General features: G+C 43.1%; 2 protein-coding genes across 12 annotated transcripts; one reads left to right on the forward strand and one right to left on the reverse strand.

The window, feature by feature from the left end:
• The first annotated feature begins 922 nt into the window (after positions 1–922).
• On the forward strand, positions 923–49,469 carry CCDC83 (coiled-coil domain containing 83). Of its 3 annotated transcripts, XM_048841647.2 has the most exons (11): positions 923–1,048; positions 6,766–6,888; positions 21,741–21,825; positions 25,006–25,174; positions 27,043–27,210; positions 38,197–38,288; positions 40,750–40,818; positions 44,647–44,768; positions 45,854–45,948; positions 46,648–46,835; positions 48,708–49,469. In XM_048841647.2, exons 2-11 carry the CDS (start codon positions 6,803–6,805, stop codon positions 48,882–48,884), a joined length of 1,251 nt encoding a protein of 416 aa, XP_048697604.2. In that variant the 5' UTR covers positions 923–1,048; positions 6,766–6,802; the 3' UTR covers positions 48,885–49,469. The 3 variants fall into 3 exon arrangements, with proteins under 3 accessions (XP_048697604.2, XP_048697613.2, XP_048697620.2); XM_048841656.2 differs by lacking the exon at positions 40,750–40,818; XM_048841663.2 differs by lacking the exon at positions 27,043–27,210.
• Positions 49,470–56,073: 6,604 nt separating this feature from the next.
• PICALM (phosphatidylinositol binding clathrin assembly protein) lies at positions 56,074–171,113 on the reverse strand. 9 transcript variants are annotated; one of them, XM_048841481.2, is made up of 23 exons: positions 170,826–171,113; positions 142,816–142,958; positions 135,324–135,399; positions 130,470–130,572; positions 125,733–125,826; positions 125,056–125,167; positions 122,406–122,512; positions 120,834–120,875; positions 119,047–119,132; positions 109,212–109,335; positions 108,735–108,871; positions 101,009–101,109; positions 90,970–91,122; positions 89,224–89,304; positions 85,837–85,944; positions 84,113–84,244; positions 83,989–84,019; positions 82,431–82,530; positions 80,115–80,138; positions 77,556–77,615; positions 75,534–75,638; positions 64,779–64,881; positions 56,074–57,403 (listed from the first exon to the last, which is right to left on the reverse strand). In XM_048841481.2, exons 1-22 carry the CDS (start codon positions 170,953–170,955, stop codon positions 64,789–64,791), a joined length of 2,142 nt encoding a protein of 713 aa, XP_048697438.2. In that variant the 5' UTR covers positions 170,956–171,113; the 3' UTR covers positions 56,074–57,403; positions 64,779–64,788. The 9 variants fall into 9 exon arrangements, with proteins under 9 accessions (XP_048697438.2, XP_048697473.2, XP_048697454.2 ...); XM_048841516.2 differs by lacking the exon at positions 90,970–91,122 and having other exon boundaries at positions 170,826–171,112; XM_048841497.2 differs by lacking the exon at positions 89,224–89,304 and having other exon boundaries at positions 170,826–171,112.
• Positions 171,114–251,547: the final 80,434 nt, after the last annotated feature.

Raw genomic sequence — 251,547 nt, forward strand, 5'->3', positions numbered from 1 at the left:
AATCTGTTAATTTGTTAGTGTGACTCCAAAGAGAGTTTGTAAAGCACTTTGGGATCATTTGGACTGAAAAGTGCTACCAGCATCTATCATCTATGTAGGTATAAGGTATAAAAGTATAATTATCTCTTGCTGAAACCAGGCCTTTACTTGTCTAAATATTTGTCATTCGACTTTACCATTTGTTCATTTTGTGTTTCATCTCATATGTATTACATTATTAGTAATGTTTGTTACAGTAGTGGCTAAGGGCCAGCTGAGAACAGGCCTTCATTCTGCTAAAGAGCGTACAAACACAGAGTAGAAGCTCTTTGGGGCAGGGACTGTCTTTTTGTTCTGTGTTGGTACAGCAGTAAAGACAGTGGGAACCTGCTTTGTGCCCAGGGGCTACCAGGCACGACAACAATACAAACAACAAGAAGTTCCAACGCTGCAATACTGGTACAAGAGTTGGGTCGGCTCTTCCCTCACCCTCACCAATTCCTCAGGAGAATCTGTGAATTCCCACCCCGGGGGACAATTCTGACCTCCTGAGAGGTGTCTGTGGCCCTCTCTGTTGCTGACCTTCAGCAAATCACAGAAGAGTCTGAAAGCAATTTTGGCAGGTGCTTGTGCTTGGCCCCAACCCTGCTGCCTCCTTGGTGGGTACAGAGGGCCCTGCCCCGGGGGAGCAGGTACTGAGGTAGGGAGTTGGGGAGATGCATGCTCCCGGCACAGCAAGGCAGGTAGCTCTGCAGATGCCGCTGTCCTCCATACGAAGTGTGTGGGGGGGAGTGGGATCGGGGTGCTGCAGAGCCCCCCAGAGCCCGACTACTCGAATGGGGCGGGGATTGTCCCCGCCGCTCCCCGCGGCAGGCTGCAGCTCCCGCACGGGCCCACCAGGGGGCGCTGCTTGAACGCTCACGCCACAGCAGCGGCGGCGCCGCAAAGGCCGGGGAGCGGGTGGGGGCTGAGGTTGCCCCAGTGACCGGGGGAAGTTTGGGCTGAGGAGCCCGAGCGAGGCCGGCCGCGGAGCCCGGGAAGTGGGGGCGCCCCAGCCGGCCAGGCCCGGGTAACTGCCCCGCCGTCCGCCTGGGCCCGCGGCAGCTTGGGCGGGGGGCGAAGGGGACCTGTGGGGCCGGGCGGGGGCGGGAGGAGGAGGGTCAGAGAAGCGCCAGGGTGGGAGCGGCCGGGGGTGCGGGTGGGTGACAGCAGTGGCGGTGGTGGGGGTGCGGGTGGGTGTTGGTGACAGTGGTGGGGGTGCGGGTGGGTGACAGCAGTGGCGGTGGTGGGGGTGCGGGTGGGTGTTGGTGACGGTGGCGGGGGTGCGGGTGGGTGACGGCGGTGACGGTGGCGGGGGTGCGGGTGGGTGACGGCGGTGGCGGGGGTGCGGGTGGGTGACGGCGGTGACGGTGGCGGGGGTGCGGGTGGGTGACGGCGGTGGCGGGGGTGCGGGTGGGTGATGGTGGTGGGGTGCAGGTGGGTGACGGCGGTGACAGTGGCTGGGGTGCGGGTGGGTGACGGCAGTGGCGGGGGTGCGGGTGGGTGTTGGTGACGGTGGCGGGGGTGCGGGTGGGTGATGGCAGTGATTGCGGGGGTGTGGGTGGGTGTTGGTGACAGTGGTGGGGGTGTGGGTGGGTGATGGTGGGGGTGGATGTTGGTGATAGTGGCTCAGGGTGCAGATGGGTGACAGCAGTGATGGTGGGGGTGCAGGGGGGTGTTGGTTATGGTGGCAGGGGTATGGGTGGGTGAGAGAAATGGTGTCTGAGGTGCAAGTGGGTGTTGATGACAGCTGAGGGTGCGGGTGTGTGACAGCACTGATTGCTGCATGTTGATGGTGACTGGGAGTGTGGTGACAGCAATGATGGGTGATAGCACTCACGATGTGGGTTGGTGCGTGTGGCTGGGGGTGCAGGTGGGTGTTGGTGGTAGTGGTGGGTGTGCTGGTGCATGACAACAAGGATGGGTGGGGGTGCAGGTACATGTTGATAGTGGCTGAGGCTGCAGGAAGTAGACCATAGTGATGGTAGAGGTTTAGGAAATAACAGTGGAGACAGTACGGGACTATGGTTGGGGGCACAGTTGTGTATGACAGGTGGGAGATGCAGAGCCTGTGATGTGGTCGTAGAGTGTGAGGGTAACTGACAGTAGTTGAGGGAGCAGGTTGTGTGTGACAATGTTTGAAGTGTAGTGTTAGTAGTGGGGGGCAGAGTTGATAGGGATGGTGGCAGTGATGGTTAACAAAATTTGGATGTGGGTGGTAATCATGCTGATGGTCACAGTGATGGGGTGTGTCATGACTGTGATGGTTACAGTAGTTTGGCTGTGGTGGAAGAATGAGTATTGCTGATGGGTGGGGAGATCACAGCAGCAGGAGTACTGATTGTAATGGTGGTGGTGGTGTTAGAGCTGTGACTGAGGTTATGTCTTCACTACCAATGTTAAAGCGCTAATGTGGCTGTGTAGTCGCGGCACCAGCTCTGGGAGAGAGCTGTAGAAAAACCACCCCCACAAGGGGAGTAGCTACCAGCGGTGGTGCACTGTCTACACTGCCACTTTATAGAGCTGAAACTTGCATCACTCGGGGGTGGCTGTGTTTTTCACACCCCTGAGCGAGAAAGTTTCAGCACTGTAAAGTGGCAGTGTAGACAAGCCTGACAGTAGTTTGGGAGAAGATAAATAAATCTTCATTGTTCTGTAAATTTTCTTCTTGTCTTTAAATCTGTAATCAATTCTCAGCCCCCAGAAATGTATCCTGCTCCCTCTCGTCTATGTATTTTTCTTTGGTTTGCATTATCTATTAAATGTGTTATTACAGTATGTTATTCACCTTGGTCTGGCCTGGAGGCCTGTGTGATGTTCGCCTCACTGAAGGAATTTCACAGATAAATCATCGAGCTCAGCTGTGGCTTGAGCTTCAGAAACAAGCACTGCCAAAAACTTGCTGCTTGAAATACTTTCTTGACCCCTGTATTCCGCACTAAGCATGGACGCATGGAATCCATTTAGAGCAATACCCAGAGACCATAAATATGGAAGAGACAGGGAGGAGGTGTGGAGGCAGGGGAAGAGAACAATCTGCCATTTTCTATTTCTTAGGAAAATCATTACAGTAGATGCACAGATGGAAAAGGCAAATGGTTATTTTTTCCCCCTTTGATTCTGTATTGTGAAATGAGGATGCCCAGAACCTAACTTGATCTTGCCTGCATTTCCGAACAGGTTGTGCACCTGTGTGCTTGGGCTGGAAGTTCCAGAGAAGCCTAAGAGAGTCAGGCATCCACTTCCCATTGAATTTCAGTAGGATTTGAGCACCTAACTCAGTTAAGCCCCTTGGAAAATTCCAGCCTTAAAATCAGCATCCACCGCTCTCTTTATTTTTTAAATCTCTGCCTGTGACCAACATTGAATTTGATCAATAAAAATGAACTTAACAAGTAATTGCAGGGGGGCTGTAGGCATACTAAGGACAGGTCTGCTGATCAAGGCCTTATACCCAAATTGGTTCCTGGGTCATGGTGGTTTCTTCATGTACAGCAGATGTTATGATGCTGCAGCAGACACATCACAATGTGGTTCCATAATGCAAATATTTACTACTGTGATGCAAACATGAAAGTGTTGATCTGGGCCCCTTTGGATAGGTCTGCACAGCATATGGCTGCAAGGATCCCAGCCCAGTCATGTGTCCCTGCTGGGAGTTTGAAGTTTCCAGGACTAGACTCTTACAATAAGAATTAGCTGTCACTGTTAAATAATTAGCTGGGGATGGGTGGCTGCCTGGTCTAAGCATTGGATTTGAAACAATCAGCCCTTTCCTCGAACCACATAATCATAACCAGCAAAATTGACTCAGTCCTTCAGTGCAGGTAGATTTTCTATATGCAGCTTACTCAGAGTCATGAAGATGTCTTTGAATAAAACATCAAGGAGGAGATTTTTCAAAGGCATAAATGATAGGTTCCTAGCTCCCATTGTCTTGTCCAACCCTAAATCTGCCTTTCTCAGATTGCCAGCCTTCTATCACTCTCTTTAAACTGCCCTTGTGCACGTGCCCTTTACCAATCTACCTTCTACCAGCGCAACCAACTACTATGCCAAACAATAACCACTCATATTGGGGGAAAAATAATCTTACAAAAGCTGGAGTGTAGACTGGCAGGTTGTGTGGTCTTGGTAAATAGTTTTTGTAGTAATAGTAAGCTTGGGACCTATGGGTGGAGGACTAGACAGTGTCTAGAATTAGGTGGCTTAAGTTCATTTCTTTGTTTTAATGCACTTGTGTTGGGTATGCTGTGCAGCTTCACAACAATTTTTGTATGTGTTAATTTTAATGGGAAACAGCCTGTCCTATTGTGGAGGTGGTGGTTGTGACTCGGAGTTAAGGCTGTATCTAAGGAGCTGGTGTGGGTTAGAGAAGCCCTGATTCTTAAGCCACCTGTTCTACCCTTTTGGGTCTGGCAGAGCTATGTCCACTGCAGGACCAGAGAATCTAGTCTGTGCTGTGTGTAATGGCATTAGTTCTGTGGACTAGCACTGACTAGTAGCAACCTTTGTTAAAGTTTTTTTTTTGTGTTAATTAATATTTGGAACTCAAGCAGCTGGGCAATTTCATATTAAAATGGAAATACAGCTGAAATGTAATAATGAAGAAACTCTATAGATGTCCTTTCCTTGTGATTTGTTTTTCATATATGTATGCTATCAGCCTGTCAACAGAATCGCTGTCACTTTATTCCTGAGGTTGGCATTGCAAGACAATACATGTAGGGATTACTGTTGACATGCATATATATCCCTTCAGAAAGCAGTTTTATTCCCAGCTCTGACAATCAAAACCCATGTCAGAGATACAGCAAACATTTATAGTTCTGGGAGAATATAAGGAAGGGGAAGAGAGATGCTTACTAAGAAGTGAGCTAGAGCTGGCCTGATGAAAATGGACCTGAAACAGAAGAAAAATGGCTAGAAAATAAACAACTGCTGGTTGGATTTGTGTGAATGAAATAATTCCAATACTAAGGAATGCAATTACTAGTTGCTACATAGGCCCCAGTTCAGGACAGCACTAAGTACATGTCACTAGAACGTAGGCACGTGCTTAAGTGCCTTCCTGAGAAGGCATGGACTTTACCATGAGCTTATGTATTTTCCTGAAATGGCAGCCATAGCTCCCCACTAGCATGAAAGGCCTGATCCTGAAAGCATTTACAATTGGGTCTAGTGCTTACTGCCATAATTTGTTCTGCTTAAGTCAATGCAACCACTCATGTTACGAAGCACTAGCAGTAGTATATATTTGTAGGATTTGGCCTTTATTTACTAATGGGACTCTGGGCCCAGTCTTATAAGCCCTTCTATATGGTTTGACTAAATAACCTCTTGAGGTTCCTTTGAGCCCTACTTTTTCAGGATTCTGTGACTGAACTGAGGTCCTAAATTTAAACTTTATAAAAGCAGGATTTTTCAAAACCTAAAATCAATAGAAATGTTTTTATATAATTATTGTTTAAAATTTCCAGTCAACATTACACATTTTTTTGCAGTGTTTGAAACTCAAATCCTAAAATATTGGACTAGAATGTGAGATTCTGACAGTGAAACCAAATAGAAAAATAAGGTGAAATGGGCTCATTTTCATTGTCCAAGTTGAAATAAATGCAAAAAGTATGTGTGTGTGAGAAGCATAAACAATGAAAAAGTATATTAGATATTTAATCACACAATTACAGAAGTGTCGGACTGGAAGTGACCCCAAGAGGTCATCTAGTTCAGTTCCCTGCACGCAAGACAGGACTATGTAATAATGAGACCATTCCTGACAGTTGTTTGTCTAACCTGTTCTTAAAAACTTCTAATCATGGAGATTCCACAACCTCCCTAGGCAATTTGTTCCCGTGCTTAACTACCCTGACAGGAAGTTTTTCCTAATGTCCAGCCTAAGCCACCCTTGCTGCAATTTAAGCCCATTGCTTCTTGTCCTATCCTCAGAGGCAAATGAGAACAATTTTTCACCCTCCTCCTTGTAATGTACTTTAAAACTGTTATCATGTCCCCCTTCAGTCTTCTCTTCTTCAGACTAAACAAACCCATTTTTTTCAATCTTTCAGAGGTTATGTTTTCTAGACCTTTAATCATTTTTGTTTCTCTCTTCTGGACTCTGTCCAATCTGTCCACATCTTTCCTGAAATGTGGCTCCAGAAATGGACACAATACTCCAGTTCAGGCCTTATCAGCATGGAGTTGAGCGGAAGAGTTACGTCTCATGTCTTGCTTACAACACTCCTGCTAATACATCCCAGAATGATGTTTCCTTTTTTTGCAGCAGTGTTACACTGTTGACTCATATTTAGCTTGTGATCCTCTATAACCCCCAGATCCCTTTCTGCAGTACTCCTTCCTAGGCAGTCAATTCCCATTTTGCATGTGTGCAATTGATTGTTCCTTCCTAAGTGGAGTACTTTGCATTTGTCCTTATTGAATTTCATCAGTTTACTTCAGACCATGCTGCTATTTGTAAACATAGGTAAGGACATTTGTTTTCTAAACTACTATTTTACCTCACTAAGTAACTTTTTAATATTAGGTTTTTGAAAAAATAACCTATCTGAAATTGAAAAGATTTTTGGAAAAGTGATTTGTTTTAGCCTGTGATTTAATATTATTTCACTATTTCTCTTTTCGCTGATAAAACATCCACTTTTTCAGAGCTGTTTGTTGCAGGTGCCACAGCCAGGTAAGAATGTGAAGTTATACAGATCATTAATTTCCTTTGTTTGTTTTTCTTAGGTATGTTCTAAATTCCAGAACACATGTGGCATAAAACATGGGAAAGAAGAAGAAAAAAGGGAATCAGGTTGGGCAGTTTAAAGAAGCTAGATCATCTTTCCCAGAAGCCTTGCTCGCTTTTCAGTATGTTTCATAAATTTAATTTCTCAAGTTGTATAAAACATATGTCACATGTAAAACAGATAGCAAATAGCACTTACCTCAGCCAGTCGAAATATTTGCTGTTTTAACACAGAGAAATGTGATTGTGATTTTTTAATAACATTTTGTGATACAATGTACAAACTGTAAACCCGTGCATATGGTAGAAAACATTTAAAATGGGTCAAACATTTTCTTTTTTCCTCGGGTTAGAAATTAGGAATTTCTCTTGCTTGAATTTCGTCAAAAAGTTTTTTTAAAGCAACATATTTATACACTTGTACATAATGGGCTTTTTGTCTGTTAATAGTAAATTTTTGATAAAAAAAATCTTGAAGTTGACATCTGGTTCTGGTAATTGTACACTTCTAGGATTTCCTAGACTTCACATGGTTATGAAGTCACTAGGCCAGATTCTCAGGGCTGGCAGTTTGGTCCCTTGGTGCAGCTCAGGGTGGAGCACAAAGGAGGCTATGAGATACCTTTACATCCCCCAGATCCTCATGCTGCCAGGCACCAGTCTGATCCCAAGAAGTAACAGAGCAGCTTCAGGGCTGCTTAAAGTTGTGCCACTGCCAAGACCCTATGGGGGCCGTTCTGGCAGCTGGGAATCACATGAGCACAAGGGCACTCTCCTTGTGTCATCCTTAGGCTACCCATGGAAAATCCCAGTGACTTTAAAATAAAAAGCAGCCTTAATGGGGTAAATATCCAGCCCGCAGACATTCTTCAGTGAACATAAAGGACCCAATTCTGATCTCACTTACAGCAGTGTAAATTAGAAGTTATTTAATGTAAAATCAATAGTTATGCTGGCCTAAAACCGATGCGAGAGATAGCAGAATGAAGGGCAGAGATTCCTTTTTTAAAGCCCAGTGATAAAGTTTTCTGAAAAGTTTTCAAGTTACCTTCTCTCTCACATATACCTCCACCTGGAATCCCAGTAAGTTTAGTGTGACTTTTAAATGCATTTTTAAAATCATATTTCAGAAAGCTTTTATTAGGAGATGCCAATCTCGGCATACCATGGACCTCCTTACTTATTCCCATTAATTCAATAGGAGCAGGATCCAGCCATGACACAGTGACAACAAAAACCCTGATGGAGTCTGTTGAATCTCACAAATATACCTCCTAAAATAGATAATCTTGAAATGATCTTCCCCAAATCATAGACTCCATCCTTTTTCTCTTGTGCTCCTCCTGGACTTCTTTTCAAAAACAGATTCGGATTACTGTTGCCTTGCAGTTAATGAGTTGTCATTGCTTTGAAGTATTAACAAAGATCAGAAACAGCAACAAAATAATTCCTAGTCATCAGTGTTATTTAGCATCCTCGGTAGACCTAGAGCCCTGGGCAAAATTGCAGCTTTAACATTGTATGTAGCTCTGTCTAAGCATAATTGGACTACAGATAAATCACTCCAGGATTTGAGAAACAGATGGAAAGTTGGTTACAAAGAGACAGCATCTTTGGCCTTGCCCACACAGGAATCTTCTGTCAGGTTACTAACTGGTTAATGGCACATGTGGCTAAAGGCATTATTTATTTGCATTCATCACACTGTTAATAATTTGTTACTAACTGGTGAATTTTAAGCATGCAAATCCCCTGCTACAAACAATGTTCAGTTCCTGTAACTGGTTGGGAGCACATATTTTGCTGTGTGGCTGGACACCCCAACTGTGCCTCCGTAACTAAGTTGAGTCCTTCCTCTTCCCATAGCTATGCAATCAGATATCCCACAAAATCTTGTCAAAATGTACAATCCCTGGTTATTATGGATAACATCTTCTGATGGCACAGAATCCATCAAGACCAATAGCATATTTAAAGGCCTGTTCACAGTACAACTTTGAATTGAATCTGTAAGTGGTCACTGGCAAGGTTGGCTCTGAAGACAGTTTGTAGCACCACACTTCCAGCTAGGTTAATCAGCATGACAGTTAACCATATTTTTTCCCTGCTAGAGGCATATCTGGCACTTGGTTGCCTTCTTGTAACCAGTTCAGCACCCTATTCCCTTTTTCAGTAGAGATAGGCCTCCAAAACTGTGTTTGTGTAACCAGTGTGATTGATCTTACTTCCTAGGGAAGGCATCCCAGCATGCCTTGCTCCCTGTATCTGTCTGCATGTCCTTTAGGCATTCTGTTCTTTGTTGAGGCAATAAAAGATAGCTGAACAGATTTCTCCAGCATGCACGTGTATGGATTCAGGTAACCTGCCTGGTAGGTGTGGCCACACAAACACAGATGTCATGATGGCAGAAAAAGCTGCTGTGTGGACACAAGCTAAACAGTGTTACTTGCAACCAACCAGTTATGGTGACCATACCTCTAAGTTACACAGTTACGGTTAAAGATTGTAGTTGTGGACATGGCCACATGGAAAGTTCCTTCATTGTAAGCTACTTGCACTGGGAAAATCTGTTGACTTTGAAAATGATGGAGGGAAAGCCCTATAGTGAAAAATGTTAAAGCAGAGGAGAAGAAGGGAGGAAAGAGGAGAATATACCAATATGTTATTAAATAACCTGACTTACTAGCTGTCTGATTTTTTTGGAAGATGAATGACAGGAGAACAAGTTAATATTTAGCTCTGTGACTTTTATCACATTTAATTTGAAAGGAAAACCCCCCCAGCGGCAGGCAAACATTGAACAATTCACATCAACATTTGAAGAATAACAAGTACTAGTTCAATGTCTGGAAAAGGAACACAAGGCCGTCAGCAGAATAGCAGATACCTACAGATCGAGTGTCTTTTGCCAGAGTTTGCAGGACTTTGTGTAGGGTTTCTGTAGTACTGTATGAACTTTATTTAGCATTTTGCAAGGGGCACACTGGGAGCTCCCATAGAATAACAGACCAGATTCAGCTGAGTTAAGATAGGGATGAATGTGACCCAATAAATCAACAAACAAAGCAATATAACATCCCACTAAAAAACAGTCAAAATATGTTATTAGGATGAGAAAAACAATAGCTTTCTTGTCAGTTCACAGGTTTGGCAGTTCCAGCATCCAAATAGATGACTCGTTTGTCAGGAGAGTCTTCCATTGACATGGGAATTGCACTAATTTATTTTTTAATCTCCTAATATCATAGTGGGAGATATGCACATCTTATTTTTTTCCTCGGTACCTTTGTAAATCAGACCCTTAACATCTGCTTCAGTTTTCTTATTTGTAAAACTGAGCATAATAATATGTCTGAACCTACCTCTCAGATGTATCTTGAGGATTAATTTGTCAAGTGCTAAAAAACTTCCACATCTTCTTTTTCTCCCTTGGCTTGAAATTTTCTAATGTTGCTGTTCATAGATTTTTGCTATTATTTGCATCATTAATAGAGTTTCCTAATTCAATGATAGTATCAACTCACTTGTGAACTAGTGGGGCCTGGTGATGTGCCACCTATGAGTTACCAGACTATTTTGGTACTGGATTTTAGTGTGGTTTAATACTGCTCTCTACGTATTGTAAAATATTGCATGCAATATACATTATTCCAGAAAAACAGTACCAAAGAGATTGTTAATCAAGCATGTTCATTAGCTCTTTGAATCTGACATTTTAATGGACAGCCCTTTCAGAATAAGAAAGTTACTTATAGTAACAACAAACCCTGAAAATTTATTCTACATCTAGATATTTTTGATACTGAAAAAACAGAAACAGAGACATTAATACCATCAGATCGGCCAGTCTTGAGGTCCCATTGAAGCTTCCTTCACCCATTATGATAGAAATTAAGATCAGCATCAATGTTCAGAATAGCAAAATAGACCTGAAGAATTTTGATAAAAATGAATGTAATTTAAATAGTAAATTAGTAAACAATGGGCATAGCATGCTGCCAAACCATAATCTCTTTGATCTGTAGTACATTTTTACTGTAGCCAAAGACTCCTCCATGTCTTCAATATATACTTTCCTCTTAATATCCTTAAAATGTTTAAGAGAGGATCTGATGAATACCTTGGAGCAGATACCCAGAGTGGCATATTGACAGCAGAGTATGCAACACTGATAACTTGTAACTTACATGACTAAATCCCTGTATGATTCAAAGATCAAACTTATTGAGGGAAAATATCTCTATTTGAATAAATACACACTAGTAGGAATGGGAAAAAAAGAGAATGATACTTGTTGGAACAGTAGAGGATCTAAGGGTAATTGGTTACACATGTCTTTATTTGGCCTCAGGGTAAGACAGTTCTGGAAAGAGGTATGACATAGATTAAATATGGTTTTGGAAATTGACATAAGTAGTAACCTAATATATTTAATATTAGGAGATTTCAGAGCTTGAGAGAGTTGGCTGTGTCTACAGATTTCTGCCGGTGTAGCTATGTTGGTCAGGAATATGAAGAGATGAGATCCCTGACCAACACAGATGTGCTGAAAAAAGCCAGTAGTACAGACACAGCATATGCTGGCAAACCTGTACTTTTACTGGTATAGCTTGTTTCACTCAGGGGTGTATGCGTGGGGTGTGTGGAATAAGATATACTGATAAGAGCACAGCTTTGCTGGTGTAAGCTATGTTCACACCAGTAATGTTGTATGGGTATAGTATATCAGTATTCCTATATACTTGTAAAATACTCTTACTGTAGACATAGCCTAAGGGGAACCACTGGAAAAAGTTGTTTTTAAGAGCAACAGCTGTTACTCAGTGGATAACCAAAAAATAAAATAAAATGAGTGTCATCCAGCAAGAGGTATGAATGTTGTGAGCTGGTTCACTGTGCTAGGCTTATCAGCAAATTCAGAATAAATTACTTTTGAGGTCTGAGCCTGCATTTTCTTTCTTATTCAGAGCTCCCCTGGAAGCTAACAGAAGTGTGTATGAGCAAGAAATACTGCATTAGGCTCACTGGGCCAGATTTTCAGAAGAGTTCAGCATCAAAGCAAGTGGCCAGATTTTCAGAGTTCAGAATGTTGCATGTGGAGCTCTCTTGAAAATCTAGCCATAAATATTACAGTGGGAGCTGCTGGGTGTAAAGCATTTTTGAAAATGTGGCCCCAGCTATGGAAACAGAACCCTTGAAAATGTGGCCCAGTGTTTGCGTGATAAACTAGATAACTGAACTACTATGCCTGTCCTTTATCGGTACAGTCAATACAACAGAATGTTTTGCTTCAACATACCAAGGTGCTTTGCTGTTAGCCCTACAATCAGTATGGTTTATTTATACTCCTCATCCCTCCTCTTTCTTTCCTGTAGAAATAAAATTGTAAAACAGGAAATGCAGTTTCTTGGGCCAGTGCCACAGGGAGACTCATGAAGCTGTTTATCAAGGTTTGGGAAGTTCTTCTTCAAGTGATTGCACATGTTCATTCCACTGTAGGTGTGTGTGCACCCCGTGAACAGTTGTTGGAGTTTTTTTCCCTCAGCAGTATCCACTGGGGTGTATTGAGTGCCGTCTGTCACCACGCATTCTGCATACTGGGATAAGAGGGCGTGGCCACCCCTGATCCCCCTCAGTTCCTTCTTACTGCCAGTGATGGTTGTTGGAGCAATTCCAGACTTGTTAAGTCACGTGCTTCCCTCATTTTTTTCTGTATAGATCCTGTCTGTTGTAAACTACTACTACGTTTTTAGTGCTAGGTTTGTGTTCTAAGTCTTTGATCACTTTTTATCATTTGATACTGGGATTGGTGGTGGAACGATGCCTCGTTTGCCAGGGTTTCAGTTCTGCCAGACCTGCATTAAACCCATGCCAGTCAGCAACCCACTCCCACCCTGCTTGAAATGTCTGGGAGGATCCCACATTAGTGACAGATGTCACATCTGCAAAGGATTCAAGCCCTGCTCCAAAAAGATAGAGGAACGAGAGTCAAGTGCCTGCTCATGGAGGCAGTGTTTTGCCCACTACCAGAATCATCGCACAGGGAAAGCATCCCAAGTACATCAGCTTCACTATGGAGCGCTCAAGAGATGTCCATGGCTCCTCATTCCCATTCACCAGTACTGAAGAAAAGACTTAGGCCTTCCTCAGGTTTGGTACCTCTCTTGACTATGTCAGTTCTGAAGTCAGACAGAGGTGGACACTCTACAGAGCATTCAGGGAAGTGGCTGTTCCAGGAACACTCCTCGTCTCCCAAGAGGGGATTGCTGCCTCCGAAGCCTCTGCCAGGTGTGCCAAGGCCAGCCCCTGAAGACTTTTGCAGAGCCATCAAACGGTGCCACTCCCAACCACGCCAGAGGAATATGCAGCTGCATGGGACCTGCTTAACCTCTCAGTAGTGGTATAACTGGCAGGTAGAAGGTCTGCAGCTGATACTGATGTCTACAGCTCATACCTCACTGCCTCGAGATTCTGTAGTACCGCAAAGGACCAAACTTCCGCAAAGGACCATGCTGTTGATAGGAAAGCCTCCAGTGATTTTCCTGGCACCACCATCCCCAGGCTCAGGCTACCTCTCACAGGCCAACCTGGATCTGCCCCTCAGTTGTCAGAAGTATCTGACTTTTCTTCTTTGGACTCAGAGGTAAGGTCATTTGTGTGCTATCTGGGATGGAGAAAATACCCCCCATTAGAGACTTTGGGACCATAGGCCGTGCAGCAACCTCAGCATTCACCTCCTTCAAAGGGTCAATGGTCCAGGCAAAGATGGGTTCCAGACCCATACCAGTGGCTGTACTGGACATCATGAGGCATCCCCCCTCCAGCTAGGACCTCCCCTCAGTCATCTCACTCGTTATCATGGAGAGTGCAGAGAAGATATCGGCACTGCGTGAACCATTCTACAGGAAGTGGTACTGAGACTGGTACCAAGCAGCCAGAAATCACTTGGGCAGCTTCTCCACCACAAGTCATAGACCAATCACCTCAGATGCCTATTGCTTCCTCATCCTCATTACCAGACGAGGCTATTGAGCAGTCAAGTGACTCACCACTGCCAGAGGACCACAGGGCTCATCAAGATCTTTTAAAAAGAATTCCTCTGTACTTAACATTCAGGCAGAAGAGGTGAATGAAAGTTCTCACAAGTTGGTGGACGTTCCTGGCCAGGGGTGGCTTTAACAATTAATGAAGCTACCATGGAGCCAGTCAGGGTTCTTTGGTTGACACTCTCCTCCTTGCATTCCAAAGCAAAATGAGCTCAGAGGACATATTTTGTCTCCTCTAAAGCCTATGAATATTTTCACTCTCATCCTCCCACCCCTCCAGTTTCTCTTGTGGTGGCAGCTGCTAATGAGCAGGAAAAACAGCACAACAAGCTTCCACACCGAAAGGCAAAGAATCAGAGACTGTATTTGTTTGGTCAGAAACTTTATTCCTCAGAAAGTCTGTGACTCAGGACTGTAAACCAACAGGCACTCCTTGACCCTCATGGAGAACATTATAAAATTTAAAAACAAGTTCACAGAGGTGAACAAGTTCTTAGCGGATCTTAAACATAAAAAAGAAGCTTACAAGAAGTGGAAGGTTGGACATATGACCAGGGAAGAGTATAAAAATATTGCTAGGGCATGTAGGAATGTTATCAGGAGGGCCAAATCGCACCTGGAGCTGCAGCTAGCCAGAGATGTCAAGAGTAACAAGAAGGGTTTCTTCAGGTATGTTGGCAACAAGAAGAAAGCCAAGGAATGTGTGGGCCCCTTACTGAATGAGGGAGGCAAACTAGTGACAGAGGATGTGGAAAAAGCTAATGTACTCAATGCTTTTTTTGCCTCTGTCTTCACTAATAAGGTCAGCTCCCAGACTGCTACGCTGGGCATCACAAAATGGGGAAGAGATGGCCAGCCCTCTGTGGAGAAAAAGGTGGTTAGGGACTTTTTAGAAAAGCTGGACGTGCACAAGTCCATGGGGCCGGACGAGTTGCATCCGAGAGTGCTGAAGGAACTGGCGGCTGTGATTGCAGAGCCATTGGCCATTATCTTTGAAAACTCGTGGCGAACCGGGGAAGTCCCGGATGACTGGAAAAAGGCTAATGTAGTGCCAATCTTTAAAAAAGGGAAGAAGGAGGATCCTGGGAACTACAGGCCAGTCAGCCTCACTTCAGTCCCTGGAAAAATCATGGAGCAGGTCCTCAAAGAATCAATCCTGAAGCACTTGCATGAGAGGGAAGTGATCAGGAACAGCCAGCATGGATTCACCAAGGGAAGGTCATGCCTGACTAATCTAATCGCCTTCTATGATGAGATTACTGGTTCTGTGGATGAAGGGAAAGCAGTGGATGTATTGTTTCTTGACTTTAGCAAAGCTTTTGACACGGTCTCCCACAGTATTCTTGTCAGCAAGTTAAGGAAGTATGGGCTGGATGAATGCACTACAAGGTGGGTAGAAAGCTGGCTAGATTGTCGGGCTCAACGGGTAGTGATCAATGGCTCCATGTCTAGTTGGCAGCCGGTATCAAGTGGAGTGCCCCAAGGGTCGGTCCTGGGGCCGGTTTTGTTCAATATCTTCATAAATGATCTGGAGGATGGTGTGGATTGCACTCTCAGCAAATTTGCGGATGATACTAAACTGGGAGGAGTGGTAGATACGCTGGAGGGGAGGGATAGGATACAGAAGGACCTAGACAAATTGGAGGATTGGGCCAAAAGAAATCTGATGAGGTTCAATAAGGATAAGTGCAGGGTCCTGCACTTAGGACGGAAGAACCCAATGCACAGCTACAGACTAGGGACCGAATGGCTAGGCAGCAGTTCTGCGGAAAAGGACCTAGGGGTGACAGTGGACGAGAAGCTGGATATGAGTCAGCAGTGTGCCCTTGTTGCCAAGAAGGCCAATGGCATTTTGGGATATATAAGTAGGGGCATAGCGAGCAGATCGAGGGACGTGATCGTTCCCCTCTATTCGACATTGGTGAGGCCTCATCTGGAGTACTGTGTCCAGTTTTGGGCCCCACACTTCAAGAAGGATGTGGATAAATTGGAGAGAGTCCAGCGAAGGGCAACAAAAATGATTAGGGGTCTGGAACACATGAGTTATGAGGAGAGGCTGAGGGAGCTGGGATTGTTTAGCCTGCAGAAGAGAAGAATGAGGGGGGATTTGATAGCTGTTTTCAACTACCTGAAAGGGGGTTCCAAAGAGGATGGCTCTAGACTGTTCTCAGTGGTATCAGATGACAGAACGAGGAGTAATGGTCTCAAGCTGCAGTGGGGGAGGTTTAGATTGGATATTAGGAAAAACTTTTTCACTATGAGGGTGGTGAAACACTGGAATGCGTTACCTAGGGAGGTGGTAGAATCTCCTTCCTTAGAGGTTTTTAAGGTCAGGCTTGACAAAGCCCTGGCTGGGATGATTTAACTGGGAATTGGTCCTGCTTTGAGCAGGGGGTTGGACTAGATGACCTTCTGGGGTCCCTTCCAACCCTTATATTCTATGATTCTATGATTCTAGGTCTGTAGACAGGAGTTTGCAATAATGGCTGAAGACGGAAGCTGGTTTCCAGAACTACTCTCCAGGACCGTTTGGATAGCGCAGACTCAGATGCTTGAACCCTGGCACCAGCTAGTCCTATGAGAATGTATTCATGCTTGCAGTCATCTGGAGGTCCAACAGACTATCCAGGACCTCCCTTCTGACGGTCTCTTGCTGTTTTCAGAGAAAACAGCGGATAGGCTTCATAGCCTTAAAGATTCCAGGGCAACACTCAAATCCCTTGGAATCTATACCCCAGCGATGAAAAGAAAACAGTTTTGTCTGTAGGCACCAGGATTTTGTTCCCCGATCCCAAGATCCACCAAGAAAAAAAGGCACGGGTTATAAGAGGTGCCCTCAACCACACTCCTCTTCAGCATTAGTGGGATCATCCTGTACAGCTGACTTTTCCAAAGAGGCATTTGATGGGTTGGTCTAGGGCAGTGTACCAGTGATCATAGTTCCATCAGTTTCTCATGTTTTGTTTACCAGTTTATCCCACTTCCTAAGTGCTTGGACCCACATCACATCGGACCGGTGGGTCTTAAGCATGGTGGAACTGGGATATGCCCTCCAGTTCATTTCTAAACCCCCTCCTCCCATGCACCCCACTTTAGAGATTGTCCTTCAACGGGAGATCCAATCTTTTCTTCAGGCAGGGGCCACAGAGGAAGTTCTGTGGTACCTCAGGGGGAAAGGCTTCTATTCCCGCTACTTCCTTATCCCCAGAGCAAAAGGGGGTCTCTTTTAGATCTAAGAGAGTTGAGCAAATTTCTGAAGAAAATAAAATTCTGCGTGGTTACCCTAGCCTAGATTATTACTTCTCTGGAACAGGGGGACTGGTATGCTGCTCTTGACTTAAAGGATGTTTACTTCCATGTCACAATATGCCACAACCATTGGAAAATTCTCAGATTCATGGTGAATAGTTGCCATTATCAGTTAACAATAGTTCCATTTGGTTTGTCAGCTGCTCCTCAGGTGTTCATGAAGTGCATAATGGTGGTGGCAGTGCATCTACAAAAATTAAGTGTCCATATGTTACAGTACCTGGACAACCTCATTGATCAGAGGTCGGTCTGAAACTCAAGTCCTGTCCAGCATATCCACTGTCCTGTCCATATTCAACATGCTGGCACTTGTAGTAAATTGGAACAAATCAATCCTGAAACCAGTACAGACAATAGAGTTCATTGGGGAGTGCGAGTGTTCATTTTGTCATCTCTAGATTGCTGGATGGGCCCTCTGAAAGTTTGCATAGGGGTTCCCTTTTCCCCTCCCACTGCCAAGCCTCACTGTAGTTACAGGTGTGTCATCCCTGGGTTAGGGAGCTCATACCAGGTCCCTGCAGACTCAGGGTCTCTGGCCATCTTGAGATCTAAAGACTCTCATAAATGTTAGGGAGTTAAGAGTGGTGCGTCCAGGCTACTTGGTCTTCCTCTTCCACATAGTAGGAAATAATTTATTAATTTTAAGAGAGAATTGAACAACCATGTTTTACATAAACAGGCAGGGAGGGGCATGTTCAACTCAGCTGTGCCAGGAGCCAGTTTGTCTCTGGGTTTTTTGTACAACTAAGTTCATCTCAGGGCTGCTTCCCTTTCAGGAAAACAACACGTTAGCAGATCTGCTGAGCAGGTCCTTTGCTGATTGCCACGACTGATCACTATATCCAGGTCCATCTTCCAGCTCTAGGGGACTCCCCAAGTGGACCTGTTTGCAGCAAGAACCAACAGAAAATGCTCTCAGTTCTGTTCATGGGAAGGGATCAGTCCAGGCTTACTAATAGCTGCTTTTCTTTTATCTTGGAAGAATTTCCTCCTGTACACCTTCCCTTCGATTTCTTTACTTCATGCACTGGCACAGCTTCGTCAACACTGGTACTCAACCTTTCTAACCTTGTCAGTTGAGCCTCCGCTGTCTCTCCCCTTGGATCAAGACTTAATTTCCCAGGATCATGGGCACCTGCTCCATCCCAGCTTCTGAGCTCTCCATCTGACAGCGTGGATGCTTCATAGCTGACACCCTTTGAAAGGTCCTGCTTGAAGGACCTTCAGAAAGTGCTTCTGAATAGCAGAAACCCCCAAACTAGGAACACTTATCTGGCTAAGTGGAAGTGCTTCTCTATTTGGTCTCGTTGGAAAGGTGTATCTCCCGAGTGGGTACTCCTGAACCTTGTACTGGATTATCTTCTAGATTTAAAACAGACTTTGCTATTAGCTCTATAAGAGTGCATCTGGCAGCTATTTCAGCCTTCCGTGTCTCAGTGGATAGTAAATCTCTTTCCTCCAACCCCATGGTCACCCAGTTCTAACAAGCTTAGTCAGAATGTACCCACACATACAAGATCCCTCCTTGGGATCTGAACTTAGTCCTAGCAAAGTTGATTGGACCAGCCTTTGTGTTCCTTGCAACTTGCTTTCTCCTTCACCTCTCTATAAAGATAATATTTCTTGTGGCAGTTACCTCTGCCAGAAGGCTGGACGCGTTGAGAGCCCTAGTTTCAGAGCCTCTCTCTTCCCTCATCCAAAATTTTCCCGAAAGTCGTCTCTGATTTTCATAAAAAGAAAAGGAGTACTTGTGGCACCTTAGAGACTAACCAATTTATTTGAGCATGAGCTTTCGTGAGCCACAGCTCACTTCTGATGAAGTGAGCTGTGGCTCACGAAAGCTCATGCTCAAATAAATTGGTTAGTCTCTAAGGTGCCACAAGTACTCCTTTTCTTTTTGCGAATACAGACTAACACGGCTGTTCCTCTGAAATCTGATTTTCATGTTAACCAGGCAGTCAATCTGCTGACATTCTTCCAAAACCCCATATGCGCAGGGATGCGGAAAAACTTCATTCACTGGATGTGAGAAGGGCTTTAGTTTTCTACCTAGGGTGCTGTCCTTTAGATCCTCCACACAATTCATTGTGATTGCAGACAGAGCTAAGAGCCTACCAGTTTCCATGCAGAGACTCTCATCCTATATCTCTTTGTGCATTTGTTTGTTACCAACTGGCTAATATAACCCCACCAGCTAGAGCAGGGGTCGGCAACCTTTCAGAAGTGGTGTGCTGAGTCTTCATTTATTCACATTTAATTTCGCGTGCCAGTAATACATTTTAACATTTTTTAGACGGTCTCTCTCTATAAGTCTATAGCCTGGGGTTCCGTTCACCTAGGCCGGCAGCAGGCTGAGCGGGGTCTGCGGCCAGGACCTTGGCTGGCAAGGGGCCAGCAGCCAGAACCCCAGTGGTGAGCGGGGCCGGTGGCCGGGACCCCAGACCAGCAGTGGACTCAGCCCACTGCCAGTCAGCCCGCTGCTGGTCTGAGGTTCTGTCTGCCGGCTGCTGCCAGCCAGGGTCCTGGTTACTGGCCCCACTCAGACTGCTGCCCGTCTTGGATCCCTGTCCTGCACACATAGAGTAGGTACCTACCTTCTCCCTGGTTCTAGCCCATTCTCTTCCTCTCTCTCTGCACTGAGCTGAGGGTGGGAGTGCACTGAACACAGGGCTGGGGGTGAAGGAGCAGGCTGGGTGTTGGGGTGTAGGGTCTGGCCAGGAGCTAGAATGAGGGAGGGGGCTCAGGGTTGGGGCAGGAGGCTTGGGTGTGGAGTGCTTACCTGGGCAGCTCCCATTTGGTGCGAGGGGTGCAGGTGGGAATGTGGGGGGGGGGTGCAGGAGCTCCCGTTTGGTGCTCAGGGTGGGGGTGGGACTGTGGGGTATGCAAGAGTCGGGGCATGGGGTGTGGGGGGTGCAGGAGTCAGGGCTGGATGTGTGTGAGGAGGGTGCAGGAGTCAGGGCAGAGGGCTGGGGTGTGTGAGGAGGGTGCAGGAGTCAGGGCAGAGGGCTGGGGTGTGTGAGGAGGGTGTAGGAGTCAGGACAGAGGGCTGGGTGTGTGAGGGGGATGCAGGGGTCAAGGCAGAAGGCTGGGGGTGTCGGCTAGGGTTGTGGGGGTGCTCCCAACCCCCTGCCCAGAGTGGCTCAGGCAGGGGGCTGGAGGGGATATGCCCTGATTCCACCCCCTTTCCCCAAGGCCCCGTCCCCACCTCTTCTCCGCCTCCTCCCCGGAGTGAGCGCGCTGCAGCTCCACTTCTCCCCCTCCCTCTCAAGGGCCATCAGCTGATTGGTGGCAGGGAGGGAGAGGAGGAGGAGCAGGAACCCAGCATGCTGGGGGAAGAGGCGGGGGAGGGGGGAGCTTGCCTACCCTGCATCAGTAGCTGGCAAGACCAAGCTTCTCATTATGCCATTTCCCATTATACCAGAGAGTCCCGGTTTCAGACAGGTTGTCTTATAATCACTGTTCAGTTAGACTCCCAGCCCACCTCCATGTGAGTTTGCTTGTGAGTCGCCTACAGTGGAATGGACATGTGCAATCACTTGAAGAAGAAAAAAATGTTACCTACCTTTCTGTAACTGTTGTTCTTTGAAATGTGTTGCACATGTCCATTCCACAGCCCACCTGCCTTTCCTCTCTTTCAGAGTCTATCTGGTCTGAAGAAACTGAGGGGGTTTCGGGCAGCCCCGCCCACCTATACCAGGATGCAGGGGTGTGTGTGGCACTAGAGGGAGCTCAAGCCATCCTGACTGGTATTGCTGAGGGAAAAAAATATATGACAACTGTGCCTGGGGCATGTACACACCTACCGTGGAATGGACATGTGCCACACATCTTGAAGAACCACAGTTACAAAAGGATAGGAACTGTTTTTTTTATTTAGCAATCAGTGGCCACATGCTAACCTCTGCTGTGCAAATTGTGACAGGGCTGGTGAGAACAGCAAGCTTGCTGTGTACTCTCCATAGCCTCCTGTCCGCAAACATCAAGGAAGTTGGGGAAACAGTTGGGGAAACAGCCTTTCTGCATGATCACGGCTGGTCTGACTAAATGTCTGCCCAGAATTTTACTGCAGGCCAAACCATTACATAATTCCCTCTTTTGCAGTTACAAGTTGTGTGTGTATGTGGACATGCATATGTTTGCGTGTTTCAGTGCAGCCCACCAGCAGGGAATGCATAGTTTGTAAGGTGTTCAGGAAGCCGAATCCCCAGCTGTTTCTACAGGGAGCAAACTCCAGCCCTTGGCAGGACAACTTAAAAGAATCTGTGAATAGACACCCATGGAGTTTCCCACCTCCCACTCAAAATTCTGCATTGAAGAGGCATTGGCCTATTAGGGAGACAGTATGATCCTGGGAATCACCTGACAGAGTCAAGAGACCTGGGTCCTACTCTTGACTGTGACATTGGCTCACTGTGTGATGCTGGGGAAGTCACTTAACTGCTCTGTGGCCCAGTAATATGGGAATAACCATGCTTACCCACCTTAGCAAAGCAATTTGCGATCTACAGGCAAAAAGCACTAACTAGTATTTGTATCTAACTTACTTTAAAATAACTACTCACTCTCTCTTTCTTCTGTAGCTGTGTTATGACTCTTCATACATGCTTCTTTCTCCTCAGAATTCAGATAAAAGAAGAGGCAATTAATCAGCTTCTGTTTGAACTAAAGCAACTAAAAGAAAAGAACAAAAAATATCATGAAAGAGTAAGTAAACACGCATCTCTCTCCCATCTCATGCTCTCTAGTATATTTTAGCTAGTAAAGCTAAATCATTTGTCATGGTAAACTACACACTTACTGTAACTACAGTATTTGTAGCAATTAATATTTTGCAAAGCCTATTTTGAAAACAAGGTTAGTGAATCACTTTATATGCTTAAGGAGGTATAATTTTGTCATTCTAAATTATATGTAACAAAATGGAGTTCTGCTCTAAAAATAACTAAAAATGGTTTGCATGGGTATAATGATTTGGAACTTAGTAAACAATTCTGTGGCTCTTGCGCAGGAAGAAGTAGAATCCAACTTCCTCTGTATTACCCATGCTGGCTGTGCAGGTTTAGGAGGAATAAAAATCAGTATGATCTTATTTCTGTCATTTAAGTGAGCAGATAATGGCTCTGAATACAGATCTGTTGAATAAGAAGGTGTCATTTTTATAATCTCTTCTGATGTAGTGGTGTTGCACAAATGAAAATGTGGGACTAGTTTGGCCTGCAGAACCTCAAATATAGTGAAAAATGAGGAAAAGAGCCCAGCTCAACTCTCCAGGCTGAGTTTGCAATGTTGCCAGATAGAGAAATAACTTACTTGTAAATTAACCCCATTGAGTCACTTTAGAAACAAAGAAAAATGGAACCCCAGGGTGCTAATTTTATGTGGTCACTGTTCCAGAAGAATCACACTTCAAAGATAAATTTAGTACAAGGCCTAATTAGGTTGCTGTCAGAGCACAATGAATTTTGGACTCCAGAAATATATATAATGTATTGATCAAGAAAGACTGTCTCTCTCAATGAAATGAAAGAGTTGGACCTTGGCAATCAAACAGTTTTGCAGACTAGACTTCTTCCAGAAGGTGAAGTGGACAATAAAGTCCCTATCCTCCCCTTGCCCTCTGTTTGTAGCACTTTACTAAGTGGTCAAGTGTGATTAGGCCACTGATTTTAAGTCTCCTCTTAAGAGAGCTGTAGCTTCATGTGGCTGCTGTTTCCCAAATTCCTGCAGCATCTATTCTCTTCCAGCTGTGGACTGCTGACATCACTGGGAGCAGCTAATTTGGCTCTGGTCTCCACCAACAGCTGTAGTCTCTTGTGATTTTCCCCCTAGTTAGCAGCCAACTCACGGTCTCTCATGGGACTCCTTTCATTTTTTAGTTCTTGGAGGATATTTTAGAGTATTCAGAGTAGCAGCCATGTTAGTCTGTATTCGCAAAAAGAAAAGGAGTACTTGTGGCATCTTAGAGACTAACCAATTTATTTGAGCATAAGCTTTCGTGAGCTACAGCTCACTTCAGCTGATGCATAAAAGTAGAAAATGCAGTGATGATGTTTTTATATACACAGACCATGAAAAAATGGGTGTTTATCACTTCAAAAGGTTTTCTCCCCCCACCCCACTCTCCTGCTGGTAATAGCTTATCTAAATTGATCAGTCTCCTTAGGGTTTAACAAGAACGTCTGAGGGGGGGGAGTAGGAAAGGGTTTAACAAGAACTTCTGAGGAACATGGGGGGGGGGGGTAGGAAGAAAGGAGAGTGATCACTTTAGATAAGCTATTACCAGCAGGAGAGTGGGGTGGGGGGAGAGAAAACCTGGATTTGTGCTGGAAATGGCCCACCTGGATTATCATACACATTGTAAGAAGCTGTAGCTCACGAAAGCTTATGCTCAGATAAATTGGTTTCAGCAGGAGAGTGGGGTGGGGGGAGAGAAAACCTTTTGTAGTGGTAAACACCCATTTTTTCATGGTTTGTGTGTATAAAAAGATCTTCTGTACTTTCCACAGTATGCATCCGATGAAGTGAGCTGTAGCTCATGAAAGCTTATGCTCAAATAAATTGGTTAGTCTCTAAGGTGCCACAAGTACTCCTTTTCTTTTTGCGAATACAAACTAACACGGCTGTTACTCTGAAACCTACCCTTGTAAGGAGAGTGATCACTTTAGATAAGCTATTACCAGCAGGAGAGTGGGGTGGGGGAGGGAAAACCTTTTGAAGTGATAAACACCCATTTTTTCATGTGTGTATAAAAACATCCTCACTGCATTTTCTACTTTTATGTATCAGATGAAGTGAGCTGTAGCTCACGAAAGCTTATGCTCAAATAAATTGGTTAGTTTCTAAGGTGCCACAAATACTCCTTTTCATTTTAGAGTATGCTGCACTACCCTTTGTTTCCTTTAGCCTAGTTTTGGGCTCCCTCTTTTTTTCACCCTCATTTCTCTGGTCAGTTGGGCATTGATCCTTTGAGAAGCAGAGTGTCTCTGATGATTTCTGGCTGTGTATTTTATTGGATTCCCATTGTTATGTATTTGGCTTGTATAGTACACCTCTACCCTGATATAACACTGTCCTCGGAAGCCAAAAAATCTTACCGCGTTATAGGTGAAACCGCATTATATTGAACTTGGTTAGATCCACTGGAGCGCGCAGGCCCCTGCCTCCCTCCCTGGAGCGCTGCTTTACTGCATTATATCCGAATTCATGTTATATCGGGTAGTGTTATATCGGGTAAAGGTGTACTTAGATCTCTCATGGTGTGGCATTGGGAGCAAACTCACTAAATTGGTAGCTGCAGACTGTTTCCAACTGGAGTTTGGGCGACATGATAGAGAGACATGGTGTAGTGATCTGGGTACAGACACGGGTACCAGAATACCCCGTAGTTCTAATTTTGACTGTGGTGCTAATTTTTTTCTGTGGCTCTGAGCAAGTCATTTAACCTTTCACTGTCTTAGTTCACCATGTGTAAAACAAAGGTGATAGAACTTAAGTGGTATGTTGTTATAAGGTATGTTTGTATGTTGCCCAGAATTCTGCTGAATCTAAGCGAATAAGTCAGTAATAAGTATTATTGTTAAAACGCAACATGCAGCCTATATTCTTAAGTGAATAAGTCAGTAATAAGTATTGTTAAAACGCAACATGCAGCCTATATTCTTAGCAATGGGAATATTGAGCAGACTAACAGTCATTTGTCTCCCTTTTCCTGGTAGTAACAGGTTTGAGCTTAGTTAGAAACTTCTGGGACTTACAAAACATCTTCAGCTCTACTTTTTTGCAAGGAACCATGTTGTCACAGATCCAAGTGATATTTCAATTTGTTACTCAGGAAGAGATTTTAAACCCCTTTTATTATGTATCTTACTCTTGTTCCTCTCATAGAATGACTATCTGAAGGAAGAACAGCTGGGACACATCCGCAGTCTGCTAAGCAACTTGAAAACACAGGGCAAAGAACTAGAGCAAAAGGAGGTTGTAACCAGGGATGATGTAGAGGCAGCAATGAGGGAGAAATGGCAATATTTTAGGGACCAAGAAATACTTCTGAAAGGTGAGTAGTAAGTTAGTTATGCAAGTGCTGTTTGCAGTTTTCCATAGTTAGGACTGAGTTGAATTTTGCACTAAAGCAGCACCACCTAACCCCAGTCTGGTGTCAGGCTAGTGTCTTCCTCAGTTTCCCCTCACTCAAGTTGCATCTCCCAATCTTCCAGCCTGGTTTGATTGCTACAGTGTTTTGGCCAGCAAAGTCAGTAAAGAAAAATTCCCTGAAGGGTATCCACATTGAAAAAAATACAACGCGGCCTTCCACCCTCAGTGTCAAACTGGGCACAGCCCCCTCCTTCCTGAGGGCTTGTCTTTTCATCTGATTTCAGAACTCTTCAGCTTGCCCTCTGGAATCAGCTTTCCGCCCTTCCCTGGCTCTGCTCAGTCTCTTCCTTCAGACCAGGACCATCCCTAGGGGGGAGCGGGGCCGGGGACATAGGTGCTGAGTTTCTAATCTGCTGGGGGCTGCTCCCCCTGGCTCCGCCCCCATTCCACCCCTTCCCCCAAGGCTGCGCCCCCTGCCCTGGCTCTTCCCTGCCTCTTCCCGCCCTTCCTCTTTCCTGCCCAGTTCTGCCCCCTCCCGCAAGCACACTGCACCCTCACTCCTCTCCCCTCCCTTCACCAGTGCCTCCTGAGGCCGTGAAACAGCTGATCTGCGGCAGGCGGTAGGTGCTGGAAGGGGAGGGGAGGCGCTAATCGGCAAGGCTCGCCGGTGGGCAGGAGGCGCTGGGGGGAGGGAGAGGTTCTGATAGAGGGGCTCCTCCTCGCCCTCCCTCCCTGCCGCTCACCTCCCTATTTGCCTCCTCACCCCGCTTGTCTGCCCAAATCCTGCCTCCCTCCCCTCTTGCCCGGGCCCCCCCAAATTGTGGAGCCCAGGGCAGTCGCCCCGATTCGCTGTACCCAAGCGATGGCTCTACCTCAGACCCTCCTTTGGGGGGTTCGTTTGGGTCTCTTCCCACTTTCCACCAAGAATCAATTCCCAGCACTGGCTCTCCACAGTCCTCTGTCTTATCTCCACTACAGAAGGCCTGATTTAGCCTCATGACCTGCCTGTCATGTGACCTTGTTCATTTTCTCCACATGGCAAAGTGAGTGAGGTGTGTTACTGGTGGGACTGGATCCCTCATCTTCACTTAAGGGCCAGTCACCATGTGACACAGAGATTCAGCTTATTGGTTACATAGAAAGAATACAGCTTTTCCTCCCCAAAATTAAGGCACTTACTCTTTGAGTACAGAATGATTTGTCCAGGAATTTACAAATAAATCAGTAAATCAGTTTATTGGTTTGAGTTATAATTAATTTTAAATGATTCCTGTAAGAAATTAGACACCCTGTGTTGGTCCTTTTATGTCTCGAGTTATAATGGAATAATACTCTTCAAATTTTCAAATTTGACTCTTCAAATTTTCCATGGAGTTAAAACTCATTGAAATGTTGTGCACTGACTACATGTAGAGATTTTTTTTAAGATTAGTAGCCATTTATTGCTGTTATGCTTCACAGCTGAAAGTTTCTTTTTCCTCAGAGGCTGAGGAATAATGTTCTACTACAGAAATTCCCAGCACAGCCCTCATTTGAACTGGCTGCCATTTCCTATTGTTCTTAGTAGGACTGGTGCCCTCAGTTAAAATGGTCTCTTTCAAAATGGCCATGGTCACCTATTGTTTCCAACCAGGTGAGACCAAGCTGCCGTCAGGGAAAATGGTGGCCCCTGAGAATATAGAGGGTCAGGATTTTGTAATAAATTGTAGGATATGAGATTTCCTCCTCCACTCCCATTGAAAGCTCCCTAACTGAAAAAAATTGGTACAAAATTGATACAAAAAATGACAGAAAAAAGGACTCACCCTTCTGGTTTTGTTATATTAATAGAGCTACGCTCCAAGATAAATGAAGTTGAGCATAAACTAGTGGTAAAACAGGCTGAGAAGGATTACTGGTTAGAGTACAGAAATGTGGGGAGTGGAGAACATGCCAAACAGATCAAGCTCCTAGAAAATGATATCCACGGACTCAAAGATGACGTTGAGCAAATGACAGGTCAGTTACGGCAAGGTCAATACAAGTACATATAGTGCATAAATAAGCTATAGTCTTCATTTGCAGAAAGTTATTTGTGCTCAGACTAATTACATCCATTTAAGATAAAATATTTAAACCTATATACCTGTATGTAGGCAACTAAATAAAAGCAACTTACTTTTCAGAGGTGCTCCACTGAAGTCCAGGGAGCATTGCAGGTGTACAATACCTTTTGAAAATTAGGCTGCTTTTATATAGGTGATAGATTATGGAGCCTAATTTTAGGTACCTTAGTTTGAAAGTGTTGGTTTGTGCTACTGTGCTGAGTGCTTCTTATCGTATACCATGCTTCACAGGTTTCCATTTGAAAGCTCCTTTAACACAGGAGAAATTTTAGATCATTTCTGCGATTGGTGAAATTCAGACCTAGTATAATCAGGTGCCAATGGAGCTTCACCTGGTTACGCAAGAACTGAATTTAGCCTACTGGTAACAAAGTCCCTTGTCTGCGGCTTTGCAAAATCCCCAACATGAATATATGCAAATTCAAGGCATAGTTTAAGTTCTGAGGGAGCATATGTAAGAGCTTAGATATAGTGGTGTGTGCTCTATAAAACTATTATATAGATTCATTTGTATAGCGGACTTTTAAATAATATGCCAGTTATTTAGGTGTTATGTAACTCTTATTTTTTAAAAAAAGTCCTGATTTTTTTCCCTTGTAACACTCTTAGTATTCATTACCACAGCCAAGCAGCTGGTAGTGACAGGCAGCGACACCACTGTGAGATTGGTCCCCATGCAGTCGGTGCCAACCATTACCAAGCATCAAGTGCTGCAGATAAGAACCATTCAGTTATTCTCTTTGTCTTCCCCAGGGTAATTGTTCTGAAAACATACTTTATCTTGATGAAGATCTGAACTGTTTTTCCTATTGCATATTTGCCTGTCAGTTAGTATTTTAAGTAACTACCAAGGTATTTTGTACTTTGTCTTTTCCCTGTTTTAAATCAGTTCAAAATGTTATTGCACCAAGATATAAAGCAGAAAAAAGAATGAACATTTATATAGATTCATAGATCTTTAAGGCCAGAAGAGACCATTATGATAATCTAGTCTCTTTCATACAGTGATTCTTGCATCTAATCCAATAATGTGTTTGAACTAAAGCATATTTTTTGAAAGATTTACTACTATTTATATTGTTGTAGCATTTAGGACCCCCAGTCATGCGCCATGACCCCATTTTGCTGGGTGCCATACAAACACAGAACACAAAGACAGTCCCTGCCCAAAGGAGCTTACAGTCAAAAGATAAGATAAGAGACAAAAGATGGTGGTTCTTTGAGTGACTGCACGTGTCCATTCCACTTCAGATGTGTCTACGCTCAATGCGCAGTTGTCAGAGATTTTTACTTCAGTTGTACCCATCAAGGTGGCACATGTGCCCTTGCGCTGCTGGTACATGGCAGAAATGGCAGAGCTGCCCTCAGCATTCCTCAGTTCTTTCTTATTGCCTGTGATGGTGGTTGGAGCATTCACCATACTACTACAAGCTTTCCATTGATTCTAGTGTGGTATATAGTTGGTACTTGATTAACAGATAAATAGTTTTAGTGTTAGGATAGTTTAATAGTAGCTTTCCTTTTATTGGGATACTTTCTTTGTACTCTTAAGTTCCTGCCATTTGGGAACTAGTGACCCACACTCCAGGTGCCTGAAGTGCCTAGGAAAACCTCATATCCAAGACAGGTACCAAATATGCAGGGACTTTAAGCCCAAAACTAAAAAAGGATAGGAAAGTTAGACTAAAATACTTTCTGATGGAGGCAGCCCTATGCCCATCCTCAGAGCCTCCCTATTCTGAGCGAGTACCAAGCACATCTGTTTTTGTTAGGAGTGCTGCTCCTGCCTTTTCAGAGTCTTGATGCCAATCTCCTTCTCCAGTACCAAAGAAGAGGCACTGGAAGGCAGCACTGAAGGACTCAGTGACCAGAAGCACAGGGTCTTTGGCACCAAAGTCCAGCAAACATTCTGGGAAGGAGGATAGAGTGCACTCAAGGTCGAGGTGCTCCCTGGTGCAAACAGCTAAAAGAACTGAGCCAAAGGTATTATATTCCCTCATAGAAGTTTGAACCCCCCTGTCCCCTCTGGAATCCTTTGTGTTCTCTGCTGTCAATGAGAGAGCATGCCAGGGTCATCAAGCATCTGCCCCAAAATCAAAGGATGGGACCTATATCTCTTTGGGAGGAAATGTTATTCAACAGCGGGACTACAACTCCAGATTACAGGCATCCTGCAACTGATAATAGCTCGCTTTTCTCCAATCCTGTGGCAATATGATTTTTGAAGGGTTTGGCCAGGTTACATCCCCAGGTAGAGGATACACTTCCCCCCTTGGGTCTTAAACCTGGTGCTAACAAAGCTAATAGGCCCTCCCTTTCAACCAATGGTTAAATGTTTTTGGTGGCAATCACCACAGCCAGGTGAGTGGGTGAATCATGAGCTCCAGTGTCTGACCTTCTGTATAGTCTCCTTTAAGGGCAAGATATGTATGCCCTCATCTGAAATTTCTCATCAAAGGGGTGTCTCACTTTTACATCAATCAGACAATCTATTTACTAATTTTTCTTCCTGAAGCCTTGTGCTTATAAGGATGAGGAGAGACTTTATACATTAGACATTAGGAGAGGTAAATATTAGGTGTAGTTTGACTTCTGTATTTGGGGGTGGGGGAGCTTCAATCAGGCCAATGGGGCTGCACGTGAGCAGGGGCACCCTTTCAGATTTGGGGGGGCAACTTTAACCATGATTCCAGGGGCTAATTAGGCACCTGAAAACTCTAGCTTTCTTGCAGATAACAACTTAGAAAGTGACTGACAGGAGCACTGTATCTAATTCCTATAAAAAGAAAGAAAAAAATTTAAATAAATATTAGACTCACTCAGCTCTAATACTAACATGTTCTGACATCTTACAGCAAGTCACTTAAGGGACACTGGTTTGGTTTAGACTTCTTAATGGTTTGTGTGGTGCATAGCACAATGGGGGACTCCTACTGATTAAGGTGTTTGGGCACTACTGTAACATGACTCAGCTGTTGAGATGCCCACTGGTGATAGCTGAAGGGACTTACGTGGTGGGTGGGATGTCAGGTCGATCTCTGTTGGCCAGCAGCACAGCCTTCATCCCCACAAGCTCAGCACCAGCTGGCACAATTTGCAGCACAGCATGGCCACACATCTGTCCTTGGAGCTGCAATTGCTAGTGGACATGATAACTCTGGACCAGAAGGATCTGTCCCCAGTCTCTTCTCAGGGAGAGGTGAGGGTGTTCCCTGCTTCTCTGATGGCAAAAGCAACCACTTAGATGCTCTTAGCCCCTCACGCTCCTTGCCCCAGCGACTGTTCCCCCCCCCCCCCGATGCTTCCCCCACACTCACTGCCCCCATCTTTAGGGCACAGCCCTATGCCCTCCCCTTTCCCTTTCCCTGGAGATTGATTCCCCTTTCCCACCCCACTACCCTCCCCCCCGCCAGGCTCCAACCCACCACCACTGGGGCCCCTGTGCTCCCCCAAGCACTCCCACCATGGGGCATCCTATACTCTCTCGTTCCACCGTGACTGACTCCTTCCTTGCCTGTCCCACCCCCATAGGCCCTGTTCACTGCCCCACTACTATTGGTTAGAAGGATTGTCACGCCGTATAGTCTCAGCTGCTGATTGGTGGAGGCAGGTGAGGGGGCGGGGTGGGTTAGCTAGCACAGCAGAGGAAACTGATTGGGAGAGTCCCAGCTTCAGTGGGGGAGCAAATTCTGTGCCTGGATGAGGTTTGCAGTTTGCAGGGGCAACACCACCCCTACCTCCACCCAAATATGCCCATGAGCGTTAGCCTTTTATTTGGACAGGACTAAACCATTTAGATCACTGTCACAATTGTTTGTGGCAATGGCAGAGAGGATGAAAGGTCTTCTGGTCTCTTCTCAAAGGATCTCCTCTTGGATATGCTTTTGCTATTATGTGGCCAGTGTAACTCCACCAAATAGGGTGCTAGCACATTCAACCAGATCTCATGTATTCGTGTAGTTTTTCTGGCCCAGGTGCCTAGTCTGGACATTCGTAAAGCTGCAACTTGGTCTTCAGTGCATATCTTTGCCTCTCATTATGCTACCTCTCAACACTCTAGGGATGATGCCAACTTTGGACGTATGGTCTTTCCGTTGTTATTCTGATAGACTCTGATCCCACCTCCATATCGAGGTACTTGTGAGTCATCTGAATGGAACGGACATGTGCAGTCGGTCGAAGAAAGAGAAATGGTTACTAACCAGTTCTGTAACTGCTACTCTTTGAGATGTGTTGTACATGTCCATTCCACTACCCACCCTTCTTCCCCTCTGCACCGGAAATCAGTGCGGTAAGAAGGAACTGAGGGGTTTGGGTGGCTCTGTCCTTTATACCATCGTGCAGCAGCAGAGGGTGCATGCACCATCCCAACAGGTACTGCTGAGGGAAAAATCTCTGACAACAATGCACTAGGCACGCACACACCTGAAGTGGAATAGACATGTGCTACACATCTCGAAGAACAACAGTTAAAGAACAGGTTAGTAACTATTTCTTATAGATAGATGGAAAGAATGAGACAATATTGGTCAGCATGATAGGCTATGGTCTCTGCACACCAGCAGCCTAACTGTTGAAGAACATGCAAGAGTCTTTTTATGTAATTCAAACAGCATAACAGACATACTGCTTCCACTGGACATTGGAAGTACTATTCTGCTCAGGTTCTTTAAAATGAAAAGGAGTACTTGTGGCACCTTAGAGACTAACCAATTTATTTGAGCATGAGCTTTCGTGAGCCACAGCTCACTTCATCAGATGTTCATCAAACATCAAACATCTGATGAAGTGAGCTGTGGCTCATGAAAGCTCATGCTCAAATAAATTGGTTAGTCTCTAAGGTGCCACAAGTACTCCTTTTCTTTTTGCGAATACAGACTAACACGGCTGTTCCTCTGAAACCGTTCTTTAAAATGACTCATAAAGTGAAGTGCATGTGAGGTAAAGAAACTAGAAGGATTAAGATAAAAGTAACTGCATAGATGTAATGAAGAATCACAGAAATGTAGGACTGTAAGGGACCTTGATAGGTCATCTAGTCCAGTCCCCTGCACTGAGGCAGAAATAAGTATTATCTAGACCATCCCCTGACAGATGACTGTCTGACCTGTTCTTAAAATGTCTACAATGACAGAGATTGTACAACCTGCCTAGGTAATTGTTCTAGTGCTTAACTACCCTTACAGTTAGGAAATGTGTCCTAAAAAACTAAATCTCTCTTGCTGCAATTTAAACTCATTACTTCTTGTCCTGTCCTCAGAGAACAATTTATCACCCTCCTCTTTATAACAACCTTTTACATACTTGAAGACTGTTATCATGTCTCCTCTCAACCTTCTCTTCTCCAGACTAAACAAACCCAGTTTTTACAGTCTTTCCTCTTAGATCATGTTTTCTAGACCTTTAGTCATTTTTGTTGCTCTCTTCTGAACTTTCATAGAATCACAGAATATCAGCATTGGAAGGGACCTCAGGAGGTCATCTAGTCCAACCCCCTGCTCAAAGCAGGACCAATCCCCAACTAAATCATCCCAGCCAGGGCTTTGTCAAGCCTGATCTTAAAAACCTCAAAGGAAGGAGATTCCACTAACTCCCTAGGTTATGCATTCCAGTGCTTCACCACCCTCCTAGTGAAAAAGTTTTTTCTAATATCCAACCTAAATCTCCCCCACTGCAACTTAAGACCATTACTCCTCATTCTGTCATCTGCTTCCACTGAGAACGGTCTAGATCCATCCTCTTTGGAACCCCCTTTCAGGTAGTTGAAAGCAGCTATCAAATCCCACCTCATTCTTCTTTTCCTCAGACTAAACAATCCCAGTTCCCTCAGCCTCTTCACATAAGTCATGTGTTCCAGTCCCCTAATTATTTTTGTTGCCCTCCACTGGACGCGTTCCAATTTTTTCATATCCTTCTTGTAGTGTGGGGCCCAAAACTGGACACAGTACTCCAGATGGGGCATCACCAATGTCAAATAGAGGGGAATGATCACATCCCTCTGTCTGCTGGCAATGCCCCTACTTACACATCCCAAAATGCCTTTGGCCTTCTTGGCAACAAAGGCATACTGTTGACTCATATCCAGCTTCTCGTTCACTGTAACCCCTAGGTCCTTTTCTGCAGAACTGCTGCCTTAGCCATTCGGTCCCTAGTCTGTAGCGGTGCATGGGATTCTTCTGTCCTAAATGCAGAACTCTGCACTTGTTCTTGTTGAACCTCATCAAATTTCTTTTGGCCCAATCCTCTAATTGTCTAGGTCCCTCTGTATCCTATCCCTACCTTCCAGCATATGTTCCTCTCCTCCCAGTTTAGTGTCATCTGCAAACTTGCTGAGGGTGCAATCCACGCCATCCTCCAGGTCATTAATGAAGATATTGAACAAAACCGGCCCCAGGACCGACCCTTGGGGCACTCCGCTTGATACCGGCTGCCAACTAGACATGGAGCCATTGATCACTACCCGTTGAGCCCGACAATCTAGCCAGCTTTCTATCCACCTTATAGTCCATTCATCCAGCCCGTATTTCTTTAACTTGCTGGCAAGAATACTGTGGGAGAATACTGTGTGTCAAAAACTTTGCTAAAGTCAAGGAACAACATGTCCACTGCTTTCCCCTCATCCACAGAACCAGTTATCTCGTTATAGAAAGCAATTAGATTAGTCAGGCATGACTTGCCCTTGGTGAATCCATGACGACTGTTCCTGATCCCTTTCCTCTCCTCTAACTGCTTCAGAATTGATTCCTTGAGGACCTGCTCCATGATTTTTCCGGGGACTGAGGTGAGGCTGACTGGCCTGTAGTTCCCAGGATCCTCCTTCTTCCCTTTTTTAAAGATGGGCACTACATTAGCCTTTTTCCAGTCATCCAGGTCCTCCCCGATTGCCATGAGTTTTCAAAGATAATGGCCAATAGCTCTGCAATCACATCCGCCAACTCCTTTAGCACTCTTGGATGCAGCGCATCTGGCCCCATGGACTTGTGCTCGTCCAACTTTTCTAAATAGTCCCGAACCACTTCTTTCTCCACAGAAGGCTGGTCACCTCCTCCCCATGCTGTGCTGCCCAGTGCAGTAGCCTGGGAGCTGACCTTGTTCGTGAAGACAGAGGCAAAAAAAGCATTGAGTACATTAGCTTTTTCCACGTCCTCTGTCACTAGGTTGCCTCCCTCATTCAGTAAGGGGCCCACACTTTCCTTGACTTTCTTCTTGTTGATAACATACCTGAAGAAACCCTTCCTGTTATTCTTAACATCTCTTGCTAGCTGCAACTCCAAGTGTGATTTGGCCTTCCTGATTTCACTCCTGGATGCCCGAGCAATATTTTTATACTCCTCCCTGGTCATTTGTCCAATCTTCCACTCCTTGTAAGCTTCTTTTTTGTGTTTAAGATCAGCAAGGATTTCACTGTTAAGCCAAGCTGGTCGCCTGCCATATTTACTATTCTTTCTACACATTGGGATGCTTTGTCCCTGTAACCTCAATAAGGATTCTTTAAAATACAGCCAGCTCTCCTGGACTCCTTTCCCCCTCACGTTATTTTCTCAGGGGATCCTGCCCATCAGTTCCCTGAGGGAGTCAAAGTCAGCTTTTCTGAAGTCCAGAGCCCGTATTCTGCTGCTCTCCTTTCTTTGTTGTGTCAGGATCCTGAACTTGACCATCTTATGGTCACTGCCTCCCAGGTTCCCATCCACTTTTGCTTCCCCTACTAATTTTTCCCGGTTTGTGAGCAGCAGGTCAAGAAAAGCTCTCCCCCAGTTGCCTCCTCCAGCACTTGCACCAGGAAATTGTCCCCTACACTTTCCAAAAACTTCCTGGATTGTCTGTGCACTGCTGCATTGCTTTCCCAGCAGATATCAAGGTGATGGAAGTCTCCTATGAGAACCAGGGTCTGCGATCTAGTAACTTCCGTTAGTTGCCAGAAGAAAGCCTCGTCCACCTCATTCCCCTGGTCCGTTGGTCTATAGCAGACTCCCACCACGACATCACTCTTGTTGCCCACACTTCTAAACTTAATCCAGAGACTCTCAGGTTTTTCTGTAGTTTCATACCGGAGCTCTGAGCAGTCATACTGCTCTCTTACATACAATGCAACTCCCCCACCTTTTCTGCCCTGCCTGTCCTTCCTGAACAGTTTATATCCATCCATGACAGTACTCCAGTCTTGTGAGTTATCCCACCAAGTCTCTGTTATTCCAGTCACATGATAATTCCTTGACTGTGCCAGGACTTCCAGTTCTCCCTGCTTGTTTCCCAGGCTTCTTGCATTTGTGTATAGGCACTTGAGATAATTCGCTGATCGTCCCTCTTTCTCCAATTTGTCCTCCTCTTTCCCAAAGTGTGGTGCCCAGAACCAGATAAAATACTCCAGCTGAGGCTCTCACTGCTCGGTAGAGTGGAAGAATTACTTCTCGTGTCATGTGTACAACACTCCTGCTAATCCATCCCAGAATAATATTTGCTTATTTTGCAACAGTATTATATTGCTGACTCATATTTAGTTTGTGATCCATTATAACCCCCAAATCCTTTTCTGCAGTATTCCTTCCTTGTCAGTCATTTCCCATTTTGTATTTGTGCAATTGATTGTTCCTTCCTAAGTGTAGAACTTTACATTTGTCCTTCTTGAATTTCATCCTATTCATTTCAGACCGTTTCTCCAGTGTGTCAAGATCATTTTTAATTCTAATCCTGTCCTCCAAAACACTTGGAACTCCTCCCATCTTGGTGTCATCCGCAAACTGTATAGGTGTACACTCTATGCTATTATCCAAATAATGTATGAAGATATTGACTGGAACCGGCCCCAGAACAGATCCGTGCAGGACCCTACCTATATATGCTGGGGGTGGGAAAACTAGGGCCCAGGGGCCACATCCAGCCCTTCAGACATTTTAGACATTTAATCTTGAGCTCCTGCCAGGGTGCGGGGTCTGGGGCTTGCCCCGCTCTGGCAGTCCAGCTGGCGGCTTGCCCCGGTCCGCATGTGCTGTGGCTCTGTGTGGCTCCCGGAAGCAGCGGCATGTCCCCCTTCTGGCTCCTATGCATAGGGTCAGCCAAGGGGCTCTGTAGCTCCCATTGGCTGGGAGCCAATGGGAGCTGCAGGGGCGGCACCTGCGGATGGGGCAGCGTGCCGAGCCGTCTGGCTGCACCTCTGTGTAGGAGCTGGAGGGGGGACACGCTGCTGCTTCCGGGAGCTGCTTGAGTTAAGTGCTTCCTGGAGCCTGCACCTCTGACCCCCTCCTGCACCCCAACTCCCTGCCCCGATCCCCCTCCTGCCCTCCAAACCCCTTGGTCCCAGGCTGGAGCGCTGTCCTGCACCCCCAACCCATCATCCCCAGCCCCACCCAAAAGCCTGTACTCCCAGCCAGAGCCCTCACCCCCCACCCCCCGCACCCCTGCCCCAGCCCGGAGCCCCCTCCCGCACCCTGAACTCCTCATTTCTGGTCCCACCCCAGAGCCCACACCCCCAGCCGGAGCCATCAGCCTCTCCTGCACCCCAACCCCCAATTTCATGAACATTCATGGCCCGCCATACAATTTCCATACTCAGATGTGAGGCCTCGGGCCAAAAAGTTTGCCCACCACTGTGATATGCCCTTCCGGTTGATTGTGAACCATTGATAACTACTCACTGAGTTTGGTTTTCCAAACCGTTGTGTACCCACCTTACAGTGGGTTTGGTGGTTTTCTAAGGGGTCTGCGAAGGTTGTCATTACCATAGAACATTGGTTTTCAACTGTGGTCCATGGACCGCTGGGGATCCACAGACTATGTCTAAGATTTCCAAAGGGGTTCACACCTCCATTCAAAATTTTTTAGGTGTTTGCAAATGAAAAAAGTTGAAAACCACTGGTCTAGGCTATATTTCCCTAGTTTGCTTATGAGAAGATCATGAGAGAGAGTATCAAAAGCCTTACTAAAGTCGAGATATATCACATCTACTGCTCCCCACCCCCAGTATCCAGAAGGCTTGGCAGCCTGTCAAAGAAGGATATTAGGTTGGTTTGACAGGATTTGTTCGAAACAAATCCATGTTGACTGTCTCTTATCACCTTATTATCTTCTAGGTGCTTACAAATTGATTGCTTGTTTATTTGCTCCATTATCTTTCTGGGAACCAAAGTTAAGATTTTGATAATGATTCCCCATTGACTATTACTTTTTGAGATTCGTCAGTTGGCCAGTTCTTAATCCATTGAACGTGTGCTCTATTAATACTGTATAGTGCCAATTCTTTCATCAGAATGTCGAGCAATATGAAGTGAAAGCCTTACAAAAGTCTAAGACTATATCTACACAACAAGCTAAGCGTGTGATTCCCCTGCTCATGTACATGTACTAATCCTTTCATTGACCTAGAGTGAGTATACATAGTGGAGGCATGGCTGAGCAGTTCCAAGTATGTACTCACCCTTTTCAGTTGGGTTTGCACGCCTCTCCTGCTGTTTTCTGTGAGAACAGGGCTACACTGAGCTATCACAAGTCTGTGTACATAAGCACAGGAAGCACATTCCTAGCTCATAGTGTATATGTAGCCTTTCTATATAGGATATAAAATTATACGAAGCACAGAACTTGGTGGTGATGGGAGCTTGGGCTAGCCACCTGGGTACATACTCTGACTCCCTCTAGGGTTTTTATTTGCATTGCTAACCCAGGTTGAAGCTTGTGCCTCCGCATCTATGTTATTCTTGTTACCCATGCTAGCTAGAGTATACCTAGCATTGTACACTTTCCTGTGCTACGCTCACATCCTCACTGCAATATCAACATGCTCTAAAGAGATGCTGGCTGTGGAGTCCCATAGTAAGAGTCAGTTATCTCATCATCTGCAGAGGGAATCAGTGTGACCTAATGGCTTCTGCTTTGCTTTTGAAAGAATATTATAGACATACTCTGGAAATGACAAAAGAAAAAATGGACAGATTGGTTGAGAAACAAATGGACGAAAAGAAGGAATGGGCTACTGAGGTACTTTTTCTACTTTTATACTGAGTGCTAATCGCATCTTGATTACAAATACTCATTCACTTCTTATTGATTTTAAACTGGATTTTAAAAAAAAGACTGACTTGGGCCTTCATTTGTGGAATGACAGGGTATCTTATGGGTTGGAACAGAATAAAATGAACTGTAAAATTTTGTTAACCAATAATGTAGTGCTCTTTATTTTAAATATACTGTGATAGGAATAATACCTAGCTGTTATATAGTGCTATTCATCAGTAGATCTCAAAGTGCTTTTACAAAAGTCAGTAGCATCATCTCTGTTTTACAGTTGGGGAAACTGAGGAACAGAGGCTCACTCAAGAACTTGACATTTTCACTAGGAATTTAATTTTGAAAAATAAAAATTAGTGAAAATTTCTAAGAGTGTGGGATTTACAATAAAATGTTGAATTTGTAATAAAAAATACAGAAAGTGGCATGTTTTACATTTACAGACAAATGTTAATGTCCAAATATTGATATTTCTCGCAATGTAAAAAAGTCTCAAAAAATAAATGTAAACATGAACATGTGGAACAAAAAGAGGCAAATACAGAGTTTCAGTTTAGAATTTCAACTTAAATAACTTTTGACATTTCAAAAAATCATGAATAAGTATTTTCTGAATGCTGTCTTTGCGGAAACAAAACTGGCAATGATCAAAGCCCTGTTCCTGCAAACATATATTTTTAGTTTCAAACATGTGAGTAGTCCCACTGAAGTTAAACGTGTGCATAAATGTTTGCAAGTTTGAAGCCTTAGTATGTTCTTTTCTTGAAGTTTTATATCATATTGTTTTCTCACTCAAGAATTAAGATTGATCCAAGAGAGTACCAGAATAGTCAGAAAGCTAGAAAAACATACTTCAGGTTTCTGTAGACTAAAGACAAACTGTTAGATTTCATCAATATATGTGGGATCTGATTCTTCTCTCATTTATACCAGTGTTAGTATCCAGTCAACAAAGTGATCTATACTGCTGGATCTGTATGTCCATCAGTAGGATTCCACACTTCATTAGATCCCTTTGAAGATTAGAGATTTAGCTTCACTGACTTCAGTTAAGTTACTCCTGATTTACAATGGTGTGAGAAGAGAATCAGACCCATGGATTGTAAACATGTGATGCTAAACAAGGGATTCCTGGTAGTTCATTTCTTACTTGAGTCAATAATGAAGACAAACCTCTGATCCTGCAATCAAATTCACTAGTACGGAAAGGAGCCCCAAAGGATCAGGGCCACAACACTGAATTTCTGGTATTGCCTTCCTTCCATTGCAAAAGTCTGATTTTACACAGATAAGATTATGACTTCAGTGCAGGATAAATCAGAAATAGCAGATATGAAGGGAGGGAGAAAGCTCTTGTTTAGGGAAACTGATATCAGAAGTAATAACTGGTCACAAATTGCATTGGATTGGAACATCTGTGAGGAATAGCTGATTTGAGGGCTAACCCTCCTGCCTACCCCATGGCGGAGCCCCTTCAAGTCTCCCAAGAGAATGGTATAGGGCAGGGGTGGGCAAACTTTTTGGACTGAGGGCCACATCGGGGTAGCAAAACAGTATGGAGGGCCGGGAAGAGAAGGCTGTGCCTCCGCAAACAGTCTGGCCCCCGCACATTTCCCTCCCCCTGACTGCCCCCCTCAGATCCTCCGACCCATCCAACCCCATCTGCTCCTTGTCCCCTTACCGCCCCCTCCCGGGACCCCCCACCACTAACCAACCCTCCCGGGATCCCACCCCCTATCCAACCCCCACTGCTCCCTGTCCCCTATCTGACACCTGTCCACACCCCTGCCCCCTGACAGGCCTCCCGGGACCCCCGACTCATCTAACCCCCCCGCCACTCCTTGTCTCCTGACTTCCCCCTCCCAGGACCCCCGTCCCTAACTGCCCTTCCCAGGACTCCACCCCCTATCCAAACCCCCTTCTGCCTGTCCCTCCCGACCCTCCAGGACCCCACCCCCTATCTAACCCCCCCCGCTCCCTGTCTCCTGACCGCCCCCCCTGAACCTCCACCCCATCCAACCGCCTCCTGCCCCCTGACTGCCCCTCCGGGACCTCCGGCCCCTAATCCAAGCCCCCCCCCCCCCGCCCCCTTACCATGCTGCTCAGAGCGGCAGGACAGGCTTATTGGAAAGCCTGGGAGGTGGGTGGGCGCAAGCCACACTGCCCGCATGGCAGCATAACTACAGGGAAGGGGGGACAGCCTCCCGGCCAGGAGCTCAAGGGCCAGACAGGACGGTCCCGCAGGCCGGATGTGGCCCGTGGGCCATTGTTTGCCCACCTCTGGTTTTGGGGAACCTTGCACAGTTTCTAGTTCCCTGTGTGGCTATTTCTTGCCTAGAGGACTAACCTGCCCATTAGAAATGTTTTCCTCAAATATGTGCCATTGTCAAAGTTCTGTCTTCAGAGAAGATCTGAAATTCTGTTTTCTCAGAATGCCGTAAAGCACATTGACAAAACCAGTCACAGGGAGATTGAAGAAAATGAATGGCTGAAAGAAGAGGTAAAAGGAGTATCTGGTTTTTCACACTATGATAATTAGGGATTGAATTTAGTGGTGGTCTGTAGTCATCACTTTGCTTCTTATCATAGGCCTCTAAGGACTTCAGCGAGAAGGGTGAGCAGGATGTTGTCCTAAGTAAGCCACAGTTGTGAGGGAAAGACTGGTTCTCTGTTTGTGACATCAAGACGTGAAGATGCATATCCTGTCACAATTGCACAGTTGTCACAATCCTGTCATAGAATCATAGTGATCAGGAACAGTCAGCATGGATTCACCAAGGGCAAGTCATGCCTGACTAATCTAATTGCCTTCTATGATGAGATAACTGGCTCTGTGGATGAGGGGAAAGCGGTGGATGTGTTGTTCCTTGACTTTAGCAAAGCTTTTGACATGGTCTCCCACAGTATTCTTGCCAGCAAGTTAAAGAAATATGGGCTGGATAAATGGACTATAAGGTGGATAGAAAGCTGGCTAGATTGTTGGGTAGTGATCAATGGCTCCATGTCTAGTTGGCAGCCGGTATCAAGCGGAGTGCCCCAAGGGTCGGTCCTGGGGCCGGTTTTGTTCAATATCTTCATTAATGACCTGGAGGATGGCGTGGATTGCACCCTCAGCAAGTTTGCAGATGACACTAAACTGGGAGGAGAGGTAGATACGCTGGAGGGTAGGGATAGGATACAGAGGGACCTAGACAAATTAGAGGATTGGGCCAAAAGAAATCTGATGAGGTTCAATAAGGACAAGTGCAGAGTTCTGCACTTAGGACAGAAGAATCCCATGCACCACTACAGACTAGGGACTGAATGGCTAAGGCAGTAGTTCTGCAGAAAAGGACTTAGGGGTTACAGTGGACGAGAAGCTGGATATGAGTCAACAGTGTGCCCTTGTTGCCAAGAAGGCCAAAGGCATTTTGGGATGTATAAGTAGGGGCATTGCCAGCAGATCGAGGGACGTGATTGTTCCCCTCTATTCGACATTGGTGAGGCCTCATCTGGAGTACTGTGTCCAGTTTTGGGCCCCACACTACAAGAAGGATGTGGAAAAATTGGAAAACGTCCAGCGGAGGGCAACAAAAATGATTAGGGTACTGGAACACATGACTTATGAGGAGAGGCTGAGGGAACTGGGATTGGTTAGTCTGCAGAAGAGAAGAATGAGGGGGGATTTGATAGCTGCTTTCAACTACCTGAAAGGGGGTTCCAAAGAGGATGGATCTAGACTGTTCTCAGTGGTAGCTGATGATAGAACGAGGAGTAATGGTCTCAAGTTGCAGTGGGGGAGGTTTAGGTTGTATATGAGGAAAAACTTTTTCACTAGGAGGGTGGTGAAACACTGGAATGCGTAACCTAGGGAGTTGGTGGAATCTCCTTCCTTTGAGGTTTTTAAGATCAGGCTTGACAAAGCCCTGGCTGGGATGATTTAGTTGGGGATTGGTCCTGCTTTGAGCAGGGGGTTGGACTAGATGACCTCCTGAGGTCCCTTCCAACCCTGATATTCTATGATTCTATGACAGCCAGAATCTTGGCTCTGCTCGTGACAACACCACTTCATACAATCAAGTGTTTAATAAGTAGAAGTGTATGAGATCATGCAGTATACAATTTTAGGGCTCAGTCCTTCAAACATTTATGGAATGTAATTTAAATTTGTATAAAAAGCCTGGTGCTGCAATATTGCAATACAGTAGGCACCGGCTTCCTCTGGGCTCGGGGTGTGCTCAACCCCCAGGCCCTGCCCCCACCCGACCCCTTCCTCCATACCCCCACCCCTCCCCACCTCTTACCCCCATTCCGTCCCCTCCTCTGAGCCTGCCCCATCCCCACTCCTTCTGCTTCCTCCCAGCGCCTCCCGCATGCTGTGAAACAGCTGATTGCAGTGGGCAGGAGGTGCCAGGAGGAAGGAGTTGATCGGTGCGATGCTGGAGGGAGGGGGGAGCTGGCTGCAAGTGGGTGCTAAGCACCCACTAATGTTTTTCCCTGGGTGCTCCAGCGTCTGTGATTCCAAATGAGGTCTCACCAGTGCCTTAACACTTCCATGTTTCTAGTGGAAATACCTTGTCTGATGCATCCTAGTACTGCATTAGCCTTTTTCATGGGTGCACAACATTGATGGCTCATAGTTAAGGCTACATTTTAGTCACGTGTATTTTTAGTAAAAGTCATGGACAGATCACGAGCAGTAAACAAAAATTCATGGTCTGTAGCCTGTCCATGACTTTTACTAAATACCCCTAACTAAAACTTGGGTGTGGGGGCCACGGGTGCTATAGGAGTTGGCTTGGGACCCCCGCTGGGGGTTTTGGCGGGGCTGGCTCCCTACCTGGCTCCGCATGTCCCTGCAGCGCCTAGGAGGTAGAGAGGCCAGGGGGCTCCGCATGCTGCTTCCGCCGCAAGCACCGGCTGTACAGCTCCCATTGGCCAGGAACTGCAGCCAATGGGAGCTGCAGGGATGGGGCCTCTGGGCATGGGCAGTGCTCGGAGCCCCCTAGCCCCTCCACCTAAGAGGAGCTACAGAGTCATGCCAGTGGGAGCCGGGAAGTCTCCCCCCTGTAAGCGCCCCCCACCCCGAGGTAAGTGCCCTCCCCACACTCCCAAACCCCTGCTGCTAGCCCCCTCCCACACACCCAAACTGCTGCTGCTGACCCAGGGGCTGCTCAGCTTGGGCAGCCCCTGATCCTGCACTGGCCTCTGCAGAAGTCATGGAGGTCACGGAATCCGTGACTTCCATGACAGACTCGCAGCCTTACTCATAGTCATCCTGTGATTAACCAGTAGACCCAGGTCTTTCTCCTCTTGACCTTCTGTGTTGTCTAAGGCAACAGAGGGAGGTAAAAAGAACAGGAATACTTGTGGCACCTTAGAGACTAACAAATTTATTAGAGCATAAGCTTTCGTGGGCTACAGCCCACTTCATCGGATGCATTGAATGGAACATATAGTAAGAAGATATATATATATATATATATATACACACACACACAGAGAAGGTGGAAGTTGCCATACAAACTGTAAGAGGCTAATTAATTAAGATGAGCTGTTATCAGCAGGAGAAAAGAACTTTTGTAGTGATAATCAAGATGGCCCATTTAGACAGTTGACAAGAAGGTGTGAGGATACTTAACATGGGGAAATAGATTCAATATGTGTTGTGACCCAGCCACTCCCAGTCTCTATTCAAACCCAAGTTTCTAGTTTGCATATTAATTCAAGTTTCTAGTATCTAGTTTGCATATTAATTCAAGCTCAGCAGTTTCTCGCTGGAGTCTGTTTTTGAAGCTTTTCTGTTGCAAAATTGCCATCCTTAAATCTTTTACTGAGTGGCCACAGAGGTTGAAGTGTTCTCCTACCAGTTTTTGAATGTTATGATTCCTGATGTCAGATTTGTGTCTATTTATTCTTTTGCATAGAGACTGTCCAGTTTGGCCAATGTACATGGTAGAGGGGCATTGCTGGCACATGATGGCATATATCACATTGGTAGATGTGCAGGTGAATGAGCCCCTGATGGCGTGGCTAATGTGATTAGGTCCTATGATGGTGTCACTTGAATAAATATGTGGACAGAGTTGGCATCGGGCTTTGTTGCAAGGATAGGTTCCTGGGTTAGTGTTTTTGTTGTGTGGTGTGTGGTTGCTGGAGAGTATTTGCTTCAGGTTGGGGGACTGTCTGTAAGTGAGGACTGGTCTGTCCCCCAAGATCTGTGAGAGTGAGGGATCATTTTTCAGGATAGGTTGTAAGGATAAGAACTCAGGAAGCTCCTGGATCAGGACCCATTGTGCAGGTCCCCCTCTCTTTCAAGATTACCTCATGTTTTTCTCATCTGCGACAGGTTGAAATATACCGAAAGGAAGTAAGTGACTTGGAAGCATCTGCTCAGCTACTAGAAGAAGAAAATATATATATGATAAGGAGCCTGTTTAACTGCAGACTTCAGAATCTTAAAATATCAGGGTAAGAATGGTTCCATTTACAGACCTAGGCCCAGATCCTCAAAGGTATTTAGATGCCTAACTTCCACTGATTTCAGTGGACATTTGAAGCCTAAATACTTTTGAGAATCTGGGCCCTGGAAACTACTTCTGCTGCCTCCTCAGCCATTCAGCGTCCCAGGGCAGTAGAACCAATGCAGCTTTCTTATTCAAAAGAGGACATGATTTGAAGCTCAGCTACCTTGTGACTCTGTATGCACCAGCACATAGGGATCAGGATGTGGGGGTGGCAAAGCTGGATTATCTCCTGCTGTACAGATCCTCCCATTATCTCCTCCTCCAAGGCTCACACTTTAGGGCTGCAGTCCCATGGTGCTGGAGGAAGAATTCCTTCCTGTCACACCTCCCCCTATATCTAGCTGTGCAGGCTGGACACTAGGGCATATCTCTTCTCCTTATTGTTGGTTCAAATATTTGGGGGCGTGAAGGCTAATGTGCTAATTTAGTTTTTTCAATCCCAAGTACTGCAGATGACATGCTGAACTAAGCAGAAATAAGGAAGAGGCTCTTGCATAGCACTGTAAGGGTACATTGCACAGCATGAAGTTCCTTCACATTTGAAGGAGCTAACTTATTCCCGAAAAGAGGATTAATTTAGAACATGTGGTATCATAACCTCTGGTGTTACACACTATGTTTATCACTCATCTCTTTACTGTCCCTGCCCCATGATTTCAGCCCTGCTGTAGCAGTCACATCTTAACCACAAAAGGGGGTCTCTAACTCTCCTTGCTAGAAGAACCTTGGACTGCTTCTAAGTGAAGACTACCAGCTGTGGTTTGGACTGTGTACTGATTCGAGACAACATTTGTTTTCTTTGAGTTGTATGGGCAGACTTGAATTAGGAATACAAAAGAGCATAGTCATTAAGTTACCTGGCTGCCTCAATCACATTTTTAAACCATTGCATTATTCTGAGCTTGTGGTTAAATGTCAGATGGCTTTTCGAGTATGTCTTTTCTGAAAACAAGGCATAGTTAATTGTTCCAGTTTCTAGGGAAATATGTTCAGAGCTCTAATGTCATGTATTTTTTTTAAATTTCTTAGGCATTTATTTCTTACCCAGGGAGCTGGCCTGCAAGTTCAAGGAGAGGAATTGCTTAGTGAGGACTTGGAAGGACTACAGTGTAGAGATTATGGAGGTAATGCACATGTCAAAAAGTCACGGAATTTTATAAGTAATCTTACATTAAGTACTTTTCATCTGCAAAGTCCTTTGCAATCATTCTACTGTACTTGGTGATCATTTAATCTACCACTGAAATGCAGTTACCTCGGGTTTAGCAGCCAGCGCAGCAGCTCTACTTCACAGTGCAGGACAGGAAGAAAATAATACACTATTGTGTTAAGTGAAATAGATATTTAGGTCAGTAGGATGTAGTTTCCCAAAATGGAACTGGGCCAGGCCAAGATGCTAGGATCAGCTGCCTTGTGCAAAAAGATGCCTTGGATTTTTACTGCCCATGAATCATCATATACTGTCTTACATCTCATCCAAAAGATGGTCCTTCCAGCAGTACAGTGGCCCATGCTCTAAGAGGATGGTCTCAGTGTGTCTGTCCAAGACGCATGTGGAATTAACGGTCAACTTGAGAGAGATTCTACTGGATTGTGCGATATACAGTGGTGCTACGGGGAGAGCAGCAGTATCTCACAGCTTGCATGTGCATTATGGCATAAAACTTGTCCATTGCTCTTTTTTTTACCTGTCCATAGTGTATATTTGGGAGTCTCCCTGGCAGCCTCATAGTAAAGATTATAGAAAATTTCCATAAGAAGCTTTATTTCTAACCTTCACAAGGTATAACCCCATTACATCTCCTTGTACTTCCCCCCAAAAGCAAAGACAGATGCTGGAGATGAAAGCCCCAAGAGCACAGCACCCCTAGCCATAGAGAACAAAGTGTTTTCAGACACTCAGTCTGAGACAGAGGCCGAGAAGCAGGAAGACAGCTATGAGGATCTGTGGGGAGAGCCAATGGCTCCTGCTCTCAACTACCTATTGTTTGAAGATGAAAAAGATACCCAGGTAAAGGTTCAAAATCAATGGGACTTCTTTCACTTGTGGCACTAGCTTTTTCTAATCAGGAAATGAACTACCAGCAGGACTGGTTCAGCTTTCAGTACTGTTATTGTGAAAGGTGCTGTTGGCTTCCACATTTGGGATTATATATACACTGTATAAGCAGCCAGGGTGACAATCCCCATGGAAAGAGTTGGAGATGCTGCTATAGAGACACTGCACCCCAAGTGCCATTAAGGGTATTGTGTGGGTTCAAGTGCTCTCCTTTGTCTGGGCCTTAGACCTTTCTGAACTTTGTGTTGGGAGGGGTAAATGGCCAGGCCACCTCTTCCAGACCTCACTCTCTGTGGAGGGGCTTGGGCTATGTCTACATTGCACTTTTCTCGTTAAAACTTTTGTTGGTCAGGGGTGTGAAAAAAACACTGTCAGCGGGAGATGCCCTCCTCCTGACAAAGCTACCGCCCCTCATTGGGGCTGGTTTGATTTTGTCATCAGGAGAGCGCTCTGCTGCCGACAAAGAGCGGCTACACTGCCCGCCTTACAGCGGCAAGGCTTGAGTGGCACAGCTGTGTCGCTGTAAGCTGCACAGTGTAGACATAGCTTTGGATTAGGGCTTCCCAGGTGTAAGTGCAAAGGGGCACAGAGCGTATTTAAGGCCATTGAAACCCAATTAGCAGGGCTGGCAGTTGGAATGAAAACCTTTTTTTACTTAATGACAGGTTTCAGAGTAGCAGCCGTGTTAGTCTATATTCGCAAAAAGAAAAGGAGTACTTGTGGTATTTTCCACTGAATGCATCCGCTGAAGTGAGCTGTAGCTCACGAAAGCTCATGCTCAAATAAATTTGTTAGTCTCTAAGGTGCCACAAGTACTCCTTTTTTTACTTGTAAACTAAGCACATTTGATATGTTTCAGAGTAACAGCTGTGTTAGTCTGTATTCGCAAAAAGAAAAGGAGTACTTGTGGTACCTTAGAGACTAACCAATTTATCTGAGCATAAGCTTTCGTGAGCTACAGCTCACTTTATCGGATGCATACTGTGGAAAGTGTAGAAGATCTTTTTATACACACAAAGCATGAAAAAATGGGTGCTTACCACTACAAAAGGTTTTCTCTCCCCCCACCCCACTCTCCTGCTGGTAATAGCTTATCTAAAGTGATCACTCTCCTTACAATGTGTATGATAATCAAGTTGGGCCATTTCCAGCACAAATCCAGTGCTTTTTTTCCTAACTCCCTCCCCCCTCCTCAGACGTTCTTGTTAAACCCTGGATTTGTGTTGGAAATGGCCCAACTTGATTATCATACACATTGAAAGGAGAGTGATCACTTTAGATAAGCTATTACCAGCAGGAGAGTGGGGTGGGGGGAGAGAATCATAGAATCATAGAATATCAGGGTTGGAAGAGACCTCAGGAGGTCATCTAGTCCAACCCCCTGCTCAAAGCAGGACCAATCCCCAATTTTTGCCCCAGATCCCAAATGGCCCCCTCAAGGATTGAACTCACAACCCTGGGTTTAGCAGGCCAATGCTCAAACCACTGAGCTATCCCTCCCACCCCAAAGAAAACCTTTTGTAGTGGTAAACACCCATTTTTTCATGCTTTGTGTGTATAAAAAGATCTTTTACACTTTCCACAGTATGCATCCGATGAAGTGAGCTGTAGTTCACGAAAGCTTATGCTCAAATAAATTGGTTCGTCTCTAAGGTGCCACAAGTACTCCTTTTCTTTTTGCACATTTGATATGGAAATTGTTGAACACGGAACCCCTTGAGGAAGTCTCTTTGAAAAGGAAAACAGTCATCTTCTGAAGTGCCTCTCTTTTGTTATGCAATTGCTGATGAACAACAATATTCCCTCTCTCTTCTGCAACTCCAGGAATACTCAAAACTGGGTCCCCTGGGGACGAAACTGATGAGTGTAGTGGGAAGAGCCATGCCTATTCATGAAGAAGTGAGAGAAATGTCAAGCAAATGCCAGTTTGAAGACAGTTTTGATACCTATAAATCAGAGGGCCACATCACACACCGCATGATCAAATCTGTATTTACTTAGGAACAAAAGATCCTGGTTGCTTAAAAATAGACTAATTTATGTTGCTCATTTAGAAATGTAATTTGCAGTTCATTAAATCTTTGATCTGTTTTCCAGGTAATCTGTGACACAATGCTTTATGGAAGCTCTTTTCTTAAGTACCTAAAGCATTAGATTTAAATATTAGATAATTTAAATAGCTGGATGCATTAACAGGAATATCTCTAGATGGCTCATATAAAGGTTTCTTTCTCTAGTACTACAGACTGAGGGCATGAACCTGCACATTCCTTTTGCAGTGCAAACTCCCACTAATGTGGATGGGGTGTAGCTAATGCAGGATCAGGGTCAATATTTTACTTCTATGGTCCATACTTGCAGTCTCCCACATGCAGATTTCTAGTTTGATTAGACATTACAAACCAATAAACGAAGGCTGACATAAAATGTGGAAACTGCTAAGTATTTACTTGGTTTAAGCAATGTACAGTATGTTGAGAATAATCCAAACTATTGCCAAAATATTTGCTTGAATGATTTTCTTTTCACCTCTGTAAATCAAAAGATCAGACACATTTTAATAAATGGCATGAAATTAAACTGCAACACCAGAAAGTGGATTTAAAAATGTATCTATTCTTCAGTTAAAGGATTTTAAAACATGCTGGGCATATTGTTCAGACCTGTCATGGTTATGAGGCTGGTTGTGTATCTGTCTCCTTGCTCACTCTGAGTGCCTTAGGCTATGTCTACACAGCCACTTATGTCAGCAAAACTTACGTAGCTCATGGGTGTGAATATTGCACCCACCGAGCAACAGATGTTTCACCGGCATAAGCGCTCCTGCCGACAGCTCGTTGGGGGTGAATTAATTATGTCTAGGGGAGAGCTCTCTCCTCTCAGCATAGAGGGATCTTACAGTGGTACAGTGCATTGGTACAGCTGTGCCACTGTAAGGTCTCTCGTGTAGACATAGCCTTACTGATTTTTCTGCTCTTTGAGAAGGACCTGGGTACTGTACCTCCTGTCTACCAACCCCTATCGCCCTGCAGGCCTGACTGGGCTTCGGGCATCTGTGTTTCCTTTCTTCAGGAGCCAACAGCCTGATTAGAACAAAGTATGTTTGTTTAGTAGTTGGAACAAAACGGGCTTTTCAAACAACAAACAGCCTGTATGCATATTCAGTCTCATCTAATCTTACACTCCATGACCAGCTAAGTTAGACAGGCTTTCCTCTTAAATTACAGGAACAGAACCAAAGCAATTTACCTTCTCGCAGCAAGCCCTGAGCCCTCTGTGACCTAGTCTGTTCTCCACTCATGTGCCCTGCTCAGCTGTAGGCTTGTCCTCGCTGCAGCCGGCAGCTGATAACCGGGACTCTCTGTCAGGTGTTGCCCCAACCCAGCTCACATCCCAACACACAAACCTCTCACCAGGGCAGCAAAGGGTAGTCTGGCAATTCAAAATTAAGGGTACAATAATTAGGAAGCATGGACATCACCCAAATTACCTGAACTCCGCCCTCCTCCCACTGCTGACCTTCTCCCAGTCCACCGAGTATCAAATAAATAGGCACATTTTAATGCAGTTTTGATAAGGACTAAAGCTAATAGGCTGGAAGTGTAAACATCTTGAATCCACTAAAATCCTCTTTGAGTGCAGTCCTGCAAAGTGCTAAGTATTTTGACCCCCATCCAGCAAAGCCCTTAAGCATGTGCTTAATTGGATTGCAGCCAGAGTGCTCAGGCTTGAATCCTCTTTGTATGATTTTCCTGTTGAGCCAAGCAGTTGTGGATTACATGGCTATACATCTGGTTTATGTAAGTGTTAATCTTCACCACCCCAGGAGTGTCTATCACTTATTTCATTTTTGGTCTGGCTTTTCCAAGGTCTTTAGTCTCAGATATGATAGTTGTGTTGGGTAACACTGCAGAAACACTTTTATATGGCCAACCCTATGTATTTTGGGACTTGTCCCCAGTAGGGGTTCTGAATGTGGCCACTTTCATGGGAAGGTGTAAAAACACAAAAAGGAGCAGTAGTTTCCAAAGTGATGCAAAGACAGAAGCAAATTGATTAAAAAGCTACAGTAGCACAAACTATCAACAGGGGCAAGATTAGCTCATGGCTCAGCATTCTGAGTCATGGAGGTGTTGAAGAGGGGCATTGTTTGAAGACGGGCTTGGCACTTGCTTTTGGTTCCTCTGTAATTGGTGCTATGGGGCAGAACTAAGGGAGTTTGGGTGAATCTCATGATGCAATGCCATATTTTTGTTTAACCATAACGTGGAATTCCCAGACTAGGATTTGTAGTTTTGTAAAAACTCTTAAACGATTTCCTGTGAGTGCTGTTTATCACCTTAATTCCAGCTCTGTGCTATGGGTTGCCTGATAATGCCTCTCCTGTAGGAATTACTCAGTGACAGGAATTAATGCTGAAGAGCCCACTCCTGTGGGATCCTCCCACTCTGTCCGTGGACCAGTTGCCATCCCACCATGCAGCTCCTTGCCTCATGCTTTTGCCACCACAGTAAGAGACGACGCCAGAGTGCTACAGCGGGGCTTGTTATTAAGCGAGCAATTTCTGGAACACTAGATGTGTTTTCTTTCCTTCCCTCTACTCTCCTGTGTCTGTCTGTGTCTCTCACTTCTTGGCCCCCTCATGCCCAGCATGAACACTTCTGTCCTCCAATGTGGCTATAGTTCTAAGCGACCAGCCCCACAGGTGGTTCCCTACTGCAGCTCTTTCCTCATCAAGACAATGAAGAGTTCAAACTCTGTATTGGAGCTATAATTCATGGACACTGCCAACAGTCCCCACCAGAACTATAATTGAAAGCAGGATTCCTTGGCAAAGGCCCCAGTTTTGGAAGAGTTTCTAGGCAAAGCCATCCTGGGGTTAGGATGAAGAGATACTAAGGAAAAGTTTGTCGGTGACATACAAGTGAGATCTCAGTCACTGCAGCCTCATCTCTCTGTTCAATCAGCTTCAAACTTTCCAGAAAATAAAAAACACACATGGAAATTGCAGGTGTGTTGGTTTGGCTCAGGAATGTGCTTCACCGCTGTTATTCCAGCTTTATGCTAGCGTCTCCATGAAAATGTATGGAGCTTATGGTGTCACTGAAGCAGAGAGAGGCTCCAGACCTATGGTGAGAATGGAAGGTAGCTTCACTCCACAAATGCAGTTCTAGTCTGAGGTGACTAAAAATGGCATCATTTTGCTCAGCATATCTGCTCACTTTCGCAAGTAAAACTAGCTCCTACTTACTCCTGTTTGCTCTGTACAGTCAGTGCAGCTCTGGGACAGCAAGCTGCCTTCTATTCTGGTTTATGAATTATTAGCATGGTCGAGTAACTCACTGGGCTGTGTGTCGTGTTCCCCACCTACAGAGGGTAGGAGTTGTTGCAAAGTCTGGCTCTTTAGTTCAAGTTATGGAGACTCATGCTTTTAGCCCTGGAAGTCTCCTTTTCAGTGCCTGACTTGTTGGCCAAGACCTAGGCCATCACAACTGCTTACCCACTGCTGATTGCAGACTCTATGGATGGTGTTGGAGCCAGAAAGAACCCAGCCTGACATGGACTCAAGGTTTAATCTACAGGAAGTCACCGAGAGCCCATCAGTTGGGAACACCATAATGTCACTTTTCAGAGAACCTCACCAACTGGTGAGTGACCAGTGACTCTAGCATATGGTAGTCTAGAGTACATGCTCTAGCACTATAACTATACCTTTTACAGCGTTATATTAGTAAATGTATATTGACCGCGTGGTACTGTCTAGCTTTATATAGTCAACAGCAGCAGCTCTTCCAGGGTGGTCCATGGACTATTCGCTGGTGCTGCATGGAGAGCAGGCTGGTGCCAGCTCTTATTTCCAGTGGTTAAAATGTAGCAAGCTGCTAAAAATACAAATACTTACCTAGTATTTCATGAGCAACTGTTGTAGGTGCCATGGGGAAGGCAGGCAGTTGTGAATGAATGGGTGTGAGGGGGGAGGTCCATGCTGTGAAAGGAAGTTTGAAAAGTCACGATATATAACATCATCAGCAGGATAGAAGTTCTTCATAAGAATAACTCAAACTCAGTTGTATTTATTAAAATACTTCAGCCGCACTGTCTTTGGTATCAGATTATAGTAGGGTCTGTCTCGCTCCAGGAAAGAGTTTGCTGTAGAGTTCCAGACTCTTCATCTTTGTGCCAAGAGGTGGAAGGATTTTATTATCATTGGCCCAAGAGAGTGAGTGAGGCAAGGGACCTCACTTCGAGTCTCAGTTCTGCTACTTACTTGGGCAAGTCACTTAACCTGGCCCTCCCAGTCTGTATAATGGAACTAGTGTTCACTCATCTTTTGAAAGTGCTTTTTAATACTGAATAAGAACATGGTAGGCTATTGCCACGGACATCACAGCTATCTCCAAAGAAATTTACCTAAATATTTTAGAAAAGCTGGATGTGCACAAGTCCATGGGGCCAGATCTAATGCATCCGAGAATGCTGAGGGAGTTAGCTGATATGATTGCAGAGCCATTAACTCTTTTCTTTGAAAATTCATGGCGTGTTCTTTTATTTTTTGGGTTCCAGCTCCCCTTTCAGCCGTTTCCCCATGGCTTCCCAAGCTGTAATTAACTCATTTCTCCCAGGTACCATCCCGATCCTGCTTCCATCCTCTTCTGCCCAGCAATGACCTCTGAAGAACAGGCTCTTCTTGGCTGGCATTGCCCTTGCTTCTACTTTTCTTATTTGGTTCGGGGCGGGGGGGGAGAGGGGGCACCTGGAGCAAAAGGTCTTCAGGTCTGCTGGTTTAACATCTTTTCCCTTGCTAACAGCTTGAGGGAGGAGCAGCAGCTATCTGTGTGGTGGGCCTCAGGGGCCTTCTGATATGATTAATATTTGTCTATTCTGAAAGAAGTTAGTGATTCTGTGCTTCCGGGGGGACAGTTTTCAAGCTATCAGTGACAATCTGTTGCATGCAATATTGCCATACTTAAACCAGTATTTTATACATCCCTGCGATTTCTGTTCCCTAATGACTGCGTTTTCATAGCAGCAAGACCTTTAGATGTATTACCCACCTTGGGTGTTCGGTACATTTGAGTTTTTAGAAAATACATGCAATGTCCAATATTTATTTCTCAAATTTACACCAGTGACAGATTCTTGTGATGACTTTGGCCAGAATAACTTAAAGGAAAAGCTCCATTGCTCTGACTCCTTTTATTGTCTAATTTATACCCTAAGGTTGTTTCTTTAAAATTTTTTTCCCGGGTTTGCACGCTGCTTTTACTTTTTTTCAAGTAGTCTGATCAGTTTCTACGAGGAATCAGAGCCCTCTGTAACAACACAATCATCCCCTCCACGGCTTGCTGAATCAGATGTACAGAACAGCAAGAAGGCGGCAGCTCTGCAGCAGGAGTTCCTGCTCTTACAAATAAAACAATCCAGCCTATGGGAATGAGGTACTCAACTTTCATTGAAAAGTAACGTGAGTTGAGCAACTCACTTACGTGCCTTAGAACTCCCAGCTTAACACAGCCCACGGATACGAGAACAGGTTACTCCTGAAGGAGAGCAGCCACATGGGACTGAGATGAGCAGCTCAAGTTAAAGCCTGTAGGGGCAGCCTGGGGTTGAACTGGAGCTGCTAACCTTAAGGCAAGTTGCTATGTCTTCACTGCTATTTTAACCTGTCAGCTAGCACGTTAGCCAACCCGCATTAACATACCTTTTATTGGCAATCAAGGCGTACTCTTATAAATAGGGTCCTGCCAAATCAACAGTCCATTTTGGTAAATTTAATGGTCATAGGATTTTTAAAATCTGAAATTTCACAGTGTTGTAACTGTGGAGGTCCTGACTACGGGGGGAGGGGGAGTTGAAAGGGTAGTGTGTGTTTGCAGTATTGCCACCCTTCTGTGCCAGCACCAGAGGTGGGTCTGACCCGGCCCTGGGACCAGCCAATGCAAGGGAAAAGGAAGTCCCATCCCTCCACAGCCTGGCCAGGACTAGCAGCCTGAGCCTGGCACAGGGTAGGAGCCCCCAGCTCTGCTCCTCTCCAGTGCTCAGAAGTTAAAGGAACTTTGGGCTGGCTCTGTGTGTGTGTGTGTGTGTGACGGGGGACGCCCAGGGTGCCCTGCTCCCCCACATCCCATGCCACCCTCACTTCTGCACTGCTGCTGGTGGCACTGCCTTCAGAGTTGGGTGCCTGTCCAGCAACCACTGCTCTCCGGCCACCCAGCTCTGAAGGCAGCGCAGAAGTAAGGGTAGCTATATTGCAACCCCCCTACAATAGCCAGATTTCATGGCAGGAGACCATATTTCATGGCCATGAATTTGGTAGGGCCCTACTTATAAAACAAGGCCATCACCACATCAGACACTTCATTTTAAAGGTTGTTTGCAACCAACAAAGGGCTATAGACTTTTCAAATGAATCTCTGAAGTAGAAGGTAGCAGCCTGGGAGAAGAGCATTAGTAGGGAATACTAAAGATTCAAAACCTTTTACCAACCAATACAGGCAATATGTCCATTTTGCATACTAACAGAACAATACTGGCTCAGCCCCATTCACACGTTTCTTTAGACAGAGTCCCTAAAGTTACTTGTGTAGTAGCCATTTTACAATGTGGGCCAATATAAGGTCAAGATTTGACCATCAGGGCAAACCTCAGAATAGCTGAAAACAGCCCTACTAGGTTCCCCTCATTATGAACAGGCGCTTATATCATTCTTCCTAGACTTCGAGTAAGCCCTTTGCTTTCATGATGGGAACTTTGTCACCATAGTCAGCAAGATGCTTCTAGCTTTTCAGCCATGGCCCAAGTCTGGAACATTTGAGGTAGTTGTGTAAGGGAAACTGGTGTAAGCCTGTTCATGTTTCTTTCTGTTTCCCAGTTACAAACATCAAGTTGCCTACTCTAAGCATTTTGAGAATGTTAGGGGACACCGGACACCAATGATTTCAAGTAATAGATCCAGCTCTTGGTGAGAGTCTGAATTCGCTCACATCAATAAAACGAAGGTGCTGTACCACCATGGGGAGAGGCACAGTATAAAAATCTAGACATTCAGATTGGTGCACTTCCTAACATGTAATATGCATGTAATTAAACAGATTTGGTATTGTAAGGAAAGAAAGTAGTAATTCTTGCCCATTTTAAGAGGCAAAAAGAAAAAAGCACCTCATACTTTCATACTGTAACAAAAAGGTCTGTGGAAGCTGCATTTTATTTGAAAATCCACCCATTTTTGCTAACATACATTTTAATATTTTAAACAAAAATAGAATCTGCAGAGACAATGCAGCAAGTATGCTTAATTCATGTACAGAATTGCTTTCATATCATTGACTATCCTTCTGAAGGCCCCTTTCCACCCAAAAGTTAACTATTTACGCAAAGCACCGATCAACAGTGCTGCTTTAATTCCTCATTAACTAAATTCTTGCTAGTCGTCATTTGTAAAGATCCTACTTCCCCCCCATTTTTTTTTTTTTAAAGGTACATGATCATAAACATGGCACTAGCCAAATGAAAATCAAGGCTTTTTTCACAAAATACCTCCTAGAGTGTTTAAAGAAAAGGAAAGTCTTAAAGTGAAAGCAATTCCTCACATTCATTCTGGAAGGGCCTGATGTCAAATCTAAAATGATGACATGCCAAGCACAAAGCAATAAAGTTCCTTCCCAACACACTAATGCTGAATTAAAAATGTAGTGTTTCTCCTGGTCAGTTAACTGTTCCCTTGCAAAACCCTCGGCACAGAATTGACTATAAGGATTAATGCATTTTATAACTTCCCTAATTCCCATACAGACTGAGAATTCATAAGATTCAGGCCTTTAAAATAGTTAGTGCTCTCTATGTGTCAGCTGAAAAGCATTCTGAATCAAAATCATTCTTGTGGATAAAAATCAGACATACTGTATACATCCATACTCATTTTCATAAGGAGTTTGATACAATATTAATGTTACTTAAATTGATAATCATAAATAAATACAAACAATACATAAGGAATGTCTACTGCAAACTGAATATATAATTTTTTTAAAAAAGAAAAGTTAATTTTCATTGCTGTGTCTACATTTGTGAGGACTGAAGAAAAGATAACTGCAGAATTAAGAGTTAGGATCTGATCCCCCGAAGAAAATCTTGTTTTGAGTTATGGTAAAGGACACTCATCTTCATTGCCCACAGCATTTCCAAATACAAATCTTACGATTTCAGAATAAGAGCTTCTCTTAGTATGTTACTGATTATGGATACTAATAGGAGTTGAAAGTACTGACGCGTTAGTCACCAGAAAAAAACATCTTAAATTAGGGGAATTCTTGGCTTTATATCGTGTATTGACACTTTCCTAAAGAGTTGTCCCAGTTTCCTTTGTGGGCCTTCATGATTTTCCTGCATCATTTTAAAGGAAGAGGAGTTAAAATACAGCAATTTGGATTTTGCTGGAAGTAGGGGTTTGCTGTTGATACGTGTCTTTTTGGAGCTGTTCCTTTCTCTTCCATCTGGCATGATTACATAAACTGTATCTGGAAAGACAAAAAACATTCAAAGTTTACTTTTCTTTACTCAATATAATGAGACTTACTTAGAAATAAAGGTCTCTGATCCCTTTAAATGTGTTCGACATGGAAAGTCCTCCACATCCAGACTATCAGAAATAAAAGTTCTAAAGATGCTGATCAAAATAAAAATTTACAACAAGAATGAAGATGTATACAAGCCCTTGGGATTTCTTTCCAAGTACGCACTCTTCTGTAGTGTTACTGTGGATTGGTTACACTGTTTATCCAAAAGATCAGAAAAATGAAGTAGTCATCCCAAAATTGTCACTGCCCAAGCGTTGTAAGAAACTAATCTAACACTAAGACATGAAAGGAAAAGCTCAAATTCCTATTTCTCTTTACTCTAGAAAGACAGCATTCAGTTTTCCCTAGGTTATGCACACTAAAATCAATACTTTTAAAGGGTAATGTTTCCAAAGTAGTTTATATTTGCACACACATTTAATTATATAAATCTTTAAAAACATTTAAAGCAGACACATTAACGTCACTGTTGATGCAAAAGAAAACTCCAATGCCATTTATTGTATAGAAACAGCCAGCTGGTGTAGTATCTCTTTCCCCATAGCAGATAAATAGTTCAGTTCTCTCATCATGGTGAGGATGGTCAATTAGATTGTATGCCACAGATGGTAGATACTCATAAGACAATTTTGTATGCCTGTTGCAAAAACACAGATCCACAAATTTTCCTACTGAAATAATTGCCAGATAATCTCTGCTCAATGAGCACAATTGTCCCTGATTCTTCAGTCAGGAGATTTGGTATGCATGCTGTCAGCAGTTAGTAAGGAAAGAGCTCAAAACAGGGAGAATCATACTGTGTTTCCAATGGACAGAAGCAAAATTAGTATTCATGTGTTTCAGCAAGCTTTGTAACTGCACTGCTTGAGCATAATTTCTGTGAATCACTGTTTTTGGAGTTACACCTCAGCCAAAACAACCTGAGGTTACTTACCTGGAACTGAATGTTCTTTGAGATGCATGGTCCCCATCCATATTCCACTGACTGGTTATGTGCATGCGCCATATGCCTGGAGCCAAAGCTTTTGATAGTACCGTTCGGCAGTCTGCGCACATGCCCTGTGTAACCTCATGGTCTTGCCCCAGGTGATAAAGGGCATGATGGGCTGCTGGCATCTCTAGTTCCTTCTCTACTGCAGAGCTATTGACTCTGCAGTAGAGGGGAAGGAGGGTGGGTTTCAAATACAGACAGGGACCACACATCTCAAAGAACATTCAGTTACATATAAGTAACCTTTTCTTCAAGTGATGGTCCCTATTGTACTCCACTGAGGGTGATTAACAAGCAGTACTTATGTCGTAGGATGGTGCGAGGAGCCTGTGGAATGGACGATTGCTGCTCCGAATAAAGCATCTGTCGCAGAATCATGCACTAGAGCATAGTGCGTCAAAAAAAGTGTGTACCGAACTCCATGTGGCCACCTTGCATATGTTTGCGAGAGGCACATTGTGGAGTGTAGCTGTAGTTGATGCTTACACTCTCATGCAATGGGCTCAAATCCTTTCAGGCGGAATTGCATGATAGAAGCGCATAATGCACCCTCAGACCCACTTGAAAATTCTCTGGATGGAAATGGCTTGTCCTTTCATTCTCTCCACTATGGCAACAAAAAACCTGGGAGATTTCTGAAAGAGCTTTGTTTGCTCAAGATAAAAAGCCAATGCCCTTCAAACATCTAACAAGTGAAGCCTTCTTTCCTTGTTCAAGGCATGAGGTTTGGGGAAAAAGGTAGGTAAGTGTATGGGTTGAGTGACGTGGAATTGGGAAACCACCTTCAGAAGGAACTTGGGGTGGAATTGTAAAGAGACCTTGTCTTTATGAAAAGTGGTGAAGGGGATTAGCCATCATGGCCCCCAGTTTCCTAACCCTCCTAGCCGATGAAATGGCGATGAGGAAGGCGACTTTCATGGAAAGGAGAGATAGCAAGCATAGGTTTGAAGATGGTGATCAGCAAGGTGAGGACTAGGTTAAGGTCCTATTGGGAGCGAAAGGTTGAATAGGATGGTATTTTCGCAGGAGACCCCTCCAGAACCACACAGTTAAAGGGCGGGTAAAGACTGAATGACCAGCAGATGAAAGGTGCCTATGGCAGCTGCATGCACCCTAATGGAACTCAGAGTAGCAGCCGTGTTAGTCTGTATTCGCAAAAAGAAAAGGAGTACTTGTGGCACCTTAGAGACTAACAAATTTATTTGAGCATAAGCTTTCGTGAGCTACAGCTCACTTCATCGGATGCATGCAGTGGAAAATGTGCATCCAATGAAGTGAGCTGTAGCTCACGAAAGCTTATGCTCAAATAAATTTGTTAGTCTCTAAGGTGCCACAAGTACTCCTTTTCTTTTTTCCTAATGGAACTGACAGTCAGTCCTGAGTCCTTCAGATAAAGGAAATATTCCAGGAGTAATAGGATGCCCTCTGCTTCAGGGACAAGGCCCTGTTTGGTAGCCCAGGAAGTGAAACATCCACTTGACTTGATACAAGCACCTTGTGGACTCCTTCCTGCTGCTGGAGAGGACATCTCGTACTGCCACAGAGCATTCCCGCACTAGTGGAGGTGTCCATCCAAAAACCAAGCCAAGAGGTGAAGAGTGTGTGAGTGGGGTGTCTGAGTCTGCCATTGTGTTGAGTCAGCAGCTCTGGGAATGTTCAAAGTGTGATTGGAGGGTGCTTCGATATTCAGAGAAGGAGCAGATGCCACAATTGGTGAGGCCAGAATGAGACTGTCAAGATGGTTGTTGCCTTCTGCTGTTTGATCTTGTGGATCACTTGCAGTAAGGGGGGGAAGGCATAATTCGTCTAGTCCAAGCAATTGAGGACTAGGTGTCCCCCTGTGATGGAATTCCAACTCCTCCCCTCCAACAATATTGGGCACATTTGGTATTGTTATGGGGTGCAAAAAGATCCCTCACTAGGATTCCCCATTGGTCAAAGATGTCCATGATTACAGAGTCATGCAACTCCCATTTGTGGTTGGTTGCAAAGTTTCCGCTGGGAGCATCGGCAATCACATTCTGGGTGCCCGATAGGTAGGCTGCTGTCAAAAGAATATGGTGTGTGATGCACCATACCCAAAGGTGTATAGCTTCCACACACAGGGCTCGGATCTTGTTCCCCCTTGTTTGTTTATGTAGAAGACTGTGGTGGTGGTGGTCCTGACATGACAAGAATATGTTGGTTTCAGATGGTTGGCAGGAACACCTGGCAAGCTTTGCATACTGCCTGGAGTTCCAATAGGTTCATATGCATCCTGAACTTTCATGCTATCCAGGTGCCTTGTGTTGTGCAATCGCGGATGTGGGTGCCCCAGCCTGTGAGGGATGCGTCATATGATTGTCATGGTGGGCAAGGATGGGAGGAAGCTCATCCCTGATCAGACCTGTAGTGGGTTCATCCACCACCAGAGTGAGGAGAAATCTTGTGATGGCATGTGGAGCAGTGTGCATGTGGATTGACGCATGGGGGAGAAGACCCTTCGCAGCCACGGCTGAAGGCAGTGCAGGTGCAGACAAGCAAAGGGTGTGACGTATGTACAGGCTGCCATGTGTGGAGGATACCAAAGTGATTAATTCCGTCCTTGTCTGGAATCTTTCCCTTGGTAGATAAGCTTAGGCAGAGGTCGCATCTTATGAGAGCTCTTATGAACTCCGGGGATTGCATAGGGTTTAAAGTTGATTTTCTGTCGTTGATACTGGCCCCCAGGGAGGAGTAGAAGCAGTTGGGATGTCGACTCCTGGGCTGCTTCTTTGTACAGTGCTGCTACCAGCCAGTCATCTAGAGAGGGGAAAACAAGGATCCCTTGATGTCCGAGATGAGCTGCCATTGCCAAGAAAACTTTTGTGAATACTCATGGGGCAGTGGAAAGTCCCAACAGTAGGACCCTGTATTGAAGATGCCAAGTCCCCACCTTGAACCTCAGGAACCTTCTGAGGGTTGGGTGTATATCGATATGGAAGTAGGCATCTTGCATATCTATCAATAAGATGCAACCATCATTCCCTCTTTAGAAAAAGGCAAGTGTGACCATACAAAATCTTAGTTTAGAAATCGAACGCTTGAGGCAGAGATCAAATATTGGTCTTCACCCTCCAGTCTTTTTGGGGATTAGGAACTAGTTTGAGTAGAATCCTGTTCTTTGAAAGGAGTAGGGGATTAGCTCCACAGCTCTCCTCTGCGATAGGGAGTCTACCTCTAGTTGGAGGAGGTCATTGTGTGTGTTTCATGAACGCAGATCGAGGAGGGCAGTGAGATAGAGGTGTTGCTGTAAATTCTATGACAGTCGCTCTGGATAATATCTAGGATCCATTTGTCCACTGTTATGGTTTTCCATGCTGGCAGGAAAAGTTTGAGGTGCCCCCCGAAGAGAATACATGAAATGGGCATTGGTGTACGGAGTGGCTGACAGCTAAGGACACTCAAATACTGTTTATGTGATGTTTGGGTGTACTGCACTGATGGCTGGATGGTCGATGTAGGCTGAAAGGGCTGTGGACCTGAGGGTGCTTTTGAGGAAGCTTATAGGTACACTGGTGGTATAGCTATGGAGCCCCGTAATTATATGATTGGTGCGGGTGGTGGAATTTCCTCTTGGGTGCTTTTGTGTAGATGCTCAGAGATCTTAGAGTGGCTCTAGAGTCCTTTAGGGAGTGTAGGGACTTGTCTGTCTTCTGACTGAAGAGGTGCGATAGTCAAATGGGAGGTCTTCTGTAGTGTTTTGCACCTCCCTGGGGAAGCCAGAGGAGTGTAATCAGGATTCCCTCCTTATGATGATCCCTGTTGCCAAGACATAGGAGGCCGTGTCTGTGGAGTCCACTGTTGAAGCATGGATCTGGTGAGTAACTTGCCTTCCTCCAACACTGCCTAGAATTGATTGCGATCCTGTGATGGTAGTTTCTCTGCAAACTGTGCCAATCGCCCATAGTTCATGAAATCATATTTGGCCATCAGGGCTAAGTAGTTTGAAATATAAAACTGGAGTCTGCCGAGAAGACTTTTCTGCCCATAAGGTCCATTCTCTTACCCGCTGTATTGGATGGGGTGGAGTGGGGGGTGGTGTTTGAAATGTTCTGAGGCTGCCTGGATAACAAATGAGTTTGGTGGAGGATGAGAAAACAGGAACTCTGACCCTTTGGTGGGGACACAGTATCTCTTGTCAGCCCCCTCTGGGATGGGTGGACACATGGCCAAGGTGTGTCATACTTTGTGCACTGGTTGGAGGATAGCGTTGTTGATTGGCAAGGGCACTCCCGCCGGTACCGAACTGTGCAAGATGTCAAGCTGGTGGTGTTGACAGACTTGTACTTCATCTAAGGGAATCTGTAGAGTGTTAGCTATTTTCTGCAGCAATTCTTGGAACTGGCGATAATCATCTGGAGGGGAGAAGGGGAACGAAGAGGCAGATGCATCCTGGGAAGATGAGGGATGCCTCTTCGGATCCACCAATACTGTTAGAGTCGGGCTAATCAGTGTATCATCCAGAGCTATGTTGGAGCGCCTACTTGATAAGGATTGTGGTGGTGAAGTGGGGGAGTACTCCCTGACCGAGTGGGACTGTTCGGAGGGTGAATATTGTGGCCATGAGCACCAGTACGGCCAACCTGGTTGACCCTACTGTTGTGTAGCCTGAGACAACAATGCCAAAAACTCTGCTGGTAACGCATTGCCATTGGAAGCTTCCGCTAGTCACGCTTCTGGAATGGGAGTGGTGGACTGTGTTGGACATCCGTATCATCCGAATCAGGAGTCAGACACCTCACCAAATGGCGGTGCAATCAGGACTGTCAGAATGGGAGTCAGCAGGAGCATAACAGGTGAAGGGACCCTTCGACTTCGTGACTTGATTGGTGGTCGTGAACATGGAAGTCCCTTCAGTGCGAATAACTCGTGGGGACTCAGAGTGCCTCTGAGTCTCCATGGGGTCAATGCATCCATTCCGCTGGAGGAATCAGTATTGGGAGCAAGTGCCTGGAGATGGATGGTTTGCAGGACGGTGGCAGAGTCACCGGGTCTATGATCGGTACTTATGGATCCAGTGATCAGGGCGGCCATTTCTTGTTCTTGTGAGACATGGATCCTTCATGGCCAGAACTCATGGATGGTGCTGAATCCTTCTTAGATTTGGAGGAAGACTTACTGCCATGCTTATGTGCTTGCTTCCTTTGTTCACATCTAGGCCCCGGCATGAGGTCCCTAGCACTGGTACTACAGAGCCTGATGGGGGTTCTGTGGCAGAGGAGGCACTCTTCATCCCCTGGCCAGGATCTGCTGTCAATCCCATGGCAGACTCCATAAGGTGTTTCTTGAGATGGAGAGCCCAGTTTTCCCCAAGTACAAGCAGGAAAGGAGAGGCAGATACTGCACCTCAACACGATGTGGGCTTCCTCCAAGCAGTACGAACAGTGCTGATGCTCGTCGCTGATGGAAAATGAGCAAGGGCAGGAAGCACAGGTTTTGAATGCTGGCATCTTCGGCATAATCCCATACCCAGGCTCGAGTACTGGAGGTGGGGGGAGGGAAAAGTTTGACAGGAAACATTGCTGAAGCTGCATCCCAAGTCCTAAATCAGGTACAAAAGGAAGAATTGAACAGAAAACAAAAAGTAAATGCACAACAACTAAGAAATCTAAACTACTAAGAGTACCAAGGATAGTTTTGAAAAGTGCATCACAAAGACAACAGGAGCAGAAGCTCTGATTTGGACCATGCGGCGGTGAGAGGGAACTGGAAATGTTGGTGACACACCGTATCCTTTACGGTCTCAGGCAAGACCACGAGTTGGAGGAGGGCACATGTGTGGATCGCCGAACAGTACTACTTTCAGAAGTTCTGACACTGAGTGCATGGCACGTGCGTATAACCCCTCAGTGGAATACAATAGGGACTATCACTTGAAGAAGAAACCATGTTATTCACGATTTCCAGTCATATACTATAAAACTCCTTCAACAATAATGTGGGTCTAACATATATAATTAACTGGCTCTGTAAGCTCCAAGAAAAAAAAGTTCTGCAAGATTAGGGAGCTCCTGGCAAGCGTCAAATGTGATGTGTTTTGTAACTGATTCTTCCTGGTTTTGCCCTTATAGTAGATGCAGTGAAAATAGGTCATGTCTAACAAAGCACCTACCAGGAGTACATCAATCAGTTGGGTACTTCCACAATGCCCCCAGTGCGACACTAATTTGTTTAGTGTATTAATGAATACCACTACAGAACTATATCTGTTTCCAAGAAAATATAAAAAGGAAACAGAACTGTCTCTTTAAATGATCTTTCACTTTATAAAAACCACCATCTCCCCAGAATAGTGAGCAATACCTAAGTTGTTTTACAAGAAATCCTGGAGAGAGAGCTCTGCAAAGGGATCCTTTCCTGAGGCTCTGTGAGGACTCTGACTGGAAGGACTGGATGCTGCAGACAGCTGGTAGAGAAGACGACAGAGAGAGGGAAAGAAAGAAAAAAGGTCTCAGCATGACAGAATATGAAAGGTGAAAATGTAATGAAAGGGGGAGGGATCTAAAAAAGGCATTCTAGACAGAAATGGATTATTAAAACCAAACATTTGGTTGCATGGGAAGCTGAAGACCTGTTCGATGGTATGTGTAACGTGGAAACAAGCTGGGTGTTACCCTACACTTGGTAAAGGGAACATTTCTGGGTGGAGTGTCAACCAAGTTCACAATACTTCACACTTACATAGAGATTTTCTCCTTCAAAGCACTTTACAAACATTAGGCCTACTTACACCCCACCCCTGAGAGAGAGGCTAGTATTCTTCCCATTGTAGAGCTAGGGAAACCAAGGCAAAGAGATTACAAGGCTTGCTCATTGTCACAATAGGAATGTCAGCAGCAGGGTTAGAATTCAGGAATTCCCTATGGCCAGGCACAGCCACCACAGGGAAAGCAGTGGCATCTATTTTTACAATCTGCACATTGACCAACTGTATTTGTGGCTGTGAACAAAATACTAGCAGCCTATATTTCATTAGAGCTCTCTCCCTGTTCTAAACTCCAGTGCAAGTTGAACAGAATAGGGTTTAGTAATAGACCATAGTATTAAAATTTCTATGTAGCCAAGGCCTAAATGGTAAATTGTACTATTTGACTACATTGGTTTATAAATCAGAATCAGTGCAGACCTCTTGCACAGTGGACACTTATTTGGTTTCAAGTGTGTTTTATAAAATGTCGATTAAGTTTATACCTTACAGATAAACTAAGGGTACGTCTACACTACAAAATTAGGTTGATTTTATAGAAGTCGATTTTTCAGAAGCGATTTTATACAGTCGATTGCGTGCATCCCCACTAAGCACAGTAAGTTGGCAGAGCACATCCACAGTACCGTGGCTAGCATCTACTTCTGGAGCGGTGCACTGTGGGTAGCTATCCCACAGTTCTTAGTCTCCGTCGCCCATTGGAATTCTGGGTTGAGCTCCCAATGCCTGATGGGGCAAAAACATTGTCACGGGTAGTTTTGGGTACATGTCATCAGTCGCCCCTCCCTCTGTGAAAGCGACAGCAGACAATCGTTTCACAGCTTTTTTCCTGGGTTAACTGCGCAGACGCCATAGCACTGCAAGCGGGAGCTCGCTCAGCTCACCATCACCACTACTGTTGCGGGCAAGTCTACTGTGGGGGCTGCTGTGATCCAAGTAGCCAATGCAATCATTGACGTTCTGTTATCAAGGGTAGTGACTCTGGCAAACGTGTGGGCCTTTTTAGATTTTAGGTGCATCATATTCCTGTCCTTTGTCACTGGTGAAGAAATCTTGCAGCCACACATTCCACATGTAACAGCTCCAGGGCTCTTGCTCTTTTGCCTTGGCCACACAGCACCAGCTCCTGGGTGCCTTTGCATCAATGGTGAACAGCTCCACCGCTTCCGCTGCAACTCTACAGCAGACGGTGCAGTACGACTGCTAGCCGTCCTCATCAACGGTGTTTTGCTCGCTCCACCGCTTCCGCTGCAACTCTGCTATCCTGCGAGCTGGAGGCTTCTGCCTCAGGCTGCTCTCCCAGCCAGCAGCACCGCGCAGTCGCACCTACCCCAACCTACCCCTTGCTCCCATTGCTCATGAAGCCTGGACAGTAGTAAGGAGCAGTTCAACTATAGGCTGAGCAAGTGCAGAATGGTGGTAGAATGAGCGTTTGGACGTTTAAAAGTTCGCTGGCGCTGTTCCTCATTTTTGCTGCTTGCTGTGTGTTCCATAATATCTGTGAGAGTAAGGGGGAGACGTTTATGGCGGGGTGAGAAGTTGAGGCAAATCGTCTGGCATCCGATTCTGAGCAGCCAGACACTGATTAGAAGAGCACAGCAGGACGCGCTGCGCATCAGAGAGACTTTGAAAACCAGTTTCAGGCTACGGTGTGACAGTTGTGTGTTTCTCCTTGATGCAAACCTACCCCCTCTGTTGATTTTAATTCCCTGTAAGCCAACCACCCTCCCCCCTTCGAAATAAAGTAACTATTATTTTGAAACCATGCATTCTTTCTTTATTAATTAAAAAAAATTGAGATAAGGGACAAGCTAGCCGCGGGTGGTTTTGGTACATGTCGTCAGTAACCATTCCCTCCCTCCCTCCGTGAAAGCAATGGCAGACAATCATTTCTTGCCCTTTTTCCTGGATTGCCCGTGCATATGCCATAGCACTGCAACTGGGAGCCCGCTTCAATCACTGCTACAGTTGTGAGCATTGTAAACACCTTGCATTTGCCCTTGGAGATTTTGGCATATATATATATAGGCATTACGTCTTTTGGAATGGAGTTTTGATAGCACGGATTTATCTGCCCATACAGCAATCAGATCCAGTTCCTCCCGTTTGGTCCATGTTGGAGCTCTTCTGCGATTCTGGGACTGCATGGTCACCTGTGCTGATGAGCTCACCATGCTGGCCAAACAGGAAATGAAATTTAAAAGCTCCTGGGGCTTTTCCTGTGTACCTGGCTAGTGCATCCGAGTTGAAAGTGCTGTCCAGAGCAGTCACAAGGGAGCACTCTGGGATAGCTCCCAGTGGCCAATACCGTCAAATTGCATCCACACTACCCCAAATTCGACCCAGCGATGTTGATGTTAGCGCTAATCCCCTCATCGGGGAGGAGTACAAAAATCGATTTTAAGAGCCCTTTAAGTTGACTAAAATGGCTTAGTCGTGTGGACAGGTGCAGGGTTAAATCAACCTAACATTGCTAAATTTGACCTAAACTCGTAGTGTAGACCAGGGCTTAGTCAATAGGGGCTCTCTCAAATTGAACCAAGTGTCCACTACTAAAGGGGATTGCACTGATTTAACTAAATCAGTATCTAAGCCAATTTAATTAAATCTGCATCTTTTTTCTGCATAGACAAGACCAGACAACGTTTTTAGTAATTTAAAGGTACTTTTTAAAATGCTGGCTCTAAACGCTTATGATGAAGTATTCCCCTGTAGAAGCAGGAATTCTAGAACATTTCTTTTTACTGGAAAGGGCTAAGGACCTACAAGTTCTAGTAGCAGTAGTAACTAAAATCTCTTTTCTGGATTCCCAGACATTGACATTGTCGAGCAGTTAAATCCTTATTAGTTTTCAAGTATAGCTTATATTTATCACAAACCCTCCTCTTCGCCAATGGTGTATGTTCTCTCCTTATATTTACCCCACAGTAATGTGCACTTTTGCTGATATAAAGTGCTTGGGTCATTTACAACACAGGAAGATGGGAAATGCCACACTAGATCAGACCAGTGGTCCACCTACCCCAGTATCCTGTCTCCGGTAGTGGTCAGTATCAACTGTTGCAGGGTAAGGTACAAAATATCATGGAACAAGGCAGTTATGAAATAACTTGCCCACAAACAGAGTTGTTTCCTGAACCCCACTATTAGAAGTTGGATTATGTCTCTTCCAAAACTCCTGGGCTTCTTAAAAATTTTTACTATTAGAATTCTGGATATTCTTGTTAACATACTGAAGTCTACTCCTTCTTTGAATCCTGCTAAAGTCTTGACAGTGATCTTATGGCAATGAGTTCCACAGGTCAGCTGTACATTGCCAGAATGCATTTTGCTTTTATGGTTTTAAATGTCACCTTTCAGTTTCATTGAATGTTCCCTTGTGCTTGATTATGAGAAAGGGTAAACAGTAGTGCCTATCTCTCTTCTCTATATGCTCCAATATTTTCTTTAATTATCATGCCCCCTCTTCATCTCTAAACAATCTTTTTTTCACTCCATTACTATGTTTTACTAGTGTTTCCATGTCTAATTCTTATTGCCCATCTCTGTATGCTCCCCACCCCACCCTCCATTACTGCAATATCCTTTTTGCAAAGCACTGACCAGAACTGAACGTAGTAATAAGTCCAGCTAAGGGAATACCATTGACTTACACAATGATGTAATATTTTCCACATCATTTCTCATCCCAATGTTTAATGTATCCAGATACCGTTGGCTTTTTTGACCATTGCTGCACATAAAGAGGTCTTCACTAAGCTGTCCACAATGATACCCAAATCTTTTCCCCAAGTTTCAAAGCTAATTTAGAAAACAGTTAGGCATATGTAGTTCACACTATTTCTATGTGAATAACTTTGCATTTGTCAACATTGAGTTTCATTTACCATTGTTTTGTCCATTTGCTTAGCTTTGTTAGGCCCCTCTGATGTTACTCAGTTTTCTTCAGTCTTTACTTAATTAAATTGTGTCATCTGCAAGTCTTGCCACCATACCGTTCACACTTTTTTCATTGTGAAATGTACTACACAATATACTCCAGCCTTAACACAGAACCTTGAGGCATCCTGCTGTTTAACTTTTACCATGATGAAAATTGATGATTCTTAACCTCTGCCTGTCATAGAGGCAAAGTACTGACATCACATAAGTTTCCTGGTACCTTTCCTCCTCCAAAAGCGTTGAACTTAAATTGTGTTACTATTAATGGCACAGCTACAGCAACCTCTTGAACAGCTATGTGTAACCCAGTCCTAAATTGGGACTAGCATCTCCTCCTTGTGCTTCTCAACTGTTTCAAAATGGCAAATCGGTATTTGAAGTAAAAAAAGTTCACACACTCACCCCGGCAGTTACTATAAAATTGAGTTAAAAGAATATCAATATAACAAGCCTATCTAATATCTGTGTGCTTGAGAGCTTGACAGAATACTTGGCCTTGAAAAGTAAAGGTGTGCAGGGAGTGGGGGATTTTTCTTTAAATATTTTCAGCGCTTGAAGGTCATGATTTGAGAAACACTGGTTTAAAGGGCAAAGAAATGAACTCTAAACCTTGCCCAGTTTAATTAGTTTCTATGCAAATCACTGAAGACCCCAAATATTACGTTTTACTAGACCTAGTTAGATGGTCAATATATATTGGCTGCAGTGACCTCCAGGGCATTAGTATGCATCATGTCTAATTTCTAGGATTTTTACTGGCAACAACTTTGATGGAGGTGGCCAGAGACTGGAGACAAGTGAAGAGCAGTTGGTACTTGGAATTTAAAAAAGCACTCGACTATAAAAAAACCCAGCCTAGTTGGAGATAGTGCAGTGCCATTTAACTATCTGATCGGTTTACTACCTTACTGTAGCTGAAGCAGATCTTTCATATTTCTACTAAGACACAGATGGACCTATCTGCTTCCCTTTTTATAGCTATATATTGGGTATGTTGGGGTCATCCAAGTTACTGCAAATGAACTATCTTGACTCCTGGCAAATACACAGTAGTTTGATACTAAGGACACACAAACACAGTAAGGCTCTTGTTTTTGGTTTTTTTTTGTGTTGCAGAAGGTTTTCTGAGCAGTGTGGTGGCACATTACATGGAAGATCATAATGCTGATTTTACAATGTTTTGTACTGAAATGACAGTTTATACTGTCATATACACTGCTTGGTTATTTAAAGAGAAATGCACAGATTTTTAAGAAGTCAGACTTGGCTTGTGCCTTTTTACTACCGTAAAAGGCAATCTGAAAGGTTTAAATAAAAACATAAAACAATCTTTCCCTTTTTATTCTTCTGCTTTTCTTATAGGCAATAGGAATATCTAGTCTGGTCTTCCTGGGTTTTGCTAGAATACTGTGTAGTGAATCTTCTCACCCCTTAATTCAAGAGAAGAGGGAGTTCAATCTTTAACCAAGATATCCTGGCTCCAATGTATTCATTAGTCAATGAAGTTTAATAGGTATAAAACCAACAAATAAAACAGTCTAAGTAAAAATTACTTTCTTGCTCAATTACTCAGCTTCCATTGTTTTGACTGATGTCAGACTTTCATCACTTCTCCAGTCACCAGAATCTTTCAGAGAATATAAATTATAATTTTCTAAAATAAACTGGGGAAAAAAGTATTTTGGGGAGAATAGGCCCCATCCCCCCTATGGAAGGCACTTTTAAGAGCAAATAATTCTAAACCCTAACATTTTGCTTGTTTGCTATTTCATCTAATGGTAAGATCAGTACTATTATCTAATTAAAAAATGAAATATTTTTGTTAATGGGCCAATAATTAAATAGGCATATTGCCCAAACAATTCATTGAGTGGCCTTATGGTGACTACTTCGAAGCGCTTTTCCAAGTACTTTACAGAAGGTAAAAGCCAAAATAGATATTTGGATTAGTGTGCTTTAAGGGAAAAGGAAGAGAGAAAAGGTTGTGAAAAACCAACATACAAATGGACAGGTAAAGCAGGGAGCAGAGTGTTCAAGGTATTTGTCTAAGACGTCTTGTGACCAAAGGCAGTAGGTATCACCTTCATGGCACTGACTTTGGTCTACTATGAATCAACCAACAGCTTATTTTGCAACAAAATAAACTGCTAACAAGCAACAAACCTCACTTCAGAGCAATCAAATTGTACAGCTCAGCTAACAAGACCACTGCCAACATCTCACCAAAAAAGAATCTAATGAAAACTAAGCCCAAATATAGAAATTATCATTGGAACTCTCAATATACAATCTTTCTAGTGTAACAGACTATTATAGTCCAACTCAGGAATTATTTAAATATCTACAGCCAACACTGTCCCTATTTAGCATGGTGAAGAGGCTCCCACAACAAGCCTTTGTTTTCCTTCTAAGATTTTATTGATCTCAGACTTATTTTAAAACTTAGCAACTGCAAAGAGATGTGATTGGGCCAGTGTCAAACTCTCCTTGGTTGCAAAGTAAATGCCTAACAAAAGGATGTGTTGCCAGTAAAATCAGTAGTTTCTGAAGGAACTGCAACTCCCAATGTTTTGTCTATATGACTCCAACACACACAAAAATGTAAATAATTTTCATGCCAAACCTGTGCCTCTTCACACATTAAGTATTCTCAAACTAGGCTGAGGTCAATCTTTCTGCACCTGTTTTATCATCCTACCTGCTGAAGTTTTTGAAAAAAAAAGTAATTAAAAGGGTAATGGGGTCAGTTAGACCCTTCAGTGTTAGTCACTGGGGAAAAGAAAGTACTTCACTTCCAAGGTCTTTGGGGATCTCTTGGACCCCAAATGTACAAAATGTAAGTAAAACATGATAGGCAAACCAGTGCCTTTTCTTTCAGCATTCTCAAACCATGAGGAAAACGGTTAGCACTGGTTTTGGCTGCATACCTGTTGTAGTTTTAGCATAGCAAAAAAAGTCACTCAAAAGGTTATTGGGGTCAGTTATACCTAGGGTGACCAGACAGCAAATGTGAAAAATTGGGACGGGGGTGGGGGGTAATAGGAGCCTATATAAGAAAAAGCCCCAAAAGTCGGGACTGTCCCTATAAAATCAGAACAGCTGGTCACCCTTATTAGACCCCAAATTAATTACGCAGGTATTCCAGCATCAGATTGTTTTTATTTTGAGGCAGCAGTTATGACACGGGTATGACTCTTTCAGCATTGTTTTTACCATAGTTTCAGTGATTTTTGTTTTTCAAAAAATGCACTGAAAGGGTCTTGGGGATCTGCAATAACCCAGATAACATTTGCCTCACGTATTATCACAAGAGTCTCCAGAAGAGACTATCCAACTGATGTTCTGGAAAGCCTATGCTTGCTAAGATGAGTTTTCTGGGGAAGCCAAAATTGTCAATACATTTTTTGGCATATGCTGTTGCTGGGGCAAAGATTCGCTGTTGCATTGTACATGCACATTGCATGTCTGAATGCACATATAGTTTGGATTTTGCTGAATCACATGTGGCATAACAAATCTTTGAGTAAGACCCAACTGTTTCTCAGGGACCTGGGTACAGAAATGGTGAAGTCCCTGGTGCAGGAGAGGATCATTGCAGCCTTGCCTCAGGGCTCTAGGGAAGAAGTGTCTAGTGTGCTGGTCACCGACCCAGAGACTGAAAAATGAGGCAGTTGTTACATCTGTTCCAGAGAATGAGATAGAAAAACACATCAAAAATGCAATACGTCAAAAACGTCCTGGGGTCAGTTAAACCCAACATAAATGCTGTATAGTGTGCTTCTGAACCTAAGTTAGTTTTAAATGCATCCATGTGTCTTTTCCCCCAATTCTGACATACTGTGGATCTCCAAGACCCCAATACAGAAATAGATGGGTGATTTGTAGTCCAATATAAGGGTTAAAGGAAACCTACACATCACCAGATAAAGAACACTGCCCACTTGCAACTGCATTCTCTCATTTCCCCCACTTTATGGCAGCCAGCTGGGTCTTAATCCAGCCCCAAGACCTGCAATGTCAATGGGAATGGGTGGGTTGCACTTTTAACAATTCACAATAAATCTAAACATGTTTACTCTAGAACTGAATTCATTCAAGTGAAAGAATAAATGTGCAAGTAGTAAAGTTTGCTTCTGTTTTGAAAAGAATAGTCAATTTGAAATTTAGTGAAGTAGAAAATGAAGTCCACATATCTTTGAGGCCCCCTGATAGCCACATTTTCCTATTTTAAAAAACATCTCTTTCCATCCTTAATGCTGCAAGGAAGATCCATACAAAACTGAGGATGCTGACTGACTAGATGGGAGAACAGTAATAGTGATTACACACAGAGAGGGCTGTTATATGCCCAAAAGAAACAATGAAAGGGAAAACATTATTTCTTCAGATTGAAAACCCCATTTCTATCTGACCCAGTGTCCCTCCCAGATCATGATGTCTTCTTTTACCCCGAAGCCCCCACTTCAAAGAGGTGAGGCTGAATGTGGACATGGCTACTCTGATCAGCCTGGGATGCGGGGCAAAGCACTGCAATATGATGTGAGGCCCTTCTCCTGGATGAGCACCGCTGCCACGTCCCTAAACGCAAGGAGCAAGGGAACCACGTAGAGTCACTGCATCAGCAGTATTAACAGTGGCAGACAGACATATAATAGCTTTAATTTAAAAATATGGATACTTCGTGTATACGCACGTTTTATTTACACACACATGTATTTCTCTGTATGTGGCAATACATACTACCCCATGTTGTATAATACAGTACATCTATATTTAAGTGGCCCATCGTGATCAATGGTAAAAAGGCAAAGCTCTCTGCCAAAAAAGGAGTATGCTATAGCCCCCCCACCCTCTGATCACTACTACTTTCAGATAAAAAGAAAAAAGCTAACTTTGTTAACAACAACAAAAACTAATTTAATTGGAATGTAAAAATTGAGAGCTTCAGTATTTAATCCCACCAGCCTGTGAAGATCAGATATCCCTAAAGTTATATGTCCTCTAATATTATGGAGGTGGACATGATTTCCCCAAAGCAACTGCTGTTGTTTTAAAGTCCTCTCAAAGGTTGGAACAAGAGCACAGGAAATTTTTTTCCTTTTAGAGCCTCTCATTCAAAATTCTATCTTTACTTGAATAAGAGGATGAGATTTCTTACAAGATGGAAAAGTGCTCTGGACTGAACTAAAGAAGTGGCATAGATCAGGAGAAAAAAGGTACAAACCCAACTCCAATACTTATTGCCTGTACTCACTTTTCAAAGCAAGACTTCCATCAGACAAGCTAATATGAACACTGAAGGGGATAATACACTGGCTTCCTTTTCACTGAGATGTCTACAATGGAGTACAGAAGCAGGCAGTGTGTGACAGAGTAATCAGAGGCTGTCCCTGTTTGGTACAATCCATTACTAAAAATTGAACATAAAAGTTTTGTTTTTTTTTTAAACTGCCAACACAAATTAAGTATCCTTTATATACGTACATACAATATAACCTGAATTTATCCCCCATGTGTGATAGGGGACACACAAAAACTTGGAAAGATACGATGTTTGGCAGAACTGGGGATCCATCCAGGCTTTAAAAATCTGCACATTAGTTCTCTGAGCCCAAGACTGGTTTAGAGGTGCTGGCCAGCTTTAAACTCTGCAGTTAACACAGGCGGGTACGTTCAGCACACTCAGAAAAGGGGGTCAGTATAATCTCCGGGAGGCATGGGGAGAGTGTGCTTCCTAGAGTTTGGAAAGTCAGGACTACACTGTGTCACAAGATGCTGAAATCTTTCACAGATTCGCAAAGCCCACATTGGGTGCCCAAATTTGACCTCTGGAATTACCTGCAATTTTGACACACACTGCTATAATAAACGGGCTTATGCTATACCAGCCTTGGGTTATTTTACTTGTGAAAAGTATGAGTTTAAGAGTACAAGAGGTAGCAATGGAGTGCAATTCAGGAGTCTAGCATGAAACAAGTTTGCATAATGATATGCTTCCAGGAGAAGCTGCAATGAATAATATGAGAGTGAGATACAGTGGAACACAAGCTTAGTGATTGAAGGGGATGCACAAATGTAAGATTAAAAATAGTTCCTATCACCATTCATCTAAAGAAAAGGGAAGACAGATATCACCACCTCCTCAAGGGAACTGACCCTTGAGAATGCCATCCTTTTACTTTACTTTTGCTGAACAGGAATTTGTTGACACCAAGTTTGAATAAGCAGCTAAGACCCAATCCCTTTTCTATATAGCACAATGGAAATGGACTCCATATGCCACCACACTAAAGGACAAAACCATCGTTACAACAAACAGCGAGGGTGTAAATAACACAAAACTATGTGTGTCCTGGCTATCAACCAATTTCCTGCATCAGTAAATATAAATATTTTGGATTTTTACTCACTTGTGCTCCTGAAACGGGGCCAAAAGGATTTGGTGGTCTCATGATAGGTTGGCTGTATATTAAGGTTGGTTGTGTCATGACTGGTACACCTCCCATCTGTGTTGGCTAAAAAAATCCAGAACAGCATAGAATTACAAAACACAATTAAACACATAAAAGGGCGGGGGGAGGAAAGGAGCAGGAGGAGATGTGTGAAGAATGACTCTTAGCAACTGGAAAGAACTTCTGAAACTGGACTATTAACTGAGGGTCCCTAAAAATGAACATTGCAGACCTTTACTTTAGAGAACATGTTTGTGCTGGAGTATAGATGCTGAAGCTGTTTCTATGTAATCTTCCCCCAAAACGTTTGGGCCATCGAAGCAGCTGTTTATAATATATGAAGAACTTGTGCTAGCACCATAAACATGTTGACCACAAACACTAAAGCTTTGACAGCGTTCTCCCCTCTCCATTAAGTTGGAGGTACTAGAAAGAAGAAGTCACCTTCACAACATGGGTATTTAAGATGCCATTGTTGTGGCTGTTTTGCACTTTCAAGAACTGATGAAATATGTACATAAAATAAAGATGAGTTAATTCTCAATTTGTCTGACTGAAGTCTAGGTTTACATTACAGTTCAGCCACTGTTTAGTGGAAAAACCTGGTACTATTAACCTCAAAATGCACTGAAGTTCTATCCTAGGTAATTTGTTTACAACAACAATTACCCACATTTAATGCATGTTTTAACAGGGTCATCATTCTTGGAAAAGGACCCCCAGCTGTGGCAATCCTGAACAAATCTGGACTGTTTTCAGAACACAATAGGAAACCTCCTGTTGCACATAGTCAATCCTTCAATTACACAACATCACGCTGAGGTGATGGAAGCTTTAAACAAGTAATAAGAGCTGAATAAAATAGTGGAGAGTAGGTTCCTATGCAGGATTTTCTGTGCAATCCTTCCTTGTGTTTGGTACTTAGCTACTGTGGTAATGGGTGCCTTTTGGTGGGGTTCAGAGGGAATTAAATTCAGAAGGAATGGTTAATTATCTAAGCAAACTTTAAACCTGAATTAACAATGGTATTTTTATAAATAAAATCATTGATTAAGTAGTACAAAAAATAGTGAGAAAGATTTTTCTATTATTTAGGTGAAGAATTATTTTTAGATGTTTTCCCCACCATTCAGGAGCAGGCCCAGGTGTATGTAACTCTTTCCTTATTAAGTAATGGAGTACTCGTTCCTCTTAAAATCTACACAGAATTGTCCCATTCATATCTGGATTAACTGGACAGCTGCAAGTCTCCACCTCTTACTGTTATTTCAAGGAAGTACTTACTGTGATAGCAATGCTCCTAGCATGGTGCAAAAAGGGAATCATCCAAGTTAAGGGTCGGTAATAAATTTACTGTGATGTTTTCACCATTAGATTTTCTTGTAACATTAATTATATGGCAAATCAGTCTTACACGGTGTGTGAAGAGCGAGATTTCTATAGATTTGTGTTGCTACTCTAGAGGTGAAGTTCTAGAGACAAAGATCTGACCAACATACAACTACGTGAGTTTTCTTTCTTCACGATGTTGAGTCTCCTGAAATAGAGCTCTAAGTATTTCCTTAATAGTTATCCAATAAAACTTTTCTGCCTCAATAAGGACATTAAAAAGGGGAGACACGAAAGGGGAGTTCTGGAAAGATGAAAACCTGAGGGAGAATTTAGTAAGTAAGGCAAGATGAACAAGTAACTTGACGACTACTTCATTCAATACACACTAAATGTATGGAATAAGTCATCCAGGGGCTAGGTGAAGAAGAAACGGGTAGAGATGAGTTTAAGAGCCATAGTTAATTTTCCTGCAGAAAAATGATTTCGTGAAGAACAAACAAGAGGAATTTATATTAAACCTACTTAAAACGTTTAGGCCAAGTGACATATTGCTCCTAGAATGCTTTATGTTTGCAGTTAACTCATAATAAAAGTAACAAGTAAACCATGTTTATGTAAATAAATTAAGTAACAGGAAATTTCACTAACCATTCCATATCCCATCATTCCTGTTGGTGTTGTAGCAGGATAGGCCATTACAGGTGGTGCCTAACAGAAAAGAGAGAAAACTGAACTGCATGGAAGACTGACTGAGTTGCAAATATGATAAATTGCCTTTAAGTGTCAAACAGAGCACTGAGTAGACAGCATATTACTAATATAGCAAAAAAGATCAACCGACACCTATTAGCATTTGTAGGTTTGTGTTAAAGTTTATCTGATTTCAGATCAATAGCAACACTTATGCTCAAGGTTTCTAGAAAGACTTGACATATGTATAACAGACAAGACCATATCGGGTTTTGGCTCACAGTAATCTGAAGTTCCACCTAGAGTTATCTGAGTCTTCAGTCCAAAGAATGTATAGAGATCTAAATATGTATGTTTTGTACTTAATAGGAAATTTGAGGAAATATTTACATATAATATACACAAATAAAATAAAAATGATTATATGATAAAAGTGAATACTGCCTGAATCCTATGAAGTATAAAACTTACTACTTATTTTACTGAAGTAATTCTGCCCAGGTAGTTCTAAAAATGGAACCAAATATAAAGGCCAAGTTACTGCTGTTATAGTAAAAACATCAGAAGCTCTTTCTTGTCAAACCAGACTACATACACACTAAAGATTTTTTTGGGGGGAGGGTGTCTCCATTACTTCAGCACTGATACAGCTGCACCAGTCCTAGCAATGGTGGGACCTCTAGTGCAGGCTGGCTTTCAGTGTTTTACCAGCTTGCTGTCTAACCTCATTCACAGTAGGTCTAGCTGACATGGTAACACAGTTCAGTGCTGGTCACTGGTAGAGCTGCACCTGTGCCGAAGCAATGATAAGAGACTGCCCCAGTCTTTACAAGTAGGTACAGAACACTGAGCTGCTACTCTAAAATGAGTTTCTTTTAAATTGTTAGGAATACCCTAGTTATTACAAGGAATTAAAACGTGGTAAAATCACTACTAATGCCATTCAGCATATATAAATTAACATCACTATATGACAGCTATCGTGAAGTGGAAGAATGAGACTGGCATCCCTGCTCTAGGCTTTATCTCTGTCAACAGTAAACTGATAATATATCCCCTATTGTTTAAAAAATGCAATGCATATATAAAGATCCTCTGATACCTCTTAGAAAGCAGTAGGAGGCAAAAGATATATTCTGTTTAAAAGCAATTCTGCACACTCGTATATTCCTTCCTTTGTCCTTCCACTTTCCCATGCTCCTGACCCTATTTATTAGGGCAGACTTTTGCATGGAGACAAGAACTTTGTCTAAGAACATTATCTAGTTGAGTACTTATAAAGTACCAATGGACTGTGATATCTAGGGATCTTTATCTGCTCCACCTCCTGTTAATCCCTCACTTACAATTAATAATGCTCTGCTTGTGACATCCCAGTTCTTCACTGTGGAAATTATAATTCATGACACTGCAGAAGACTGAACCAAACAAACTCCAAGATCATGCTTGCCTTTTGTGTTACAAAGATTTTATTTGGGAAGAGACTCAAGGAAAGTGGTGGAATAAGTGTTACTTGTGACATTCAGAACTACACTGGAGAAAGAAGATATGTTATAGGGAACAACATTCCACAGGCAGGTAATTTCACTCTCACAACCCAACCCCAAAAGTGGGATATAAGGAGGACTATTTCTGAATAGAACATTAATTTTTTGAGGTATCAGCTGCTCTTTAATACGCACTAGCCAATGGTAATTAGCATTCTAGCAGCTATTAGCACAAGTTTCACTGTTTAAAGAATTAGCTAGATTGTACAGTAACTATCTAAATATTATTCAGTTCAAAAAGCTTTGAACATTCTTTAAATCATTCACATCATATATATGTGTACACATACATATACACACAAATGCTGGCTAAATGTATGTACGTATGTTTTTTTAGAGTGCTCCAGTACAGTCTGTACATTCTCCACTGTTAAAATTATCCCATAATGAAAACTGAATATAGGGAAAGACCAATATTGTTGAAATACAAAAAGATTATCTGTGAGTAAGACTGCATTCCTCCACGAAAACAATGCACAAGATATGGCTTGCCCTTTATAAACTTAATCATGAGCTGGGATTTTCTCTTAGTTTATTTGAACATAAATGACATATTGGTCTCTCCCTACTTGAGAACAAGATAGTCAATAAAAGTGAACAACGTGCCAATTATAACAGAAGCCTGTGAGATTTCATGCAATTATTCAAACACACACAACTTATCTTCATTCAAACTTTACCAGATGCATTAAAGGCAGCACAGACACAGACCCAGCTATCTGGCAGCAAATGGCACAGTTTTAAGCAAGGAAAGAAAATCTCAGTATTTCCCATGCCATCATTCGAGTCAAGAGCCTGCAGAACACCCATGAGATTTGTATATGCTAAGAAAAGCTCAAATCTTCTGCACACTAAAGATCTTAATATGAGGAATGTGTAATAGCAGGAAGGTTATGAGACTCTGCTACAGCAGGGGTTAATACAGCATGCCAATTGAGTGCAAAAAGGCTGTTGTTTTTTTTTCACTTACGTAGTGTGGAAAATGCATGCCATTCTGTATTTCCCAGGGAGAACAATTACATAATGCAATAATACTGGATTAGAAACAAGTACTTACACAACAGAATATACACAGATAGCATTTTAGTTCACAAGTACACTTAATGTCTGCCCTAAAATAACAATTCTTGTAATTCAAGTCATTGAATAAATCTGTTAAGTGACACTGTCAAGGTTGATGGGTTTCATACCTGTTTGTACAATCCATTTATTTTTATGTGCACTTATTTTCAAAGCACATTCTTCCTTGTTTTCAAAAGTTTATCAAGCAGCACCGCAGCACTTAGAATCAACGCTACAATAAACAGACTAATGGACAAAGTGGAGAAGAATTTGAACAACCCAATTTCCAATTTAATCCTTCTAAGTTTTTTCAAACAATTTAATAGTGAGTAAAAGGTTTTGTATAAAGCAAGATGCCGTGACAGCATCTTTAAATATTAATGAAAGAACTGGTTAAAAATGGAACGATATGTTACAAGATGCATAAAAAGATACCATATATTTTGCTTGACAACAATTAAGTATTTTCAAGCACGAGAAATATCCAACTGCTAGCAAGTCATTCAAGTAGTAGGTGAGTACTACGGAAACTGTAATATCCACAACCACTTTCACCTGCATATAAGATCTGAGTTGGCAGCTGCCACCCAAAATGAGAGCAGGGAGATGACCTGAAAAGAGATATTGTTTCTCTTTCCAAATCTGTAACAAATCATGTGTTTCATTGTTAAATCACAAAATCGTTTAATACAGTTTGATATACTAGCTCAAAACACTTGTTTTGTTATGTTTAATATGCTTGTATACTATTCTCCAGTTTGTGGTAAAAGGAAGAGTAGGATTTACACAGGTAGGTCTCAACCAGCATTACTGGGAGCTACTCAAGTATATCCTTGTCTCCCTCTCTCAATACATACATTAATGGATGGGAGAACAAATCACTTCAATAAAAAAAAAACAACCATGTGATCCACAATACATGCTATCTGTAATGGAGTTGTAAACTAGAGAAAAATCAGACTGGTCACTGAAGATATTAAGTGGAGACGTATTAAAAGCAAGCACAAACTTCAGGGTGTGACTGTACTAGCTGTACAGATTTCTAAGGCACCTATCCCTGTAACATCACTTCCCACACCCTTGGGTAGCAGACAATGCACTAATTCCTGCCTCAAGTCACAGAGCAGGCTGAGTGTTATGAAAATACAACCATGGTTCTTAACCTGGGGCTCCACAGACTATGTCTCAGGGGTCCACAAAAGGTAGCAGTTACCACAGAACAGTGGTTTCCAACCTTGTGGTCCACAGACTTGTCTAAAATTTTCAGTGGGGTCCACGCCGCCATCTGAAAAGGTTTAAAACCACTGACATACAAGTTTACCACACAGTATTGTATTTCAAGAACAAGTATATTTCCACACTTCCAAACAGCCGTCAGAATGAAGAGTAGGCCTAACCATCACCACTATTTCCAAAAGGTCAAATTACTCTACTCAAATAACTACAAAGGGTTTGAAGTTCTACAACCTAAGTTTCTGCTCCAGCAATACTTTTAGTTTACAGTATAAATTCACACTCGCATTACAGAATAAGTCATACGTAAGTCTGTGAGTCTGCCATGGAGGTCACGGACTCTGTGACTTTCCAGGACCTCCATGACTTCTGCAGCTGGCAGGTATGACTGACCCCAGGGCTGCCGGAGCAGCTCAGGTGGTCCTGGGCCACCCCTGCAGCAGCAGTGGCCCGGGGCTCCAGGGCCTGTCCCAGTACCAGCACCCCACCTTGCCCCCCATACCAGCGGGTACCCTGGAGTCCTCCCTCCAGAGCAGCGGGTGCCCCAGAGTCCCCCTCTCCCCATACAGCAGGCGACCCCCCCCCCCCTCCAGAGCAGCAGCTGCAACCCTGGAGCCCCCCAGAACACCCAAGATTTCGTCAGGAGTATATAGTACAAGTGATGGATAGGTCATGGGGCCGTGAATTTTTTTTTTTTTTATTGCCTGTGACCTGTCCATGACTTTTACTAAAATTACCCATGATTAAATCTTAGCCTTAGTCATATGCAATGACACAGTATATCTGACAAAAGGTAAATAATCTAAATGAAGTTGACCATCCAGCTACTGTTACTACAGCAATATACATTCTCAAACTGAACATTTATTATTCAAATAATCTTCATAACCTATTCACTGTAATGACTCATCACCTCCACACCTTTATATTACATGTTTGTCTATATTTTAAGTTACATAGATTGACTACTTCAGAATCTTCATTGACTTACAATTGTTGGAGCATTCCATGCAGTTGTGGGTGCAACCTTGGGCTGCCAGTTGGAACCACCAGTTAATTTCTTTTCGCCTGGCTGAGTCCAATTTACATCACTTCAAATACATTTTTAAAGAAATGTTAGAAAACAGATTTTCTTTGAACCATCCTCAGATATAGTACATTAGTCCAATAAGCTCGCATGTTTCCACAAAGTGAAAATGTACATTAATACTGACCCCATAAGAGCTCAGTCACCAAATCAAGTTGCACAGTCACAATAAATTGTGGATAAATTGGAGAGTCCAGCGAAGGGCAACAAAAATGTTTAGGGGTCTGGAACACATGACTTATGAGGAGAGGCTGAGGGAACTGGGATTGTTTAGTCTGCGGAAGAGAAGAATGAGGGGGGATTTGATAGCTGCTTTCAACTACCTGAGAGGTGGTTCCAGACAGGATGGTTCTAGACTATTCTCAGTGGTAGAATAGGACAGGACAAGGAGTAATGGTCTCAAGTTGCAGTGGGGGAGGTTTAGGTTGGATATTAGGAAAAACTTTTTCACTAGGAGGGTGGTGAAACACTGGAATGCGTTACCTAGGGAGAATCTCCTTCCTTAGAAGTTTTCAAGGTCAGGCTTGACAAAGCCCTGGCTGGGATGATTTAATTGGGGATTGGTCCTGCTTTGAGCAGGGGGTTGGACTAGATGACCTCCTGAGGTCCCTTCCAACCCTGATATTCTATGATAAACCTGGTCTGGACTAGGGAAAATGTAGCTCATTTTCAGCTAACATAAGCTAGCTAAGATTGACCTAAACTCAACTACTTTTCTTAGCCTAGATGCGGTGTAATACTATTAGCTCGATTTTTGCAGGTCAAATTATAACTTGGGCAGGAGCAAATGTGTACAAATTCCTGGATGGTTTCAAGGCTAGAACTGGACTGACGGGATTCTTTTCTTTGCAGTGGTGATGGAGTTGCTGAGGCTAATTGCGCTTGATGTTAAATACAACATCAAAGCTGATCACAATTATTCTGGATCAGGAGTTCCCTTTCCTCCTACTGGCCCATCACACCCCAGATTTCTTAAACTTCCTGGGATACTACACAAAGCTAATTTTATTTCAAGTGTTTGGAAAAGGGATGTGTTGAGGTCTGTTAAGGGGCTGCTAGTTATTGTAGGCATGCATTGTAATAAAAAACCTCACATACTGAATGACCAATCAACTACGTATTTTGTGAAGTTTATTCAGTTATTATTATTTATTATTCTAAATAAGAGCAACAGGCAGCAGGGTCCAGAGCAATTAACACAGTAACAGGATTTAGCCCTGAACTCTAATCCAAGCTTCGTTGCTGCTGCCCTGCTCCCACACCACAGGTAGCTGTGGGTCAAGTCACTTCATCTACGTTTCAGTTTCCTCCCCTGTAAAATGGAGATAATACTGAATTCCTCAGAGATGCTTTCAAGATTGATATGCACAAAGTGGTTATGAACATGAAGTGCTAAGTACTATCAAGAATAAGCCGTTAAAAATTCAATACATTTTCCAAGTTTGATTAAAAACACACTTACTTTTTAGTAGTTCCATTTCCAATGCCCAAATCTGCCACAGAATGGGAAAAACATTACTGAAATAGCCTGTTCATTTTATAGAATTACACAAAAACTTATCTTCAGATTTTCAACAAATACTTACTGCCTACAAGGTTGGCTAAGGATGAATCCAGATCATCTGATACTAACTTGTTAGGTGGCAGCTTGGCAACCAGAAGATTCTGGTTTTGAGAGGTCACTGTTGGTTTTAGGAGTCCCCCTAATTCATCAAAGCCTTAAAATGATAAAACACATAAAACAGACCTTAAACTTGAGGCTTCCACTGAAGATCAGATTACACATTTACACCAAGGGGGGGAGGGTGTAAGGAGTCCAACAAAACATTGGTTAAAAATATGGAAGACTGAATCAAATGTTGCACAAAACTACAGTATATAAAGGGAATAAAGCCATTATACCTCAACTGCAAACAGGGATATTAATGGCACAGAAGAATAGCTGCTTTGAGACTGATCCTTCAAACCCTGTATGTGAGAAACTCCCATTGACTGCAATGCAAATGCCAAGTATGGAAGGTTTTCAGGATAGCATCTATACTTTTAAAGGTCAAAACTCCTCTAACTATTCCTGTTGCAGAAAAAAAATTTTTTTAAAAAAGGCACAAGAATGCTCACCCAAATGTGCATAAAATCCATCAAGCAGAAAAGATTTAACTACTGAGTGCTCAAAAGAATTAAAGGTACTCAGTATAAATCCAATTTCTCTGTTAAGTGTGTACAACTAGCTTTGGCAATTTGCTTTCTTAATCTTAAAATGATCATGCCCTAAAAAGAAGATTAAGGTCCAACTTATTTAAACACAAATAAAAAAAATCAGAAATTAAACAGATTTTGAAAGCTTAGGTTAATTGTTAACCTTAGGTTAATTAATAAGAGGGAAGGTGCTCATGGATCAGAACCCATTAAAAGATAGGAAACAAAGGGTAGGAATAAACAGTCAGTTTTCAAAGTAGAGAGAGGTAAATAGCAAGGATCCCCAAGGATCTGTAATTGGACAAGTGCTGTTCAACATATTCATAAATGAACTGGAAAAACGAGTAAATAGTGAGGAGGCAAAGATTGCAGTCAATACAAAATTACTCAAGATAGTTAAGTCCAAAGCAGATTGCAAAAGGATCTCACAAAACTGGGTGATTGGGCAGCAAAATGGCAGGTGAAATTCAATGAAGACAGAATTTAACTTTGTATTTCATGTCATATTCAATTAAATTATATAGTCTTTTGATCAGCTGGTAACGAAGGGCAGTTCTGCAAATATTTATGCATGTGCTGAATTTTGTGCTTAGTCCTACTGAAGTTAGTAAAAATAACCTGTGTGAAGTTACCTACATGCATAAGTGTTTGCAGGATCAGGGTCTAAATAAAAGGAGTGATTCTAAATATTATAGAGCAATCCCTACAGAAATATTCAGTAGAAAGGAGAAGCCCTTTAATTAACAAAATACAAAAAAAGACACAAATGAAGTGAAAGATGCTGCTATTGCAAGTTTAACTTCACTTTGCTTTCACCAGTTGGAGTCTCTTCATAGCACTCTGCATTTGTTCACACCAGGAACAAACGTCCCTAGCCTCTGTTTGCCAGAAGCTGGGAATGGATGACAGGGGATGGATCACTTGATGACTACCTGTTTTGTTAACTCCCTCTGGGGCACCTGGCATTGGCCATTGTCGGAAGACAGGATACTGGACTAAATGGACCTTGGGTCTGACCCAGTATGGCCGTTCTTATGAGATCTACCTTCCACAGATGCCAAACAATTAAAGCACATTTGCTGCCCACATTAATATTAATGAAAGCCTCTCTTACCACCAGAATCTATGACGACATTAGAAGATTTGTTTCCAAACACAGACTCAAAGTCAACATTAAGGCCAGCTACAGGCTGTGGTTGAGCAACAGGAGAAGGAGTGAACCCTGAACAAAACATAAAGAGTACAAATGGATTATATAGCAATTGTTCCACAACTCCACTTTCTGTGTGAAAAAGGATATACTAAACCATGTGTATAGATTTGAGTATTATCCAACATCTGCAATGATTGAATAAGGGAGTGTATGAAAAAAACCTCTTAAGGCTTAGATCACTCCCTGAAGTAGAAATGCACACAGTATCTGGGTAGTGGTTTGCTACAAGTAGTGTTTTCCAAATCCATTTTCCTTCCCTTAAAAGGGGCAGTGTTTTTATCCCCAACAGATTCCCAGGAGGCAAGGTCAGCAATATACAGGCACCGAATCCCAAGACACTCACTCTTTGTTTTGGTGAGACTTCAGGCATGTCTCCATGAGAGGCACTACTCTGCACTTATGCACTGACATAATGTAGAAATGCTTTCCTACATCAATGGAAGGGGCTTTTCTGTCTTATGTAGGTAATCCACCTCCACAAAGAGCGGTACGTAGGTGGATAGAAGAATTCTTCTGTCAACCTAGCTACATTTACACTTAACAGCATGGTTTTATTGCAGAAAATCACATTCCTAGGGCAGATGTCTCACCAATGTACAAACAAAGACAATCTACTATGAGACAACTGGTAATAGAAGTTACTTGAGCATTGTTACTACCAATATTTTTATAATGTCTGTTATTTTATACAATTCTATGTGGAATGCAGTAGTAGTATGTCTAGTAGTTAAGGCAGGGGGACTGGGAGTCAGACAAATTCTAATTTCAGTTCTTTCACTAACTGTGGCCTTGCCAAAAGCTATTCCACCTCATTTTCTGTGCATCTGTAGAACAGACATGCAGTCACTATCTCATATGTTGCAAGAATTATTTAATGTTTGTACACCACCACTGTGGAAGCTTAATATACTATTAAGTACTAGGTAATAAGTGGAAGTTTATGACCCAGTTCACTATATTAAATAAAGGAACATAAAACCAAAATTCATACTCAGTTTTATTTAAGTGTATATTGCAACCATTGCCATTTTACTTTGGCAGATAAATTAGTAAGATAATTCTATTATATGAAAGGCACCATAAGAATATTTAACATTTTAAAACTTGTTTCCCTGACCAGTGTAACAGTAGCAGCTCTGCTTTTTATACCACAGAGTCAAGGAATGTAGATTAGACAAGATCAAGTTTACCTAGGAATAAAAGTATCTTAATCAAAAACAACTGATCAAAGACCATACTCCCCCCCGCAATTTTCTGTTAAAATTTATCTGTTTACCTACAGTGAAAAAACATTTCACCTCAACAAAATTAGTGTTTAAAGCTGTTTAACCTTGACAAAATATAAACCCCTTGGAGAAATAAAATTTTCGTTACCAGTCACACCATTTTAGCTGCCTTAAAGGAATACACAGTTAAGTTGAGGCAAAAGCAACAATAAAGAGCCAAAGAACTGCTAGACAGCTAGTTTTTATTACAAAGCAACTTCAAACACTGAGTTTATGGCAAGACAAGGGAAATAAGTGCATTTCAGAGATTTCAAATTTGAGTGAGGAATCCATCTGGCAGGATACGTGGCTCTTTTAAAACAAACTTTACATAAAGAGAAAGACTGATTTAAATAAAGTCTATGTTTTTGCTTTAGAAAATGAATCTGCTTCTGCAAACCAAGTATCCTGCTCTCACACTTTAGGATTTTTCAGCTGTAAGAAACATAAATCAAGAGAACAGCATTAGGGACTCATCCATTTTTAAGTGTGTAGTGGGGGAGGGCAGTTTTGCTCCTAGGTTTCTGCCACCAACCCAGTCAATTGTTCAGCCACAAGTTTATTTTGAAGATTTTAGCAAGTGAAGAGGGAAAAACCCAACTTTATAAATCCTTAAGGGAGTTTGTGTTTAGCAATTAATAATCCCGTCAGGAAGATGAGAAAACAGGAGTTAACAAGAACCAGTGATTCTGCATGCTTTTTTTGATAGGGAGTAAGCTTTTTGCTTTGTTTTGCTTTTTCATGAACCTTGAAATGTGTATGGAAGAATTCTAATTAAATGGATGGGGCACTGCATCCTGGGAAGCAGTGATTCTGAGAAAGATTTGGGGGCCAGAGGGGATAATCAGATGAACGTGAGCTCCTAATGTGATGCTGCAGTCACAAGAGTGAATGTGATCCTTGGACGGATAAACAGGGGAAATCTCGACTAGGAGTACAGAGGCTATTTTACTTCTGTATTTGGCACTAGATGCTGGAATACTGCATCCACAAATCAAGTAGGATGTTGATAAAATGGAGAGGGTTTAGAGAAGAGCCAGAAGAATAATTAAAGGATTAGAAAACATGTCTTATAGTGATAGAACTCAAGGAAATCAATCTGTTTATCTTAACAAAGGAATGTTAAGGGATGACTTGATCACAGTCTATAGGTATCTACATGGGGAATAAATAGGCTTTTCAGACTAGCAGAAAAAGGTATAACATGATCCAATGGCTACAAGTTGAAGCTAGACAAATTCAGACTAGAAATAAGGCATACATTTTTAACTGAGAATAATTAACCATTGGAACTATTTACCAAGGGCTATGGTGAATTCTCCATCACTGGCAATTTTTAAATCAAGATTTAATATTTTTTTAAAAATATGCTCTAGGAATTATTTTTGGGGAAGCTCTATGGCCTTTGGTACACAGGTGGTCAGATGAGATGATACAATGGTCCTTTCTGGCCTTGAAATCTGTGAATTATAGTTTCTCTAACTTTAGCAATTCCTGTATACTTCACTGAAAGGCAATTCTGTAGTGTCTTCAAACAATAACTCCTCTGCAAATCACAGAAGACACCCCTATAACAGCAATAGGGCCCATAATGCACATGCACACCAGATAGGCAGTGACTGACAACCTATATAATGATTTGTAGACACATTAAGAACAAACAAAATTAGAGCCTGCTGTAACAGTTGCTTTTCATAAGGAACTGTTCAGTGTGGGATGAAGCAATGGTAGAATATTAGAAAGGTGTCCTTGAAACAGAGGAGTTATTTATTGCACATTAGTGCTTAAAACAAACATTTAGCACAAGTTTAAAGCATAAGGTCTTGTCAATCACTTGTCTATCTGCAATGACGTATTTAAGGTAAGCAATGATATTTGAGTAATTGGAAATTTTTAGCCAACGTATCAAAACAATGCAGTTTTTTCAGCCAATTAATGCACCAAGAGGTTTTCCCTCTTCTAGGCACATATCAAATTAATTCAAGTTGCTATGTCTGTGATAAAGCCATATCACATTACCTACCTCCAAATAGACCAGCTACAGTAGAGGGCTCATTGCGGAAATGAGAAGCATTAGGATAAGCTTGAGGGCCACAAAATGAATCTGATAAGTCATATCATAGAACAGAAAGAGCAGAGAAAGAATAGAGAGAGTTACAGAAAGAAAAGAACCAAAATGTACTATTTATTTTGTCAAATACTTTGAACTGAAATTAAAAAAAGGAAACCTGTGTATACTCTAATCATAAAATGGAACCAAAAGAGGCACCCAAATATATCAAACACCTTAAAAAAGGAAACAAGTTTTATATTATCGAGAACATCAAGGGAAAAAGACTGTTGCAAAATTACAACTAAAACACATGCACATTTTTTAGCTCAAATGTCATATTTTACATCTCTGGAAGACACAAATGAGTGTAAAAACCTTAAGTGCCAACTATTTATGCTAAACAATCTACTCCACCTTGCATTTTACTGCGACACTGGGAGTACCTTTCCCAGACCTGAAGAAGAGCTCTGCGTGTGGCTCAAAAACTGGTCTCTCACCAACAGGTCCAATAAAAGATCTTACCTCACCTACCTTGTCTCTGTAAAAACCTTAAGGCATTTTCTCTAATATCTGAAGTATAATAATACAGTTGAATAGTGGATTTGTATTTTGTTGCCACAAGGGGGTTTGGTTCAGCAAATGGACTGAAATGAGCTAAAGAACCAGGAGTTATCTAAAAATCACATTTACATTGTAGCAACTTGTTTGTACTAATACAGTTAAAGTAGTGCCTATGGGGCTTCTTTCATATTAAAAACCTTGTTTTCAGGGAATTATGATTTGGCTATAAGTATATATTCTCACTTGTGACTTGGTTTTTATATAGACTTATCAGGTCTCCCCCCGATCAATTTCAAGAAAGATTTTTACAGTGAAAATAAAAGATCGGCAAGACTGTCTTCACAAATAGCTTTGCTCTAAAAAACAAAAGCTGTCATGTAATTAGTCATCTTTTATTCTTTTAAATAGTTAACTGACAATTCTTCACATTGAGAAACAATCCAATTACTATGTACTTCCCCTAACACAAGTTTTAGGAGGATTTTTAACATAGCAGCTCTGATGTTTGGTCTACAGTGGCTAAAGTTGTGTTTTGTGTGTGGGGGGGTGTACTTGTTATTGTTTTTAAAGCAAGTTATAAATGGTGACTTATATGGTAAACTAGTACCTGTCCACTGGGTGAAGAAGAATTTTAAAAAGTCAATAAAGTAACCAGATATTTTAGGTCAGTGATGTCAATATTAAATGTTATCACCACAATTAAAAAATTACAATTTCTAAACAAAAACTCCATGACTCCAAAGAAATTCAGATTCAACTGCCATGTTTACAACAAGGTCATGACAATCCGACAAAAGCAAAAGCGACATTTTCATCCATTCTCATTCTTGCATGCCTATGAATTTTATGAAATATGGTCTTTAAATATACTTATATAAGAGCCCTATATTACATAAGCATACTTAAGCAAGAATGCTTCAATTACAACTTTGAAATGTCTGACAATGACTACTTACGTATACTAAGCAATGATTTTTAATACAGCTATGATAACTTCTAGTCCATCTAGTTTTAAAATAAAATAGTGAGCCCACATCAATAATCAAAACTAGAACACAGATTTTAGTTTGTTTCTGAAAAAAAAATCTACTTGCTTAAAAATAATCCAATTTCTGAAATATTTTATAGCAATTATTTAGCTAAAAGGTACATTACCAACAAATATTTCATGGGTGGGTGTCCTAGTGGTGAAAGTAGATACATCAGAAGATACAACAGACAGATGAACAGCATCGTTAGTTTTGGTGAGGAAAGGATTTAGGCTTGGAATAGCATCATCAACAGCATCAACAGTAGCAGAGAATGGATCTGTGCAATGCCAGCGAGTAAGATAAAGAGAAAAGGGGAACTGAATTAGTAAGGAATTAATTGTTAGAAACAGCAGAAGAGAAAAGAGTTCACATTGTTTTCCCCTGTGGGCAGCAACTGTTTTAGTCTGTACTGCATCTAGAACAACAGGTACTGGTTCTGGAATGAGATTCCAATGCCTTACCATAATACAAATTAATAATTTATACGGCAGAATTGTAAGCCAGTAAACCGGTGAGAAGAACCTAAAACAGATTTACAGCCTTACCCAGTCTCTAAATGCCATGTAATTTTCCACAAAGAATGCATGCAGGGGGGACAGGATTGAAAATACCATACAAATCTACTTTGCTTCCTGTTTCTGTGAAAGAAAGTCTCCCCATTGCTTGGAACACAAGCAGCAATAAACTCAGTAGGAATGCAACGTTGGCTGCAAAGGAGCAAAGCCCGGCTGCTTCTGCTTCAGGCAGCAGCAGCCAAAATTAAGGCTGCCTGCCAAAAAAGAATCCATGCTGGGATTGGGGCTTGAAAGTAACAGGAATGTATCCGGCAAAAAGAAGTCAAAGATTTTGTGATTCTGCTATTTTTAGTAGTAGTTTTCAATTTCTGGCACTTTTACACTTTGCGGTAGAGACAAACTGATTTAATCCAAAACTCTTGCAAATCAAACTAAGACTTGTCCTAGTTTCTCAAATGCAACTTGCAAAATATTATATACTCAGCATGAATCTGAGTTAATTTATATCAGTTTGCCACAACAAGTACTGCGTAAGATAGGGCTAAGTCAGAGCTTTTGGTCTCACCTTAGCCCCGAGCAGCATGAAACTTCAGAATTGTGGCTGCAATTTTTCTTAGCATCAAAAAAACACTTTGAATTTGGCTTCAGACAGACTATTTTACACAAAAAACCCCACAGATTCAGTTTGGCTCAACTGCAAGAGTGGAATTGCTCAGAGGCCTTGTAAGAAAATGGTTTTTAGTCAACTGCTTGACAAACAGTGCTTTAGTAAAGGACAAGCACGATTAAATAATGCCATAAGGTTATTATAAAATGGCAATAGAAAATCCTGTGCTCATGTGTCTTACCCACAATTTAGGCTTTAATATCAAAATCTTGTAATCATTGTCTGCAATGGATGCTAATACAAGAAAATTTGAGCTCTGGCACAAACAGATTAAAACAGTGTAAATGAAATTAGATTTTCATTTGCCATCCTGCCCTTCCAAGTTTTGTCCTCTCTTGGTTGTATTTCCTTCTCTGGTAATCAACAGAAAACAGAACATTTAAGACAAACTTCGGTTAACTCCAAGTTTATGGAAGTTTCAAAATACATCATCTTCTGCCTTTTGATTTCTGAAGCTTAAGGTACATATTGGCACTTGGCAAAAAGAACACACACAAGTCAGTCTGTCAACTAAAACACTAGTTTGCAAATACTTCATTTTTTCAATTATGTACCGATTATTTGATTAAATAATTCAGACAAAAACAGCAGAAGGTTTAAGAGAACACTAAAGAACGCTTTAAAAATTTTGATCAGTTTATGCTGCTTTAAAGGTATTGTCCATTGAGCTCTTAGTATTTTATGTGCACAATGAATAGGCTACTTAACACATTGGAACAGTGTCTGTTCCCTGAACACCAAGTTTCAGATTGCATTAGTATTGTTTGTCCCACCTGAATGTTGATTAACACTGTCAAAGCTAATAAAAAGCTACAAACCTCCTGTCCATTTTTTTCAACACTCAGATCTTAATTTTTGAAAATTTTAGATTCTACCCACTCTGTCCCACCTTGATTCCAGTTGACGTATTTCCAATTTTGTCTAGCTCTCAGTGTGACTTACTGTACTTACACTTCTGATATAAGAGATGCAACTTCATCAGAATGAAGTACATTGGGTTCATTTAGGCCCTTACATACTCAGCATAAGAAACATGACAGAGAAGCATGCTCTCTTGCAAGCAGCAATTTTCAGTTCTTAAAACCATGTTCCACCCTTGCACGTGCACAGCCCCCATTTATTTCAGTGGGAGCCCTGCTTGCACAGTGAAGGCAGAATCTGGCCTGTATTGGAGCTAAGACTTATTTTTCCTCCCCCAGTCATTTTCCATTTTGCAGGCCAGCTTCTCTTTGCAAATAACCGCACTATAAGTATTTCAGAAGCAACAGAGGACAAAACAAACCCTCAGCTTTTTCAGTGGCTTCTATCATGTTATTAAAAAAAACTTTTAAGTGACTCAATATGTTCCTGCTCTTGAACAGCTGGTCAACTTCTAATCCCCCTAGCTCTGAACAGTTTAGAAAACCAGAATCTCAAGACACTACCAAAATATTAATGCCCTTGTAGCTGGCTGTACATCCACCTGTACATCCTTAATGGATTGGTGAATAAAATGTTCAGACGTGCCTAACTGAAGAAGGAGCTCAAGCCCCATTGTAAGCCAAGTTATACCTGGTTCATTACCCTTTAATTACCATATATACCCTTAAACTATCATATTCTCTAGGTATAAACATTACCAACATTAGAGATTTACCTAAGGGAGGGATGCTGTGCAGTGGTTAGAGCACAGGACTGGAAATAGTTCAGGTTCCAATCTTGCCTCTGCCATTGACTTGCTGTATGATCTCAGGCAAGTCACTTAACTGCTCAGTTTCCCCATCTGTAAAATGGGGAAGAGGAAGTTACTCACCTTGTGCAGTAACAATGGTTCTTTGAGATGTACACCCTATGGGTGCGCCTCCGACTCTGATTGGAGATTTTTGGTAGCAGTGTCCATTCAGCCTGCACATGCGCTCTCCCTCCCTCCTGCTCTGCCTCGGGACTATCTAGCAGTGCGCGGATGAACTGCCTTCAGTTTCTTCTCTACCGCTGACTGAGCCCCTTTGTTGAGAACTCCAAAGCAGAGGGGAGGAGGGTGGGTTGTGGACCACACATAGGGACCCATCTCGAAGAACCATCGTTACTGCACAAGGTGAGTAACTTTCTCTTCTTCAAGTAGTGTCCCTATGGGTCGTCGTCTTAGTTTATGCGCAATGAACCTCAGGTGGGATGTAACCAGGATTCACCACCACTCCACTGTAGGCGACTTCACAGCTGTATCATATATGGGGGGGCTAGGGCTTCAGAGTAGATAATTATTATATATTAGATAATCAGTCTATTATTGATAATACTGTGGAGCCAAAGATGACATCAGAAGTCTTGAGTAATCACAGTGTTCCGCGAAAGTATGACCATAGGCCCATTTGTAGCTGTGCAGATATCGGAGATGGGAACACCTTTAACCAATGTGACTGAGGTGGAAATGGATCTCAAGGAGTGCGTGTGAATTCCTGATGGAGGTAACTAGTAACGGGCACGATAACAATAGTTAATGAAGTTCAAGACGCATTTGGCGAGCTATTGAGCTGATATTGCAGAGACCTTGGATCTATCCACAATGGAGAGGAAGAGTTCAGGAGATTTCCTAAGGCACTTTGTCCTATCCAAATAAAATGCTACGGCTCTTCTAACATAAAGCATATGTAGTACTGCCTCCCTGTTGCTGCAGTGTGGTTTTGGGGAAAAGGTAGGGAGGTTGATGAATTGGTTCATGTGGAAGCATGAGACCACATTGTGCAGGAACTCAGAGTGCCTTTATCTTTAAAGAAGACTGTGAAGGGTGGGTGCCATCAATGCTGCTATTTTCCTTATTTGTCATACTGAGGTGATGGTCTTCACTGACACGTGTAGAAGAGAGCCAGTTGCCCATAGGTTCAAAGGGTAGTCTAATTAAAAAGACTTTCATAGTGTACTAGATCTAAGATACATGTACTATCTTAAGATACATCTAAGATACATGTACTATCTTAAGATACATCTAAGATACATGTACTATCTTACTATCTTCCAAATATTTCCTATTCCCAAAGAAAAAAGGAAGTTGGAGACCCGTATTAGATCTAAGAGTACTAAACCGATATGTGAAGGTGCAGAGATTCAAAATGATCACGCTAGCAGCTATTATTCTGTCTCTGGAGCAGGGAGATGGATATTCTGTATTCACCCATCCAAGAACACACAAATTCCTCAAGGGCATGGGAAACCTCTTTCCACATACCAGATGCCCCACTCCAATATGGGACCTCAATCTAGTTCTTTAGATCTTTGGGAATAGGAAATATTTGGAATAAAAGCCTTTACCTCTAGGGTGAACAGAGACTGGTTCTATGGTCCCTAGGCACAGCAGGTGATACGATGAAGTGAGCTGTAGCTCACAAAAGCTTATGCTCAAATAAATTTGTTAGTCTCTAAGGTGCCACAAGTACTCCTTTTCTTTTTTCTCCTGACCTAACAGTCTCTTATGAGAAAGGTCCCTGAAGAGGGACAGGGAGAGAGGTGAAGTGGATTGAATAACCCTTGGAAATGATCATCAAGACTCATTAGTGATGTGATGTTTTCCCAATTCCAGAGGAAGAGAGCTATGCGACATCTGAAGGGATGTGGAAAGTCTATGTGTTGCAGCTGTTGGGAAGAGTGGTTTCTCGGGGTCTCGACCAAGGCATCAAAACTGGTGTTTGAGGTTGAGGGCTGAGATGTTGAGGATTGGGAGGCTGACTGTTTCCCATTTTGCATTTGAGGTCTCTTGCACTGTGCCTCGTAGTATCGCTGAGGTGGGGGGAACTGGGGTGGGTGGGATCTGTAAGATGCTTGTGAACTTAATTTTCTTTTCTGTCCCGGTGTGTAGATTCCTATAGGGTGCAGCATGGCTCTAGAATTCTTTCAAGTGTGAAATGATGTGTCAGTCTGATCAGCAAAGAGTCTGGAGCCTTTGAGAGAGACTGGAGCCTTTGAAAGAGACTTCCTCAACCACTGTCTGTACTTCCTTTAGCAGCCATGAGAGCTGAAACCACGAAGCCCGCCTCATTAACACTGCTATCAAAACTGGGTGGGCCACTGTATTCATGGCATCCAGTGTGGTCTGTAGCACTGTTCTTGCTACCAGCTAGCTCTCATGGATGATGGCTTTAAACTGTTCTCATTGTGCTTCTTGCAAGTGGTCAATAAACATGCTGAGTTTCCCATAATTCATGTGATCAGACTTTGCCATTAAGGCTTGGTAGTTTGAAATCCTGAATTGCAGAGATGCTGAGGAGTAGGTCTTCCTTCCAAATAAGTCTAGCCTTTTCCAGTCTCTATCGTACAGGGTTTATTTAGCATGTTGTTGCTTTCCTAGCGAATTATCGGCATCTACAACAATAGAGTTAGGCTGAGGAGATTATATATATAAAATAAAAAAAAGTCTGCCTCTTTGGGGGGAACGCAATACTTCTTGTCTGCCCTTTTACATGTCAGCACAATAGAGGCTAGTGTCTGCCAGATAATCTAGGCAGGATCTAAAAGCATCTCGTTGACTGGGAAGGCAATCCTTGAAGAGAAGAAGGTCTGAAATATGTTCAGCAATTTGTGGTGGGTGCCGTTCACCTCTTCAAAAAAAACTTGATATCACTGGACGGTCATGGCAGAGAGGGCATCACAGCCTCAGCTGGTGAGGAGGAGCTATTTGTCGGTGGTGTAGTCTCCTCTTGTAGTCTGGCCTCCTGCTTCTCAAAAGTTTCCTCCTGTAGTTCTGGAATTCTAGATACAGAGGTTGTAGGAGACTATCTAGTAGATTCTCTGTAGGAGATGCTAGATGCCTGAGAAGTATGGTGCCTGTAGGCTGCCCATGGGTCCCAGTATGGCCACTAGGATGGAGGAAAAGGCATGGGTAGCGGCACCCAGAGGTGCCCATACCAGGAGGGTTGGGGATCGGAGTGTGCGTGGGAGGGTCCTGATTGTTGTAATGAGGGGGTATGGTGTGAGGCCAGAGTGTTGTTTTGGTCACTGTCCAACTCCTCACTGGAATAGGGTGGGACTGACAGGAAAGCTGGAGGCGAATGCCCCCAGAGCCACTGGTCATTCTGGGGAGCGGGACATGCTCAGTACCAGAGTCCCGGTACTGAGTAACAGGAACTCTGGCATCTCCACGATCACGATGTCCCTAGAAAAGTGAAATTCCTGTAGTACTGTCGTTGCAACCTACTGTCAGATGTTGCCTGCGCTGACTTGTCGGTACCGACGATCTTTTATGAGAGGCACAGTTCGATCAAGACTGCTTCGAGGTGGTCAGTGCCAAGGATTTCTTCATTAGTACCGATTTCGCAGAGGCAGCAGGGTCTCCGCTGTTATCTTTGGCAGATGGTGCTACCACTTCAGAGCCTGTGCCCTTCAGGTCTTAAGGCATTATGGCAGAACTTGTACCCAAAGGTCCTGTGTCTTCTGGGTACCGTGTTTTGGAGCCACTGGTGCCAAGGTGACCGATGGCATTGGGGATCTCCTCTGGCTGGTCAGGAGCTCAGCTTGAGGGCTTGCAGCCCTCTTTTTGGAAGCTCTGAAAGGGGAGTCAGACAATTTTCTCTGTGGTTCTCCCTCCCTAGAATTTGAAGGCTCTGGGAATGATCTTCACCGTGGAGGGATTTGGCACAGGGGTCGGGTGTGAATTTAAGAGCAACCTCCATGAGGAGGCATTTCAACTTTAACTCCCAGTTCTTTCAGGACCTAGCCTTCAATTTCTGGCAGAAGGTGCACTTCTGCAGAATGTGAGCCTTTCCAAGGCACCGGACACAGCAGTGTCTGTCCGTAACCAGTACTGCCTCTCTACAGAAGAGGCACTGTTTAAACTTGGTGGAGCTGGGCACTCCCCTTCAGGGGGCAATGCCCAAACTGAGGGTGGGGGGTTGGGGGGGGGACAAGGAGAAAGAAAAAAAATTTTTTGTTGGGTTTTGGAAAAGTAAAAATGGAAGTCCTAGATATGCTACAAAAACTCTATAAGAAGCAACAGAATTAAAATCTATCAACTATAATGAAACATGAGGTAAGTAAATCAGATTGCTACTCACTATCTCAGGCAAGAAGCGTCTGAGAAGGAACTGAGGGCGGTTTGCCCACACAGAGCTAGATAGGCTCAAGGAAGAGAAAGTGGAAGGGAGAGCAGGTACGTGGGCCAAACGGACACTGCTACCTAAAATCTCCAATCAGAGGTGCAGACACTCTTACAGTGGAGCACCCACAGGGACACTACTCGAAGAAGAAAATACTTCTTACCTACCTGACATAAGTGTTGAGGGTTAACGTTTGTAATGCTGCTTAGATATTTGGATGAAATGCAATGCAACAAAAACAAAAAGAATTCTCAAGCCCATAATCCAAAACAATTTAGCACCAGCCAATCCTGAAACCTTTGTAGCTATTGATATATCTCTACAAGTATCTTAAACGGTGTTTACACCTATGCAGATAGAACAGTCTGGAACGGCTATTATTAAGGGCTCTTACTAGAAGAGAAATTTAGGCTGAATTTCAGGAACGCTAAAATACTGAGATATTAGGATGTGGTTTTTGTGAGGAAGTGGTATTAATCCCTTTTGCCTGTGACATTTAAAATTGGACTTGTCCAAGTACTAGAAAGTCATACAAGATCTAAGGAGACCAGTAAGAGCAGTTAATAGTTTTTTTCCATTTCTAAATTCTCACTCATCCTAGGCATGCAATTTCAATACAGCTTGACAGGCCCTCCACTGACTCTCTTTCTGAGGAAGGTGCTTTGCTCAGTTGTGTTTTGTATTAAAGGAAAAACAGATGAATTATCCTATTTTTGAAAGCACCACCATCACCACCACAGCACCTGGTGAAGCACTGGAGAATGAAGCAAAATTTTTAGAAGTCCTTGTGAAAGCCTGAAATATTAAAACTTAAATAAGGCACAAAATCTATTTAGTAGTAGAACCACCATGCATTACCTGGAATTGTGTGCAAAGCTTTCCTACACGCAAATGTTAATTGTCAAGGTTATACAGAATGTGAACACATACATGCCCACAGGGAACAACAGGTAACACACACAGTATGTGTTTTAGAAAGTTTACTCTTGCTGGTAGAAAAATTAGTTGAAGCAGGCCGAAGCTCACAAAATGAAGAATGAGACAAGATGTTGAGTGCTCTCATCCTGTTAAAGAAAAATCAGGAAACAACACTGTTCCAATGCCTATATTTTCATTAATCCAAAAGTATTTAAGTAAAGTATTCTAATGCCTGGTTTGAAACCAAGTTCTTTTCTCAAATCCAAATGGGAGTTTAGCACTCAGGGCTCATTTGGAAAGGTAACGTGTGTATTTATCATATCATTTTATGTCTACAAAATCTGGAATTGAAATGTCACCTCAGTTAGCTCAGCATTTTACTAAATCCAACATATTTATGTAAAGAAATAAAAAAATACACCCCTTCCTTGAAGTTTCTAGTGCTCTACGGATACCGACAATTACAACAGTGAGTTTATATATTAATTACATGTTTCATCATCATCTGCAAAATCCTCAAACACACTTTAAGTAATAGGAAAAGAAACATGAAAGGCTGGGGCAAGCCAAGAAATATTTAAATATGCTAATACCAGGTTGCTAAACATCTGAGGTCTGAATTCTCTTGAAGGAAAATGGTTTAATCTGTTTAATTGCCTTGTAGAATGTTGTTGGCTACCCATAAGAAAAGCCAAATTTTATGTACACAGGTTTACAACATAATCTACACCAGAAAAGACCTCTGTCTAATGGGTCATCTAGATTACCCCATGCAACGTGACAGGATAATTTTACTATTCTTAAACCAAACCTTAGGAAGATCAGTCAATTCTAATCTTCATGAGCTTCAGTCAAAGTGGTTCAACAGAGTCCCATTCAGTTTTTTCTATTTCCTAACTATTCTAGGAGGGTGGTGAACCACTGGAATGCATTACCTAGGGAGGTGGTGGAGTCTCCTTCCTTAGAAGTTTTTATGGTCAGGCTTGACAAAGCCCTGGCTGGGATGATTTAGTTGGGGTTGGACTAGATGACCTCCTGAGGTCTCTTCCAATCCTAACCTTCTATGATTCTACGATTTAGTTAAACATTTTGTTAATATTCACCCAAAATTCTCTGCTGCACTCTTAAGCCTTTGTGGTTTGTATTCCTCGCCTAATCTGCATCTTTGTTTTATGTGGTTACAGGCCACCCTGTCTAGTTTCAGCCTTCTCACTCTAAAAAAGCTTTTCTCAGGGATCTTAGTTTCAAATAATTTTATTGCTCTTTTCTGCACTATTTCAAATTAGTCTATTTTTAAATTTTGTGCTCAAAACCAAATGCGTCTCATATTGGGATGTTTGGCACCAAGAAAGTGGTTGACAACTAGTTGGAAGAGTCCTCCCAGCTGTGGATGAAGTAGTTTTGCAATATCTGGATGCACTGAACATGAAAGTATTACAGTACTGATTCATACAATTTGTCATACTAAATTATTTTACCAATAGCTCCCTTTCATCCTAAAGTACTTTATAAAACCCCCAAACCATTCAGTATGATCTGCATCCCTCTAGTTCAGCGGTTCTCAAACTGAGTCATGACCTCATTTTAATGGGGCCACAAGGGCTGGCGTTAGACTTGCTGGGGCCTGGGGCCGAAGCAGAAGCCTGAGCCCCACTGCCCAGGGCCAGGGGCTTCAGCCTCACTGGGGATGAAGCTCTTGGGTTTCCCCTTTGGCCCCTGCCCAGGGCTGCATGGCTCAGATGGGCTCAGGCTTTGGTCCCCTCTCCTGGGGTTGTCAGAAGGGGGTCGCGGTACAATGAAGTATGAGAACCCCTGCTCTAGTTTGCACCTGTGTTTGATCCTTCCCTCTCATATAGAGCTTACATTTGTCCTTGCTGAATTCATTTTAAAGATTTCAGAGTTTCCCTATTTTAGCAAGGATAGTCTAAACTATGGAGAATGTCACTGATGGGAGATTGGCTATATGGCAATTAGAAGCATGATCCAATTTAGAGTTCTTACCTCCCCATGTACCTCCTACTTGTGGCCCAGTGGATATAGGATGTACAGATGGATGAAAGGTTGGCTGCAAATCAAGTAGATCATTTGGCAGCTTTGATGTGCTACAGAGACAAAGGAGGACAACTGTTTGAACTGTATCAAATAGTTTTCAATACAAGACAGCATTTTCAACTATTATGAACAGATTCACTAAACATTAAGGGGACATAACTATAGCAGTTTGTTTTTAGTTTGATGGGGAATACCTTTGGATTGTAAACATAGCGAGCTCAATTCTCTGCCATGCTAAAGCCCCTCTGTGCCAGTCCATCACCAGAGAGCAATCATAAGCTTGGTGGGTATAATCTACCGATTTCTCACACTCTCTTCAGACCCTGATGTCCAAGTGTGGCCAAAGCATGCCTGCACTTCAATCATGCCCAGCTCACAAAGTGACCTCACAGGGGCTACTGGTAGCAAGTGGCATCTCTAAACTGTACCAGGAAATCAAACTGACACAGAACTTGTCCCAGACTGGAACTACAAATGGCTCCTCTGTGATCACTCCTCAGCTAAACCATCATTTATTGAGTACAGCAGAGAATTTGGCTCAATGACTATAATGCTGATAAACTTTTATAAAGCTTTTGAAGTTTTTTTAAACACTGGCCACAGCTGTTCTGTCCTCGGTGATGCTGATGCATAAAAAAAGGTAAATTTATTTACCTCTCCATTGGAAACAAATCCAAAACCCAAGAGGTGTCAAGCCCCAAAACTCATTGAAGAGAAGAGGAAAAATTTCCACGATTAACACATGGAAATGGGGGAGAAGGGCACACAAGTCATTACAACAGTTGTATTTAAGATGTCAACTATCTTTCAAACAATGGAGAGGAAAAAACAGGTTAATGAGTCCTCTTAAGTTCATAAGATTTTACAGTTATAACAAATTTCTTCAAAACTCTGGAGTAGTGCGTCCATCCAGGTCCTAATCGTATTTTTACATATAGTACATTAAGAGTTAAAGTCTCCTTTAATCACCAGCAAGATAGGAGACAGAATAATAAATACTTTAAACCCAGTGCACAAAATCACTTACATCCACATTATGTTGGCAATACCGTCGAAGTGAAAAGGTTAATCTAACTTTTGTACTGGTGCCTATCACTGTAGTATCTGATGACTTCTCAGAGTAAGTAGATTAGGACAGCAGTGGTCCCTAAATGAAATTCAGGGAAGCTTCTGCTCTAATCCAATCTCTGCACACAGAATTCAACTTCGGATAAGTTTTTGAAGTGTGAGAGAGAAGAGGAATTCTAGTCTTACTTTTCTCCCATTGTCTATAGATAGAAACAAATAGAGACAATGCGTAACATCTCAAACCATTGAAATAAATTCCCTTCTATGCTCTTTTGCTTGGATTTCAGTTAAAGTAATATGTATTAAGTATGTGATGAGTCAGAAGAAGAGATTCTTTACCTGCACCCTAATTTGCGTTTTGAGATGCTTTGTCCCTATGGGTGTTCCATCGTAGGACCTGTGCACGTCAGTGTGCTCTTAACGGGAGACTGTAAAGCAGCGCCCATAGGCCTGTGCAGAGCAGTTTCTCATGCTCCCACATGAAGTCAAACAGGGAAGTGCGGACCCGCCACCACTCAGTTCTTTCTCAAGCCTAAAGTCAGAGACTTTGCAGCAGAGGGGAAGGAGGGCAAGAGGTGGAGTCCATAGGGACAAAACAGCTCAAAGAACTCAAGTCACTGTACAGTAAGTAACCTCTCCCTTGAGTTTGTCTCTCTATGGACGCTTCACTGTAGGACACTCCCCAATAATAACTTAACATGCAGGTGGGTGCTAAGGAGGCAGGCGCAAGACAGTTCAGAGGACTGCATCATCAACTGTTGTTTCAGTTCTAGAAGCAGGTACGACAGCGTAATGCTTGGCAAACATATGGATGGAGGACCAAGTTGCAGACCTGCACATATCTGCTACAGAAAGTTTTTCAAAGGGGCTATAGACATGGACTAAGTGCTATTGAAGCATTCTGTCACTCAGAGTTGTATTCCAGCAGTCTCATAGCATGTTAAGATGCAACTTGAGACGCACTTTATGCAGGTGGAAGGCAAGATGTTCTCCTGACATCTAGTTAGTGTATATAGGCTAGTTTCCTCCCTGGAGGCAGGAGGCATTGGATAGAATACTGGTAGGTGGGTTTCCTGATTAATATGGTATTCCAATGAGACCTTAGGGAGAAAACCAGGATGGAGATGTAGGGTAACTATCTCTGCAGAAGTCAGTGAATAGTGGTTCTGTCATGAGAGCACCAGGTTCTCCCATTCACCTAGTCTAAGTGATGATTATAAGGAATGAAGTCTGAGAAAGAGGGGGAGGAGAGAGCAGGTAGCCATCGGTTTGAAGGAGGGTTTCCACAGGACATCAAGAACCAAATTTAGATGCCATGGGTGGGGGGCCGGGTTCCAAACAGGAGGAAATAAGTGGTGAGAGCCTTTAAGAAATCTGGTCATGGGAGGAACTGAGTGGAAGGCTGTGACAGCGGCCAAATGTACTCTGACTGAGTTAACTGATAGACCTTGTCTCTTGAAATCCAACAGGTAGTCTAGGATCTTGGGGAGTGGAGTGTCTGATGGTTGACAGGAGTGAAGAGAGCACCAGGAATGGAAGTGTTTCCAACTCTGAAGGTAAGTTTTGCGAGTAGTAGGTTTCCTGCTCGATAGAACAGGTTTACTCCATGCCTGAGAAACATCTACAACCCATGCTCACAGATTCAGGGACAACGGGTTGTGGGGGAATCAAGGGCCTTAAGTTCTATGACAGGAGATCCCTCCTGATGGGAAGGTGGAGAGACATTGAGGAGAAGTGAAGGAGGTTTGAGTACCACACTTGTCTTAGCCAGGACTGTACTATGAGGCTAACCCTCACTCCTTCCTGTTGCAGTTTGAGCAAGATCTTGAGAATTAGATGTAGAGGCAGGTAAACATCCTGCAGGGTATGAGGCCACGGTCTTATCAGGACATAACCCAGCAGTATCCTCCTTTGGAGCAAAAAAGGTAACATTTTGTGTTGATTGGGGTAGCACAGAGGCCTTCTTCTAGGAGACCCCAGGTTTGGCAGATGCTGTAGAAGACAGTTGCTGAGTTCCCTTTTGTGGTCCTGATGGAAGTTTCTGTTCAGGGAGTCTGCAATCGTATTCTGGTGACCTGCTAGATAGACTGCAAGTGTTTTCCATAAAGTACATGTAGGCAATAGTATAACCCCACTGACTGGTAGGGCCATCTTTCCTTGGGGAAAGGGAAGTGATATTTAAATCCTGACCTCTTCTAACAGGATCTGGAGGGATTCCACCTTGTGTTTCATTAGGTCCTGGAAGGCCCTAAAGTCATCAGCATAAAAGAGCAGTGGTGCTATTGGGTCTCTCAGTACCAAGGGAGCAGACTGTGCCGGAGGATGGTCTGTCAGACAGTGACGTGGTACTGGCAGGTGTTGAGTTTTCCTTTTGGCTGGTACCCTTTAAAATGGCTCGCAAGGGTGTCCCCAGGAGTTCCAGTAGGCCCAATGAGTAGGAAAATGACCCCAAGTGTATTTACAACTGCTAGGTCCAGGATGACTAGTGAGCTCTGAAAAGTCCTCTTCAGTATAAGAGCTTAGAGGAATATGCTGGTTCAGCATCACACACTCGTACCGATACTTCAGTCCAGAGGAGGATATTGTTTCTGACTCTGAAGAGAGGGCTTCTAGCATTGGTGTTAGTACCAAGGGTAGGGGTCCTGGTCCTGGTCCGATGAAGAGGAGTTCAGGTTGCAGATGTCGGAGCAGTATTGGGGAGGGAGGGTCTTGTGGAGCTCCTTAAGAGAGGAGACTCCAGTTCCTCCGATATAATACCATCTCCTGGGGAGAGAAATCTAGAATGCTGGAGGACTATGGTAGCCTAATGCAGCTGGTACTGGGGCCTGGAACAGGGATCAGTACCAGTCAGGAGATGGCCTCTCTGGTACCATACACAGTGACACCAGTCTGGGTGCTCTATATGGCTGTGAGATGAGGATGACATCACGGCTCATGTAGAAATGCTGTGTGCTTCTTGGTGCTTAAATACATCAGGAGGTATTGAGGTAGGTACTTTGCACTGCCTGGTAGACATCTGATCCTAGCTACTTAGGCAGTACTGATGCCTCGGTATCAATTTCAGCAAGGTCTCTCGGGAATCAAATTTATGGGGCAACCGACCCCTTTTCTTAGATTGCCTGACAAAAAAGAGAAAGAAGCCTCTCTTCCAAGACTGCATCTGTGGAACGGTTGTTGGGGCTTCCACAGTCACCAGAGTGGCCTGACATGTTGAAGCTGATGTATGGGGGAGAAGGGGAAGCAGACCCCACCCCACACTGGAGCTCGGGAGCACTACAACAGGAGGAGCTTCAACCTAGCACATCTATCCTTTCAAGACCTGCCTTTGAATGCCATGCAGACCTTGCACTTTGCCAGCACATGGGTGTCTCCAAGACACCAGAGAAGCTGGAATGCCTATTGCTATGGGGAAAAGACCTGAGACAGCTCTGACAAGGCTTGAACCCTGATGTCTTCAGCATAACCCTGAATGTCAGAGTACTAAAGCAAGGGTTCAGCAAAATAAATGGGGCAGGAACCCCCTTTTTAAAGCACAACTGTGCTGAAATACCAGAGAACAACAAATGAACTAAATAACTAAAAAAAGAAAGAAGGGAATAATAAGAAATGCACAGTAAGTGAAAAGTAGGAAGCTGTAAAAACAGCAGACACTGAATGTTCTGTTTCAAGCCGCAAGCAGGTGAGAAGGAACTGAATGGTGGCAGGTCTGCACCTCTCTCTACGCCTTTGTATGGGAGTACGAGCGTGCAGGCCTGCAGACACTGCTTTGCAATTTCTGGTCAAGAGCGCACAGGCACATAAGTGTCCTATGGTGGAGCATCCACAGAAGAGACATATACTCAAAGAAGAATACAGCATTACTAGACGCTGTCCATCTGGGTCTGAAAGCATTACAACCTGTATTACAGCGAGTATATAACGATAAAAGTATACTTAAGTGATATAAATGCCCAAATAAATACAACTCTTAGTTTTCGGATAAGACGCTTGTCTTTTGCATTAATCTAACTTCCTATGAACTGGCTCATTTTATAGTTACTGCCCAACATTAATGGGATACCGTAAGTTAGATCAGTATGTTCCCTTCAGCGCACACTGAAATGCAGCATTAGTGGGTCTTGTAGATCAGCAGGAATAGAACTATGTTGCTTACTAAGGGTATGTCTTCACTACCCGTCGGATCGGCAGGCAGCAATCGATCCAGTGAGGACTGATTTATCGCATCTAGTCTAGACACGATAAATCAACCCCCGAGCGCTCTCCCGTCGACTCCTATACTCCAGCGCTGCGAGAGGTGCAGGCAGAGTCGACAGGGGAGCAGCAGCAGTCGACTCACCGCGGTAGAGACTCCACAGTAAGTTGATTTAAGTACATTGACTTCAGCTATGTTATTCACATAGCTGAAGCTGCATAACTCACATCGATCCCACCCTAGCGTAGACCAGGGCTAAGAGACCCAAAATCTAAAGTGCCCAAAGATATGCACCATTCCCCATCTGAAGGCAGACGTGCCTTTGGCCATAACTGAAGATATTATTTAGAAAGTTCTTTTGGATCCCTTGTCAGCCTATCAGTACACTGGCACTGGCTCTACTGGGATCTACTCTACTACCGGCTCTTAACCAGAAAAAACGGAAATGAGAGAACATTAAGAAAAAAAGGAAAGTAAAATCTGACTCAGAAGACTACTGCTCAAGGTATGTTCTTGAAATACTTCATCTCAGCAACAAGAGAGAGAGTTAGCAAAACTGTATTTTGTAACATATATTTTGAAAACCAAAGCAGGCTAGAACGGATTAAAACACTTACTGAACTTTTCATCTGCAAACGATGTCTATCTGTAATGTAATTTTCTGGCTGTTAAAGTAGCTTTGCCAAAGCTTGGGTTTCAGACAATCATTGGTGAGATTAACAAATGTTTTGGATATCCAACAAATAAAATTACATCTGATCATTTTAAATGCTTTGTCCTTTATCAAGGAAGCAACTCAAATGCCATATACTCTTCTGTTTTTACCCTCATGACTTCCGGTTACTAACAACTGCTCATTTCTGTAATTCTGAATGTGTTATTTGATTCAGATAATTGATAAATGGTTGGTGTCCTATAAATAATTTCCTAGATTTGTTGCCCAGTGGGAAATAAAGCCTACCAGAGTGCGAACAGTTTTTGAAGAACAGCGAAGAGATAAGGGAGGAAATGTGCACGTTCCCCTGTAAATTCCAGAGCAATGGTTAAACATTCTTTGGGTTCAAATCCTGACCAAGTCCCTGCATAATATGGTACTATTTTGTATGACTAAGGGCATGTACACACTACAAACTTAAGCTGCCCTATGTTAAGTCAACTTACAGCCTCCGTAGTAATTACTGCCGTGGTTCATGATCACAATACCCTCCTTCTGTTGGTTGTGCATATCCTCACCAGGAGTGCTTCCACAGACTTCAGAGAGTGAGAGTGAGTGTGTGTGTCTGAAAGCCCAGGCTCTCAGCTTCATGTACAGCTCCCCGGCGAGAGCATGGCTGCCCGCCACCCTTGGTTCTTGGATCCTCATCAGGAATCTGGGCAGCAGCCTGGCTGGGAGCAGGGAGCTCAGGGAGTAATACAGCTGGGAGTGGGGAGTCGGGACCCCGGGGGAAAGCCCAGCTGGGAGCAGGGAGCCCGAGGCAGCTCAGCTCCAAGCAGGGAGCCCGGTGCTCCAGGTCAGTTGGGAGCCCGGAGCCCCAGGTGAGGGTGGAGTGCAGCCGGGCTCTAGCTAGAAACCCGTACCCGCCCCAGGGTGACAGCCCAAGCTGTGATCAGCCTTCTTGACAAGAATGACAGCCAACAGCCAATGTAAGTAACCAGCAGTGTCTATATGGACACTGCGTCGCACTGAGCCCTACACCTCTTGTGGAGGTGGAGTTATTATGACGATGTAATAGGGCACTTACATCGGCGGGAGCAATGCTGTAGTTTGTACACTGGCATAATTAGGTTGACGTAAGCTGCCTTATGTACATCTAACTTTGTGGTGCAAACCAGGCCTAATAGCATTTTTATAAACTAAGCTCAGAACTGAACAGCAGGAACTGTTGGTATGGGAGGCCAGGGAAAGCATTAAATAATGCTCTGTGACAGAATTTGCATAGCTTCTTTACCCTAGTGGCACTCACACCCTCTTCATTCAAACCCCTGCCCTCAAATTCTCTTCTGAAACACCCACAAATAGTCACCTGTATCAGTAACCCATTTAAAAAAAAAATACAGATGAGAGATTAAATTAAGCACCATCCTCTGGACCCATCAGTGAGAATGTATGCCTGACCTTTGCCAACCTATTTAGTAAGGTCCTTGAGGGCAGGGGAGTATATGTGCTGAGCATAACTGGCATTCAGATTAACAAGAAGAATTGCAAGGGTCATTAAACAGTTTATCAAATTAATCTGAAAGAGAGGAGGAAAAATTATTTCTATATGTCATGCTTATATGAATGGGATGTTCTCACTGAAATAGCTATCAAAAATCACTTATGGATAGATTCTAGGTAAGAATAAATTTTTGCAACACACAATGGCAGTGCAGCTGGAGCTAACTAATAATGAAAGCATAACTACTGAAACATACCTGTTTGAAGAGCTAGGGGTGGAAAAAATATCAACGGCTGGGGTGGTCATTATGCTTCCCGCTGCAGTAGACACAGGAGAGGCTGCTGTCGTTAAAGAGGTATGAGGTTTCTTTGCAAGTTCTTTTAGACGTTGTTCCTGTTGGGAAAGTGAGCTGGCATAAGAAATCGACAAACAAGGTTTGTTTATATGGCTTCTGAAGTAAGTAAAACAAAACTCTAAAGAATTCTCTTTACTTATTTCATACAATAAGATGGCAGTCAAGTATGAATGTCTATTTACATACAGAAAAAAAAGCCAGTACATTTGCGGGGTTAAAAGATGTCACATGCCTGTTTTAGAAACTGAATAACTGATAAAGGGAAAACCCTCCGTAACTTTTATGACCTATTATAAGAAACTCCAATGAGATGCATATGCACAGTATGTGCAATTATAAAAGTGACCTTAACTTTTCTGTAAACAGGAAAACACCTACCTTTAAAGCTTTTAAACGAGCTTGCTCTTCCTCTAATGCAGCTTGTTTTTCCCTTTCATCCACTTTAGTGAGAGACAGGCCAGTGCTCGCAAGGGAAGAGACTGCATTGGAAAGTGTGGTAGCCCTGATAATTGGACAAGGGGAAAAAAACTGGTTGTTCATATATGTGTCACATGATGGGAACAGCTGATCGAAAATGCTTTGCTTGTTTTTTCTCAGTTCCTTTATAGAATTTGTAATCTTAGCCTGTATGACACACAAATCTGAGATTATATAAGCAAGTGTTACTTTAAGAAAAATGAAATTACATTAATAAAATATTGCAGTGCAAAATTTAAGTGCCTATGACTGCAAAATAGGAACTTCTAGAAATGGTGCTATCTACTCTCTTGTACATTGGCTCTGTGATCACTCCCCTTAGAAATGCCCCTTCCAAACTGCCTCATATGAATTCACGTTGAAGATTTTTTCTGTTCCTCTGTTAATTTATGAAAATTCAGCTTAAACAGAGATTTGTACGTTTTGCGGAGGAATAGGAAGTTCTGGTAAGTTATCTACTATATTAAAATACAGTTAAATTAAGCAAGCTATCTGGCTCAATTATGAGACTATAAACACACTTGATACAATGCATTACATTCCCAGGCAAAAGAGTTTTCACAGATTCCAAGGCCAAAAAGGACCATTGTGATAATCTAGGGTAACCGCCTGTTTAATACATAGAAGTTCCCCAAAATGATTCCTAGAACATATTTTAGAAAAAAATCCAACCTTGATTTTAAAATTATCAGCGATAAAGAATCCACTATGACCCTTGGTAAACTGTTCCAATAGCCAATTCCTCTCATCATTAAATATGTGCACCTTATTTCCAGTCTGAATTTGTCTAGCTTCAACTTCCAGCCACTGAACCATGTTTTACCTTTCTTGGATACATTGAAAAGCCCATTATTAAATATCAGTTACCCATGTAGATACTCTCATGCTATAATCAAGTCAACCATAAACCTTCATTTTGTTAAGCTAAATAGATTGAACTTTCACTAGAAAGCAGGTTTTCTAATTCTTTAATCAATCCTGTGGCTCTTTTAAATTTGTGATCACATTTTAAAAACAATGGGAAAATAAACAACTGTTAGAAAAAAAAATCGGTTTGACAAATCTGCTTTACTTTTAAGATAGAGCTGTGGTTCTCAAACTGTGCATCAGGACCCCAAAGTGGGTCGCAACCCCATTTTATGGGCCGAAGCCCAAGTGATTCAGCCCTGGGCAGCAGCGCTCAGGTTACAGGCCCCCTGGCTCGGGTTGAAGCCCTTGGGCTTCGGCTTTGACCCATACCCCGCACAGGGAAGTGGGGCTCAGGCTTTGGCTCCCCTACCAGGGGCAGTGGGAATCAGGTGGGCACAGGCTTTGGTCCCCTGTCTTGGGGTCATATAATAATTTTTGTTGTCAGAAGGGGGTCGCAGTGCAATGAAGTTTGAGAACCCCTGAGATGCACAAAAAATGTTATTTTAGTCTTAAATACACCAGTAAAAAAATTAACCAGTTAGATTTTATTTTACATTATTGTAATTTTGACAGTACAAGTACAGGAAGAGGATAAAAATCATTGAAAACTGGCACTAGCCTACTAAAATTTAGTTTTAAAAGTTACAGTCCTATATTTTACTGTCAACATGTTACACGGAAGTGAATTTTTTAATTTTGTTTTTCTTAAATCTTAGTAGCAACAAAACGAAGAGCAGCGGACTGTCAAGATTTTATTGCCAGGGACATTCCCAAAGAATCTCCAGTTCCCTAGACTATTTTGCATTTTAACAAATGTTAAAAGAGCAGTGGGGCCATCCATTGCCACCACCTTTTATGCCATTTAGTGCCTGATCCCCACTCATGTATTTCGACTCTTTATTTCAGTATTTTTCTGAGAAATAAAAGGACAACCTGAGATATTAAAAGAAATAATGAAGGGCATGCATGTGTTGAGTATTTTACAAAAATACAAATATTCATTTATAAGAACAATCTAATTAATAGTATGGAAAATTGAAGATTTCCAAGCAGCAAGCAAAGGCACCAAAAGTTAGTGTCTCAAGTTGAAGTCTGAAAGTTCTACCATTATGAAGGCTTCTACCATTATGTGAATTGTTCTCAGTTCCGTAGACTCTAGTTGCACTACATTTAGGCCTGGTCTACAATACAAAGTTAGGTTGACATAAGCCTACTTGTGCATTTGTCTACACTTAATTTGTCTCCCACTGATGTAAGTGTCCCATTATGTCAATGTAATAACACCAGCTCCCTGAGTGGCATTAAGTCATGCTTGATGTTCAGATGTCAACACAGAGCAGGTGTAGATACTACATTACTTATGTCAACCCTAGAAGTCCTCCAGCAGCTATCTCAAAATGTCAAACACTGACTGCTCTGGCCACAATTGTGAACTCCAGGGGTCACATACACCACCAGCTCTCCCTCAAAACCCCATTAAAACCCCTGCAAATTTTTGAAATGCCTTTTCCTGGTTGTACAGGGTGGTGAGCACACCTCTATCTGCTTTCCACTGTTGTGTGAAACTGCCAGGCTGACCATGCTGGCTACACACTCCAGATGCACTCCTGCCTAGAGTACACAGGAGATAATGGATCTCTTGGGCCCGTAGGAAGAAGAGACTGTGCAAGCATAGCTCAGAACAAGCTGTAGAAACACTGACATCAATGAGCAGATTGCTTAGGGGATGCAGGAGAAGGGGTGTGTCATAAATATAAAGGGAAGAGTAACCACCTTTCTGTATACAGTGCTATAAAATCCCTCCTGGCCAGAGGCAAAACCCCCTCACCTGTAAAGGGTTAAGAAGCTAAGGTAACCTCGCTGGCACCTGACCCAAAATGACCAATGAGGGGACAAGATGCTTTCAAATCTGGAGGGGGGGGGGCGGAGAGGGAGCAAAGGGTTCTGTGTGATGCTTTTGCTGGGAACAATCAGAAATGCAAGCCTTCCAACTCCTGTGAAGTTAGCAAGTAATCTAGCTAGAATGTGTGTTAGATTTTCTTTTGTAATTTAAGGTTTTGCCTAGAGAGATTCTCTATGTTTTGAATCTGATCATCCTGATTTTACAGAGGTGATTCTTTTACCTTTTCTTTAATTAAAATTCTTCTTTTAAGAACCTGATAGATTTTTCATTGTTCTTAAGATCCAAGGGATTGGGTCTGTGTTCACCTGTACCAATTGGTGAGGATCATTATCAAGCCTTCCCCAGGAAAGGGGGTGTAGGGCTTGCGGGGGGGGAAGAGAGGGGGGGAGAGAAAGAAAATATTTTGGGAAAGACGTCTCCAAGTGGTCTCTTTTCCTGTTCTTTGTTTAAAATGCTTGGTAGTGGCAGCACACTGTTCAAGGACAAGGCAAAGTTTGTTCCTTGGGGAAGTTTTTAATCTAAGCTGGTAAGAATAAGCTTAAGGGGTCTTTCATGCAGATCCCCACATCTGTACCCTGGAGTTCAGAGTGGGGAAGGAACCTTGACATGGTGGCAGAGCGGTGGGATCATTTTGAACTAGAAGCACAGCAGGATTTTAAAATGTTTTGTAAATGGTGATTGCAGCTGTAGATTCCGTCTCTCTGCCTGAGGGACAGAGTAGCAGCCATAACAAAAGGTTTCAGAGTAACAGCCGTGTTAGTCTGTATTCGCAAAAAGAAAAGGAGTACTTGCGGCACCTTAGAGACTAACCAATTTATTTAAGCATAAGCTTTCTTTCTGACTCTCGGATGTAAAATTAGTTAAAAACAGAGAGGTCAGGATGACAGAATACAATGTTCAACGGAAGCTGGAATTAGCCAGATTTGAGGCTGAGGAAAGACAAAAGGAACATGAAAGACTGACAGAACTCAGACAGATGGAGATGGATGCACAAGCGGCCAAAGAAAAAGAAATCGAGGCTTCCACACCAGGAGAGCTGTGAAGGAGAAGGAAAAAGAAACGGAGGAGAGGGAAAGAGAGAGGACGCATGCTGAGGAGGCAAAGGAAAAAGAAATGGAGGAGAAGGAAAAAGAGAGGAAGCATGCACTGGAGATGGAGAAGGCAAAAACTCAGCAGAATATACCGAATAACCCTAACAATCCATCCCCAACAATCCACAAATGGGAGCGACTATGTCCACAGTATAATGAATCCAGTGATATTGCTGAATATTTTCTCACCTTTGAGAGACTGTGCACACTCCATCAAATTCCTGAAGCTCACAAGATGACCACATTGGTTGCAAAATTGACTGGAAGAGCTCTGGACATATTCAATAAGATGCCTACTGAGGAGGCTTCTGACTATAATAAATTCAAGGATTTTGTTTTAAAACAATTTCAAGTTACACCTGAAACTTACAGAGTAAAATTTAGAGCCCTTAAGAGAGGACCTGGACTAAGTAATGTGGCTTATGTAAACCAGATGACAGGCCTGTTTGATAAATGGCTCAACGGAAGGGATGTAACTAGCTTTGGAGGAATATGGAATTTGATGATACAGGAGCAATTCCTGAATATGTCCAAGAATGATATAAAACAGTGTTTATGAGATAAGAAAATGGACTCAGCAGGAAGTCTTGCTTCTTATGCTGATCAATACGAGCAGTCCCAGACCGCCAGAGAGGCAGGGCAAACTGGAACAAAACAGGTAGAGGGAGGAGAGAGGAACAACCCTGCTCGCAGTGGGAGCGGATACCAGAAGGGACACCCTCAGGCCACACCCTACTACTGGGGGCAGCCCAAGGCCCCAACTACACCCCAAGGAACACTCCAGAAACCTTATCGTCCCACCACACCGTTCTCCAGCAACCCACCTCGCCCCAGTGACCTGTCAGCTGAACGATGTTTTAAATGTAACAAGCCAGAGCATGTAAAGGCTAACTTCCCCAAGAACCCCAATAGATTACAGTTCATTGCACTGGAATCACACCAGGGGTCCTCAGGACCAGATGCCTCCCAGATACCCTCAGAGCAGAGGGAAACCGTGACCGTGGGCGGGAAGAAAGTCACAGCGTGGAGGGACACCGGAGCACAAGTGTCTGCTATCCATGCTTCCTTAGTGGACCCCAATTTAATCAACCCAGAGGTCCAAGTGATGATTCAACCCTTCAAGTCAAACTCTTTTTACTTGCCTATAGCCAAGCTGCCGGTCCAGTAAAAGGGCTGGTCAGGAACATGGACTTTTGCAGTCTATGATGATTATCCCATCCCCATGCTGTTGGGGGAAGACTTGGCCAATCATGTGAAGCTAGCCAAGAGGGTGGGAATGGTCACCCGCAGCCAGGCTAAGCAAGCTGTCACACCTAGCCGTGTTCCGTAAATTTCTACCAGGACCCGGTCATGATGGAACCGGACCCCATGACAACATCTGCAACAGCAGTAGTGGATCCAGTCCCAGAGACCCAGACAGAGCCAGTCCCAGATCCAGCGGAACCACCAGCACCGAATCCAGTACTTGCAACCCCAACGTCAGAGGGCCCCACCGAACCTGCACTGGCACCAGCAGATAACCCGACAAGAGGTTCAGCTGAAGCCTGAACCCCAACATGCGGAGCGGAGTGCACCAGCGGAGAGTGGTTCACAGTCAATGGAAACAGCCCCATCACCTGCACTGCTTCCAGAGGGACCAAGCCCAGGTCAACAATCCAATGAGGAACTGATGTCTCCAGCATCAAAGGAACAGTTCCACACTGAAAAGGAAGCAGATGAAAGCTTCCAGAGAGCTTGGATAGTGGCACGGAGCAACCCACCGCCTCTCAGATCTTTTAATCGATCCAGGTTTGTTGTAGAAAGAGGACTTTTATACAAGGAAACTCTTTCTGGTGGACATCAGGAAGACTGGCATCCTCAGAGACAGTTGGTAGTTCCAACTAAGTACCGGGTAAAGCTCTTAAGCTTAGCCCACGATCATCCTAGCGGCTATCCTGGGGTGAACAGAACCAAAGACCATTTGGGAAAGTCGTTCCACTGGGAGTGAATGGGCAAGGATGTTTCTACCTATGTCCGGTCTTGTGAAGTGTGCCAAAGAGTGGGAAAACCCCAAGACCAGGTCAAAGCCCCTCTCCAGCCACTTCCCATCATTGAGGTTCCATTTCAGCGAGCAGCTGTGGATATTCTGGGTCCTTTTCTGAAAAAGACACCCAGAGGAAAGCAGTACACACTGACTTTCATGGATTTTGCCACCTAATGGCCGGAAGCAGTAACACTAAGCAACACCAGGGCTAAACGTGTGTGCCAGGCACTAACAGACATTTTTGCCAGGGTAGGTTTGCCCTCTGACATCCTTACAGATGCAGGAAATAATTTCCTGGTAGGAACTATGGAAAGCCTTTGGGAAGCTCATGGGGTGAACCACTTGGTTGCCATCCCTTACCATCACCAAACAAATGGCCTGGTGGAAGAGTTTAATGGAACTTTGGGGCCATGATACGTAAATTCGTAAATGAGCACTCCTATGATTGAGACCTAGTGTTGCAGCAGTTGCTCTTTGCCTACAGAGCTGTACCATATCCCAGTTTAGAGTTTTCACCATTTGAATTTGTATATGGCCGCGAGGTTAAGGGGCCATTACAGTTGGTGAAGCAGCAATTGGAGGGATTTACACATTCTCCAGGAACTAACATTCTGGACTTTGTAACCAACCTACAAAACACCCTCTGAACCTCTTTAGCCCTTGCTAAAGAAAACCTGAAAGATGCTCAAAAAGAGCAAAAAGTCTGGTATGATAAACATGCCAGGGAGTGGTCCTTCAAAGTAGGGGACCAGGTCATGATCTTAAAGGCCCATAAAATGGAAGCGTCGTGGGAAGGGCCATTCACGGTCCAAGAGCGACTGGGAGCTGTTAATTATCTCATAGCATTCCCCACCTCCAACTGAAAGCTTAAAGTGTACCCCATTAATTCTCTGAAGCCCTTTTATTCCAGAGAATTAAAGGTTTGTCAGTTTACAGCCCAGGGAGAAGAGGAGGCTGAGTGGCCTGAAGGTGTATACTACGAAGGGAAAAGTGATGGTGGCGTGGAAGAGGTGAACCTCTCCATGACCCTTGGGCGTATGCAATGACAGCAGATCAAGGAGCTGATCAAGCGACACTCATGTCTGACCCTGTGCTAAGGGCCCCAGACTTTGACAAACCATTCCTAGTAACCACAGATGCGTCCGAGCGTGGTGTGGGAGCAGTCTTAATGCAGGAAGGACCAAATCAAGAGTTCCATCCTGTCATGTTTCTCAGCAAGAAGCTGTCCACTGGTCAATCAGTGAAAAGGAATGTAATGCCATCATCTACGCTCTGGGAAAGCTACGCCCATACTTTTGGGGACGGCGTTTGCACCTGCAAACTGATCATGCTGCGCTACAGTGGCTTCACACCACCAAGGGAAATAACAAAAAACTTATTCGGTGGAGTTTAGCTCTCCAAGATTTTGATTTCGACATACAACACATTTCAGGAGCTTCTAACCAAGTGGCTGATGCACTCTTCCGTGAAAGTTTGCCAGAATCAACTGGTTAAAAACGTCCTTGAGATGTGGAAAATACTGTTTGTCTTCATAGAGTTAGTAGTATATTTAGAGGTGCATGTGTCTTATTAACTCTGTTTTCTCCTAGAGCTCCAGGAAGAAATCACAGCCAGTGTTTCACTCTGTTATTTGGGGGGCATGTCATAAATGTAAATTGAAGGGTAACCACCTTTCTGTATACAGTGCTATAAAATCCCTCCTGGCCAGAGGCAAAACCCTTTCACCTGTAAAGGGTTAAGAAGCTAAGGTAACCTCAAAATGACCAATGAGGGGACAAGATGCTTTCAAATCTGGAGGGGGGACGGGGGAGGGACAAAGGCTTCTGTCCATCTGTGTGATGCTTTTGCTGGGAACAGATCAGAAATGCAAGCCTTCCAACTCCTGTGAAGTTAGCAAGTAATCTAGCTAGAAAATGTGTTAGATTTGCTTTTGTTTAATGGCTGGTAAAATAAGCTATGCTGGAGGGAACGTATATTCCTGTTTTTGTGTCTTTTGGTAACTTAAGGTTTTGCCTAGAGGGATTCTCTATGTTTTGAATCTGATCACCCTGTAAGGTATTTACCATCCTGATTTTATAGAGGTGATTCTTTTACCTTTTCTTTAATTAAAATTCTTCTTTTAAGAACCTGATAGATTTTTCATTGTTCTTAAGATCCAAGGGTTTGGGTCTGTGTTCACCTGTACCAACTGGTGAGCATTATTATCAAGCCTTCCCCAGGAAAGGGGGTGAAGGGCTTGGGCAGGGGGATATTTTGGGAAAGACGTCTCCAAGTGGTCTCTTTCCCTGTTCTTTGTTTAAAACGCTTGGTGGTGGCAGCATACTGTTCAAGGACAAGGCAAAGTTTGTACCTTGGGAAATTTTTTAACCTAAGCTTGTAAGAATAAGCTTAGGGGGTCTTTCATGAGGGTCCCCACATCTGTACCCTACAGTTCAGAGTGGGGAAGGAACCTTGACAGGGTGCAACAAGGACCAGCAGCAGTGCCGCGTGAAAGCCAATGAACTGCAGCAGACATACCAGAAAGCCAGTGAGGTCTAGTCGATCGGGTGCTGAGCTGCAGACCTGCTGCTTTTACATCAAGCTTTTTGCCATACTTGGCCAACACCCCATCACCACCCTGCATACCACCAGGGATACTTCCAAGGACCCCAAGTTACAGGCCCCTGCTGTGACCAGCAAGGAGGGATAAAGGAACAGGTGAGCTGGGGGTGGGGGTGGGGGGGTGAGCCAGGACTTGTTTTTGACTCCACTGAAATCTAGTCAGTCCCAGCAGGCGAGCCAGATACAGGAAAAAGAACCTTGGGTGAGTGTGTAAATGCATTTTCCATTACAATGATGGCACCCCCAAATTAGCAAGACACAGCTAGCAACTTTTACTTAATTTATTTGCACTAGAAGAGGTACTGGAACAACAAAAAGAGAGTTGTTATCTGCTTTTCATTCCCCTCTAGAGTTAGGCAGGGCAGTTTGTTTATGTACACAGGGATGACCCTTGAATCCTGAGAGATGTTGATGAAACTTCCACAGAAGTACACAGCAATCCTCTATCGAAAGTTTTAGGGATGGCAGCCTTATTTCTTCCTCCACAGAAGGACACTTTCCCTCAGCGATTACTGCAATGGGGCCTGCAGAAATTAACAGGCTACTGGCATAAGAGGACGGAGCTCATCTGATAACCCTTGTGTCTGTCTGTCCAAATTCAACAAACAGCCGTTCCATTCCACCCTCCACCCCTTTGGCAAATTTTCTCCCATGGCTTCACAGATATTATGCAGGACACAACAGGCAACTATAATCAAGGGGATATTTTTCACACAGATCAATCCAACGAGTAAACAATGCCAGGGACACTTCAATCTATCAAAAGCACATTCAGCTATCACTGTGCACCTGCTCAGTCCGCAGCTGAATCTTTCTTTGCTGCTGTCAAGGTGGCTGGCGTACGGCTTCATGAGCCAGGGGAGCTAAGGGGTCAGCTGGGGAGTTAAGAAGGAAAGAAGCAGATGTAGGGAGCCAAGTATGCACACAGACAAGCAATATAGTAACTACAGCAGCTGTCTGCTGATGTAACTTGAATTGGCAAGCTTTGTAGTGTAGACATGGCCTGAGACTGGAAAGCTTTACGTTGTTTAACCAAATACTACGCAGTCAACAGCACCAAATACATCAACTGTTTCAGTACTGCAACAGCAACATGATGTTCATTTCAACACAACCCATACAGACTATTTCAGGATGGGAATTTCAAAGTAAGGAACCTAACATTTGATTCTTAACACAACTGTATAAGAGGACAAAAGGCAGATATACCTGCTTGCAGCTGTGGAGTCTTTGATTTTCTTTCCCTCTAAAGAGGCTAAATGTTGTTCCAAAGCATCAAGAAGACTGCTTGGTGCCTGCAAAAGGGCAGTGAGGGCATAGATATGAAAAATCCAAGACAAAACCAGGCACCAGCTAAAAAAAATAAAAAAGAAAGGTATGATCCTGTCACCACAGTGCCAGAGAATGCAACTGAGGGTAACCGGACATGGTCTACAGCTCAAAATATTGACATCACAGTATTTTGGCACTAAGAACATAATAAATTGAGAAAAGTATTTTATATTATCAAGTGGTACAATATCATCCACTACTATGCCAGTTCTATTAATCATGAGTAGGCCCCTACCAAATTCACAGTCCATTTTGGTCACTTTGATGGTCATAGGATTTTAAAATAATAAATTTAATGATTTTCAGATTTTTAAATCTGAAAATTTCACAGTATTGTAACTGTAGGGGTCCTGACCCCAAAAGGGATAGTGGGGGCATTGCAAAGTTATTGTAGGTGGGGTCATGGTACTGACACCCCTACTTCTGCACTGCTGCTGGCAGCAGCACTGCCTTCACATTTGGGCCGCCGGAGAATGGCATCTACTGGCTGGGAGTCCAGCTCTGAAGGCAGAGTCGCCGCCAGCAGCAGCCCAGAAGTAAGGATGGCATGGCATGGCATTGCCATCCTGACTTCTGTGCTGCTGCCTGCAGAGCTGGGCCCTCGGCCAGCAGCCACCACTCTCCAGCCGCCAAGCTCTGAGGGCAGCACAGAAGTAAAGATGGCAATACCATGAACCCCCTACAGTAACCTTGCAAACCCCATCGCACGACCCTCTTTTGGGTTGGGACCCCCAGTTTGAGAAACACTCATCTCCCCTGTAAAATCTGTGTAGTACACGGTAATAGTACATACAAGATCAGATTTCACGGTGGAGACCAGATTTCCTGGTCCGTGACACATTTTTCATGGCCATGAATTTGGTAGGGTCCTTCTCATGATTGCTCCTATCAAAAAAAAGAAAAGGAGTACTTGTGGCACCTTAGAGACTAACCAATTTATTTGAGCATGAGCTTTCGTGAGCTACAGCTCACAAAAGCTCATGCTCAAATAAATTGGTTAGTCTCTAAGGTGCCACAAGTACTCCTTTTCTTTTTGCGAATACAGACTAACACGGCTGTTACTCTGAAACCTAGCAAAAAAGAAATCCATGAAAATGTTGGAAAATAAACAAAGAAAACAGACAATTGAAATGAGTAGTCTGTGCCAACTGAGATTAAAAAGGAAGCTGTACCCATCTGAAGCAATACACACATATATATACACAAACTGAAAGTCTTAACAAGTAATTAAATGGCACTTTGAAGCCTTCTGCTTCGAGTAGCCACCTTGCTAAGGGATCTCATTTGTGAAAGCTGCATTACGTGAGCCTCTGCTACAAACAGATCAGTTTCCATCATACTTTAAAATTGGTTTTAAACTTAGGAATTTCATGTTTATTCAAATATTTGATTTTAATTCTCTATTTTCTGCTCTCAAGATGACATTAATTTGATAATCGTAATATATTGCAACTGTAATTAGTTTGCATTTTCATACATTTCATCGTGGAATTTGTGAGTGAAAGACTTTCTGGTTAGAGTTCAATTTCGTCATGACTCATCTAATAATTTAAGAATATGGTGATAATGTATGCAAGAAAACCAATACATGACTCCACATTTTTCTGAACATGCAAAGAAAGAAAAAGAAAGATGTATGCACATATGCATAACAGTTTATGTACCTGAGAAAGATCTGGTATGTCTCCTCTGTCAATTCCAACTTGCTGTAACAAAACAGATTTATAAGCTTTAGAACTGACTACTGTTTATTTAAAGATTACTTGTTAAAAAGCAGAAATCACATTAACATGATGTCATGCAAGAAAAGAAAAAATCCCCTATACTCTTTTTAGTTTACATAATTTGAGCTCTAGTAAATTTTTAGATTAAAATAGATGTAAAAAAAAATCAAAGGAAACCTATGTAAAATATATGTATATGTTTGGCTGTAGTGAGTTTAAAACGTTATCAAATCTAACCTAGGGAGGTGGTAGAATCTCCTTCCTTAGACGTTTTTAAGGTCAGGCTTGACAAAGCCCTGGCTGGGATGATTTAATTGGGGATTGGTCCTGCTTTGAGCAGGGGGTTGGACTAGATGACCTCCTGAGGTCCCTTCCAACCCTGATATTCTATGATTCTAAGTTTGGAGTGCCCTTCCTGATGGTCCACAGGAGAGATTTTGAGAATCAAGCAGGTGATGGTTTGTGTTAGAGAAATGCTCTCATGAATCTCCGTTCCTTACAAAGTAGTTTATAGAATGTAAGCACTGAGAACTACTGACACAGTATGTAGTTGGAAGTACAAAAATAGTATATTGCATTGATACAGCCCCTTTTACCCTCCAAGTTCCAGATCACTCTACAAGCTATACAACATAGACATCTTAACTCAACAGCCATCTCTGTTGTAAAACATCATATGGGTTTCACAGTGCAGACTGACACTACACAACAATTTAGAACCGTAAAGTGATAAGTACCAAATCTGACAAACTGCAGCAGGGAGAATTTTAGATAGGCAGAACATAATTATCCTTTCTGGAATTTGACCAGGACACTTAGATTAGCACTTTACTGCTCAGACTGAAATCTCTTCTGAAGGACATTAGTTCAGCAAAGCTTCAGAAGAATGTATGCTACAACCCACTGAACCAACAAGAAAAAACAAAAAAAAAATGCACTGCATGCAACAGAAGTTTTTAGATGCTGTAAAACTCCTTGTGAAATCCCCTATTATCAGCTTCAGCCATTGCTTTCTGATTTAATGTTGATCCTCAAATTCTTTCATCTCTCAAGTTTGACATAGCAGAATTGTTGGTGCAAAACAAAAAAAGGGCTAGACATGTCTCAGAAAGAAAAAGACCACCACACACACACTTTTCTTCTTCCGAATTTTACTTTTTAAAGAAGACTAAGCGGAGCATATTTTGTGTGTGTATACAAGCTAACATGCAATATCTCCCTGGACCACAGTAGCTACTAGCCTCTTATACAGTAGGAGATTTATATATTTATTCTTGTATCCTCTTCTCAGCAAAGAACAGCTACTTCTCAGCAAAGAACTGTTGAAAAATGTATTTCTTTCAATATGCAGGCCCTTAATGAGCTGGTCCCCTTCGTATTAAACTCTGATAAAATGCTCCTTGATAGACATTAAATCTGCCAAATGGAAAGGAAACGTAGCTGCTTTATCAGAGTTAAGTATTTTATAAACTGTTTGAGCATGAAGGCAATTCTGGCCCAGTTAAGATTTACCTCTGCAACTTTGAGAAACTCTGAGATCCTTGTCATTCTAGTGAGGAACTTCTTATATACGTCAAGGCCTTCTTTGCACTGGTTTTTTTTCATGTCAAAGTATTTTTCTGAAAATGGGAAAAGTATTCAAGTCACGTAAGAAATAAATATACTGTATATATTTTAAACATGTACAAGTAACTATAATGCAAGACAAAAGTTACTTCACTCGTCACTGTGAAAAAGGAAGTATCTGCAGCCTTGTTTCTTCACTTTTCAACATTAATGGTGGAGGCAACTATGATGCCGCATGAGAGGGGGAAGAGCAGGCAACATTAATATTGGTGTCAATGCTTATGCTGGCCAAGACAAAGACAAAATTAAATGATTTTTGTACATTTTCCCTTTCTCCGACACTTGATGTTTTTGGTTCAATCTCCAAAAATGTTTTAACATGGTTAGAGATTTTAGTACATGTATCTGTATCTGGAAATCCCAATGCCAAGCCACAAGGTTATCTGACAAACAAAAAGTTGGTCAAATAGGTGGAGTTACTAAGCAGGCTGTTTACAGAGACAACTGTAACAATGAACACAGATTAACTTCCTCCCACCAGTTAAAAAAACTAAAGTGGGTGTGGCAGAATTGAAGCTGCTTTGTAATTTCTGAATACTGATGTTGACCTGGTTACTGGGATTTTTACTCTGCAAACACTTGTGGGTTGCTAGGGACAATGCTTGAACTGTTAGCTTTGAAGATTTTACCCTACTTCCCAGCCAACCTGAGAAACCAGTTTTGGACTAGAAAGGCCAAAGCCCAGGAACACAGGAAAAAAAACCATGCCAGTTAAAAAAGGCTTGTTCCCTCAAGATAAAACAGAGGTTGGGGGAGCCAGAATGAGACCAACATACTGGGGTTCCTGAAGAAGTTAGATCTGCCTAGTTTACTACCAGGAATAAGATGCTAAAATAAGTCATTCCTTTTAACTTAAATTTTAATATTACTTACAGGTTTAAGTTCCTCTGTCCCTCCAGTGTTTTGGCACATGAAAAGATATAAGTAATTCCGCTTTTAAGGCATACTTAATGTATAGGGTCCTACCAAATTCATGGTCCATTTTGGTCAATTTCACGGTCATAGGATTTAAAAAATCGTAAGTTTCATGATTTTAGCTATTTAAATCTGAAATTTCATGGTGTCATAATTGTAGGGATCTTGACCCAAAAAGGAGTTGCAAGGTTATTGTGGTGGTTGCAAGGTTATTGTGTGTGGGGGGGGGAAGGGCGGGGTGGTGTTACGGTACTGCCACCCTTTCTTCTGCGCTGCTGCTGGCAGCGGCGCTGCCTTCAGAGCTGGGCAGCAGTGGCTGCTGGCTGGGAGCCCAGCTCTGAAAGCAGCGTGGTGCAGAAATAAGGATGGCATGGTACGGTATTGCCATCCTTACTTCTGCACTGCTACCTGCAGAGCTTGGCCCTCAGTCAGCAGCCACCACTCTCTGACCACCCAGCTCTGAAGGCAGCAGTGCAGAAATAAGGATCTCATGGTATGGCATTGCCACTATTACTTCTGTGCTGTTGCTAGCGGGCGCTTGGCCAACAGCCACTGCTCTCTGGCCACCCAGCTCTGGAGTCAGTGCAGAAGTAATGGTGGCAACACCATGACTCCCGCCCCCTACAACTCCCTTTTGGGTGAGGACCACCAATTTAAGAAATGCTGGTCTCCCCCGTGAAATCTGTAAAGCACACAAAAAACAGATTTTATGGGGGGAGACCAGATTTCACGGCCCGTGACACATTTTTCATGGCCATTAATTTGGTAGGTCCCTATCTACGTGATAGATCACGGGTCAGCAACCTTTCGGAAGTAGTGTGCCAAGTCTTCTTTTATTCATTCTAATTTAAGGTTTCACGTGCCCGTAATACATTTTAACATTTTCATAAGGTCTCTTTCTAGGAGTTTATAATATATAACTAAACTATTGTTGTATGTAAAGTAAATAAGGTTTTTAAAATGTTTAAGAAGCTTCATTTAAAAATTAAATTAAGATGCAGAGCCCCCCGGACCGGTGGCCAGGACCCAGGCAGTGTGAGTGCCACTGAAAATCAGCTCACATGCCACCTTTGGAACACTTGCCTACCCGTGATAGATCATGCTATCATTGAGAGCAGGTACTCGTTTCACAGGGATGAGCAACAACATAAAAACCTTCACAGCCAGCCAAATATCCAAATATAATACATACAAAAGATTATAAACACCGTTAGAATTAAGTTCTAACTATGGAAGCTAAACTCTCTATGCTTCTTTAACAATTATCACAGTGGAGAAAAAACTGTCAATTTTCCTATTTGATTTTGAGTCGAGGTTCTCGGTGACAGGAGGAAAACCAGTTCAAGGAAAAATAATTTTCTATGCCAAAAATTCTTGGACTTTGTTTTTAGGAAATTGCATACTTTGGATTACATGTAAGGAAAGTACTAACAAGGCAAAAGAATCCTTGGCAATAAAGCTGTCCCAAAAAACTGAAGATTTTTTTAAAGCAGTACATGAAGATAGAATGTTTTGCCTTATTCTTTAAAGATCCAAACAGCTGTAAATTCTGAAAAAATTTATATACCCTTGTTTACTGAAAACACAAAGAACTAATTCTGCAGAGTAGAGTAATATTTACCCAGAAGGTTAATAATTCCTTCATTATAAGCTGCAAAGAGTCTAATGGCATCTTTGAAGAGAAGCATGAAGGCAGCATTTATTACACCATTTGTAAGCTCATTGCTATTGACCTAGGGAGATTAGAAAAGAAAGTTAGCTCATCTGGATTGACATTTTGTCAGAAAACTTCCAATTAATAATTACATTTCAATATTCTACCCAAAGACATGCTTTCCATTAGCAAATGTACTGTTTATAGAACATGGCAGCATTCCAAGTTAAACGGAACTTCTATCAGCATCAAAGATGACAAGTTAAATAATCAAAGAAAAGCAGGTCAACAAAAATACATAACTAATATATCACATATTTAGAGGGGCCAAAAGAATAATTAGAGTAAATTTTGTTTATTTAAAAAACTTACTGAATGCATGTACCCCTAAATGAACATTAATGAAGTGGTTGTCTTATTAGGCCATCAGTACTTCAGGTTAAGCATACCAGGCAATGTTCCAGGTATATTTTGCTCTTCAAACGAACTATATTAGACTGGACACAACAAGTTAAAAATATGGAAGGGAATTTTACTTTGTACATATTGCATCACTTGTTTTCATAGCTTGTGAAAAGCTGTGGAGGAAAAGTCCAGCTGTGTTAATTGACAGTGTCTCTGATGTGTGAAGAAATTAAACTTACATTGAAGTCAAGAAGTGCATCCATCTGATTTTGTATAATTGGTACAGTTTTAAGGAGTTTTTCTGTGTTCATTGTCCTCATGACTCCATCAGCCCTATTATGCAAACAGAAAACAGAAAACAAACCACCAGTTGGATTATGAAAGAATATTTTTATTAGGAATATGAAACACTGGAGCATATGAAACAGATCAAAAGAACAGCAATGCTAGAGGCAGCATATTCAGACGACTGAAGTAAGTAACCGGAATGCCTTGTAATATTCAATTTGTCTGGCCAAAAGAATGGCAATGATTGTCCAGAAGAGCAACATCCAGCTCTCCTTGGCCAGAAGACAGCACACCTGTTACGGGGTCTTCAAGGACTGATCTTTATTCTCCGAGACCAACAGAAATAGCCATGCTCAGAACTATTACAATGTGATCTATGATGCAAGAGGTGGCTATAGAAGTATTAGCAGCATTTTAAAAAGCTTGTTTCAAAGACAAATTTTAAAAAATTCTAAAAAACTCTTTTCAAATTAGCTTTTGAAACCTATTTCTGAAACAGAAATTGCCTACACTTTTCTAATTGCCTAAATGTTGTTTCAATTGTAAATCTAGGGTTATTAGTGAAACGTAAAACAGCAGTCAAATCAGTGTGACAAGATCTTTTAAAGCTTGTCTCTCTCACCAACAGAAACTGCTTCAATGAAAGATACTAACTCACCCACCTTGTCTCGCTAACATCTTTTAAAAGCATTCATAAAATGTAGGATTATAAATACATTGTCTGGAAATCTGAAGTTACAGGAACACTGAACAAGATCTTACAATTATACTTGACAAGTTTTTTTAAATAAAATAATTGGATTTTTTTTTTAAAAGAGAATGTCAGTTATCTGTGTCTATTTAACTTTCATTTGGCTGATATTTTAAACTAGATACCCAGAGAAGACACAAAGGCTAAGAGAAAAAGAAGGTGCCCTAGGAGGAAACTAACAACAAAAATTGATAGTAAACATTTGCTTTCTACACTACACGGACTTAAAAACAACATTCACTTTATGTAAAAAGGCTTGATACCAAAGTCAAAACTTCTACCTCTTATAACCTCTCGCTTGTTCAAACTAAAAATCAGAATCCACTGGACTCTCTGTAGCACAAAAGGCTGAGGATTATTACAGCTGGAAAAAGCCAAACATGTCAAGGAACGAACACCAGCAATAACTTTCTCCTATTAACAGAATTCCTTACAATTAAAAACAGTCCTTTTGCCTGTTGGTCAGGTGGTGAAAGAATGGTTAACTACCCTATAGTAGATGTGCTTCTTCAAGAGGGGTGTCCACAAGGATCACACTCTTGGTGCACTTGGACCCCAGGTGGACATGGGTGGGTTCTTTTTGCTAGTAGTGTGTGTTGGGGCCACAGCTGCACCCTAGATATTCTTGCCCACCCCAAGGGCATAAAAGACAGATCAGGATCAATCGTCCCTCAGTTCCTTCACCAATACAGAATCTCAGAGGAGTACAACTTTGCAGTAATGGGGAAGGAGAGCAGGTCATGGAATCCACGTAGACATCTCTAAGAACCACAGTTGCTGTAAGTAACCATTCTCTCCAAGTAATTGTCTATAGGGATTCCACCTTAATACCATTAGATCAAGCGTATGAAGTTTAGCTTTCCCAGGGTGTGAGCCAGACTTGTGGAAGAAAACTGGGAGATGAATAAACTTGTTCATCTGAAACATGAAAAAAACTTTGGGCAGGAACATGGGATGAGGCCTTTTCTTATGGAACCCTAAATAAGGGAGATCCGCCCTGAGTGCCTGAATCTTCCCTACCCTTCAAGCTGATATAATGGCAGTCTTCATTGGTAGGTTATACAGGGAACAAGTTGCTAAGAGCTCAATGTGGGGGACCCTGAATCCTGTTACATTGAGGACCCAGAAGGAGGGGGAGCACAAGCTGGGGGAGAAACATTAATAATGCACTCAAGGAATCTAGCCAGTGTAGAGCAAGAAAATACACTGCAGTCCTGGAAAGAAAGGTGATTTGCAGATACTGCTACTAGATGAAGCATTACGGAACAAACCAAGTCCACATTGTTTCAGGACTAGTGTATAGTCCAATATTGCTGAATGGGTGTTGTTGAGGGAAGACAGCTGGTGACAAGATGCCCAAATAGAAAGCCTCTTTCATTTATGAAGCTAGCTTAGTCTAGTTGAGGCTTTCCTGTTTTGGAACAGAATATTCTAAATTTCAGATCCACAGATTCTTTTGGGGGATGTCAGTTATATCTGACAGTCTAGATCATGGCTAACAAAAATGGGTCCATCTGTAGAATTTGATGGTTCTCAAGGCTATTGGGCATCAAAGGCAAAGTGACTGCGGGCTACACTGAGAGGTTCACCAGATCTGAATGCCAGAATTGCCTGGCCCCATCAGGGCGGTCATGATTATCAATCATGCATCTTGTCTCAGCTACCTCATGACTCTCTGTAATATGGGAGTTGGAAGGAAGACATATCTCAGGCCTGCCATCAGGGGATGAGAAAGACATATGACAGGGAACCTGCACTGGAAACCTCCGTGGAGCAGAATACTTGGCATTTCTTATTCTGGTCTGTTTGGATATCCCCCCTTGGGAAAGACGCTCTGCAACACTGGGCTCTTGACCAGTCACCTGTGGTTGTCTGAGAACTGTCTGTTGAAGTGATCTGCTAGCGAGCTCTGAACACCTGAAAGATGCAGGGCCAGTGGCATGGTCCAGTGATGAATACACTAAGCCCAGAGCCAAATGGCCTCCTGGCAGAGTGGAGATGACCTAACCTCTCTGTCTGTTGACATAATGCATAGTTGTGGTGCTATATCAGCCCTGGAATAGCAGATCCGTGCAGTTGAGACAGGATGCTTTGCATGCGAAGCAGATGGCTCAGTTCCAGGACATTTATGTGCAGATGAGCTCCAGGAAGGGACCACAGGCCCTAAGTTACAAAGTGATCTAGATGAGCCTCCCATCCCTGGGTGCAGACATGTGTCAGAGTTTTAGTTGGTAGAGGTGCAGAGAAAAGTACAACGTTGCACACCTGCAATGGGTCTTCCGCAGTTAATGTGGACAGGACTTCTTGTGGAATCCTGACCAACATGGCTATATGGGGATCTGCTGCATAGATGCACTGATTTCAACTGCCCTTTCCTGGAGACTAGGCAAAGTCTGGCAAGCTGTCTCAGAAGTATGAGGCTGTATGTCCCAGAAGTCTGAGTCATGGTCTTACTGATGTCTTTGAGAGAGCTTGTAGCTGATCAGGTCTATGGTTTGGAGTCTTCTGGAAGATAAGCTCTTGCTGACACTGCTTCTATGAGCTCTAAGCTTTGAAATAAAAGTAAGTGTGGGTATTTCTCCACTGATTTTGAGGCCCTATGTGGCAAAGAGCTTTAAGATCACCTACAGAGGTGATACTCCCTGGATCAATCCATTATCGAGGTAAGGGTAGACCTGGATTCCTTGCCTCCTTAAGCGAGCTGCTACCACTGCCAAGTACTTAGTAAACACTCTTGGGAAGACCAGTATCACCATCTCGAGTTTGAAATGATGAACAAACCCGTTGAGACAAATGCCCAGAATGGGACACCAATCTTTTTTTCTCTTTGGTATGGAGAGTTCACAATCAGGGGATTTTATTCCCATTACTTTAAGAAGAGAGTCCATCTCTTGCTTCAATAGTATCTCGGGGGATAAGGTGGCTGAAGAATGCAGGTGGATGCCTAACAAGCATGAAAGGTTAGTAAAAGGAGTAATAAAAATTCTCTTTTTAAGGCATATAGGCAAACAAAGTTAACTACTTAACAGCTACATTAACTATTCACTCTCACCAACTATAACACAGTCACAGAGAAGCAGGACGACACTGCAAGGGTTCCTTCTTGCTGCTGCAGGAAGTAGAAACTGAGGGATGGCTGGTCCCACCCTTTATACCACTGGTGGGGGTGGGGGCAAAAAGACATCTGGGGCACAGGGTTGGCCCCAGCAAGTACTGTTGGCCAAAAGAACCAGATCTTGTGTCAATAGGGAACATGAGCACCAAGAGCAGAATCCATGTGAACATTCACTTGAAGCATGGTTAATTTATTGCTTCAACTACATTAGAGCCACCATGGCTTTAACGTATGCCATATCTAAAGCAGTTGCTTAACCAGCAGTTAGCCATTGTATGTCATAGATACATAAATTGATCAGGTGTCTTCCCCCACTCCCCATCCCATAAAAGGCATGATGGTCATTCTGTGTAATTACCATTATACATAGTACATTATAGTACTATGGACTGTACAAACAGCCACTTTGAGAGTGGCATGAAGAAGGAACAGACAGTACAGCAAGGTATTTCACATAAATGCCCATCTCCATTATCTTCTCAAATGAGAAGTGTAGTTAAACACCAATGGTGCCAAACACAAGACAGCTTTCTGGCATATCAAGAAACATTTTATTGGCCAGATCAGGTAGCTACCACCAGTTGCTTCAATCCGATGCACAGACTGATTTCCGTTTCATTTTTTTCAAAAGACAGTGCTCCCCAAAATTTCTGAAGACACATTACAACTCAACTGCACTGACATTTTTGGTGCATAATGCACAGAGTATTATTGATCAATACCAGTGAAAAGATAACCAACTTGGTTATCTGAGAACAGCTTGTTAGTATGTACTGCAAGCCACATCTTAAAGATGAGAAGAAAAAAAACTACAGTTCTTACCCTCTTTTTACTTTGGTGAAGTCAAAAGCCACTTGTCTGTAAGAAACTGCTTTTTCATTCAGATACCTACTATACCGTCTGATAAATGTGGACATGTCATACCCTAAAAGAGAAAAGGTTTCAACAGCTTATCTTTCCTCCAGTCAATTTTTATACAAAACCAATTATTCTGACTAGGCAATAAGATACACACTTGTAAACAAAAACAATCTATAAGTTTTCCCTTAATCCACCAATATACAAAAAACTGTTACAAAAGACTGCTGTCAATTTTTTTTGGCACATTTAAAAATAGTGTGCTGTTAAGAGCTATACACTGTACAGCACACACCCTGAAAAATCTCTATATATTATGTGGCAAATATCTAGAGATGTCACAATACCGTGTAATTTCCTTTATCATTTGAAGTAAACGATCTCCTGGAAGTCAGTGAACAGATTAAGTATTTTTACATAAATTTGTGGCTCCTAGCATAGAAAGTGCCTATATATGCTTATTGATTTATTTGTTGTAAGATTTCTTAATTAGCATACATATATGTACAAAAGTATTATGTTTTCAGAGCCAATCTCAAAGTCCATACATACTCTTTTAAAAGTTAATACAGCAAAATGCACTGAACTAAATTGACATTAATAAGTGGGGGTTTGCACACGCAAAGATTGTAGGATTAGACTGACGTATCTTAATTACATCCAAAAATATTTCCTATGGGTGCAGGCCAAGAAATCCTATCCTCTGCTTTATTCCCCAGAGGAAACACTGGAGTTAGATGGTAAAGGTCTCTTTTCATATTCTATACCAGTCTCCCCTTGAAAATTAAGTCTCAACTTGACAGTTTTGAGTCATTTACCACAATGAAAACTGCTGTCCACAGCCATCAGCAAGAGTATGTATATTATACTACAATTATGGCAAAACAAAATTGAAGCAGCTATATAAAGTAAAAAGTTGGAGACAAAATGGCAATTTCAGTACACGCAAATGAATAACTTTTTAAGAATGGCTCCAAGCATGAACAGAATTACATGCAGCAGTGGGGAAATCTGGGAATAGGGACCAGTATCTGTTTCTTGCCCGATACCTACTTTAAACAAAGAGACATCTGACTGAAACAATTACAGTTTCAAGCAATTGGTCCCTACTACAGCATGTACAGGAGTTCATTTAGTTTTTGCTCTTTTATTTTCAAAAAGAAAAAGGAGTACTTGTGGCACCTTAGAGACTAACCAATTCATTTGAGCATAAGCTTTCATGAGCTACAAATCACTTAATCGGATGCATTCAGTGGAAAATACAGTGAGGAGATTTATATACACACAGAACATGAAAAAATGGGTGTTATACACACTGTAAGGAGAGTGATCACTTAAGATGAGCTAATACCAGCAGGAGAGCGGGGCAGGCGGGGGGGGAGGGGAAACCTTTTGTAGTGATAATCAAGGTGGGCCATTTCCAGCAGTTAACAAGACCGTCTGAGGAACGGTGGGGGGAATAAACATGGGGAAATAGTTTTACTTTGTGTAATGACCCATCCACTCCCAGTCTTTATTCAACCCTAAGTTAATTGTATCCAGTTTGCAAATTAATTCCAATTCAGCAGTCTCTCATTAGAGTCTGTTTTTGAAGTCTTTTTGTTGTAATATTGCGACTGTTAGGTCTGTAATTGAGTGACCAGAGAGACTGAAGTGTTCTCCGACTGGTTTATTAATGTTATAATTCTTGACATCTGATTTGTGTCCATTTATTCTTTTACGTAGAGACTGTCCAGTATGACCAACGTACATGGCAGAGGGGCATTGCTGGCACGATGGCATATCACATTGGTGGATGTGCAGGTGAACGAGCCTCTGATAGTGTGGCTGATGTGATTAGGCCCTATGATGGTGTCCCCTGAATAGATATGTGGGCACAATTGGCAGCGGGCTTTGTTGCAAGGATAGGTTCCTGAGTTAGTGGTTCTGTTGTGTGGTGTGTGGTTGCTGGTGAGCATTTGCTTCAGGTTGGGGGGCTGTCTGTAAGCAAGGACTGGCCTGTCTCCCAAGATCTGTGAGAGTGATGGGTCATCCTTCAGGATAGGTTGTATATCCTTGATGATGCGTTGGAGAGGTTTGAGTTGGGGGCTGAAGGTGATGGCTAGTGGCGTTCTGTTATTTTCTTTGTTGGGCCTGTCCTGTAGCAGGTGACTTCTGGGTACTCTTCTGGCTCTGTCAATTTGTTTCTTCACTTCAGCAGGTGGGTATTGTAGTTGTAAGAATGCTTGATAGAGATTTTGTAGGTGTTTGTCTCTGTCTCAGGGGATGGAACAAATGCGGTTGTATAGTAGAGCTTGGCTATAGATAGATGATGGATCGTGCGGTGTGGTCTGGGTGAAAGCTGGAGGCATGTAGGTAGGAATAGCGGTCAGTAGGTTTCCGGTATAGGGTGGTGTTTATGTGACTATCGCTTATTAGCACCGTAGTGTCCAGGAAGTCAATCTCTTGTGTGGACTGGTCCAGGCTGAGTAGCAGATAGAATACCCCAAGATCCATAAACCTGGAAATCCTGGACGCCCCATCATCTCAGGCATTGGCACCCTGACAGCAGGATTGTCTGGCTATGTAGACTCCCTCCTCACGCCCTATGCTACCAGCACGCCCAGCTATCTTCGAGACACCACTGACTTCCTGAGGATACTACAATCCATTGGTGATCTTCCTGAAAACACCATCCTGGCCACTATGGATGTAGAAGCCCACCAACATTCCACACAAAGATGGACTACAAGCCGTCAGGAACACTATCCCCGATAATGTCATGGTAAACCTGGTGGCTGAACTTTGTGACTTTGTCCTCACCCACAACTATTTCACATTTCGGGACAATGTATACCTTCAAATCAGCGGCACTGCTATGGGTACTCGCATGGCCCCACAGTATGCCAACATTTTTATGGCTGACTTAGAACAACGCTTCCTCAGCTCTCGTCCCCTAATGCCCTTACTCTACTTGCGCTATATTGATGACATCTTCATCATCTGGACCCATGGAAAAGAAGCCCTTGAGGAATTCCACCATGATTTCAACAATTTCCATCCCACCATTAACCTCATCCTGGACCAGTCCACACAAGAGATCCACTTCCTGGACACTACAGTGCTTATAAGCGATGGTCATAGGCAGCTCTCCAACACCACTTCCCCCCGCACTGTTCCTCAGACGTTCTTGTTAACTGCTGGAAATGGCCCACCTTGATTATCACTACAAAAGGTTTTTTCCCTCCCCGCCCGCCCCGCTCTCCTGCTGGTAACAGCTCATCTTAAGTGATCACTCTCCTTACAGTGTGTATGATAACACCCATTTTTTCATGTTCTGTGTGTATATAAATCTCCTCACTGTATTTTCCACTGAATGCATCAGATGAAGTGAGCTGTAGCTCACGAAAGCTTATGCTCAAATAAACTGGTTAGTCTCTAAGGTGCCACAAGTACTCCTTTTCTTTTGGCGAATACAGACTAACACGGCTGCTATTCTGAAACCTCTTTTATTTTGTTATACTTCTCCCAGCCTTGCAGAATACATGAAAAGTGAGTAGCTCAGGCACAAAGATGTATTTGTCTACCCTTTACCATGACAATGGATAGCTTACAAATATTATTTCCTTGTTAAAAATTTTATTTACCCCTTCCTTACAAGGAGGCAAGTAGAATTTTGCAAGATATAATTCAATCATTCAATAATAATAAATAATAATAATAAAAGGAGGACCCCAGTGTGTGAGATAGTAGATGTGAAGTTTTTGGTGTAGAGCAGCGGTTCTCAAACTTTGGGTCAGGACCCCGAAGTGGGTCATGATCCCTTTTGAATGGGGTCGCCAGGATTGGCTTAGACTTGCTGGGCCCCAGGGCTGAAGCCTGACTCCCACTGCCCGGGGCCGAAGCTAAAGCCTGAGGGCTTAAGCCCTGGGTGGTGGGGCTCAGGTTGCAAGCCCCCTACCTGGGGCTGAAGCCTTTGAACTTCAGTTTTGGCCCCCTGCCCAGAGCAGTGAGGTTCAGGCTTTGGCCCCCTCTCCCACCCGGGCAGGCTCAGGCTTCGGTCCCCACTCCTGGGGTTGTGAAGTAATTTTTGTTGTCAGAAGGGGATTGCAGTGCAATGAAGTTTGAGAACCCCTGGCAGAGAGAATACAATATAGTCTGATCTGATCAAATCGTTATCTTTGGAGCATGACCTGTCTCTTACTATATACTTGTACAGTGCTTAACACAATGGGATTCCAATCTCAGCTGGACCTCTATGAAACAATAATATTAATTTTTAAACTGATTTCTTCCCTGGTAGAATTGATTTCTTCCGACCTGGAAACTGAAAATTTTATTTCATATTTATTCATTTAATTAACCCTACATAGGCATAGGGGGAGGCTGGATGACCATCAATTTAAATAAAAATTAAGTGCTATTGGTCTTTTTGTTTCAACTAGTACCAGCCAGCATCAAGAACTATCTCCTGCCCCATGATGAAACTGGAATACATTGTGGGAGTTTTAACCTCTCATTTTATCTTGTATTGGCTGTTATTGGAAAATGGTTCAGAACTAGAATAAATAGCATGACTAAAAATCACACCTATACAAGATAAAAAATTATATCTATTCTTTCCATGTGGCAGTATTTTCTACAATGCCACAAATGCTAGTCAGCTGGAAGATTATGAATGACATCCACAGAAGTGTTCTAAAATAAAGAATTTCACTTCTTGGAATGATATGCAATTTTTTAACAACAGAAGAGAGGCAGTTCACCACAACTTGTGAAAATAAAGTATTCACTATTCCCTAAAATACCATGTTAGATTTTAGAATGAAGATACCTTACCTTGCAATCCACTTTTGTCTAGGAAATTGCTCAAATTGAACAGTGTGTTTCTGGAAGCTAGATACTGGATAAAACGCTAGATGGAGAAAAAAAAGATTTTGAATCAATAAGAAGTTATTGCTCTGCTGGAATCTTATTTAATCCTGCACTTAAACAATTTATTTAACTCAGAGCTATCAAACTTCCAAAAAATTTGTAGCGTAATTTGCAAACAACACAAACAACCCACACACTTCTGGGCAAAGCTGTCAGTGGAGGAATACAGTGTTTAACTACTATTTTAACTGGTATTGGTGAAGGATTGAAGGACCCTTTGCTCTAAACTAGAATTAGCCACACGAGGACAAATTTCTCATACAGGCATTAAAATTAGATACAAGGCAGTAAAATTTGGCATAATTACAACTTTTCTTCTTCAAACATACTCTATTTGTAGAACCTTTCTGCACAGCTAGCAGCAATGTTTTGAGCTACATACACGCAAAGAGATACACTGAACGCAAATCAATTTCAAGTTAGGATAACTGATGGCATGTAACCATCAGTTTGACAAGTTGCCTTCCAACTTGCAGACAATTTCTCCTTTACTTACAAAGTAAACCTGGCAATTCTAATGCCAATCTAATTTTATGAAGATTACGAGGCAAACAATATTCCTTATGATGGAACTTTTTGGTAACTAGAAATGACAATTCGAAGATAAAAAGACCACTTGATCCTATTTTTTTTAGGAGTTTCAAGGCTAGGCTCGGATCAAAACTTCTAAACAAAGGTTGTAGAGCATCCTGCAAGAAACTTGAAAAAAAATCAACTTTGGTTTCAACGTCTTTGTGGTCTGCTCCAATTTAGTGTTGGCTATCGAACAGTTTTGTGATTCTTTGGTTCACATTGCATTGGTTTCATGAAGTACGTATTTGAGGTCTGCTTTTCAAAGACACTGAGCACCTGCAGCTTGCATTCACATTATTTGGAGTTGAGAGCTCAGCACCTCTCAAAATCAGGCCTTTAGTTACTACAAATAGCAAAAGTGTACATCTTAACAATAAATAATCCTATGCTTGCCTACTTTAATGGGAGTGAATTAGCAGTAAATGTATTGCAGACATGAACTCTTCAGACAAAATCCCCCTCCCCCACATACACATCAGATGCTCTGACATGTACTGGCAGAAAACTATACTATTTTTCTACCAGATCAAATTAGCAGTAGTCACGCTATGAAATGTAAACTTTTCAACTGAAAATGAGCGTCTGTAGCACTCATTACTTAGACATAAGCATGTTGCTCTGCCATAGCTGAAAAAAGGGACATTGTGCACATTGTGGTTGGGGCAGGCTAGGGATCAGACCTCTGTAGAACTCTTTTTTTTAATATCCGTTTTACGGTGTTCGGTGTGCATCCACAGGCAAGGTCTCTTTCAAAACTTCTTAATCAGTTACTGCTCACATGTGGTGGCTTCAAAGACTGATTGTAGTACAAAGGCTTTCTTCACCTATACTGCCTACATCAACACTTTGGTGTAGGATTCATACAAGGTTCATGCACTTGGAAACATTCAGGGCACACCCAGAGTGTTGTGTAGGAGCAGTGCACACACAGCTCCTCTCAAGGGCATGAACCTTGGAATCTCGCCTAGATGACATGAACCGTGGGAAGCCTCCCAGGACTGGGCTCAAGGCCCGAGAGCAAGGAATGCGGTAGACAGAAATTGGTAAATAAGAATGTTAAACAAAGCCAGTGTATTCCTTTTATCTGTTGGAGAATGTAATGCGCGGGGGGAGAGAAAGAATAAAGGAGAGGGTGGAAAGCTGACAGGACCAGTCCGTTGGCAGACCAGCCTGTTTGCTTGCTTAAAGCTTTGTGCTGTCTTGTATTTGAACTGCAACACTTTGGCATTTGTAATCAAGCTACCAGTAGATTACCAGGAAATAATGTCTACCTGTACTAAGAAGTGAACTAGGAGTTCTTGACCAGCTTTACCTTTAGTTCCCTGTACACTCAGGTTAAATTTAAGGTATTGAATGTTATCTAATTTAATTACCTTTAAATATAATTATGGGATTTTATTTAAGAGATATTCAGCAGCATGAAGATTTACTATTAATACTACATAAAGATTATTATTCATATTAAATAAATTCAGGAACCTAAAGGAGAAATTTTCTTATCAATTCAGGTTTCACCCTGTCTAGTCTATCTCATACTTTAGGAATTGCATGTCTAACCAAAACCAGTATTTGGCCTTCTATGCTGAAGATTACATTTTCTTTATTTCAATTAAAAACATTTTAGAAGAGCAATTTTAGTGTACTCTTCATGGATTATAAATCATATTTCAGAGGATGAGAGAGACAGGCAATTTCATTTCCCTTTGTTCCCCCTCAAACCATGGTGGTGGTAATTCTCATCAGTAAAGAAACCTCTTTCCAAGCCTTCTAAGCAGCCACATGGCTTTTCGTACTTGTATAAAAAACTCTCTCAACGCTACATTCTAGCCTGCACAGGATTCTCTTGAGGGGAAACTCTCCAGAAGTTGTGAAATACTTGCTTAATCCAGTGTACTGCTATTCTAATGAGCCTTTCAACATTTGTTTAGGATTAAATACTGTTAAATCCCTACTGGGCACATGCATGCTTCAGAGTCCCTTTGAAGAAAGGAAGAGTTTTTTGCTAGCCAGTAAGAAGGGTTGCTATGAAAAGAATTCTGAATACTGACTCACTCAGCCCTATTTTTAATTACTTTAGAAGTTTTCCGATGTATAAAGAGTGAAGAGGAGAGCTAGGTGAAGAATGGTCATTCCATTTTGTGGAGATCCTGGGAAGTTTATGAGGAGGGCTGAAGAGGAAGTGGGCAGGTAAGCCCCCAAGAAACCTGCCTTGTTTCTGGCAGAATTTCACTGATATTGAACCATATCTGTGAAACGTTTCCATTTCAACAGATTAACAAAAAAGTTTTGTCAACAACCTGTAGTGACGAGGCATCAGGATTTGGCGAGAGCTGAACAACTTGCACGTATGGGAACAAATTTATTTCCTCTTCCTCCCTACTGGTCTGAGTAAGGGTATTACCTACTACACATATTACAAATGTCTTCCTGAAAGTCATCTATCACATAATTTTTCCTTATGTGCTAACTTTAGAAGAAATGAGTTGGGCAGAAAAGCCAGTGCCACTGGAAAAATGAATTTTGAATCAGCAGTTTAGTGAATTTTCAAAACAAGAGTCTTGCTAAACGGGATTCAGGGCCTGGAAGAAGTTACATCCTTATTGTAATCTCTAGTTTTATCCATTGCAGCTAATTATACAGCCCAAGGATGACATGAATTCATTCATAGGGTAAAGATCTTTATAACTAATGCCCTGTCGCAGGTATGTGCATAAAATGAATGCTAAATCTTGCACTGAGTATTTCTGCCTCTGAAAACGGATCCCCGAGAACTGATACAACAATTAATACATACTAGTGCTGCGTTTTGCTAAGCTATACGTGGGGAGACAGAGGTTATCACCGGATGGTATGGGTCTTTTTCCCCCTTAGTTCACTTACAAAAAGCCAAGAGTTATATCTGAAAATACCACTGTAACCTAAATCATCATGCAGAGTATGGTTATATGGACATTGTACTGGGTCCAAATATACAATGCATCAGATAACTAAAACAGAAAAATTCTGTTTTCAGCTGAAGTGACTGATTTTTCATAGCTTGGGACAGGGAGGGGAGGAGTGATAGTCTTTTACATTCCAAGCCCGGGCCAACTGAATCTCCATTGAAGTTCCAACGATTAGACCACTTTCAACACTCTAACATGACAAGTAGTCTGTCTGGGAGTAGAATTTGTTTTTGAAAATTCCTGCTGGTCTAACTTTAAAAAACTGATGTTTACAAAAGGGTGAGGAAAAAACAGGAAATAGTTTAAATCATAGCTAATGAGCAAAAATAGCTGCATTTTCTTCTCTCCCTAGGACACTCTTCACAAAATCCACAGAATTGGAACTCATACATGGAAAATTTGATATCAATGATTGAGTATAAATGGGATTAGAATCTTAACTATGATGATTCTTGCTCACATGAATCAGCTTACACTGTGTGACCCATGACAACTCAATGCCAACTGGCAATGGGGTTACAATAATATCTTGATTCTGGTAAGTACATTCTCCTTCATCAAAGAATGCCATGTGAGGTTTTAAATGAAAACAATGGTCACATTAGTCATTACTATTGTTGTGAAATGTACACACAAACGCTATATATGTATACTGAAAATATGGTCTTAAAGAGTCTGTATCACAGCAGAAGTGGAGAAACAGGTTTCCTGCCAGACAAAAGATGTTTATTCACCTGTCGGCATGTAAATTAAGCACTGTAGGCTAACACAATGGTGGCCAATTTACATACAAGGTCAACAGAAATATCAAGTCAAAAAAGAAATCATACAGAGGTGGAAGGCAACCTTATCTTGAGATACACTTCAAAGGTTTGCTGGACTATCTGGGGAACAGAGAAGACACCCTGTGATCCCGGATCTAGGAAGTAAAAGGGCAGTTCATTTACATTCATGAAACCAGTCTTAGTTGAAATGCTGCAGAGGACACTTAGGGTAAGAAAAACTTCTTTAGACAAGAGGTTAGCCTGTTAAGTCAAGTCTAGTCTCTAGAAAGCGTGTTATGATTTTGTTTTATAGGTAACCTTTTGCTTCCGTTACCCTTACTACCTCTTAAATCTTGGATAATAAAAACTTATTATTGTTTTCACTATAAATGTATCTCAGTGCTGTGATATTAAGCAAGAAGTTGATCCTGAGTTGAATCATACAAGCTGGTGTAAGCACTGTTCCTTTGGGGACAGCAGATGTGGCATTTCTGTGAGCCTTAAGTGGAAAAGAGGCTGGACACTACAGGGAACACTTCAAGAAGACTTGAGTACTGGGTATACCAATTGTTAACCTGCATGGAAAAATAAGAGCTGGCATAACCCAGAGGAGATTGTTTGGATGGCTAACAAGCTGGTAGTATCAGGGAGCTAACATCCAATTAAGCACAAGCAAGTCTCCTTCATGCTGAAGGCTGGGGGTAACAAGGTGACTCTCAGCCCCGGGTACCCCAAGAACTATCACAAACTGATTGCCAAATCAGGGATGGGAAAGAATTTTCTTTCCTAGCATATTGGCAGGGACTAGTAGGGAGGAAAGAGCTTCTCATCTTCTCTGCCCACACTGAGCAGAGATCATTTGCTAGGCTCAGCTGGAACTATCCCACATACATTTCCTTGAAATTCTAAATGCCAGGGTGCAGGAGGAGAGATAAGAGCCTGCGGATTTCAGTCCTTCCCATCTTTTATTTATATTTTCTCCATTAGACTGAATTTATCATTGCTCATTTCATACTTTAACTGTGCAAATACATGTACAAACCCTTTATAGAGGGATCTGAATAGTCAAACATTATGGGCTCACAGTAGATCAGGGGTGGGAAAACTACAGCTCGCACGTTGCATCTGGTCCACCAGCCATTTTAATCTGGCCCTCGGGCGCTCCAGCCAGAGAGCAGGGTCAGGGGCCACGGTGCGCAGCTTCCAGAAGTAGTGGCATGTCTCCCCCCTCCAGCTCCTACACATAGGGGCAGCCAGGGAGCTCTGCTCCGCACTGCCCTAAGCGCCGCCCCCCACAGCTCCCATTGGCCAGGAACTGCGGCCAATGGGAGCTGCAGGGGCGGCACCTATGGACAAGGCAGCGTGCAGCAGAGCCATCAGGCTGCACCTCCACGTATGAGCCGGAGAGGGAACATGCCACTGCTTCCGGGAGCTGCTTGAGGTAAGCACTGCCCAGAGCCTGCACCCTGACCTCCTCCCGCACACCAACCCCCTGCCCCAGCCCTGATCCCCCTCCTACCATCCAAACCCGTCAGTCCCAGCCCCGAGCACACTCCTACACCCCAAACCCCTCATCCACAGCCCCATCCCAGAGCCTGTAGCCCCAGAAGGAGCCTTCACCCCCACACCTCCATGCACCGCACCTGTCCCAGCCTGGAAGCCCCTCCTGCACCCTGAACTCCTCATTTCTGGCCTCACCCCGGAGTCCACACCCCCTGCTGTACCCCAATTCCAATTCCATGAGCATTCATGGCCTGCCATACAATTTCTATACCAGATGTGGCCCTCAGGCCAAAAAGTTTGCCCACCCCTGCAGTAGATCCAGAACAGTTTTCAATTCACATTCTGACTCAGTTAGGTTTGGTCTACACTGTTCAAGGCTTAAAATTTTGCAGCCTGAGAACCGTAGTTAAGTCAGTCAAACCCCTGATATTGATGTCGCTAGACTGACAGAAGAATTCTTCCACTGACCTACTTACCACGTCTCAGAGAGATGGCTTAACTACAATCAACAGAAAAACCTTTAGTCAACACAGAAAGCTTCTACACTACGGCGCTCCAACGGCTCAGCGGCAGTGCTGAAGCAGCTGTAGAATAAGCATGTCCTTAATATCTGAGGGTCTTTCCATTCCTGTGCAGATACAAATGGAACCAAAGAGTAGCACTAATAGCTTTGTAGAACCCCATGAAAAGTCAGAAGGTATTTTTCTATTTTTTCCTTATGATAAAAATATACTATGAACTGTATGAGAAATTTCATTTCAATTGTTTCAATGTAAAAGAAATCTGACTGAATATAAAGGGGAATCTGAATATTGCCCATACCATACATATTATATATCATGTATGGATTATATACAATAGCCACTTTTCAAAATTAATTTTTAAAATTCAAAAATGGTGGATTAAGAAAAAAGGCTTCAAAATGTCTACTGTGCTATAGATCAACAGATCTAAAATTTTAAGTTTTTTTTTAAATGTAGAAAGTCTACAAGCCACAGTTCATTTGGGTTAAGCATCTTAAAAAATAGGGCTGTATCATGGAAACACCACAAGACTTATTTTGTAAAGGTTTTGTGGAGAATTGAGGGTATGCAGCAGGATGGAGCTTACTACTTTTTTTTAAAATCAGCTGATTTTGGGCTGTTAGCTCATATTTAATTGATTGCAAACTTAACGTTAATTATGGGTGCCTACTGCTCACATGTAAACAGTCTTCATATTTTTAAATCAAATATAAATACAAAGATTGTTGGTCCCCAACTAAGAAGTCTGGAAAAAACATACAATTTACAAACCATTCTGACTATACAGAAAACACCTGTTTTGTCAGATGCCTGACTAAGTGACCTAGTAAGTCTCTTTCATTTTCGGCTCTGATGATCCTACGTCATACTTGGGTTTTTTTGTTATTTCTCTGAATTTTTTTTTTAAACGATAATAAAAACAAGACTGGCATAGAAAAAGAACCCCCTTTTACAGTTCTCTAACTACCTAGTAAGTAGAAGGGCAGAAATAGTGAAGATTTTCTTATAAAAGTACCTAGTCAAAGACATCTCCATGATGTATCTTTACAGCAAAGATACAATTTTTGTACTAAAGACATTGTATTACCTCATTTCCATACACCATTAGATGGTGAGTTGTGATGAGGGACTTGAAGACCACCACCCAGCTACTGTTGGTAGTTCTTTCAAACAAGCTGTCTGCCAGCTGGGGGATGTTCACATTCATCTCATTTGTGCACTGGATTAAATCTGTAATAAACAGAATTGATTATTGTTATTTTACTTGTATATTTAGTATTCGTGAAGCTTAGTTATCACGATGGTACACATATATTTCAGTTTTTCATTCAATGGAGCAATCTAGAAATTATGCAGCCTTTTCCAGAATACCTCTGATTTAGCTCTCAAAGGTTTTCATTCTGTGGCCCACCAGGAAAATCTCAAAGAGCTGCAGTTTGAGAGCCTTTAAAATATTTCATTCATCCACAGAATAGACAGTATGAATAAAAATAAGCTTCTCAAATGTATTCTAAAAAGGATTTTCTGCAATTAAGAGTCACTTTCTTTGCCCATTTAATCCCTGGTGTTTGCTTATACTGTTGCTATACCATTAGTTAACTATGATGTCAATTTTCACGATTAACACCTGTCTGCTAGAAACTGAACTGATACTACCTATTTCATATGGACCACTTAAAAGCCATGCAATGGTAACATTATCACCACTGACGCTGGCCAGACTCAAACTAGTGAGCTGGATATGAAAGTCCTCATATCCTGTATTCAGCTCCCTGAGTCATGTAGTCCCCTTCCTAGGGCTCTTCTTTACTTTATTTCTCAATAAAGAGTAGGGTTGTGGATTATTTGCAGTTAACGCACTTGATTAACTCAAAAAAATTAATTGTGATTAAAAAAACTGCGATTAATTGCAGTTTTAATTGCACAGTTAAACAATAGAATACTAATTGAAATTTATTAAATATTTTGGATGTTTTTCTACATTTTCATATACCGGTATATTGTATTCTGTACTGTAATTCAGATATCAAAGTGTATATTATTTTTATTATAAATATTTCCGCTGTAAAATGATAACCAAAAGAAATAGTATTTTTCAGGTCACCTCATACAAGTACTATAGTGCAATCTCCTTGTTGTCAAAGTACAATTTACAAATGTAGATTTATTTTTGTTACATAATGGCATTCAAAAACAAAATGTAAAAATTCAGCACCTACAAGTCCACTCAGTCCTACTTCCATGCTGATGACGCTTGTTAAAAAAATAATGCATTAATTAAAATTGCGACTGAATTCCTTGGGGGAGAATTGTATCCTCCCTGCTCTGCACTTTACCTGCATTCTGCCATATATTTCATGGTACAGCAGTCTCAGATGACCCAGCACACGTTGTTCATTTTATGAACACTTTCATTGCAGATCTGACAAAACGCAAAGAAGGTACCAATGTGAGATTTCTAAAGAAAGCTACAGTACTCGAGCCAAGGTTTAAGAATCTGATGTGCCTCCCAAAATCTGAGAGGGACGAGGTGTGGCGCATGCTTTCAGAAGTCTTAAAAGAGCAACATTCTGATGCCGAAACTACAAAACCCGAGCCACCAAAAAAGAAAATCAACCTTCTGCTGGTAGCATCTGACTCAGATGATGAAAATGAACATGCGTCCATCCGCACTGCTTTGGACTGTTATCAAGCAGAACCTGTCATTAGCATAGATGCATGTCCCCTGGAATGGTGGTTGAAGCATGAGGGATCATATGAATCTTTAGTGCACCTGGCACAAATATCTTGCAACGCCAGCTCCAACAGTATCATGAGTACACCTATTCTCACTTTCAGGTGATACTGTAAATAAGAATTGGGCAGCATTATGTCCTGCAAATGTAAACAAATCTGTTTGTCTGAGTGATTGGCTGAACAAGAAGTAGGACTGAGTGGACTTGTAGGTGCTAAAATTTTACATTGTTTTATTTTTAATGCAGTTTTTTTGTACATAGTTTTACATTTGTAAGTTCAACTTTCAGGATAAAGAGGTTGCACTACTTGTATTAGGTGAATTGAAAAATACTATTTCTTTTGTTTTTTCATAGTGAAAATACTTGTAATCAAAAATAAATATAAAGTGAGCACTGTACACTTTGTATTCTGTGTTGTAATTGAAATCAATATATTTGAAAAGGTAGAAAACAGTACCAAAACAGTTAAATAAATGGTATTCTATTATTAACAGCAGGATTAATCACAATTTTTTTATTCGCTTGACAGCCCTAATAAAGAGTACTTTTTCCATGTACACCATTGACACGTTTTTCAATTTTAAGCCATTCTAAAAGGAACAAATGAATCATCTTTCCCATGTGCCAGAACCACTCTTGCACAAAACGTAATTTCTGCATATAATTTGAGAAAATATTACTTTCAGTTTCTCTCAGCTCAATAAAGGCAGCAAAAACAGGCTTTAAAGTTTCCAATCATCATATCAACACAGGGTTTCCTTATGCTCCTCAGACTGAAAATTACATTTAACTACTGTCCACAGCATTATAGACACTGAAGATCAAACAAAAGATTTCTTATGTGCTAAAACTGATAGTAAAAAAAAACAAAACAAAAAACAAAAAAAACACACACACCCCAGCTGCTGGGAAGATGCTCTAGTCACTATTAATAATTTCACAGATGTTAAAAAGAGAGGAAGATTAATAAAAATAATAAAAAGTAAATAAAAATTTGGCTGCCAGTCCAATGTGATTTCCAGAAATTCTTCCCTCTACTTACTCTGGCCTATCATAACTATATGTTGAAAGCACAAAAGTTGTAAGAGATCTACACAAGTAATAAGCCCTAAATTAAACAATTCAGATACAATTCTGGGACTGTTAGCATCCCAATGAAACAGATATTTCAATATTTTTATGAAAGAGGTAATGTAATTTACTAAACTAAACAGATGCCTAACTTTTCTTTGACATTGCCCTTCACCCACCCTAAAATATTGGTAAGTATTCTTAGTAGGGCTTTCAATTAGCAGTTAACTCAAGCAATTAACTCTGAACAAAACTCAACGAAAAAGATTAATCGTGATTAATCACAGTTTTAATTGCACTGCTTAACAATAATGGAATACCAATTGAAATTATAAATATTTTGGATGTTTTTCTACAGTTCCAAATATACTGATTTCAATTACAACAAAGAATACAAATATATTTGAAAATGTAGAAAAATATCCAAAAATATTTAAATAGATTTTATTAAGTGCGATTACAATTGCGATTAATTTCAAAATTTTTAATCTCATAATTAATCATGATTTTTTTAATCATTTGGCAGCCCTAATTCTTAGCCCTATCACAAAAGTGTTCAAACCCTGATGTGTTTAAACTCTTTACAAATACTATGCATCTGATGAAGTGAGCTGTAGCTCACGAAAGCTTATGCTCAAATAAATTTGTTAGTCTCTAAGGTGCCACAAGTACTCTTTTTCTTTTCGCGGATACAGACTAACATGGCTGCTACTCTGAAACCTGTCATTATGCATAACTGTGTCTCAGAAAAAACTACAGAACACTAAAAAGCCAGCTAAGGAAAATGTTACATACACAATTTGCCTAATATATGTAATTGTATTTAAAACATAAAACAACCACACAGTAAGAACTTTTGATAAAAATGCATATTCATTTCAACATTCCAGGAATAGAAAGAGGTGAACTGCTGACAACAAAGCTTGCTGGATTTCACAAAGCAGTTAATTTGCCTTTACCCTTCATACTCTTGGGTAAAAGAATTCTAATAAGTAGATAGATAGATTAATAATAATTCTTGTCAAGAAAAAAGTGCATTTCTTGATTCAAACATGGGTCCATGTATCCATTCCATAAAACATACACCAGATATATATTGGATTAAGTTCACATATTTTGTCCACAAAAACCCTTGAGTCCAAAACACAAAGGAGGAGGAAGCGGTTGATTCCACTTTTACGTAAATGGAACTGTAACAAGTGATTTTTAATAGTTTTGGTAATTTTTCCTATGAAACTGTTCTAACTTTAGTAAATTCTACAGAACACGCACATAGCCAAGAAAGAAATCTTTTGCAGTAACATATGGATTAACTTCAAATGAGCTGAAGAGGAAGATGACGTGGATCAAGAACTACATGGCAAAGCAGATGCTATGTGCTTAATCATTGGAGGCCAAGCACACAGCAACAACTATAATTAACGTAGCCCCAGTGGTTCCTGTCTAGAAGGCCTCTGCAGTTGGTTATCACCAACTCTAACTTTTCCCTTTCAGGATTAATACTCAACATGCTGCCTGTGTGAGGAGGATTAGTTTTAAATCTGAGCACAGTCCAGCTATTTAAATATTGGAGGGCAGATATTTATTATTAAAAAAACAGCTAGTACAGCTGCAGTTTGCAATAGCACACTAAAATTCATCATTGAGCTAGTCCCTAAACTTAAGACACATGGTTTGAGGCGACCTAATGAAAGTGAGTTTAGACTCTGCCAAGTACTAGAACAAAGTGTTTTTTTTATTTTGCTTTAAAACTTTAACTAAAAAAATCCACCAAAACAAAGACTTTATGCATGTGCACTAATTTTAAAAACAAAGTTTTATAAAAGTCGTGCCACATTTTATTGGACGTAAAAATGTGCTTATGCAAAATTTCACATTCCACTGCAAATGGATGCAGAATAAGATACGTAACAGTGAAGACAGGCCTGGGACAAAAATAATGCACAAATGAACTGGCGTATCCCCCTGCAACATTCACTGCGCATCAACCAATAAGCATCTAAATGAAGCAGAGGCCCTCCAGAAAAAAAGATGCAAGTTGTGATTATGTAATTAAAGACAGTTATCTATGTATATTTACCAGAGGTAAAGTTAAGGTTGCATAGGCGGTTTTGACTTAGACTCAGACTTTAAGGTAGAAGGGACAATCATGATCACCTAGTCTTACCTCCTGCACATTGCAGGCCACAGAGCCTGACCCACCCACTCCTGTTCATAATGTCTGGCTGAGTTACCGAAGTCCTCAAATCATGATTTAAGGACTTCAAGTTACAATGAATCCACCATTTACACTTGTTTAAACCTGCGAGTGACCCATGCCCCATGCTTCAGAGGAAATCGAAAACCCCCCAGGGACTTTGGCATTTCCTGACAAGTTCTGCACTTAGCAACTTCAATGTTAGCAGTTCAAGTGAAATTAAATATTGGATTAAAGCTGGCCAAACTGCTTGTAACACAGTTGTTGGGCTTTCATATTGATCCACTTTTAGTTGGCGTCAGACTTTGCAGGAAGAAGTTAGTTAATCCCTTTTGGCTCACTGTGGTATGTGCAGCTCATTTTGGGCAGATGAAAAGTCCGAGTAGCCCCTCTGGTCAGAGGGACCTAGGATCTATGATGAGGATAAGTGGTCCTAAGGCAGAAACAAAGGGGAAGTTTTTTCAATCTATACTGTGTACAGTGACCATTTTGAAACAGGGCAGAGGATGCTGACTGTTCACTCTCCTTGACACAAGCCCTTTATGGGGTTAACCAGGTCCCAGTTGTTTCTCAGGGTTTATTCTCATTTGAACCAGATACTCTAGAAGAGATTTAGCAGTTTTAGCAGCTTGTCTATACATGGGGTTTATTCCTGATTAATTCCATGTGTGGACACTTATTCCAGAATAAATAAAGAATTCCATGTGCAGAAAATATTTTATCCAGATCTTTCAGAAAATGTTAACCTGTAACGAGGGAACACTGAGGCAGATGAATAGCTACAACAAAATATTGTGCAAAACACTTTCCAAAAATCAAGGGATTAACTTTATTTCAACAAATCATAAACTTTGGTAAAACCTTTTGGAAACTAACTTTCAATTAGAGCAGTTCAAACATCAATATACCCCACTCCCAATCAATATTTAGATTGATGTATTCAAATACAAATTTCCAAAATCTATCACCACACAAATCAATTGCATGAAGTCACAAACATTACAATAAGAGTGAACAGATCACTAGTCAGATCAGAGTCAATAAATCTTATTTGATACATCAAGTACAAGCAACACTGAGAGAACTATCAAAGTGTGATCTCTGTCTCTTCAAGCTCACATGCAAGGAAGGTAGCCTAACTCTATGTCTACACTTAAAATGCTACAGCAGCACATGTGTGTTCCTATAGTGCTTCAGCATAGACATCTACTACATTGATGGGAGGGATTCTCCACCTCCCAGAGAAGCAGTAGCTAGGTTAATGGAATCCATACATCAACCTAGCACTACCTACGCCAGGAGTTAGGCTGGCTTAGTTACATCTCTCACAGGTGTGGATTTTTCACACCCGAGAGACAGCTATATCAATAGGTTTCAGAAGAACAGCCGTGTTAGTCTGTATTCGCAAAAAGAAAAGGAGTACTTGTGGCACCTTAGAGACTAACCAATTTATTTGAGCATGAGCTTTCGTGAGCTACAGCTCACTTCATCAGATGTATACCGTGGAAACTGCAGCAGACTTTATATACACACAGAGAATATGAAACAATACCTCCTCCCACCCCACTGTAATAGCTTATCTAAAGTGATCAACAGGTGGGCCATTTCCAGCACAAATCCAGGTTTTCTCACCCTCCACTCCCCCACACAAATTCACTCTCCTGCTGGTGCTAGCCCATCCAAAGTGACAACTCTTTACATAATCAAGTCGGGCTATTTCCTGCATAGATCCAGGTTTTCTCACATCCCCCCCCACCCCCATACACACACAAACTCACTCTCCTGCTGGTAATAGCTCATCTAAACTGACCACTCTCCAAGTTTAAATCCAAGTTAAACCAGAACATCTGGGGGGGGGGGGTAGGAAAAAACAAGAGGAAACAGGCTACCTTGCATAATGACTTAGCCACTCCCAGTCTCTATTTAAGCCTAAATTAATAGTATCCAATTTGCAAATGAATTCCAATTCAGCAGTTTCTCGCTGGAGTCTGGATTTGAAGTTTTTTTGTTTTAAGATAGCGACCTTCATGTCTGTGATTGCGTGACCAGAGAGACTGAAGTGTCCTCCGACTGGTTTATGAATGTTATAATTCTTGATCTTGTAGGTGTTTGTCTCTGTCTGAGGGGTTGGAGAAATGCGGTTGTATCGCAGAGCTTCGCTGTAGACGATGGATCGTGTGGTGTGGTCAGGGTGAAAGCTGGAGGCATGCAGGTAGGAATAGCGGTCAGTAGGTTTCCGGTATAGGGTGGTGTTTATGTGGCCATTGTTTATTAGCACTGTAGTGTCCAGGAAGTGGATCTCTTGTGTGGACTGGACCAGGCTGAGGTTGGTGGTGGGATGGAAATTGTTGAAATCACGGTGGAATTCCTCAAGGGCTTCTTTTCCATGGGTCCAGATGATGAAGATGTCATCAATATAGCGCAAGCAGAGTAGGGGCTTTAGGGGACGAGAGCTGAGGAAGCGTTGTTCTAAATCAGCCATAAAAATGTTGGCATACTGTGGGGCCATGCGGGTAACCATAGCAGTGCCGCTGATCTGAAGGTATACATTGTCCCCAAATGTGAAATAGTTATGGGTAAGGACAAAGTCACAAAGTTCAGCCACCAGGTTAGCCGTGACATTATCGGGGATAGTGTTCTTGACGGCTTGTAGTCCATCTTTGTGTGGAATGTTGGTGTAGAGGGCTTCTACATCCATAGTAGCCAGGATGACCGCTATTCCTACCTGCATGCCTCCAGCTTTCACCCTGACCACACCACACGATCCATCGTCTACAGCCAAGCTCTGCGATACAACCGCATTTGCTCCAACCCCTCAGACAGAGACAAACACCTACAAGATCTCTGTCAAGCTTTCTTACAACTACAATACCCACCTGCAGAAGTAAAGAAACAGATTGATAGAGCCAGAAGAGTTCCCAGAAGTTACCTACTACAGGACAGGCCTAACAAAGAAAATAACAGAACGCCACTAGCCGTCACCTTCAGCCCCCAACTAAAACCCCTCCAACGCATTATTAAGGATCTACAACCTATCCTAAAGGATGACCCAACACTCTCACAAGTCTTGGGAGACAGGCCAGTCCTTGCCTACAGACAGCCCCGCAACCTGAAGCAAATACTCACCAACAACCACATACCACACAACAGAACCACTAACCCAGGAACTTATCCTTGCAACAAAGCCCGTTGCCAATTGTGCCCACATATCTATTCAGGGGACACCATCACAGGGCCTAATAACATCAGCCACACTATCAGAGGCTCGTTCACCTGCACATCCACCAATGTGATATATGCCATCATGTGCCAGCAATGCCCCTCTGCCATGTACATTGGTCAAACTGGACAGTCTCTACGTAAAAGAATAAATGGACACAAATCAGATGTCAAGAATTATAACATTCATAAACCAGTCGGAGAACACTTCAATCTCTCTGATCACGCAATCACAGACATGAAGGTCGCTATCTTAAAACAAAAAAACTTCAAATCCAGACTCCAGTGAGAAACTGCTGAATTGGAATTCATTTGCAAATTGGATACTATTAATTTAGGCTTAAATAGAGACTGGGAGTGGCTAAGTCATTATGCAAGGTAGCCTGTTTCCTCTTGTTTTTTCCTACCCCCCCGCCCCCAGATGTTCTGGTTTAACTTGGATTTAAACTTGGAGAGTGGTCAGTTTAGATGAGCTATTACCAGCAGGAGAGTGAGTTTGTGTGTGTATGGGGGTGGGGGGGGGTGTGAGAAAACCTGGATCTATGCAGGAAATAGCCCGACTTGATTATGTAAAGAGTTGTCACTTTGGATGGGCTAGCACCAGCAGGAGAGTGAATTTGTGTGGGGGGGTGGAGGGTGAGAAAACCTGGATTTGTGCTGGAAATGGCCCACCTGTTGATCACTTTAGATAAGCTATTACCAGCAGGACAGTGGGGTGGGAGGAGGTATTGTTTCATATTCTCTGTGTGTATATAAAGTCTGCTGCAGTTTCCACGGTATACATCTGATGAAGTGAGCTGTAGCTCACGAAAGCTCATGCTCAAATAAATTGGTTAGTCTCTAAGGTGCCACAAGTACTCCTTTTCTTTTAGCTATATCAATGTAACTTTTCAGCGTAGACCATCCCTTATGCCATCTTGACTACACCGCTCAGGGGATTTTTCGCACCCTTGAGCAATGTTGCTGGGTCAACCTAATTTTCTAGAGTAGTAGGCTAGCCGTCACCTACAGCCCCCAACTAAAACCTCTCCAGGGCATCATCAAGGATCTACAACCTATCCTGAAGGACGCTCCCAGCGATAAAGCTATCACCACTCATTCAGGGTGGGTTTTTTTTTTTTTTTAATTGCTGGGAGAACTCTTCCCTGACAACAAAGCATGTCTACACTGCCCACGTCACAGCGCTGCCGCAGCAGCACAGCCACGCTATAACGTTTGTAGTGTAGACATACCCTGATTTGTCATGCGTATCCCCAAGTTTCACCTCACTTAAAAACTACTTGCTTACAAAAACAGACAAAAATACAAAAGTGTCACAGCACACTATTACTGAAAAATTGCTTACTCTCTCATGTTTACCATATAATTATAAAATAAATCTATTGGAATATAAATATTGTACTTAAATTTCAGTGTATAGTATATAGAGCAGTATAAACAAGTTATTGTCTGTATGAAATTTTAGTTTGTACTTACTTCGCCAGTGCTTTTTATGTAGCCAGTTGTAAAATTAGGCAAATATCTAGATGAGTTGATGTGCCTCCCTGGAAGAACTCTGGGCAAGGGTGTGGATTTTTCAAAAAAAGGGTGTCAAAAGCCACCAGTAATCTGAATCAATGTATGTAACATGCTGCTTGCCAAAATGATTTTTGAGCAAGAATGTGTTTCTAGAAATGAAAAATACTGCCTATTTTCTTGTAACTACACAAAGGAAGTCTGGATTAGCAGATTACAGGTCAAGACATGCTATGCTTCACATTTGCTTTGTCCAAATCTAATTTTTTCCCTCTGATCTCAATAAATCTAATTTTAGTCAAACACCTCTGGTATTGGCAATTTGGGATTGTCTGCATTAAATTCCCAAATAGGTGAAACAATTTCAGTCTTGTTGGCAGTAAAGAAAGGGAGTATGGAGCCTACACTGCTAATGTTTCTCAAGCGAAAGAGCAGATTAACTATCCTCTTCCCCACCGTATGTCATTTCAAGAGCTACGGTCCAAATGATGCAGAGGAAAGGCCTCAAAACATGGATGGAAATCAATTTTAAGGGGCACCTATAGAAAACAAATACACCCCAAAGTCTTTCAGAATTTAACAGGCAAAATGAGATTCAGGGTTTTTTCCCCGCCTAGTCTCATTATCTAACCAGACTGATTGGTGTAGAAAGGCATAACAGCAACTTTTCATTTTAATATGAAACAGTAATTGTTGGCTGTACATCCAAAAAGTTTTCATTAGATGATGCCATCAGTTTGTACTTTGCTTTTTTCTTTTGAATGAAGGACGAAAACAGTCATCCCATCTAATATTTTGTGTTTCATACTGTTATTTACACCTGAAAGTCCTCATCTAGATTAAATCAGAGCATGTTTCAGTGGACACAAAAATTAGTGCTCTTGCTTTAGTTATAGCTTTTAAAGGCACGCCTACCCTACACCCACTGAAGTGACCCAGCTACAGCATTGCAGCTGTGTCACTGTAGTGTAGATGCTTCCTACATCGATAGAAGGGGCCTTTCCATCTGTGTAGTTTGTCCATCTTGCTGAGAGGCTGTGACTAGGTCGACTGAAGAATTTTTCCATTGACCTAGCCAAAACTACATCCAGGGTTAAGTCAACTTAACTATGTTGCTCACGGTGTTAAATTTTTCAGAGCCCAGATTGATGTAGTATGGTCAGTTTAATTTTTAAGTGCAGGCCATGCCTAACTGTTAACGTGTACTTCTACGACAACTGTTTGAACAGACCCTTACTACTCTGATGTTAGCCACTTTAAAGTAAGGTCTGATCTACACTACAGACTTACATCAATATAATTACTTCACTCAAGAGTGTGAAAAATCCACACCCCTGTGCAACATAGTTATACTGACCTATCCCCCGTGTAGACAGCTTTATGTCAGTAGGAGAGCTTCTGCCATCAACATAGTTATCACCTCTCAGGGAGGCATCTTCATTAAAGTGCTACAGCACTACCGTGCAGCTGCACTGATGCAGTGTTTTAAGTTTCAGAGTAACAGCCGTGTTAGTCTGTATTCGCAAAAAGAAAAGGAGTACTTGTGGCACCTTAGAGACTAACCAATTTATTTGAGCGTGAGCTTTCGTGAGCTACAGCTCACTTCATTTTAAGTGTAGACCTGCCCTCAGTAAACCAGTAAATTTAAAACAGCTAAAGTCTCAGGCCTTCTGTACTCCAGAGACGGTTTGACGGTACAGTTCTATGGGCTTGATTCCTTGATTGGGCGGGAAAACTGGCATTTCCCAAATATCACCCACTTCGGTCACTGAAATAAGACATTACTCAATAAAATGATTACAGATCTATTATCCTCTGTCTTTATTAAACAAGGAATCAAACAGTTAATAATGTTGATATTCACTCTGACTTCATCCATTGGCTCCCAATTTCTCTACTATACCAACCAACTGCTCATTTTTACTTTCAAAGCTCTTCACAGCCTATCCTATCATCTCTCGTTCACTATCAAAATATCAACTTTGTGCCAATCATGCCATCAACCACTTGTTAATTTTTCTAACACCTCTGTGCTTTGTCCCATGCCACCGTCACCACACCTGGAAGGAGCTCCCTGTGAACATCTGCAAAGATATCTTTTTATCCTCCTTACGCCCCCCCTTTTTGCTATGATGCCTACAAAAATACCTGAGTTAGGCTGCTGATGAACTGAAACCACTGCCTATCCTGCTGAATGTTATCCTCATGTTTCCTTGTACTCCTCCATTTGTCTGTCTGTATCCACTCGTTAGATAGTGGACTTTTGGGGTCAGAGACTTTTTTTGGACCCTAGCACAATGGAGTCCTGATCCATAATTAGGGCTCCTACTTACCATGGTAATACAAGCTGTAATTGAAATGATCAGTGGGCATCTGGGATCATCTCAGTGAGCTAACGGGCAGTTCATACCTCTCAAGGCTATTATTTCAGGTTCTCTGTAGACTCAAAGACACATCTCAGCATTGGATAGCTTACATTTGAGGTTCTCACCACCAAAACCTAGAAGCTGAGGTTCCTGAAACCAAATATAGCTTCAGAAAGAGGTCAAAAGAGCACATGGATGCACGCAAGCAGTTTCCAAGCCCTAGTTATCGGGTAAATAATGACTGCTTGTATTAGTTTAATACTCCGAGATTGCAATCTGAACTATGACAATAATGCAAATGTGGTCTACCTGAAAGCCAAAGAAAGAAAGAGATTACTTTCAAACAGATACATTAGGAAATAGAAGAGTGCAGTGAGTACCACTTCAGATTTTTAGAGTTTATAAAATCTTCACAAGTGAAGCCTTGAAGTCTTGAATGAGAAGGGTAAAAGAAATCTTCTGCCTAAATCGCCAAGGATAACTATCTCTGGTTATTAGAATTAGTCCTGCTGACCACTATTTGCTAAACTATAGAAGTCCTTTATGTGACTAAACCGTTTGCAATATGGACAAATGGTGTTGGTAGCCCACAATGCAAAAGAGTTTCCCCACAATCTAATGCAGGCCAAGATGGAGGCAATGGACAAACTGTGTCACCTGACAGACTACAAAACTAAGGAACAGAATTAGCTAGCAAGATGCAGCATTAAGTACTGGGCCGGCATTTTCAGCTAAATGTTTGTGACCTGCAACTACACACCATCTGTACCTGGGAGCTTTTCAGTGTTAGGGGGTCAGGCTGCTTGACGTGCCATAATTTATATAACAAAAACAGCAGACATGACAACTTTTTTATTGCAGAGCCATTTTGCACAAGTGAGGAAGTCAGCCCCAGTGTCTTCGCCAAATACCAACCTAGGTAATTACATTCTACCTATCTAAATATTTTCTATGCATTTTCAACTACAGAAATAGAGAAAAAGTGAGCACAGTAATACTTGAAGCATGCTGACAAAGTTGCTGTATCTCAATAGTACAGACAGAATATACTGTAAAGTGTTTTGGGATGCTTCCTAGGGTATGTCTACACTACAGAATTAGGTAGAATTTATAGAAGTCAGTTTTTAGGAAGTGATTTTATACGGTCGATTGTGTGTGTCCCCAAGAAGCACATTAAGTTAGCGGAGTGCATCCACAGTACCGTGGCTAGCATCGACTTCAGAGCGTTACACTGTGGGTAGCTATCCCACAGTCTCTGCCGCCCACTGGACTTCTGGGTTAAGCTCCCAATGCCTAATGGGGCAAAAACATTGTCGCGGGTGATTTTGGGTACGTCGTCAGTCGACCCTCCCTCCGTGAAAGCAACAGCAGACAATCATTTCACACCTTTTTACTGTGGAGACGCCATACTGCTTTCAGCAGATGGTGCAGTAGGACTGCTAACTGCCATCATCGAACCACCGCTTCAACTCTGCTCCTCTCCTGGTGCCATGAATCCACCTCACAGGTCCTCTATATGACCGTCATCATCCACCGCTTTCACTGCAACTCTGCTCTCCTGCTCTTGTCTCACCATACCATGGCGAGTGTGCAGCCCACTCAGCTCAGCTCACCGACACTGCCACTGTTGTGTCCTGGTGCTGCTGGCAACAGACGGTGCAGTAGGTCTGCAAAACTGGTCATCCAACCACCTCTTCTGCTGCAACTCTGCTCTCATGCTCTTGTCTCAGTAGCGAATATCTCCATGTTGGCTGTCATGGGCTCCCGCTTCCGCTGCAACTCTGTTCTTCTGCTCTCATGAATCCACCTCACCAGTCCTCTCGTCACTCTCTATAAATATCTACTCTCATGGCATCCATTGTCAGCCATCACTTCCGCTGCAACTCTGCTCTCCTGCAGATGCCATACCACGGCAAGCATGGAGCCCGCTCAGATCACTACAGCAGTTATGAGCATTATAAACACCTTGCGCATTATCCTGCAGTATGTTCAGAACCAGAACCTGCAAAGGCTGGCGAGGAGGCGATGGCAGCATGGTGACGAGAGTGATGTGGACATGGACACAGACTTCTCTCAAAGTATGGGCCCTGGCAATTTGGATGTCCTGGTGGCAATGGGGCAGTCTCATGCCATGGAATGCCAATTCTGGGCCCAGGAAACAAGCACTGACTGGTGGGACTGCACAGTGTTGCAGGTCTGGGATTATCCCAGTGGCTGCGAAACTTTCGCATGCATAAGGGCAGTTTCATGGAACTGCCCTCACAGTTCACAAGCGACTGGCGATAGCCCTCTGGAAGCTTGGAATGGCAGACAGCTACCGGTCAGTCAGGAATCAATTTGGAGTGGGCAAATCCACTGTGGGAGCTGCTGTGATCCAAGTAGCTAACGCAATCAATGACATGCTGCTATCAAGGGTAGTGACTCTGGGAAATGTGAAGGTCATAGTGGATGGCTATGCTGCAATGGGACTCCCTAACTGTGATGGGGCGATAGACAGAACGCATATCCCTATCTTGGCACCGGACCACCTTGGCAGCCAGTAAATAAACCGCAAGGGGTACTTTTCAATGGTGCTGCAAGCACTGGAGGATCACAAGGGACGTTTCACCAACATCAACATGGGATGGCTGGGAAAGGTACATGACAGTCACATCTTCAGGAACTCTGGTCTGTCTGAACAGCTGCAGCAAGGGACTTACTTTCCAGACCAGAAAATAATTGCTGGGGATGTTGACATGCCTAAAGTTATCCTTGGGGACGCAGCCTACCCCTTAATGCCATGGCTCATGAAGCCATACACAGGGATCCTGGACAGTAGGCAGGAGCTGTTCACCTATAGGCTGAGCAAGTGCAGAATGGTGGTAGAAAGTGTATTTGGACATTTAAAAGCGTGCTGGCGCAGTTTACTGACTTGGTTAGACCTCAACGAAACCAATATTTCCATTGTTATTACTGCTTGCTGTGTGCTCCACAATATCTGTGAGAGTAAGGGGGAGACGTTTATGGAGGGGTGGGAGGTTGAGGCAAATCGCCTGGCCGCTGATTACACGCAGCCAGACATCAGGGTGATTAGAAGAGCACAGCAGGGCGCACTGCGCATCAGCGAAGCTTTGAAAACCAGTTTCATGACTGGACAGGCTATGGTATGACAGTTCTGTTTATTTCTCCTTGATGAAAACCCGCCCCCTTGGTTCACTCTTCTTCCCTGTAAAGTCAACTGACCATCTACTTTCGAACACCGTTTGCAGAGGCAATAAAGTCATTGTTGTTTCAAATTCATGCACTCTTTATTAATTTGTCACACAAATAGGGGGATAACTGCCAAGGTAGCCCGGGAGAGGTGGGGGAAGAGGGAAGGACAAGGCCACATGGCACTTCAAAACTTATTGAATGCCAGCCTTCTGTTGCTTGGGCAGTCCTCTGAGGTGGAGTGCTTGGGTGCCTGGAGCCCCGCCTCAGCGTTCTTGGGTGTCTGGGTAAGGAGGCTATGGAACTTGGGGAGAAAGGTGGGCGGTTACACAGGGGCTGCAGCAGCAGTCTGTGCTCCTGCTGCCTTTCCTGTACCTCAACCATACGCTGAAGCATATCAGTTTGATCCTCCAGTAGCCTCAGCATTGCATCCTGCTTCCTCTCATCACGCTGCTGCCACTTCTCCTCTTGATCCCACCACCTCTCCTGTCCTCGTGTTCATTTTGTGCTTTCCTGGACTCTGACATTGCTTGCCTCCATGCATTTTGCTGAGCTCTTTCAGTGCGGGTGGACTGCATGAGCTCAGAGAACATTTCATTGCAAGTGTGTTTTTTTCGCCTTCTTATCTGCGCTAACCTCTGGTCGAAGATGATAGGGGGAGCACTGAAACATTTGCAGCTGCGGGAGAAAAAAAAGGGAGAGTAGTGTTTAAAAAGATACATTTTAGAGAACAATGGGTAGACTCTTTCATGGTGAACCAAGCTGTTAACATTACATTGTACATGCGCTTTCGGTACAAGGTTGCATTTTGCCTCTTATATTGAGGGCCTGCCGGTTTGGTGTGAGAGATCATACATGCAGGGAGGGGCAACAGAATTCGGCCTGCAGGCAGCCATGGTCTTTTGGCTTCTTTAACCTTCATAACAGGTGGGAATGGTTTCAAACAGCAGCCCCCTCATTTCCCATACCAAGCACGCACTGGGTTGTCCCTTTAAAAGGAGGGGCTGCAGTTTTTGGGTTAATGTGCAGCATAAACCCAACTAACCCCCCCTCACACACACAATTCTCTGGGATGATCGCTTCATCCCTTCCCCCCACCGCGTGACTAACAGCGGGGATGATTTCTTTTCAGCCACAGGCAAACAGACCAGCAGGAACAGACACCTCTGAATGTCCCTTTTATAAAATTCCCCTATTTCAACCAGGTGACCATGAATGATATCACTCTTCTGAGGCTAACACAGAGAGATAAAGAACGGATGTTGCTTGAATGCCAGCAAACACCGGGACCATACGCTGCCATGCTTTGTTATGCAATGATTCCAGACTACGTGCTGCTGGCCTGGCATGGTAAAGTGTCCTACCATGGAGACGGAATAAGGCTGCTTTCTCCAGAAACCTTTTGCAAAGGCTTTGGGAGTACCTCCAGGAGAGCTTCACTGAGATGTCCCTGGAAGATTTCCGCTCCATGCCCAGACATGTTAACAGACTTTTCCAGTAGCTGTACTGGCCGCGAATGCATCCCAAGTCTTCAGGGCAAATCAATCATTAAACACACTTGCTTTTAAACCATGTATTATATTTTCAAAGGTACACTCACCAGAGGTGCCTTCTCTGCCTTCAAGGTCCGGGAGCCCACCTTGGGAGGGTTTTGGATCCAGGGTGATACAGTTCCTGGCTGTCGGGGAGAACGGTTTCATCCTCCTACTCATCATCTTCCTCATCCCCGTTGCATGAGAATCCCCCCTTGCAGGAGTCCACGTACGGGGTGGGGCAGTGGTAGGGACACCCCCTAGAATTGCATGCAGCTCATCATAGAAGCGGCATGTCTGGGGCTCTGACCAGGAGGGGCCGTTTGCCTCTTTGGTTTTTTGGTAGGCTTGCCTGAGCTCCTTAAGTTTCACGTGGCACTGCTGTGGGTCTGTTATAGCCTCTGTCCTTTATGCCCTTGGAGATTTTTTCAAATATTTTGGCATTTCGTCTTTTGGAATGGAGTTCTGATAGCACGGATTTGTCTCCCCATACAGCAATCAGATCCAGTACCTCCCATTTGGTCCATGCTGGAGTTCTTTTGATGTTCTGGGACTCCATGCAGAACTCATCAGCAGAGGTGACCATGGTCACCAGTGCCACACTGGCCAAATAGGAAATGAAATTCAGAAGTCCCAGGGGCTTTTTCTGTCTACCTTCCTAGTGCATCTGAGTTGAGAGTGCTGTCCAGAGCTGTCACAATGAAGCACTCTGGGATAGCTCCCGGAGGCCAAAACCGTTGAATTGTGTCCACGCTACCCCAAATTCTGTATACTGTAAGGTATTATTCATAAATGTCTAATACTTTTGAACCGTGCAAAGCTCTTGGTCTAAACTTGAGGCAGTGAGTTCCCCAGTTTAATTATTCAACATGAATACATTTTTCAAAGGTTCCAAAGACACAGGTGCCAAAGTAAAGCGTCCTACCATGGATGACAGAATAAGTTTTTCACTGTTTTTCAAGGGGACAAACTCCTAAATCACTTGACACTGATGAAAGGAAACTGTTTTTCACAGGGTAAAGTTTTCAAAAGCTCTCATACATGTTGCCTTTCAGTTTCATTGGTGACCCCTTAATCTAGCATTACATCTCACTCCTTAGTTTCCCGACAGAGTTACTTGGTGAAAAATAAGCTTCGGTGGTAGGCAAATGAAAGAGGCTTGCTCCTGTTTCACTATTTGAGAGAAGTTGTTCTGAGTAAATAGGAGCACCCAAATAACTTGACAGCTCGATTAGCAGTCTATATCTCCAGTACGTCTCCAAATTAAGCAGTCTTAATCATTTAAGGCTGCACACCACTGGTGCCTGCATGCAAGGAATGTGTAGCTACACACTGCAGCAAAAAGCAGGCTGAGCACACACTGCAGTATGTAGCTACACGTCAATGAAAGGCCTCAGTGGCAGGAGATGCCTTTCCTGGCTACCTCCTCCTGCCAGAGCCTTCCTGATGTTGGAGCCTTTCCCCATGATAGGGAAAGACTCCAGCAGTGGGGAAGCAGAAGGACACGACACTGCTAAATATAGCAGTGTAGACAAGAGAGGCACCAGTTGGTCTCTACACAGAGAGCCGTGATGGGTATAGGTGCATCTTTAGTCGCATAAGCTGTGCCTCACTGTCTACACTGCCATTTATAACTATGCTACAAGGTGTGCAGGATAGACATACCTCAAATCTCTAAGCCAGGGGTGGGAAAACTACATCTGGCCTGCTAGCTGTTTTGATCCGGCCCTCGAGCTCCCGCTGGGGAGTGGGGTCTGGGGCTTGCCCTGCTCCGGCGCTCCAGCCGGGGAGCAGGGTTGGGGGCTGCTCCGCGTGGCTCCCAGAAGCAGTAGCATGCTCCCCCCTCCGGCTCCTACGCACAAGGGCAGCCAGGGGGCTACAGTCCGCATGCTGCCCACACCTCAAGTGCCGCCTCCAGGAACTGTGGCCAATGGGAGCTGCAGGGACAGCGCCTGTGACAGGGCAGCACGCAGCAGTACTGCCTGGCCACGCCTCCATGTAGGAGCCAGGTAGGAACATACCGCTGCTTCCAGGAGCTGCTTGACGTAAGCGCTGCCCAGAGCCTGCACCCCTGAGCCGCACCCTACACCCCAGCCCCGATTCCCCTCCAAACCCCTTGGTCCCAGCCCAGAGCACCCTCCTGCACCCCAAACCCCTCACCCTCAGCCCCACCCCAGAGCATGCACCCCCAGCTGGAGCCTGCACCCCAACCCCAATTTTGTGAGCATTCATGGCCCGTCATACAATTTCTATACCCCGATGTGGCCCTCAGGCCAAAAAGTTTGCCCACCCCTTGTCTAAGCACATACAGGTCTTCTCATGCTTCTAGTTTTAGTCATCCTTCTCTGGATGCTTTGTTTCTACTATGTAGCTTTTGAGATGGGTTGATCAGAATTGAATAATGTTTAAGGTGAGTGTGTACCATCGATCTATGTCATGGCATAACTTTCTGTATTATTGTATATACATTTTAACACTGATTTTTTATTTTTACCACTTCTCACTGAACAGAGATCATCACTGAGCTATCTACAATGTTGTTTAGATCTTTTTTCTGACGATTTAGTCAGTTCAGAACTAATAAATATGTGCAATTCAAATTATTCTTTCCATTCAGCATGATCTTGAGTTCCTCCCACCTTCATTTTCACCTGCCATTGTACTGCCTATTCACTCCCCTCCCTAGCTCAGTAATAAACAAACACTAGCCCAGTTTGGGGCATCCTATTTTAACCTTCCATATTATAAACTGAACACTTACCACATCTTCCTCTGTCAAACAACATCTAATCCAGAACAGAACTTTACATCTCATTCCTTAGTTTCCTTTCAAAGTTACTTGGGGAAAAAATAAGTTTTGGTCCTAGGCAAATGCAAGATACTCGCTCTGGTCTCCCTCTTTGAAAGAAGTTGCTCTGAGACAAAAATGGCAAAACCCTTAAATATATGCCCAGCCCAGTGGCAGATTAGCCACTGGGCCAACACGACCCACACCCCTGGGGCAAATAGGCGACCACTCCGCCCAGTACTCCTGCCGGTGAGCAGGGTCAAGCTTCTCCTGTTCCCCAGCAGGAGCACCGGGTGGGCGTGGCAAGCCCCTGTGCACCAACCCCTGGCAGGAGCGCCAGATGGAGAGGCAGCAGGCCCCCACACCCCAGCCCCTTTTCCCCAGCAAAAGTGCAGGGGAGGGACTGCAAGCAGAAAGGGTGGGGAGAGGCCACGACCTGTTCTGGCCCAGGGCCCCACAAAAGCTTAATCCACCTCTGGCCCTGCCTCTCCTATGAAAAACACATCTTGGCGATAGCATGAAAGTAACCCATTGGTCAAGCTATGCCATTCACTATACCAGGAGGGCTTCCTTTCCATGTCTGTCCCTCCCTCTCATTCAATAGAGCTATTTCTTCATTTTTATTGGACTTAGGAGGGCAATTTTTATAGTCATACCTTTTAATTTATTTTCATTTTGTTTCACAGAAACCGAAACATCTTGGCAAACGGGAATTTCATAAATGTAGAATGTAGAAACGTCTCAGCAGCCCTTCAATTACCCTATCACTGACATGGCAATGGTAATTTTAAAAAATATATATTTAAACACTACTTTTGTCTTGTAATTGAGGCAGGTTGCCCCACTTTTCTAAGGAAGCGACAAAGAACTATTTACATTTAGTTTTAAAAAGATAAATCAAGATCCTAGATTTAGCTCTTGCATTGGGCACCGTTAAAGCACGCCGATAGATTCGGCATTTCAATTTCTGAAAAGCATTGATACTGAAAGGCCCTTCCTACTACGAAGTACCTTAAACCTGTGTAAGGCCTTCCAACGTATATGGTAGTTGCAGCTCTGAAGTCTGCATGAAATTGGAATTTATATGGCAAAGTTAGCTTATTACAAGACTACACGTTAACTTTTAATTTTATCGAAATGACTAAAACATCTGCCAGTAAGAAAATATAACTAATGCATGCACTGCAGCTGAGGCCATTCACTAGAGGCCTCGTCTATATTAGAAAATGTTTGCCAGTATAGCTAGTGAAGTTAAAGCAAAGGAGGCTGTAAATGGGGAAAACCCAAGGGAATGAAAAAACATAGATAAGTTACAGAGTAGCAGCCGTGTTAGTCTGTATCCATAAAAAGAAAAGGAGTACTTGTGGCACCTTCGAGACTAACAAATTTATTTGAGTGTAAGCTTTCATGAGCTGCAGCTCACTTCATCGGATGCATACAGTGGAAAACATAGAGGGGAGATTTTATATACACAGAGAACATGAAACAATGGGTGTTACAATACAGACTGTAACAAGAGTGATCAGGAAAGGTGAGCTATTGGGGGGAGGAGGGGGGGACGGGACAACCTTTTGTAGTGATAATCAAGTTTACAAGGATAGTGGGAGGGGAAATAAACAAGGGGAAATAGATAAGATTGCTGCTTTGAAGGTGTGTTTCTTAGGCTAAGATAACAATGGCTGGGCCATCAGTGGGGGAAGGAACTACCTGTATAGCTCCATCCATGCTAGAATGGTTTACTCTTTCCAAGGATATAAAGTCTGGGATAAAACAAGATCTAAAACCTCAAAATCCTAGAAAAGGAAGAACTGGAGGCTAGCAACCCCATTCAGAGATTCAGACTTCTTCAGCCAGGGCAGCCTACTTCTCCCTAGTGATGGAGTTAGCTGGGCAGAGGATGATTTACCAAGGTGTAAATATTACTCTTTTATGTAGGCCTGCTGCTATTTTTATTCTTTGCATCTATGAGGAATGAATAAATAAAGGATACATTTACCCTATCTTAAGCCTTAAAACATTTCACACACTTCAGATGTATTTTTTATTGAGAAATGGTTTTTCTGAGCTATATTTTGATCAAAAAATTCAAAAATGTCCAAAATCAACATTGCTGCTGTGATCACGCCAAACAGTTTAGTACGTGCAGAATGAAGTTTGAGCTCCAGTTCTCTATGAATTGCTAAAATCAGAGAACTGATAAAAACTGTGGCATAATCTAATACTCTCAAACATCCCTCCATCTCTCCCAAAACACACCCCAAGTACTACTTTAGTCCATGTTCTTCCAAGGTTTATAGATCTACCTGTCACTGGTCGAAACTCTTTCCAGCAGATAGCATGAACGAAGAAGAGAAAGAGCTACTGTGCCTTTCAAATGCTTGTTAAGAAAAAGAAAAATCTACCAGAACAGAAATTGAAACTAAAGGTGAACACACACTGAAATGTGGACACAATACACCAATTAATGAAGAGGTCAGAGGGAGGGCTCAGCACAGAAATATAAACAAACCTTTCAAAAGCATCTTTATAGCTAGAATAAAGTCTTTGCTTTTGACACCCCCAAGTTATTCTGTGACATTAGATACTAGACTTCCAGGACTATCATCCACAGCTGACATACAGCCATTACTGGGTGAAATTAAGAAGCAGCTATACAGCAATACATAACACAACAGTTTAGGGAAGGAGGAATAATGTATACATTTGCAACTGGAGTAAGAATTTAGAAAGAAATTCCCCAAATTAAAATTAGTCTATATTAGTGAAAGACACCAATTTTTAATCGAAGTGAAAGATGAAATATTTTAAGAATCATGGCACAGAAATTCAAACACCAAAAGCTGTCCACTGAACAGGTGTCACTGTCTGAGATTAGCTAACACGGAAGCAACACTGAAGTTAGAGGGAAAAATAATAATTACATTTTTAAGAGCTAAGGAAATATATTTTCATGTTATTCAACAAACAATAATTCCTCTATTTTACAAACAGCTGGTTGTAGGTTTAAGACGACAGTGTAACTAAGAATAAAACAATATTATGGCTTCAGCCGTAAAACATGGATGGAGACATATCATATGAATCATAAACCTATTAAATGGACTTTCCACTTAGTTTTAGGTTCTCCAGCAGTCAGTCCAGGTTCTCAAAGCTGCAACATTTGGGACGCAAACATTACAGCAGAGTATTTAGTTCAAAACAAATCAACAGTTTTATTGCATTTTTAAAAATAGTTTCATGAAAACATTTTTCATCTGAATTTTGTAAAAACTATCAAATTTAAGTTGTGAGTGTTAAGCATGTTAAAAATTCCACTAGCAAAGGTGTTTGGTAATATAGAACAAAAGCATCATTTTAGATAGTTAATGTTGTTTATACCAAATATACTGAAGAAATGCAAAATTTCAAAGTATTAAACTGACGTTTCACAATTTGCATTAAAATCCCTCTAGTTTCTAGCCAAGCAGGAATGATGCTGCTAAGTTTGTATGTAGTGCTGATTTTAATGCTGAAAAAGTAGTTCTCTTTTCATCTCAACTCCAAAGAATTCCTCAACCTCATCTCAGAATGTCACACAAAGTTTCCTTCTATAAATTTTTTTTCTATAAATTCACAAAATAGGATTATCACTTGGCATGCAAGTAACGATGATCACTTTTGGATGTTGGTTTCACTAACAAATAATTCTGTTCTCATAAAACAAATGAGAACTGTCAATGCTGATTAGAATGCCAACAATATTAATTACATTTGTGAAATTCCATCATGTTCAAAGGAAATCCATTACAACAATATGTTAGAAAAGGAAACAGAGTTTGTTTCAGACTACAGAATTGCTTCTTGGGCACATAATACCATCTCACTGTGGTTCATGTGAGACAAGTGTTACTAATGATCGATATCCACTGCTGACACAGTGGGTGCCCTTATACACTTGACACCTGCAGTAGCTAAACTGGAAACTACTACAAGGTACCATAATAAGTGTACATACAGAGAATACCAGAGAGCATTTTTAAAGGGTGCTGACTTTAGCACATCTAGTGCTAGACAGCAGAACAGCTGCTTATATCTAAAACTAAGGGTTCCTGAGGGAGAATAACTGAACACTTCTGTTTTGGTGAGGAGGAACCACATGCACGCGAAAGGGGAGCAAATTACAATAAGTTCTACAAAAAGTTCAGCCCAATAAAGCAATGCCGCCAGAAAATCTAATTCCGGTATCGGAAAATGAAAGATTTATGGAAGAGTCAGATCATCTGAACTTAGATTCAAGATAGAATCCCCTTTTTTAATGTTTTGACCTGTGTGTGTCATTTGCAAGACAATGACCCATCTGAACACATTTCTGATATGAATCACAGAATCAAAACCACAGGAGTCAGAGATTGAGGACACCTATTAAGACTTCTATTCCACCTTCCAGACACTGCAGCATTGGTCCCTCCAGTACATATTCTAATACTTTGTCCTAGAAACTGAGGGGCTGAGTTATTTTTGGTGTAGCAGGACCAGTCATTTCATGCCTTAGGCTTCTACAAGCTGTCATTTTCCTTAAAAAATAAATATTCTGATTGGGTTTAATACCTCTAATAGTCCATACAAACATTACCTCAGCAAAAGAACTTTAGGAAGGGTTAGTCAGTCAAAGGTAGATTTATTCATTGTACATTTTACTATGTTTCTTATGTCACTTTGTGAAAAGCTTGCCTAAATAAAATTAAATCCAAAAAAAAAAGCACATCAATTACTTCAAACTATTGCCCTATTGCTCACCTGGACTTCCAATGCCCAACCTGTTGCAAACATTTTGTAACATGAATTGTCTGTTAACACAGACTTGAGTACCACATTAATAGTAATTATACTAAAACTGTTCTGAGATTAAAAAAAGGTGTTAACTGCTGACCCATCACTAGTCATAATATAAAGCAAACAGAAAAATATGCACTGAGACATCTTCTCCAAGATCCACTTCTATAAGACTAAATGCCAGAGTATGCCAATCAATATTCAAAAAATTCCATAACACTTTACATACAATGTCAACCACTATCACAAAAATGCCCTACAGATTCTAGTAGAGTTGCTTGCTTGAATTATCTTCTGAAACGCACACAGAACCTGTGAAATAGCAAGAAAAAGCAACTAAAACAATTTGATGCCAAGTTATTCAGCTACATTTAGCTAAACATTCATTGCCTAGATATTGCTTTCAAATCCACTGCGAGGGTGATCCTTAACTTTTAGGGATCTCCCTGTTCTATGCCAGCAAGGTAGTAGTTCCAAATTATTACTTCTCTTAAAGAAAAAACTTGAGTTGGCAGGAAACTGGAGTGAGTGATCAAGCATGCATAACAATGGATATATTAAATCATTCTCAAAACACAAAGCAATGTTAGCAAGCTACCACAGAAGAGGAGGCTCCTTTTTTGCCTTTTTTGAACACTTGGCCACTTAAATCTATTGTAGTAAGGTAAAAAGGGATGTTATTCTTAAACTGGAACTATTTGGAAATGGTAAACAATGTAACATCTGTTACTGAACTACAAGGGGACTTCCAAGATTCCTAACAAGCACATATGCACATTATACTAGACCAAGTATATGTATACAGAGTTCCTGCACAACTGAAACAAATTTAAGAAGACCACATTGGGACAGGTTTATCTGACCTTATTAGGATTCATGCATAAATTGACTTAAGACTGCCGATAAAAGATCAAGCTTTCAAAGAAATATTAAGCATACAAATACTACCAAAATGTGTACTTTGGAAAAATGCATAATATTTTACAGGTAGATTGAATTCTCAAGTATTTTAGTAGCTTAACACACACCTCAAAACTCTCCCAGCATTTTATTAATATCATTTGGTAGTACATCTTATTGATGATCTCCACCATGGAGTTTTTATAAAATGCAACCTTTAAGATGGGAAGGAGCAGAAAAACAATTTAATGTTGGATAAACATTATCCAATATTTGCAGTATTTGTCATTAAAGTATTGTTACTTTGTGCTCCAAATGTAAAATCTCTAAACAACCTAATTCAAATTAAATCTAAACCTTTACTTATCATACAAATTAACGAGAAACAGTTCTCAGAATCAGAGGCCGGAGATGGAAATGGCCTATTAGGTCATACAGACCTGCAAAAGAATGTGAGGAACCTTTCCTGTGCAGCTTTGCTGGAACAGCCCAAGATATTAAGGTTAATGATGGCCCTATTAAAAGTCAGACCATGTTGTAGCTCAAAATTGCATCGTTATTGAACAAGCTCAGATTTCTGTTGCCTCATCAACTGAAGATACCTGGCATAAACATAGCAAGTGTTCTACAGATGAAGATACAGAAACTCAAAAGAACCTGAGAACTGATTCAAGCTAAAGACAACAGCTGCAGAACCAAGTAACACACTGGTGATTTGAACAAGAAAGTCACAGTTCTTGTATGCTGATAAAGGCAAGACTAGATGTTCCTGAAGTCATCCAGGGAAAGCTAGGAAAAGTGATATAAAGCTACCATCATATAGGAATCCAGAAAGGAAGATGGAAGAATAGCTCAAAAAAAAGCCACAATACTGTCATTATCCAGATTTGCACAATAACCAGCTATCATAATTGGCCTTCAGAAATATCTCAATGAACTATAAACTGGGAAGGCCAAGGCAGGACTTCAGGTGATCCTGCAACGCAGACCAAAAATATGAAGCTGGTAAAGTACTTGTAACATCACCAAAGCAAAAAAGGAAGAGAATCTGTCAGAGAACAAAACAACAAAAAACTAACCAACTTATTTGATGCTGTATTTCAAGAAGGTTGATCTTATGTTTGAGGCACTGGACTAGGATTCATGAAATAGGTTCTATTCCCAGCTCTTCCACAGACTTCCTGTATGACACTGAGCAAACCACTTAATCTCTGGTTTCAGAGTAGCAGCCGTGTATTCGCAAAAAGAGTACTTGTGGCACCTTAGAGACTAACAAATTTGAGCATAAGCTTTCGTGAGCTACAGCATCCGATGAAGTAGCTCACGAAAGCTTATGCTCAAATAAATTTGTTAGTCTCTAAGGTGCCACAAGTACTCCTGTTCTTTTCACTTAATCTCTGTCTCTGACCTTTATCTTTAAAATGGAAAAAAATACTTCCTTTCTCCCCCTCTGTCTATTTAAAATGTAAACTGTCCTATACTGAGAATGTCGATGTGTTTGTGCGGTACACAGCAAGCTTTTACTAATTGTATTATTGTACCATCTAGGGACTGAACGGACACACGCATGGTGTGAAAATACAATAAACTGCTTAGTCTATCAACTTCAGTTAATATTACTGCTTTGATAGAAAGATGTCCCTCACAAATGGTCAAATAGTATTGTAAGAATGTGGTGGGAAGGAATAGGAGGATTTATTAGGGACATACTTATCAGTCCAGGTGCATCTTTTGGGGGCCTATGATTTTATGGATTGAGGTGAAGGCAGAGAGCTGAGCTATTCAAAGTCTACATGCTGCACTTCGGCTGCATAGCAAGGTGATTTCAGGAATGGATGCTGATGGTCATAGGTTTTGATGTCAGTATAGGTATATTCGTAGTGCAGAAGTTTCTTCTTGAACTTCATAATCTCATGTCTTAAGAAGGAGCTGGCAACCAGAGGTAGGCTTTTGTTGGGAAATTCAAAACATAAAGCACCTTCTAGCAGACGATTTGTATGAAAGATGATGCCCCTGTACACAGTACAAAGGACAACGCTCATATGAATCCCAACAACTTCTCCTTTAACAGCAGCTCCTTATGGTGGGAGAGTTGCTCCTGGGGACTCTAGTAAAGCCCTCCACCCTCTCATTTGTATTGGCCTCTGAAAAGTAGTTGAATTCACCTGTTGTATGTGGGGGAGTTTCAGTTACTCAGAGTACACATGCTTCTCATGCCCTCCCTCTCATGTTGTGCCTTGGTCAGGGGGCCCAGCAGAAGCCCAAGGGGAAACCCCTAGTTACTTGCAATCCAGTGGTCCCATGATTCCCTATGTGTAGAAGCTAGATAAGTATTTGAACATTTTGGTTACTTGCAACCCAGGTGTTCTACCATACCCCGAGGATGGGTGGAAAATGTTCAAAGATGCCCCTATCAGGCTCCCAGAGGAACCTCTCCTGCCCCCACTCACAGTCCCCTCGGCCCCTAGAGGGGACCTCTCCTATCCCCCACTCACAGACCTCACGGCTTCCGGAATGAGCCTCTCCGGTCCCCCCGTTACTCACAGACCCCACGGCTCCCAGGGGTGAACCTCTCGTGCCCCCCCCCACCCGTACTCACAGTCCCTACAGCCTCCGGGGGAACCTCTCCCCCCACCCCCGTACTCACAGACCCCCACGGCTCCCGGGGGAACCTCTGCCAGTCCCCCGCACCCCGTTACTCACAACCCCCCCCGCTACTCACAGACCCCCAGGTCCCCGGGGGAGCCTCCGCCACACACACCCCGGTACTCACAGTCCAGGTGCTTCTTCTTGGGCCCCATGACCTCGTGGGTCGTGGCCTTGCAGACGGTCTTGGAGACGGCCGAGCCGGTCACGCTGTGTTGCGCCGCCGTGATGCGGTCGGTGAGGCTCTGGCCGGACATGGTGCCGCGGCGCCGGGCTGGGACGGGACAGGGGGACCGACTCGCTCGGACACGTCGCTCTGCCCCGCCGCAGGCAGCTGCGCTCGGACACGTCGCTCGGCCCCGCCGCAGGCCGCTGCGCTCCGCCCCCGGGGACGGCCCTGTCACCCGGGCAGCGCCCCCGCCCCCGCCCTTCGCTGCTTCCGCTCGGCCGGGGTCGGGGGACTCACGCACACTGGGCGCCGCAGGAAAATGGCGGCCGCGCAGCCCCTCCCCGGATCGTTCCGGGCCGCCCGAATCACGTGACTAACCCTCCCCTCCTCTCCCCCGGCCCCGCCCCGCACTGGTCACGTAGCTCCCTCTGCTCCTCCTCTCCCCCAGCCCACGTCACGTGACACGCCTCCCTCCTGGCGCAACAAGGGGGAAGCGGGTCCAGGAGGTCACGTGGTGCTGTGCCGCCTTCCCTGTGCCTTCTTCGCGCCAGCTGGGCTGGGTCGCAGGCGGTGCCCTGGTGCCAGCCCTTCTCGTGCTAAGGCTGCTGAGCCTCCCCAATCACCAGCGCTGCCTCGATTGGCTGGGACCTTGGACAGGTCCCTGAGTGTTGCGATACAGCAGTTTGCAAAAGTGGGGTGTCAGCACGATCTAGGGTGACCAGATGTCCCGATTTTATAAAGACAGCCCCGATTTTGGGGACTTTTTCTTATATAGGCTCCTGTTACCCCCCCCCCACCCTTGTCCCGATTTTTCACATTTGCTATCTGGTCACCCTAGCGCGATCCCATGTCTGCCAGTGTGCCCCTGGCAGCTGTGTGAGGCCCTTGCTCCTCTGGTGGGGACTTGCCAGCCCCTTGTCAGAATTCATCCCGCTGGCTCTGTCTGCAGCATTCAGCGCCTCTCATCACAAAATGCCCCTCCCGCCTCCAAGAAGCTACAGGAGGGAATGTAAGTGCCAAACCCACAGGCCCACAAATGTTCTTCTTCCACTTCCAGAACTGCTTCCTGAAGGGTTCTTCCAGACTGGGTCAGTGCCTGCACCTCATCCACGGGAAGTCGCTAGGCTGGGGATTTGATATGTAAAGTAAACACAGAATGAAAGGGAAGCCGCGGGTAAATGATGCTCTCAGCTCTATGTCTCTTTTACAGGATATGTAAAAGTCCTTGGAGATCTGCACCAGGATGAAAGATAGCTGGCTAATGCTGAACCCATGCAAGACTAAGGCTGTGCAGGTAGATAGAAGGAAACACTTAAAACAGAACTTGCCTCCTCTGCCGTGCCCCCAACAACTTCAAGAGAAACTCTATGACCTCATCCTCCACGAACCACCCCATGGACATTCCACATACTTCCCAAGATACACAAACAGGGGAACCCAGGCAGACCCAACCTATCCGGCCACAGCACTCTTACTGAAGACTGTCAGGACTTGTAGAAACCATCCTCAAACTAGTCACCATACAAAGCACCAGTTTCTTCCAGGACACAACTGACTACCTCCAGAAACTCCACAACATTAACAGCCTCCCTCAGAACACCATCCCTCAGAACACCATCCCTGCCACCATGGATGTCACCTCAGAACACCATCCCTGCCACCATGGATGTCACCTCCCTATGCATCATCCTTTACAATGACAGAATAACTGCCTGCCTTAAATAGCTAAAAGACAATGGACAATATTCAGATATCCATCCCAAACAAATCGCCAAACTCATCCATTTCATCCTCACCCATAACAATTTTATGCTCAACAACAAACACTTTGTCCAATCCATGGGAACAGCTGGGTTAAGTAGGATAACTCTCCAATATTCCAGCCTCTTCATAGGACACCGTGAAGAAGAATTTCTGGATAAATGAACCATGAAACCAAAGATATACCTGTGCTACATGAATAATATTTTCATCCTCTGGATAGATGACCTAAACTCTCTCAGATTTCCACCACAACTTCAACAGCCACAACCCATCCATCAAACTCTCCCTAGAATACTCCCAGGAAGCATCAACTTCCTGGACATCATGGTCGGCTTCAACAATGGAATCCTATTGACATCAAAACCAGGAAACCTATGGATTGCCATGCTTATCTTCACAGATTTAGTAACTACCCAGACACACCAAGAAATCTGTTTTCTACAGCCAGGTTCTCAGACACCACAGAAAATGCTCTGAAGAGAAAGTCCAGGATAGACACTGTAACATACTTAAAACCTGATTCACCAAACAAGGACACTCCAAAAGAGAAGTAGTTTGCATCATGGAACTGGCTACCCAATGCCCCAAGAGAACCCACTTCAATACAGGGAAAACAACTCTCTGACCCTACACCCCTAGTTGTCGTCAACCACCCCACACTGGAATCCATGTGGCATATCATTAAACAATTACAACAAATACTCAATGGGGACCACATCCTGAACCCCCTCTTCTGGCCTTCAGACAACCCCCCGAATCTTGCCAAACTCATCATCAGAAGCAAGCTTCCCACAAACCAGGACCCAATAACTCAAAGTGGCAGCAGACCCTGCCATAACAAGACATACAAAACCTGCAGACATATCTCTATTTTTGCAATGATCAGTAAAATCCACAACATACCTTTCAATATGCATGCCTATCATAGCATGTGATGTACCTCATCCAGTGCAATAAATACCCCAATAACAACTGTATAGGTGAAACAAGACAATCACTGTGCTCTCAAATGAACTCATACAGAAAAATAATAAAAGACAAAACCATCATATCATCTGTGAGTAACATTTTTCACAAAATGATCACACCCTACCTGATCTCTCAGTTCTTGTGTTTAAAGGAAACATGAACAACACCTTCAAAAGACAAGCCTGGGAACTTAAATTCACAACTCTACTAGACACCAAAAATCATGGACTTAATAAAACAGTGGATTTATGGCTCATAGCAACACTTTGTAACCCACTAACCCTCCTTTGTCCTATGAATTAACTGCCTACTTCACCTTGAATGGTCTAGTTATACCGTGTTAACTATTCCACCAGTGTATGTAGCTGTGACACTGAGTCGTTTTCCAGACCTGAAAAAGAGCTCTGTGTAAGCTCAAAAGCTTGTTTCTTTCACCAACAGAAGTTGGTCCAATAAAATATATTACCTCATCCTCCTTGTCTCTGCTGACTTTAAAGTCAGGCCATGTCTACATTGCAAGTTACGTTGGCACATGATTGCTGCAGTTAGTATATCACTTGTGCACGTGCACAGCTGGCTCCTTGTGTTGGCACTGCACATACTCATTATGCGTGCTTGTGCTGGTGCACCATGAATGGGTATCCAACTGTGTAACTTGCCACCATTCAGTGCACTCTCTGTTGGGTAGTTTTGGCATTGCATAGTGGGGCAGAAACAGCTCACACAGGGGATATAGTGAAAACTAATTCAAGGTTGTTGTTGCTGTTCATGGAACAGGGTGGAGTGCTGCTTCTGGCTGAGATACAAGCACTGCCTGGTGAAATTGTATTGTAATGCAGGTTTGGAATTATGAGGAGTGGCCAAAGAACTTTTGGATGTGCAAGGCCACATTCCTGGATCTGTGTGCCATGCCTGCCTCAGCCATCCAATGCAGGTACACCAAACTGAGAGCAGCACTGACAGTGGAGAAGCAAGTGGCAATCACACTGGAAACTTGCAATGCCGGATTGCTACCGCTCAGTGGGAAGTCATTCTGGAGTGGGAAAATCCACTGTGGGGGCCACTGTCATGCAAGTGTGCAGGGCTCTTAATCATCTCCTGCTATGCACAACCATGACTCTCTGCAATGTGCAGGACATAGTGGATGGCTTTGCAGCTACAGGGTTCTCAAACTGTGGTGGAGCAATAGACAGCATGCACATCCCTATTTTGGCCCAAGAGCATATCAACAGAAAAGGCTACTTTTTCATGATTGTGCAAGAGCTGGTGGACCACCACCACTAATATCAGTGTGGGCTGGTCAGGGAAGATGCATGAAGTGCTCATTTTTAAGAACACAGGACTTTTCAGAAAGCTAAAAGCAAGGAACTTTTTTCCCAACCAGCGGATCGTCATTGGCAATGTTGAAATACTAATAATGATCCTGGGGGATCCAGCCTACTCCTTAGTCCCCTGGCTCATGAACCCGTATGCCGGCTACTTTGACAGCGGCAAGGAAAGATTCAACTACGGTTCAGCAGGTGCAGAAGGACAGTTGAATATGCTTTTTGGTTGACTGAAAGGTTGCTGGTGTTGTTTACTCACCAGATGGGATCTCAGTGCAAAAAATATCCCACGGAGAAAACTTGATGAAGGGTTGGAGGTGGGACGGCTGTGTGCTGAGTTTGAACAGCCAGACACAAGGGCTATCAGATTGGCTCAATGAGGAGTTATATGGGTTAGGGAGGCTTTGAAAGAGCACTATAATAAAAAGCCACAATAATGTGCTATGATGCACGGTGCTCAGCCTGGCGCTGCAGCTTGGGGATCTGTTAGGAATCTTGTGGTGCTTTTTGCATATCTATACATGTATCACTGGCAGTGCTCCTATTACTGTTGGGCTGCTTCCTGTACATTTTATGATGACTACACTGTTTGGCACTGATCTTATGGGTTGTGAGTGTACAAGACCACTGCTTTCACTTTCAGCAGGCATTATACACCATGTGTTGTAATCTAATAAAGGTGAACAACTTTTTAAAACAAAAGAGATCTATTCATTTACAAGAACAGCCAAAAAAAATCTGAAGAACTTAGAAGTAAAATATAGGAACTTCAATAAGTAAACAAGAGGAAGGAACACTGATGTCCATTGTAGCTGTGAGAGCCATGGTTGATGTATGTGAAGCTGTGGTTGTCTCTGCTTTCCCCTGGTGTGGAGTGGTAGGCGTGTAGGTCCTGATGCCTAAGTTCCTGCTAAGCTGTGCAGCCACGCAGCAGGCTATTAAGGGCCATGCAGGCATGCACCGGGGAGAGGTGCTTTGGCCCTGGCTCCACCAGAACTGCCGCAGCTGGGGAGAGGTGCTTCTCCCTCTCTGCCGGCCCCATGGGAGCTACCGCAGCCGGGGAGAGGTGCCTCTTCCCCAGCCCCGCCAGAGCTGCTACGGCTGGGGAGAGGTGTTTCTCCCTCTCCTCCGGCCCCACTGGAGCTGTTGCAGCCGGGGAGAGGCACCCCTCCTTCTTCCCCTACCCCACCAGAGCTGCCATGGCAGGGGAAAGGTGCTTCGGCCACTGCCCCAGCCCCGGCCCACCGGAGCTGTTGTGGTGGGGAGAGGTGCTCTCCCTCAGACCTGGGCTGCTGCAAGAGAGGGTTGGGGGAGTCCTCTCTCTATGCTGCAGCCCTGGGGCAGCCTACACCCCAAACCCCCCCATCCCCGGCCTCACCCCAGAGACTGGATGGCCAGCCAGAGCCCTCAACCCCCTGCATCCCAACCATCTACCCCAGCCCTGAGTCCCCTCCCACACTCAGAACCCCTCAGCCCCACCACTGCCACACATCACCTCCATATTGGTGCACATAACAAAATGCATTCCGCACATGGACATAAAAAATTAGAGCCTGAGGCTCTGTGGAATGTTGGGTGGGGCGAGGTAGGGAAGTGCTACACTGCAGTTTTCCACAGACTGCAATTGGAGTCCAGTGCTGGCTTGTTGCCTGTGGACGTCCACAAGAGTCGTCAGCATCTGAGTTTGTTGACTGAGAAGCCCCATTATGTCCTGGTGCATCTTCCTCTCCTTTTCCTGCCCTTTCTCCTGTCTGTTCTTTCCTTCACCATAAAGTCTGCAGTATTCATCGTCCAGGCCCTCTGTTCAAGGCCTGATGCAGGATCTTGCAGAACATGGCGTCCTGCATCTTCTTTGTTCTCCTCCTTTTCTGAGTCAGTTGTTCTAGTGGCGTGGAGGGGGTACCCCTTAAGGCTGCAATGGCCACAGCTACAGATAAAACACACAGAGGTACCATAGTAGGAACGGAAAGAAAAACTTAAGATTCAGAACTCTCCCCTTCCCTTGCACCCCTGCAGTGTTAAAAAAGACATGCTTTTTGACACTTCTGCTTTGGACTGCTTGTGTCCAGTGCCAATTTTAGCTCTAGCCATGGTGAGTATGACACGGGGTGAAGGAAACGAGGAGGGAGTTGCTCGTTTGCATGAAACTATGAGTATAGGGCACTGGCACTGAATAATGGCACCATTTTCTACAGGTGCTGGTGGTTTTAGCTGATATTTCACTCCTGGGGGTAACAAAGGCAGAGACTGCACAGCTGCCGCTGGCATCCCAACGTCGCCCAGGCCCCATGCCACTAGCGTGTTTACTGCAATGGAGCCTGCCAAAGTTATCTCCGACTGGCATGGGAAAGTGTCCTACTGTGGAAGAAGAAATACGGCTGCAGTGTATCTCCATGGAAGTTTCATCAAGATCTCTCAGGAGGCTGCCACGTACATCCCAGTGTACATAAACAAACTGCTCTGCATCCCCCCCAGCCCATATCTAACTCTACTGGGGAATGCAAAGCAGATAGCAAAATCTGCAACATCTGTGTAAATACAGTGAAATTGGAGGGGGAGGGAACCAGGCAAAAATTATATACGGGACCCCAAATTTCTCTTGCCTGGCCTGGGGATAACAGTCATGCGGGGGGGAGCATAGCCCCCTCTATGTGTTGAAGGGTGCCTAAGACCCTAACAGGACTGGGCCTCCCACAGTGCATTATATGGCACCCAGTACATTCATGAGACAGTAACTTCTCTATGTTTTAAGGCATCCACCATGTGTTATAGGGTGCCCACCATACAGCTGGCACCACATCATCCTCTCTGCCTCCTATGATGCCAAACACATTGACAGTACTCAGCAAATTGTGAAGAAAGATTCACTTTTGTTCATTTTTATAGTAATCATATTCAACTTAACTGTAGCAAGCACCATACCAAAACCCAGGGGGTTTGGCTGAGATTCAGGTTTGTGGGGGAGTTCAAACATTCTTGGAACAGCCTCCATGATCTTAGGACTTCTGGAGTGCAGCCATGAAAGTGATACAGGTCCCATCCAAACATGCAGTAATGAAAACAGTTCTTGAGATCCACCATTATTGGGATTAAGTTACAGTGGTAAATATACTATTCCCCCCAATTTTTAATAAAAAATGCATAGGAAGTCAGCCTTGTTTGTTTTTGTTGTTGTTGTTTGTTTAAATTACAGAGAAAAAATGCCAGAAGGAGGAGGTTATGGGTGCAAGCTGAAAGGAAACCTCAGCCCTTCAACTTCCCAGCGTAGCCAGGTATGGGCTCTACATGTGCCTGTGATAACATTATAATAAATCCATGGCCTCTTTTGTCACTTACGCTGCACCTCATGGTGTCTCCTAACGTTGTGATGAAAGCAGGGCTAGGATTCAGTTCCCATTTCTCTAATAGCACAAACCCTTACATCTTGCTAATGGAAACTTTTTGTTAACAGTATTCGCAGCCTAGGGCCAGTGACACTCAGGCTATGGCCGTACTACAGAACTTACCGATTCAGCTGCCCCACAGTAGCGCTGCTCGTGCAGATGTTCGAAGCTGACAGGAGAGAGCTCTCCTCCCATTGACTTCACTACTCCAGCCCCGGCAAGCAGTGGTAGCTATGTCAGTGGGAGAAGCTCTCCTGCCGACAGGGCACTGTCCACACTGGCGCTTTGGTCGGTGTAACTTAACGTTGCTCAGGGGGGTGGCTTATTCACACCCGTGAGATACATAACTGACCCCAACTTAATTGGTTTTGTGTACATAGCCTTAGTTGAACAGTTCCAATTGTGCCAGTAAAGGGACATAAGCACTACTCAGTTTCTTACAGTATAATAATTTTAAAGACATTTTCAAAGCATTTTGCAAAGAAAGATTTATTTTCTGTGAATTTCTATGAGGCATTTAGAATAATATTCAACATTGACTACAAAAAGCACTAGCTGTAATTTGCATTGCTATAACAACTTCCATCCAAAAATTTTACACATTAATTAAATTAAGCCTTGATACCCCTGTGAGGTTGGCAAGTGTTATTACCCTATGGTACTGATACAAAATTGGTAAGATACAAAAAGTCTAAGGTCAAGTGACACTTGTTAGTAGCACAGTTGAGAAGAGAGTAGATCAGGGGCATTGCTCTAACCACTGGTGTATGCTGCTTTTGCCATTGCCAAATGGATTACAGATGTCCCTTTTACAGGTGGGGAGTCAGATTTAGGGCTGCTGGAATGGCACAAAAGAGCAACAACACACTACAGAATCAGATTCATTTTCTCTCATTGTTAGCTCTCTCCTTTATAGTTGTTTGCACCCACATCATACCTACCACTCAGGCCCATAAACTGGACATCAACTCCTCCCACTCTTCCTTCCCTTACACCAGTCCCTGGCCACATCCTGTTTATCCTCCTCTTCTCTGGTTTTCTCTAGACTACTCACATTAGCCCCCTGGAATCTGTACAAAATGCTCCAGCCAAAATTCTCTCACATCCTTGTTCTGACCACATCCTCTAGCTGCCTCCTCATTGCCCTGTGCATCGAGTTCAAACTCCCTGCCCTTGCATTCAAGGGATTATGCCACTCAGCCCCAACCGATATCTGACCCCATCTCCTTTCAGTTCCCTCCATTCAGAGTCCCACTGCCCTTCTTGGGGCTGTGTGGATTCAGACTAGGTACAGCCCTAGATCAACTTTTACCAGCTGGCCTCTTTTTATTTAGGCCTAGATCACTAAAAGTATTTAGGCTTCTAATTTAGAAAACTAAATACCTGTGGAAATGCAGGCCCTAGACCATGACCTAGGAGAGCAGTCCTTCCCTGTTATGAGGGAAGAGGCAGATTACATACTGCTCTCTTTTACAGTGCTTATTCTGGTTGCTGGGGAAGAGGGGAGCCTTGCCCCACCCTAAAGGCTCCTGGTTCCAAGCCCTTAAACAGCCAATAGTCTGTGTTTTCTCCAAACATTAGCTATTCCCTGTAACCACTTCCTCTTTCCTAACACCTGCCTCTGCTTCCCCGTCAGTCTTCATCTGCTCCACAAGTTTAGAAACCTTAAAGGGTCATGCCATCAAACAGGGGTTGACTGACCCCCTAGTCTCTACTACCCTTAAAGGGTACACTTGTTACACCCATCCAGTTGCTAAAAGAAAAAGTCCATGTAACCCTACCCAACCCCAGTGATAAGTGCCCTGATTAACACCCCCGAGGTAGCTACAAATTCCTCAAGACCATCTCCAAAGGCAAAGCAACTCTCCCATTCCCAACTAAAGAAACTGTCTCCAACCCTTCCCCTGCTCCTCAAGTAGTGCCCACTCTCAGCTGCCAGTGCTCTTTTCCCTATCATACCAGGCTGGCCGTGTTTGTGGGACTTGGCAAGAGATCGAACTTGATAAGGATCCTTCTTCTGAGCACTTCACAGAGGGCCACACTTAACTAATTTTACTCCCATACCAGCTCACAAGGACTAAGGCATCAGAGAGAGCCCAGGAGGGACTGCATTCCTTTCAAGATCATTTAACTTGGAAATATCCCCTATCATTTTCTTCAATCACCTTTGACCCAAGAGCAAGGGTAACAAATTTGAGCCCCAAAGGAATACTTTTAAAGAAAGTTATAATCAACTGGAAGTAGAGGGTTAGAATAGAATAGCCACTTCAACCTATTGCCAAGCTACAATTAGTAGTTACACATATACACAGAGTGCAGAATTTCATAGCATTTAGGCTCATGCTATCATATTCTATCAGTGGCTGGCAAAGCTTTACACCTACATGAATTCTGATGTAGAGATAAAAAATGTTGATGCTTACATTGCTAACTACACCAGGGGAATAACTACATTTGGGCACAGTCCTGTAAGCACGTAAATGAATAGTCCCACTGACTTCAATGGGACTACCCACTTAACAGAAAAGCTACATGTAAACGTTTTTTTCAGGAGCAGGCCTATAATCAGTACAACAAGGGTGTATCCTGCTTCACTTACTCATATCACTAGTTCCATGTATGCCAATGAGCAAAATTCAGACCTGGTGTAAGTAGGTGCCACTCCTTTGACTTCATTTTACACAAGGTCTGAATATAGCTAATGGGATGACTCCTGTGAATAAGGCTCTCAGGGACTAGCTGCGTATTTCTACGTGGCAGTAATTTGTGTGTGCAAACCTATGTGTGCAATACAGCCACTCTATTTTTGTAGTGTGCAAACCCAGAGGCTAATTAGATTGTGTATAAGGTTTCATGAAACCTAACATTAATAGATTTGTTTTAATACATTCCAATGTACCTGAACACAAAAATGAAAGTGACTTGATATTTGCCATTGGGTGAAATAACGGACGTACAAAATGGCAAGGGATTGTATAATTAAATTAGTTCAGTTTTAATGATCTGAGATGTTATTAGTAACACAGGAGCAAGGAGCAAGCTCAGTCCTCTAAGCATCCTGTGTTCTCTGCTTCTGTCTCTGAGCCCTGGCCCTACGAGCAATTATGCTCACGAGTAGTTCCATCACATTCAATTGGATTAATGATGTGCTAAAATGTATTCACTTGCCTCAGTGTTCCTAGAATTGGGGCCATAGTTTGTAAGCTCTTTGCATCACAGACTATCTTTATTTCATGTTTTGTACAGGTCAACACTTAACTATTATTATTCATTAAAAATGAAAAACACCCTGCTTTTTTTAATGGGAAAGCCAGACAAGTGACGGGGCTTATCACTGTAGGAATGAAGGAGCATGATCCATAGGAATGGGATACAGCTGCTGAATTGCATTGAGATGTCATCAAGTTAGACACTAATCCAGCATATATTGTATCCATTTTTAACTGTCTCTTAGCTACCTGCTTAATAATGCCTTTGTTCATTGCAACAGAAGTCTGAATGCAGAACGAGTTTACTATTGGACCTGTACTATTGAGCTTGGTCTGCAACATCATTTTATTAGCCCCCATAGCCCATAAAACAGCAAAAGATAATAGGCATTTTTGTCCTGTTATCTGAGTTGTACTTGTTCATATTACATAATCCAGTTGCAGGGAAAGGAGAAGATAAGTCACTTGTGCAACAGTTTGTTGACCTCAAAGTTCAGATGCTCAAAAGGATATCTCAGTAAGAACAGCTGTAAGGAAAAGAATGAAATCGGCAGGTGAAGCCACATATCTGGTATTTTGCAAGTACATATTTTGTCATGTGCACTCTATTTTCAGAGCCCAAATCCCAGTCCTGTTGAATCAATGGGAAAATGCCCATTGAGAACAAACTGAGAAGGATTTGTCTCAGTTGACAGCATGCAGAGCAGTACTGATGGAGTGTCTATAGAAAAGGGTGCTCTGGATGTGGAATAAACACTAAAAGTTCAGCATCTTGACTCTCTTAACACTGTATCTCCAACTTAACAAAAGCAATGTACTTTGCCCTCATTGCCCCCTTTTAGCTACCTTATATTTTTAAAATCCTAAATACCTTAAAGTCTGACTGCAAACACGTTTAATGCTAGTAAACTTTGCTGAGTGGTTTACTTTAGCATATCTAAAAATTGGTTAAACAAAAAAAATTCACTTTAAAGCAGAGATTTGACAGCAATTTTTGCCCATCAAGTTTAATAAAAGCTCAGCACTGTTATTCTCCCTCTTTCCCCGTCCCCGACCAGTGACATTATGATAACTGAGATTCTGTCAGAATGTACATTCTTAGGCCTTGATTCTGCAGTTGGATCTGCATGGATAGACCCTTGCACTCACATGGAATCCCTTAGCATTATGGCGTGGGGGCAGGGGAGTGGGGGAGAAAGAAATAACTTTATATATAATTAAATAGTAGTTCACCAAAATAGATCTATTTGTTAAGAATTCATCTGTAATGTTTTAAAATAGAATAAAAATAGAGCTGCTGTATTCTTTACTATAATTAGCAGAGTTTAAAGATAGCCAAATCAGCAGGAGATATCCAATTTGTCCTGATTGTGTGGGAAATGAAAAAAATGAAATACTTGGCACATACAAGAAATGTGGTAACCAAAAATCCTGTTGAAATATTAAATTAAATATTTACTGGGGAATAGTCTGTACTTTCTAACAAACTGGAAGAACAGACCCGTAAAATTGTGGACTACAGAAAAAAATTAAACCAGTGAAATTTAATGATCAACAATCCTCTATAGACTTGAAAGATGACGACAATATTACATAAATCAGTCAAGTCCTTGGGCCTTTTTGGATACATTTACTCTCAATGAGTAGCACTTTAGCATACAAATAGTCCCACTGGCTTCAGAATCTAGTCTCTTTACACAATTTGAGTTGCAAACTGTTTAAATTAGGAACAGCATTTTCAATAGTGGCCACCAATTTTTGAATGGCTCTGTTTCTGGGGTGTCCAGCTAGCGAGTCATGTAGCATTGCAATGAGAACTGAGGTTGTGGGATACATTATTACTGTTAGTTAAGTAAATTATCAAATTAATTTTTTTTAGCAAGGCTGTTGTTGTTTAGCCTATATGTCGTTACTGTCTGTGAGACAATCAGCAGTACATGCAGCACTGCATAGTATCCTGGAGGATGTGTGGCAGCTTTGCATTTTCTGCTAAGTGTAACCCTTTAGAGCAAATGGAAGGCAGAGGTATCAGAAGTGCTCAGCCCTTGCCGCTCCCATGGATTTATGCTGGAATTGGGCATGCCCATGTTTTATCATCAGGTCCCTGTTGCCTCAAGTCGGGCATCCAACAATGGAGCACCCAGACTCAGTGGTCTTTTTCAAAAATCCCATTGGAAAGACTTTATTTGGTGGCCCACAAGAAATCAGGTGGTAGTTTCAATCCAGATCAGTCCTTAGGGGACAGGTGTCTGCATTAGAAAATACACCACTGCATTTGGCAGTAGTTTGTAGCCTTAGGCTCACGTCCTCTATCAAAGAAAAAACTGATTCTTCAGGAGCCAGTGCAGGACATTTCACCCCAGGGGACATTCACCTTTGGGGATGGGCACTGCTGCCTTTCTTTGGGAGTTCCATTGAGGAAAAGCAGCATGAAGTTTTGATGTGAGTTCCTGCCAGTGGAAATTGTGCAAGAAATGCACTGAATTCGTGCATACAACAGCTGCTTTGGTCATACCTGCTCCCCAGCCAGCATGATTTGGGGAATGTATTCGCTACAGCCGTGGGCCTCTCAGTGGTCTGTGGCACTGCAAACCTCTTCTGGGTAGACTTTCTGCTGCCAAAGCCCGTTGGTGGTCACTGCAAAGTCTTAAGGGGCTTCCCTTCGAGTTGGTCCCTCCAGGGTAGCGTTAAGGCATAGTGGTGGAGTGGCATGGTGAAGAGCTGTTGTCCATGCTATGCTGTTCTGTGCATTCAAAGACAACCTTATTATCTAGACTGTCAACCCCGCAGGAAATTCACATAAAATGTTTTCTAATATCCACAGCTGTGGGTTCTGAAAAAAAACATGATATGTTGACAGTGAATTAGCAGATTTATTATTTACCAGCCTTTTCTATATTTAGAAATGTGTGCCATTTCCCCCCACCACCCCCAAGAACTTAATTATGTGGATATTTCTTCTTGTTTATGGACTTGACATTTCATAGCCCTGCTTTAGAGGAAGAGGTTAACTGAAGAACTTCTCCACCATGCAGGGAGGAACATATCTTTAAGTTCTTCTCATCACTTTAGTGTTCCATTTCCTTGAAAGGACAGCTCACAGTTTCACAGGCACTTCTGCAAGAGTGTCCTTCCTCTGTGGAGATGGTCTGCCTGATAAAAAATACCATCCTTCCAAAGGTCAAGAAGTGTAGCACGCATAATCTGAGTTCTCGTCTACGCTACAAAGATTTACCAGCAAAAGTCCTCTTCTGTCAGCACAGCCTGGTATGTGTCCATACTTAATTTTGCATCCCACCAACAAAACCATTTATTTTTTGCCAGCACAGTTATCCTCTTTTCCAGAGTGACATACATCCTTTGTCAGAACTGGACTATTGGCACAGTGCCAGTGTGGACAAACACGTAGTGTCCCCTTGAAATTTATCTCATACTTGTAGTGGGAGGATAGAACTTACAAGCGGGGTTCAGGCCAACTTTGAGGACCTTTGTACCTCTGAACAAGTTGCTTTTGGATGTGCTCATTCTTTGTGATCTTTCCTTATCTCTTCAGGCCAGATCCTGAGATGCTGAGCACCCAGATCTCCTGTTGAAGTCTGTAGGAATTGCAGATCCTCAGTACCACTCCACAGACTGGATTGCCCTGCCTGGGCTAGAACACACAGGATAGGGCTAAGAGGAAGGAAGATCCCCATGCAGAATTTCTCCCCCAGTGTTCAGTGGAAGGTGCAGTTTATCTCTTTCTGGAGAAGGTCACAAAGCTAGTTTTCAAACCTCACAGCTCTGGTGGGATTCAAAAGAGAGCATGTACAAACTCTTGCTGGCTCAGTGCCTCTGTGTCCCCTTTCCCCATTCTCTGGCTCAAACAGAGCTGTGCACCAGGGATTCCCACCCCAACCCCCACTCACACCTGCCCCCCTGCTTTCACTGGCAGATGTAGCTTAAAAATGTATGGCACAATATGGCTATTTGTACTTCTGCACTGGCTTTCCTCTCAAACAACTTTACAGACAATGAATGCATCATCTTGTGAGGTAGGTAGGGATAATTGTAATGCAACCCATTTTGCAGTTGGGGAAACCAAGGCATAGAGACATTAAGGACATGATGATTTGATGGTGGGACAGAAACCTTCCCCAGAGGCAAATCATAACAGTGACCACCACTGACTCACTTTACAGCCAACCCCACACAGCTGCTGTGATCTCCCACCATATGAGGGGTATTTGACCACCTTTGATCCCCATAGTTCGAGATCCACAGACCTCTTCTCTACACCATCTCTGAAATCCCATTTGTGCTAGGGTGCATGACTCTCCAGCATGGCTATGGTGCATGGGAATCCTCGCATATGATTCTCATCGTTTCCTCCTGACATACAGCAGAACTTCACTAATGCCACTGCATCCAAGGTCTTCTGACCCAAGAGGGTAGGGGATGGATTTGCCTCTAAGTGATTTGCCCAAGGATATACAGGGAGAAAGTGGAAGAGCTGAGAACACATTCCTAACTCCCAGTCCTCTGCAATAAGTCCTGAACAATACTGCCTCCTTTCTTAAAAAAAGCAGAGGAACATAAACACATTAGCAAACCAAACTGCAGCTACAGCCATGTATGGCCAAAAAAGGAGCAACTGAGGGATTGTAATTTATTGAAGGTGTTTTCCTGGGAGTATGGAGCATTTGATAAAAGCTTATTTAAATCTAGCCAGTCCAGGAGCCTCAGGAGTCACGTCTTCTGCTTTAGAGCTATGCTGATACTTCCTGAGGCCAAAAAAGCGGCATGAGTTTTTGACGCAGCACTGGGAGAGGAGGAGCTTTGAAGATTGAGACTGGAGCTTGTACAGCATAGGGCTGAAACAATTTGTTTAATTAAAACATTCTGCCAGTCAGAACATCTGAGTCACTCGCTTCAGACCCTGGGTGGCCCATCACCAGAAAATGTGGAGAAAGACATGGCCTCCCAGACTCTTCCCAGGCCCTCTTTTATTTATCTCAAACACTGCCGTAAAAATCTATCAGTTTCTTTACAAGTGCTCCAGCCATGATCAGACGGACGCTCTTCGAACGCCTTCCACTTCATATGTAAGCTCCTTCTTTTCCCCTTCAAGCCCCTGCACAGTTTAGCACCTGCCCATCTCCGTGCTGTCATTTTTCTTTCCCCTCCTTGCTCCCTTTGCTCCACCCAACATATGAACCCCGCCTCCCCACACACACTTTGTGCCCTACTCCCAGTCTCATCTCAACATCTTCTTCCCTGTGGCTGCTCTGCCCGGAATCCCCCATCCCTGACCTGCCCTCCTTGAGGCACATTGCTTCTAGCAAGAGGCATAAAAACCCCAGCACTCCCTACAATATTGTTAGCCACCACCCATGTGCCCCCTCCTGGCCAGGGGTGCCTCTGCACTGCACTGCCCTGCCCTGCTCTTTATTCGCCTTCATTCAGGCCCATTCACACAGATTCCACACGCATCTGTTCATCCAATCACAATACGCCTTCCTGGGCTCTCGATTTGTTTAGATAAAGGCCAGGTCGACCCAACAAGCTTACATTGGTATAATTGTGTTTCTCCGGGGTGTGAAAAATCCACACTACTGAGCAGCACAGTTATAAGCACAGTGTAGACAGCGTCTCCTGTCCACAGAGCTACTGTCTCTCACAGAGTTGGATTAACTATGCCGATGGGATAAGCTCTCCCGTGGGTGTAATATCATCTTCACTGAAGCACGACAGAAGTACAGCCATGCTGCTGCTGCAGCTTTTTAAGTTTAGACCTGCCCAAAGTAAACTCGAAAGTAAAACGCTGAAAGTTCCCAAACCAAATCCATCCATTTTTACCCTCTTGTTGGGTCACTCCCCAGCCGTTCCTGCCTATAGTTTCAATCCTCCATCCTAGGGCTCTCTACTGGAGCCTGCTGACTCCTGGTAATTTCTTGTCTCTCTTACCATGCCCACCCCTCCCCTGACTACAGCCTCCTGCTGATTTTTATAGGGAAAACACCTGATCCCTATTAGGTATGGCTAATTATGTAATCAGGGTTGGCTGACCCCTGCCTTTCCAGCCTGTGGGGCAAGCCACCAAGTTACACTCCCCTTAAAGAATGGTTAATAAAATAGCTAATAACAGTATACAAAACAAAAACCATGCAACTGATAAGGCAAGTGCTAAACAGCATCACTGAGTCATGTGATTGTCATATACCATCCAACATCCATCAGCCTATGTAGTCTGATTAGACCTCTTCAGTGAGTGCCATGTAAGTACAGGGTCCACCCATGCAGAGCTCCTTGCTGAACCAGAGATGTAGGCCTAGATCCTGCAGAGACTTACTCTTCTGCTTAACTCAACATTATCAATGCCAAGCCTTCAAAAATTGTGAGTCAGAGCCCAAAAATCATGAGAGTGGCTTAAAAATCATGAAATTTAACAAATATTAAATGTGGGGCTTTTTAAAATTTGGTTGTTGTTTTTTGTGTGGTTGTTTTGCGCCTTTACAATTCATGTTTTCAAGTTTTTCTCTGTAACCAAGCGGGCTAGAAACTAACTTTTATTTTGAAATGATAGCTGAAATTCTCACAATCACATGACACCACCAGCTGGGGCTTTAAGAAAAACACCCAGTATTAAGAGCCTCATAAAATCACAAAAGTTGGCAACAACATTAAACTTTTTGCACTGTAAGTAGTCCTATTTAAATTAATAGAACTACTTGCAGTGCTTAAAGTATGTAAGCTTAAATCTTCAGAGGATGACGGCTTTAGGCCATGTCTACACGAGCACTTATGTCGGCAAAATTTTTGTCGCTCAGGAGTGTGAAAAAACATCCCCCTGAGCGACATAAGTTTTGCCGGCATAAGTGTTTGTATGCACAGCGCTATGTTGGCGGGAGACGTTCTTCCGCTGACATAGCTACTGTCACTCATTGAGTTGGTTTTATTACGTCAACAGGAGAGTTCCCTCCCATCAGCATCATGGGGCTACACCAGTGCTCTTACGGCAGCGCAACTGTATCAGTACAGCTGTGCCGCTGTAAGTTTGTAAGTGTAGACATGGCCTTAGACTGCAAACTCCTCAGAGCACGGACTATCTTCTCCTTTGCCGGTAAAGCATTCATTGCACCTTTGGTGCTATGGTGTGTTTCCATAACTATTGCAACTGTAGTTTAAAAGGGACATTCAGAGTAGCAGCCGTGTTAGTCTGTATTCGCAAAAAGAAAAGGAGGACTTGAGGCACCTTAGAGACTAACACATTTATTTGAACATAAGCTTTCGTGAGCTACAGCTCACTTCATCGGATGCATGCAGTGGAAAATACAGTGGGGAGATTTATATACAAAGAGAACATGAAACAATGAGTGTTACCATACACACTGTAAGGAGAGTGATCACTTAAGATGAGCTAATACCAGCGGGAGAGCGGGGTGGGGGGGGGGAAAGGGGAAACCTTTTGTAGTGATAATCAAGGTGGGCCATTTCCAGCAGTTAACAAGACCGTCTGAGGAACAGTCGGGGGGGATAAACATGGGGAAATAGTTTTACTTTGTGTAATGACCCATCCACTCCCAGTCTCTATTCAAACCTAAGTGAATTGTATCCAGTTTGCAAATTAATTCCAATTCAGCAGTCTCTCGTTGGAATCTGTTTTTGAAGTCTTTTTGTTGTATATTGCGACTTTTAGGTCTGTAATCGAGTGATCTGAGAGGTTCAAGTGTTCTCCGACTGGTTTATGAATGTTATAATTCTTGACATCTGATTTGTGTCCATTTATTCTTTTACGTAGAGACTGTCCAGTTTGACCAATGTACATGGCAGAGGAGCATTGCTGGCACATGATGGCATATATCACATTGGTAGATGTGCAGGTGAACGAGCCTCTGATAGTGTGGCTGATGTGATTAGGCCCTATGATGGTGTCCCCTGAATAGATATGTGGACACAGTTGGCAACGGGCTTTGTTGCAAGGATAGGTTCCTGAGTTAGTGGTTCTGTTGTGTGGTGTGTGGTTGCTGGTGAGTATTTGCTTCAGATTGCAGGGCTGTCTGTAAGCAAGGACTGGCCTGTCTCCCAAGATCTGTGAGAGTGATGAGGTTGTCCTTCAGGATAGGTTGTAGATCCTTGATAATGCATTGGAGAGGTTTTAGTTGGAGGCTGAAGGTGATGGCTAGTGGCGTTCTGTTATTTTATTTGTTGGGCCTGTCCTATAGTAGGTGACTTCTGGGTACTCTTCTGGCTCTGTCAATCTGTTTCTTCACTTCAGCAGGTGGGTATTGTAGTTGTAAGAATGCTTGATAGAGATCTTGTAGGTGTTTGTCTCTGTCTGAGGGGTTGGAGCAAATGCGGTTGTATCGTAAGGCTTGGCTGTAGACAATGGATCGTGTGATGTGATCTGGGTGAAAGCTGGAGGCATGTAGGTAGGAATAGCGGTCAGTAGGTTTCCGGTATAGGGTTGTGTTTATGTGACCATCACTTATTAACACCGTAGAGTCCAGGAAGTGTATCTCTTGTGTGGACTGGTCCAGGCTGACGTTGATGATGGGATGGAAATTGTTGAAATCATGGTGGAATTCCTCAAGGGCTTCTTTTCCATGGGTCCAGATGATGAAGATGTCATCAATATAGAGCGGCACTGCTATGGGTACCCGCATGGCCCCACAGTATTCCAACGTTTTTATGGCTGACTTAGAACAACGCTTCCTCAGCTCTCGTCCCCTAATGCCCCTACTCTACTTGCACTATATTGATGACATCTTCATCATCTGGACCCATGGAAAAGAAGCCCCCCGCCCCCGGAGCGCCCCCCCCCCCCCGCTCTCCTGCTGGTATTAGCTCTTCTTAAGTGATCACTTTCCTTACAGTATGTACGATAATACCCATTGTTTCATGTTCTCTGTGTATATAAATCTCCCCACTGTATTTTCCACTGAATGCATCCGATGAAGTGAGTTGTAGCTCACGGAAGCTTATGCTCAAATACATTTGTCAGGTGCCACAAGTACTCCTTTTCTTTTTACAAGATTAGTAGACTTGCAATTTACCTTCCAGCCCTCTCCCCTTCATATTCCCCCATTATTTGTTGGCAGGGTCATCTAATTTATATATTTTACACACACAAAATAAAATACTCCACTGTTTCCACCAGCCTTCTTTTCAAAAATAAACCAGTGCCAACAACCAAGTCCTCTTCACCAAGTCCAGTGCATGCCTACAATGGAAACAACGCTCAATAAAGAAGACACATTTTCATTTCAGGCATCTAAGGGGTTTTAAACAGTGAGTACGAAACATTTTAAGCATTACAAAGAATAGAATCCTCAAGTGACCTTTGAAATTGAGGAGCATTTGAAATGTTAGTAATTTTAACAGTTTCCATTCCTGAGGGCCTGTATGGGAGTTCTGCACTCAGGTCAAGAGCACTGCGTGGCCCCAGGATAGATTTAAAATTCTACTTGGCTGAGACACTGCTGTTTAAAACAGATGTCAGCATTTTTATTTTGGGAAACAAAATTTGAATTACAGTTTAAGGACAAGGGGATTTGTAGTGGATTTGTTCAATTAAAAAACTATACCTGAATGGGGAAAAAATAGTTTATTAATAACATTGATTTTGAAATTCTGAGATTAAACAAATGCAGAGGGACACATTTTCAAGGGAGTGGCCTCCATTCTGTAACTGCACTTCGTGCCCACAAAATTTGCTCCCACATCCTGGACATGTGGCTGCAAACCTGAGAACTTGTTTTCTAACTATGTGATTGTGGGCACCAGAAGGGAGTCTGGTCTCAGCCATTTGAATATTTGCTCCACAAGACATTGTCCCTGGCTAGCATGATTTCCTCATGCCTTTGATATCCAGCCAAATAAGAATGAATGAAAGACACATAGCTCTCAAAGCCCAGTTTCAGCCTTAACACAGCTGAGGCGAGATAATTACAGTTGCGTAGCATTTTTAATGTTCAAAGTACTATACTAATATCTCTAGATTGGGACGTACAGCGACTTGCGAAAGGCCAGCCATCAAAGGCCTGTTTTTCAGTAGTGTCAAGTACCTGAAGCTCCTACTAATTTCACTTGGGGTTGTGGTTGTCCCATACTTGTGAAAATCAGGCCTAGAGTCAGGAACAGGATTAGAATTCAGGATTTCTGGCTTTCCAGTCCTGAGCTGCCTCAGAGGCATCTGAATCTCCCACAGGAGATTTGCTTAGCACCCATTATAAAAACTGGACTTTATTTTATCGGGGCCTAGAGAAAAGCTCAGCTGGCTGGAATGTGTTTTTTGGAAGTTTTCCTTGCCTTGGTTTCCACCATGGAGAAGTTCCTCCTCAGGGACCATTCTGGGTATTTTCACTTTTCATTATAAACAGCAAGTTTAAAAAAGCAGCTTTTCTCTTGCAGGTAGCACAAATGTCCAACCAGCAGTAACAGAGCTTGTAGATCTGAGCAAGCATGTACTTAAACTTTGGATGTCATGCAGTCATACCTTTGACACGGATGTGGGAGTCAGCAGAAAGAAGGGCGAGGAGAGCCAATCCACTGTTATTCAAATGAACAGAGCAGCCTAACTTGCAGTGTGGAGGTGTGATTGCAACTATTTTAAAATTTAATTATGGGATAGGTAGAGTTCTTCGGCTTTCAGGCTACTTGAGCTCCTCACCTACGCTTTTTATTTTTGCATGGTGTAAATATTGCTATTTATGTAACAGGAAAGGTGTTAACCACATCATTGCTGGCTAGTGAACCATGTGAGGCCACACTCTGTTCTTGGATAGAATCATAGAATTGTAGGACTGGAAGGGACCTCGAGAGGTCTTCTAGTCCAGGTGCCTGCATTCGAGGCAGGATTAAGTAACACAATGGGGTGAAATTCAACCCTGTGCATGGCGCTAAGGCAAACCTAGCCACCACTTATACTCTATTATAAGGACTATTGCACTAGTTTAGATGGAATAAAAGGGCAATGTCTCCCCAGACAAAGAGTCAGGTCGCTCCATACACTTCATCCACCAGTGGCTACTTGCCTCCACTCTGTGTTTCCTGCAATATTAAAATTGCAGTCAGAATTCCCTATTGCTATTTTTAAGTTGCTGCTTTACTGTAAGGCTTCAGCTAAAACATGGCTTTAACTGGAAATAGGATTTCTTTTTATTATGCTGCTCACACATTTCACAATAAAATGTGTAGCAGTTATAGAGCTCTTGATAAAGATTAACCAATTATTCTCTCCACACCCTTGAGAGGTAGGCAAGTGTGTATTCTTATCCCCCTTTTACAGATGAGGAAACTGAGCTACAGATTAAGGGCAATATTCTGCCCTTTCTTTCCCCATTTGTTAGATCCTGGCTCGGGGGTGGATAGCCAGGAGGCAGGCGTTGCTCTGTGACCTGCTCTGTCCGTTCCTGGGAGCCTGCTGGACGCTGCTTTGTTCCCACTTGTGGAGTTCAATATTCCATGAAGAATTTGGGGGTAGTAAGCACACAGCCTCACCTTTAGGATACCCCCTCGTGCCTGGACACAGCATCACAGAGATCCTCATCTCTGGCACCCCTTGTTTGGCTCTCCCCCAGATCTGCAATGGGCCTTTCTCAGCCTGCATCTTTCCTCAACTCCTGCTCTGGGTGTTATGTGCCCTGGCCAGAGGGCCAAGACACAGAAGTGTATAAACCCCTTCCAAAATAGCACAAAAGTCCAAACAAATCTTCAAACCCTTCCACTCCTTTCAGCTTCAGAGTAATTCTTGGCCCTACCTCTGGGCTCTCCCTGTAGGAGCCCAACCTGCTCCTATAGTGTTCTTTCTCCATTGTTTCCTGTCTGTTAAACCTTATCCCAGGGCTTTTCTCTGCCAAAGAGACCACTTTCTCTCCACCTGAGCTCCCCTCGGTCTATTTATCAGGTCTAGTTCTGCCTCCTCTGACCAGGCGGCAATTAGTTAATCACCTCCCAGATGTGGATCATGACTAATTGGGGTTCTCTCCTTTGCCTTACAAGTGATGGAAATTAAGCCTTATCCCATGGGTGATGAAGGGAGCCAAGGAACAGTATCGCCTCTAGTGACCCTGCATATTTCTTGGCAGCCTGATTGGCTGTCAATGCTGCTTCAAAGTTGCAGCTGCACAGCATAGGGTCAGCCAGTGGGTAGACCCCTGCAAATCTGTGGATATCTGCTTTATGTCCACGGACCATGTTTGTGGATTGCGAATTGGATGCGGTTTCCAATTTTGTATCTGTGCAGGGCTCTGTCAATGGGGCAATGTTGACAGGGAGAGGAATGGCCAGCAGGGTGGCTACTACACATCTTCCAGGATTCACAGGTTTTGGGACTGAACCCCCATTTGTTCCATGTGGGGAGGATCAACCACCTGATGATGGAACAGTTAACAGAAAAGAACAGTGGACTGGGAGATTGTGGAGGAATTCCCAGACTCTAGTTACCCCTCCTGTCTCTGGCTCATAAAAATATTTCTGATGAGAAAAAATATTTACCTTTGAAATGCATGAGACTGCAGATCGGTATTTCTGAAACAGTCTCAGGTCAGGAATTCCTGCACCCCCAGAGAAGGATGGCATTCCCCAGAACCCACCTTTGCAAGATGCTCATTTCACACACATTTCCTGTTAAGTGCAAGTAGTACACAGAAGTAGTACACAGAACGCCTTTGTACCAATAATACAGAATAATCTCCCTGAAGGAGTTTTGCAAGCAATTTACACTTGGAAAAGCTCGACTTATGCAAGTCTACAGCCAGCTGCCAATTAGACAGCAGCCTTGACACTCCCAGATTCTGTTCTTCTTTTCCTACCATTCTGTATGTACCAGAGTCCCCAGGATGCTCAGTCAGTTCACTGCTGCCCTGGTACTGACTTACTTGTCAAATGTCTGTCAGTTTCTCTTATTGACCCAGGGATGCCTGGAGGCTTCCCATATAGACTCCTTCAAGACATCTGAGCACAGCCTTCAAGCCATTGGAAGCGGACGGAAAGCATGGGTGGATGAATTCAATGGTAAGCATTGGCAGTATGTACTCAATATTCAGCAAGCATCCACACGGGGCTTTAACATTTCTGTTCTTTTGCTTCTCCCCACATCAGATTGGCCCAAATTTTGGTGCCTCAGGTGATCACCCAACATGACCACACAAGGGTGCAAATCCTTACAGAATAAGTCCCTTGAAAGTAGCACTGATGTTAACAATTTACAGCTACATAGCATCTTTCCTCCCAAGGGATCCCAAAGCACTTTACAAACTGATAACACTGACTGCAGCCTCTCTGGAGTTAAAAAGCACAGCTGTTTAAGAGCATGATCCTGTTCCAACTGGAGTCAACAGGAGTTTACCCATTGATTTCAATGGAAGCAGGATCAAGTCCTCAGGAAGTGCAATTAACAGGGCCCTGTGCTTCAGTTACTTATTTGTTAGCAGGTTTAGATTTGTGATATGGCAGCATTATTTGACATGTCCACAGTAGCTAGATACTTGATTGGCTAATAGGTTGTGTAGGCATAACTAAGGGCAACATTTGGCATGCAGTATCTTTACTAATGATGGTGATGCAAAAGCGAAAAATCTAGCTTGATTTTCATATCCCAACATGAATTTGTAGTGCTGGCAGCTTGAAAAACAAAACAATAACAATAGTATTTATGTGAAAACCAAGCAATCTGATCTAGAATGAGACAACCACTACCAGGGAAGAGTATAAAAATATTGCTCGGGCATGTAGGAATGATATCAGGAGGGCCAAATCGCACCTGGAGCTGCAGCTAGCCAGAGATGTTAAGAGTAACAAGAAGGGTTTCTTCAGGTATGTTGGCAACAAGAAGAAAGCCAAGGAAAGTGTGGGCCCTTTACTGAATGAGGGAGGCAACCTAGTGACAGAGGATGTGGAAAAAGCTAATGTACTCAATGCTTTTTTTGCCTCTGTTTTCACGAACAAGGTCAGCTCCCAGACTGCTGCGCTGGGCATCACAAAATGGGGAAGAGATGGCCAGCCCTCTGTGGAGATAGAGGTGGTTAGGGACTATTTAGAAAAGCTGGATGTGCACAAGTCCATGGGGCCGGACGAGTTGCATCCGAGAGTGCTGAAGGAATTGGCGGCTGTGATTGCAGAGCCATTGGCCATTATCTTTGAAAACTCGTGGCGAACCGGGGAAGTCCCGGATGACTGGAAAAAGGCTAATGTAGTGCCAATCTTTAAAAAAGGGAAGAAGGAGGATCCTGGGAACTACAGGCCAGTCAGCCTCACCTCAGTCCCTGGAAAAATCATGGAGCAGGTCCTCAAAGAATCAATTCTGAAGCACTTGCATGAGAGGAAAGTGATCAGGAACAGCCAGCATGGATTCACCAAGGGAAGGTCATGCCTGACTAATCTAATCGCCTTCTATGATGAGATTACTGGTTCTGTGGAACGGGAAGGGAAAGCAGTGGATGTATTGTTTCTTGACTTTAGCAAAGCTTTTGACATGGTCTCCCACAGTATTCTTGTCAGCAAGTTAAAGAAGTACGGGCTGGATGAATGCACTATAAGGTGGGTAGAAAGTTGGCTAGATTGTCGGGCTCAACGGGTAGTGATCAATGGCTCCATGTCTAGTTGGCAGCCGGTGTCAAGTGGAGTTCCCGAGGGGTCGGTCCTGGGGCTGGTTTTGTTCAGTATCTTCATAAGTGATCTGGAGGATGGTGTGGATTGCACTCTCAGCAAATTTGCGGATGATACTAAACTGGGAGGAGTGGTAGATACGCTGGAGGGGAGGGATAGGATACAGAAGGACCTAGACAAATTGGAGGATTGGGCCAAAAGAAATCTGATGAGGTTCAATAAGGATAAGTGCAGGGTCCTGCACTTCGGACGGAAGAACCCAATGCACAGCTACAGACCGAATGGCTAGGCAGCAATTCTGCGGAAAAGGACCTAGGGATGACAGTGGACGAGAAGCTGGATATGAGTCAGCAGTGTGCCCTTGTTGCCAAGAAGGCCAATGGCATTTTGGGATGTATAAGTAGGGGCATAGCGAGCAGATCGAGGGACGTGATCGTTCCCCTCTATTCGACATTGGTGAGGCCTCATCTGGAGAACTGTGTCCAGTTTTGGGCCCCACACTTCAAGAAGGATGTGGATAAATTGGAGAGAGTCCAGCGAAGGGCAACAAAAATGATTAGGGGACTGGAACACATGACTTATGAGGAGAGGCTGAGGGAGCTGGGATTGTTTAGCCTGCAGAAGAGAAGAATGAGGGGGGATTTGATAGCTGCTTTCAACTACCTGAAAGGGGGTTCCAAAGAGGATGGCTCTAGACTGTTCTCAATGGTAGCAGATGACAGAACGAGGAGTAATGGTCTCAAGTTGCAGTGGGGGAGGTTTAGGTTGGATATTAGGAAAAACTTTTTCACTAAGAGGGTGGTGAAACACTGGAATGCGTTACCTAGGGAGGTGGTAGAATCTCCTTCCTTAGAGGTTTTTAAGGTCAGGCTTGACAAAGCCCTGGCTGGGATGATTTAACTGGGAATTGGTCCTGCTTCGAGCAGGGGGTTGGACTAGATGACCTTCTGGTGTCCCTTCCAACCCTGATATTCTATGATTCTATGATACTTACTTACTGAGACTGTAAGTTCTCTCTCAGGGACTGTCCTTTTGGTCTGTGTTTGTACAGCACCTAACACAACAGGGTTCTGGTCCATGACAGCAGCTCCTAGTTGCTACAGTATTACAAATAATAGTAATAGCAACAACAGCTATGGACTCTCATGATGTCATTTTTACAGAGGCATCTTTCATAGCAGAACTGCATTTTATGACGGAAATCTCTTCCTTCCAAATTTATTGCTGGTGTAACTCCATTGACGTTAGTGCAATTGCACTTGGGATGAATTTGATCCATGAAATATGAGAGTTACTTGAGGAGCCTTCAGGTTATGTGCACCTGGCTGTTGTTATATTCTACTGTCAGTCCACTTTCCAGCAAACACGTCAAGTGGAGGGTCCAGTTTGGGCATACTGTTTAGGTGTAGAAACTACTTTGAAATGTGGGTCTAAGATTCCCCTCTGTATGTTATACCATCTGGAAGGCTTAGAATCATAGAATCATAGAATATCAGGGTTGGAAGGGACTTCAGGAGGTCATCTAGTCCTACCCCCTACTCAAAGCAGGACCAATCTCCAACTAATATCATAATACACAAAAACCCAACCACAACCAAAACCAGACCCAATTATTATACATCATACCTGCAGCAGAGAAGTCTCTCGCCTATCTGTACGACTAGTTATTACAGTAACAGCACCCCAAAGTGGTGCCAGCCTCAGAGAGATCACAAACTAGTAACACTTGATGCCACAAAGATGACTGGGGGAGGAAGAAGAGAGAGAAATATTTTTTTAAAAATCATGCAGTTATTTGGAAAAAGGCTAGTGCACAGTGTGGTGGAGCTATCTAAGGGCAGGTCTACACTATGGGGCTAAGTCGATCTAAGTTACGCAACTCCAGCTACGTGAATATTTGTGGTGTCTCTCCCGTCGACTTACCTTATGCTTCCTATTCTGCTGGAGTACTGGAGTAGACGGGAGAGCAATCAGCGATCAGGAGAGTGATCTAATGAAGACCCGCTAAATCGACCCCTGGTGGATCGATCGCCACGCATAAGTGGAGACAAGCCCTAAGTATTTATATACTTCTCATCACCATAGTATTTGGGCAAGATAATTATCTTTACCAATCTCTTTCATATCATGCTTTAACTAGGTGTACTCCCCCTTTTCTTTTTCTTATTTCATGGTTTTCAGACAAAAACACTTATTGCTGTAATTACAGCTGCTGTTTCTACTTGCTCGGAGTTGATATAGAAACATTCCCAGACAAGGTGGCAGCATAGAGTGACTGCAGAGAAGTAGTTGCTATTTTAGCACACTAGAGGGAGTGCAGGAAGTTATTAACCATGCTCAGTAGCTGTTTTTGAAGCTAGTGTGGAAGGCATCATTAAGGACAGACATTGCTGTATGTACATACATTATGCCTCCTCCCCATAGTCAGAAGCTGGAAGCTCGTGGCTAATCATTATTGAGTTCTGTCAGGGGTACAAAACTGGCCGACATTTTGAGCACCAGTCAGTTCCCGTCAGTTTCAGGAACCTTCACAGTAAATATCAGAGAGTGCCGATGAAAGGATAAATAGACGGTTTTGAGAGAAGTTGTCATAAATATAAAGGGAAGGGTAAACACCTTTAAAATCCCTCCTGGCCAGAGGAAAAACCCTTTCACCTGTAAAGGGTTAAGAAGCTAGGATAACCTCACTGGCATCTGACCAAAATGACCAATGAGGAGACAAGACACTTTCAAAGCTGGAGGGAGGGAGAAACAAAGGTTCTATCTGTCTGTGTGTTGTTTTGCCAGGAACAGAAAAGGAATGGAATCTTAGAACTTAGAAAGTAATCTAGCTAGATATGTGTTAGATTCTGTTGTGTTTAAATGGCCACCACCAAGCGTCTAACAAATATATAACAGGGAAAGAGCCCGCTTGGAAACGTCTTTCCCCCCCAAAAAAATCCTGCCAAACCCTACACCCCCTTTCCTGGGGAAGGCTTGATAAAAATCTTCACCAATTTGCATAGGTGAACGCAGACCCAAACCCTTGGATCTTAAGAACCTGATTGCTTTTTCATTGTTCTTAAGATCCAAGGGTTTGGGTCTGCGTTCACCTATGCAAATTGGTGAGGATTTTTATCACGCCTTCCCCAGGAAAGGGGATGTAGGGTTTGGGAGGATTTTTTGGGAGGGGGAGAAAAACTGTTTCCAAGCGGGCTCTTTCCCTGTTATATATTTGTTAGACGCTTGGTAGTGGCAGCAATAAAGTCCAAGGGCAAAAGGTAAAATAGTTTGTACCTTGGGAAAGTTTTAACCTAAGCTGGTAAAAATAAGCTTAGGGGGTTTTCATGCAGGTCCCCACATCTGTACCCTAGAGTTCAGAGTGGGGAAAGAACCTTGACAGAAGTGAAGGAAGATATACATATATATTAAAATATTCTGAGTACTTGGTGAGCAAGTTATTTCAAACTATGTACATATATGAGTTATAGGCTATTAAAGCCTATAATATTCATTATATTTGCTTGAATATAGGCTAGCTTTTCTCACTTTCTCAATGCCTGTCTAGAGAATACCAGTCTTTTTACTGGTAAATTCTTTCTTTCTCTTTCCCGCATATAGCTTTTTGTCACTCTGTATGTCTGAGGTGTTTACTCGAGACTAATTAGTGGTCCTGGGGGAGACAGAGGATAGAGAAGTGAACGTGAAGAGAGAAGTCTGTCTAGAAAATGCTGCAAGAAAAGTTATCTGCCTTATGCATTCTGTGCATCAAAAGTGACAAACTCTGTAGCTTATAATTTGAGGACATCATCAATGACTTAGCTCTCCAAAAATCACAAAAGAAAATGTTTTAAATTTCAGTGTTAAAATTAATGTGATCTGCAAACAGACATACTGTAGGTTGTACTGCTTCCATTTAGTAAGCCAGTCTGTATAACAGTAACTGCTTTTGTGTTCCTGTAGACATAAAGTTTTCATATCTACTAATTAAGAAATCATAGACAAAAATAAGTTAATTTGAAACTATTTTATAATGCAAGCAGGCATATTTCAAAACATGTTTTAGTTAAATTATTATTCTATTTTTACAACTTTGCCTTTGTATTTATGCCAATATAAAGCTTTCATGTTTATATATTGAATGTTCTTTTTGTGAAAATAATAAATTAATTTTTTTAATGGCATGGTTCCTCTTACACTTGACATAGCTGAGTTATTTCCTGCAGCCCGCCATAGGCGCAGACTCCACCGGCAGCCAAGCTCCCCTCGCCCCCCCCACCCCCCAAGCGCACCATGTCCCTGCTCCTCCTCCTACCTCCCAGCGCTTCCTGCTGCCAAACAGCTGTTTGGTGGCGCTTAGGACTTTCTAGGAAGGGGGGGGTAGGAGGAGGGACGTGGCGCACTCAGGGGAGGAGGCAGAGAAGAGGCGGGGTGGGATTTTTTCAGCGCTGTAACCGCACAGTTTCTGTGCACTAAGTGGCTTGGCAGTGTGTACACCTCGAGAGTTACACCACAGAAAGCTGCTTTACTGCGCAGAAACTTGCCAGTGTAGACAAGTCCTAAGCATTACAGCAGCATAGCTGCAGCACTGTAAGCGTAGACAAGCCTTCAATCTGGAGTTGGATCTCAATAAAGTTTCCTGTAATTTTACAGAAGTGAGTGGGATTGAGACTGGGAAACACCATAAAGGAGGAATCACAGACTGTAGGCCAGATGTCTTTGGGAAGTGTATTACATCATTAGCCTAACAGCTGGTTATTGTCAAGTTTTTTTTCTTTCATATTTGAAGTTGTATATTGCTCAATAGTGATGATGCTGAAACAACTGGTGATATAGTACAACTAAATGTTTTATTTTGTCAGTATAATATCCATGGAAAGCCTACATGAAAGCAGGTTTCAGAGTAACAGCCGTGTTAGTCTGTATTCGCGAAAAGAAAAGGAGTACTTGTGGCACCTTAGAGACTAACCAATTTATTTGAGCATAAGCTTTCATGAGCTACAGCTCACTTCATCGGATGCATACTGTGGAAAGTGTAGAAGATCTTTTTATATACACACAAAGCATGAAAAAATACCTCCTCCCATTTTTTCATTTTTTCCAAAATACCTCTGAACAACATACTAATCCACAGAGGTCTCCCTGCCAACACTACAGAAAGAGGGATTCTAGATGGACTCCTCCTGAAGGTCGAAACAGCAGACTGGACTTCTACATAGAGTGCTTCCGCCGACGTGCACGGGCTGAAATTGTGGAAAAGCAGCATCACTTGCCCCATAACCTCAGGCATGCGGAACGCAATGCCATCCACAGCCTCAGAAACAACTCTGACATCATAATCAAAAAGGCTGACAAAGGAGGTGCTGTTGTCATCATGAATAGGTCGGAATATGAACAAGAGGCTGCTCGGCAGCTCTCCAACACGAGTTTCTACAAGCCATTACCCTATGATCCCACTGAGAGTTACCAAAAGCAACTACAGCATTTGCTCAAGAAACTTCCTGAAAAAGCACAAGATCAAATCCGCACAGACACACCCCTGGAACCCCGACCTGGGATATTCTATCTACTACCCAAGATCCATAAACCTGGAAATTCTGGGTGCCCCATCATCTCAGGCATTGGCACCCTGACAGCAGGATTGTCTGGCTATGTAGACTCCCTCCTCAGGCCCTACGCTACCAGCACTCCCAGCTACTTTCGAGACACCACTGACTTCCTGAGGAAACTTCAATCCATCGATGATCTTCCTGATAACACCATCCTGGCTACTATGGATGTAGAAGCCCTCTACACCAACATTCCACACAAAGATGGACTACAAGCCGTCAAGAACACTATCCCCGATAATGTCACGGCTAACCTGGTGGCTGAACTTTGCGACTTTGTCCTTACCCATAACTAATTCACATTTGGGGACAATGTATACCTTCAGATCAGCGGCACTGCTATGGGTACCCGCATGGCCCCACAGTATGCCAACATTTTTATGGCTGATTTAGAACAACGCTTCCTCAGCTCTCGTCCCCTAAAGCCCCTACTCTACTTGCGCTATATTGATGACATTTTCATCATCTGGACCCATGGAAAAGAAGCCCTTGAGGAATTCCACCATGATTTCAACAATTTCCATCCCACCACCAACCTCAGCCTGGTCCAGTCCACACAAGAGATCCACTTCCTGGACACTACAGTGCTAATAAACAATGGCCACATAAACACCACCCTATACCGGAAACCTACTGACCGCTATTCCTACCTGCATGCCTCCAGCTTTCACCCTGACCACACCACACGATCCATCGTCTACAGCGAAGCTCTGCGATACAACCGCATTTGCTCCAACCCCTCAGACAGAGACAAACAGCTACAAGATCTCTGTCAAGCTTTCTTACAATTACAATACCCACCTGCAGAAGTAAAGAAACAGATTGATAGAGCCAGAAGAGTTCCCAGAAGTTACCTACTACAGGACAGGCCTAACAAAGAAAATAACAGAACGCCACTAGCCGTCACCTTCAGCCCCCAACTAAAACCCCTCCAACGCATTATTAAGGATCTACAACCTATCCTAAAGGATGACCCAACACTCTCACAAGTCTTGGGAGACAGGCCAGTCCTTGCCTACAGACAGCCCCGCAACCTGAAGCAAATACTCACCAACAACCACATACCACACAACAGAACCACTAACCCAGGAACTTATCCTTGCAACAAAGCCCGTTGCCAATTGTGCCCACATATCTATTCAGGGGACACCATCACAGGGCCTAATAACATCAGCCACACTATCAGAGGCTCGTTCACCTGCACATCCACCAATGTGATATATGCCATCATGTGCCAGCAATGCCCCTCTGCCATGTACATTGGTCAAACTGGACAGTCTCTACGTAAAAGAATAAATGGACACAAATCAGATGTCAAGAATTATAACATTCATAAACCAGTCGGAGAACACTTCAATCTCTCTGGTCACGCAATCACAGACATGAAGGTCGCTATCTTAAAACAAAAAAACTTCAAATCCAGACTCCAGAGAGAAACTGCTGAATTGGAATTCATTTGCAAATTGGATACTATTAATTTAGGCTTAAATAGAGACTGGGAGTGGCTAAGTCATTATGCAAGGTAGCCTGTTTCCTCTTGTTTTTTCCTACCCCCCCCCCCTCCCGATGTTCTGGTTTAACTTGGATTTAAACTTGGAGAGTGGTCAGTTTAGATGAGCTATTACCAGCAGGAGAGTGAGTTTGTGTGTGTATGGGGGTGGGGGGGATGTGAGAAAACCTGGATCTATGCAGGAAATAGCCCGACTTGATTATGTAAAGAGTTGTCACTTTGGATGGGCTAGCACCAGCAGGAGAGTGAATTTGTGTGGGGGAGTGGAGGGTGAGAAAACCTGGATTTGTGCTGGAAATGGCCCACCTGTTGATCACTTTAGATAAGCTATTACCAGCAGGACAGTGGGGTGGGAGGAGGTATTGTTTCATATTCTCTGTGTGTATATAAAGTCTGCTGCAGTTTCCACGGTATACATCTGATGAAGTGAGCTGTAGCTCACGAAAGCTCATGCTCAAATAAATTGGTTAGTCTCTAAGGTGCCACAAGTCCTCCTTTTCTTTTTGCGAATACAGACTAACACGGCTGTTCCTCTGAAACCTGTTCTGTAATGGTTTATCTTTGCAGTGTTATTCATAAAAAGGAATTTGAAATTGTTATTTGTGTGTGTGCGTAACTGTCTTTTGATAAAGATTAACAGTGAATTCCTAAGAAGAGAAAGAAAGTGAATCCTATTATAATTTCCACTTTTGGTATTTAGAGGATTCTTATAGAAAAAACACCTCTAGTCTCTTGCAAAGATAGGAATTCATGGTCTGTGCAAATACTTTGTCAGACAGAGGAATTCTGTAGCACAGAATTGGTGAGTAAATTGACTTACCTCTCCTCTATGTAGGTTACACAGGCATGACTCATGCGTGTTCTTTGCACCAGATATTGAAAAGTTATCTTATCCTGTCCAGGTATGATCCGGGAACTTTCACTAACATAGGCCCTGAGCTGACACACCAAGTCCAAAGTTATAATTCCTGAACAAACTGGTTTTCAGTTAGGACTTGGACACTCAGAATTTTGTGGCAACACTGAGAGTAGCACTTCATTCCTCTTGGGTCAAAATCACAGGGCTCTACCAGAGGGCAGTGATGGTTACATGTACACACAAAATGATTCGTTCCTTATAGTCCTCTGCACTTCTATACTGCCTCGTTCACCCAACGGTCTCACAGCATTTTCCCACGCAGACACCCCCGCCCCCTGCGAGAGAGATGGGTGTGTCTACATCTCTTTAAAGAGCAACTGAAGCTACAGAAGTTTTAGAGACAGAATGTTGTCCAAGGTATTAAAGTGGAAACCAAATTTTGTTCATCTTACTCAAGTGAAGAGTCCCATATACTTTAACTGGGCTACTCACGAAAATAAGGCACGTAGAATGTGATGAAGTCAGTGGCAGTCAGGAATAAGACTCAGGATTTCCTCATTTTCAGTGCCTGACTCTAACTAACTTTTCATGCAGGGAAGTACTCAAGTACTAGGGAAGGAGTACTTGTGGCACCTTAGAGACTAACCAATTTATTTGAGCATGAGCTTTCGTGAGCTACAGCTCACTTCATCAGATGTTTACCGTGGAAACTGCAGCAGACTTTATATACACACAGAGAATATGAAACAATACCTCCTCCCACCCCACTGTCCTGCTGGTAATAGCTTATCTAAAGTGATCAACAGGTGGGCCATTTCCAGCACAAATCCAGGTTTTCGGGTGGAGGGTGAGAAAACCTGGATTTGTGCTGGAAATGGCCCACCTGTTGATCACTTTAGATAAGCTATTACCAGCAGGACAGTGGGGTGGGAGGAGGTATTGTTTCATATTCTCTGTGTGTATATAAAGTCTGCTGCAGTTTCCACGGTAAACATCTGATGAAGTGAGCTGTAGCTCACGAAAGCTCATGCTCAAATAAATTGGCTAGTCTCTAAGGTGCCACAAGTACTCCTTTTCTTTTTGCGAATACAGACTAACACGGCTGTTCCTCTGAAACAAGTACTAGGGAGTGGCTGATCCATCAGGTAAGGGTACATTGATTGAATGAATGAATGAATGAATGAATGAATGAAGCAAAACTTAGCATATGTTTGCAAAAACTTTAACTTCCAGTGAACAAAATTCATTGGAAAAGAAATAATATAAGTACAAGAAGCCAAAGCAGGACCTCTAGTACGTTAGGAAGAATTTACTCTAATGGACTGAATGTCACAATGATGGATAGGTATCTTATCCCCTACCCCAAAGGCAAGGCATTCCATTACTAATGGTCTGAATTTCTACTGGCAGATGATGAATCCCATTCTGGATCCAACACCTCCTACTATAAAAACCAACTGAACAGTGTTTCAGAACAGCTGGTACCTTACCAAAATGCCTATGCTATTGTGCTTAAATTTAGGGCACCAGCCACACTTCCTGCATCCATCTGTCCGCCTCAGTAATTGCTCCTGTTTCCTGAACAGGAAGGAGATGTCTCCATCCATTATCTTATTTAGGACTCAATTCACATATCCCTGCGACAGTGGAGCGCCAGAAAGAGAAAAATGCAGACTCTTCTGCTTTCTATCATTTCATCTGGTGCTCGGAGAACAAGGTGATCGATGCCTTGTAAATTCCACAGATTAGATAGGTGGCTGTCAGGATCTGTTTCCATATTAAGAAACATTTTTAAGCTTCCACTGTCAATTGTTCCTCTTCTGTTAAGCTGGGTTAAATCCATGGATGACAATGGGGTTGAACCATTCTGAGAGCAGAATTTTAAACCTCCTCCATGCCAAGTGCCCTTCTTCATATCCATTATCTATGAGTCTATTAAAAACCACTACCTAAACAAATTGATCTATAGACCATTCCTCCTTCTCCTCTTGTATTTGTATCATAACTCCGTACATTATGGGTCACATTCACCAGCATGTTCTGGCTGCTTTGTGCTGCTCTGGTGATGCAAAGCGCCGTCAACTTCATTTCACTGGTCATTTGCACCAAGGTTCGTGGCTACAACACTGGAGCAGTGCAAAGCAGCCAGTGTAGTGATGAACCTAGCCACATATTTGTACAACTGAGAATCCCTTCAAGCTGAGGCCAGCTTTTCTAAATGATTTTATTAAGTGTGATATATAGATGCAGTGCTTCATACATCACATCTGCATATCAGTAGTAGAGCAGTATTATGATCCTGCTCTGTACAACCAAGCACTCAGCGTAAAAACCAGTCTGTGCTTATATTTGGCTGCTGTTATGTTTGATGTTCAACTTCTATTGCTGGATTAGAGCTGTCATTGCTACAGCGATGGTCAAAGACTGGCAGGATGCCTAGGAAGAGCCATCCCCAGGGCAGCCTAACCCAAACACCATTAGTGAGCAAGCAGCATGAGATACTGGCATAAGCTGTTGAATATGCTATCTTGAGGTCTCCAAGATGCAGCTTTTAACAATTGCTAACAACAAGCTATGGGAAAAAGTGATTCTGTATTGTAGCTACAGGAGGTGCAGAAAGTGTTCTGCAAACAGTGCACTGGTAAAAGGCCAAATACCAAAAGATGCTCAGCAAAAGCACTATTCATCCCTCTGAAAATAAGGGTGTGTGAAATCTTTGATTCTTAAAAAAATTCCAATTTCCTGTTGCTTTAATGAAAGGGCAGCTCTTCCTCCCCAACCTTTTGGCTCAAGGGATATTTTTTTAAATTTGGACACAAAATGCGCAACCTGGATATCTGTCAACATGTCAAGGCAGCTTTTTTTTTTTTAAAATGTACCTTTATTGTCTCACCGTGGGAGGAACATGATACTTCTCTGCTTCCTTCTTGGTGGAGTCTCTCCCATGTGCTCAGGAGAGTGAGCAAATGCTTTTCTCCATTTCCCTCAGCAAGGAAGGAGGCTGCACCTTGTGTGAGCTCTCTGAGCCAGTCAGAAAATAATGGACTGAGCATGGTTCACAGCCGTACTTCTCAAGCTATCGGATTTGGGGGACCGGCAATTTTTTTTTCCCAATGTGCGCGCAGACTGGCAGCTGATGGCTCGTGGAGCAGCACCGGTCCGCGGACCACCACTTTGAGTAGCACTGGTTTACACATTTAGTGTTGTCAGGGAACCAATTTTGGAGGGCCAAGATTTTCAAAAGAGACTGATTTGAGACACCGCAATATATGGATGCTCAACTTGAGATACTGCAACGGACCTGCTTTTCAGAAAGTGCTGAGCACCCACCTTTAGGGTCCACCTACACTGCGTTTAAAAACCCCTGGCAGCGACTGTCAAAGCCCAAGCCTACAGACGGACTTGCTCATGCTATGTTGCTGCGCAGACGTAGTGGCTTGGGCTCGGAAACCCAGGGAGCGGGGAAGGCCTCAGAGGCTGCACTCCGGAGCATGCCCAAGCATCTACACTGCTATTTTTAGCGCTGTAGCACAAGCCCCACTAGCCTGAGTCTGTAGACCCAGGATCCGAGACTCTCTGCCCTGGGTTTTAAAATGCAGTGTAGACTGGGGCGATGGAACAATTTCTGTAGTGGGGGTGCTGAAGTCAGACACCATGTATTTGGGTTGTTTTTTTTCTACTTCGAGCAGGGGGTGCAGCAGCACCTCCAACACCCCTAGTTCCAGCACATATGAGTGTAGATGAACTGCTAGAGGGGTTTCACGCTGGGCATCCAAAAATGGAGGTGCCCAAAGTCATGGTCACTTGTGGAAAACTTGGCTTAATTAATCTTCACATTTTTATTAGCATATCACTTTACAAAGGGAGTGGCCCCCTGAAAATCTGTTGGGTTGTGTTTCTGTCTGTGTGATTCCTGAACTCTTCCAGGCACCTATTCTATTCAAGTCTGTATTCAGCAAAGTACTTCAGCATCTGTTGGACTTTAAACATGTGCATACTTCCGTGGAACTAGTCGTGCTTACGGTTAAAAAGATGCTTATGTGTTTTGCTGAATTGGGGCTTTCATCTCCCCAGCTGGTACAGCCTGAAAATGTATTTTGTCCTCAGCATTTGGTGGGCTAGGTCGGTGTATGTCTCTGACTATGTAACCTATACAGTTAATGAGGCAGATATGGAAAGAGGTCCTCAGTATGTGTAGTGGGTCAGAATTAAGGTTGCTAACAAAATGTGTAAGGGTGAGTGTTCACATATCAGTATTGTGTACAGTAATGTATGAACTGTAAGGCCAATAGAATATTTATGTAAGTAACTTGAATTGGTCATTTCCATTCTTTCTAAGGCTTAGGTTTCTTAATTGTAATGATCTTATTATGATTTTGTATAAGGGTTGTACAAAATCATGTAATTGTAACTGAAAACTTTGTAACTTGGAAATGTCTTTGTTTTTATTGTATTAAAGAAATATAAGTGGTATGTCTTATAGGTTGCTTTTACCAATGCTAGGGGCCAAATTGGCCCCATTCTGCTGTGGTCCTGGGACAAGTGGAGCTCAGAAGATCTGAGATCCAGTCTATTGGGTGTAATCTGCTGCATACACTAAGGAGATGATATCAGTCACAGAAGTTAGAGATGGAAAAGGCCAGATAAGTGGTTGTCCAGCTCTCTCCCCTACATTCATGGTTCAAGACAGCAAGACTGGTAAGTGGTGCTGGAGCATTTTTAATAGTGGCGGTGCTGAAAGCAGTTTTTACTTTTTACCTCATGCCCCCCCTTACCCTTGTCCACGCCCCTGCAAACCCTCAGAGCTGGGGCCAGGAGCAGGGCCGTGCCTCCAGGACGGGGGGAACTGAACAGGGGGCCAAAGCTGGGGCCACAGCTGAGTGCGGGCACAGGGTCAGTGGGGACCTGGGCATGGGGCCGGCAGCCAGGACCCTGTGTGCGGGGCCGGTAGCCAGGACTCCGGGAGCAGAACCCCAGCTGTGGAGCTGGGAGTGGGGCCCTGGGAGTGGAGCCCTGGGAACAGGGGGACCTGGGAGCAGAGAGCCAGGAGAGGGAGCGGGACCGGGAGTGGGGCCAGCGGCCGGGGCTCCAGGAGCAGAGCCCCAGGAGCAGGGCTCCGGGCACAGGGCCAGCAGCCACGGAGCGGGGCAAGCACGGGCCAGTGGCTTTGACCTGAGCCCTGGGTGCAGGGCTGAGAGCAGAGTGCTGGGTTCAGGGCCTCGGGAGCAGGGCTGGGAGCGAGGCACTGGGCATGGAGCCCCATGCACTGGGCCAACGGCCAGGGAGTGGGGCATGGGGCTGACAGCCGGGATCCGAGCCCTGGACCTAGGAGTGGAGCCCTGGGCGTGGGGCTGGCGGCCAGGGCTCTGCGTAAAAACTGGGGGTGCTGCAGCACCCCCCGCATCCCTTGTTCCTATGTTCTCTTGTACACCTATGAGACTGATACATTATGTAATGGTGATTTGATCCACATTCACTTCTTTGCAAAGCTTCATGAACTTATATTACAGGAGTTGCATTTACAAAAACCAAACCCAGCGGTGTGCTGTTCTTGCTTGAAATGCTAGGAGTAGAAGTGACGTTTTGCATGATTCAGTGGGAAAAGGAGTGGGAAGCTTCTAGGGCCATGAAATTACCCCAGAGAGAACAGCAAATACGTTCACATGAATTTTTTTTTTTTAAATGTCACCCAGCTCATCTTGAAAGCGATGTGCCAATATCAAACAACAGCCATGGCCCTGGAAGTGGAACAGAAACAATCAGATCAACCGCATCTGCTATATAAAGAATTAGAAGTTTGATAAAATGTTCTAAGCCTTTCTAGTGCTATGGTAGATACAAGGGAAGCGACTGGAGCAGCTGTGTTGTAACAGGCTTTACTGAGAGAGCTTGGAGACTATTTGACTTTTTCTAAGCAGGGGTTTGGCAGCTGCTGAATAGATCAGAGAGTGCAGACATGAGGAAAGGGACCAGAGCTGCATCCAAAACACAAGGACTGACAGAGGCTCTTGAGGTTGCATGTCTGTTTTATGTCAGCAGTGCATCCAGATGCAGGCAGCTGCCATCCCCACTGAACTTGTCATTAACATGGATTAACATCAAATATTTACAACCTATCCTGAAAAATGATCCCTCACTCTCACAGATCTTGGGAGACAGACCAGTCCTAGCTTACAGACAGCCCCCCAACCTGAAGCAAATACTCTCCAGCAACCACACACCACACAACAAAAACACTAACCCAGGAATCTATCCTTGCAACAAAGCCCGATGCCAACTCTGTCCACATATTTATTCAAGTGACATCATCATAGGGCCTAATCACATCAGCCACACTATCAGAGGCTCATTCACCTGCACATCTACCAATGTGATATATGCCATCATGTGCCAGCAATGCCCCTCTGCCATGTACATTGGCCAAACTGGACAGTCTCTACGCAAAAAAATAAATGGACACAAATCTGACACCAGGAATCATAACATTCAAAAACCAGTAGGAGAACACTTCAACCTCTCTGGCTACTCAGTAAAAGATTTAAGGGTGGCAATTTTGCAACAGAAAAGCTTCAAAAACAGACTCCAAGGAGAAACTGCTGAGCTTGAATTAATATGCAAACTAGATCCCATTAACTTGGGTTTGAATAGAGACTGGGAGTGGCTGGGTCATTACACATATTGAATCTATTTCCCCATGTTAAGTATCCTCACACCTTCTTGTCAACTGTCTAAATGGGCCATCTTGATTATCACTACGAAAGTTTTTTTTCTCCGGCTGATAATAGCTCATCTTAAGTAATTAGCCTCTTACAGTTTGTATGGCAACTTCCAACTTATCTGTATGTATATACATATCTTCTTACTATATGTTCCATTCCATGCATCCGATGAAGTGGGCTGTAGCCCACAAAAGCTTATGCTCTAATAAATTTGTTAGTCTCGAAGGTGTCACAAGTACGCCTGCTCTTTTTGTGGATACAGACTAACACGGCTGCTACTCTGAAACCTAAAATTAACATGGATGAGGCTAACGTGGAGAATGGGGCCAGATTCTGTCCTCATTTACACCAGTGTAAATCCAGAGTAACTCCATTGACCTCAGCAATGGCCTAGCAGTGAATGAACTCTTCTACGCATCTAACCTGTTTATAATCCCCTTGGTGGAGCCACTCTGAATTTACACCGGTATAAATGACATCAGGATATGGCCTGTGTTGTTAGATGGTCAAGACAGAATGTGGCTGAAAGCTGATTTTAGATAGGAGAAGACTGAAAGAAAATTTGGGATCTGAGATATGAGAGATCTCCTCTCACACTGTATATTGGCATAGCAGGTCAAGAGGAGCTAGAAGGGGTTTAACTCTTTTTGCTCCCTTATGTTGTATAAAGAAGGTTTGGGTGGTTTGACTTGTTTGTTTTTGAGTGGAATTTTTATTCCACGTTTTTTAAAAAAACGCCCTTTGAAATATCTGGAATAGCAATTCTGTTCTTCCCAGTTTTGCTGGAGGGCCTCTCAGAGGTTTCAGGAGATAAGTATTGCAAGCTAAAGAGATGGGATCGTTAGCAAAGCTTTCTCCAAAGTGTTCATTAGGGAATGGAGTTAAATAGGCTGTAACAATAACAATGAAAAACCCAAGTTTTAAAAAAAAAGGAGTACTTGTGGCACCTTAGAGACTAACCAATTTATTTGAGCATGAGCTTTCGTGAGCTACAGCTCACTTCATCAGATGTATACCGTGGAAACTGCAGCAGACTTTATATACACACAGAGAATATGAAACAATACCTCCTCCCACCCCACTATCCTGCTGGTAATAGCTTATCTAAAGTGATCAACAGGTGGGCCATTTCCAGCACAAAGCCAGGTTTTCTCACCCTCCACCCCCCCACACAAATTCACTCTCCTGCTGGTGCTAGCCCATCCAAAGTGACAACTAGCACCAGCAGTGCTACAGCTAGTGACAACTAGCACCAGCAGGAGAGTGAATTTGTGTGGGGGGGTGGAGGGTGAGAAAACCTGGCTTTGTGCTGGAAATGGCCCACCTGTTGATCACTTTAGATAAGCTATTACCAGCAGGACAGTGGGGTGGGAGGAGTTATTGTTTCATATTCTCTGTGTGTATATAAAGTCTGCTGCAGTTTCCACGGTATACATCTGATGAAGTGAGCTGTAGCTCACGAAAGCTCATGCTCAAATAAATTGGTTAGTCTCTAAGGTGCCACAAGTACTCCTTTTCTTTTTGCGAATACAGACTAACACGGCTGTTCCTCTGAAACCAAGTTTTAAACAGGCTAAAAATCTTTTCCCCTCTCACTTGCTCAGCCATCAGGGTTTTGTGAGGTGTTTTTGTCTTTTGTGTTGTCAAAATTTCACAAATTCTCCCGTCTCTTCCAAAGTACACAACAGTTGAATTTCTAATACTAAAACAAGCTATTTTTTTCTTAGGCAAAGCCCTTTTAGGCTTTATTATTGATCACAAGGAAACAAAAAATGGCCCAAGCCTAATACATATATTATATAGATATATATATAATGTCCAGGTCATCTTTAAGATCAGCTGAGAATCTTTTATTGTCTGAACCTAAATTTGATACCTCCAAGCTCAATCCAGCCTTGGCATAAGCAGACACAATGCCACTGATGTTAATTTAACCCTTCATGTGCTGTGGCGGTGAGCAAAACAAGGAAACACATCTCTATTATTGGATTGCAGTAGTTGAAAGAGTTTGACTCCTGTATCAAGGCAAGATAGCCATGTCTGAGGAACTAAGTGTATGTCTGCACTGCAGCTGGGAGCGTGCCTCCCAGCCTGGGTAGACAGACTTGTGCTAGATATACTTCATGTGGCCCTGTAATGCAAGCAGCCTACATTTTGGACCCTCCTGTTTGGAAGTTGGGACCCCAGTGAACTGCAGCTAAATCATTGATTGCAGTCAGAACCCTAAATACTTTTGTCTGCTCCCAAGTGGACATGCACACAAATCAGTCCATCTTTAGCAAAAGCTGTCAGGGACCAACTAGCATAAAAGGAAGAACACATCAAAGTAAAAGGGGGAAAACCTGTTCAAATAAACTGCTTCACTTGGATCTTAGAACAAATTAGATGCCGTCCAGAGAGTGTGGCAGTATGAGGCTTTTCATCAGAGGCACCAAATTGGGCACAGCTTCAAACCACTTCAGAAAAAAAAAAAAAAATAAAAGAACAAACATTAGCCCTCTTACACTGGCTGGTTTTCTGAAGGTTGAACATGGTATCCATCCACTGTAGCTCAAGGAGAGGAAGGATCACATAACAGTAGGCCTAAGTGGAAACTGCCAGTTTTTGCAGGCTTTCTTATTATGTTTTTAAACCAGGGAACACTTCTACATTCCTGCTGGAGCTATAAAGATCCCCCCCTGCTTTATGCCCCTTTATACATGTCTAGTTCTCTCAAACTTTTTCATAGTGTGGAATGCATCTTACAGAGATTGTTTCATGAGCGCCTCTCCCCTCATTCACTATTTCATAACATCCCAGTGGCAAATACAGCAATTGTATACATGGAAAAATATCAGGCAGGTATTTAATGTATTTTTAACAGCTTTTAATGCAAGTCAGCAGTGGGATGTGGGGAAGAGAGCCAGCATCAGGAGACTAGGCATCTCTCTGTGTACAACCAACAAGTGCTCCATGGACCTCAGTTTGGGAGCCACTGCTCTATGCCAGCTGCATGCAGACCTCATGGAAGCTTGTCAGCAAATCATCTGGAGAAGGGCTGAGGTGCCTTTCTTCAGGGACCAAGTAAGTGGCAGCTGCTGCTACTTCACCACCCGCCCACACACTTTAAAGATCTATTTCATTTCATAGAAAACTATGTCTTTTCTATAGGCTTTCTCCCCTTTTTTGGACCATTCTATAAAGTTGAATATTCCTGGTACAGAATTCTATGGGAAGGTTTAAAAAAATATTATAGAAAGGATCTCATTCTCTAGTCAACTCTATAGGTTTTAAGAACAATTTGTATAAAACCCTATTGGTTTAATAGCTGTTAAAGTCTATGGACTTTTCTCTCTGGCTTTTAACGTTTTTTTAGTGTACATGATTGTACTTAGAAAATATGTTGGTTTAATAATTCTGGCAAATCAATTCCTTCCTGTATGCACAGAACGGGGGAGGGTTTGGACAGCTAAAATCTTTCAGTTATTTTTTCAGTGTTTCTCAAGCTGGGGGTCCCAACCCAAAATGGGGTTACAGGACTATTGTAGTGGGGTTGCGAGAGTGGCTGCTGGCCGGGTGCTCAGCTCCAAAGGCAGTGCTGCTGCCAGCAGCAGCACAGAAGTAAGGGTGGCATGATATATGGGGGGGGGGGGTGTCATCACTTTTTGGGAGAGGGGTCATCACAGCCTGAAATATTTTCAAAGAGGGTCTCAGCAAAAAAAGTTTGAGAACCCCTATGCTAGACTGAAAGTTGTTACAATCTCATGGCTGGGCAGTGGCACGTTGAGAAATATTTGGTGGTTTCAGTTCTGTTTCCAATGGACAGGGGCCAATATTGCTTGGCATTAGCTGTGCACCTGTGGGCAGTGCAAGCAGACTAAAGGCTAAAGACTGGATAGCATGGAGAGTGACCTACCTCCTCACCTGTAGATGTCGTGTTGTGTCCCCAGGTCTGGTGTGGTGGGTCTGGGGAAGCTTATGCTGCAATTCTTTGTGTTCTGTCTATTCTGTGAATAAAAAGAGGGCTTCATGGTCCAGGAATGTTGAGCTGGGGCCATTCACAAGCTCCACATTTACACAAAAATGTAGCTTTTCAGATGTTAGTAAAGAACAGGAGCAGCAACGACAGCAGCAGTGCGAGGTCCTTGCTGTACTCCACCTCCAGGGAGTTTCAACTCTCATCTGGAAGGACCTGAAAGGATCATTTAATTTCTATATTGATTCAGCAGTTGGCTTCTCTGCTGAGAGGCTAGTAACGATTCCACCTGGGACAGTCGATTTGTGACATGGACTTCTGACGGTGAGCAACTGGATGGAGACCACCAACTGTTTCAACAGAGCTTGGCAAAGATAATTAAGGGCTGGTTTACACTAGATATAGTTAAGCTGACCCAAATCCCTAGTGTAGACAAGGCTAGGTTGATGAACCAATTCTTCCGTATACCTAGCTACCACCTTTCACGGAAGTGGATTACCTATGCCAACCGGAGAACCCCTCCCAAAACTGTAGTGTTTACCCTGAAGCACTGTGACTGTAACATTTTAAGTCTAGACACTGATAAATGTTCTAAATTGGGAGGTGGCTGTTTTCAGACTGTAATAGCACTATTCTTGCCCCTATAGTTGTGACCAGTATACAAGCTTATAAAATAATCCCACGGGACATCAAGGTCTGGTCTTCATTAAGGATCTAGTCCATGGTTTCATGGTTTGTATGTATAAGAACATCTTCTGTATTTTCCACAGTATGTATCCGATGAAGTGAGCTGTAGCTCACGAAAGCTTATGCTCAAATAAATTGGTTAGTCTCTAAGGTGCCATAAGTACTCCTTTTCTTTTTGCGAATACAGACTAACACGGCTGTTACTCTGAAACCTAAAGACTATAGTATCCAAAGGAGAAGACAGTTCAAGGAGCACTGATGAAGAACAGACACATGGCTCAGCTGGCTGCAAGAGATAATCACAAACTTTCGGGAAGCCATTATCAGTGCAGTGCTCCAGTCCAAAACATAGGCTAATTTCATTGTTAAGTCCTCTTCTAGGAAATAAACTATTTCATTCAAGAAGTTATTACATTAAACAGAGATGATTAAGAGCCAGATGTTGTTACCCTTATTCATGTTGAATATAACCTTAGTCTGTGAACACTCAGTTCTTAAAGGACATGGACTTTCAAGAAGTAAACTTTTAATTTACACAGTTGCGAGTATTTTTAGCAGAGCCTTAGTCTTATTTCTGAATTTTTTGGCTCTTGCCACAAGGAGTTACAACTTCTCTGAATTTAATATGGAATAATCCTGAGTTGCCCCAGAGTATGATCTTATTTGCTACATAGGATCAGGCCTGGTGAGAAACTCGAAGGAGATACAGGAATTGGTCAAGGGCGATACAGTAGGTGGCATACTTTTCCATATCTGTACTGAGCAATGCTCAGCCTTGTGCTGGGCAACACTCGTCAAATAGTAAAAAAATTCAAATGCATTCACAAATATTTTTGTGAATACAAGCAAAGAGTTTGGTTTGCTCTGACAACTGGGCTCATAGGTATTTGCAAGACTTCAGATGATGACCAGACTTCTGGGAGAACAGTCACACGTCCTGACTTTTCCCTGAATTTTAGTCCAGTTGTGTATTCGGTGCTTTAATTATTGACTGTTCATTGCTCTTCCATTTTAAACGTTTGAGCCATGTATTTTGGGAGCAGAAGCAATGCCATGTGACGAAGGGTATGTCTAGCACTTCAGACAATGGGGGTGTAAATAGCAGTGCAGACCAGAGTGCTGCTCTGTAACTGCCCGCATGTGGACGCTGCTGGTGCGAACCAAAGGGTTCTCAGCTGAGTTCACATAAGGGCGACTCTGATGTGAACTAGGAACCTTTTGGCTTGCAGCCGCAGCATCCACACAGGGGAGTTACAGTGCAGCACTTTGGAATACACTGTTATTCACCCCACCCCAGCCTCTGAACTGAGGGACAGCATAGACATATCCTAAGGCTATGTCTTCATTGCAAACACAGGTGTGAGGGTCAGCTGGCTAATCTGGGAGCCAGAGCTATCTCAATGTACAAGCCTGGTGGAGAGAAAACACTAGTTTTTAATCTTGATGTAACTAGTCAAAGTGAACCCCAGGTAGTTGGGAATAGAGTTGACTGCCTCGAGCTTTCTTTTTCTGCAGTGAAGACAGCGCCTTAGATGCCAAACACACAGCATGATTAATGAAGAGCAAACAGTGTAAGCAAATGATTCGCAAACAACCCATAGGCTGAGAATTACTCACTGAAAACAGGTTTCAGAGTAGCAGCCGTGTTAGTCTGTATCCGCAAAAAGAAAAGGAGAACTTGTGGCACCTTAGAGACTAACAAATTTGTTAGAGCATAAGCTTTCGTGAGCTACAGCTCACTTCATCGGACGCATGCACTGGAAAATACAGTAGGAAGATATATATATACACAGAGAACATGAAAAAATGGGTGTTGCCATACACACTATAATGAGAGTGATCAAATAAGGCGGGCTATTATCAGCCGGAGAAAAAAATCTTTGTAGTGATAATCAGGGTGGCCCATTTCCAACAGTTGACAAGAAGGTGAGAGTAATAGTAGGGGGGAAAATAAGCATGGGGAAATAGTTTTACTTTGTGTAATGACCCATCCACTCCCAGTCTCTATTCAAGCCTAAGTGAATTGTATCCAGTTTGCAAATTAATTCCAATTCAGCAGTCTCTCATTGGAGTCTGTTTTTGAAGTCTTTTTGTTGAAGAATTGCCACTTTTAGGTCTGTAATCGAGTGACCAAAGAGATTGAAGTGTTCTCCGACTGGTTTTTGAATGTTATAATACTTGACATCTGATTTGTGACCATTTATTCTTTTACGTAGAGACTGTCCAGTTTGACCAATGTACATGGCAGAGGGGCATTGCTGGCACATGATGGCATATATCACATTGGTAGATGTGCAGGTGAACGAGCCTCTGATAGTGTGGCTGATGTGATTAGGCCCTATGATGGTGTCCCCTGAATAGATATGTGGACATAGTTGGCAACTGGCTTTGTTGCAAGGATAGGTTCCTGGGTTAGAGGTTCTGTTGTGTGGTGTGTGGTTGCTGGAGAGTATTTGCTTCAGGTTGCAGGGCTGTCTGTAAGCAAGGACTGGCCTGTCTCCCAAGATCTGTGAGAGTGATGGGTCGTCCTTCAGGACAGGTTGTAGATCTTTGATGACAAGAGGCTGCTAGGCAGCTCTCCAACACCACTCCCCCCCCACCCCCCCAACCACTGTTCCTCAGACGTTCTTGTCAACTGCTGGAAATGGCCCATCTTGATTATCATTACAAAAGGTTCCCCCTCCCCCTGCTGGTAATAGCTCACCTTACCTGATCACTCTTGTTACAGTGTGTATGGTTTCAGAGTAACAGTCGTGTTAGTCTGTATTCGCAAAAAGAAAAGGAGGACTTGTGGCACCTTAAAGACTAACAAATTTATTTGCGCATAAGCTTTCGTGAGCTACAGCTCACTTCATCGGATGCATTCAGTAACGAAAAGCTTATGCTCAAATAAATTTGTTAGTCTCTAAAGTGCCACCAGTACTCCGGTTCTTTTAGTGTGTATGGTAACACCCATTGTTTCATGTTCTCTGTGGATATAAATCTCCTCACTGTATTTTTCACTGAATGCATCCGATGAAGTGAGCTGTAGCTCACAAAAGCTTATGCTCTAATAAATTTGTTAGTCTCTAAGGTGCCACAAGTACTCCTTTTCTTACTGAAAACATTCAGTGAATACTTATGAATATCACAGATACATTTGAAAAAAAGATTCACTAACCAAAAGAAGTGATTAGATTCATAAAAAATATTATTCAAAATGATTTGTTCACCTCGCTTGGTTTTTTGTAGCTCTAATGCTAGCAAGCACTGTAGTTAGTGATGGAAATACCGTCTTCTGGATGAAATGTAAGGCTAAGCATGTGGACGCTTGTAACCATTACTATTATGACACTTTTCACAGGAGTCGGAGTTTTAACTTCAGTGACCTGGCTAAATTCTAACTCATGTGTTTTTCTTTCTTTCTCAGTTTTCCCGATAGTTTTAGTTTGATGAGATATTTCTCACTTCCCATCTTTTATGTAATGTTGGTGGCATAGAACTGCTGCAGCGTTTCACACCACAGAGACTGCCTATGGCCAGATTGCCTGAAATGCAGCTAAGGGATCTCTGTACAAAAACCATCACAAATATGCCCTCGGGACACATTCACTTAAGGGGAGCTGCATATTGGAAAGCAGAAGGCAGTCCACAGCCTAAGAGCTTTGGGATCCTTGCTGATTAATTGTGCTAGAGAAATGGAAGGCATTACGCTGAGGAATGTCGGCTGGACTTATTCTTCATATATGTAATTCAGGGGCTTTTTTCATGCCAAATAAATGAGAGGAACAACTGGGATTAGCTAATGAACTATGAAAAGCCGAAATCAAATGTGAGGAGCAAGGCTGCAGTATAATAAAGGGGAACTGCAAAGGAACAAAATAGATAGACTTGTACATTTTCCTTTATGGTGTCCAAAGGAGCCCTGAAAAGATCGAAAGGGGGTCTCCTCTCCCCCTCTTGCCTTTTACATTAGAAATTCAAGGTATGTCTTATCCTGGAACTTTGTGAATGGTTTCAGAACTACACTGGTTGGCTTTAATTCAGCCAACACATGACATGACTGAGGGATTTAGGAGTGTGGATGGAGGGTGAGTTAGAGTTGAGCTGAGGGAACACTCAAGCTATAAGTATCTTGGGTGTTTATATGGTCCCATTATATAATACCTGAACACCTCACAGTGCGTAAGGTGTTTATCCTCACCACACCTCTGGGAGGTAGGGAAGTACTGTGACACAGAGAAGCTAAATGACTTGTCCATGGCCACACAGGAAGTCCGTGGTAGAGCAGGGACTAGTCTGCCAAATTCTAGGCTAGTGTCCTAACCACGACACCACCCTTTGTGCTTATCTACACTTGCAATGCTACAGCCGCACTGCAGCTGTGTCGCTGTAGCACTTCAGGGTAGACACTACCTATGCCAATGGGAGGAGTTTTCCACAATGTAGGAAATCCACCTCCCTCAGAGGTGGTAGCAAGGTCGACAGAAGAATTCCTACAGCTGTTCTGTGGCGTGCAGGAGGCACCATGAGGGAGGGGGAGGAGCTGATCGGCAGGGACCACAGGCGGGTGGGAGTGGAGCTGGGTGGGAGGGAAGCTTGGATGCCGGTGGACGGTAAGCAGCCCTGGAGCACCCATGGAGATAGCGCCTATGGATGTAGCTATACCAACTTAACCCCTGGTGTAGACAGTGCTAGGTAGATGGAAGAATTTGTCTGTTGATCTAGCTCCTGCCTTTCAGGGAGGTGGATTAACTATGCTGACAGGAGAACCCCTCCCGTCGGTGTAGATAGCATCTGTGCTACTGTGCCACTGTAGCATTTCACGTGCAGACAAGTCCTAAGGGACTGAAACCTGACTGGTTGAGGTGAACTGTGGCTTTTATTCAGAACGTGTAAAACTTTTCATTTGTTGGTAACACCTACTTAGTTACAACATCTGGACAATCTCATTGTCAAAGATTCAGGCAGTTCCCCTTCAGTTAAGGAGCGAGAGAGCTCGCATTACCCATCTCAGAGCCCCAAAAGGTTCTCCAGCAAAATCAGCGTAGACCAGACTTGACATTGCTGGAATTTCTATGAAACCCCCAAGCAAAACTGCCATTTACTACATTTTTAAAATCCTTTCAGGCCTTCTTTATACATAATAAACAAAGGCACAATCCAAATTTCTCCAAACACACCTTTAAAATTGCTTCTAGGCAGAGCGGGAGCCAAGTCCCCGGCTCAAAACACCCCCAATCTTTTGAACAATCCAGATGTGACATTTGTAGCTTGGGCCCCATCTCTGTTTCATAGCTTAGAAAATTATTCCAGCTCTACGTGTGTGATTTTAATTTTTAAAGCCGTCTGGCAAGCAGCTCTCCTCTCTGCCTATTACGTAAAGCAAATTATTGACAGCTGCAGACCTGTTGAGCTCATATTTTCATATTTTCTGCTAAATTCAAGCCTGGTTTAAAAAGTGCAGTTTTAACATGTTGTTCTTTCAGAAATATTCCACAATATGGGCTTTCACGTTTGGTTATATAACATTACATTCTTTTATAACAATAAAGCACAGTGTATTCTGGATTTCTCTACAGACTCAAGCAGTTTAGCAAATGGGGCAGATCCAGATGTGAAAACGTTCTGTGGCTTGGCTAGACGTGTTACTAAACTTTTGGATCAGACGCCCAAATGACACTCCATATGAATTTAGATTTCCTTTCTGAAAAGGGACCAACTGCTTTCCTAATATACAAATCAGAGTGTTCCCCCCCATCCCCCCATTTCTCTTTTAAAGGAGACCTGCAGTTTCACATGTCTAACTATAAATGCCAGATTGAATGTTAACTCTGTAACCTTATATTTGTTCACGCACTTTATTAAAAAGGTTGTAAAACCTGCTAACAGATTTGATACAGGAGAACACGTGTAAAGAATGGTGTTTTATTGGACCCAGTGACTTCTGGTTTAGAGAGGCAGAGATGACTGGCAAGAACTCAAATATATCATGGCAGTTTTTTGTGCACGCACTCAGTGCAATATTAGCAGGTTGCAGATAAGTACTAAAAGACAAGTGACAGAAATCTGGCATCGCTTGATGTAATACAATAAATATAAGAAGTTAAATGTACAAAGCACCTTTTAATGCCAAAAGATCCCAAAGCCACATACAGTTCAGACAACACCATTGAAATACAATAGCCTCAGGGGTAGAGGTAAGCAGCCAATCTGCTGCACAGCCATGAGCCAGAGGAGATTCTGACAAGGGCACCAGGACAAGCCCATTTCTCATGAAGAGTTCCATAAGAACTTTGATGTCCATACAAAACAAGAAAGGAGGTCAGGGTTAGGTGTTGGTCTATGCCTTTCAGTAGGCAGCTCAGAATACCTGGATGATTTTGCCCTGCCTGTTGCCCCTGTAACATCATTTGCACATCAGGCCAGGAGCTTCAGAGAGGAGACAGCTTGGGAGTTGTGTATGTCTGCCCTACATTGCTCCTACACAAGGGGAATTCTCTGTTGAAACTCCTTTATGGACTTTATACATCAGTAAAGCAGCAGACAGAATATGCCCCTGAGTGTTTAGGGTCTCTAAGAATACATCTATGATGCAAAGAAACCCAACAGCAAAAAAACAAAGTAGTGGGTCTCAGAGCCCAGGTCTACAGACTCAGGTGCAAGGGGCTCATGCTACAGTGCTAAAAATAGCCATGTAGATGTTCTTGCTTGGGCTGTGAGACCCACCCCCTTCACCAAGTTTCAGAGCCCAGGCAGGAACGTTTACATGGCTATTTTTTGCACATGGCGCAAGCCCTGTGAGCCCGAGTCCGTAGACCCGGGCTCTGAGACTTACAGCCATGTGTTTGGTGGGGTATTTTTTTTTTGCAGTGATCGCGTATCCGTAATGACGTTTCTTGATTTATCTACACTATCTGGGAGAAGATGAAGGGCTAAGAAGACTGTATCAGGACTGGACATTGTGATTCTAGTGGCCTGATTCTGATCTCATTTACGCCAATATCAGTCAAGACTAACCCCATTAAGTCAGCAGCATTTACAATAGTGTAAAAGCAGTGGGTCTGAGTCAGCATTGTGTTACTCCATATACTCCTGGGGTAGGTAACATCACTGAAATCAGTGGAGCTCCAGTGGCATCAAACTGCCCAGCACAAGTTTTAAATCTACAGCTTAGCCTGTTTGTCCTTTTCAGAGCCAACTGTACGAAACTCTGTGTTGATTGCCTTAGAACAGTGTTTCTCAACCTTGCAATTGCAAGACGGGTTTAGAGGGGTCATGGGTTCTGGCTGTCGGCCCCGGGTGGCAGGGCTCAGGAGATTCCGCCCCAGGCAGTGGGTCTCCAGCTGGTTCAGTCCCAGCCCCGCATGGCAGGGCTCAGGTGGCTTCAGCCCCCTACCTTTTCAAGTCTTAGTAGAGGGGGTCACAATTTTTTATTTAGGTACAAAGGGGGTCACCAGCGCAAAAAAGTTGAGAAACACTTGCCTTAGAGCTCAATATCTGCTTTTGTTGTTGTTCCAGTTCTTGGTTATTGTTCTTCTCAGCATTATCCAGGTGCTTTGCAACTGCAGGAATTGATACAGCTTCAAATTCCCTTTTTAGTTCCCCCCAAATGACTTATGAATATCTAGATGTAGAGGCCAAATGTTACAAAGTGCTTTTATCCCATCCTTCAAACAGACATAATGCACTGATTCACCATGCTGCTTGGTTCTTTATGTTTATTTCCCTGCATCATTTATTCAGAGAATTAAATCTGATGCATTTCAATTTATTTTGCAGGTGAGTACTGGGTTAAATAGTTAAGCAATGTTTTCCTTTATAAAGGTAACCATTTTAGCTTCACACTTATCTCCATGTACCATTCACCCACAAGACACCTGTTTGTGTGGGGGACAGGTGATAAGAGAGCATATAAAAGTTCATTATTTTGTAGTCCTAGTACTTAAGATACAAAAGAAATGTATATGTCCAACAGATGTATATATCACACAGACACATACACTAGGTGTTTAAGGTAAAGCAGTTCTGCAAAGTTAAGTTTAAACAACTTTTCACATAAAGTTCCAGATTGGGCTTTTTTTTTAGGACTGTCAATTAATCTCAGTTAACTCATGCAATTAACTCAAAATAAATTAACTTGATTAAAAAAATTAATTATGATTAATCACAGTTTTAATTGCACTGTTAACAATAGAATACCCATTTACATTTATGAAAATATTTTTGGATGTTTGTCTACATTATCAAATATATTGATTTCAATTACAACACAGAAAAGTGTACAGTGCTCACTTTATATTAGTATTTTTAGGGCTGTCTATTAATCGCAGTTAACTCATGCGATTAACTCAAAAAAATTAATCACAATTAAAAAAAGTGATCATGATTAATTGCAGTTTTAATTGCACCGTTAAGCAATAGACTACCACTTGAAATTGATTAAATATTTTGGGATGTTTTTCTACATTTTCAAATATATTGATTTTAATTACAACACAGAATACAAAGTGTACAGTGCTCACTTTATATTATTATTTTTATTACTAATATTTGCACTGTAAAAATGATCAACAAAAGAAATAGTATTTTTCTATTCACCTCATACAAGTACTGTAATGCAATCTCTTTATTGTGAAAGTGCAACTTAAAAATGTAGATTTTTTTTGTTACATAATTGCACTCAAAAACAAAACAATGTAAAACTTTAGAGCCTATAAGTCCACTCAGTCCTACTTCTTGTTCAGCCAATTGCTTAGACAAACAAGTTTGTTTACATTTACAGGACATAATACTGCCTGCTTCTTATTTACAATGTCACATGAAAGTGAGAAAAGGTGTTCACTATGTCACTTTTGTAGCTGGCATTACAAGGTATTTACGTGCTAGATATGCTAAACGCTCATATGCCCCTTCATGCTTCGGCCACCATTCCAGAGGACATGCTTCCATGCTGATGACACTCGTTTAAAAAAATAATACATTAATTAAATTTGTGACTGAACTCTTTGGGGGAGAATTGTATGTCTCCTGCTCTGTTTTACCCACATTCTGCCATATGCTTCATGTTATGGCAGTCTTGAATGATGATCCAGCACATGTTGTTTCTTTAAAGAACACTTTCACTGCAGATTTGACAAAATGCAAGGAAGGTACCAATGTGAAATTTCTAAAGATAACTATGGCACTCAAGAATCTGAAGTGCCTTCAAAAATCTGAGAGGGACTAGGTGTGGAGCATGCTTTCAGAAGTCTTAAAAGAGCAACAGTCCAATGTGGAAACTACAGAATGCGAACCACCAAAAAAGAAAATCAACCTTCTGCTGGTGGCATGTGACACAGATGATGAAAATGAACGAGCGTCGGTCCGCACTGCTTTGGATTGTTATCGAGCAGAACCAGAACACATGTCCTCTGCAATGGTGGTTGAAGCATGAAGCGGCATATGAATCTTTAGCGCATTTGGCACATAAATATCTTGTGATGCCAGCTACAACAGTGCTGTGTGAATGCCAGTTCTCACTTTCGGGTGACATTGTAAAGAAGACATTATCTCCTGCAAATGTAAACAAATTTGTTTGTCTGAGCGACTGGCTGAACAAGAAGTAGAATTGAGTGGACTTGTAGGCTCTAAAGTTTTACATTGTTTTAATTTTTGAATGCAGATTTTTTTTACATGATTCTACATTTGTAAATTCAACTTTTATGATAAAGAGATTGCATTACAGTACTTGCAATGGGGAAATTGAAAAATACTATTTCTTTTGTTTTTTACAGTGCAAATATTTGTAATAAAAATAAATATAAAGTGAGCACTGTACACTTGGTATTCTGTGTTGTAATTTAAATCAATAGATTTGAAAATGTAGAAAACATCCAAAAATAGTTAAATAAATGGTATTCTATTATTGTTTAACAGTGCAATTAATTGCGATTCATATTTTTAATTGCTTGACAGCCCTATTATTTTTATTACAAATACTTGCACTGTAAAAAAGAAACAAAAGAAATAGTATTTTTCAATTTACCTCAGAAAAGTACTGTAATGCAATCTCTTTATCGTGAAAGTGCAGCTTACAAATGTAGATTTTTTTGTTACATAACTGCCCCCAAAACCAAAATAATGTAAAACTTTAGAGCCTACAAGTCCACTCAGACCTACTTCTTGTTCAGCCAATCACTAAGACAGACAAGTTTGTTTATATTTACAGGAGATAATGCTGCTGGCTTCTTATTTACAATGTCACCTGAAAGTGAGAACAGGTGTTCCCATGGCACCTTTGTAGCTAGCACTGCCAGATATGCTAAACATTTGTATGCCCTTTCATGCTTTGACCACCATTCCAGGGGATATGCTTTCATGCTGATGATGCTCGTTAAAAAAATAATGCTTTAATTAAATTTGTGACTGAACTCCTTGGGGGGAGAATTGTATGTCCCCTGCTCTGTTTTATCTGCATTCTGCCATATATTTCATGGTATAGCAGTCTCGGTGAGGACCCAGCACATGTTGTTCGTTTTAAGAACACTTTCACTGCAGATTTGACAAAACACAAAGAAGGTACCAATATAAGATTTCTAAAGATAGCTACAGCTCTCCACCCAAGGTTTAAGAATCTGAAGTGCTGTCAGAAGTCTGAAAAGAGCGACACTCTGATTCAGAAACTACAGAACCCGAACCACCAAAAAAGAAAATCAACCTTCTGTTGATGGCATCTGACTCAGATGATGAAAATGAACGTGCATCAGTCTGCACTGCTCTGGACAGTTATCGAGAAGAACCTGTCATCAGCATGGAAGCATGTCCTCTGAAATGGTGGCCAAAGCATGAAAGGGGTCCGGGATCGGGCCCGGCTCTCACCTCCTCTTGGTGTGGGTCCCCTGTGGGGGGCAGGTTGGGCAGCACCAGGGCAGCAGCAGCCAGGATCATGGGCACTGTGGAAATCAGCACCTCCCTGCCAGAGCACAGAGCCGCCTCCGTGCCTGGTGCATCTTGCCCACTCCGACTGTGCCGTGTGTCTGCTCTGCCTCCCCCAGGAGGGCCCTGCCACTGGCACCAGGGCTACTTCCCCGAGTACTTTCCATCCTGCCCTGGTGCCCAGGTCCCTCGGTCCCACACTGCGCCCCAGCTGCATGGTCACTTCCTAAGTCCCTGATGCCTCACCTCTCTCCTCACTGCCTGCACTGGGGAATCTCTGCCTCTCCTGGGCCTCCAGTGGGCAGCAGTCTCCTTGCAGGAGCCCCCCCCGGAAATGAAGGGGGTGCTGGCGGAAGCGCTGCTGGCGGGTGGCGTCCCCAGCCCTGAAGGACTCGCTGCCCAGGATGCAGGAGCTCAGCTTGCACTGATTTAGCTGCTGCTGCACTTGCTGGGCGTAAGGCAGGCTCAGCATGCTGCTGGCCTTGCGCAGGGGTGTGGGCGTAGCGGCTGCAGCCCCAGCACAGACAGGGCGCTCCGTGGCCAACATGAGCCTCCTACTGCCCTCGCTGGGAATGGCAACTGACACAGCTAGCCCAGAGGTACCAGAGCTCAGCCCCAGCAATCCCTAGCACAAATTCAGCACTGTCCTGGGGTGCCGGGGCTATGACTTGCCAAATCCAGAGGTGCAGGGGCTGAAATTAAGCACTGGTAACACACTGGAGAATGGTTTGCCTATACATGGCTTAACTGGGGCTTCAGTTTTGAGCTGTGCTCCATTTCCCCACCTTCTCTCACCAGAGTGAGATCTAAGCGGGGAGTTAACTAGAGGTGGAATTGAACCACTTCTTAATTTATAATAAAATAAGGTAGTCTTCACTGTTCTAGAGGTAAGAGACACCCATACCATTATCAATCCACTAAAAGCCACCATTTCCCAAACATATGAAAGCTGACTCCCCACTTCCAGTAAAATGAAACCAATCTTCCCTCCTTCAGCCCTGCCAAGTATTGTTAAAGGCCTATCCATCTTAACTGACACATCTTCTGTGCTATCTGACCCCAGGCTAGTCCTTCAGTCTCCCCCAGGAGACACTTACCAGGCTCGGAAAATGCTGCAGTACACCCTGAATGAAGACAGCAGGATTTTGTGTGGGCAGGGAAGGGGTTTAGCTGTGTATAAGGAAAGGTTCCAAGATCCATTACTGAAAGCTGTCTAGCTAAAAAAATCTGGAAGTTGCAGAAGGTTTTTTCATGTCAAATACTTGCTGTAACGGGAGTAATTCCTTTTCCAGAAGAGGCAAGATCTGTACATTTCATAGTTTTCCAATTCTCTGATGCTGTCTCCAGTGTTGTATCTATTACTCCTTTGGAGTAGGGTATCTTGGAGTGGGGCCATCCTCAAAAGCAAGCGTTTAAGAGAGGCAGTGAACTTGTCCCCTGTTCGTTACTGATTGCAGTGATCACTGTTGTTCAGAATCTGTTGATACTGGCACTCTGGTGACATCTGGACAAGATTTTCCCTGTTACAGTTCCAAACAATGTCACTTTTCCTCTCATTATTCACGTTTAGATCTAATGGAATGTCTGTGCAGCTTTTTGAAATTAATCATTTTTATATAACAGCACAAGGACATAAAGCACCAGTCCAAAGAGCAAGTCCTTCTACATTTCTACCCTTAAAGGACCTTATCCTGAAGTCAATGGAGTCGCTCACTTACACCAAGGCCGAATTGGCACAAAAAGAGCTGGAATAAAGATTGCAGCATCAAGCCCTTAGTTTAGTCCACTTATATTTTAACTGTAGGAAATCAATAACAACTCAGACTTGCATTATTTTGCAGCCCTTTACCCTAATGCTTTCTTTAAGATTAAATGTAGATTTAATTCTTTAAGATTAAAAGACCTAAATATCCTGAGAGTCCTGAATGTTGTGTTTGGTCTTTTGAGTATAAGTGAGACATCATGTGACCCAGTACATGGCACCAGTGGCTCATCCCTGCTCTGGGATAACAGCCTTTACTGCTGCTAATATAGTTAAGTCCCGTAACTCAAGTGATAGAAATATTTTTTCCAAGTAAATTTGGGGGGCAAAAAATGAGAAAACAGGGACGGGAGTGAGGGCCATTGTCCTAACTTTCCCCTTCCCGCCGGGGTGGACTCACCATGGCTGGGACTGCTGCAGTGTTCTATGAATCCCAAGGAGAAGTGGGAATGTAGTGCTTGTAACTTGTGTGAATCAAGAATCAGAATTCCAAGTTTCCATTTATCGTGTGAATACACTCACAATAGTACCTCTGTGGACTGTATCTTTTGCAGCTGGAAATGTGGCCTTGAGGGTCTCTCCATCCACGCCAGCAGAGTAGCTCAGCCAGAAAAGGAGAAGGAAGAGGATGTGGGATGACATGTTCCAAGAGATCCTGCAAGGCTCTGGTGCTTCAGATACCGAACACCAGGGCTTGGAAGATCATCCTCATGGACAGGGCTACAGTGGAGAGGAGAAAAGCACAGGAAAAGGAGAGAGACGTGTCACAGGAGATACTAGCACTTCTCAAGCAGCAAACAGACATGCTGGAGACACTTGTTGACCTTCAAGCTCAATAGACCCAGGCTTGCCTTCCTCTGCAGCCCATAGAGTACTGTATTCTGGGTCCTTCTTACATGCACCCTCATTCCACGACTGGGGCCACTGAACTATCCCTACCATTTCATCCCAGGGGAGAGTACAGATAATCACAGCTGCAAGTACACTGTTGGTGTATGTGGTTGTGAAATTAAAATGACTGTTCTTTCCCCTTCCGAAGTTCTTTTTTCTGTATTTATAAAGCTTCATTCAGTTATAAATATGTCTGTTTGCATGGGTTTGGAATAAAAGTGTATTTTTAGAAACTTAATTCACCCTTATTAGTTCACAGCATATGCTAGCTGGGGCTGACATCATTCACAGATAATAGCAATAGGTGCATTTGCGATGTTCTATTACTACACATACAGCGCTCATTACAAGGTTCATACCGGGATCAAAAAAAAAGCAATGCCAGGTAGAGCACACTACAGCAACACACATTACTGGGGCTCACTAATAAAATGGTCTTTCAAAGCCTCCCTGAGCTATATAGCTCCCCAATGAGCTCTTCTTATAGTGCTGTTATCTGGCGGCTCAAAACCAGTAGACAGTCATTCTACCTCCACCCCGGCAGAAACTTCCTCCCTTTGCTTCACAGATATTATGAAGCACATAGCAGGTAGCTATAACCACTGGGATTATTTTTTGCATTGAGGTCTAATCGAGTGAGTAGACCGTGCCAGCAGTCTTTCAAGTGGCCAAAGGCACATTCAACTGTCATTCTGCACCTTCTGAGCCTGTAGTTGAAGTGCTCCTTGCTGCTGTCAAGGTGGCAGGCGTACGTCTTCGTGAGCCACCGGAGTAAGGAGTAGGCTGGGTCTCCCAGGATCACTGGTGGCATTTCAGCATGTCCAATGGTAATCCTCTGGTCTGGAAAGAAAGTCCTTGCTTACAGCTTTCTGAACAGGCCTTTGTTCTTAAAGATGCATGCATCATGCACCCTTCCCTGGCCATCCTGCGGTGATGTTGATAAAATGTCCCTGGTGATCTACCAGCGCTTGCAATACCATAGAAGAGTAGCCCTTTATGTTGATGAGCTCTGTGGCAAGTTGCTCTGGTGCTAAAATAAGGGGGTGTGTTCCGTCTATAGCTCAACTGCTGTTCGAGAACCCCCTTGCTTCAAAACCATCCCCTATATCCTGCACATTGCCCAGTGTCACAGTCCACCGCAGAACATGATTAATGGCCCTGCACACTGGCATCACAGCAACCCGCACCTTGGATCTCCCAGCTCCAGACTGATTCCCGACAGATTGGTAGCAATCTGGCATTGCAAGCTTCCACACAGCAATCACCACTCACTTCTCCGCCAACCGTGCAGCTCTCATTTTGGTGTCGCTGTGCCTGAGGGCTGGGGCGAGCTCTGCACACACTTCCAGGAATGTGGTCTGGTGCATCCAAAAATTCTGCAACCACTACTCACCATCCCATACACGCATAACGATGCAATCCCACCAGTCAGAGCTTGTTTCTCAGGCCCGGAACAGTGCTCCACCATTTGCAACTGCTCTGTGAATACCAACAACAATCATGAATTGTTTCTTTCTATGTCCCACAGCAAACTAGCCCCCAAGGAATCATCATGTTCCCTGAAGCTCCTGGGGTGACTCTGCAAGTACTGCAGGATGAGGTGCATTGTGCTCGCGATGCTCATCACAATAGTGCAGAGCTGTGCAGGATCCATGCTTCTCACAGAGATGGCAGACGCGCGGGTTTGCAGGGCTTTTGAAAAGAGGCACAAACTATTATGGGATGCAGATAACATTATGGGATGGAGAAAACTTCATCATGGGACATTGAAACCATGTTCCCAGTCACTCCTGCATGACTTGTTTGCCCCCGTGAGGCATTGCAAACCCTTCCCAAAACACCCTGGGCTAGATGGTGGCAAGTTGCACAATCAGATAGCTACCCATGCTGCATCATGCAAGCGCTGAAAGTGAGACCATGCACCACTGAGACAAGGAGTGTAGTGTGGACATGCAAAAGCGATTTAATTACTGCGGCAGCTGTATGTCGATGTAACTTAGGTCAACTTAATTTTGTAGTGTAGACTTGCCTTGAGTAAGTTTCCCAGACCTGAAGCAGAGCTCTGTGTAAGCTCAAAAGCTTGTCTCTCTCACCAACAGAAGCTGATCCAATAAAAGATACTACCTCATCTACCTTGTCTCTCTAACCATAGGGCAGAGTGTTAACAAACAGGGCAGAGAACCCAAACTGGTTGTGTGCCCTATAATTAGATTTTGCCAACTCAGTAACAAATATGAACTCCTAAAACAGTCTTACCATGGAGTCAGAGACAGTCCCCTTGGGCATTCCAGTCTATCTTGCCAGGCAAGCTGGACTGACTGATAGTTGGTTGCTACCCAAAGACCACAAAATATTCAGGCCACTCCCAGTCCCAAGAGACCAGTCACTTACCCCAAGTCAGTTGGTACTTTGGATCTTAGACCGAAGACAATGCTTGTAGCCAATCCTATAGCAAACTAACTAAAGAAACAAGGAAAAAGAAATGAAAGTTATTTACAGGTTAAAGCAGGCAAACATATATATACACAAACAAGTTACAGTCGGTGCTGATAGACTGTACATTCAGTGCTGACAGACTGCTATAACTCTGACACCAAAAGATGTCAGAATTGTAGCAGGTTGACGCTGGGGAATCTCTGCTTGTGTTTTGTAGCTCCAGCCCCATGAGAATCCAAACTGCCAAAGAGATGAGAATTTTCTTGTCAGCTGTCTTGATTTCTTTCTTCCAGAATTCAAGCTGATAGGATGAGCCCTGTTGCACATAGTCTCTCTTGGGTGTGCAGGGGACAATTCACAAAATCTTTGCATTGTGATGTCCCACAATGCCCCACTGCATTTTGATAGCCTTTTTGATGGTTAGGAGATGAGCCCTCCTGACTGGATTAACAGGTTCAGAACAAACACTTTTTACAGTCATAAAGCAAAAACTTAAATATTACCTTCCATGCAGTGTAATAAAGATATTAAAGATAATGATGATATTATAAGTGACATCAATGCATGCAGCAGCTTACAAGCATTTCATAAAAACTAAACATTTGTCAGTGCTTGGCTGAGGCCTAAAGCCTTGGCAAGAGCTGGCACCTGGTTTGCCAGCTTCAAACTCCCAACATAAAACTGATAGAGGTAGGCGTGTTACTGATGCTCCTGAATATGCTTCAGGGTCCCCCTATTCTGGACAAGGGATCTGCCTCTACATTTTCTTCCCCTTGATATGGAACAATCCAGTCCTTTGCTCGATGTAACCATATTCGAGGGGAATGATCTGTCAGAACCTTAACTTTTTTATTATACAACTCAGGTTTAAGTTACTTGACAGCCCAAATGATGGCACAGCATTCCAGCTCAATGACCGCATAGTTCTGTTCAGTGGGGATCAGTTTTTTACTCAAGAAGGCAATAGGGTGCCTCTTGTTTCCCACCCCTAACCCAGTGTTAGAAGCAGCAGTGCACAGCGCATAGGGTTTGCTGAAATCAGGGCTTTTTTGTAAGGTCTGTTATGTGGGCAGTGTTGCTAAACCCCTTTACAACCCCCTGTCTTAGCTGGTTAGATCAATAAAAGATTGGACTTACTTCTTAGTTTGTGGGGCAGGCCAACTCTGAATAGCTTCTACTTTTAAAGGCTCAGAGCAAACAAACCCACTACCTATCCTGGGTCCTCGATAAGACACCTCTGCAGCCCCCATCTTGCACTTGGACACCTTGATAGTGAAGTTTGCTTCTCTAAGCCAAAGTAACACAATCCCCACATGGTTCAAGTGGTCCTGCAGGAGCTACTGAAAATAGCAATTTGAAAGCTCCTGCAACATAGCCTCCAGTGTTCAGGGTGAGTCCCAGGGTCTTATGATCAGTTGTTATGCCCCGCAAGAGGGAGGGTAATTGATAATTGGGTTGCAGGCTCCTCTGACTCCCCCCTCCCAGTAGCCAAAGATCCCATTGCCTGACAAATTTGATGGAGAGTAGGGCAAGCTTTGAGGATTCCTGAACCAGTGCTGGCTCCTGTTCTTACTTTGCCCTTGATCATTCCCCTGGACCAGGCAATGTGGGGCTCATCTTAAGCCTGTTGACTGAAGAGACCTTGGCTAGGGTGTCCCCCATCCTGAAACAGTCCAGTCCCCTCTTGCAAAAACTAGAAGAATTCATTTAAGTCATGTCTATTATCTCTGACAACCCTAACCATGCATAAAAAGAAAAGGAGTACTTGTGGCACCTTAGAGACTAACCAATTTATTTGAGCATGAGCTTTCGTGAGCTACAGCTCACTTCATCGGATGCATACCGTGGAAACTGCAGCAGACTTTATATATACACAGAGAATATGAAACAATACCTCCTCCCACCCCACTGTCCTGCTGGTAATAGCTTATCTAAAGTGATCATCAGGTTGGGCCATTTCCAGCACAAATCCAGGTTTTCTCACCCTCTACCCCCCCCCACAAATTCACTCTCCTGCTGGTGATAGCCCATCCAAAGTGACAACTCTTTACACAATGTGCATGATAATCAAGTTGGGCCATTTCCTGCACAAATCCAGGTTCTCTCACCCCCTCACCCCCCTCCCAAAAACCACACACACAAACTCACTATCCTGCTGGTAATAGCTCATCCAAAGTGACCATTCTCCCTACAATGTGCACATTGTATGAGCTATTACCAGCAGGATAGTGAGTTTGTGTGTGTGGTTTTTGGGAGGGGGGTGAGGGGGTGAGAGAACCTGGATTTGTGCAGGAAATGGCCCAACTTGATTATCATGCACATTGTGTAAAGAGTTGTCACTTTGGATGGGCTATCACCAGCAGGAGAGTGAATTTGTGTGGGGGGGTGGAGGGTGAGAAAACCTGGATTTGTGCTGGAAATGGCCCAACCTGATGATCACTTTAGATAAGCTATTACCAGCAGGACAGTGGGGTGGGAGGAGGTATTGTTTCATATTCTCTGTGTATATATAAAGTCTGCTGCAGTTTCCACGGTATGCATCCGATGAAGTGAGCTGTAGCTCACGAAAGCTCATGCTCAAATAAATTGGTTAGTCTCTAAGGTGCCACAAGTACTCCTTTTCTTTTTGTGAATACAGACTAACACGGCTGTTACTCTGAAACCTAACCAGGCATAGACCACCAAGACAACCGGGTTCTTCAGGCCTTACAGCGGGGATGCCAACCCATATCCATGTCCTCTCCCAAATTTCATTGTTTGGCTTTAGACCCCAGGTGGGATGAGGTGGTACAGCACCACCATTTCTGCCTTGGTTTAAATGGGGATGTAAAAGGTGAGCTCAAGTGGATGAAACCTCCGCCTAGTTTGAATGATCTGATTGACTGGTGCATCAGAATCTATGCTTGCCTCATGGAGTGATGCTACGAGTGTATCTTGATTCTCAGGTGGTCGCCATCCACCCCATCCACAGCACCCAAATATGCAGGTCTTCCTTGGCCTCAAAGCTCTTGCAAGCCAATCAGGCTCGCCTGCACCTCCCCAACTTGAACAAGCACTGATGCTGGGCATAAAGCTTGTGCTTATATTGTGGGGAGTCCAGTCATCTTGCCTTAACGTATCTGGTGAAGACCTGCTTGGAAGCAGGGCTGGGAAACACTAGGTCCCCAGCTCTATGAAGCTGGTCTTCTCCCCCTCTAGTAGTCCCCAGTACTCCCAGGCCACAGCCAGCTTCTGATGAAACTCCAATACCTCTATTGATTTGACTATCAGTAAGCTTCAAGATTCACCTAGAGGCCCTAATCATCTTGGGGGCCTGAGGTAATATTATGGACTTGAATTTTGCTAAGGCGTATGCAGTTCCCACCATATGCAAGAATTCTCCAGATCTGGTCAAGACTATTGATGGGTCACTTCTCTCCACAGGACCAGTAACCCAACAGACCTTGCCAGTAACCATTATCACCCTCTAGGGGCATCAGAAAACCCTCCAATTCAGAATAATCTGCGCCCCCATGGTCCAGTCATCCAAGGTTGGGTGTTGGCTGGCAATCAGTGGGTATACCATTTGTAAATTGCCTTAGTGACTTCTCACTGCCTCTGGAGTTCTTGGTGTACCTGCGGGACATGGGCCATGAGTTCAGTAATGCTGGGCATCGATGATTTGAAGGCGATCTCTAAATGAGCATAAAGGTGGAAACCATAGTTAGCAGAGAAAGGAGCCAGCTTATTGGAGGTATTTGTGGTATTCTTTACGCCAACTTGGCATGAAGGATCAGGGACAGTCAATCATCTTGGTGATAGTTTAGGAAGCAATATAGGTCGTGTTCTAGGACCTGAGTGGTTCACTTAGCCTGACCATTGGTGCTTGGGTGACCGACAGGCCATTGCAGTTAGGGTATCTGCTGAGACAGTGTAGAAATTCTCACCAGAAATGGGACATAATCTGGGATCTTCAGTCATAAGCAAGCTGTAGAGATGAAAGATGCCTCCACAAACAAGTGGGCTGTCTCCTGAGCAGGACAAAATGTGCATGGAACAAAATGTGCCATCTTGGTTAAATAATCAACCACAACTAGAACTGTAGTGTGGCTTACCCTGAGAAACTGAGTCCTGAGGCCCTTTGATGGCGCCCTCAAGGACAGGATACTGTTAAGAATCAGAGTCTACAACAGAGCTACAGGCAATTTACCATGGTAAATCTGACAGAAGAAATGATATTACTCATAAAATATTGCTGCTAACAACCAAACAGGCACAAATGGACATAACCATAGTAATAGCATGGATCCTGGTACATGTAGGGATAGCAGGCAACAAACTGGTGGACTATGATGGAGTGTATGAGGCCCTCTGCTGGAGGCCTTGCGGTCCTACCATACCACGCCCCAGAAAAGGAGCAGTGAAGGTGGATCCTCCAGGCCTGCCTAGAGAAGCTGCAGCAAAGTGGCCAATCACCGCACAGCAGCCCAGTTAAAAGGCGCTGCAGGGCCTGAACAGATCAGAGGAGCAAGGAAGGGGATCTGTGTTGGAGCTTAAGTGAGAGCTACAGCCCTGGTGAAGTGGTGGGTCTCCATGGGAAGTGGCCCAGGGAATAACAGCAGCAACTATTCCAGAAAGCAGCAAGTGGCTGCTATTTATAGGGTCCCTGGGTCAGAACTCCCCCTACCATCCACTGAGTAGCAGAGTAGCCTAAGCCCCGAGAATGGGACAAGTGCTGTCTAGAGGCCCAAATGAAGGGCAGGACGCAGAGTCTCCAGGGAGAAGGCCCCGGGGGCCTTGCTCTATAAAAGGGCAGGGAAAGATTGGAAGCTAGCCCAGAAGGGACTGAAAACTGAGCCCAGAGACAAGGCTAAAGACATTACCAAGGGCACTGTGACAAGCCCTGTTGGACCTTTCACCCTGGAAGAGGTTGGTATGTTTTTGCGTTCAGGCATATAGACAATGTGTGACTTAGCCGGAGGGCTGAGCCCCTGAAGACCCGCCTGACAAGATTAACTGCAGACAGGGAGCACTGCAAGCAGAGAGAGAGAGTGCGGGTCCGCACACATCCGACAAAGGCACTCATGAGGTGTGAGTGACATCACACAGACCAACAGGCAAAAAGTGCTATTAATCATGAACAGGGTGACCTAGATGTCCCCTTAAGCAAAGTGGAATTTAAACAACTACTCAGAAATGAGCTAAAGAGGGAATGGCAAGAACTGTAGGCAAATGAAACGAAGGAGAAAAAATTCAGAGAAATATGCCCTACAGTTGACAATGTTGATATATTCCAAGGATCTGAGTAGAAGAGTGAAGTGTTTCTATTTAGAATTCTAACAGGGCATTTTGTATTAAATAGTAATTTATTTCTAATTAACATGCACAAAGATGGATTATGCATAACATGTAAGGTCCAAGAAACAATAGATCATATTATTTGGGTCTGTAATGGAGTGAAAGGAGGTGTTTATATAGAAAATGAAGAGGTCACAAAATTTTCCTTGCAGCGTCTATCAAGAATACAAGGAAAATGGGGTCCAATTCTTTAAGAATGCAGGAAAGGTGCAAAATTCTAAATCATGGAAGAGATGCAAAGTACAGTGCGTGGCTGTCAGCGAGGTGCGATAATGGTCCCTGAAATGAAAGTGTCATTTTTTGCACAGTTCTAGAAACGCTGCAACATGCCTAAGACTACAGTTTTTATTGTTTAAGTTAATTTCAACAGCTTAATGTGATGTTTATTGGTCAAATCTACTAAATGAAAGTGTACTAAAATATTTGTATTGGTTTTGCATGGGCGACTATTTTTTCCCAGACATAATTAAGCTGTTTAGGATGTGGCAAAAATGACTAATACTAATATTTTGCAGTATACTAACATGAAATATTTTCATATTGCGTATTCTTAATTGTCAAAATATCTCATTAGTGATTATAATCATTTTGTATATTTTGAATTGAAATTTGCTGACCAGATCAGGCTCATACTGGTTGTGCACCCGCAGCAGTAGATTGCATGCCTCTGGTTTGTATTGCATAGTGGGTAGCTATAAATATATGTGAATTCCTAACGTAATTCTTCTCCATCTGTATGCTTTTGCACATACAATGTAGCATCTAGTCTGCATGTAGAAGAGTTTATTTTGTAATTTTCTTGGTACTCAGCACTAGCCTTTGAAATATTCTAGAAACTAGTTTTTAAATTCAGTGACATTTATGCACGGGTCAGCATTGGTGTTAGAGATTACAATACACAGTTTCATACTGGGCTTCAGTCAAAGTGCTCATTGAACAAAAATGGCAATTTTGATACCAATATACAGATCTAATTTATATCTAATTTAGCACAAGCCTGTATATTTGTACAAAATGAAAAATGGTGGTGATGGTAAAGCTAACAATATACTTGGGGAATTTTAACTTTACAGGGAAGTTATATTATATGAAGACGTGGAGGACACAAGCTCCTTACAGCTTACATCAAAGAGACAAGGACTCTCCACAAACTCTGAAAAATATGTTATTTGTTAAAAAAATCAAAAGAATGAAAAACTATCAAAAGCAACCAGTGCTGGACAGAATTCTGTGATGCTGGCAGCAGAAGCCAGGAGACATGAATTGTACTGGCGGCTACTGGATGAGTTTTCTTATTTAGACGATGTGCCACCAATACTCTATCACAAAGTTGCTTTCAGAAATACACAAGCAAGTTGAATTTGGCACATGTCCAAATCATACTGAACCCAGGAAAGAAAACAGACTCTGAATCTGATCAGAGAATATCATAGCCACCAGAGAAAGCACAACAGCACGTCCTCCAGTGATTGATCCTGCTGCATTGTTTGCTTGAGAAAAACGCAAGGAAGACAAGAAACTTCATAAAATAGAAACATCAGAGAGAGAAACCAATCTAAGGGAGGCAGCTTTTCGAAAAGGGGTAGGTGACATGTTGCACAGAATATCTGTGAAAGACTTGATTGCCAAGTCTCACTCACCATGCCTCTCTTCCTACTTGAGTAAAATCAATTTTAAAGCAAAACCATCTAGTTACATTGCAACAATAGAGTCACCTTATGACATTACATTTTGTCAGGGGACTCAAGAGAGTCAATGATACAAGGGTCATTTCCTATCCAAGCTGCTACAAAAATATACAATCCGACTTCCCTCGGATGTAGAAACTGCAAGCTATTCCAGTAGCAAATTACAGGCAAAATTAGAAAAATGCTATCAGTCTGCAATTTAATTCCATGCACGGTATGGACAAGGCAGTTCCACGCATTTGATAAATTGGCTGCTGAGTTCTTGAGACAGGTCTTAGAAGGATTTGACAAAGCTAATTCTGTAGTCAAAGACTCTGACAGATATGACAACAGTAACTCTGTGAACCAAACTACAGAAACAGAACTCTGGACAGGATTTAAGGTTGGATGCAAGAAATACCAAACGATTGGTGGATTCCCTGTGTCTCCAGGGGAAAAGTTTCTAAATGTGGCATCTAACAAGCAGTCACTTGTAAAATTCCTCTGTGAATATATGGTTCAAAATGCAGCTGAGAGTGTAGTAACACACCCAACACAAACATTCCTCCTTGCTGGAGGCTCTTCCAGTGGTGAAGTAGCAAGTTAATTACCAGTAGAGGTGTTGAAGAAGCCCAAGATTTAGTACTCTAGAGAACTGGACACAAGGATGCTTCCGAATGCTGTATGTACCCATATGATTTTTGGGTCTCTTGGTGTCAAAGGAACCCTAGAAATAACACCTAGTACAGATGTTTTGATGTTCACTACTTTCCAAAATAAACACATAGATAACGTGGATTGAAACAGTCAGCATTACCAACACAACTGACAAATGGCATTTTATACCTGTGCATACAATCTGTGATACAGTCACTCCTGACTTCTGCAACATACTCCCTGCTGTGTGCTCACATCATTAACAGGATGTGGCTCTGAGTCATCCCTATATGGTATTGGGGCGGGGGAGGAATGCTTAATGTTGTCAAAACAAAGGGATCTTACTGCTTCAGAGATCTTGCCAAAGTGGGACAAAATGATGACCACGCCACAATTTCTGCAGCAAGAAAGTTGGTAGAAGGGCTGTATGACCCGGGCGAGAAAGAAAAGGAGACCCAGAGAGACCTGAATTGCTGGTGCATCAATCTAGCCATCCAACAGGACAAGTCACTGTGGCATACTCCCATCATCTGAGGACAGTTTTGAAGAGCATGTCAAAAGAACATTTTGGCAAACAAAGATTTGGATGTCTTTGCACATAGGTAAATGAGATATTGGATCAGCAATGCAACATGGATGATGAACTACTTCCTGTATTCTTGAAGGGCCTAATGGCATCTAAGCTTCTACAAGACCTTATTTGTGCCTGTATTGGTAGGGGTCATTGCACAACCAACTGTGTCTGCAGTCAGAGCAATCTTCCTGGCACAGAAATGTGTATGTGCCAGGCAAGGAAGACTATGGTAAACAACGTACTCTTGACAGAGATCATAATGGTGAACATTGGCAAGATGATGATAATGATGTTGACTAGAAATGTCACTCATGCTATGACATTTCAATGATGTACAAATTTATTAAGATTTTGTTTTACCCTGTAAACTTTTGTTGTGATGCTTTGAGGTCACAAAACATTAATTTTATGTCTTGAAATAATACACAGTCATTAAATTAACAGAAATGAATGCAAATATTTTAAGGTGGTCATTGTAACATGGTGATGGTGTCATTGTTTATCCCCGTTTCTATGCCAACGGTACCACTTTGACAGTGCCACATCACTTTATCTTAAAGCAGACATAATACGCTTTCAAATGATGTATGAAGTGCCTGTGTGTTGCGAGGGTACATTAAATAGACCATATTGGTGCTGTCTGCTGCTTGCTTAAGGTAGACACATTGGCTTTGAAGCTCACTTCTGAGTGAGGGTGTATGTGAGTAGGGTGTGGGGTGGCAAAGGTAGCTTTAAGCCACCTTTGCAGTCTCCATATTCTGAGGCAGCTGGCAACCTTTGGGCTGCTCTAATTTACACTCTGCTTCTCCTGGTCAGCTCCCTGAAATTTCCTCCTTCTCCCTGTTCAACCCTGACAAGCTGAGGACTCGAAGCAAAGCTAGCGCAGAGCCAATATGATAGTTTTGTGCTACTTCAAAATAGGCTCTCTGCACAGGGGATACACTCAAGTTGTTATTTCCACCCCCTTTATGTTGGCAAAGTGGCATAAAGGGACCTTAAGTGTAACCGAGACTCAAGTCCATTATTTTTAAAAGATGAGAAAGATCTTAACGCTAAAGACTTTGGAATGCAAAAAGAGGTAACAGCTTTACAAGGATTTTCTCGATCAGAGGAATGGCTTGAGAACAGAAAAGCTAGATGCCATTCATCATGTTACAAGGTTTCACATTCAATTTAAAGAGACTTCTCCAGTAGCTACTTACTAATAAATTGAAATATGCTCTGAGTGAAAAATCCAATTATTTTAAACAGTTGATCAGCCTGGGGTGTGAAACCATTTTTCAGGTATATGATTCCAGCACCACATAGCTAAAGAAATTCAAGGTGTAACAGAATTAACAAGTCTGTACCTATCTTAACATTTTTCTAAATTATAAATTGCTGTGGTATCTAAGCACTGTACACTACATGGTATTTTGGCATTGCAAGTAGTTTCTGAAGATGCTGCCAAAACCCTCATCAGTGGCTGTTTCAATGGAAAATATTTAAGGCTGGGTCTGTATTATCTCTTCCAGGGAGTGCCCTATATGATAGAAATGCCTATTTAAGGAGATTACCTATATTCAGGGAGAGACCAGGGAGTGAGTAGGCTGCCAGGGACACAGAGTGATAGAGGCTTTTGAGTGGATGACCCTGGCCTCCGGCTTATCTCCCAGGGCCCATGCAAGGGCCAGGGGGATCTGCAGAGTTTGTGGATGAGCCCTGTGGCCTCTGTGGGAATGACATGGAGGGAACCCTCGTGCGGTATGTACATGTTTCTATGCCCAGTATACAGATACGGAAACTGAGTTACAGAGAGGCATTATCTGAACATTTGTGTTTACCTACCTGTCCTTTAAGAGTCTTTGGCTGCTCACCTGAACTGTCATTGCCTTCTTGAGAAGATGCCCTGGCACTCTCTCGGTCACTCCAATGTGGCCAGATTCTGATCGCCATTGCATGACTGTAAGGCCTCATCTATATGAGAAAGTTGTATCAGTTATATTGTCATAGTTATACAGTAGATTAGAACCTCAGAGTTACAAACACCAGAGTTACAAACTGATCAGTCAACCACACGCCTCATTTGGATCCAGAAGTACAGCAGCTGAGACCAAAAAAAAAGCAAATGCAATACAGTACTGTGTTAAGTGTAAACTACGCCAAAAATAAAGGGAAAGTTTAGAAAAAAGATTTGACTGGGTAAGGAAACTGTTTCTGTGCTTATTTCATTTCAATTAAGATGGTTAAAAGCAGCATTTTTCTTCTGCATAGTAAAGTTTCAAAGCTCTTTAAGACAATGTTCAGTTGTAAAGTTTTGAAAGAATGGCCATAATGTTTTGTTCAGAGTTACGAACAGTTCAGAGTTATGAACAGCCTCCATTCCCGAGGTGTTCGTAACTCTGAGGTTCTACTGTACTGATATGGTCATACCAGTATAAACACCTCAGGTAGACACTCTTATGCCGGAATAAGAGCATCTTTTTTTGGTATAGCTTAAACTCCTTCTCAAGCAGCATAAGCTACCCTGGCATAACAAAACCCCAGAGAGCTCTGGTGCAAGAACAGGTAAGGGGCTCCTTCCCAAATCCAAAACCCACCTTCTCTAATTCCCCTGCAGCCCCAATCCAGGCCCTCTGTCCCCCTAGCTCCTGCCTGAGTGGCTTCTGGGACCTAATCTGCTAGGTAGTACTTCTTTGTGTTGTCCCGCAGGCCCCTCAAATTTGACCCAGTGAAGTCCAAGACAGGAGAGCAGTGAAATGGCAAATATTGTGGGCATTGTTGGTGAGTTTGATGAAAACCATGAATCATGGGTAATGTACCTTGAATGGTTGGAACAATTTATAGCTTGCAACTCCATTCCAGACAGACAAAGAGTTTCAACTTGCTGACAGCGATGGGTCTGAAGCTATATAGATTGCTGTGTGACTTTTGTCTCCAACTGTGCCCGGAACTGCAATTACTGCAGCAATGCAGGAAAATTTTTCTCCGATGCCATCGATGTTGGCAGAATGATATTGGTTCCATCAGTGACACCAGGGAAGTGGAGAGTCAGTAGCATGGTTTGTTGCTGCTTTTAGGAAGTTGTGACGTTCCCTTCTGCTGTTATATGGATTGGTGATCTGCTAGGTCACTCCAATCCTTGACTCTGGGAGCCAGCCTTACCTTGCTCCGCTGTGAGAACCCTCACTCCTGGGCTGTTCACACACAGCCTCTGGCATGTAAGCTGCTTGGATTCTGCAACTGAATGACGCTAGCCAATCTCTCCGGTCCCAGACACAACCCTAGGAACCTCCATCTTGCAGTGTCCAGTTATGCCCGCTGGACGCTGCAAGCTTATTTGAGTTTGTCAATTTAACAAAGAAATTGATATGTACCAGGCTTGTTATCCCCAGGGGAATCTCTGACATGCTTCAAACCAAATGCACTGCTTCAAGTGGAATAAACAAACAGATTTATTAACTATAAAGATATATTTTAAGTGGTTATAAGTTAAAACATAACAAGTCAGAGTGGTTACTAAAATAAAATATAAGCACGCAGTCCAAACTCTCAACCCCATAAGACTGGGCAGCAATTAGATTAAGCAGTTTTTCTCACCCCACTGGATATTGCAGTCCTTAATATACAGATTTGTTCCCTAAACCTGGGCCAATCTCCTGTGTTGGAGTCTTGGTTTCTTCTCAAGGTCTTGGTTGCTTGCAGCATGGGTGGGAGCAGGAGAAGGGCCCAGTATGTGTCCACTCCGTCTGTTTTACACCCTCAGTCCATGTGCTTGGGGAGCACAAGTCCAGGCATGTCTGGGGGGCATTGCTGAGTCTCTCCAAGCAAGGTTAAGCAATTCCCCTGGTGTGGCCTCAAGCAGGTGAGTCATTGCATTGTAGCGCCCTTGCTGGACAATGGCTGGCTGTTGATGGGTTGTTTGACACCCTGCCCGGGCATTGGTTACTTTCCTTGCTGTTGCCTCTGTGGAGCTAATATCTGGCTGATTCCGCAGTTTACAGCATGCTTTGGTGACCACCATACAACACAATTCTCATAACTTCATATGCATTAATGATACACATATATGGATAGATAAATGTCTTTCAGCAGATCATAACCTTTCCCCTGATATCTTACAAGGCATGCTGTATATGTAAGATCACGATTATATGAAAATGAGGAATATGCGGGTTACAGTATGCTCCCCCAGGGTATAGAATGTCACAGAAGTTGTCGCAGCATGTCAGTTTGGACAGACACCAAGTGATGCCCTGCATGACCAGTGCATCTCTGGATTATGCAATGACAAGATTGAGAAAATATTACTGACTGAATCAGCGCTTACTTTCAAGAAGGCTGTTGAAATAGCAGTTATCATGGAAAGATTCTCTGGAATTTAGCGTGAGCCAAGCAGTCCACCTCCTGAATCAATGAGACAGAGGACCACAGGAACAGAAGGAAGTTCTGTGTGGCGTTGTGCACAAACTACGCACGGTGAGAAGGATTGCTGGGCACTCAGGTCATTTGCAGAAAGTACCAGAAGAAAGGACAAATTGCCGTGACCTGTCACACATTTCAATGACAAGCAACATAGAGTAATCCTCCATCCAAGAAGACCCCTATGAAGACTGAACCTAAGAAAAGATGGTGTCAGGGCACAGCTGGCCCCCTTCCTGGCTGGCATGCAACCGAGCAAGCTCAGCTGAGCCCAATGAGCCCCCTTCAAACAGCTGCACGTCCCAATTGGTCAGGGAAGCCCGTGGTCTGCTACTTGAGTCTTGAACAGCAGCAGTACCTCAGCTACTTAATGCGTACCATTCCTGTAGCTGCACTTACCATGCTTCCACTTCCACCTCCTACTTCAGTCCTTGCTTCAAGTCCTGCTCCTGTCCTCTTCCTGCTCCAGCCCAGCCTCCCTGTCTCGGTTTCTGGCTCCTGGCTATGTCCTGACTATGACTCCAGCTTACCCTTTGGCTTAGACTTCGACTTCTGACTCCTGGATCTGACCCCCTGGCTATGTCTCTGTCTATTATTCTGGTTTACCCTTCATCTTAGGCTTAGGCTTCTGACTCAGGTTCTTACCTTCAGCTTGTCCCGTTGATCGTGACATTGGCTTTGGCCTGGGACTGGTGCCTGATCCCTGGACCTTTGTTTGACATTACCCAAACTCCCACTACGGCCACCAGACTGGATCCTGCTCCATCCATGAGATAGGCAGCCTGTGCCTCAGCAGCTTGCTGTTTTAGCAGCCCATAAGACACCAGACATAGGGAGGGCATGGGCTTAAAGACATGGAAATCTCTTTTGGAATAACCACAGCAGGAGCCCTGCTCACCCTTTTGGTAGGGGTGTTACAGGGTCTGCAGGCTCAGGTTGCCATGCTTTGAGAGCAGAATGCAGTCTTGCAGGCCCTCAAAATGCACGCTTAGGCAGCTGCATTACAGCACTGGAATGCTTCCCTCCAGGTCCACGTGCAAACCCAGGGGGTGGCTACATGGACCCTGATGCTCACACCTACTGTCCACAAGACCAAGGTTCCCTTACTGGACAAGTTCACTGGGGACTGTGCCAAATTCTGGTTTTTTTTTAAAATCCATGTCACCCGCTGTTTGTACTGCAACTGCTGTTATACCTAATGAACCGGTCAGAGCACTAGTGAGATCCAGCTCAGCCCTGCAAGGAGAAGCAAGAATAGCCAGGGGTAACCCAACTGAATCTGTGGGTTGGGTCTCAATACAGTTTCCTCAAAAAGAACAGGAGTACTTGTGGCACCTTAGAGACTAACAAATTTATTTGAGCATAAGCTTTCGTGAGCTACAGCTCACTTCATCGGCATGCTCACGAAAGCTTATGCTCTAATAAATTTGTTAGTCTCTAAGGTGCCACAAGTACCACACAACAGAACCACTAACCCAGGAACTTATCCTTGCAACAAAGCCCGTTGCCAATTGTGCCCACATATCTATTCAGGGGACACCATCACAGGGCCTAATAACATCAGCCACACTATCAGAGGCTCGTTCACCTGCACATCCACCAATGTGATATATGCCATCATGTGCCAGCAATGCCCCTCTGCCATGTACATTGGTCAAACTGGACAGTCTCTACGTAAAAGAATAAATGGACACAAATCAGATGTCAAGAATTATAACATTCATAAACCAGTCGGAGAACACTTCAATCTCTCTGGTCACGCAATCACAGACATGAAGGTCGCTATCTTAAAACAAAAAAACTTCAAATCCAGACTCCAGCGAGAAACTGCTGAATTGGAATTCATTTGCAAATTGGATACTATTAATTTAGGCTTAAATAGAGACTGGGAGTGGCTAAGTCATTATGCAAGGTAGCCTATTTCCTCTTGTTTTTTCCTACCCCCCCCCCCAGATGTTCTGGTTTAACTTGGATTTAAACTTGGAGAGTGGTCAGTTTGGATGAGCTATTACCAGCAGGAGAGTGAGTTTGTGTGTGTATGGGGGTGGGGGGGATGTGAGAAAACCTGGATTTGTGCTGGAAATGGCCCACCTTGATTATCATGCACATTGTAGGGAGAATGGTCACTTTGGATGAGCTATTACCAGCAGGATAGTGAGTTTGTGTGTGTGGTTTTTGGGAGGGGGTGAGGGGGTGAGAGAACCTGGATTTGTGCAGGAAATGGCCCAACTTGATTGTCATGCACATTGTGTAAAGAGTTGTCACTTTGGATGGGCTATCACCAGCAGGAGAGTGAATTTGTGTCGGGGGGTGGAGGGTGAGAAAACCTGGATATGTGCTGGAAATGGCCCAACCTGATGATCACTTTAGATAAGCTATTACCAGCAGGACAGTGGGGTGGGAGGAGGTATTGTTTCATATTCTCTGTGTATATATAAAGTCTGCTGCAGTTTCCACGGTATGCATCCGATGAAGTGAGCTGTAGCTCACGAAAGCTCATGCTCAAATAAATTGGTTAATCTCTAAGGTGCCACAAGTACTCCTTTTCTTTTTGCGAATACAGACTAACACGGCTGTTACTCTGAAACCTGTTCTTTTTGTGGATACAGACTAACATGCTACTCTGAAACCTGTCAATACAGTTTCCTGTAATTTTTACAGGTTAGGTGGACACTAGTGGTCTGCAGCCTATATGTTAAGGTATCTGTAAAGTCCTTAGTCCTGAAAAGGGAAATATCTATATTTTATATAGAAGTGGGTTATAATTAAGGGGATAGGGAATCATAGAATCATAGAATATAAGGGTTGGAAGGGACCCCAGAAGGTCATCTAGTCCAACCCCCTGCTCGAAGCAGGACCAATTCCCAGTTAAATCATCCCAGCCAGGGCTTTGTCAAGCCTGACCTTAAAAACCTCTAAGGAAGGAGATTCTACCACCTCCCTAGGTAACGCATTCCAGTGTTTCACCACCCTCTTAGTGAAAAAGTTTTTCCTAATATCCAATCCAGGAAGTATGCTACTTGCCTGAAAGGCTGCTGCCTTACTCTTATTATTCTGAGAAGTGAGCTTAGAATTAAATAAGTAGAGCAGTTGTGTATATATATATATATATATATATATATATATTGTTGAGACACAAGGCATGGCGCTGTGCCCTGACTTGTAGAGCACCTATCAGATCTAGCCTAGCCCTGCAGGGAAAAGATAGAGCTGCCAGGAGTAACCTAGACTGAATGTGTGGGTTGGGTCTTAACACAATTTCCTGTAACTTTACAGAAATCAGTGAGAATGAGACTGGGGGTGGGGGACTTACCAAAAGGGAGGAAATGCAGACTGGAGGCCAAATGTCTTCAGGAGGTGTACTATAACACTGAACCAAAGACAGTGTTTGTGCTTAACAGCTACAGTAATTATCAAGTTTTTTTTCTTTCATATTTGAAGTTGTGTATATGCTTAATAGTGTGGATGCTGAAACAACTGGTGATGTAGTAAAACTAAATGTTTTATTTAATTGTCAATATAATACCCAGGGTGAGCCTACACGAAAGCAGAAGATCTCTGATTCTCAGATGTCTCAATCCCTTGTATTTATTTCATAAGGTATTTTAAATAGATAGATTTTTGGATTTAGTCCCTGTATTATATTCTTCATTTTAAAAGAAAATAACAAATCTCTATTTAGTGATAGTCTACCTGGGTGCATTGTAACTGCTGTGCTGTAATGCTTTATCTTTGTAGTGTTAGTCATAAAAAGGAATTTGAAATTATTATGTGTGTGTGTGTGTGTGAACTGTCCTGTCGTAAAAACTAGTAGTGGATTCCTAAGATGAGAAAGAAAGTGAATCCTATTATAATTTCCACTTTTAGTATTTGGAAAGGTTCCTATAGAAACTCCAGCTGTAGTCTCTTGCAAGGATAGGAATTCGTGGTCTGTGCAAATACTTTAAGTCAGAGAGATCAACTCTGTAGCACAGAATTTGTAAGTAAATTGACCCACCTTCCCTAAGTGTGTCAACCCAGGGCCCAGATGTAGAAGGGCACACAGGATGTGGAGACTCATAGATTCAAAGGCTAGAAACTACATTAGATCCTCTAGTTGGACCTCCTGTATATCACAGGCCATTAAATTTCATCCAGCTAACCCTATACTGAGCCTAACAACCTATGTCTGGCTAAAACACATCTTCCAGAAAAGCATCCAGTCTGAATCTGAAGACATCATGAGATGGAGAATCCACCACTTCCCTTGGTAGTTTGTTCCAGTGGTTAAACACCCTTACAGTTAAAAAATTGTGCCTTGTTTCTAATTTGAATTTGTCTGGCTTCAGCGGTTCTTGTGTATTTCCCTGTTAGATTAAAGATTTTCTCCCCATGAAGATACTTATACACTGTAATTAAGTCACCTCTTAATCGTCTTTTGAGTAAATTAAACAGATTGAGCTCTTTAATTCTCTCCTTGTTATGCATTTTCTCCAGCATGCCAATGGATTTTGTAGCTCTTTTCTGCTCCCTCTCCCATTTTTTCAACATCCTTTTAAAAATATGGACACCACAGCTGTATGCAGTATTCCAGTATTGGTCTCACCAATGCCATATGCAGAGGTAAAATCAACTTACTCCTCCTCCTCCCTTGTTTATACATCCAAGAATTGCTGTAGCACTGCTATGGAGACACTTATTACAGGGACAGAGGGACAGAGGGGCTCTTCCATCAGTGTAGTAAATCCATCTCATCTCCCTGAGAGGCGGTAGTTGAATTTTCCTGTTGACCTAGCGCGTCTACACTTGGTCTTAGGTTGGCTTACCTACCTGTCTCAGGGGTGTGGACTTTTCACAACCCAGAGTGATGTAGTTGGATTTACTGAAATTTCTAGTGAGACCAGGCATTAATTAGAGCGTATGTTGAATTGCTTGTCCACTGTGACCTCTAAATGCTTTTCACAGTCCTGCTTTCTATGAAACAGTCCCCCAGTCTGCATTCTTTATTCCTAGATATAACTTTGCATTTGGCTATATCAAAGTGAATTTTGTATGAATGAGTCAAGTTTACCAAGCCAACCAGATCGCTTTGTATGATTGCTCTGTCCTTATCATTATTTACCAGTTCTCCAATCTTTGTCAGATTCCATCAGCAGTGATTTTATATTTACCATGTATATATTTTTATATACAAGTATATATCTCTATACTGCTATATTTGTATATACTACTCGTGATGGCCCATGGCTTTGCCAGTCAGATTTAAAGCTTTATGGAAGTATAAGTGAGGAGGGAGGGCTGTTGTGCTGATAGATATTTGCTGATTTGTGCATGGGGTGAATGAGAGGTGTTTGCTGTGGTGAAGGGCTGTGTGTGTTTGGATTACTGTGTGTGCTGCTTGTGTGGGTGGTTGTGTTGATTTGTGTCTGGGGGTGGGGATATGCTGGGGGAGATTTTGTGTGGGTGCCACATGAGGGGTTTGTGCCATGGTGAGGGGCTATGTGTGCTTGGGGTTGTTGTGTTGTTGGTTGAAGAGATGTGGCTGTTGGGCTAAGTAATTCACCATCTATGCAGTCTTCTTCAGGCAACCAATAAACTTGTTGCATGCAAATTAGTTGTAGAGTAATGGTGCTGCTTGGTTGAGTAGCTCTGATATCACAATGGGCTAGGACTCTTGGCATGGTATAGACACAGGTCAGGTGTGACTGGTGAAGTCAAAATGGCTGAGAACTTAAAAATTGGATGGTAACAGACCATGAAACCCAAAGATGATTAAACCTGATGATATTCTGAACATAAAAGATTTTCTGTCATGCTTGTAGCTATTTCCATCCCTTCACACTGACTCAAGAGACAGTCTAGGCTTCAGAGTGACATACAGACAGAGGGACAATCCTAAAATCTTATACATTTAGATGAGGCAGCTTTGCCACTAGCCTAGTGGCTGGGCTGGCAGATGGAGGATTCTCTGACCCCAAATGAAGTCACTCTGAAAACTGAAGAAGAGTCTACTGGAGCGGGAGAATCAATTTTTTTAAAAAAGGAGGGGGAGAGGGGAAGATAGTAGAAGCAGAAGCAGGTGATAGCAGCAGCAAAGGAAAGCTGAGGAAGGAAATAATCCAACATGTTATAATTGTAAGATTCCTAGCCAATGAAATACGAATAGATGATGTTAACTCTATGAAAGTAGCTGACTGGATTACAAAAAGAGAGAGGATACGGTAAGAGCTAGGAGGCTGGGAGATGGAGTCTTTTAATTGAATGTAAAAACAAAGTGCAAGCTGATAAACTGATAAAAACTAAAATGCTAGAGAAAGTTAAAATAAGTTGCCAGCTACCAAACTATTTGACTGAAACAAAAGAGTAATATATGGAGTGCTATTAGAGCTGACAAATGATGAGATAACCAAAAGCACAGGAGAAGGTAAGGGACTAATTAGTAAACAAGAAAGAGAAAGCAGGCCATCTACAGCTGTACTGATTATGTTTAAGGGAGGGACTCTACCTGAGAAAGTAGCACTAGGTTTTCAGATACTCAGGACCAAGTCATATATCCCCCACCCCAACCCACCCCCTTAAGGTTATTACAGTGGTTCCCAATCTTTAACAACCCACGAACCCCTTTCATGAAAATATCAAATCTCACAAAACACCTCCTAAAAATGAATATTTTTTCCAGGGATTTTCTCCCTTACCTGAGCATAAACAATAGAAGCAGTGATCTTGGAAATAATGTGGTTTTTTGTAAGCAGAGTCAGAATGAGCTCTACCCTGACATCTGGTGGCGAGTTGTGGTGGGTTGTGGAAAAGAACTTCAGGGGCTGATCTTATTTGCATAGGCACACCCACCCCGCCTAGATGGTCACTTTGGCTGCTGTAGGAGATCCAGTTTCTCTATTAGTGGGGCAGGAATAAACTGTTATTATCCTGATTATGTGAATCAAGGACAGGGGAACTGTACTTGGCCTTTTGTTATGATGGAGGGACACACCATCAACTAAGCAGCACTCACTAGGCCAAAGGGTCATGGGTTCCAAAACCCAGTGAAAGAAGAGCAGCTGGGGACAGGTATTAATGCTTGGTGGTATGGGTTCCCCGGTGAGGGTTCTACATGCCAATGGTACTGTCTCCTCTCTCCACTGTGGAATATCAGAGCTAATTTTGATTCTAATCGGAGTCTAGTTAGAGGCTGCTAAGCTGACATCACTTTGGGCCAATGGTGAACCAGCACTGAGGCTCTCCTACTATAAGCTGAAATCACTGAGCATTGTGTTAAGTAGTGGGGGGGCCCGAAGCTATATTGTGGAGCAGTTTGTGGGATGGCTAGTGGAGCGGAGCAGTTTGTGAGATGGCTGGAGTGGCTCACGGGATGGTTGGTGGAGTGGAGCGGCTACCAGAGCGGAGCGACTTGTGGGATGGCTGGTGGGGCAATTGGCTTTGGACTACGTAAGGTGCCCCTTAACCCTCCCCCATTTCCACCCAGGTTGGGAGGTAAAACTCTGCAGATAAACTTTTGAACTCTG

This window comes from Caretta caretta, chromosome 1, assembly GCF_965140235.1.
Source record: "Caretta caretta isolate rCarCar2 chromosome 1, rCarCar1.hap1, whole genome shotgun sequence".
NCBI lineage: Eukaryota > Metazoa > Chordata > Testudines > Cheloniidae > Caretta > Caretta caretta.

Bases quoted from the DNA above. Each gene is read 5' to 3' on its own strand.
- PICALM (XM_048841481.2), bottom strand. From the start codon at position 170,955: ATGTCCGGCCAGAGCCTCACCGACCGCATCACGGCGGCGCAACACAGC. The intron at 84,245-85,836 runs GTAAGAGAGGCT...TATCATTTTAAG, and splicing joins TGTCGTCATAGATTCTGGTG to GCTTTGATGAATTAGGGGGA. The intron at 80,139-82,430 runs GTAAGTCAATGA...TGGGAAATACAG, and splicing joins CATGGAATGCTCCAACAATT to AATGGCATGCATTTTCCACA.
- CCDC83 (XM_048841647.2), top strand. From the start codon at position 6,803: ATGGGAAAGAAGAAGAAAAAAGGGAATCAGGTTGGGCAGTTTAAAGAA. The intron at 44,769-45,853 runs GTAAGAATGGTT...TAAATTTCTTAG, and splicing joins CAGAATCTTAAAATATCAGG to GCATTTATTTCTTACCCAGG. The intron at 45,949-46,647 runs GTAATGCACATG...TCCCCCCAAAAG, and splicing joins ACAGTGTAGAGATTATGGAG to CAAAGACAGATGCTGGAGAT.